This window comes from Schistocerca serialis, chromosome 7, assembly GCF_023864345.2.
Source record: "Schistocerca serialis cubense isolate TAMUIC-IGC-003099 chromosome 7, iqSchSeri2.2, whole genome shotgun sequence".
In the NCBI taxonomy this organism is placed as follows: Eukaryota; Metazoa; Arthropoda; class Insecta; order Orthoptera; family Acrididae; genus Schistocerca; species Schistocerca serialis.
Window position 1 is genome coordinate 602,509,447 of NC_064644.1, and position 288,358 is coordinate 602,797,804.

General features: G+C 40.4%; 3 protein-coding genes across 3 annotated transcripts; 2 read left to right on the forward strand and 1 right to left on the reverse strand.

The window, feature by feature from the left end:
* Positions 1–96,970: 96,970 nt before the first annotated feature.
* LOC126412187 (malignant T-cell-amplified sequence 1 homolog) lies at positions 96,971–176,336 on the reverse strand. The gene is made up of 6 exons (XM_050081667.1): positions 176,202–176,336; positions 175,917–176,069; positions 174,136–174,236; positions 128,593–128,726; positions 105,345–105,412; positions 96,971–97,140 (listed from the first exon to the last, which is right to left on the reverse strand). Exons 1-6 carry the CDS (start codon positions 176,210–176,212, stop codon positions 97,059–97,061), a joined length of 549 nt encoding a protein of 182 aa, XP_049937624.1. The 5' UTR covers positions 176,213–176,336; the 3' UTR covers positions 96,971–97,058.
* A 117-nt stretch (positions 176,337–176,453) lies between these two features.
* Positions 176,454–236,037, forward strand: LOC126412186 (RNA-binding protein 41-like). The gene is made up of 6 exons (XM_050081666.1): positions 176,454–176,568; positions 228,832–228,983; positions 229,301–229,609; positions 234,583–235,201; positions 235,290–235,437; positions 235,532–236,037. Exons 2-6 carry the CDS (start codon positions 228,835–228,837, stop codon positions 235,630–235,632), a joined length of 1,326 nt encoding a protein of 441 aa, XP_049937623.1. The 5' UTR covers positions 176,454–176,568; positions 228,832–228,834; the 3' UTR covers positions 235,633–236,037.
* Positions 176,537–178,252, forward strand: LOC126412185 (WD repeat-containing protein 18). The gene has a single exon (XM_050081665.1). It carries the CDS (start codon positions 176,647–176,649, stop codon positions 177,973–177,975), a length of 1,329 nt encoding a protein of 442 aa, XP_049937622.1. The 5' UTR covers positions 176,537–176,646; the 3' UTR covers positions 177,976–178,252.
* Positions 236,038–288,358: the final 52,321 nt, after the last annotated feature.

Below are 288,358 nucleotides of genomic sequence, written 5' to 3' on the forward strand. Positions count from 1 at the left end.
TACATACCGCGAATTCCACCTACGCATTTTTTGCAGGCTTCTATTAAAGCAACCCCCCATTGTTGCACCCTTTCCGAGCTAGATGACGAGTAAGCATGACCATAGCCCCTCATTACCCCGTTGCTACTAACGTCTACCCCTGTAGTTTTTTGGAATCTTCCCCGACTATTTGTCCCTGCCTTCCGTTTTTCATAAGTGGTAGTTCCTTGATTGGTTAACTCAATGCACGACGCTACGAGATGACTTCCGGTTGTTAACCCCCAGAGGGCAGCGAAGTTTTGTTGATGATGAAAAAGAATTGATTTGTTTTACCGCTGTAACTTGATTTGTGTACAGGTAAGTGTTCCTGTGCGTGTTGTTGTAGGTGATGTTAAATGGTCTGTTTTATACTGTCACCCCGAGGTCAGAGATAAACTGTTAGCCATGATTCACTTTACCATGCAGCGAATTTCCAGTTGATACAAAGTTTTGGAGTCGTTTAAATTGCATGTTATGCTATCAATGAACGCTTATTATAAGCAGAGCATGGTGCAAACACGCGGACCATGCTACCAGTGAACGCTTACTACTCGCAGAGCATGGTGCGAACACGCGGACCGGTACAGCTGTCGCCATGCGATTAGCCAGTCACGGCCCCGAACGCTGCCACTCTCTCCCTATTCTTCGCCTTGTCTGCCTTAATTTATTCTAATTTTCCTACGATTTATCAGTCATTTATTGTATAAGTTTTGAGTGACAATGTACGGAGAGTATTATATAGAGTATAACTCTGGTACGAATACTTTCGAGCAACCCAGCCCTACCATGTGCTACTTAACGGTAGCAGTTCACTATTTAATAGCTCTCCCTGTAATATCGCTACCCCTGCTGACGAACTGTTTGCACGCTTGTCCTAGTTCTGATATACCCCTTTAGGAACTATCTTTATTGGTTTATCACTATGAGTAGCGTTTAGAAAAGGATTTTTTGCGTGACTTCTGCTGCCCCTGAACAGCAATCCCCTGGGGAATACCGTGTTAAGTTTGGAAATGGGAGCAAGAGTGTTCCTCCCTGCCCCCATATTGTAGTAGTCAGTAAAAGATAGTAGTGAGTAGAAAGGAACAGTAAATAAGTAAAATCTACCCAAAAGAAGAGGTATGGCCGTCCTTTAAATGTAAGCAACAAAATATGCGTGTGAAGTGCTCCACCAGTATTTAACCCCTTCCGCCCTCCCCCTCCTATTGATCTGTCCATCGACCCTTCCGGAACCCCCCGCTTATACGCTTCGGCGGAAGTTGCAGTGCGTCACTTGTGTTGTTGTAATAAAACTCATTAATACGAGCTGTCTGATTGTTTGTCTAGCGAACAGAGTATGCAGGATTCCTACATAAAACAGATACATGCTCGACTATCATAAGAACATCGAAGAACTTTACATCATTTAAGTAAATGTGAACAGCCTATACAGCTCGGCGATTTGCAAGATGATGTCATATGTAATTGTGGATAATGAGTTTGAAGAAATTCTGCTCAGACTCATTGCGTGCTCTAATGTTGTTTTGCGCATTGATCTCTATGTATGCCTCCATCCAGGGAGCTTGCCTAAATGATAACATATGAATTTCTTAAACCAGTTTATTCTGTAAACATTATTTCAAATTCCTGCAGTGAATGACATAGTTTTTCTTGTCATTCAAGGTCGAAAATAATCTTTTTGACTTCCTAGTGTCTGATGATGGCTCAATTTTTTCTGGACATAGGGATAAATGTAAATGTCAATCGCAGATACTTTCAGGGTATTTATGTACTCTCCACCACAAAACTTTTGACACTCTTTGGGGGAAGCCACCCAAAATTACATATGAGATCTTGCAAATCGCCAGGCTGTATAGGCTGTTCACATTGACTTAAATGAAGTAAAATTCTTCGATTTTTTCATGATAATCGAGCATCAGTCTGTCGTTGCCAACCACATGCTGTAACAACAATGAATAATTTCGTCCAGGATGCCTCATTCGATGAACTGCAGTTGTTAACTGGTGGTAGTAAGCTGCAGTTCTTCTTTACTAATTTTCAGCAAAGCATCTCATTACCAATCCAGGTGAGGCAATGTACTATTTAGGGCTGAGATCGTATGTTTTAAGGCAAAGACCGCGGAAGTTTTCCAGCATGTCAGCAAAGAACAGCACGTCAGTTTTTAAATACAAACCGAAATATTCTGGAAGTGTTTTACTCTTCAATACCTTCCATACACTGCAGACTCTTTCGCAATTAACTTCTGTTATCGTTTCGTCTGTTTGTGGACTTTTAAATTTAGCGATTGAGGGCAGGCGATGTTCCATGTTCCAGTAAAATCGATTTGGTGCTCGCATTAACAAGATTGAACAGTCGATGGTCTGGAAAATGTGTCCCCATTGTTTTGAGTTCCTCAGATTTTAAGTATGATGCACAATTTTCAAGGGAACACATTAAAAAGTTTAACGAAATGACAAATCGGAAATTTATGTTTCACCTCTTCTCTTGATGCATTACTGGAGTACTCTTTGTGACGATTTCTATTTTCCTGTATTTGACGACAGAATAGAAACGTCACCAGGATTTAATTTAGTTTTCTCATAGCGTCCGAAAGTGCCCAGATTGTGGAATATGACAGAGACATTATGGTGAGGCCTGTAGTTTGCACAGCAGCCAAAATACTCTGCACCTTGGTACACACCGGTGAAATGAAAGTGATCTCGGTGCCTCACATCGCCTTACTAAAAAAGAGTTTCTCGCAAATGTGACAGATCTCTGCAGAGTGAATTTCTGGTTGGTCGTTGGAGCTTAATATCATTTTATTTTTTAATGAAAAGGCATTTACAGTCTCAGTAACAGCACAGAGCTGTCGAGTCAACCATTCCATGTAGTCGCTCCTCAGTGCAATTTAAATTCGGAATATTCCCGGTCGTAGCTGCAGTGTATGTACTAAGCAATGGTTCATGGTTTCTGCAAATTATCTGATTGAAATACGAACCAGAGTCAGTACTATGACTGCAGCTAGCAACTGGTTCAAATATGCATTCCGCATCAGCATAAGTCATGAAAGACAGTTTCAGTTTCTTGCTAAATATTGTAAATTTTACAAACCGTGAGCACCAGAATAACACATACCCTCATCGTTGGATTGGAAGAGGAGCTCCAGTCCACGTTCAGCGCGATCACCGTATCTGAACCCTCCGGACTCTTTCCTCTGGGCTTACATCAAGACGCTGGTGTGTGAAACCCCCGTAGGAATGGACGGAGGCCTGCTTGCTTGGGTCCAAGCTACCTGTGTGCTGGTACAAAAGCGAGAGTGAGGCAGAACTTCACGCAACCTGGCCAACATGCATTGAGACTGGCGGTCGTCACTTCGAACAGTTACTATGAGCTACTCTGTTGTTATGCATTTTACGCTGTCTATGTCCATAGCACAGTTAATATGCATTTCCAACAATCGTTACCCTTTTACAATATAATCAGTTCTGGACCCACTATCAACTGTTTCAATTCGACCCAAAAGGTCTGATTTAGCCTTTATATACAGTATGTCAATAAAGTTCGAGTTTCAAAATGCTGTAGGAAGGGAGCCACTGCTCAGAATAATGTCAAATTTGAACAGCATATTATTGACACTGGGGGAAACGTCAGGGAACAAAAAAAATTAACGAACATTTGACCAGCTTCAGAATATGTACAGCAGCAGACAGAGGCATGGCGCATGGCTGTTCCTCACTTCGCGCGTGACACATGGCTGTCATCATCAAGGATCGTGGGCTGCTGGTAAATCTCTAAGGTCGGAGACAGCGACAGTAGCGCTGCAGAAGTTCCGGACACTCAACAATATGGAAAGAAGTATTGGTCCGATGCGTGCTAAGGATCTGGGGAAAATGATTACAAAATTGAAAAAAGATACACGTTCTTTTGAAGTACAGTGTGGCAGAGGGAAAAAAGTAATTGATCCGACATTTGTCAAAGATGTACCCACAGCATTGCAGGAGGAGTCGAGCGGTCGTGTGCAAACATGCAGTGCAGTGGGGACTTGCCTGAAGGTTGTACACGCCTGCGAGCACGATGCATAAAATCCTACGGAACATCCTGCATTGCTGTCCGTACAAAGTAACCCATGTTCAGGAGTTGCTTGCTGCTTATCTGCCAGCATGACAAATGTTCGTTCTGGAATCTCTTGCTCGCTTGGAGAGGACAATGAATGGCCATGGAACATTCTGTGGACAGGCGATGCCATCTCCAGGGATATGTCAATGCGCAGGATTGCAGAATACGGGCTCGGAATATCCGCACACACGTCAGCCGGGACTACTTCATTCTGTAAAGGTGGCTGCATGGTGTGGGATGACGCTATTACATCGTAGGGCCGTATTTTTTCGAAGAAATGAGTCCTGCGGATCTTGTTAGCTGTACCGTCAATGGTAAAAGCTATCCTGTTCTTTTGCACACCAACGCCACTCCAACCTTCAATGGTGTCGATATGTTGGTAGGATCATTTTTATGCAAGATGGCGCTCCTCTGCACATTGCACAGCCAGTGAAGCGGCTGCTGCAGAGGCGTTTCGGAAGTGCTGGACTTATCAGCCGTCATTTCCCTACAGCGTGGCCATCCAAAACCCTGATCTTAATCAGTGTCACTTCTGGCAGTGGCCGAGCGGTCTGGGCGCTGCAGTCATGGACTGTGCGGCTGGACTCGGCGGAGGTTTGAATCCTCCCTCTGGCATGGGTGTGTGTGTTTGTCTTTGGCATAATTTAGGTTAAGTAATGTGTAAGCTTAGGGACTGATGACCTCAGCAGTTAAGTCCCGTAAGATTTCACACACATATGAACATTTTCTGGCAGTGGGGTTATTTGAAAATGTCGCGTTCAGTGCTCCAGTTAGTAACGTAGCTGAACTGAAATTACGCACTGCGCAACGCATTCTGAACGTGATCATCGATACACTCCCATCTGTTGTGGAACACGCTGTTTCTCGATTTCAGATTGTGAAAGAAAACGGTGGACAGCAGTTTGAACATGCCTTGCACCAGTCTCAAGACAGAAACCGACGTCGATTTGCTTTTCATGCTGATTTTGGCCCAGGAAAATTAAAAACCAGTCATTTTGCTTTTTTATGCAATTTTTGGCCCCAGGACAAATAAAAAAACCAGTTTTTTTCCATCCGATATGGTATGATCTTGCCATTGGGGATGGTCTTATCTAATTAACAATGCCACAACTGGTGACTGCCGATCTTGTGCAGTCACGCATATTGAACAGTGTGGAAGGTGTAATGTGCAACTCAAACAACAACCGTCGTATTGCGATTCATCTGTCATTTATAGATGACCCCCACTTGAGGCAAGACTCTCCCAGTGCCATCTATAGGCAAGATATTTGTTGAGTTTTATTTTTGTTCCATGACGTTTCCCCCTGCCTAAATAATATTCTTTTCAAGTTTGACGTCATTGTGAGTGGTGGTTTTCTCCCTAAAGCGTTTTGAAACTAACTCAGCCTTTGCCAGTCCCAGTCACTGGATCTCGTCAACTTATCAACTTGCAATTGATGAGAAGGAGGAGGAAGAGAATTAACAATCTCGGTAAAAAAATCTGAATCCATCTGGCTCAGGATGGTAATACCCTGTGAGGGCCCCTCCCTAGGGTTACAGGTGAAACCCAAAATCCAAGCACGTCTTTGTGGTACCCTTGGGTATTCTGGTCAGCGTCTGTTGGCTCTGTGAGCTCGGCTGTGGTTGAATCTTCTTGAAGTCAAAACTCCAGTCGAAATTACGTGATATCCTTTGGGATTCCACAATCAAAACCTCAGCACAAACCAATAGCCATGAGAGGAGAAAGGGAAAGACTCCACGGCCCTGGGCCCCAGTCAGTAAGATTGGATAATATACCCGATCAACACACTGGAAGAAGTGAAGGTGGACAACAAGATCAGAAAAGCTAGTCCAGGAAACGTTAACAGATACGACATCCAAAGTAAAGTTTATGATAGAGATCTCGGAACCATTCGAAATCAAGACAGGAGGGAGACAAGAGGACGGCCTGTCACCCATCCTATTTAACTACATTTTGGAGAAAATGGGGCAAAGGAGTCAAGGGTTTAGGGATGGAGAGACACAAGGATACAACAGTCAACATAAAATGTCTGGCCTTGGCTGATGATATAGCCATCATAGCAAGTAACAGAAAAGAAGCCAAAGAAGTTCTAGAGAAACTACATGAAATCTCAGCCAAAAAAATGTTCAAATGTTCAAATGTGTGTGAAATCTTATGGGACTTAACTGCTCAGGTCATCAGTCCCTAAGCTTACGCACTACTTAACCTAAATTACCCTAAGGACAAACACACATACCCATGCCCGAGGGAGGACTCGAACCTCCGCCGGAACCAGCCGCACAATCTCAGCCAGAACGGAACTACAAATCCCATATGAAGAAACGCAGTCCATGGACACAAAATCTAAGAACGGACACGCACTGGTAACGAAGTATGAAAATATAATCCAAATAGAAAGATTCACATACTTGGTAGAAATTATACAGAATACAGGACTGAACTATGTATCCAATGGAGAAAGGATTACAAAACTAAAAGAGCATACAGACTTACACGAAATCATTAAAACAAAAGAAGTATTTCCATCAATTTCTAATTAAGACGCTGTAGTACAGTACTTTTACTATAGGCCTTGCATTCCTCAGAAACAACAGTAATCAAGAGAAGAACGAAAATTAAAGAGATGCAAAAATAAGAGAGAAAAACACTGAGAACGATCAATGGGTCTTTTCAGAAAGTGGAGATCTGGATAAAGAGATTGACAAAAGAAATGTACGAACAGACAGAGACGATTACCAACAAGAGCAGGAGAAGAAGGGCTCAGTTCTACAGGCACATTCTTAGGATGACTGACCAAGAAGATTTTTAATATAGTGACAACTGACACAGTGAAAACCAAATGGGTAAAGAAAATCATGGAAGACCTCAAGAAATTGAACATCTCGACAGAAGACATGACAGACAGAGAAAAGTACGAAACGAAAGATCAGAAAATATAAATTTCAGCAAATGCTCAAAAAGAAGAAAACAGTAAAGAAGTGGACAGAAGAGAGGGAGAAGAAACACAGTTAACACATAAGAGGCTTTTGGGAAGAAAAAATGCCATGAAAATTAGCGGCCTCCTTAAAGAGGAACAGACAGAGACAATTACGAACAACAGCAGGAGAAGAAGGGCACAGTTCTACAGACACATACAGGGGATTAACGAAAATAGAATGACTAGGAAGATTTTTTAACATAGTGACAACTGATAAAGTGGAAGCCAAATGGGTATAGAAAATTATGGAAGACCTCAAGAAATTTAACATTTCCACAGAAGACATGACAGACAGGGAAAAGTACGAATCGAAAGGTCAGAAAATATAAATCTCAGCAAATGCTCGAAAAGAAAAAATACAGTAAAGAAGAGGACAGAAGGGAGGGAGAAGAAACACAGCTAACACATGAGAAGCTATTGGGAAGAAAACAGAAAGAGACAAAAAATGGCATAAAGATTAGGGGTCTCCTTAATGGGGAATTAAATATGATGAATGTGTGTGTGTGTGTGTGTGTGTGTGTGTGTGAGTAATGTGAGTCAGCTGCTACTAATGATGTCGTTTTATGCAACCCCACATGACAGAACAATGTTGTTGGCCAGTTCGCTGTTGAGATGCGAAGCACATTGTCAAAATGATGCACAATAACTGATAAAGTGTACGAAGACGTATGCACAAATTTTGTTTATAATGATCGTGTGGCACTGACGGCCAGAAGTACTCAGATGAGAAGTTTGGCCACCGAGTTGCAAGTCTTTTCAGTAGACGCCACACTGGGCGACTCGTGTGTCGATGATGATGAAATGATGATAAGGACAACACGACACCCAGTCTCCGAGCAGAGGAAACACATGACCCAGGTGACCACTCAGCTAATCGGCCTCACATTTTGTTTATGAAACTACCTCAGTATATTACTGAGGGGAGTTGTATATTAATCTTTTCATTGGGCTATATATTGGAAAGTATTTTGATGTTTGTTGTTAATTTCGTTGTTTCTGATGGTGAAACACACAGTGTAAGGCAAAGTTTCTGAACTATTTGCGGAAGATTAAGTTCTATAAACGGAATAAACTTACAGAGACATCCAAAACTTGATGACTACACCGCTAATTACGCAAAGAAAGATTGAAGACTCTTGGATAGGTATGGCAGAAGTAGAGTTATATAATGGCCCAAAACTACCGTGTAACTTATGGCCAATTCTCCACAGTATAAATACAGAGATACGTAAACAGGCAGAGTACGGAACTGAGGTCGCAACGCCTTTATAAGACAACAAGTGTCTGTCGTAGTTGTTAGATCGGTTACTGCCGCTACAATGACATGTTATCAACATTTAAATGAATTTGAACGTGTTGTTACAGACGGCGCACGAGCGAAGGGACACAGCATCTCCGAGGTAGCGATGAAGTGGGAATGTTCCCGTACGACCATTTCACGAGTGTACCCTGAATATCAGGAATCCAGTGAAAGATCATATCTACATCGCTGCTGCCGGAGACAGATCCTCTAACAACAAGATCAACGACAACTGAAGAGAATCGTTCAACGAGGCAGAAGTGCAATCCTTCTGCAAATTTTAATGCTGGACGATCAACAAGTGTCAGCGTGCGAACCATTCAACTAAACATCATCGATGTTGGCTTTTGGAGCCGAAGGCCGACTTGGATAGCCTTGATGACTGCATGACACAATACTTTACGGCTCACCATGAACCGACAGCGCCGACGTTGGCCTGTGATGACTGGAAACATGTTGCCTGGTCGAATGAGTCTCGTTTCAAATTGTATCGAGCGAATGGATGTGTGCGGGTACTTAGACAACCTCATGAATCCATGGACCTTGCATGTCAGCAGGGAACTGTTCAAACTGGTAAAGGCTCTGTAATGGTGTGGTGCGTGGGCAGTTGGAGTGATATGGGACCCCTTGTACCTCTACATACTACTCTGACGTAAGCATCCTGTCTGATCATGTTCATTGTGCATTGTGCATTGTGCATTCCGACGGAATTTGGCAATTCCAGCAGGACAATGCGACACCCCACACGTCCAGAATTAATATAAAGTTGCTCCAGAAACAGTCTTCTGAGTTTAAACACTTCCGCTGCCCACTAAACTCCGCAGACAAGAACATTATTGAGCATATCTGGGATGCCGTGCAACGTGCTGTTCAGATGAGATCTCCAACCCCTCGTACTCTTACGGATTTATGGAAAGCACTGCAGGACAGGATTCATGGAGTCAGTTCCCTCCAGCACTACTTCTGACATCTTGGCTCTTCATTTCTGTGTAAAATCATACCAGAGAGAGGTATGTGGACGAAGAATGGAGGGGGGCCGGAGTAAGGGAAAGATCCTACTTTGGAATCGTGCAAGATTTTATAAGTAACACGACTCATAAAATCTTTGGCGAAATTAGTCTAAATCTGTAGAGAAAACCGCTTCAAACAAAATAAATGTGAAGAAATGAGTGTGAAAGGTCATTATGCCACCGACTGAGCTCCATTTTGTCCACGTGATTGGGTACAACACGCCGTGTGTACCGGTTGTGTCTTCTCGTGTTTATTTTTTGTTAAGTGCAACGATGTCGACTAGCGCTAGGCAAAGGTCAGATAATACAGTCGCTTTCCTATGCAGCTCTAACAAAGTTTCTTCGACATTACTGCGTCTGCTCGTAAGACAGATCTCTCAAAACAGATTGTGAATAGTGAAAGGTGGCTACACTGAGCCACAGCGCCAGAGAGTTTTGTTTCGCCGCCTCCACTGGCAGTGATTATTGAGAAGTAGCGGAGTGCAGTGCTTGTTGAGAACTCGTAGTAGTGAGTGCTTGCTGAGATGTTGTAGTGAAGAGTGCTTGTCGAGATGTGGCAGTAGTGAGTTCTTGTTGAGATGCGGTAGTAGCGAGTCGGTGTGGAGATATATTGTAATGTTTAGAGTGCTTTTCATCAATATAAACGAAGGTAAAAAAAAAAAAAAATTCTTTTCTCTCTCATTATTTCAGTGTCCAGAATAATGCGTCATTACAGGTTCAGTCAACAAAGCACCTGGCGTGTGTTCTTGTATTAGAGTGTAATTCTGGTTTTCTTGCGCAATTATAGTATTTCTATTTTTTTTTAATTATTTCAGTATAAATGGTATTTAAAATTACTTGTCTTGTTGAAGAAGAACCGTGCCAGATGTGTACGTTGAATCACACTCCCACACACAGAACATTTACACTTCTGCTTGGTTGTTTCGCAGGTTTTATAGTTGCTGGGGACTTAATTAATTAATTGTGTTAACGAAAGTTTTCATTTCATTCTTGTTGTTGTTCTATGCAGTCAGATTGCGTACAAAAACTAGTCAGGGCCAACCGTTTACGAGACTTCGTAATCGGACATACAGCTACGAAAAATAAAAATTATTTTCAAATTTAATAATTAAGCCCCCATGCAATAGCTAATACAGGATTCCCAGCTGTGTGGCATGGGAACATTCAGCCACTACCCTATCCCCTGCCCCGGCCGTATCTGAAGCATCCAGTTCGTCTGGTATTGTAGCTGTGTCTCCACCTAGAGTGCATAGATTAAGGACAGGAAGGGGATATCACAATTCTGCATAAATAAAAGTCGAACACGGACTCAGTAAATATGCATATTTCCGTAAGGACACACAAAACTATTAACACTGAAGCTCAAAGACCCAACAGGGTAAAAAGGCGCAGAAATAGGTGACAAAAGGGCCTGTATACCAGAAAGTTGTTACTGCACCGGTAGACAACACACACATTAATAAGATAACACATAATGAAGAAATAAAAACGTAATTCAATGCGACAATTAGGGTAATTAGAAATTAAGAAGCTTCTGCGACTGGCAACAACAATCATGAATTTTGGCTATAATGTGATCGGTGATTTATGTGTGTTGCGAGGGAATGAGAGATACCCGATAGGCAGTACTGATGCCCCGGGGTAGAAGTATTGTCCATAATTTTTGCTGGTCGTAAATGAAACTAATGCACACGTTAGTCACGCTTTCCGTTGTAAGGGAGCCCTTTGCGCCAAGTACGAACGGTGAATGAATACACCAGAGAGAAGTAGCCCTACCACCGACGCCTGCATGCGGCCGATAACGTAATGTGCCGCGCTCTTCTGCCATGTACCATCTTCTAACGACCAGAACCCCTTCTCTCGTGTATTCATGCGCGAAGGACAGTGCAAACGTGCCTCTTAGGTCTCCCTTGCAATGAAAAGTGACACTTCGCAATTAATTGAAATTATGAGCAGCAAAAATTATAGGCAATACCTCTACATCGGGACATCAACACACGAAAATTCACTAATCAGTTTATGGTAAAAATTAATTAACTTCACTGCTGGCCTCAAAAGCTGGCTATTTTCTGATTGTCCCTTCAGAGTAAGGCTTCATAACGTCATTATTCTCAGCTAACGTCAGAGTACTTGGTTCATAGTGTAACATGAAATAATAATAACAGTACAAGTTCTTTCGCCCTAATTACACCAGAACATTGCCGAGGTTGGAAATAACTTATGCTCTGACAGTAGAGGTACTTATTAAATTTGTCTGTTCTGTAGAAGGTCATTCGCAGCCAGAAATTACCAGTGCAAATGAGCTGAAGACTCGTTACGTCTTTCTCATACCAGATACTACAATCTTATCTCAGTGCTATTTGAGTTCGCTACAAATTTACCAAAGCTGTTTGTGTAGAAAAAAAAGGAGCATTTACATTCTGCAGATGCACTTTGCTCACTTCTTTTCGGTGTATTCGTCGTTCCTATTATCATCTACGTCACCAACTACACCTAAATCTATATACTCTTCAGACCACTGCGAACTGCGTGGCATGTGTACTTCTAAAACTGTGCTCTGGAATGAAGAATGTTTAAGTGCCTTTGTGCAAACTGCCACTAGAGTAATTTCGCCAACACAGTAACAACAGGAGCCCTACATAGCTATATTCGTAGCTTCCTCGCTAAATATTGCTTTGTGTCAATCTATAAGAAGGCTCTCGCAGTGTTGTTGGCATCTACCATCAAGCGTCACTCATTTCTGGTTCTTCAGCATTTTTATGACGCTCTCCCCTCATTCAAACAAACTTGTAGCTTTTCGTTCTGTTCTTCTTTATATACTTCAATAGCTCAATACCATCACTTAGTCCTAATTCGAAGGCACTAGTCCTACACACAAGAGCAGTATTCTAGGATCACTCTCATGACTATTTGTATAGAATCTTATTGATAGACTAACGGCATTCCCTGTATCTTATTAATGAACTGCAGTATGCCGTCTGCTCCACACACGACTGAGACACATTGGTCGTTTCATTTCACATTCATACCAATAGTTACACAAAAGTATTTCTGTGAGTTCACTTACTCCAATTGTGACTCATTGATATTGGTGTCAAACGAAACTACATTTTAAGGTTTATGAACTCCACAAATTTACACATATGAATATATGAAACAAGTTTCTTATCTTTGTATCAGTTTGAAAGTTTATATGTAGTTACTACTTCGCTGTAGACACCTACATCTAAATCTACATGACTGCTTTGCAATTCACAGTTGAGTACCTGGCAGAGGGTTCAATGAACCACCTTCTAGCTATTTCTCTACAGTCCCAGTCTGGAACAACGGGCCGGAACAGCGAACTTAAATCTTTCCGTTGGAGCTCTGATTTCTCTTATTGTATTACGACGATCATTTCTACCTCTGTAGATGGCCACCAAAAAAATATTTTCGCGTTAGGGAGAGAAAGTTTGCGATTGAAATTTTCTGAAAAGATCTCACAGCAACGAAAAACGCCTTCGTTGTAACGATTGCAATCCCAACTCGCGTTTCATATCCGTGACACTCTCTCCCCTATTTAGTGATAATATAAAGGGAACTGCCCTTCTCTGAACTTTTTCGATGTCCTCTGTCAATCCTATATGGTACGTCTCCCATGTCATGCAGCAATACTGCAAAAGAGGGATGGACAACCGTAGTGTAGGCAGTCTCTTTGGCAGACCTATTGCTTCCAAATGTTGTGCCAATTAAATACAGTCTTTGGTTCGCTTTCCCCGCAACATTATCTATGTAATCGTTATAGTTTAAGATACTGGTAATTGTAGTCCGTAAGAATTTTATTCAGTTTGCTCTCTAAATTTGAGTGATCTATCGCGTAACGGAAATTTAATGAATTCCTTTCAGCACTGATCTGGATGATCTCAGGCTTTTCTGTGTTTAGATTAAATTTTCACTTTTCTTACCATACAGATATCTTGTGTAAGTCATTTTGCAATTGCTTTTGATCATCTGGTGATTTTACCACACGTTAAGTGACAGCATCATGTGCAGAGAATCTCAGAGGGCAACTCAGATTGTCTTCTAATTCTTTTAAATAGATTAGGGAAAGCAAAGGGCCTGTAACGCTTCCTTGGGGAACGCCAGAAATCACTTTCCTTTATGACTTTCCCGCTTAATACTACGAACTGTGACGTTTCTGACAGGACATCACTAACCGAGCCACACAACTGAGACGACACTCCAAGGGCACACAATTTGTCTAGACGTCACTCGCGAGGAATATTGTCAAAAGTCTTATGAGAATCATCTCCGAAAGCAGGAGATTGCGGGTTCAAATCTCAGTCCGGTACACATTTTCACTCGTCACCACTGATTTCGAGTGGTGTTCCGATGCAGCTGACAGCAGTTATCCCCTCCCTTCCCTCTTTTCCTTTCTCCCCCTCTCCACCTTCAACTTGTATTGCTGTTTGCTGTCAGATTATTAGTGTAAAAGACGAACAACAGTTCCTTGGGGCAAACCTAAAGTTACAAATACATGTGCTGACGATTTCCATCCAAGATATAACGTTCTGTCCCACTATCAATAAATCGTCAATTCAGTCACATATTTGTTATCAAGCTCCATGTGACCATACTTTCCTTACTAAGCGTTGGTCTGGTACCAACTCAAATTTTCTTAGGAATCCAAGAAATTCTGCATTCATGATAATTAAGTATTGTCCGAATGGAGCCACGTAAATATTCAGCCAGATCTTGGTAAGATTTCAAACTGGCGCAAAGATTATCAACTTGCTTTAAATATTCAGAAATGGAAAACTGTGAATTTCGCAAAACGTAGTATCCTATGACAGTAATATCAGTGAGTCACGGTTGGATTCTGTCAACTCATACAAATACCTGGGTGTAACGCCTTGTAGGGATACGAGATGGAATGATCACAGAGGCTCAGTTGGTAAAGCAGGTGGTAGGCTTCGCTTAATTAATAGAGTGCCGGCGAAATGCAGTCAGTCTACAGAGGAAACTGCTTACACATCACTCGTACGACCCGTCCTACAGTTTTGCTCAAGTGTGCGGGCTTGTACCAATTGATACTAACGGGGGATATTGAACGTGCACGAAAAAGGGCAGCACGAAATGGGTACACGTTTGTTTGATCCATGGGAGAGTGTCACAGTGATGCTGAAGAAACTGTACTGGCAGACTCTTGGGAGAAGTAAACAATCCCGAGAAAGCCTACTTAGAAAGTTTCAAGAACCGACTTTAAATGATCACTCTAGAAACATACTAAAAAACCCCCTTCGTATCGCTCCCAACGGGATCGTGAGGATAACGTTAGTTTAAATACATCACGCACGGAGACATTTAAACAATTATTCTTCCCATGTTCTAACATGAATGGAATTGGAAAAAATCGTAGTAACTACACTACTGGCCATTAAAATTGCTACACCAAGAAGAAATGCAGATGATAAAACGGGTATTCATTGGACAAATATATTATACTAGAACTGACATGTGATTACATTTTCACGCAATTTGGGTGCAGAGATCCTGCGAAATCAGTACCCAGAACAACCACCTCTGGCCGTAATAACGGCCTTCATACGCCTGGGCATTGAGTCAAACAGAACTCGGATGGCGTGTACAGTTACAGCTGCCCATGCAGCATCAGCAAGATACTACAGTTCATCAAGAGTAGTGACTGGCGTATTGTGACGAGCCAGTTGCTCGGCCACCATTGACCAGACGTATTCAGTTGGTGACAGATCTGGAGAATGTGCTGGCCAGCGAAGCAGTCGAACATTTTCTGTATCCAGAAAGGCCCGTACAGGTCCTGCAACATGCGGTCGTGCATTATCCTGCTGGAATATAGGGTTTCGCAGGGATCGAATAAAGGGTAGAGCCACGAGTCGTAACACATCTGAAATGTAACATCCACTGTTCAAAGTCCCGTCAATGCGAACAAGAGGTGACCGAGACATGTAACCAATGCTACCCCATTCCATCACGCCGGGTGATACGCCAGTATAGCGATGACGAATACACGCTTCCAATATGCGTTCACCGCGATGTCGCCAAGCACGGATGCGACCATCATGATGCTGCAAACAGAACCTAGATTTATCCGAAAAGATGACGTTTTGCCATTCGTGCACCCAGGTTCGTCGTTGAGTACACCACCGTAGGCGCTCCTGTCTGTGATGCAGCGTCAAGGGTAACCGCAGCTATGGTCTCCGAGCTGATAGTCCATGCTGCTGCAAACGTAGTCGTACTGTTCGTGCAGATGGTTGTTGTTTTGCAAACGTCCCCATCTGTTGACTCAGGGATCGAGACGTGGCTGCACGATCCGTTACAGCCATGCGGATAAGATGCCTATCATCTCGATTGCTAGTGATACGAGGCCGTTGGGATCCAGGACGGCGTTCCGTATTACCCTCCTGAACCCACCGATTCCATATTCTGCTAACAGTCATTGGATCTCGACCAACGAGAGCAGCAATGTCGCGATACGATAAACCGCAGTCGAAATATGCTACAGTCCGACCTTTATCAAAGTCTGAAACGTGATGGTACGCATTTCTCCTCCTTACACGAGGCATCACAACAACGTTTCACCAGGCAACGCCGGTCAACTGCTGTTTGTGTTCGAGAAATCGGTTGGAAACTTTCCGCATGTCAGCACGTTGTAGGTGTCGCCACCGGCGCCAACCTTTTGTGAATGCTCTGGAAAGCTAATCATTTGCATATCACAGCATCTTCTTCCTGTCGGTTAAATTTCGCGTCTGTAGCACGTCATCTTCGTGGTGTAGCAATTTTAATGGTCAGTTGCGTTTATGCATTTTGTCCTTCACTCAAGAGTTTTTTTATTGTTTTACACCTAGAGTGAAAACTTAAAATATTGCATGTGGCAGAAGTTAGTTTCTATTACTTAAGATTTCAATCAAGTTGTAGAAAAGGTGAGATGTATAAGATAATTATGTTTTTTGAAAAATGTAACTAAAGTAACTCATGTTTTACACTACAGGTAGATTCTGATTCATTTTCAGTCCAATAGAGGATCAGGATAAAAGAACAGTGCCGAGTGATCAGCCAGGTCTTTTGTAAGCTCACCACACTGGTCAGCCGCATAAAAGATGACACTGCGCGTTTTGGCGGGCTGCAACTGCTGTGGAACTTGTACCAGGCGCTCAAGTGGCCCTCCACCGCTTCCATTAAGTCACGGCAGTGACGTGTTGTGTATGTGCCAGTCCGTCGTATGCAATCAGCTTAGTAGATCCGCTATACGTGGACACGTCACAGAACGCCAGAAACGAGCTAGTGTATTTGGATGTGCCTATGGACACACTTTGATTAGAGCTGCCGAATTTCTTGCTGTATCAACGCGGACTGCCCACAGAGTCTGAAGAAATTGTCTACCTCTCAAAGCCATATAACTTAGCGAAAGCACAGTGGTCGTACAAAGATGCTAACTGGCAGAGGCCAGAGACGAGCGTCACGCCTTGTAAATGGCACTCTGTTTGACACCCGACAGGAGCTGCTGCTGTCGGTGTATGTAGATCTGGATCTACCAGTCTCCGAGCAAACAGTGTGAAGGAATACGTAATGGATGCCTGGAGTTTGGTACTCCGCAAAAGGACACTGCTCATTGCAGCACGTACACTGAGGTGGCAAAAAAAAAAAAAAAACGCACTGAGTCAATGGATCAAATTTGTCATGGCACGGCCGTCCAGAACAACTGCAACGAGCAATTACGAACAAATTGAGATCACTAACAAAAAAATGGGAGGTAGCGTCTTTGATTAGCAATGAAAACCTCCTCCGTCCCGGATTCGAAACCCGCCACCGCTTCAATTTTGTTTCGTAATCAGCATTGGCGACTGAACACTTCCGGCATAAGAAGTCACCCTCATTCTTGTCAAAGAGGGCGGAGGAGCGGACGGCGTTTCAGGGCACTCTCTTGTCCTTGTGGTAGGAAATTGCCCCTAAAGGCGGAAGAATCAGCAATCATCATTACATTAAAGACACATAACGTGTGTGTACAGGACGTGTGGCCTGTGACTGATCTCTCCATTTGCAAAAGATTCCGGAATAGTCTCCCATTCGGATCTCCGGTAGAGGACTGCCAAGCGGGAGGTGATCGTGACAAAAAGACTGAATAACCAACGGCGTTCTACGAGTCCGGGCGTGGAACGTCAGAATTTGAACGTAGTAGGGAAGCTAGAAAATCTGTAAAGGTCAGTGAAGTGAAATGGAAAAAAGACAAGGATTTCTCGTCACATGAGTATAGGGTAATATCAACAGCATGAGCAAATGGTATAACGGGAGTAGGATTCGTTATGAATAGGAAGGTGAGGCAGAGAGAGTGTTACTGTGAACAATTCACTGGTAGGATTATTTCTATCAGAATCGACAGCAAACCAAAACCGACAATGATAGTTCAGGTGCACATGCCGACGTGCTGAAGATAAAGTATATGAGGATATTGAACGGGTAATACAATACGTAAACGGAGATGAAAATCTAATAGTCATTGGGGACTGAAATGCAGCTGTAGGGAAAGGAGGAGAGAAAAATGCTACAAGACAATATGCGCTTATGGGACAAGGAATGAGAGAGGAGAGAGATTAATCAAGTTCTGTAACAAATTTCAGCTAGTAATAGTGAATACTCTCTTCAAGAATCACAAGAGAGTTGGTATACTTGGATATGGCCAGGTGATGTGGCAAGATTTCAGTTATATTGCATTATGGTCAGGCATAGATTCCGAAATCAGGTACTGGATTGTAAGGCGTAGGCAGGAGAAGAGACAGAGCACAATGCAGTAGTGATGAAGAGTGGCCTGAAGTTTAAGAGATTAGTCAGGAAGAATCAATACCCAAAGAAATGAGACACGAAAGTACTAAGAAATGATGAGATACGCTTGAAGTTTTCTAAGTCTATAGATACAGCAATAAGGAATAGCTCAGTAGGCAGTACATTTAAGAGAAATGAACATGTCGAAAAAGAGCAAGCAGAGAAGTTTGAAAGAAAAACACACGTACAAAGAAGGTAACCGCGGAGAAACCATGCGCAACAGAAGAAATACTTCAGTTGATTGATCAAAGGAGGTACAAAAATATTCAAGGAAATTCAGGAATACAGAAATACAAGTTTCTTAGGAATGAATTAAATAGGAAGTGCAGGGAGGTTAAGACGAAATGGCTGCATGAAAAATGTGAAGAAATCGAAAAACAAATGATAGTCGGAAGGACTGACTCAGCATATAGGAAAGTCAAAACAGCATTCGATGAAATTAAAAGCAAGGGTGGTAACATTAAGAGTGCAACAGGAATTCGACTGCTAAATGCAGAGCAGAGAGTGGATGGTGGAAAGGGTACATTGAAGCCTGCACGAGGGGGAAGATATGTCTGATGTGATAGAAGAAGAAACAGGAGTCGATTTAGAAAAGATAGGGGATCCAGTATTCGAATCAGAATTCAAGAGAGCTTTGGAGGACTTAAAATCAAATAAGGCAGAAGAGATAGATAACATTCCAGGAGAATTTCTAAAATTATTCGGGGAAGTGGCAACAAAACGACATGACACTGGTGTTTAGGAACATAAATACTATGGATACCTGCAAATGGTCTCCAAGTTGCCGAAGATGAACGTTTCCAGTCGATTATCTGTTCAGTTGGAGCGGAGGATCCAGTACATTCCAGCCCCCACCATTCTGGAGCCGCCACCAGCTTGCACAATGCCTTGTTAACAGCCTGGATCCATCGCTTCTGCGTCACAGTCGAACACCACTATCAGCTCTTGCCAACTGGAATCGGGACTGACCTGACTAGGTCACGGTTTTCTGGTAGTCCAGGATCCAGCTGACACGGCCACGAGCCCAGGAGAGGCGCTGCAGGCGACGGCGTGATGTTAGCAGAGGCACTCGCATCGCTCGTCTGGTAACATAGCCCGTGAGCGCCAAATATCGCCGCACAGTCCTAACACATATGTTCGCCGTAGGTCCCACATTGATTTCTGCGGTTATTTCAGGTAGTACTGCTTGACGTTTAGCACTGACAACTCTACGCAAACGCCGCTGCTGCTGAAGGCCGTCGGCCACTGCGTTGCCCGTGGTGAGAGGTAACGCCCAGACTTTGGTATTCTCAGCACACTCTTCACACTGTGGGTCCCAGAACATCGAATTCTCTACTAATTTCCGATGTGGGAAGTCCCGTGCGTCCAGCTCCAACAACCATTCCGCTTTCACCGTCTGTTTATTCCCGTCGTGCGGTGATAATCACTTCGGAAACCTTTCCCCATGAAAGTCCCAGCAGTGGGAGGACAAGATGTTTGGAGCACGGATTTATTTCAAACTTTCTACACCTTTAGTCGGCCATTAAAACAACCTTACGTGTAAGTGGTTAGGTGCAACTACTCTGCCACTTCCGAGAAAGTCGTAAGAGAAGTTTTACGCGCCTATTATGTAACTGATTTATCTGTGCTTAGGTGCCGGATTTAAGAGTTCGTGGCGGTCAAGTGATTAGTGCTGGAGCGTTGTATTACGGACGAGTGTGAACCGACGGTTCAACTTCGGCTCATATGTAATTATTATTCTATATTTTATTTCATCATTGGTCATACTATTTAATTTATATGGAATTTGAGAGGTAATATAATTCAAAAACCACTTGTATTTGCATGAAGTTTTAGTGAATTGGTATTAGTTGATTACTTACTAATTTTAATTAAAAGAAGAAATATATTTGTAACTATCAACGAGTAAATGAAGAAACGCATAGAATTTTCCTGAAAGTGTATGTCTGTCGCGATTTCCGAAATCCCTTATACATGCACCTCGACACTTCGAGCTACAGATGCTGGCCCATTTGGCAGTTAACGTGCGTATCGGTGAGACGTTGTCAATGTAGCAAGAACAGTGAAGTTGCAAATTTTTTGAATATCACAGAATTTACACTTGTACTATGAAAATAAAGGCTTGAGCAGGAGTCGAAGCGTCGCCTCATGCATGTTTGTTTTACGAAGCTCGAACGCTAACCGCTTGACCATTATGAACTCTAACATACAGCCCCTCTGCGCATATACATCAGTTACATGACAGACGCGTAAATCTCCTCTTGCGATTTTCTCGGAACTGCCGGCCGAAGTGGCCGTGCGGTTAAAGGCGCTGCAGCCTGTAACCGCAAGACCGCTACGGTCGCAGGTTCGAATCCTGCCTCGGGCATGGATGTTTGTGATGTCCTTAGGTTAGTTAGGCTTAACTAGTTCTAAGTTCTAGGGGACTAATGACCTCAGCAGTTGAGTCCCATAGTGCTCAGAGCCATTTGAACCATTTTTTCTCGGAACTGCCAGAGTTGTGCATCTTACTACTTGCTCATTATTTTGTTTTAATGGCCTACTAAAGGTGTACAAAGTTTGAAATAAATCCGTGACACCAACGACGCGGCACCCCCTTGAGAGTACAAATGACAGCCCCGATAATACAATGCCCTTTTATCCCTTGCGTACGCGATACTATCGCCATCTGTATATGTGCACAACTCCATGCCATGACTTTTGTCACCTCAGTGTGTAGCTGCACGCTTTCAGTGGACCAAGCGGCACATAAAACGGACCGTAGCGGAGTGGAGGCGTTTAGCGTGGCCCCACGAGTCGAGGTTTGGCCATTTTTCAGATGACCCGTGGCAGTCCAACGACGGCTCAATGAAGCAAATAACCATCAATGTGTGGAGGTTGTAGTTCAGACAGGAGCTGTTCTTTAAGATTTTAGTGCTGTCTATCGTACCATGACTTGGGCCCACTTACTCTGGTTACCGTGAACATGAACCACGATGTTGATTTCAGCATTCTCGGTGACCAAGTGTAGCCCTTTCTTCTCCATCTTCACGATGCGTATGTTGTTGACTCTATCGTCTTTCAAGACGACGACAGCCATCTTTACAAGATAGCATGCACACATTCCTGGTCTGACAAACACTTAGGCACACTATTGCATCTCGATAAGACCGCTGTAACATCCTGTCTTAATCTCATAGAAAACGCATGGCACTATATGAGAAAGAGTGTGAAATCTAGTACTGAATATACACGAAATACAGTAATTCTACGGGATTCAATCATCAACGAACGGGTCACCTGGATGTGGTGTACCTGAATGAACCCGTGGACTCCCTTTCCGACCGACTTCAGGCCGTTGCCAACGTCAGAGGCGCTATTAGCTACACAGTTTGATCTTGGTGTCTCCTGTGGATCACTAATCGATGTTACTGTTTACTTCCCGGACGTGAGACAAATAAAGACAGTAGATGGTTCATTTTGAATTTTCTTTCCCACTTTCCATTTACAGACGAATAGCTCCATCCGTTAGTGAGGTGTAACAGGGTACTGCCCTCATCATCATCAGTCTTCGCTTGATCGTGCGAATCTCGTTACATAAACACACACACAGCCCTCATACGTCTCATTTCTGCGTCCTCGAGTGAATGTAGGCTGCCTTGAGAACTCTGCGCATTCTACGGAACTGGTTTTCCGCCAGCTGTTGCCTTGTTTTATTTGACGTGCGACTGAGATTCAGCACAGCTGCTGCCCATAGACTGCTCAAGTTGATCACACCGCTGGACAGTGTGTTTTAATGCATCATCGCTGCGCCCTTCTTCACAGCAAACAGAAGGATACGTCACTGTTGAGAGATTTGCACTTGACGTTTTGTAAACTCACAACTAATTAGAAACTTTAAGACGTGGCAATGGACTGCCATTTACGTTTTTTTCTCTTCATTATGCCCTTTGGTTTAATGACCATACAGCTATCCGTAACTTACACATATCAGTATTGGGTGTTAACTACATACAGATGTACACACATGCTAATAACAATATTACTGCACTTGCTCAGAGGAGATAAATTAATTTCCTGCAGAAAATAAGCAGTACTGTTCCATAATTTAGAGTAAAATAGGCCACATTATGTAACAGATTATGTATGCCCATTTCAGCTTCTATCTTTTCGGATAGTTGTCGTCATTCATACAGACTGTCTTTCTCGTTTCGGTTGTTCTCCATCCTGCTAGTGACATCTTCGAGTTTCGGTATCCACATGTGCCCTGGTAGTACGTGTCATTTCTGGCTGTTTTCTGGCTCAAATGTCTTTCCAGCGATGTCTGCAGCAGTTCCTTATTATATAGACGCTCCTCACTCCTTGAGAACTGTGTACAGATTTCTGTTGTCTCCTACAGAGTAGTAATGCGCCAGCGGAAGTCTTTCGACCCAGTAGCATTCATCTTTTTTAGAGATCGATCTGTCGTAGATTTCTTTTCAGGACTCCCAAAATCATGTTGTTCATATTTATTTCGTCTTCAGTGGTAAGATCGGTTTCCGTCAGATCACCGAAGGTAAGCGCTGTCGGGCTGGGCTAGCACTTGGATGGGTAACCATCCGGTCTGCCGATTGCTGTTGGCAAGCGGGGTAAACTCAGCCCTTGTGAGGCAAACCGAGGAGCTACTTGACTGAGAAGTGGCGGCTCCGGTCTCGTAAACTGACATACGGCGGGAAGAGCGGTGTGCTGACCACATACCCCTCCGTATTCGCATCCAGTGACGCCAATGGGCTCAGGATGACACCGCAGCCGGTCGGTACCGTTGGGTCTTCATGGCCTGTTCGGGAGGAGTTTAGTTCACATCTACAAAGACAGGCAGTAGTTAATTCTATTCGATCGAGCTATCTTACGAACCGGCCTTTATTAAAATCTTTCACGTTGTTGATCTCTTAATCGTGATTAAATTTCAAAGTTGTATGATATTCCCTTGACAGAGTTGACCTCGTTCGCATCGTCATTTTAGGTCGTAGGACATCAGTGCTCGGTACCTGTGGACGGTGGTAGCTGTAGTAGCAGTAGTAGTTTATTTCTGCATGAATAATATTTTACAATCACTTTAAACATGTCACGTTCATACAGCTATAAAACAGGTACGTAATTTTTTTTACACATTAACTTCACATGCAGAAACAAAAGAGAAAATATTATTAACTGTTAAAGGTTAAGTACTAATAACTAGCACTTACACACTCAATCTTGAAATAAAAAGAAACAACACAAAAAGTTAGAATTTTATGCCATACCGCAGAAGCACTAAGAATAAGTTTTACATAAAATGCAAATACTAATTAAAAAACACGGTTTTCTACAATTTTTCAGCACTTTTTTGGCCTCTCTTACTACCCACCTCAGGATGTTGGTTTCCATAATTGCTTAAAAAGATTAAAAAAAGAAAAAAACAGGAAATATTCTCTCACAGAACCGGAAATTCATAATGAGTTGCTGCTTACTTCGATTTATGTTCTTTATAATTTTGTTACAAGGAGAAACACCGGGGCGTGAAATGTCAGGTCCCTTAATTGGGCAGGTAGGTTAGAAAATTTAAAAAGGGAAATAGATAGGTTAAAGGCAGACATAGTGGGAATTAGTTAAGTTCGGTGGCGGGAGGAACAAGGCTTCTGGTCATACGAGTACAGGGTTATAAATATAAAATCAAATAGGAGTAATTCAGGAGTATGTTTAATAATGAATAAAAAAATAGGAACGCGGATAAGCTACTACGAACAGCATAGTGAACGCATTATTGTAGCCAAGATAGACACGAAGCCCACGCATGCCGCAGCATTACAAGTTTATACGCCAGCTAGCTCCGCAGATGGTGAAAAGATTGAAGACATGTATGATGAGATAAAAGAAACTATTCAGATAGTTAAGGGAGGCGAAAATTTAATAGTCATGTTCGACTGGAATTCGTTAGTAGGAAGAGAAGGAAAAGTAATAGGTGAATATGGACTGGGGGAAGGAATGAAATAGGAAGCCGCCTGTTACAATTCTGCACATAGCATTTCTTAATCGTAGCTAACGCTTGGTTTAAGACTCGTGGAAGAAGGTTGTATACGTGGAAGAGACCTGGAGACACCGGAATGTTTCGGATTGATTATATAATGATTCAGGGACCAGGTTTTACATTGTAAGATATTTCCAGGGGTAGATATGGACTCTGACCACAATTTATTGGTTATGAACCGTAGATTTAAACTGAAGAAACTGCAAAAAAGGTTCGAATTTAAGGAGATGGAACCTGGATAAACTGAAAGAACCAGGGGTTGTAGACAGTTTCAGAGGTAGCATTAGGGAACGGTTGACAAGAACAGCGGAAAGGGATACAGCAGAAGAAGAAGAAGAAGAATGGGCAGCTTTGATGATGTTTGGTTTGTGGGGCGCTCAACTGAGCCGTCATCAGCGCCCGAGAATGGGCAGCTCTGAGAGACGCAGTAGTGAAGGCAGGTAAAAAGACGGCGGTTACTAGAAACACTCGGGCAACACAAGAGATTTTAAATTTAATCGATGAAAGGAGAAAATATAAAAATGCAGTAAATGAAGCAGGCGAGAAGGAATACAAACGTCTCAAAAATGAGATCGTCAGGAAGTGTAAAATGGCTAAGCAGGAATGGCTAGAGGACAAATGTAAGGATGTAGAAGCATGAATCACTAGGGGTAAGATAGATGCCTCCTACAGGAAAAGAAACAAAGAAGGGAAAACAGAAAAGCGGAAGGAGTATGCAGAGGGTCTATAAGAGGGTGATATACTTGAGGGCAATATTATGGAAATGGAAGAGGACGTAGATGGAGATCAGATGGGAGATATGATACTGCTTGAAGAACTTCACAGAAAACTGAAAGATCTACGTCGAAACAAGGCCCCGGGAGTAGACAACATTCCGTTAGAAGTACTGGTAGCCTTGGGAGTGGCACCCATGGAAAAACTCCTGTCTGATGAGAAAGAGACAGGCGAAATACCCTCAGACTTCAAGAAGAACATAATAGTTTCAATTCGTAAGAAAGCAGGTGCTGGCAGGTGTGAAAATTACCAAACTATCAGTTTCATAAGTCAAGGTTGCAAAACAGCTGAAAGCACTAGCTTAATGTCTCCCCTGCTACACACATGCACAGATCGTCAGCAAATTGCAATATTCTGTCTCTCACTACTAGACGTATTTCACTGCTCTATATATTGTGCAGCAATGGGTACAAAACAGAACCTCGCAGTAGGGCAGGACTTGTCGGTGCTATAGTATCTCCTGTAAATGTTGGATGAAACTTTTGAGGAGAGCATAATTAATTACTTTGTGTGTTGACACTGGTTGCGATATATTTTCATAGGCATTTCTCAGATATGTGAAAATTGCAAATAAACATTTATTTTCGCTTATCCATTTGTGAATGCCGGTTGTTAAGTGTATTAGAACTTCTTTGTACCGATTTCTCTTTCAAACCTATCAATGAAGCATCTGCAATACACACTTAATCATCCGTTCTAATGTTTCGGATATGCACATTAACAGCGTTACCGACCTATAACAGTCTAGAGTCTACGTTGCCTTTTTGTCCTTATGTAGTTTCCTTATTGGTACTATTTTCCTTTCTTTTATGGACGACATAACGATACAGTGATCCTATAAGGTAATTATTTTTTTTATTTGTGAAAGATGTCGAAGTCCCCGAACTGTATCTTTCGTATGTACCGGTGCTCTTTGTCCGTCTCTGTTAGGCTATGCGGTTGCAGATCATCGTGAGTAGCATCCTCACACATTTCTCACAGTTCCGGATTCCCCGTAGGGGGTGCCAGTTTCGGCAACGATCTCTCTGTTACGTTCTGTGATGGAAAAGCCAACCGTTTCGTAGTGTTTCCAGTATGTAAGGCGTCGAATTTTCTGCCAAATTTCTATGAATAGTGTCCGTTTTGTGAAAATCGAACACAAGTCTTTCAGACTTCCTCACTTTTGTTTCAAAATTCGTTTAGCTGTTACTGTCATACATTTAAGGTTAAGATAATTTTTAACTTGGTTTCTGCCTTGTACCACCTTGATGCCTGTATCCACTTTTACTTTGCTCCTGTCATTCCGTAACTCACCATGGCGCGCAGAAAGCGTTTACGTAGTCATTCTTCCTGTGCTCCATACGTGAATGGATCGGGAAGAAACCCTAATGACTGGTACAAGGGGAGTATTCTCTGCTAAATACTTCACAGTGGTTTCCAGAGCATGAATGCGGAAGTAGATATACATGGTCTCGGATCTCTTCTTTGTACATACAACACCGGTTGGCGATACTGGCTTCCTGCTGCATTGCTGAATTTTATACACTAATTGCGTGATTCTCGGTATTCTGGCTTCCATTTTATGGGAAATATATCGACGACTGGCCCTCCCGCCTTCTTCGGGTACTGTAAGTATATTTTAGCAGTAAAACTCGCAGCTCCAGAAGATGACCGCTGGGTTGGAGTTAGGTCAGCGAGTAGCAAAACTTGCAGCACATGAAGAAGACAGATGGGTCCGCCATCGGGACATTGTGCACAAATTGGGAACAACGACTCGTCATAATATCGGGAAGTACACCATTAATCAACTGCCCCGAGAAAACCTGCGAGATAACGTTTTATACGTTATTGCTGCACCGTCCACTTCCTCAGTTACTTCCACGTATTTCTTTCATGCCTCCCAGACTTGCTTCTGTGTGTTTCGCATATACGTGGTATATCCAATTTCTGGTCCTGAAAACTTGTTAGAACTAGTAGGCAATTCGATACAATACGTCATGATACCGGCCACTCGACTCTCTGTTATGGGTAAAAGAAAACTGTCTCCATTAGTGCTGCACTTTTTTGTATACGTTCAATATCCTCCTGTAGTCCCATTTATGAACGTAATTCTAGGATGGGTCGCACCCAGTAAACTGAAGTCTGCCGCCTGCTCTACCTGCGACCGAGCCTGTGTGATCGTTCTGTTTCACATCCCTACAAATTGTTATACCTGGCTATTTGTATGAGTTGACCGATTTTAATTGTCACTCACTGATATTGTAGTCATAGAATATTACATCTTTTCTTCGTTTTGTAAAGTACACAGTTTTACTTACCTATACATTTAAAGAGAGTTGCCAGTCTTTGCACGGCTTTCAAATCTTGTCAAGACACGACTGACTATTTGTGCAGATTTTCTTTTTTTTTCAGACAGTCCTTCATAAGTGCATCATATTCCAAAAACCTTAAGTTACCGTTAATATTCTCTACCAGGTTATTGATGTACAACATGAACAGCACAGATCCCAGCACACTTTCTTGGGGCCCACCTGTAGTTACTTCTACATCTCTCTATGACTCTCCATTCAAGAAGTCCGAAGCTCGTGGTCTAGTGGCTAGCGTTGTTGCCTCTGGATCACGGGGTCCCGGGTTCGATTCCGGCCGGGTTGGTGATTTTCTCTGCCCAGTAGCTCGGTGTTTGTGTTGTCCTCATCATTTCATCATTATCATCCTCATTCGTGACAGAGGCTCGATTGGTTTGTGTAAAAAAATTGGACTGTGTGCAAACTGGGATTTCGTACGGGTGCTGACGACCGCGCAGTTGAGCGCCACACAAAACAAACATCATCGTCGTCCATCCAAGAAAACACGCCGCGCCCGCCCTAACCAATAAATACTAACAGTGGGAAGCACCTTCTGCCACGAACTTCCCAGTGGTTTGCGGAGTATGAATGTAGATGTGGATGCAAACATGACGTCTTGAACCGAAACACGGTTCACTGTGGAGAACATGTCCCGGCACTCGATGTATGCTGCTTCTAGACTTGGATTTAGGCTAACTGGTTATCCCACTCAGTTTTCATATTGGTTTGTTTCCATCGGATACGTTGGGACAAACATGGCATTTAAGCTATGTTTTTTTGCTGAGAGTAGGTCATTAAGTTAAGATCTCGGTACTGTATCCGTCATATGAATTTCTGAAACACCTATACAGTTTAGAGCCGAACTGAAGAGTAAATGAGACAAGAGAGGATGCCGTTCTAGTCTTTTAACTACGATATTTGATTGATTTCGTCTGGGAAATGATTTTTTTGTGTTTTCACGTACTCATCGTCAAATATATAGTGAGAAACAGTAGACGAGAGAGATAATGATTAGAAAGCAATAACGATCGTTCTAATATATTTATTTTGTAATTCATCTCCCGTCTAAACCGTTCTGCTGTCTGCGTATAGTTGCGACACTGTTATTTGCTTCTGACTCAAGCAAATCCAAAGAATACGAGTATATTATCTCTGATGTATGTTGTACTCTAATTGTAAGTTTTGTCGATGTACTGGTTATTAGTGACGGTCTCTGACACTTAAGTTGTACAATGCTAGCATCCGACAAATATCGGGATATCGGTAAATTAATTAATAAACTTCGAGCACTAGGGTTTACTTTCTCAGATTTGTTATATTCTAGGTAAGTAGCACATTTCCGAATATCTGAAGTGTTTCTCCTGCATCAGCAATTGAAACCCGTCTAGATGTTGATTTTGGAGGGAACGAAACGCAAACGTCTGGGAATAGTGATAGAAAGTGTTAAAATGCGTGTTATAGAAAGCCAGTAAACTGTTTTTTGGCGTGTGAATAGAAAATTGAGAAGCATTGAACCATATTGCATTTTCTTTTTCAGATTCTGTGATGGAGACGCCGTCATATACTCTACAATTTATGATCATATACTTTTTTCGTATGACACAGAAGTGAAGGAGGTTATTCAGAATTTCCTCGCCTCTCAAGGAATACATCGCGGTCACGCACAAATTAATTTAAAAACCGTTTATCGAATCCTTCGAGATGTCTTTGACTACAAACCGGTCATAACTGTAGAGCACTTCAACTCGAAGAAATTCGCACGACATAAGGTAGTGTGCCGCTTTCAAGTATGATTTGTACGTATTTTTCTTGGTATACTACCTTTAGTTCTGTATCGGTAGATGCGGCTTGTACTGTCTTCCGCTAGATCACTGGACACCTGTGAGTTCAAACAATATAGTGTGAAGTAGCGCTGTTGGTGACTGCCAAGTTTCACTTCCCTGCGCTGTGACAGAGCTCTTTGCACTGGAACGAGTAATTAGGCGGCTCCTGGTCCACTGGTCCATCGCGAAAATTACCGACGACTTTTCCTCGCAAGCAAAGTCCACTATCCACAGCGAGGGTCGCTGCTCGGTACGAAGTGGAAAGCTTAGTGGCTGCACTCCGGGATGGAGTTTGTGTTTGCTACCTGCAAACTACTCCTTTACACGTGTAGAATTTCTGAAGGATTTGCTTGCTCCGGCCCCCACACGCGTCCTCTGAAACAGACAAAGAAAAAGTGCTTGCACAGTATTTGTTCTTTCTGGTGATTGATAGCACGAAAGATTATTGTGATTAAATGACTTTGTAATGTCATGAAATACCGGTACTGACGTTGCAGTACGAACCACCTTTTCGTGTACCTTCACAGGCGCAAAGAAAGGACAGAAAGATCATCCTTCCTTCATATCAAACTCTCACATTGTGTCGTATTTGTTTGACCCAATATGTCCCGCAGTTCATAATTAACGGGGAAGCACTTTTGCACTAATGCAACAAAATATGTATTAGCAATGTAAGGTATATAGCTTCAGGTTCATATATACGAATGACTACACAGTATTATTCACACTTACGAGAGTTTAGTACGAAGAAATACGAACTAAGAATTTCCCAGCCAGCGACAAAGCACTGTACGTCAAGTGTAGTTTAGTCGGAAAGTTTTGTTCCATTATTCATAAAGGCTTTACTTTAACCACAAAAAAACTAAAGATCTGGATTAAGTTTGAGTTATTCTTTAGACATTCTTCTGTGTTATAATATTTGATATAGCCTATTGCAAGATTTTGTTTCGACTTCGCACTTGTCTGGTATACGAAAAGTTCATTAGATGTCCATCGTTTTGTCATCCAGTAGAATATTATCACCATTTCTGTGGTTAGTTCTCGCGAAAAGCACTTCACCGAATATCTCCTGAAGCGAATTTTTAATAGAGTTTCACAATGCTCGTCTGTATATCATTAATGCAAGGGCGCTGACGACCTTGCTGTCTAACGCCCTCAGCCATCAAATCATCATCATCGCTTTACAATGAACATTAGTGCGCGTGTTGTGGAGGTTGCCTAAATTGGCTACCACCTCACTGGTGACGCACGTTGCACGGAATCGAAACGCACGCCTTCAAACGGAAACGATTTCTGCATCTGTGCACTTCGTGGCTGGCCGACAAAGTGATTTAGAGAAGAAAGAAAACAGAACACAGCAACTCGATGCAAAAGACACACGAGTGTCGAGTGACCGGTGTATGATCTTCGGTTCGTACTTCTCCGATGCATACATGCGACCGTATCGATTTGTGGCGTCAGCGCGCTGTTGCGCAAAGAGGAACTGTCCTGTGGTGAGAGGAGTCGGGCGCGGGTAGCAGTTTTAAGTGCGCGGCAGCCAAGCCTGTGGGGACTGGACTGGTGGACTGGACGACAGAGGGCGGTGTCTGACGTGAACGGGGGGGGGCGCATGCTAAGTCCGGCAAGTGCTACGGCGTCGTTTTGGAGTCCGGAGGTTGCAGTTCGGTCGGCGGATGGCGGGGAGCGTGTCACAGCGGAACTGGTGCCTCGCACTTCTACTGCTTTTGCTGAGCGTCGACGTTCAGTTGGGAATTTGAACTGGTTCATTCGCCTTTGCTAGAACAGTTAGTCGTCCGTCTGTGACCGACTGCGGTCTCATGCAGGGTCCTCCTGTAAATTGAACCGTTTTCAGTTACCAAGTCTCGGCAGCATTTTCCTATTTCCTCTAGGGCACACCACATTGGATGTTGCGCCGAAGAGCGAGCTGGGCTTATCGTTCACTGTAGTTCCACGAAATTGTACGCTGGCAGTGTTATGCAAATTTCCGTGTCGCTAATCGGTTACCTTTCTCATGCAGACTTTCTGAAATGCATAAATCGTGTTGCACCGTGCAGCTTCAGGGCACTTCGTGATTGTGGATACACGTTCTCAGCTTCCACTGGCCGGTTCAAATGGTTCAAATGGCTCTGAGCACTATGGGACTTAACATCTGAGGTCATGTCCCCTAGATCTTAGAACTACTTAAACCTAACTAACCTAAGAACGACACACACATCCATGCCCGAGGCAGGATTCGAACCTACGACCGTAGCGGTCGCGCGGTTCCAGACTGTAGTGCCTAGAACCGCTCGGCCATCTCGGCCGGCCCACTGGCCGGAATGTGCATGTTAGGGAGTTAATTAATTTCTGTGATTACAAAGCTGTCAATCTATCCCATTAAGCTTTAACTGTATTGTTCCAAATTGCCTTATGTTCAAGAGACAGGGTGGGTCCGCAGCTCGTGCTCGTGCGGTAGCGTTCTCACTTCCCACGCCCGGGTTCCCGGGTTCGATTCCCGGCGGGGTCAGTGATTTTCTCTGCCTCGTGATGACTGGGTGTTGTGTGATGTCCTTAGGTTAGTTAGGTTTAAGTAGTTCTAAGTTCTAGGGGACTGATGACCGTAGATGTTAAGTCTCATAGTGCTCAGAGCCGTTTGAACCATTTTGACAGTGTGGACGTAAAGTTCGTTAAGACTGATGGTGATAATTTGTCGTTTACAGAGTTTGTCCTTATCCTGGGACTGTAGCAAAGTGATCTATGTGCTGATGTATCTGATACTGACGAAAAGTTGATTTGTGTGCTGCCGCATAGTACCTGTTTTGCTTCAGTGAATTGTAGTTAAATTTTTTATTGCCTCTTCTATAACTACCTGAGGGTCGTTCAATAAGTAATGTCCCACATTTTTTTTCTCAGTAAATATTTATCGTTAAGAATCAGAACTTTGTGACAATATACATCAATATGTCTTGTCCGTGTCATATTTTTATACGTTGTCTCCATCACGTTCCATGACCGTATGCCAACGTTGTGGATGAGCATGTATTCCCTGATGACAGAAGCTCTAGTCCTGTAGGCGTAGCCATGTTTTCACTGCGTGACCGACACTCTCGTCATCTTCACAGTGTGTTCCCCGAAGCGACTCTTTAAGCGGCCCAAAGAGACGACAGTCCGAGGGTGCCAGTTCTGGACTGTAGTGTGGATGAGGCGACGTCTGGAGCAGTGGCTGTGGCAGGACGCCCCGAGCCTGGCTTGGCTGGTCATGGAGCTCTGTCTCTGCGTTTCCTGAGGCTGTGACTTTCTTTACCCATCGCCCAACTGTATTCCTATCAACTGCAGCATCGCCATACACTCTACACTAACATTTACGGATGTTCACCACATTTTCTTTTCCTGCACACAAGAATTCAATAACAGCGCGCTGCTCGTAACGTAAGCCGTATATAGATGTCACTTTGACGCTGTACTACTGTTCTGCCATTTGCCAGAACAGTTCGAAAATTCACCGGCGCACAGAATAAACATCAAATGTGAAACAGCAACAAGGACGTTTTTCTATGTATATTAACGGCTTTTTAAAAAAAATTGGTCCATTACTTATTGAACGACCCGCGTACCGTAACGTTGGTTTTCTTACAAGCGGATTGGTTGAACTTGTAGTGTTTCCTTTCCTCGGGGTTCTGCCGTGAAAATACAAGATAGAAAATCTGATTGGGTTTTGAATTTTGATGGAATAAGTCACGGATAAGGCGGACTTCGTATTACTGATTGAGATAGTGCTGTAATTTGACCGTGCATGGCAGACCGGGTCGGCAACACTACAAAAAGCGACTGTAAGGAAATAGCATCAGAAATGACTTGAAATTTACCTTATAATTCTGTTAGAAACGTAGTATTTATTATAATATAGTCTTCGTGGCTGCATCTGGAATACTTCTTAATTTTCTTGTAGGATGACCTGTTTTCATTGTTCTCCGTCTGATGAAAATTTCTTGAAGTTGGCACTGTCAGGATTAATTTATAAATTTGGCGATAACCATTGCGAATCACTACTGAAATAACTTCCTTTCGTAATATAGTTTTAATTTCCACTTAAAAGCATATTTAACACAGCGCCTAAAAATACACGTCTTGAACGTATGAAGACAAGAGAGTAATCAACTAGTTGTTAGAAACAAGCACCTACGCAAAAAAGACCAAAATTATTTATAAAAATCTGTCGCTGGCGTAGCGCTCCTGTATTGGCGATTGTAAATCATATCTTTGTACTGGCGGAGGCGCGGTAGTCAAAGTACCGTTACAAACTGGCGTTAAGTAATTCGCATTTCAGTGTCCCTATGGCGAGTTACAGTGCACTGACGCGAAAAAATTCTAAACTTAAACTTACTTGGTCTAAAAGAGGACCTTGGGTAATTTTAAACTTGTAAATCGATTGGTTTTAATATTTAAAGAAAAAGGAAACTTTGGCAATCTAGAACTGCAGTGATTATTCTAAATACCTTGGATCATTGTAAATTTTTGAAGGATTGTTGATTCTAATGTTAAAGGGAAAATTTTTGGTAACCTTTAAATATTTTGAAACAATTTGTATGATATTAATCTTTCAAGGATTATTGGTTTTAATTTTTGTTTATAAAAATGTATGAATTTTCTGTATGTCTGTGTACGCCTGTGTAAAAAAGTATTTACGTGCAAGAAAAATAGCAGTCATTACCATTCGGCAATGAACGCTGTCAGTTTCATTTTGTGATTCACAGTTCTTGTCATACCTTGCTTCGAAGCCGGTCATTGCCAGTTATAACTAAACTGTTATAAAGAAAACGTCAAGTACAAACACGAGAAAAAGTGGATATTTTTTCCCGGCTTAAAAATAAAAATATTAAGCACCGCATAAACCAGACTCGTGCCGATCTCCTTCAGATGACAGAAAGTACAAACTTGACTTCCTTGCACGTGAACGGGATCACACAGTTTTGCGTTTACTGGCGTGTCACTGTCATTGTACCCCATGGCATTAATTTGGGCAAAGGATTTTAAGGTATGTGGGAGAAAAAACAAAACATTCAGAATAATATACAGTGAATCACTTGTGTATGAGGTAATAGACAATGAGGCAACAGACAACACCCCACCTGTACCGCGGGCACAGTCTGTGTGGCATGCTTAAAAGCTTCAGAAAGGTGAATTTGACAGGGAGGTCATGATGGATATAAGCCTTGAACCTATCATCGGAAATTTAAAATCAGATTGTTCGAAACAGACTCAAATACTAGTGGCAATGATATTACAATGTAGACTTGGAACAAAGTAATAATATTTCTTAGTTTTAAAGACTCGTCGTTTAAAAAAAAAATGTGTTTGTCAACATATCAGTTGCATACATAATAATGAGAACTTCCTAGCCTTTGCCGGACGGGGTGGCCGAGCGGTTCTAGGCGCTTCAATCTGAAACCGCGCGACCGCTACGGTCGCAGGTTCGAATCCTGCCTCGGGCATGAATGTGTGTGATGTCCTTAGGTTAGTTAGATTTAAGTAGTTCTAAGTTATAGGGGACTGATGACCTCAGATGTTACGTCCCATAGTGCTCAGAGCCATTTGAACCATTTTCCAAGCCTTTTTGATTAGGACTTTGTATCCTTTTAATTATGCAGACTGTAATGTTCAACATATTGCCCAAGGAGAAGTTAAGCTTCTCCCACCACATTGTAAACCTCAGTCATTTTCAAAGCACGAACTACGTAAGGCCTAAAATGATAGTGACTGTTACTTGTCGAGATATCGGTGGTTTTCGATGTTATCTGTCAGATTCCCTCGAGTTATTCACAGATGATGGTTAATTGTGTTCAATGGATTATAAATGCGGTCTCTCACCGTAATATCGAACGTGTTACTTTACACTCATAATGCCTATTAACAACGAAAAATATGACAACTTACTGACCATTTTTACGATAGTCTTTTACATTAATCGTTTCTACCACTAATTCTTTTTTACACGCAGTGATTACACTTAAACTATCGTTAAACACACACACACTTACCTTACACATTTAAAAAAATTCTATTGAGCAGAAGCAGCTGTCAACCAAATATAATGATTTCGGTTTGTGCTTGAAGAAAATTTTGTTGTGTATTAAATTTTTACATACAATGCAATTCAAATCGCAATAAATGGTAATTATTGCAAGCAGTTTCAATGTCTTTTTGAGAAAAACTGTACTTCACGTCTTCACAAAGCTGCGTCAGCTGTTCTCGCCTCCCGACGTCACGCAAAATAAATCTGTGGAGCAGTGGACGTGAATTAATATTTCTCTAATGACAATTGATAGAAATTCGTTTTAACATTTATTATTCCCCTCATAGATTCGAATCGATAATACAATGTACCGTAGGCAAACGAGTCCGACTGTCATCCGCAGCAATGCAGTTCGGCAACGTGGACTTTTGTTTGCCCGCTCTCTGCTGCCGTGCATGCGCAGTTCTCATCCCCCCCTCCCCGCCCCCCTCACGCTTCCTTTCCGCTCCGCCTCTATGCGCGGAAGCGCCGTCCTAGGTGATGCCGGCTTTAGTGTTGCATCACAAGTTCGTTTCAGGCCCCAACAGCAGCTGTGTGATGTCCTCGTTCCATCGACTCACGGAAACGTCAACTGTGGAAGTGGCGCCTTTCCTGACTTTGTTGTATTAGCAGCAGCGCTGGATGACGAGCTGTGGTATGGTACGGCGCTGGGTTGTTACTCAAGCTGCTGGGTTCTGAGCCGGTACAGTTTTAATATCATACACTGATCAGTCACAACATTGTGACCACGCACTTAACAGCCGGCTTGGCCCACCTTTGGCACAGACAACAGGGGCGACACACTGCGACCTTGGTAGGTCGCTTAAGGGACGTGGCACCACATCTGCACACACACGTCACCTTATTCCCGTAAATCCGGGGAGAGGGGGGAGGGGGGCGGCGATGATCTCTGACGTCACATTCAATCACATTCCAGATGTGATCGATTGGGTTCAGATACGGCGAGTTGGGGGGGCCAGCACATCAACTAGAACTCGCCACTGTGTTCCTCGAACCACTCCATCACACCTATGGCCTTGTCACTTGTTGAAAAATGCCACTGTAGTTGGGAAACATGATCGTCATGAAGAGGTGTACGTGGTCTGCAACCAGAGTACGATACTCCTAGGCCATCATAGTGCCTTGCACGGGCTGCCCTGGACCTGTGGATGCCCACGTGAATGTTCCCCAGAGCATAATGGGGCTGCTGTCCCGCAGTACAGGTGTCGAGGGGCTGTTCCTCTGGAAGACGACAGATTTTCGCCCTCCCGTCGGCGTGATGAAGATGGTATCGGGATCCATCAGACTGTGCAGTGCTCTGTCAGTGTGCCAATGTCCAGTGCCAATCATCATGTGGTGTTAACATTGGCACATGCGTGGGTCGTTGGCTGTGGAAGCCAATTGTTAGGACACTTGCACCCTGCCCAGCATTAAAGTCTCATGCACCTCTGCCACAGTTCGCCGCCTGACCTGTTTCACCAGTCTGCACAGCCTATGACGATCGACATCTGTAATGAGAGCTGGCCACCCAACTCCACAACATCTGGATATGATTTAACCTTGATTGCGACATGTGTTGAAGACACTTACCACAGCACTCCTCGAACGCACAGCAAGTCGTGCAGTTTCTGAAATGCTTAGGCCGAGCCCCCGGGCCATCATAATCTGCCCTCTGTCAAACTCAGATGGATCGCGCGCCTTCCCCATTCCAAACACGGACAGCATGCTCATTGATACTACATACATCGTGCGTGTGTCTAACTAGCAGTCATTCCTCGCCAGGTGACCCTGCTATAGCCTGGACACGCTTGTATCGATAGTAGGTCGACGGTCATAATGTTCTGGCTGACCAGTGTAAAGCCAGCATGGGCAACCTTTGGTGACCCGTGGGCTGGAATCACATACGTATATCAGCTCGCAGGCTACATTGTCACATGACGTGACAGCAGTGCTCCTAATACGTAAAGCCAAAACTAATGGGTCTGCGAGGTTAGTGTTTACAGGGTAACGAAAAATGTTCAGATCTGTGTGAATTCGTAAGGAACCAAACTGCTGAGGTCATCGGTCCCTAGACTTACACACTAGATGATTTCAACTTGATTTCGTCACGTGTTGAACACACTTACCACAGCACTCCTCGAAAACACGGCAAGTCGTGCAGTTTCCGAAATGCTTATGCTAATTTAAACTAACTTATGCTAAGAACAACACATACGCCCATACCCGAAAGACTAGAACCTTCGGTGGGAGGTGCCGCGCAATCCGTGACATGGCGCCTCAAACCTCGCGGCCACTCGGCGGGGCACAGGGTAAAGGACCGATATGAATGACACCCCTTTCCCAGCAAGCCGTGCCACCAAATTATGACTCGAAAATAGCATTGTTGTTTATATTCACCCAATCTTCACTTTTTCATTTATTTGCGCGTCGTACACAATGTTTCTTTATCTATGACTTTTTGCAATAGTTGGCTTAAAGCTTGCGTTAGAAAATTCTGCAATACTGTTAGTAAAGAAACTGCGCTCATGACGTGTAAATAAATGAAATTATGTGAAGATGGGATGCCAGGCATCCTGAAATGTCATTATGGTGAAATAAATTCCTATAGAAGTAACTAGTTGCATCTAATTCATTATAAATTATCCACAGTGTCAACAGCTGCAGGGTTCTAATACGTCCACAACGGACAAGAATTAGTTGCTAATGTTTATACGGGGAAGGACTGTAAACATGTGCACAGAATGGAGATTTGTCAAACTGATGATAATTGTCGTCACACGCGTAATACATGTTGGTAATACTGAGAAAATTTTGGATGGATCAGTACCGTTCCTCGATATTTCTAGTGTTCACAATAATATAACTCTCTCCCTCGGACGATTATTATATTGATGTATTGACAATAGTATTGAACGTGTGAGGGCCCCCTGACTTCCAGGTGAAATTTGTATCATTGCTAATGGTAAGCATAAATCGTATGTTGTTTACACTGCACGAAAAGGCTGAAACTGCTCACACCAATGACAGCAGAGGTTTTACAGACTGTATAGTCATTAAGAAGACAGTACTTATGTGACGCGATAACATCGCAGTGCAATGTGTAACGCAATGTGTGTGAAATCTTATGGCACTTAACTGCTAAGGTCATCAGTCCCTAAGCTTACACACAACTTAACCTAAATTATCCTAAAGACAAACACACACACCCATGCCCGAGGGAGGACACGAACCTCCGCCGGGACCAGTCGCACAGACCATGACTGCAGCGCCAGACCGCACGGCTAATCCCGCGCGGCTGATAACAGCGCCTGTAATGCGTAAGTTCAAAGACATCTGTAACATGCAGGTTTTCAGATAATGTATTTGGACTCACCCCTAAGCTTTTCAAGGGAACATGAATACTATCATACACAGTGAAATACAAAAACTCGGCTTCACAGCGAAAAGGAAACTCACCTGACGTGACAGCAGCTTGCCCAGCGAGTAAGGTGGAATTTTTTCGTCCGTGATTGTGAAAATACACGACACCCTATCTTCATATTTTTATATTTCGACATCTTGGTTCCTTATAATTCATCACAAGAACTCCTACCCCAAAATAAAACTTTTCAAGATCACGTGATTGTAAAGAAACCCGTGTGAAACATAGCAGTTTTCTCTAAATCCAGTACACTAAACATACAAATTTTTCTATCATATTTAGGAGAGCTGAAAAGTTAAACTAAATGTATTTACTGTGGTTTATTGATTTAAAAACTACTCAACAGCAGATTAATGTGTGTTCTGAGTTTGAGTTTTTAACAAAAAAGTGTTGATATCTGGATTTATGTCACTTATGCTGTCTTAAGGTATTTTCCAAGTTGTCGTCTGTTAACCTCGTACGTGTGCTGCATTTATTTGTTTTCATAAGGGAAAAAAAGTTGTTCACACTTATATGTGCTTCCAGAAAGACAAATTTTCCTTCTTGTAAATGATCTCATTTGCGGATATTTCTCTTGTGTCAGATAAGTTTTATAAAATTCGGCCAGATTTACTTCTTCACACTTACATTTTAAAGGCAAATCTTACTGTAATTCAATAAGTTCCATTTGAAGGTTTTCTGGGGCCTATTCTACATCGCATGTTATTGGGTTAGCAAGAATAGCAAAGATGATGTCTGCATTCCTGAAATCAGGAAACCTTGTGATAAATTGCACTAATAATGATGCAGCTCTTCTGCATAAGTGACATAATCAACATTTTCATGAGCTGATACTGCAGGAAAGTTGTAACGGTTTCCAGTTCTATCTTCTGGTAAACCTTCTGGTATGTAAGGTCGTGGTTAATTTAATAATTAAATAGAGAAAATTGAAGGTTTAATTCTGACTCCTGAAGATATTTTAGTAAGTTTTGATGTAGTATCTTTATTTACTATGATTCCAGTTAACGAAGTTATGGATTTTATAACGGATATTTTTCCAGAAGATCTGACTGCTCTTTTCAGACATTGTCTTACTTCCAGTCAGTTCCAGTGGAATAATGAATTTTATGAGCAACTTAATGGCGTAGCAATGGGTAACCCATTGGGTCCTGCAGAAGCTAATTTCTACATGGAGAAATTCGAACAGTCAGCCTTGGAAAAAGCAGATAAGAAACCATCTCGCTGGTATCGGTATGTAGACGATACATTTGTGGTCTGGCCACATGGTAGAGAAGCCTTAGACGAATTTTTTGATTACCTTAATAATATAAGTCCAAGAATCCAGTTTACCATGGAGAGAGAAAATGATAACAAAATACAGTTTTTGGATGTTTTAGTTATGAGACAGACAGATGGAAGGTTGAAACAACAGATTTTTAGAAAAATAACGCACACAGACAGATACTTACATAAAAACTCTAACCACCATCCACAACAAAAGAGAGGTGTGATTAAAAGTCTCTTTGACAGAGCCAGACGGATTTGCATGCCGGAGTATCTAGATGTCGAATTAAGACATCTCAAGCACGCTTTTGAGAAAAATGGCTACTCAAAGAAAGAAGTAAGCAGAATTCTGCACCCAAACAACAAAAAGCCTAAGGACAAGCCCGAAAAACGATGGAAGAATACAGTCTCTCTCCCTTTTATAAAGAAAGTAACGGATCAGATTGGAAAGATTTTAAGTAAACATGATATTAGACCTGTTTTTAGATCAACGAAGAAAATTTGTCATGTTCTCCGGTCTGTAAAAGATAAACACGCTCCTCTATCAGCCAGTGGCGTATATAAAATTCCGTGCACATGTGGTAAAGTTTATATTGGAACAACAAAAAGAAGCGTAAATACACGGATAAAAGAACACAGAAGTCTTTGCCGATTAGGAAAAAAAGATAAATCGGCTGTAGCAGAACACGCTTTTCAGCCAGGAAATCATCAAGTGAAGTTTACCGAAACAAAAATTTTATCTACGACGACGAACTATTACCCACGGCTTTGTAGAGAAGCAATTGAAATATATAAACATAAGGATAATTTTAATCGGAATGAAGAGACCATGAAACTTAGTGATATTTGGACAGTAGCACTACAGAATTGCTAGACAGTTTTACCCGTGACGAGATTACGATCGATAGTTAAGTTTTATCTCTGACAAAGATTATCTCTGCATATCACGTGTAACTCTGGTCAAAGAACTGGGTATACTAAATACTGCCTCTCAGTATATTTACTCCTTAATGAAATTTGTCCTAAATAATATATCTCTTTTTCCAACAAACAACTCCGTTCATACACACAATATCACGAACAAAAATGATCTGCACCAGGACTTAAAAGCACTTACTTTAGTTCAAAAGGGGTCCACTACTCAGGAACACTCATCTTCAATAATTTGTCAGCAAACATAAAAAATTTAGTTATAAATGAAGATGAGTTTAAAAGGAGCCTGAAAGACTTTCTAGTGGCCAACTCCTTCTTCTCCATTGACGAAATTTTTAATAGAAACAAATGATGTATTGTATTTATTCAAACTATTAGTATTGTTATTACAGCTTAAAAAATTGACATGATCCACATCCACCAGGATCTCCTCAGCACGGATCTATGGAACGAAAAACTAATCTAATCTGATTTGATCCATTATAAATAGTTTTTGAAAGCCTGCGACTGTAGATACAATAGGTTTGTTTGTAAATAAATAAATCTTCTGCTACCAGTCACGATTTTTCTTTATTTTACTATTCGCATGACGCGTTTAGAGAAATAATTCCCATTTTCAAGTGCGTCTTTTTGATGTGTGTTAAGCCATTTCTTTTGTTGTTGTCAGTGTGTGTGAGTCTGCTTCACTTTGTTGACTTTTACTGTAATACATAAGAAACGCGATTTTTAGTCGGGTATCAGTTCTCTCTGTGAGGTTAGTGGCTAAAGTTTGAGAACAATTTGTACTTACAGTTTTCTAATGGTCCATTTGCGTAGTCTCACACACTGTTTTGTTTATATAAGATATTTTCGATGTGTAAAGTGTACAAGTTGTGTGTGATGTTAAGTGTGTGTGCTGTTGCTCAGTCTAGTGTTTGTATTTGTGCGCACAGGGCATTAAAATGGCTGATACTCGTCAGTGTTCTCGAGAGTTTGTAAGTGGATTCATTGAAATATATAGAAACCACCCATGTTTGTGGAAGATTAAAAGTAAAGAATATAGTGACCGAGATAAAAAGACAGCAGCATACAATGCTCTAATTGAAAAATTGCGGGCAGTTGACGCCTCGACAAACAGAGAAACGGTAATAAAAAAAATTCGTTGCAAACTGGCGAAATTATTTGTGGAAGGATGTCGAAACTTATAATTATCTCTTAAAGCTTGTAACCCCTCATATTATGAGAAAAAATACTTGTATGAGAAGGGCAATTTCTCCTTCCACTGTCTACACCATTTTGACCACTTTCTCTGTTTCCTGCGGTTGGTCTGAATGTTTTTTGAAACACAAGTTGCGAACACAGACCACAACAGAGCTTCCTCCATTTCTATATTTCAAAATAAGTGAATTAAATTTTTGACGTTTACAGGGAGCGTAGTCGCTTGGCACTGATATTTCTTTTCTACACCGACAGATGGCGGGCGAGTAGTAGATTGGGGTTTGTGTCGTGTGAACACACCACATTTGCAGCGATCTTTTACATGTACACACATCTGCGCCGATGTCTGCGTAGACAGATCGTTGCGTGTGGACCGGGCTTTAGACTGTGCATGAGCTTACAGTGGAAGACGTCAAGTCATACATCGATTACTTAAGAATGGATGAGCATACATTTCTGTATGTGCTCAGCGAAGTGTATCCTCATATCACAAAGCACAATATTCACTTAAGAACTGCTACATCTTCAGAAGACAGGCTCACTGTAACACTCCGATTCCTTGCTACAGGAGAGTGTTATGTTAGGTTATGTAAGGTCAGGTCAGGTCTCCAATCTTCTTAATCTATTTTTGTATTCAGGGTGACTCACGTTGTAAAGCGTCCCATCAGCTTCATACATCTCTATTAATTTTGTAGTTGTCAGTACACACCAATTGTATTTACGGCCAATGTTTATAAAAACACTACAGATGACAGAACGCTGCAGTGATGCTAGCACTCCCTATGGTAACATGTCACATTCCAGTGAACAGAAGACCATAGAGTAGAAATATCTCTGGAGTGAGCATTCAGAAGCGCAGAATTGATTTTGTGTTGTCAACATACGTTGCCACAATGGTCACGTGATCTCGGAATGCCGTAGATTTGTCCGACATTTGTCCTATAAATTTTGAATGTTGCCTTATCGCTAGTAAAGAGAGATTCCCTTCGTAAGTGCTGTGGATTTACTATAGACGTTTTGCAGGCACCATAGCAGTTTACATCTGATATTTGAAATAAATTGGGCTCTTAGCTTTGAAGAGCAAAATGAACGAGCATGACGTCACAGAAGCTTCACGTCAGCATGTATTTACAATATCTTTCATTTTACATCTTGTCAAGTCATGACGTCACAGAAGCTTCACATCAGCATGTATTTACAATGTCTTTCATGTTACATCTCGTCAAGTCACTTAACACAGTACCTGAATGGCGAAATTGGGGTTTTGAGTCACCATCCCTAATATTCATAAAATGTTAGAGTATAGTATCAGAACTGAGGAGCTAACAACGACAAAGTTTGTCAATGGCTGAAGCAAACTTAATAACCTATGTTCTTGATCAATTATGTTTGGTAAATTACTGAGAAGTGAGACAACATTTCAAAACATCGACAATTATTTGCTAGTGAAAATATGTACATTCATACACATCAAAGAAAGCTTCAAACTAATTGATGAAGCCTGTTAAACTCATCCATTATGTTTTTTCTTATGTAATTATTAACGCCATAAACAACTGTATTTTACTCCTTCATTAAAGCTGACTTTTTTGCTTAAAATGTCATATGGTGGAATTTGCTTCTTTTCTACTTGTGTTCTTATACATATACATTGTGGGCGTCAGCGCCATTGTGTTATCGTAAAACCTAAATAACTTTCGCCTTCAGATATACGACCTCGGTTGTGTTAGAAAGTGGAAAAAAATATCCCAGTCATCATGGAATATCTCCAATTTGTCACTAAAACAAAGCGCGATTATAAAATAAAGATTAAGAAGATACAACAGTACAAAATCCACTATTATAAGGGAGAATGAGCGCGGCGAAAATAAGTTAACTTAAGATGTTAACAGACTGGTACCGTCAAAATTTTCTTCCCGAGAAACCTTGACGTACCGTAAAATGACGTGACATTCCATTGACGACCTGTGCGAATGCCTCCATTCGAAAGGTATTGTAGAATGTTTTGGTGTTATGTGACGAGACGTGACGTCACCTGATGGCGGACGCGAATTGCCGCTACACCATGGAGGTAAGAATTCTTGCCTCCATGCGCTAAACAGTCGACGTCGTCCCTAGATCACGTGACAATTCCAGTTTGATGTTGACAACATGCGCAACACGCAATGCTCACTCCAGAGATATTTCTACTATATGCAGAAGACAAGCGATTTCTTTGATCAAATCTACAGCGAGGCCCTAGATTTGATCAAATATTGGACGACATTTGACAAAGTTCCTTTTACACCATCAAATATCTTTGACAAAGATATTTGACAAAGAAATTTGATAGTGTAATACCGGCCGAACGCCAGACATTTTTTTGGATAAACTCGATGCACAGAGACACTTGCACGAAATTAAGAAACTTCTAGCACAGAACTTCACGCGCGAGATGACAACAGAGAACTACTCGTAGTTTGTTCAGCGGCACCTGCTGCCGTTATTGATATCGGCACATTTTGCGGGCAGTCGGTAATTTTAGTGGCAGCGTAGCCTACTACAGGCCTTTGCGCTCTGTCAATGTTTAGCACAGACGTGGGCCATAAGTAAGGTGCGCATTTAACTGCTCTGCTGCAGCAGCAGTGTGAGGCATCTTTGGACCACGCTACATTTGCAAGGTGCTAATGAGTTATCGGCCACTTCCACAGCGACAGCTGACGCAGCAACAGCCAGTCGCTGAGGCCAGCACATGCCTGTGAGGCGTCCCTTGCCTTGTAAACACTGGCCATCCACCAAGGCCTGAGACGTGTCACCAGGCTGCGTTCTGTCTGGCCAAGTCTTTAAGCAACACTTTCACTTGTCTGCATCATGAGCTGCAAACCTATGCCGAGCGTTGACGGGAATCTTATATATTAATTTACCCTCACATGTCCAAGCATGTTCTTATTGCAGAAACACAATGAATGGTGGAGGATCATGTAGTCATTAAGAACGCTATTGAATTTAGTCATAAATGATACTACCTTGTTAAGTATAGATAAAGACTTTGAAGTGTCAGCATCAGAGATAGCTGCTATAGATATGCCCAAGAAACTAACAGTATTATATGTATACCGTTCTCCCAGTGGTAATTTAGAGACGTTCTTTTTAAAACTTATACAAAGCCTAGAACTAGCATTGACTCCGAAACATAATATCCTTTTGTGCTAGGACTTCAACATAAATGCAGCTAAAACAAATGACGCCAGTAACACATTTATGAACATCCTATACAGTTGTGGCATGTCATGATAGTCAGCTGTGCAACAAGAATAACCACACATTCGTCATCTACCATTGACATGTAGCTACAGATGTAGGCAGAGAAAACTGTGATGTACTTGTTAAACTCTGGGACTGTCAGACCATCTATGTCAGATTATAAAAGTAAAAGCTTGTGTAGAAAAAGAATCCAAACTGCACTTATATAAAAGAGTGTACTCTCCATCAGCTTTGCAAATGTTTTCCTTATAGTTAACACATGAAAGTTGAGAAAGAGTTTATACAGAAACTGAAGTGAATAGGAAATTCTCCAATTTCATGTCTGAGTTTAAACTAAAATTTGAAGAAACATTCCACAAAGCATTAATTCCTATTGGAACACCCACCAGAAATATATGGATTACTAAAGGAATTACAAAATCTGCTCAAATTTGTAAATACTTAAACTCCATTAAAAAGGACAATAATGATCCCGATTTTTTTCACTACTACAAAAACTACAAAAGGGTCTACAGGATGGTACTCAATACTGCAAAAAAAAAATCAGCCAATGATAGGTTGATAAATCTAACCAATAATAAAAGTAAAGCTACATGGGTAGTAGTGAAATAAGAAACAGGATCTGTGAAGCAGAGGTGCACAAACACACAAATCAAGAACAAGGAAAATCTAACAAGTAACCCAAAAGGATTAGCAAATTATATGAATACCTACTTTAGCAGCATTGCAACAAAGTTACAGAAATATTTTCAAAAAAAACAAAAACAAAAAAAGTTAATTAACCAACACAGAAGCATGTAGCTAACTCAGTGGTATTGCTTCCAACTACTGACAAGGGAACCTCCCTATCACACCCCCCTCAGATTTAGTTATAAGTTGGCACAGTGGATAGGCCTTGAAAAACTGAACACAGATCAATCGAAAAAACGGGAAGAAGTTGTGTGGAACTATGGAAAAAAATAAGCAAAATATACAAACTGAGTAGACCATGAGCAAGATAGGCAATACCAAGGATAATGTGAGCTCAGGAGCGCTGCGGTTAGCGTGAGCAGCTGCGGAACGAGAGGTCCTAGGTTCAAGTCTTCCCTTGAGTGAAAAGTTTACTATCTTTATTTTTGCAAAGTTATGATCTGTTCATTCATTCATTGATGTCTCTGTTCACTGTAATGAGTTTAGTGTCTGTGTTTTGCGACCGCACTGCAAAACCGTGCGATTAGTAGACAAAAGGACGTTCCTCTCCAATGGGAACTGAAAACATTTAATCACAAGGTCATAGGTCATCAATTCCTCCACAGGAAAACATGTCGGATAATAATAATCTGAAAATAAAAAATTAAACTTTTCACTCAAGGGAAGACTTGAACTTAGGACCTCTCGTTCTGCAGCTGCTCACGCTAACCACGGCACTCCTGAGCTCACATTATCCTTGATGTTGCTTATCTTGCGCATAGACTACTCAGTTAGTATAGTTTGCTTATTTTTTTCATAGTTCCACACAACTTCTTCCTGTTTTCTTGATTGATCTGTGTTCAGTTTTTCAAGGCCTATCCACTGTGCCAGTTTATAACTAAATCTGAGGGGGGTGCGATGGGGAGGTTCCCTTGTGAGAAGGAAGTATGGAATATTATAAGGTAATTAAAGAACAAAAACTCAGCAGGTTTCTGTGAAATCCCAATGTGTGTGCTGAAAACATGCATAAATGGTATCAAAGTTCCACTAACAGAAATCATAAATGAATCCTTCAAAACTTGTTGTTTCCCTATCTGAAGCTTGCAAAAGTTTTACCAGTTCACAAGAAAGGTGATATAGAAAACATTGAGAACTACAGACAAATAGCCCTATTGTCATCCTTTTCCAAAGTGATAGAGACAATAATGAAAAACAGGCTTATGAGCTATCTAAGGATATTCAACCTCCTCTGCAATGACCAGTATGGTTTCAGGCCTGGCAGGGGCACAGAATCCACAATAGCACAATTCACAAAAACAGTTTTAGAAGCACTAGATGAGAACTGGCCTTTTCCTAGACCTGTCTAAGGCATTTGATTCATTTGTCCACCACAACCTGGTGCATAAGTTAGAGTCACTAGGAATAAGGGGAGAGGTTAACAAATGGTTTTGTTCATGTCTAGAAAACAGAGTACAGTCAGTAGAGATCACACATGTCTCCAGAGGATCAAAGTACATTGATAAACGTGTAGGCCTATTGGATCCACTATATATATCAATACTGGAGTCCCTCAAGGAAGTGTACTAGGCCCAGTACTGTTTCTGGTATATATAAATGATTTCCCACAACACATCAGCCATGGAGAGAAGATATTGTTTTCTGATACAGCAACATATTAATCACCAGTAAGACAACATCACAAATGCTGGAAAATTCTACTGAAGTGCTGAGGGATGTCACAAATGGTCACAGGAAAACAAAGTAACCCTCAACATAAAGAAAACAAATACAATATGCTTCAGAATGAATAGGAAACAGAGTCCCTTAAATTTAAAACTAGATAACATATCCATAGATGATGTACCTGCAACAGAATTCTTAGGGTTGCACATTGACAGTCAAATGAAGTGGAATGAACATGATATGAAACTCTCGAAAAAGATATCCACAACATGTTATGCACTTAAAGTCCTTGCATCTGCATGCAGTGATGAATGTCTGAGAACTGTATACTTATGTTCATTCAGTAATCAGTTATGGTATAATTTTCTGGAGAAACAGTGCTCAGAATTTAGGAGCAGTATTTAAAATACAAAAGAGTTATAAAGAAAAGCAGTAGGTGATCCCACTGCAGAGAACTTTTCAAAATGTTAGAAATTCTAACAGCTCCTTGTGAATTTATATTCCAGACCATAGTGTATATCAAGAAAAATACAGAAAATTATAGAACAAATAGCAGTTTTCATAACAATAGTACGAGAACAAGTCACTGTCTTCACCTAGACAGGAAAAGTCAACATAAGGCTTAAAATAGTTTCTTGTGTGAAGGTGTGAAATTGTATAATAAACTGTGGCAGGAAAAAAAAGATATCATATGCTGCTTTAGGAAAAGTCTTAAATTGTATTTGCAGGGACACTGTTTTTATACTACAAATGGATTCATTTGTAAAAATGATTGTAAATAACTTCTGTCTCACAATATTTAACTATATGTAATGTCTTGATAAGGAGCAAAAATGATTGTAAATAACTTGCATCTCACAATGTGTAACTACATGTAATGAAAATCTGTATAAATATGTGATTGTTACAAACTGACAACATCTACACATTTTAAAATGTCTATGGATGGCTAAATAAATAAATATAATAAAATAAAAGAATCGACACTTGTCCATGCTCATCTTAAATTAATTTCAAAATGAGTATTTGGCCTCTGTAACAAGTCATTTTAGGAGACATGCCAACCTTCCTTCCTCCTCCCGTCTGCTACTTCAGTTTTTCATCCATAATGGTTGTTTTCTTTTTCTCATGCTGTTCATGGGTACTGTGTATAATGCAGAGAAAACAAGACTTTGTGATTTCATTTTAGGATTTGACACCATGACAGTTTCCTCTCTGTGCATGTAGTATCATCAATCACACACAACTCTTCCCCTCTGCTTTAGCATGCACTTTGTTGCATGCTTTTAGGAATGTGTAGATGGCCACTCATGCATCGTTTCACCTGAGAGGTACACATCTTTGACACTCTGGCCATTGCATAGCTAGCCAACTGAATTGCCATTACTCACTCTACACAGAGTCAAATGTAATCCTTACTCCACACTTGAGGCATTGAGTACCTTGTTACCAGTTATATGTCTGTTACCTCTTTGCCCTAAACATGCAGTTCTGGTGAACAAAAGTCAGCATCTCTATTGTTTCAGCCAACTGTATATCATTTGTGTACAGTATGATAAAATGTGTAGGTTACATGACAGTTATTTTGAGACCTTACTGTCATAGGAGAAGAAAATCATTGTAAAAAAAGAAAGTTGAATATGTAGCATGGTACCTACCACACAAATGTGTATAACTTATGCACTATGCTGCAGATTTTTTCAACGCCATGTATCAACCACAAGTTTGAAGTTCATCAAAAGACGTCAGTAACACATGATGGGAATTGAAAAATCTCTGAGGATCTGCTCGGAACATCTCGTGAAAGCAATCGGAAGCTCATAAACTTAATCTAGAACTAGGTATTGGATGGCATCAATTCTTTGTTTCCTGATTTTGTGTTGCTTCATAATGGCAACACTTGTCATAGTCACAACTACTTTCAATATGGGTAATATTTTGTAACTTAGTAATTCCATACAACACACCGGCAGGCATGTGTTCAGCTATCATGAGCAAGACTTCAGCTTTGTGCATCGAAGACATGCCATCAGATGAGCAGCTATCTGGCAGCGCAACCTCCAGGGGCTTTACCTATGTGAGCAACATATTTTGACATGAAATGTAGAGACCTGCTGATAATTATCATGATGTAAACAGTGAAGTGTAATAACAGCTTGACTTCCCCCATTTTCACTGAAGGATTGCATCATGAAGTTTAAATGGTATTTAATTTAAAACACTTAGGTTTAATTATGATATAGACTAACAGTGTCATAGAATACCTTTCCTGGCTAAAAGGCCAGCATCAGAGGTCAATTAAATAAATTTATAAAGATGAACCAGTTGCAAGAAGTGACTCACTGCATCTCAATGAGCTCCCATGTGAAAGGGACCTACACATTTGGTGCAAAAAGGGTAGGCTGTGCCATTCTCATGAAGTATTCCAAACAATAGGAAGAATCCCAATATCCTTCTCACAGGGCAAGCAGCTTTCACAGTCACTGCTATGGCATGCCTCTTTGTTTCCTAGCTCATGCTGGCAATGTGAATATACAATCCATACTGCACCAAAGTCATCCAACTTCCAGTGATCTCTCTGCTCCTAAGAAAGTGCCAAATAATATTGTGCTTATAGTAATATATTGGTCATAACTTGACAGAAAGACCAACTAAAATTTGATTACATGGTCGGTAATTGATCACACAAAAAGAGTCACAACTGTTAGGAGAAGGGGTATCCATAAGGAGGCAGCTTACCCTGTTCAACCTTTGGTCTTCCGCTATAATTTTTACCCACTACACTTTCATCTGTTAACCAAATTAACAATTTATTATGGCTCATGATGTGTCCTGTCAAATGATCCCTTCTTTTACTCGGTTTGTGCAATGCTTTTCTTTTGTACCAGTTAAATTCTGTACTTTTTCATTAGTTACCTACACATTGTGCGTAACTTTCAACATTCTTCTGCAGCACCATATTTCAAGTGCTTTTGTCCTCTTCTTGTCTGAACTGCTAATTTGTTCTATGCAAGGCTATTCTTGAGACAAATGCCTTCAGAAAACAATTCCTAACACTTACATGTATATTAGACACTGACATATTCCTCTTTTTTGTAAACTTTTTTTTTTTACCCAGTGAGCATTTTATATCCTTTCTAGTTCAGCCACCATCAGTTATTTTGTTGCTCACCAATCTATTAGTTTTAGTGTCTCATTTCCTATTCTAATTCCCTTAGCACCATCTGATTCAATTCAGCTACACATCATTGCCATTATTTTGGTTGATATTTGGCTTATAACCTCGTTTCAAGAGTGCATTCATTCCATTCAACTCTTCCTACAAGTCCTTTGCCATATCTGACAGAATTACAATGTCATCAACAAACCTCAAAGCTTTTATTCAATGAAGCATCAAAAGTAAATTTCGAAACCTGGGTATTTTCAATGTGCTTCCTTTAAGATGAACCTAGTGCTCAGTGACATCAGTAATAAGCCAGAAATTAGAAACACAACTGAAATGATACAGTAAGTAATCAGATTTTTTAGGGAGAGTACTTTAACCCTTTTAGACCTTCTGGCTAAAATTGTGTACATTAACTTTTACTGTGTCTTAGCAGCAACAGAAGTATTTTTTTCCCAAAGGAAACCTGAGGTACAAATTTGTGAATGTTCAACTTTTTCATCATGCAAAAGTGCTGTCAACTGTTGGGCATCATTATGAAAATATCAGGAAGTCAATGTGGCAGTTTGCATCAGCTCATGATAGTGCACAGTGGTTCATGATCACCAGAATACAAGGATGTTATTGGTTCATTATATCCCACTATATAACTGAATATTGTTATTGCTATTGTGCATGGTAATTATTGAATGGTCTTTTTACTGTTTATTACAGTAGAGAATATTTTGTGATTAGTTATAGTAGTAAAATGAAGTGTAAAAGGTATATTTTGGAATAGGGTACATATTTTTATATAAATCTTGCACCTAAAATCATTAAAAAGTCACCTCGTAGCATTACCACATAAATGAAACTTTTCCTTCCTGCAAAAAAAATCAGGTCTGGAAGAATTATGGATGAAGAAAATTGCAGCCATTGTGAGAAATATGGTGGTCTAAAAAATATATCAATATGACTGTTTTCTTAAAATATTCTAAGTATCAAATAAGTTCTAAGTAGTCTCTATAGCAATTATGAGACTAAATTATAAATGTTCATAAGCTTCCTGATGGATGCTGTAACATTCACAATTTGCCTCAAAATTACATTAAGGTGTTCTTTGTGTTTGGAACTGGTTGTGAAGAAATTAGCCTATGGCTTTTGACTTGCATTCTGTGCACCAACTTATAAACAAAACAAAAATTATAGTTTTTTTCATATAAGGAATAGAATTGAAACATGTCTTTGTTGAGATTTTCATGCAAGTAAGAAACAGAATTGATCTTCAGGAAACTGACATCCAGATGCCCAAAACTCTGAAAGACAAACTCATCACTTGAGCATTCCTGATTATTACAGAGTGCCATAGCTCTTTTCTTTATTTCTTACTTAGACTCTAGTTATATCACTTAAATTGTGATTAACAAATTTGAAAGCAATTTTAAAGTATCCCACCATTGTGAAAAATATAAGTAATGCCATATATGTCAAAGCTATGAAAGAAACTACTGAAATTTACTATAAAGACAATCTTGATGCAGAAAACAGAAGCTGGTATGCTTTATGGGGAAACAAAGACTATGATGAAACAGTGAAGAAATCTGAGTTCAATGACAACATTTTTCCTTACATTAAGAGAAATCAGCTGCAATTCCACCAATAATGTGCACTGCTGAAAGGATGTTTAGCACTCTCAGCTGATGGCAGGTACAACTGCCCTGCTTGCATAGCTTAACACCAGTGTACTGCCTTGCAAGGCATGGAGGTGTGCCATACTCAAATTGAATCTGCACGGCAGATTAACGACAGTTTGTGTGGTACAGTAGCCAACATAGGGGTGATTCTTTAGGCAGTTTTCCACACCAGTTTCAGTAAATGCTGAGGTAATCATCAAACTCCACCTCAGAAAATATGAAACATAAATAGTAAAAATTGTAACAGACACAATGAAGTTTACTCGATTCACAGACATCTACATCTACATCTACATCCATACTCCACAAGCCACCTGACGGTGTGTGGCGGAGGGTACCTTGAGTACCTCTATCAGTTCTCCCTTCTATTCCAGTCTCGTATTGTTAGTGGAAAGAAGGATTGTCGGTATGCCTCTGTGTGGGCTCTAATCTCTCTGATTTTATCCTCATGGTCTCTTCGCGAGATATACGTAGGAGGGAGCAATATACTGCTTGACTCCTCGGTGAAGGTATGTTCTCGCAACTTCAACAAAAGCCCCTACTGAGCATCTCTCCTTCAGAGTCTTCCACTGGAGTTTATCTATCATCTCTGTAATGCTTTCGTGATTACTAAATGATCCTGTAACAAAGCACGCTGCTCTGTGTTGGATCTTCTCTATCTCTTCTATCAACCCTATCTGGTACGGATCCCACACTGCTGACAGAGGGTGTACACACCTTTTTCCCTTAAGTTAGTCATTTACTGAGGGGAGAGGAAAAGCGTCCCAGCACAAAGTTAAATTATTGGTCAAATTATTGTAGTAACCCAGTGGGCTACCACCCAGATGTCAGTTACTGGCCACCGTCTCCGACAGTACCCACTTGGAGGAGATACGGCGGCTGAGTGAGAGCACACAACAACTGCACAGGTGCATTCAGTGCCACCTGCCAAAGACATCTAGGTAGTCAATCACATGCAGCATTCACTCTTATTCAGCTCTGGTTCTGTGAGCAACACACTTCATTATTGAACTGTTTGTAACCATCTTGTCCCAGGGCACTCTGAACCTTGTACTCATAGTTAGGCTTTGTACTTGTGATCAAAAATATACTTGTTATAGCAGTGATTTTTTTCATGTTGTGCATTACATTGTAATTGCTGACAATTGTGGGTATTTTTTCATGTTCAATTTGCAACCTTGGATCCTCCACCCCAGGCTACTTTACGGGTGCATCAACAGAAGTTGTGCTCAAGCAGTTTCTGCAACAGCAGTTAGAGAAACAAAAGCATCTGGAAGCACTGCAGTTATAGGCACAGAAACATGAGGGAGCCTTGTTGTCTGGACTGCTCTGCCAGCATTTGGCCATGACTCTACCACCATTTCCACCTTATAACAAGACAGCAGAAGAGTAGAAGGCATATGAGAAGTGCCTCCAGTAGCATTTCATTATGTTTCATGTCACAGATTGAGCCATGATCATATAACTTTTTCTGTCACAGATCTCACCAAATGCGAACCGGCTTTTGTGCAAACTGGCCCCTCTCACAGCACTGGTGCACTCGACCAGTGGCAAAATGTGTACTTTATTAACTACCTACTTTCACCACACTGCCATGTCATTGACTCCCATGTGGAACTTTATCAGTGTCATAAACAGTCTAATCTATCATACCATGCATGGGCAGTTTAGCTGCAGCAACTCAGAAGGAAATGCTATTTTCTGACTCTTGTACAAAAAGGAATTATATGCTGAAGTGATGACTCGGGATTCATTGGCTCAGGGGGCTCTGGGTAAGGAAGAGAGTCAGAAAGCCCTACAATTTGAAGACGCTTCTTTGCAGGACATTTTAAAAGGAGCCCAGTCCTTTAAAGTATCCTGGGCTGTGAGCCGCCAGTTAGTTTTCGGGGGCAAGGTGGCAGTCGTCACTTCAGACTCAGAAGAGGAATCTGACCAAGCCAAAGTAGTGAATGTGACAACTGCTGAGAGAAAGCACCACTGCCCTCTGGCTCAGTCTCATAAACAAGGAAAACAATCTTGGCTCCTCAACTACTGCATGTTTCCGTTGTGCCTGGAATGTTTCTGAAAACATGTCAGAGATCACTGACCAAATAAAAGGGTACAGTGCAAGCCATGACAGAAGCAAGATCATCTAGTGTCAAACTGTAGTATTCAGGATAAATGACATGCACCTCATCAGGACTGACTAAACATTAATGTGATTTTGTAAGAATCCTCAAACCTGGCAGTATCCCTTCACCAGCTGTTAGTGTCACACACTTTGTGTAACAAACAAGTTCAGCTACAGAATTATACTGGTGCCTATGTACCCATGTTGGACTTACAAATAAATCTCCTGCTTGGAGCACCTTCCCTGAACTCCACAGCTCACCACTTAGTGGCATTTAACAAGAAAATAGTCCACTTAAAGAACAAATCATGATCATGGTGTCACACAAGCAGGTTGTGTACCATATCATGTTACTTGTGGTTCACAGCATGGATACAGAGAATATTTTCAGCCTCAACACTCTTTCAGCTTTCGGATTTGCATCAAGGACTCCACCCAGCTGGTCTTGGAACAAATGGTGTTTCAAGAATTAGATGACCACAGTATGGAGTACTCTATGATCTTCTCTGGGAGTCTGGGCAACTTAAGAACTTTGTGATGAAGATCACCTTAAAGGAGTCAACACACTGCTGCTTCTTCCCTGCAGCCTTGGACATCACTGTGGGTGACATCATTGGTTGTCATAAAAATGCCATGAGGAAAATTATGCCTCTGTGGGGATTTTAAAGTTATAGTCAGTGCTTGGTTCAAGATCAACTAGCACCACATTTCAAAACCTGACAAACTTTTCTCTGCACTCATGCAAGAGCAGCATTTTTCAACAATCAATGTCTCTGAAGCTTGATTACAATTACCTGTGGACAGAGAATGAAAGACCTTGTAGTCAGCACACCACTTGGATTATATAGCTTCACTGTTTCGTTTTCTGTGTGGCCTATACCCAGCCAGTTTTGGAAGAATCCTTGAACAACTGCTGTAGGGTAACCCAGGATGCATGAATTACCTCAATGACCTTGTGGTGAAGGGGTCCACAGTAGCAGAACAGCAAACCTCCAACAGCTGTTTCACACGCCGCAGTAAGCAGGCCACAAATGCAAAATTGAGATATGAATTTTTTTTTTTTTTCAACCGTCAGTGGAATACCCAGGGCACGTTATCTCCTGCAATGGTAGTCAACCCACACAGAAGCTGGTCGATGCCATCATTGGCCTTCCTCTACCCGGAAATCATGAGGTGCTCCAGTCATTCTTGTGGAAGATCTCATCCTATGTCAAATTCACCCTGGGTGTGACATTGATTGCGCACCCACTAAACAATCTGTGGAAGAAGAGTATTCCTTTTGTCTTCCTGGAAAAATGTGAATAGGCTTTCAAGACATTGAAGCAGGCCCTCATATGAGCCACATGTCTTACTACATTTCAAACAGGTAAACAGTTGGTGGTGGCGGCAGATGCCTCAGACTGGGGTCTGGGGGCCATCTTGGCTCATAGATATGCGGACAGCTCAGAATATCTGATCACATTCTCATCAAAGACACTCAATGCCAAGTGAAAGAGATATTCACAGGTTGAAAAACTGGCCTTTGTGATTACCATTGCTCTGAGGGAATTCAATGTTTTTCGATGAGGAGCTAAGTTCCATCGCATTATGGATTATAAACTATTAATCTTTCTCTTTTGTCTGACAGCAATGTTACCTGAAAGAATTGCCCACCATCTCAAGTGCTGGGTGTTTTTTCTAGCAGGCACCATTAAAAAAAATTCACTTCCACAATATTACACAGCACAGCAAAGTGAATGCCCTTACCTGTCTCTTGATGGGACCTGACCTGGAATTTGATCTACACAAGATCTTGTGTTTCCAGTTGGATGAAGAGGCTCAACGGGTAGTGGATGCTTTCTCTATCATGGTGACCTGTGTGGCTGCAGCAATTGTGAAAGACATCATCTTACAACAAATGTGGTGGTACATCCAACAGGGCTGGTCCAACTGCATTTCCTGTTGAGACTCCAACCTGATGTGCATTATTTTCACCTCCACCACGGGCTCATCCTGGTGGATGATGTTATCCTCCTCAACACTAAGCAGAGGTCTGTCCAGATGGTCCTGCTGGAACCTTTGTGCTTGACAAAAATATGATCCTTGCACATATGCCACTGTGGAGTTTCATTCACTAAACTGCTTGGCCAGCATTATGAGTCCTGGCTGGGCACAGACAGGTAGGTCAAACACCTTATTTGCAGCTGTTCTCAGTGTGCCACCCCACCAGACATCATCTTCCTGGCTGACATCCTCCCATCCATGGGAACAGGTTCATGTTGACATCGTGGGGCCCTTCTTGGATACTATCTGGCTGATTGTCATTAATGCGTACTCTGATTTCCCATACATGATGAACTTTTGGTCCAAGAACGTGGAAGCTACAGTTGCTTCACTTGGCAGAATCTTTGCTATTGAAGGTCCTCTTCTAACACTTGTGTCGGACAATGCATTGTGCTCCTGTTCCCACATTTTCACTGAGTTCAGCCTCTGCAACAGCATTCACCACCTGCTAGCACAGCCTTTCCACCCTCAGTCAAATGGTGAGGCATATAAAGGCTCACTCACACATTCGAAACGGATGTGGAAAAAGTATGTGGCCAGTGCTTCTATGGATGAGGCTCTTACTTTTTCTTTCAGTTTGTACAGATTAACTCCAATACGCCAGAAGAGAGCAACAGAACTCCTCCATGGCCGTCAACCGAACTTGGTTCTCCACATAGTGCCTATGCCTGATAGGCTGTTTGTGGTACTGTTTACCTATTTCCACCTGAGCACATATGTTTGGGCAAAGGGGAGGGGGATTCTGATGATAGTCAGCAGCAGTGGGCCTCTGTGCAATCACTCTGGCCATAGAGGAGTCGACAGTGATGTGCCATCAAAATCTACTTTACCTGCAGCAGAGAAACCCAACTATCCACTCCTCCGGACCCTCCAGCTGCTGCCTACCATGACACTGCCACTGACCTCTGTTTCTCCTCTGTTGCACCCTCTGCTCCCTCCCCTCCTGCCCTCTAGCTGTTCTGCCTGTGGGCTCTCCACCCTATGTGATACTCATGGCCCTGCTCTCATCTTCCTTGTTTTTAGGCCACCCCCGGATTGACTGGATGTCAGAAGACCAGGCTGCAATACCGGTCCCACCAGGATCAATCACACCATTACTGTTCCCTTCTATGCTGGGACCAATTATGGACATGGCATGTTCTTCGCTACTTTTGGCAGAGATGCAGTGATGCCGACCATGCTGTCGGGGCATACACTCCTGCCTGTGTCGACTAGGAGAGCCCGTCCAACAACCTGGATGAGGCTGATCTGGTTCGCAGCACTGCTGGGAAGGCATGCCAGATGGGGTTCATCGCAACAAGATGCATCTTGTTGCTCCGCTGTGGGCAAAGAAGTATGGTATCCCATAGGTCCACCATCTAGGTGTCAGGCACCAGCTCTCATTCAGCTCTGGCTCCATGTACAGTTCACCATGTTGTTAAACTGTTTGTAACCATCTTGCCACAGGGCACCCCAAACATCATAATCATTGTTAAGCCTTGTGCTTTTGATCAGAAAATATACTTGATCTAACAGTGACAGTGTGCTTTTTGTTGTGCATCACAACATGAAAACAGTGGATCCTGTAGAATGGTGTATACAGTACGAAAGAGAGAGTCAGTGGAAGATGTAGCTGTGGGGCATAAGTAGTGAACAGTATATTTCCTGTCTCCATTCATTAAGTGCTCAGAGAGAAACTAAAAGACATTAATTTGGAAGCTTTAGCCATAGATATGTTTTCTAAAAGTGCGTGAAACCTTCATTTTTTTTATGAAAGTACTAGATACCTTGATGCAGTTATTGTTTCCCATGCCAAAGTTTCCCTAAACTTCTTTAAATATTTAATTTTATAGATTGGTTGTAGCTTCCATATTGCCGAAGAACAGTATTACACAGTTTTAATTGATTCCAAATGTACTTTCACTGTACCATCTTACACACAAAATTTCAATTGCAGTTTTAATATTAGCTGCAACATTCTGCTTATATGTATTTTACCTGACTGGATTTGCTAAGTCATGCATAAATTTGAATTTTGTATGTAACTCATATGCTATTAAAAATGAAACCACTTACTTAATTATAAATCATTATGCAGTATCCAGTATTTATTTGTAAATTTCAGCATTTTATACATTACAGCCTCAGAGGCATTAGATTTTTCTGAGATCCTCCTGTTAAAAGCAATGATATAGATTACCATGTAGACATCTGCTTAGATAATATTCCTGTTAACTTCTCTAATGAGATTTTTAATGTTAGTCATGCGGATGGATGTTTTTGTGACCATAAACCATTACTCCTCACACTCTACAGTAAACTGTCATGTCTCACCACTAATATCATCCATGAAGAAAATGAAGTGACTTGGGTGAAAGGTCAGAAAGGTGAGTTTGTGAATTTGTTTGATGATAGACTAAGTTATATAAAGTGGGTTTTTTACATGTAACACATATTGGAAAACTAATTTGCAGATATATTGATATGTGGTATACTTATTTATCTCTAAAAAAGACTAATTTCAAAGGTAAACATAAAACAAAGTTACCATTGCGGTATACTGAAGAACTTAAAAACATTATGGAATAAATGTTGATATTGCACTTTATATAAAAATAACTGTAGGACAGACACTAAACAGGCTGATATAGATTATAGGATGTATCTGAAATATATTTAAAAATTATAAAACTAAGCTTCTTCATGAAACAAATTAGCCTATGAAAGGTTTACAGAAAGTGCTCCAAACACATCCAAAGTGACATTGCAGATTATGATAGCACACAAGAAGACTCTCGTAACCACACACAAGAAGTGTCACTTGAACCAGGTCAATTGAATGAATTCCTTGTGTCTTCAGTGAAAGAAATTGGCAACAGAATCAAATTGGCTGACATGTCTGCGTATGAACAATTCAGATGCAGCTGACGGTGAAACAGTATTTTAAGTGGAAAATTATCACATACAAGGGGGGACCCAAAAGAAACCAGATTGTTGTCATAAAAAATTTATTGATGAACCTTTTTACAAAATTACTTCAGTCACCTTCAAAATACTCTCCATTACATGTGATGCACTTGTCGAGTCTCTTTTTCCCACTGTTGGAAGCATGTTTGCAACTCTTCAAGTTTGATATTGTCCAGTGCCCTTTGCGAAGCTGTTTTTACCACCTCCACATCGTCATAACGCTCCCCTTTTAGCGTTTTTTTCATTCGTGGAAATAGGAAACAGTCGCACAGGGCTAGGTCCAGCGAATACGGAGTGTGGGGAACAGCAGACCACCTCTGAGATGCCAAATAGTGGGTCACTCGTAAGGCTGTGTGTGCTGGAGCGTTGTCATGATGCAGAAACCAGTCACCTGATCGCCAAAGTTCCGGGCGTTTCCTCCTCACATCCTCTAGCAGACGCCTTAAAACATCCAAGTAAAAGTGCTGGTTAACAGTCTGGCCAGGGGGGTATGAATTCCCGATGCACGATTCCATGAACATAAAAAAAGACAATGATCATCGTCTTCACATCTGACCTCACTCGCCTTGCTCTTTTTGGCATGGGAGAGTTGGGAGTCCTCCGCTGGCTTGATGCTTGCTTGGTTTCTGGGTCATACCCGTAACACCAACTCTCATCCCCTGTAATGACTTTGTTCAAGAAGTTTGGATCACGTGCAATCTCTGTTTTCAAGTCCTGACACACATTCATGCAGATGGTTTTTTGCTCCTGTGTGAGAAGGCGTGGAACAAATTTAGCAGCAACACGTCTCATGAGCAAATCCTCACTCAAAATCTGCTGGCACGAGCTCCAACTGATTCCTGTCCATGCTGAAATTTGGTCGATCATTTGGCGACGATCCTTGTTGATCTTTTGGCGGACCTTTTCAATGTTCTCCTCATTTTGCAATGTTGAAGGGTGTCCAGAATGAACTTGGTCTTCAACACACATCTCACCACGTTTAAAACGCCCAAACCACTCGAAAACCTGTGCGCGGCTCATAGCGTCCTCTTGGAAAGCTTCCTGAAGCATTTGGTATGTCTCCGTTGCAGTTTTTTAAGCAGGAAACAAAATTTCACACATCCTATTTTTTCTTTTAAAGTTGCCATAACGACTTCGCAGAGGTAACCCGCCAACAGTCAGAGAAACACAATACCACACTTGAACGTTCAGCTCTACACTGACGCCGTCTGCACAGCTGTTTCATGAAGGTCTCTACTAACACCATCTAGCTTGAGAACCCTGCACTACTTGTACGAGTGGCAGCACCCTCAGAGTCTGGTTTCTTTTGGGTCCTCCCTCATATGCTGTTATAATAAAGACAGTAAAAAATTCTCCAATTCTAAAGCTATGGATAATAACCCACTATCCAACTACATTATCAAGGAAACTATTGATCTGATCTGTGAACCTCTAGCACAATTTTTCTCAGATGTAATCAGTCTGGAATTTTTCCAGAGGCATTAAAACTTTCAAAAGTTATACCAATTTTTAAAAGAGGAGACAAAATTCTTCCCAAAATTATTGACCTATATCAATAGTTCATATAATTTCCAAAATACTTGAAACTGTTATATACAATCAACTAGGCTATTTTATTGAATAAAATAACTTCCTCTCAGACAATCAAATTGGTTACAGGCTCAGAAAAATTCCACTTCAGCAGTTCTTAACATTGTAAACCAGATAATCACTGCTTTTGAATATAAGGGCAAGACTTCACTTGTTCTATGTGACCTAAGTAAAGCCGTAAAGCCAATATATGACATAGTTCCATTCAGCAATACTAAACAGTCCTCCAAAGTAGTACGTTCAGTCAACGATTTAACAATTGCAAATTTCAGGGAAAGCCTACAGCAGTTAGACTGGGATGAGGTGTACCGTGAACCTGATGCCAATTTAAAATATAATTTATTTCATGACATTTTTGTAAATGCATTTGAAAACTGCTTCCCCAAGAAAATAGTTAAATATACTCGTAAGAAACCTTGTAACAAACCATGGTTTACTGAGGGTATAAAAATATCTTGTAACCGGAAAAGGGAAATGTATCTGACAGCAAGAAAGAGTAGTGACGCAGAAACTATCAAAAATTATAAAAACTACTGTGTTATATTAAGAAAAGTTATTAAAAAATCCAGGAGTATGTGTATCATGTCTGAAATCAGCAACTCTGATAATAAAATTAAAACAATTTGGAATATTATTAAAAGAGAAACAGGTCAACCAAGAGCAGAGGAAGACAGTATTACCATCAAATTGAATGAAAGCTTTACGAACAAAAAGTCAGAAGTTGAAAATATTTTTAATAATCATTTTCTAAATGTTGTGGATATAGTAGGATCCAGGTGTTCATTAGAAGATGCTAGGCTGTTAATGGAAGAGGCCATACCCATGCAATTTGATACAATTGAAATCTCACCCACTTCTCCCTCTGAAATTAGGAAAATAATAAACTTGCTTAAAAGCAAAAACTCACATGGAATTGATGGCATTTCCAGCAAAATACTAAAAGCTTGTTCTCAACAGATAAGTAAGATTCTCAGCCACCTGTGTAATAGCTCTCTGGAACAGGGCATTTTCCCTGATAGACTGAAATATGCTATTGTTATACCTTTGCATAAAAAGGGGGATAGATCTGATGTCAACAATTACCGTCCAATCTCCCTTCTAACAGCTTTATCCAAAATTTTTGAGAAAGTAATGTATTCAAGAGTAGCTTCACATATCTGTAAAAATGAAGTACTAACAAAATGTCAGTTTGGTTTCCAGAAAGGTTTTTCAACAGAAAATGCCATATATGCTTTCACCAATCAAATTTTGAATAATCTGAATAACCGAACACCACCCATTGGGATTTTTTGTGATCTCTCAAAGGCTTTTGATTGTGTAAATCATGAAATTCTGCTAGACAAGCTCAAGTATTGTGGCATGAGTGGGACAGTGCACAAATGGTTTAATTCGTACCTAACTGGAAGAGTGCAGAAAGTTGAAATAAGTAGTTCTCGTAACATGCAAAAATCAGCACATTCCTCAAACTGGGGAACTATCAAGAATGGGGTTCCACAAGGGTCAGTCTTGGGTCCTTTGTTGTTCTTATTATATATTAATGACTTGCCATTCTATATTCATGAAGAGGCAAAGTTAGTTCTCTTTGCTGATGATACAAGTATAGTAATCACACCTGAGAAACAAGAATTAACTGATGAAATTGTCAATACTGTCTTTCAGAAAATTACTAAGTGGTTCCTTGTAAACGGACTCTCACTGAATTTTGATAAGACACAGTACATACAGTTCCGTACAGTGAATGGTATGACACCATTAATAAATATAGACCTTAATCAGAAGCATATAGCTAAGGTAGAATATTCCAAATTTTTAGGTATGTCCATTGATGAGAGATTAAATTGGAAGAAACACATTGATGATCTGCTGAAACGTTTGAGTTCAGCTACTTATGCAATAAGGGTCATTGCAAATTTTGGTGATAAACATCTTAGTAAATTAGCTTACTACGCCTATTTTCACTCATTGCTTTCATATGGCATCATATTTTGGGGTAATTCATCACTGAGGAATAAAGTATTTATTGCACAAAAGCGTGTAATCAGAATAATAGCTGGAGTCCACCCAAGATTATCCTGCAGACATTTATTTAAGGATCTAGGGATATTCACAGTAGCTTCTCAGTATATATACTCTCTTATGAAATTTGTTATTAACAACCAAACCCAATTCAAAAGTAATAGCAGTGTGCATAACTACAATACTAGGAGAAAGGACGATCTTCACTATTCAAGATTAAATCTAACTTTGGCACAGAAAGGGATGAATTATACTGGCACTAAAGTCTTTGGTCACTTACCAAATAGTATCAAAAGTCTGACAGATAACCAACAAGTATTTAAGAAGAAATTAAAAGAATTTCTGAATGACAACTCCTTCTACTCCATAGAGGAATTTTTAGATACAAATTAAGAAAAAAAAAGAAAAGAAACAAAACAAAAATATTAAAAAAATAAAAAAATAAAAATAAAAAATAAAGAAAAACAAAAAAACACAAAAAAATAAAGTTGTTATATTAACTTAAGTATGTTGTTAAATTAACCTAATTATGTCATGTATTGGAAAATTCGACTCGTTCCACATCATTACGAAATATCGTATTCATGATCCATGGAACTAGTATTAATCTAATCTAATCTAATCTAATCTTTGATTGTATTCCTTATGAAATACTGCTTGAGAAACGAATTTTATCGTGTACATTATATGTCAATAAAAGTAATATCTTTGCATTTAATTAACGCAAATCAATACAGGAGCACCACAAGGATCTGATCTTGAGCCACTCATTTTCATAATTGCGATGAATGTCTTCCCGCATCATGTTCAACAATTTGTGATCTGCTCTGCTGATGACACAATGACAATTGCAATTCATCAAGACATATCAGTATCATGACAAATTTCACTGGGACCACTAGATGTTGCTGAGAAATGGGTTGTCTTGCAAAGAACTTTCATGTAACCTGACAAGAAACATGCTCTTCTGTTAGGACTATCTACAGGTGCACTGGTATGAAATGAGCGTTTTTTTATGAAACAGTAATTTTGAATTGAAAAGTAAAAACGTTTTATTCAAAGTACTGACCATTGCTTTCTATACATTTTGACCACCTTTCTGGCAGTTTGTGGACACCACACCAATAGAAATGTTCATCTTTTGAAGCAAACCAATCAGACACCCACTTTTTGACTTCTTCATAGGAATTGAAGTGTTCCTCAGCCAATGCATGTCCCATTGACGAAAACGAATGGTAGTTGGAAGGGGCCAAGTCTGGTGAATACGGCGGGTGGTGTAGCAGCTCCCAGCCAAGTGTTTTGATTGTATCCTGAACCATTTTTGCTTTGTGTGCAGGTGCATTGCCTTGTAAAAAAATTACTTTGCCATTCTTCTGGCCCATTCTAGTCTTTTTTCGATCAACGCATAGTTCAAATTGATCATTTGTTGTCTATAGTGATTAGTATTCACAGTTTCACCAGGTTTTAGAAGCTCATGATATGCCACATCTTTCTGATCCCACCAAACACAGAGCATCATCTTCTTGCCAAATTGATCTGGTTTTGCAGTCGATGTTGATGGTTGTCGCGGATTAACCCATGATTTTTCCCATTTAGGATTCTTAAAATAAATCCAGTTTTCATCGCTAGTAACAATTCAATGCAAAATTGATTTTCGTTCATGTCTTTGAAGCAAAATTTGACAAATGGTTTTTCGGTTTTCCATCTGTCTTTCATTCGATTCATGTGGCACCCATTTTCCATACTTTTGGATCTTTCCCATAGCTTTCAAACGATCAGAAATTGTTGTTGTGCAACATTTAGCATTGCTGCCATTTGCTTCTGACTCAAAGTATCATCTTCATTCAATATTGCTTGCAATTCGGCGTCTTCGAACTTTTTTGGTGGTCTTCCAGGTTCTTCATTTCTTACATCAAAATAATTATTTCTGAACCGTTGAAACCATCTTTTGCATGTTGCTTCTGATAGAACATGATCACCATATGCCTCAACAAGCATTCGATGTGACTCTGCAGCACTTTTTTTCAAATGAAAACAAAAAAATAATGCTTTCTGCAAATCATCACTCTCTGGTACAAAATTCGACATTGTTAACACGATGAAAACATATGATGTTGTTTGTTCCATGACTTGATGTATACTAAATATCTTTGACAGATGTCATACCAACCAAAAAAAAAAAAAAAAAATTAAGTCTCGTTCACAACAAATGTTCCCTATCGACACAATTGTATTTTAACGCTCATTTCATACTGGTACACCTGGTAATATTCACAAACACTGTCCAAACAGGCCTCGAAGGCTCAACAGTACCAGCCAGCCACTGTATCACCAGATGTGGACACCAGGTGTCACCAGATGTGGACACGGAAGGGCGTGTGGTCAGCACACCTCTCTCCTGGCCGTTGTCAGTTTTCATGACCAGTGCCACTACTTCTCAATCAAGCAGCTCCTCAATTGGTGTCACAAGGGCCGAGTGCACCCTGTGTGTGAACAGCACTTGGCGGACCTGGGCGGTGACCCATCCTAGTGTTAACCAAGCCCGACTGCGCTTAACTTCGTTGATTTGACAGTACCCGGTGTTGCCACTGTGGCAAGGCTATTGGCACTTCATAATATTTAGGACTGATCTATTTTGGACTGTTCCAGTCCCACATTTCTTATGGACCTACTGGTTTTCGGGTACTCTACACATATAAGCAAAATATTTAAGATACAAAAAAATACATAAGAGAAATTTACAGGGTTGTAGCAAGAAATCACTGTCAACCCCTGTTTAATAAATTTGATGTACTTATTATTGTAAATCTGTACATGTATGTCTCTTCACTAGACAATTAACTAAGTGCAAAAGAACTTCAAGTGAGAGGTTCTATACACCAGTACAGCACAAGCAGAAAAATTAAAATGGATATTCCACGACACAAAATGGCAAAAGCAGCCCACTTCCCAGGATGCAACTTCCTAAAAATCTTTAATGGATTACTATCTTCAGATGTTCCATGCCTTGTAAATTATTTAAAAAATTGTTCAGCTGTCTGGTTGAAAATCTGTTATATAATGTAAAAGAATTTTTTGATGTACAGATTGTCAACATGTTTTAAAATTTAAAATGTATGCAAGATGTCTGTAATTGTGTACATAATTAAGTATATTGATAATGTCTAAGAAAGATGAAGCCTATTCCATTGTATAAATGGTCAATGGTGAATAAAGACCTCACTACAGACAAGTCTCTCTGTTTCGTTCTGAGTGACCTGTGTTTCCTTTCTAACATTCCCACTCTTTACCTACCTTCTCTCCAAGGAGGATCATAATAGTTCATATTGCTAAGATAATGTCATCACGTTTACTTTTGTGTGTGTCTACTGGCAGTGCTTAACATTTCACTTTCTGAAGGCAAGTAATGGCTAGTAATTCCGCCTCATAATAGATTTTTTGTAAATTATGAGGCAAAGTTGCTCACCATTACTTATCTTTAGGAGGAAAATTATGTAGTACAACCTAAAAACACATATAAAAGTAAAAGAGATACTCTGCATAGCTTGTAGAACTAAAAGCTCCATCATCAATGATAAGAGAGGGAAGGTTAAAAAGGAAGGTCAGGCACTCAAACTCCAGGATGGGACAGACCCACCTGTAATGAGGACGAGGATAGACAACAGACTCTTTGTAACTTTTACATGTTGCTCCAGCTTTCATACCCTGTGTCCAAGCATTTACTTCTAGCTGTCCAGTCACAGAACCTGTCTTTCAGTGACACAATTATAGTAACAGACTTTCAAGCAGTTTAGTAAAAGTTATTAGATGCAGACTTATACCTTCAATCAAACATCTTAAATTTGCCACCTTTGTGTTCATATTGGTCTCCGTTATTACTGATGACATTGTCTACCTTTCCTCAACTGGATTCATGAAAAGTTTCTGTTTCATGTAGAACATCACTTTCTAGCTCAGTCACATGTGTTTCAACATCCTTGACCTCAGCGCCATAAGTTTCATACACTTCTTAATGATTTTCCTGTGCAGCAGTACAGTAACCAATCTGTTTGTTATTCACTTCATGGTTTTCTGCCACTTCTTTGAGCTTAACACTGTTGCATGCAGATTATTATGTTGTATATGTCCTCTGGTTATTCTGGGATGCAACCCTCTGCTTTGCTGAAATTAAATATTTTATTTTATTAATGATGAGCTTTTAAGAAATTAAAGTACATTAATTTGTTATTTATTTAGCTGTGAATTTTCTAGGAATTCTCATTAGGAAATGTTTCCACTAGGGGTTAGTGTATAAATAGTAGAATTCTCCATACTGCATGATGCAGCCAAAAATATGTCATGCAGTACAGGGACTGGTTGTCATCACTCATGTGAAGACCTACTTTTTATAGACACTTCTACAAACAGCCATGACCACCTGACTCCAAATGTGAACATAATAATCAGCAATTCCTGGCATGCTAATGCATGCCATTGTACCTAGCTCTATCATAGCATGAGCTACGGTCATTCAACAAGATATGGGCTCTAAGAGAATGCAGTAAATAAAGATGAAGAAAATGAAACTGGTTGTGAGAGTTGATGTTACAATAGAATGAATAAATATAATTGTGGCCAATGAGAAACATCAAGTAGCAAACAGTCTTCAAACACTGGAAGAACAAAAGATAGGCAGCTTTGTGGCCATTGAAATATCTTTGTTGCTCTGTAGGATGATTATTCCATGTAATAGACGCTTTTGGCTGATTTAGTTATGAATCCGTATGACCATATGCTAAGGATGAGATATTTCAGCAAGATGACTTGCCTTGTTATATATTTAGAAGTGTCCAGAAAGCACTGGAAAGCAAGATGATGACTTCAAACATTTTTCTGGATATTAAATAAATGGAATATTTGTGAGACCATCTATATCTATGAATTTGCTGTGTGAATCGTCATCTACATGCCCTTCACAGTTATGAGAATTTCTACAAACTGAATGGCTCCAGATAATCTGACTGAGACCCTATCAGACTGTCTAGTTGCCGTGTGTGATGGAAATCGATATACTCAGTTAATATTAATGATACTTCTCAGCACCATATGGTATTTTAATGCTACATTGTGTTTTGATATATCATTCTGTTCAGACTCACTTTCAGGTATCTGATAACAGTTGGTTAATGATAGTACTTATTGCCGCATATTGTACAGCTTTCTTAAAATCTACTGGACTAAATACAAGATGCTGATCTAAAAATAATATTGTATTATTGGTTGCTTCAACAATGTGCTAGTGTTTGGACCTTTGGAAAAGCCTCTGTTGTAGTAGCCTGCAAAAGGAATTGATATTATTTCCTGAGGATATATATCATAAAGTTCTAAGTAAGTTTGACAGGATGCACCAGTGTGAAGGGAATCATTTTGAGAAGACATAAAAGTTTTGAAGGAATATAATTTTACTCATACAGAAATTTTGTAGTGGCACTGATACAATTTTTCTTCTATTATTGTTAATGTTACAGTGATGCTGAGAAGTATTTTGTGAACCTCAGATTATTAATTATAACTTTTTGCAACAAAAAATGGATACATAGTGAATAACTAGTGTATTTATTCACATCATTTATGTACAGGTTATTTGCTTCAATATTTCCACCACAGTACATCACAGATGCTGTTGGACGAATAAACTGTCACATCATTAACAAATTTTCATAAAATTTAATTCCAAGCTTGACTGCTTGACTGCCCCCACAATCTCTCTCTCTCTCTCTCTCTCTCTCTCTCTCTCTCTCTCTCTCTCTCTCTCTCTCTCTCACACACACACACACACACACACACACACACACACACACACACACACACGTGCGCATACACACAGAGCTTGGAGAAATGGATTGTAAGTAACAGAACAAAGAAAGCAGAAACTTTCAGGAAGGATGAGTGAAGTTAGGGGTTGGGTTGTTTGGGGAAGGAGACCAGGCAGTGAGGTCATCGGTGTCATCGGATTAGGGAAGGACGGGGAAGGAAGTCGGCCATGCCCTTTCAAAGAAACCATCCTGGCATTTGCTGCCTGAAGCAATTTAGGGTAATCACAGAAAACCTAAATCAGGATGGCCAGACACGGAATTGAACCGTCGTCCTCCCGAATGCTAGTCCAGTGTGCTAGCCACTGCTCCACCTCGCTTGGTGAGTGAAGTTTGGACTAAAGATAGGGTGAAGAGTGGAGGTGGGTGTAAGGCAGGAGGTCAGGAGGATTACAGGAATGAAGGCTGTGTTGTGAGGACAACTGCCATTCACATACTTCAAAGAAACTGATGTTGAGGGGAACGATCCAGATGACACAGATTGTAAAGTAGCCATTGAAATCAAGGATGTTGTCCTCACTGGTGTTCTCAGTCATGTTTACTGTATGTGACATTGATGAATCATCTTCTCTACTATTCAGTGAGTTGTTACAATTACTCCTAAGTATTTATGTTCATCCAGAACTTTCCACACCACAGAAAACATGATATTTACATTTTGTGTACAAAATGGAAATAATTTACAAATTGTTCATTTCCTTTAAGATGATCTACAGCTTTCTTTGGGTGTGGTGGAGTACAAACCTGTTTACTGCAAGTCCTATAGAGATTGAGAGTGAAATGACTGAAAAAATACAGCTTTATTCACTGACATCAATCCTTTTTTTCACTGGTGATTTTTCCATTTTATTTTCATATAATTTATAATCATTTTATGGTTATAATAGAGGGAAACATTCCACGTAGGAAATATATATCTAAAAACAAAGATGATGTGACTTACCAAATGAAAGTGCTGGCAGGTCGACAGACACACAAACAAACACAAACATACACACAAAATTCAAGCTTTCGCAACAAACTGTTGCCTCATCAGGAAAGAGGGAAGGAGAGGGAAAGACAAAAGGATGTGGGTTTTAAGGGAGAGGGTAAGGAGTCATTCCAATCCCGGGAGCGGAAAGACTTACCTTAGGGGGAAAAAAGGACGGGTATACACTCGCACAAACACACATATCCATCCACACATATACAGACACAAGCAGACATATTTGGTCTTTAAATATGTCTGCTTGTGTCTGTATATGTGTGGATGGATATGTGTGTTTGTGCGAGTGTATACCCGTCCTTTTTTCCCCCTAAGGTAAGTCTTTCCGCTCCCGGGATTGGAATGACTCCTTACCCTCTCCCTTAAAACCCACATCCTTTCGTCTTTCCCTCTCCTTCCCTCTTTCCTGATGAGGCAACAGTTTGTTGCGAAAGCTTGAATTTTGTGTGTATGTTTGTGTTTGTTTGTGTGTCTGTCGACCTGCCAGCACTTTCATTTGGTAAGTCACATCATCTTTGTTTTTAGATATTTATAATCATTTTATATAAACATATAAATTATTTACTATGTTATATAATCAACACATGAAATATTGTTTTTCATTTATGTCTCAAGATCTCTTTGTGATAGGTCAACATGTGCCTAGATGTAATAAAACTTATTCAAGAACTTCAGAAGGATATTGACAAAATGAAAACTCAGAAGATGAAACACATTAGGAAAAATAACTCTATACTTTGTTCTTCACATTTGACAGCTTGCTCAGAGTAAGTGACCTACATACTCACAGTTAATTTCTGTATAAGGCAAATTTAGACATTGCATAACCTATTACTATTACACATTGTATTACATTTCATCATCTATAAATGGGTCACAGTTCCTAAATCTGCCAAACTTGTCTAATTACAAACTATTATCAAACAAATAATCATTAACATTTCTTGGCCATTGTACTAAGAGTATGCCAATCTAATATTACACAAGAAAGTTAACCATAAGTTTACCAAAAGTATTTTATACATAACGCACCTGCCCAAAGAAGCAGTTTGTGTTAATCACAGTCTGTAGTTCAAAAGATCCATAGAGTAAGGATGAATAATATCTTTGATTAAATACCTTTTGTTGAGGGTTTGACATAATTCTCAGGAAATGTAAGCAGAAGTTAAAAAGAAATATCAAAACTGTATTGCAGAAAGTAGACGGTGAAGGAAAAAATGTTCTATACACAAAGGAAAAAGTAAAGCAAGAATATATGAAGCACTGCTAAATAAGAAACAATTCAAAATGCTGAGACATTTCTGAGGAAACAGCTCTGAATTAATGATGGCGCATTGAAATAAGTACCCATCCAATTTAATGAGCACTTCTTAAAAGCAGTAGCAAACTATAGAACTAATAGTAAACAATCAAATGCAGACGCATTAGATTATTGCTGATACATTCTAGGTATAGGACTGAAAGAGTTATCTTTCATACCAGCAACCAATAAAAGAAACACAGATATCATTAGGTGCTTAAAAACTGAAGCATTTTCTGGCTATAAAGATGTTTAAAACTAAGGATGATGTCTCATCATCTGCAGTATGGGTTGAAAAACACAATTATGGTTAAAAACAATCCTGGCTTCTCTTGGAAAAACCTGTGATTGCTATTCACTTCACTAACTTTATAAATGTCACTAATAGGTGATCATTTGCCACTAAATGTTTAGAAGAGTAGTAAGGACCAATTCAGCAATACATTTTGCCAAGCAAAAACCCTACCATTCCTAGCTGAGATACTGAGTTTCTCATTATTTAACAGGACACAAGAGATGTGTGTCTTTGGAATGCTATAGACATAGCAATGATTACCCTGTGGTTAGATTGGTATGAATTTTGAGGATGAAAATGACTACTCTTCCTATGCTGACGTCATTTGGAAGGAAAGTAGACAAGGACAGTGAGACAGTGTCAGAGGTGAGTAACTCCTGGAGAGTTATCAAGATGTATTTGGTTGGATGTTGGGGACAGTCATGGCTTCCAGGTACAAACTAATTGGTGTGCAGCTCAGTATAGATTTTTTGGGTCATATTTGGCCAACAAGATATGCTGCAAAATAGAGTTACCCATGCAATGAGCAAGGGAAGAAAAACTATCATTGTCCCATCCAGTACAATTGAAATTGGATGTAAGACTGATGGTGGGTCATTTGAATGGGCCGAAACTTTTACTGTTCTCTGGGTTTGCAGGTTACTTGTGGGTTAATAACTGTGTTGTAGATATGCTTTGTTCTGGTTCTGTAGAAACTGAAAAGTGAGTTTTCGGGGTTGCAACAGATGAAACTGGCTGATCAGATGGGGTGAAGCAGGTAATGGAAGGAAAGCATTCTCTGGGTGGTGGAGGAGGCTTCCAGTAATCTAATCAAGAAGTAATTTTTTTAAGTGGAAAAAGAAAATCCATGGGTTTGATAAAATCTTAAGGTGCTGTTTTAGATTTACACTCAGTAAGGTAAATAAAGTGTTTATTCAGCACAAGGGAGCAGTGAGGGTATTGTGTAAAGTACATAACCAAACACCTTGGAGGAACCTTGTTAAGGACCTTGGAATTCTTAAACTCATTTCCAAATTCATTTACTCCTTAATGGTTTTTCTTGCTGATTATAGAAACCAAATTCAGCTGAAATGTGATTTATAGAATTACAATAAAAAACACAAAAATAATTTTCATGCAGACTTTGCCTCCTTGTCTACAGTTCAGAATGAAGTTATCTACTCTGGTGGGGCCTGCCCCCAGAAGCTGAGTGGTCAGTGCGACAGAATGTCAATCCTAAGGGCCTGGGTTCGATTTCCGGCTGGGTTGGAGATTTTCTCCACTCAGGGACTGGGTGTTGTGTTGTCTTAATCATCATCATTTCATCCTCAGACGTGCAAGTCAAATCGAAAGACTTGCACCCAGCAAACGGTCTACCTTACGGGAGGCCCTAGTCATACGACATTTACATTTATTTATTCTGGTGGGAATACAGTCAACATGCTCCCATCTAGGTTAAGGCAAGAAATTGGGAATCCCTATCAATTCAAAAGAAAATTCTACAAATTATGTGAATATCTATATCCACAGATTGAAAATTTCTATCAGCTACATGGCGAGTACTAGTGTTGTTTACTGTATACCTGTGTAACAAGTAGGAATGTACTGAAATAGGACAGAGTAAGTGCTCTATATACTCACAGTTAATTTCTGTATAGGGTAACTTTAGATAGTGCATAACCTGTTACCATTACATATTGTATTATAGGTAAATATATCAAACAATGGAAAATCCAGGACAGACTATAAAAATATTATGAAAAGGAAAGTTGCTACTCACCATATAGCAGAGATTCTGAGTCACAGATAGGCACAACAAAAAGAGTGTCACAAATAAGCTGTATATATGAGAATGTAATATAACTCAGTACCACCCAGGACTGGACCAACTGAATTACATTCTTCACCAGAGTTTCGACTACCTCTTGTCATGCCCTGATATGAGAAATGTCCTGCCCTCTATCCTTCCGACCCATCCCACAGGGGTATTCCAACTTCCACCAAACCTACACAATATACCCGTCTGTCCCTACACAACTCCTGCTTCCAACCCCTTATCTTGTGGCTCATATCTCTGTAATACACCTAGATGCAAGACCTGTCCTATACATCCTCCTATCGCCACCTACTCCAGTCCGGTCACAAACATCACCTATCCCATCAAAGACAGCACTACCTGTAAAATCAGTCATGTGATCTACAAGCTATACTGCAACCACTGTGCCAACACCAGCTTTCCTGAGTTGTGCAGGTAGGAACTCTCCCTGGAATATATCCTACTTTCCCGTAACCATTGTGGCCTCAAACTTTGTCAGTCATTGTCCTCACCTACCCAGCCCCTTTCCTGTTCCCATTTCAGCACTACACAGCCCTCATTCCCCCAATGCACCCAGTCCTTTTACTTCTCTCATTTTCTGCTTACCCCCCCCCCCCCCTCCCCGCCCCACCTCTCCCCTGCCATCCATCTAACCTCCCGACTGCACCTAGCTGCCCTTCCTCTCTCCTGCTCATCCCTGCGTGCTCCCCAGCTGCACATCACTGTCCCTCGCCCCTGCCCTACTACCCCTCCCCCTCCCCGCCCCAGACTCCTCCTTAACCCCACTCAGTTGCCACTTCCATCACGCACTGCTGCTCACAGTGTGGCTTCAGCTGCCAGAGACTGCAGTCGTGTGCATGTGTGTGAGTTACATTTGTGTGAGTGTGTGTGTGTGTGTGTGTGTGTGTGTGTGTGTGTGTGTGTGTGTGTGTATGTCTGTCATATATTTCTGACAAAGGCCTTGTTGGCCGAAAGCTTATTTGTGTCAGTCTTTTTGTTGCGCTTGAATGTGGCTCAGCATCTCCACTATATGGTTGAGTAGCAACTTTCCTTTTCATAATATCGGTAAATATATTTTCTTTAACATACCATTAAGCAAGTATATATCAAACTACAAAAATCAGATAAACAGCAGCTATATACAGGGTATCCCACTCATAAGGGGCCCTGGGAACAGTGTTATGAAAAATCTTGAAACCAAATTTGTACACAAATATATATTTACAGTTAAAAATGAAGATACATTAGAAGGGATGCCGAAAGTGATTTCCTCCCACCTCTATACACAGTTCGACATGGTGTTGCACATTTGTGAATGCTGCTGCCAGAGTACTGGATTTCATGGCAGATGTTCTCATGTAACTTAATGTGGCAGCATCTGTGAAATGAGCCAACAATTAGGTTCTGGGAACTGTGTGTGGATCTCATGTTTCAGTGTAGCATTTGTTGAGGAACCCCTTCATTCACAGAAGGTAGGAGTGTCCTGTGCGTTATTGCAGTGGTGTATCATTAGGTCAATGTTTTTTTGACACTACTATCACCAATGAAGTGTACCGGTGTTTCATGTATTTGTGCACCAGTTCAATGACAAGGATCTGACATTTGGCTGGCACCAGCAAGATGGGGCAACATGCCATATGTCCAAAGCAAGAGTGGCTGCAGTGAAATCATTTTTACCTGACAGGATGATTGCCAAAGGGTTATGTCCCCTAAGATCATTGACTTGACCCTCTCTTGTGTTCTTTCTGTGGAATCACCTTAAAGGCAATGTGTTCATGAGGAAACCACACACCATTGAAGTGAGAATAGTCACTTTGAAATGCAATCAGTGACACCCAATACTCTGGCAGTCACGAACACGCAGTATATGGGTGCAGGGAGGCCACTTCCAGCAACTCGTAGCTTCATTTCTCCACCATAAGGGTATGTCAATCACAAATTTGGTTTCTTATCCTCTTTTAATTAAGACTTTGATAATACTTTTCTGTGTGTGTATACGGGGGGTTGTGGGTGGGGGGCAGGGAGGGAGGAAGGGGGGGGGGGAGGGGGGGAGGGGGGGGAGGGGGCTGCTTACAAGTGGGGAACCCTGTAGTATAACTGAGAAGGCAGGAGCTTTTTCATGGTACATAGTAGCTTCCTTCACAAGGTATCTGATTAAATTTAAATAATGTAAGTATGAATAGCATTAAACATTGTAGTGATAGTTTATTGTTAATACAGTATATAGATTAAGTTTTGATGATTTCTTGTCTTTTGTTAATGTGTACCATGACTCATTCCACATCCCTGAATGCTATCTTTCTTGATGGGACCTGAATGAATACAGCTCCAGTCATACAGGGCAAGGCTTGGGTCTCGTAGGTGACTTACAGAAATTTGAGACTGTACAGCATGAGAACACTGCGTGTCTTTGGGATTGTGGGGCTGCGTGCATGGATGCATAGTCTGAACCAGAGCACACATTTGGAATATTGTATCGAATATTTACAAGGAGTATTCATAAAATTTTAACTATCAACTTCAAAAAATAAAGTTATATTGTTAATGTTTCATTAATTTTCGGACCCACATCTACAATCCTGATACACATTGAAATCTGCAATCTGCACACCACAGTCACAGTACTGTAGCAACTGCTACAGGAGGGAAAAAAAAGGCCCCAGTCACAGCACGTTACACGTTACCTTCTGTTTATTGGAACTATGTTCTTGCATATTAGTGGAACCACAGGTATGTCATGAGAGGCTGAAGGGGCAGCAAGGACCTGTATTGAGCAGAGTTACAGTGCAATACTTCTGGGCATTAACACTTAACTGGTATCATATGTCTGTAGGACAGCTGTCGAACTTCCTAATGGCCATCCCTCCCTTTCTGGAGTTGTTTTGCTTTTGCTCTCTATGTACATTTCAGTTTGAGTGTTGACTTGCTGCAGTGAAGCTCGAGTAAATGTGTGGTGAAGTCATCACTACATCTCGCTGACATGTGATACAAGTTGTGTGATTATTTTTTGTTGGATGTTTTTACCAAAATTTTGGGGTCATTGTGATACCGATAATGCAATATATTATATTTATTACTGACAGTGTCATGTAATTAGTTTGCAGAACATGAAGTCACAACCAGATCCATCACACCATTACAAAACAGCAAAAATAGACTATGTACTTTCGATGAGTTCTGGAAGGAAATGAACCAAACTTCGAACTGTATTTGGTAAAAAATGATTAATGAAGTTTTGGATGACAGTGATACTGATCAAGGTTATGAAATAGGAAGTGATGATGATATGAATTGATAATATGAAGTGGATGCTGATGATGATGCTGGAATGGAGGACACAGGTGCAGATGAAGATGATCCAAGTACAGACAATCATATTGCCATGATTCCTTCTTTTATGGTAAAGGGAAATGCTTTAGATGGAGAAAAACATAACTACCAACTATTGAGAGGACAAGAAAACAAACTTTGTTGCAGATTCCTGGCCTGAGGTCTAGAGGCAGTGCTTTGGATAGAAATTCAAGTGTCAGACAATTGTGGGATCTGCTTTTCACTCAAGGCTTTTTAGATGAGATTCTACAGTGTATGTGGGAACATGCTGTTTTATAAGTTTATGTTGTAAGGCAAGCTGTTGATGTATTATTTTTGCTACATTGTCATGTCTTCTGGTGTATTCTGTATTTGCTAGTCTTGTACATCTGCTTATGATGTGATCTACTGTTTCTATTTGTTGTTTGCAAAGTCTGCATTTATCTGCTGTGGTATTGGGATCTTTAATAATATGCTTGCTGTACTATCTGGTGTTTATTGTTTGATCTTGTATTGCAATTGTGAATCCTTCCATCTCACTGTATATATTGCCTTTTCTTAGCCATGTGTTGGATGCGTCTTGATCGATGTGTGGCTGTGTTAGATGATACGGGTGCTTGCCATGTAGTGTTTTCTTTTTCCAATTTGCTTTCTTCGTATCTGTTGAAGTTATGTGATCTAAAGGGTTGTAGAAGTGGTTATGAAATTGCAGTGGTGTAGCCGATGTATTTATATGAGTGATTGCTTTGTGTATTTTGCTAGTTTCTGCTCGTTCTAGAAAGAATTTTCTTAAATTGTCTACCTGTCCATAATGTAGGTTTTTTATGTCCTCCTTCCTTTCTGCTTAATGTGAATCTTTCAATTGCTGAATGTATGTGATGTATTCTATATTTGTGGCATTGTGATCGTGTAAGTGTATTGAGTGCTTCTAGGTCTGTGTTATTCCATTTCACTACTACAAATGAGTAGGTCAATATTGGTATAGCATAAGTATTTATAGCTTTTGTCTTGTTTCTTGCTGTCAATTCGGTTTTCAGTATTTTTGTTAATCTTCGTCTATATTTTTCTTTTAGTTCTTCTTTAATATTTGTATTATCTATTCCTATTTTTTGTCTGTATCCTAGATATTTATAGGCATGTGTTTTTTCCATCGCTTCTATGCAGTCGCTGTGGTTATCCAATATGTAATCTTCTTGTTTAGTGTGTTTTCCCTTGACTATGCTATTTTTCTTACATTTGTCTGTTCCAAAAGCCATATTTATATCATTGCTGAATACTTCTGTTATCTTTAGTAATTGGTTGAGTTGTTGACTTGTTGCTGCCAGTAGTTTTAGATCATCCATGTATAGCAGATGTGTGATTTTGTGTGGGTATGTTCCAGTAATATTGTATCCATAATTTGTATTATTTAGCATGTTGGATAGTGGGTTCAGAGCAAGGCAGAACCAGAAAGGACTTAATGAGCCTCCTTGGTATATTCCACACTTAATCTGTATAGGCTGTGATGTGATATTATTTGAATTTGTTTGGATATTAAGTGTGGTTTTCCAATTTTTCATTACTATGTTTAGGAACTGTATCAATTTAGGATCTACTTTGTATATTTCCAATATTTGTAGTAACCATGAGTGGGGTACACTATCAAAAGTTTTGGTAATCAATATATGCATAGTGTAGTGACCTTTGTTTAGTTTTAGCTTGATATGTCACCTCTGCATCTATTATCAGTTGCTCTTTACATCCTCGTGCTCCTTTGCAACAGCGTTTTTGTTCTTCATTTATAATTTTGTTCTGTGTTGTATGTGTCATTAATTTCTGTGTAATGACTGAAGTTAATAGTTTGTATATTGTTGGTAGGCATGTTATGGGGCGATATTTAGCTGGGTTTGCTGTGTCTGCTTGATCTTTAGGTTTCAGATAAGTTATTCCATGTATAAGTGTATCAGGGTCTGCAATGTAACTGTTAAATAATTTATATATAAAAACAAAGATGAGGTGACTTACCGAACAAAAGCGCTGGCAGGTCGATAGACACACAAACGAACACAAACACACACACAAAATTCAAGCTTTCGCAACAAACTGTTGCCTCATCAGGAAAGAGGGAAGGAGAGGGGAAGACGAAAGGAAGTGGGTTTTAAGGGAGAGGGTAAGGAGTCATTCCAATCCCGGGAGCGGAAAGACTTACCTTAGGGGGAGAAAAGGACAGGTATACACTCGCACACACGCACATATCCATCCACACATAGGTATGTGTGGATGGATATGTGCGTGTGTGCGAGTGTATACCTGTCCTTTTCTCCCCCTAAGGTAAGTCTTTCCGCTCCCGGGATTGGAATGACTCCTTACCCTCTCCCTTAAAACCCACTTCCTTTCGTCTTCCCCTCTCCTTCCCTCTTTCCTGATGAGGCAACAGTTTGTTGCGAAAGCTTGAATTTTGTGTGTGTGTTTGTGTTCGTTTGTGTGTCTATCGACCTGCCAGCGCTTTTGTTCGGTAAGTCACCTCATCTTTGTTTTTATATATATTTTTTCCCACGTGGAATGTTTCCTTCCATTATATTGATATTGTTAAATAATTTAGTTAGATGTGAATGTGTTGAGGTGAATTTCTTTAGCCAGAAATTTGCTATTTTATCTTTTCCAGGGGCTTTCCAATTGCGAGTAGAATTAATTGCTTGGGTGACTTCATGTTGCAAAATTATCACTTTAGGCATATGTGGTGTCATCTTGAATGTATCTGTTTCTGCTTGTATCCACCGTGCATGCCTGTTATGTTGTACTGGGTTTGACCATATGTTGCTCCAGATGTGTTCCATGTCTGTTATGTTTGGTGGATTGTCTATTTTAATGTGTGTGTTATCTATTGTCTGGTAAAATTTCTTTTGGTTTGTGCTGAATGTTTGGTTTTGTTTCCTTCTATTTTCACTTTTTTTGTATCTTCTAAGTTGTTTGGCCAATGCTTGTAATTTCTGCTTCTTTTCATCTAATTGCTCTATCACTTCTTGTTGTGAGACTATTATTATTATTATTATTATTATTTACCTCAGTTGTGATTAACCTGTGGACACAAGTGTAAATTTTGCTGTTAGTATTATTTACTGTATGTTTCCAAATATGAATAATATGAATACAGAATAAAATTTTTAACATGACACAATTATTCGGGCTTTTATGGCGCTCTTTGACCAAAGTTAATTAAATGCTCTTTAAGACACTTTTCAGTTATTAAATGTCTAAATCAACAAAAAGTAATTTTTTTTAAATATTCTATTTCAGTACACTGACTGGCGACCTCTTGTTTCCTGATAAACCTATTTTAATTAAATTCACCAAAATGAGAGATGACATTTTGTAATATTCACAAGACTAAATTTAAATGGTGTATAATGTGGAGTAATGCTAAAATAAAAATTTTAAAAGAGTTGGCACTGCATATGGAGTGCTATATTGTTTCACTTTTTGAGAACTGTATCCATTATTGAAAGAAATGTATGTCTGAATCTTAAGCACATACACAAATCTCCAAGAAGAGAATGGTCAAGTGTTCATAGAATCCTTGTTAATGAAACAATCAAAGGATAAATGAGTAATCCTTTGATTTCCGAATACTGACATTGTAACATGGTGTTTGTATCTGGCATGTCTTGAGGATATCCTATGCTCCATTACTATGACAGATAACAGTTACACTATGGAGAGAAGTCTGATTACATTTTGAATGGATGAGGATATCAAATATGTACTTCACAAGTTCTCAAACCATACCCACAGCTGCATTCATAAGGACAATATAATTTCATTAACATAACTATGTAAGTGGTTTCACTGAGACAGCTGGTGGGTAAGGATTTCCAATCATTAGCAACTGTTTCTTGATATCCATGTACTTGCTGTGTTGACTACTTTTCAGGGACATACACAGTTACTGTAGTGTTGGCAGAAGAGCCAACACAGTGTTTCTAGAGGAGGCCGAAATGCACGCGTTTAATTACACACTGACTGGCTTGAGGTCTGGAACAGGACAATATCTTGAGAATTGCAAATAAAGTACGTAGATGATGTAATACTTAACTTTAATCCACAATTGTAGAACATCGCTCTTGATGATACATGCTTCACATAATAAATATCAATTGAATACGGCGCCTTGCTAGGTCGTAGCAAATGTAGCTGAAGGCTATGCTAACTATCGTCTCGGCAAATGAGAGCGTATTTGTCAGTGAACCTTTCCTAGCAACGTCGGCTGTACAACTGGGGCGAGTGCCAGTACGTCTCTCTAGACCTGCCATGTGGTGGCGCTCGGTCTGCTATCACTGACAGTGGCGACACGCGGGTCCGGCGTATACTAAAAGACTGCGGCCGATTTAAAGGCTACCACCTAGCAAGTGTGGTGTCTGGCGGTGACACCACAGTTACAACACAAGTAGTTGATTACACAAAGTGGGCAAGGGAACACATGTGCCCTGCATTATATTCAATACAGCAAGCAAATGCAAAAGGTCAGCTGGCAGATTTTTTTTCTTTTTTAAAAAAATCACTACTCCAAAAAGTGTGACTAGTGTTTCACATGTACAAACGTGAAGTGAGTATACTGAAACAAAAATTACAATATGTTCCAAAACAGACAATTTCCTTATTTTTCTCACACATTATTCCAGTTTGTAACGGCAAACTGAACCTTGTGGGGTTCTTCATTTTTGTTTCAAGTCTGCAATACTGCCAGAAATGAGATAGAGAACCTGATGAAACAAGAAATGTATTGGTTTACTTTGAACATGTGCAATTTTACTGCTTCTAAGTAAATTAGAGATATAGAAACCACATAAAATAATATGCATAAAAACGTCATTATGAGCATAGAACAGGATACTTCGTTATGGTCACTAATATGGTGAAGGATTTGACTGTGGATGTATGGGGCTAGGGAGGCATATTTGCTTTGTGCTAGTGCACTGTCACGTTCCTATCCTGCAAAAGAAAAACCAGTATGGAATAACGACAGTATTATGAAAAGGACAACTTTCTACTCAGCATATGGTGGAGATACTGAGTCACAGACATGAGCAACAAGAAGACTGCTAAACAAGTGAGCTTTTGGTCAGAAGGGCCTTGTCTAAAGTAGACCCCCCCCCCCATATATGAGCAATCTGAGTGGTGCAGGTAAGGAAGAGGCTGGGATGGGAAAGGGGATGGATAGCAGGATAGGAGTGTAATCTTTTCGTTGTGCCAATCTGCAACTCATGGTCTCCACTATATGGTGAGTAGCAATCTAACCTTTTCATAATAGTTGAGTTTGGCCTCAGCAGCCAGAGACTGTGGTCATGTGTGTGTGAGATGCATTTTCATGAATGTGTGTGTATGTATGTTGTCTATTTCCAATGAAGGCCTGGTTTGCCGAAAGCTTACTTTCTGACAGTCTTTTTGTAATGCCTATCTGTGACTCAGCATATCCAATATACAGTGAGTAGCAAGCAACTATCTCTCTTAAAATTCGATGTAAAGTAAAATCTGGATAGAAATTTTTTGAAGTTGGCATTTTGGTGTGGTATGTGGCCAATATTTCACCCATGTCAAAAAGACTGGTATCAAGTTAGGAGATATCCCTGTTACTATTACCCCACAAAATAGCCTTAATATGACCCTGGATATTTACTTCCATGGATATAAGGCTCCAGCTTCATGAAGATCTCAAAACACACCTGGAACACTGCAGCATACATTTTCCATGACACATACGGAGGCCCAAAAGAACACTGGGTTGACACAGATGCCTTCAACTGGCATTTGAAGGATAAATTTAACTGGAGTAAATAAAAGTCATGGTATATAGATATGATGATAAGAGGTGCTTCTGATCACACATACAGTAATCTCACTGTACTTCAGAAAACATCTTTGGAAACTGGGGCAGAACTCTACAAGACGATCACCCTGTGAACAACCACTACTGTGCAAAAACTACTTAGACCAACACACTACTTGGTTATAAGTTTGCCTGATTTTTAAGATGGAAAATAAGATATAATGATATAAAGCATTTGATCATCCATCACAATTTGATGTCAAAAAAAAAACGAACAGCTTCATCCAGTTGGTCCAAAAGTAGATTGGAGTTCCTGTATTCATCAGACAAACATTAAAATCTGGGAGGACTAGTGAACCTCTACTATTTGGATTTTCACTGCCCCACATGTAATTGTGGAGGGCTAATTGATGTAATAGTTCTTACATTCTAATTGTACTCCTTTCTCCCTCCAACTTTTATTCATGTGTCTTCTTCTTCTCATGGTATTACACAACCCTGCGTGGGTTTTAGTCTCATCAGCACGTTTCCTCCTTTGTGCCCTCTTCAGCACATTTCTCCGCCAACCTCGGACTCTGAGACATTTTATATCTTCTTCCACATTATCTATCCACTGTTTTTGTGGCCTTCCTGTCTTCTTCCATTTGGCCTTCATTCCAAAATCTTTTTAGCTGCTCTTCCAGTATCCATCCTGTGGATGTGCCCAAGCCAGGCTATTATTCTACTTCTTATAATTCTTGCAATGTCAGCTCCTTGTAGGAGGCAGACCAGCCCAGTATTCGTCCTAGATTTCCAGATACCATTATTATCCTGAACTGCCCCATAGATCTTATGCAGCAATAACCTGAGCTGCTGCTCATCAACACTCATTAGCATCCATGTTTTGCATGACCTTATATAGTTGCAGCTTCAGCTGCCTATTTAATAACCTAGAGGCCAACAATGTCTTAAACACATCAAAGCTTCTCTATTGCCACTTAGGATGCGCAGTTTTATTTCAGTTGGCATGGAATTTGTGCTGTTAATATTAGAGCTCAAATAGTCGAAGTTCTGCACATGTTTACCATTGAAACCATCTGCTGATAGTCTGTCCAAGTTATTATTTTCCTTCCTGGTGAAATTCATGTACTTTATCTTTGTTTCATTTATAGAAAGGCCTCTAGGTCCTGTGGCTTCTTTCAGCTCATATATTGTCCTCTCTAGTGACACCCTTCTTCTACTAATAATTGCTACACCATCAGCATATCCGAGTTACTTTGTGCCTGTGTAACCAGATATCTGAAACTTCAACATGGATGCTTCAAGAGTCAGATTGAAAAGCATTGTAGAGAGTGTGTCTTCTTGTCAGACTCCTTTACTAATGCTAAACCAATTGCTCAATTCTTCATCCACTCACACTACAGCCTTGGAACCAGCCAATGTTGCTTGAATAAATGAGACATACCTCGATGGTATACCAAGCAGCATCAAATTATTTAGCATTTGTGCTCTATTAAGACTATCAAAGGCCTGCTTGAAGTCTATGTAGAGGTTATAAAGTTCAATGTTATACTCATATGCCTTCTCATGTATTTGCCTCAACACAAATATCTGGTCTGTTGTTGATCTATTAGGCTGAAATCCACACTGATACTCCCCCACAATCTCTTCTGCATATGGTAATAACCTGTTGTAGATCTTGTAGGTTAGATTCAGCAGGATAATTCCTTGGTAATTTGGACAACAGGTCTTGTGTCCTTTCTTGTATACAGGTTGAATTACACCTAAGGTCCATTCTTCTGGGATTCTTTCCCGATTCCGTATCAACTTAATAAGTTTGTGGATCTGCTTACCAAGATCAGTTCCCCCACTTTTTAGCAGTTCTGCAGTTATTTAATTAGCTCCTGGTGATTTATAATTATTTTAGACAATGCACTAGCTCCTGTACTTCCTCTAATGTTGGTCCCTCTATTTTTGGATTTGCGGTGTAATAGAGTGGCTGCTCATTCCTTTGTCCTCCAAAATTCCCTTGAAGTATTTTTTCCATCTATCCAGTACATCTTGTTTATCTGTCAGCAAATTTCCCCCTTACAAGCTGTTATTTTTGAACTATATTCTTGAGTTCCTTCTTTAATTTTCTTGTAGAATTTTCTGCTTTCATTCCTTTGGAACTGCTCTTCCATCTCCTCAATCTTTCTTTTCATGGCTTCTCTTTTTTTCCTCTGCCTCTATTCTCTTTTCATTATATAATGCCTGATTTGATCTAGTATTCTGCTCCAAGCATTTCAGCCTTGCTTCCTATTTCTGTTCCACTGCCTGTATACATTCACCATCATACCAATCTTCATTCCTAAGTCCCCTTGCTTCCATCTTTAATAGAGTTCCATTCTTTGTTTATATCCTCTCCACCATCTTTTGTTTGTAACTCCTGTGTCAATCTGTTCTGGTACTTCTGAACAGTAGACCTATCTTTCAGTTGTTCTACATTCTATTTCCTTACTCTGGTATTACTTCCTTTGGCAACCACGGCAAGTTTCTCTCACATTTCGGTTACTACTACGTAATAGAATCAGAATTAGCTCCAAGGATATAGTTCTTCCATCTTCTGACAGCATATATACGTGCCTGAGGGGAGGTAAAGTTGCCAACCGCTACCAAAGTAGACATCTGTATTCCAATGGCTATGGTCTCTAGTGTGGTGTTCAGTTGTACCTATTTGCTAAATGTGGAGAATTGTACCAATGTACAAACGCATCATGAGCCCTCATCTCATTAGTTCAATTTTTACTAAAACTGTGGTAGTTGTGTTCTTAAAGTGTAACGTGTACTGTGTAGAACAGTGACATCAACTGCTCGAGGTCAGCCACATGACTGTGATAACTTAAAATTCTATTGTGTGTTCAGTAACCCCTTAAAAATAACGTCCTGAGTTGCCACATTTTTATTATTTTGACAGAAACTTAAAATCCCAAGTAAACTTGGGCAACTTAAGAACAGTTCTTTGGGAAAAGAACGGCTTTCTGTGCATCTGTTTCTGTGCTATTAATTAAGTGATCATCCATTTGAGAGCAGTACTACATTTTTAGCCTGGCTGTCATGTTTTGGTTGGGATGTTTGCCTTTATTGTGTGTACCTTTGGATACTCAACGATGAAACATGAACTTTCAGCCTCCGTCCTACGTTATTGTGTTCACAGTACTTCTGAAAGTGGATGGCTATAGTGACCCTGAATTCAACAGAAATTAGCAGGTCAGAAAGTTGGGAAGAATAAGATGTTACTTCGCTGGAAATTTAAAGTGACAGGAGTTCGTCACATGACATACAAGTGCTCACCAGTGGTATGAGATGAATACATCTACTGTGTTCCAGTCACATCCGTCAAGATTCCTGCCCACAGGAAACCATTGTGAAATACATGGTTGGACTACATATCCACATAGGAACTAAAAAATGACCAAGTTACAGCATGTTTTAGTCGAAGTCCAGTTCATGACATACGCAGGATTTCATAAATGGTCATCTACAAAATTTTATAACTCATTGCTTCCCTTTGAAAGCTGTCATTGTACACCTACATGTAATGTCATTCATTAAAGAACATTTTCATTTGTATGAAAAATACAGTTTTTCGGAACTATGTATCTGTGTGGTCGAATGGCATTGTCGTCTTTCGTTTACATATTTTCTTTCCCTTCTCTTTTTCTTTGGGATACTGTCTTATAATTCTAGTGAAGGCTTTTCAAATTGTATATCCCGGTAAGAGGACAATTGGTCCATTCTAAATGTACTTCTTTCTCCCTTGAATTGTTATCTGTGTGTGGATTAGTTAAAATGCAAGACACCTTCCCAGCAAGTGATCTTTCTTCTAGCGATGCCGCTGAAGGACGTAGGGTCTCCAGCTGCATAAACAGAGGGGTGTCCACACATTTGGCACTGGTGCTGGGTAATAACCTCTCCCTCAAACAGTTTACTGTTTTAATAGGTAGTTCACAACTTTGAACAGGGACAATGCTATCTGTATCTTTGCAAAACTTGTGATCACGGTAAATGCATAAAGGTGTCATATTTTGGGGGGGGGGGGGGGGGGGCCTTCATGCTGCTATTACAGGTGATCAAATGTTTTATATTCCTGTACCTTCTTTCTCTTTTTAAGAGTCAATCAAACTTGCTACAGGGAGAATGATGGTTTAGGCAACTTGTGCACAGTGTGACCAACATGTTGTCTATCTCAGCTTTCACAGACAGTTTATAATGTACAGCAAGACAAAGCAGAAACATTAAAAGCACCTCAGAGGAGGTGGGACATAAGATATAAAGTCACATCTATATGCCATGACTTTTACTTCATTCAGTAACACATATCCTTCAAATGCCATTATAAGGCTCCTGTGTCAAGTCCGTTTTTCTTTTTGCCTCCCTGTACAAAATGAACACCTCAGTATTTGTCAGACAGGAGCATCAGACCTCCCTGTTGGTACCACGAAATGTCACTGTGCACATGGTTGCCAGTAATATTAGACATTTCTTCTAGCTTATATTCATTTCTGAAAATAGCTTATACTGTGCTGCTGCCAATAACTTGGTCTCTTTCTCTTATTAATAATGGCTGATAGAAGTTGGAAGTCATCACTGTTGGAACAACTACCACTGTTTTTGAACTAACAGTAGGGTTTCATGCTGCCTGCCTGCCTGCTTATTAAAGAGATGTTCATTGTATTGTATTGTATTGTATTGTATGGAACTGGGGACCTAGAAATGATGGAGAGGCTTCGTCCCCGCTGTAGCCCTCAGCGGTTCACAACCCCACAACAGGCTACAGCAGTCTACTTCACCCCACCACCACCCCACACCGACCCCAGGGTTATTGTGCAGTTCGGCCCCTGGGGGAACATCTCACACCAGACAAGTGTAACCACAATGTTTGCGGGGTAGAGCAATTATGGTGTACGCATACATGGAGAAAGTGTTCGCGCAGCAATTGCCGATATAATGTAACTGAGGCGGAATAAGGGGAACCAGCCCACATTTGCTGAGGCAGATGGAAAACCGCTTTAAAAACAATCCACAGACTGGCCGGCACACCGGACCTCGACACTAATCTGCCGGGCGGATTCGTGCAGGGGAACGGCAAGCCTTCCTGCCCAAAAAGCAGCGTGTTAGGCTGCACAGCTAACCGAGCATGCTATAGATGTTTATAATGTCATCTCTCTTCTACTTACTGAGTAGTTGAGTTACAACAGCTTCTACATAACTCACTTCATAATCATAACTACAAATAAGCATCAAATTTGAAGAAGAGTATTTCCATAATGCTCTTTTGTGAAACCCAGGTCGTCTGTATGGTGCGACTGTGTTGTCAGCAGAGAGTTATGGAGGGAAAAAGAAGTTTCACCACACCTCCAACTCGCTCAAGAACTGCAATCGCTTTGGTTCTTTCTCCTCTGTTGGCAGCATTCCATGCTAGTTATCACAGCAGCACAGTACTGTTGACAATATTATTGATACATTCTTCATAAACCTGATTAAAATACTTGATAAACTCATCCAAAATAATTTTTTTCTTTCATATTCTACTTCTCTTTTATATATGTAGTAGGCTGAGAAGCACACATGTATGTTTGCTATATACATTTTTGCTTTAATTCATATGTGCTATTAGGAGACACTCCTATTATCTGATAGTGTCTGTTACAACAGTGGCATGAGGTTGTGGTTGGGCACAGGAGACTTTGTTTCACTCAGTATATCTGGTAACCCATATAATTAAAATATGGCACACCACAATCATATCACTCTGAATACATGCTATGAAATAATGAAAACTAACCCTTGGCATGTTCACAGTTGCAGAGAAACAAAACAAAACATCTTATATTCCCCAGTGTTAATTGATCTCAATTTTCTTATAACTGTACAGTAGAAGTTGCCAAAATATGTGCTGGTATGTTAGAACCAGATTGGGCAACTTACTTATGCCCACCTACACTCAGACTCAGTACAATATTCACTGCTTTAAAATGGCTTTCTGACTTTTTTAAATAATGTAACTGAATTTGGAAACAAAAGTTATTTACAGTAACTGAAAGTCAGAAATAAAGTAAAGCACAAAATACTTTAATGAAGTACCACGCGCAACCTGCATAACAGTTTATTATTTGGAATATGACTCAGTAAATAACTCATTTACATATAATACTAGAGGAAAAGCGCTCCTATCGGTACACAAAAAATGCAAATAGGATCCCATTTATTTAAAAAGAGTCTGACTGAAAAGTGGGGCACCAGCTGCCTCATTCTACCTTCCTCAGCATGTATAAAAATTTTCCCAAAAATTGTGACATGCTAACATATTTGTGCTTTTTGTGACACACAACTCACTTCAAACTCCTACAAGCTCCCCTACCTCACTCACATCCACTAATTCATCGCTGTCACTCACCCATACCCATCCACTCCCAGCTGCCCTTTGTCACTCAATCATTCAGACCAACTTATTGTCACTATCTCTTTGTGTCTCCTTGTCTCCTGTGTCACAGCCATAGACCCCTTTGTTCTGTCCTGTTGTTATCGCATATCTCCCTTCCTCATTGTCACTGTCACTGTCATACACTCTTTCTCATCATCATCATCATCATCATCACTGGCTCTCATCCACATGTACTTCCTCTTTCTCTTTATTCCCCCTTACACTGTCTTCTTCACTCTTTTCCTAGCATTGTCCTGTTACTGTCATCTATGTTCCACTGTCACAATGTCTGTCTCTACCTCTCCCACTGCCATTGTCTCCTTCACTCCTTCTCTACCACAAAGACAGTTTAACATCTTCCAGTATTTATTACTTTTCCACCTTTCTGCTACCGCCTGTGTTTTCTCTCTCAGCATAAAAGAATGTGAATATGTTCGCATGACAAAATTTTGGAGAAAATTTTTAAAGATGCTGAGGAAGGTAATACGAGACAGCTGCTACACCACTTTTCAATCTTTTAATTACACAGGAATGTATTCACATTTTTTGTGCTCCATAAGGAGCATTTTTCTGGTGGTTCTCTTGTTGTCCCTGCTGCAACAGGTGATATGACTCACATGAAAAGAAATGTACTGGTCAGTCAAATTTAGGATTTTACATGAAAAAAAATTTTGCATTTGCTTCAGTACTACAACATGATAACAGAGATGCTTTACAGCATATTTCTCTGCGCTACATCACTTCATGAACTGTACAGGTAAAATAACTTTGAATCTCTGTATCTTGGATATGGATAAAGATGTTGTTGTTGTTATCGTCTTCAGTCCAGAGACTGGTTTGATGCAGTTCCCCATGCTACTCTATCCTGCGCAAGCCTCTTCATCTTGAAGTAACTACTGCAGCCTACATCCTTCTGAATCTGCTTAGTGTATTCATCTCTTGGTATCCCTCTATGATTTTTACCCTCCATGCTGCTCTCCAATACTAAACTGTTGATCCCTTGATACCTCAGAATGTGTCCTACCAACCAATCCCTTCTCCTAGTCAAGTTGTGCCACAAATTCCTCTTCTCCCCAGTTCTATTCAGTACCTCCTCATTAGTTATGTGATCTACCCATCTAATCTTCAGCATTCTTCTGTAGCACCACATTTCGAAAGCTTCTATTCTCTTCTTATCTAAACTATTTATTGTCCATGTTTCACTTCCATACATGGCTACACTCCATACAAATACTTTCAGAAAAAACTTCTCGACACTTAAATCTATACTCGATGTTAACAAATTTCTTTTCTTCAGAAACACTTTCCTATCCATAGCCAGCCTACGTTTTATATCCTCTCTACATCGACCATCATTAGTGTTTTTGCTTCCCAAATAGCAAAATTCATTTACTACTTTAAGTGACTCATTTCCTAACCTCATTCCCTCAGTATTACCCGATTTAATTCAACTACATTCCATTATCATTGTCTTGCTTTTGTAGATGTTCATATTATATCCTACTTTCAAAACCCTGTCCATTCCGTTTAGATGCTCTTCCGGGTACTTTGCTGTCTCTGACAGAATTACAATGTCATTGGCAAACCTCAAAGTTTTATTTCTTCTCCATGGATTTTAATTCCTACTCCAAATTTTTCTTTTGTTTCCCTTACTGCTTGCTCAATATATAGATTGAATAACATTGTGGATAGGCCACAACCCTGTCTCACTCCCTTCCCAACCACTGCGTCCCTTTCATGCCCCTCGACTCTTCTGCTATCTGCACAACTTGTAAATAGCCTTTTGCTCCCTGTATTTTACCCCTGCCACCTTCAGACTTTGAAAGAGAGTGTTCCAGTCAACATTGTCAAAAGCTTTCTCTAAGGCTACAAATGTAGTTTGCCTTTCCTTAACTGATCTTGTAAGATATTTCGCAGGGTCCGTATTGCCTCACGTGTTCCAAAATTTCTAGGGAATCAAAAATGATCTTCCCTAAGGTCGACTTCTACCAGTTTTTCCAATCGTCTGTAAAGAATTCGTGATAGTATTTTGCAGTTGTGGCTTATTAAACTGATAGTTTGGTACCTGCTTTCTTTGGGATTGGAATTATTATATTCTTCTTGAAGTCTGAGGGTATTTCACCTGTCTCATACATCTTGCTCACTAGATGGTAGAGTTTTGTCAGGGCTGGCTCTCCCAAGGCTATCAGTAGTTCTAATGGAATGTTGTCTACTCCCTGGGCCTTGTTTCGACTTAGGTCTTTTAGTGCTCTGTCAAACTCTTCATGCAGTATCATATCTCCTATTTCATCTTCATCTACTTCCTCTTCCATTTCCATAAAGATATGTATGTAGAAAATTTTCAAGGTTGTTCGAGATTGGGATCTTAAGGATACATTGTAAAAATTACACTCATTTGCTGTGCATAGGCTTCTCAGAATCCGCAGTTAGGTTTTGGTCTGCTCATGATGGTGAAAATATAGTAAAAAACTTTTTGTAGTTTTTACAAGAAAGTGCCCATGGACTAATGGTGCCTCCATGTCCCATCAAGCCCATTGTAAACCACATGAAATGCGAAAAGAACCACCTGATTTGCTCCATTTAGCTAAGCAGGAGTATTATTCATACTTTGACCCTGTATTGTAGGACAGTGACACTAAGAGGATCCTTCTGTTGGGTGTACATATGGTCTCTAGCTTAGGGGCTACCCAAAACACTTGTTCTTGCCATTTTAGCACCAACAGAAATCGAGGTATGAGCACTGGAACATCCCGTTTTTATGCGCGGCATTTTGGTACATATTAAGTATGCATGCCTACCAATTTTATCATTGTTCTTGTTGCACAATTACATATAAATTAATAGACTGGCTCCCATTTTCTTTTCTAGATTCAACTAAGCATTCACCTGAGAATTGGATTTATTGTTGAAATTACAACACACATAATGATACGTAGTGAAATTTTGTATCTTGCAAGTGGGTTTTCACACTGGCTTGCTCACGTAAATGATCAGGCTAACATGCCAAGGAAGTTACCAGCAGTGTGCAATGTTCTGAATTTGAACATAGCACATATCGGTACACTTTTCATCCACTGTCTCATGTTTTTGACAACTGCCAACCTCAGTGAGCCAACAGATATGGCACTATTGTGATGAGGCCATGTTGTATGTGTCAACTGAGAAATAACTGGTGTGTGTAAATGTTAATGCCTTTGTGCTGAGCTTTCATGAAATTTGTTACATCCATTTGTAATTTATACTGCAAATGGTGAAAGATCACCATTGAAAGGCAAACATAGGAAAGTTTCCCTCTCAAGTCCGTGTACACCACGTGGTGGCCATGTTCTTTTTCTGCTTCCTGTGCTGGCTTGAGACTGAACCTCTACTTAGCTTTGACAAGTTATGGGCTATATACTTTTCTAAATATATTATTTAAAACATAATGAAAGCATTGCAACAACATTGTTTTCCTTTTTACAGAATTTATATACTGCAAAAAAAATATCCATGGTTAAAGAGAGGAACTTTGAGGGGAGGGAGTTGTGGTGAGTCATCTGATATATCTGCTACTGAAGAAGGAAAGGATCCACAAACTGGGATTTCCTCAAAAGATAATAGTCAAGAATGTATCTCCCATTAAAGAATACATGTCCTGTACAATAGACCTAAACAGATGCACGATGAAAGATATTTAAAATTTGGATTCAGATGCAGCAAAATTCACAAACGGTTCTTCATAGGCACTTACAAACAATGGATGTTAATCACGAAGGCAAATATTATCACTTTATTAAAAAAACAGCACAACTTTCTCAATTACTTTTGCAATTCCTGAAAATGAAAATATAACAGAAGCATCTTACTGTGTACATTGCCATACTGTGCTTAATGGTAAACCTCATTCAACTGGAGAAAAACTTATTAAGCCACATGTCAAAGACACAGTGTCACGTGTTAATAATGGGCAGACTGCCAAAAAATAGATGTGGTACAATTATCTGATAATACTGTTTCATGATGCATCAGACATATTATCACTGCCATAATACGGAGTTAATTTATCAACATGGGCTTTCCAGTGGGTATACACTGCAAATGTATGAATCCACAGTATCACAGGACTAGCTGTAATACTAGTATCTGTTTGTTATATATTTGATAGAAGTATTGATGATTTACTCGGGAGTGCATATTTACATAAAAACAGTGCGAGAAGATATATTCAGTAGGTGGCACTATGGTGGATGAACCTCAAATGAAACGGATGAACTTGTTGGATATAGGTCCCATCTTTTATGCAAAACACTGTTTTTTTCCTTCCTACCCACCCATGTTTTGGCACCTCTGTGCCATCATCAGTGGGTTTTGTTTACTGAAAAACTGTATAAAGTGAACACATTTTAGGTTGTAACTGGTTTAACAAAATGAGGCATAAAGACAGTTTTTGTTCTTTCCTTGATTTTAAATTATATGGTTGTCCAGGACCATTTGTATAGTGTCCTGCACTTATACCGTGTCATATGCTAAGGAAACGATGTAAATGTGAATTTTATGTGCTAGTTAACACATCCTTTGATTCTTCAAAATATTATTTTGGTAAGGCAAAATGTTCTGTGTATGTATTTGTTATTACTCATGTTCTGTTGTGCCTGATCCATCTTCTTTTGTGGTCTGAGGGCACTGCACACAGATATGAAATGAACTTTGTGTAATTTCAGTTTTTCAAACGCCTTTTCACTTCGCAAAACAATGTGTACCCGATGTTGTTGTTGTATCCTAACCAGAGAGAGAGAGAGAGAGAGAGAGAGAGAGAGAGAGAGAGAGAGAGAGAGAGAGAGAGAGAGAGAGAGAAGTAAACAAAATTTGCCATCAAACTCACTCGGAAACAAATGTATGGCAACAAGATTAGGGCATACAACAACATTGTGGGCGAAGTGAAAATGCATTTGAAAAACCAAAATTATGCAAAGAATATTTAATATGTGTGTGCAGTGCCCTCAGAATGCAAGAAGAGGAGAATCAGTCACAACAAAACGTTAGTAATAACAAATATGTCTAAAAAGAAAGATGATGAAACTTACCAAACAAAAGCGCTGGCAGGTCGATAGACACACAAACAAACACAAACATACACACAAAATTCTAGCTTTCGCAACCAATGGTTGCCTCGTCAGGAAAGAGGGAAGGAGAAGGAAAGACAAAAGGATATGGGTTTTAAGGGAGAGGGATATGTACACAAAATTTTTTTGGACTGAAGGGTACTTCTTTTTATTTGCAAAGTGTCCACTGTGATGCCATCTACTCTGGTTTCCACCTGGTTTGATGAACATTTCTCAAAATTACCATGCCCCAATAGGACAGGTATCTACCATTTGGCTCGCACAAGTTGACAGGCTAATACCTCACAACAAGAGGGCATGCCCCGTGTTGTCAGAGGACTACAGTCGAGACAGTACATGATGACCCCACCATGTCATATTGGTTACCACATTGTCATTTCTGCAGTAATAGCTGTCCAAGTAGTGACATTGCATGAGCAATCATAGTACACTACAGACATGGTGCTACATAAAATGTCCTCCTCCAAATGACCTGGAAGTGAGGACTGGACTTTACATTGTGACAGAAGAAAGCAAAGGAAATAATCCAAACTTGAACCTAAGGAACATCCAGGTTACAATCAAAACTTAACACTGCAGTGTGGTCAATCTAGTATAAAGGAGGGACGGGGAGGGGTGGGGTGGGGGTTACGGCATTGGCTCTGAGCCCCACAATCACCAGGCGCATACCTACAAGACGCTGGACCCCTGAGGACGAAACCTATTAGGGATAGTTCTTCAAGGACATCTTTCCAACTTTTATTGTCCAAAGGATTATGTAGTGGCTACTTCAAAGAACACACTGTTCTCTAGATTGATGCAAAGATTAAGTTTTCAACAGAAACAGCTTTCCTGTGTGATGAAGGAGACAGGTGAGGAGTTGTATCCAACACTGACATAGAATTCTATACTTACCTTTTCCCCACTACTGGTATTGTTCCACTAGAGACTGTAGCTCCTTAACCCCAGAGAATTACAATTAGGTTTAAACTGGTTCTCTTTCAAATATATCCACATTTTCCCCACTGTGTTATGAGCATCAATTTCTCCCTGTGGATCACGAATCCATTAATGTTTCACTGTACACAAATTCATTAATGTTTCACTGTAACACAGGGGTCAAATTAATGATGAGACGCCCCCCCCCCCCCCCTCTTCCTTCTGATAATGTAACGAGTCCATTACAACAACAGAGAGAGTTTTTGGGTTGGTTGGATTTATAATACTTTTTGCTTTGTTGTTAGTAGTGCTTTTCCCATTTTTTGCATGATTTTTGATTGCTATAAGATGAATTATTTGCTTTTTCAGTCTATTGAAAAATGTGTGTGGCTTTGGTAGAATTGCAATGGATATGACTGATTAGTTTTGAGGGGCAGAATGTTTCAATGTAAGTGAGCATTTACAGCTGCACATTCATATGCAGTTGTTGCTGGAGTAATTGTCTTAAGTTGGTGTTGAGACAGTAAATCACACAATAGACATTTTAAGAGAAAAAGTCAAGACAGTTTTAAATGTATACACCATCACTTTAACACAGGGTTGTTATCTGGTGACAACTTTCTGCATCATTATCTTTCAGAGTAGCAGAAAATATACGCTCCACAATGAATTGTCCCAAGATGTCTACAGTAGAAAGAGGAGGGGAGTTTCCTGCTCCTTTCATACGCATTTTTAGCATATTTCAATGTGTTGCATTTACAACAATGCTGTACAAACACACTGCTAACGCACGAACCAGCACAGATGATTAGGCACATACGGTCTCATCTTCATGTATGAAAAGCCTGCCTTATGTTCCCGAGAAGCACTTCAGGGTTAAATTTCAAAAATATTAGTCGAAAGAGTAAAATTCAACAAAGGAAAATCCCGGATGTAATGTAACAATATTATGAAAAGGATAGTTGCTACCCACCATATAGTGGAGATGCTGAGTTACAGATAGGCACAACAAAAAAACTGCCAGAAAATGAGCTTTTGGCCATCAAGTTCTTCATCAAAGATAGAACACACACACACACACACACACACAGAGCCTCTGGCTGCTGAGGCCATACTATCAGAAGAAAGAGGAGGAGTGTTGTCATTAATTTGGTCCCTGTGTTACAGTGAAACATTGATGGATTTGTGATCCACACAGAGAAATTGATGCTCGTATCAGTGTGGAAAAATGTGAATATATTTGAAAGAAAACCAGTTTAATGCAACTTTTGCACTGTGGCCTCAACAGCCAGAGACAGCAGTCACAGGCACATGAGTTGCATTTGCGTGGTGTATTTGCACAATGTTCTATCTCTAACTAAGGCCTTGTTGGCTGAAAGCTCATTTTCTGACAGTCTTTCTGTTGAGCTTGTCTGTGACTCAGCAGTTTCATTATATGGTGAGTATCGACTATCCTTTCCATAATATTAATCTAAAGAGTATTGTTTCTTGTGGACAACTGCTCCTATTCCATATTCAAATCTTCATTAAAAACTAGTAGCATGTGTACTGTAGAAACACTATCTTTTATGAAATTTAAGTCACTATGATAATTGTATTCTATAAATGGACAGCATCTATCCGTACACACAAATCTTACATATGTAGCCTGCAAACTGACTCATCCATTGCAATTAAAAACTTTCATAAGTATATACAGAATTAACTATTAACACTTCCAGCCATTTGCTTCACTCTAGTCACTGCAACATTACTTTATGCCCTCGAGAATCCTTGAACATTCATGTCCATGTGTTGTAAGCCTTCTTCATATGCCTACAGGTCATTGAGTTAGAAGCACGACTTTTTTTCACCCTTTTTGAAAGCTGGATAGTTCCTTCACACTGTACAAAAATGTGGCGTTATAGCTACACACTGTTAGCTGTTCCACACTGTTACCATTTTTCATAATTATGTAAACATATAAAGGACTGATGTAATATTTATTGTTAACAAAAATACTGACAGCAGCAAGAAACAATAATTTATTTACACGCAGCTGGTTTTCAACAACATTTTTTAAAAGGCAGTTCACATAAATAGGCAGAACACACATCATTTTACAGGTTTCATTTGCCACAGGCCATCATTTAAATAATGATAGTTTTCTACTCCAATGCCTTTGTTCACTTTTGCACTGAAAAAGAAAGATATAAAAGAATTAACAGACACGAAGAGTTAATGATACAATATATACACAGGAGATATAATTATATTTCACACACACACACACACACACACACACACACACACACATATATATATATATATATATATATATATATATATATATATATATATATATATATATATATATATAATAGAGGGAAACATTCCACGTAGGAAAAATATATCTAAAAACAAAGATGATGTGACTTACCAAATGAAAGTGCTGGCAGGTCGACAGACACACAAACGAACCCAAACATACACACAAAATTCAAGCTTTCGCAACAAACTGTTGCCTCATCAGGAAAGAGGGAAGGAGAGGGAAAGACAAAAGGATGTGGGTTTTAAGGGAGAGGGTAAGGAGTCATTCCAATCCCGGGAGTGGAAAGACTTACCTTAGGGGGAAAAAAGGACGGGTATACACTCGCACACACACACATATCCATCCACACATATACAGACACAAGCAGACATATTTAAAGACTTAAATATGTCTGCTTGTGTCTGTATATGTGTGGATGGATATGTGTGTGTGTGTGTGCGCGAGTGTATACCCGTCCTTTTTTCCCCCTAAGGTAAGTCTTTCCGCTCCCGGGATTGGAATGACTCCTTACCCTCTCCCTTGAAACCCACATCCTTTCGTCTTTCCCTCTCCTTCCCTCTTTCCTGATGAGGCAACAGTTTGTTGCGAAAGCTTTGTGTGTATGTTTGTGTTCGTTTGTGTGTCTGTCGACTTGCCAGCACTTTCATTTGGTAAGCCACATCATCTTTGTTTTTAGATATATATCAAACACTGCAATTGTTCTAAAGCATGCATATGCAGCATATACATCAGCTGGAAGAAACTTTGGGTGACTTGTTTAAAATTATTTCGTATAAATGGTGCCTCAGGCCTCCATAAACTGGATATCATGTGCATGAAGATTTTCATATGAGGATTTAAAGGACACGATGTTATGCCCAATCAACAGCAACAGAGACTTTAGTTTAAGTGATCAAGTTTGCAATCACATTGTCAGAAATCACCTCAAAAGACAGGAGAAATACCCAGTACTGGACTTGCAACAGAACAGCATTGTTGACACTAGAATATAAAGACTAATGTAAATGAGCACTATACAACCTGCCCAGTTCACAGTTTATTTGTAATCAAGACAGCGTCCACCCCTGGGTCAGTGTGACAGAATGCCAATCCTAAGGGCCCGGGTTCGATTCCTGGCTGGGTCAGAGATTTTATCCGCTCAGGGACTGGGTGTTGTGTTGTCCTAATCATCTTCATTTCATCCCCATCAATGCGCAAGTCGCCAAAGTGGCATCAAATCGACAGACTTGCATCCGGCGGACGGTCTACCCGACGGGAGGCCCTAGTCACATGACATTTACATTTATTTTAATCAAGACAGCAAGCAACTGATTTCTGTATTCGACACACCTGAGGAAGACAGGGAATCTGCTAAAATTTTCTGCTAAAAATTATAATCTCAACTGCAAACTACAAGCTCTCGAGATTATGAGGGCTTGTGTATTCTGCTAAAAATTATATAATCTCAACTGCAAACTATGAACTCTAGAGATTACTTTGAAATTATGTATTACTGTATTTACCTGATGACACGCCAAGTTTTTTTTCCCTATATTCACAGTGTCGTGTTATATTCACAGATTAAACTATTGCTGCTGAGGTAAATGTTCTTACAGTGTTTAATAGATTACTATGCTGGTCGTCTTACATTTACAGATAAAACTTTTGTTATTGAGGTGTAAACGTAGGCTTCCGTGGTCACTGTCACAGTAAATAAAATTCTTCTGGGTTTGAAGTCACCTCGTCATCTGTAAAATTCTGACGTTTCAGAGACTGTTGGAAGGTGCCTTCCTCAGGGTGTATTGCTAACTGATGAATGAGCACTAGCTTGGATACTTATATACTATGGAGGAGTGCTGTCATCGGATGTGAGGGTGAGGAGGAAGCGTATTAGGAGTTCATTTTATTGGTCTTTGCATTGTGTGTTGTCACTGGCGGAAATGGGCATTTTCCATTGGAGTTTCCTTTACTGCTTGCCATTGGTGGAAATTGGCGGATAAGATACGCAGTGGCAACAACAGCATACCGTTGTTTACTAACTGCCTAGTATCAACTAGGCCGCGTCAGTGCTCTGTATACCCTCCACAGCTGTGACCTACCACGCATCTGTTGCTCTGCAAGAGCTGTCCTCCTGCAAAGCTGTCACAGCTGGCAGCCAAGACACTGGAAGCCACTACCCCTCTTCTCTATTCATATTGTCGGGTCACTTGGCTATTTCTATAGCCTCTCTAATCTTCCTCCTCAAAGTAAATGGCTGTTTCGCCAGTACGCGGTCCTCTTGAAATTCGATCTCCATTCTGCACTGCTCCTGATGTTCTGCCACCGCTGATTTGTTGTACTGTTTGAGGCGGATATATCTCTCGTGTTCAGTTAACCTTGCGCTTATTGGATGCCCAATCCCACCTACATACACCAGTCCACATTCGCACCCGATTTCATAAACTCCGGCGGCATGAAACTTGTCAATGCCATCCTTCGTCGAGCACAGAATGTCTGTTATTTTGTTGTTGCTATGAAAAATCAGCTTAATGCCTGCCTGACTGAGAATTTTGCCCAGACGTTCAGTAACCCCCCGTACATACAGTAGCACGACAGTGTTCTGTGCTTTGTTCTGCATTTCCCTGTTGCCCTCCTCCTTCAGCGCCATGGTTTCGTGTATCATCCTTATGTCGTAGCCATTAGCTCCAAAAATGGACCTGAGATTCTGTAGTTCAGCTTGCAGGTTGTGTTCATCACTGATACTGTAGGCTCTCTTAGTTAAAGTTTGCAGGGCAGAATTCTTTTGCGTAGGATGGTGGTGGGAGGATGCACGCAGGTACCCGTCCGTGTTGGTGGGCTTCCTATAAACTGTGTGTCCAAGCTTCCCCTCTGGCTTAGGTAAACTTCCACATCGAGAAAAGGCAATACCCCATTCTTTTGTATCTCCATGGTAAAGTGAATTTTGCTGTGCTGCTGGGTGAGATGTTCGTAAAATTTCTGAAGCTCTTCTTCTCCGTGTGGCCAGATAAAGGTGTCATTAACACATCAGCCACCATTCTGAGTGTAATGGTGTGGATTGGAGTGCTATTTCTTCGAACTATCGCATAAAAATGCCTGCTGCGGCCGGAAAAAGAAGGGAACCCATAGCTACACCGTCCGTCTGCTCATACAAATCCCCTTTCCACCTGAAATAAGAGGTCGTCAAACAGTGGCGCACTAGCTCGCAGATATCAGGTGCTGTGCGTTCCTCTAAGATGTTCATGTTGTTCGTCAAGGGTACATTCGTGAACAAAGACTTCACATCAAAACTGACCATCAGATCCATATCCGATGCACGCTTTTCTTTCAAAAGTGCTATAAAATGGGTGGAGTCCTTGACGTATGAATCTGTATGGCTCACTAAACGTCTAAGCTTCAGAGCCAATTCTTTCGCACATTTGTAGGTCAGTGAGTTAATACTACTCACTATCGGCCGTAATGGAAAGGCTTCTTTGTGGATCTTTGGTACACAATATATTCTTGGCGACTGTGGCACTTGTGGAATGAGTCTTCGGTTCAAGTCAAATTTCATCCTAGTTTTCTTCAGCAGCGCTTGCATCGATTTCATTATCTTGGCCATCGGATCTCCCTTAAGTTTATGGTAAATGGGTTCATTCAAAAGATCCTCCATCCGCTTGTCGTAATCTACTGCGTCCAACACTACGGTGGCATTTCCCTTGTCTGCCTGTATTACCACTATCTGAGAGTTGTTCTTCAGCTTCTTGATGGCATGACATTTCTCCTTACTGATGTTTTGCTTCAGAGGCTTTGAGTGGGCCAAGACTCATATGGTTTCTTGTCGAATCTTCTCTGCTTCTGGTTGTGGTAGATGACTAACTGAGGCCTCCACTGATTCAATAATGTACTCTTTCAGTACTACTAGTTCTGGTGCGATTGCATAGTTCATCCCTTTGGCCAAAATTTTTGTGGCTGCACTGCTCAAGGTGTGGCTGGAGAGGTTCACCACTGTTCGTCGCGTGTCTAGAATCGGTCCTTCATCTGTTGTTTTCTGTTGCAATTTGTCGAACTTTGTCACCTGGCGACTACTGGTACTTTCACTTGACCTTGTGGCTCGTTAAAAGGTTAACCTGTTGACCTTCTGCCAGTCATCTTCATCCAGTTTCCCACTCAGAAAGAGGTGCAGTTCACACAGTTTTATTTCGTTTGCCTCGAGACTACCACGAATGTGGTGGATCCTTTCTCGCAACAAAGCTTTGCTAGCCTGTACACACATATTCCTGCGGCTGCAGTTAATAAACAATGCTATGCTGTTGTTGCCGCTCCGTGTCTTATTCGCCGATTTCCAACAATCGGAAGCAGTGAAGGAAACTCAAATGGGAAATGCCCATTTCCACCAATGACAACGTGCAATGCAAAGACCATTAAATGAACTCCTAATTCCCTTCCTCTTCACCCTCAAACCCAGAAGAATTTGATTGACTTTTGTTATTGTGATTTCACAGAAATTTACTTAGAAGAGTTCTGTTCTAAAGGGTAGAGCTTAGCGAATAATACTTTAGTTCAAATAGGCTTGAGATTTACCAATACGCAGAAGTGCTCAATACAGCATTGATCTTGCTCGATCAATCATGTGGCATCTGACTCGTGGCACTAGTACAAGGGTTTGATACATGAGAAACTATGAACTAGGCACTACAAATTTCTAATGCTTTACTTAAAAAATACAGGAGGAAATAGCATTAAACTCTTTCAACTCCCAAACCTTTGTTGTATTTGACTAGATTCGCAACAGAAGTTCTCATACATGTTGGGATACCGTATACATAAATTTATGCTGCTTTTTATGTAAAGGTAACATTTGAAGGCGAAAATCTTGTCCTTCAAAAACAATTACACGATTCTGAACCCAAGTCAGTATTTCATTTACTTATAAGAATGCAATGATTTATGAAGTGCATTGCTAAGGAAAATTTGGTATCTGCTCAGGTACCGAACACCAGTGGAAAACCTTACCAGCTTTTAATCAGCTTTACAACATGATTACATTCAGATGAAATGATAAAGAAAATTAACCGCAAAGTAAATGGTAAACAAATGAAACAAATCACATTGAACTGACTGCAATTGCTATTGCAAGAAAAAATTATAGCAAAAAGACCAGCTGTGGAGATAGCACCCAGAGATAGTGCTAGATCGTAGGACAAGTGAAAGTTCAAGAATTGGACTGAATCATGATTGCGAACTTTCATTTACGTATTAGTTGTTGTAATTTCATACGATTTGCACCCTCGAAGATACAGCCATCCAAGTTTCACTGTTGCTCAAGTGCAGCACTATGGAGGGCTTCGAGGGGGAATGGTAACACCAGCTTGGCTGAGAACTATTACGAGTATGGCGAGGGGAGTGGCGAACAGGGAGTAAATCTCATCTTGCTCCAATCATGGGGATCTTTACTGCATACTTCGACTTTTTATGAACATTTACCACATTTAAAGTGCACTTTATCTGAAACCATTTGCACTTGGGATCAAATTGACTTTAAAATTGGGCAAATACTTAACAATAGCATATGAGGGTGGCTTGAAAAGTTCTCGGAATCACCATGAGAGGTCAGCACTTGCGCAATAAGTTGTTCATGTGATATTCATTGGACCGTTGTCTGTAAACACGTGCCATGCCTGTGCTCTTGGAAGAGAGCTGTTGCAGTGACATGGCTCTGTTGTTGTTCTCGCATAGTGATTTGCAAAGAAGGAAAAAAAAAAAAAAAAAAAATAGAGATTCGAGCAGTGATTAAGCACTTCACAAAGAAACATGAAAGCAAAGGACATTCAAGCCAATTTCCAGAATACACTGGGGGACTCTGCTCCTTCATACTCAACTGTTGCCAAGTGGACAAATGAATTTAAATTTGGTCAGGAGAGCTTAGATGATGATCCGCACAGTGGTTGGCCAAGATCTGTCACTACTCCAGAAATCACTGCAGAAGTGCATAAAAGGGCCATGAAGGATTGCCAATTGAAAGTGCGTGAAATTGCTCATGCTTGCCAGATGTCATCTGACAGGGTATACCACATTTTAATTGAAGAATTAGAAATGAAAAAATTATCTGCAAGATGGGTGCTGCGAATCTTAAGGTGCACCTGCACACATGACATTGCCATGGCAAAATTACACTAGGGTATGAATTGTTGCCATACCGGCCTTAATCACCAGATATGGTGAAAATTTTTCTTGGTGGATGAAGATTCACTTCAAACGAAGAATTGATAGCTGAAGTTCACAACTATTCTGCAGACCTGGAGGAAACTTTTTCAAGATGGGATCAAGACACTGGAACATCGCTGGAGCAAGTGCATAAATCTACAAGGAGACTATATCGGAAAATAAAAAAAGTTTCAGTGATGTAAGTACTTTATTTGTATTCCGTTCTGAGAACTTTTCAAAGCACCCTCTTACATTTCTGCAGGAGACAGTATAAGTCTAGACTGGTGCCAGTGATGCATTTACGTGTTTCTGGCAGCAGTATGCAAATGATATAGATTGTCAGCTGCTGGTTATGCACTGCCAATGAGATAGTGGCAGGCAGACAACTGTTTTTCTCACTACAATATGACCTCTGTCATTGCATGTGATCTGCACGAAAAGTATATTTTCACCACTTCACAAAATGCTTTTACCCCTGCCTGCACTCCCACCGTTGAAGGGCCACTCCCCCTTTCCACACATCCAACTGGCGAACTCATTTTACGTGTGTTAGTGTGAGTGTTCCAGCAGTAGTGAACACCAAAAGATCCTGAGGTAGATCCCAGCAGAGGGGTCGAAACGTCGAAAATTTTAAAAGAAACATGACGCGGCCTAATAACCCAGAAGATTTTAACTACAGTGAAATTTAGCTAGCAGAAATTTCTATATATCAAATAAGAGCAGGTATAAGCACTAAGAGAAAAATAACACATGAACCAGTTTTCAGCTTTAAAGTTGTCATAATTATGCAGTGGTATGAGACAAGATGTTACCATCAGACCTGTCAATTTTACTCTGTGAACAGCCCCATCTTAAAGTCACCTTTATGCTCAATCTCATGGTGGACATTTTCTAATGGAAACACATAATCTGAAATCAGTTACAATCTGGAAGATAAGAAAATAAAGGTAGCCGTTTTGAAAACTGTTTTTCCCTTATATCAAAACTAGCTTCCGGTACTGTTCCCTTATCTGCCTGAAGAAAGAACAGAGAACAAAAAGCAATAATCAGGCCTTATTGTAAGTCTTCCACTCGGGTCATCCACAGCCATGGGACATAGGACTAGGACTGTATCAAGCACAGGCACTAGGGCACTGCATATATCAAGCTGGTGATAGACCACCACTTTGGGGTATGAGAGTATGGTTTTTAATGCAGTATCTCTCATCAGAGGGCACCACAAGATGTGGTTACTATCCTGAAAGAAAATGGGTTTGATTTTTGTTGAGGTCTGTGGCATCGGATGACTATAAGTCAATGATTTGCTTACAGTGATGGTGATTGGTGTCACAAAAAATGGTATCAGAAACTTTGTTGCGAATTACCAGGGCAAGATGTTATCTGTCTGTAATGACTCTTGCAAGGTTAATCGGTGTATTTTGGTATCTCCTGTTTCCCACAGCATCTGCAGATCCTATGCATAGCAGGGCTGTATAGGATAGACTGGGTGACAGCCTGTCCAGATGAAGATAGTGTGATAGCTGAAAGAAGGTAGCTCAATGAATTGAGAAGGATTAGATCTCTCTCTCTCTCTCTCTCTCTCTCTCTCTCTCTCTCACACACACACACACACACACACACACACACACACACACACACACACACACACAGAGAGACAGAGAGAGAGAGAGAGAGACAGAGAGAGAGAGAGAGAGAGAGACAGAGAGAGAGAGACAGAGAGAGAGAGAGAGAGAGAGAGAGAGAGAGAGAGAGAGAGAGAGAGAGAGTGTTTGTTCCAGATAAAAATCTGTTTCCAATGACACTGACTACTGCCACAAAATATGAATTTTCTACACTGAATACTGAATTTAATCTTACTTTTAAGCGTTGCAGAATTATTGATCCAATCATTACTGGTAAATACTTACATGTCTTCTGTAGATAATGTTGTAATTCCTATTGCTAATGCATGCTGTTTGCCTTCGGCCATGACAGCCTAGATTACTGTTAAGAAAAATATATACGCAATAAACATATCTACATAAATGGAACTCCATGAAACAGACATACTATGAGAAAATGTTTCAATTACCATGAACTAAAATTGTTGTAGTTATCTTTCCTGTCTACAAGAATTTATTTAAATATGAGATTTGAGGGCCACCTTCTACGTTTTTACAACCAAACACTATGTGGCAGTACTGAGATGTGAGATTTACTTAGTATGTGATATGTTATTGTTACAGTAATATCATATCACAGAGTAGTTTCTTTGTAATGAGCATTTAAAGAAACTCTCTTGTGAGAAAAATTACATTTTTATGATGGTTTTCAATGGATAACTTTTTTTATAATTTTCGTAAAAGTCTAGCTTGACAGCATATTGTACTATAAGACACAAACAACAGCACAGCCACAATGAACCAAAGTTTATTCTCCTTCCACAGACAAGATAATAACAGTTGAGAATGGGGGGACAAACATAGAAAACATAGAAACAATCTCAGTTCCAGGTACTGATGCAAGCAATTGCTGACAATAGCGACCAACACAATATGAGAACAATGACAGTGGTGGCGGAAGAAGATTCTGGGCCAGAACCAGTGAGTAGGGCAGAAGTGGTGCCAACCATGGAGGCATGCACTGGCCACTCCCCCACAAAGCACCATAAGAGAAGACTGACGGTAAAGGCACTTGTTGCATTTTGACTTCTGGTTCCTGAACATTGTGGAACTGTACAGACAGTAAACGTGCTAGCTGCTCAGCCAGGGGCACTGGTTCTGAAGGATCCGAGGGCACTGACCCAGTCAGCAGTGGAATCACTGGTGATAGCAAAGCATAGCAGGAAGGGCTGGCAGCACACATTGAGGCGCTGGACCCCAGAGGAGGGCAGAAGGCAGCAACATCCACAAGAGGGTGGGTCCCCCTTGCAGCAGGAGTGCCCCACGAGACCGGGACAGGTGTTAAGGGATGAGACGGAGGCAGCGGCAGTAGACCTACGACCCACACACTAGTGCGAGGATGCAGATGGTCACGGTCGCATGCCGTAAGCTCATCAGCAATGCACAGTATACAGGAATGGTGGCATCAGCAGCTATGGACCAGGATCAGAAACAGAACCTCCAAGCCCAGACAACAGAACCAGAAGTGAACTGTGACGAGGGTTGCACTAATGGGCATTGGTGTGGTTGCACGAGAAGATGAAGGAGGAGGGTGCAGAGCTGATGACCACAGAGCGCCTTGACCAGACTCCGATCCCCCATCAGCATATATCTGAAGGAATTCTAGCATGTCAAGGAGTTGTCTGTGGACAAGTCGGTGACAAACTTCTTCATTTGAACACTGAACATACAGACAAGACATTCTGCCTCAACGTTACATTAGGGGTGAAAAGAAGGAGCAGTCACGTGGTGAATGCCTTGATGGGTGCAGAAATCGTGGAAGGTCTGAGACACGAAACGTGGACTGTTATCTGTCACAAATGTGTAAGACAATTCTTCAATACAAAAAATTTTGGACTGGTCCTGAATCATAGGCACAGCTGAAGTTGAAAGATAGCGGATAACATACAGAAATTTACAGAAAGCATTGAGAACCAATAACTAGTAAGAATTTAGGAAGGGTCTTTTAAAATCAACATGGATGTGTTCTCATGGGCCACAGAGACATGGTCACCCACGGGGGTAGCGCACAGAGCAGTACGTGACAAGATGTACATCGCCGTCAATACTAGGCCAAAACACATGCCGATGGGCCAATTACTTTGTCCACAACATCCCCCAATGTTCCTGATGTAGGAGTTGGAGCACATCTTGGCATAGAGCGACCTGGATCATGACCTTTGGTGACAGCCTGTTTGTAGCTAAGAGAACACCATCAAATAGCAAAAGGTAATGACGTATGGCAAAATAGTTACACAAAGGATCAGAAACCCGCATGGTGGATTGCCTGGTCAATCATGCTGAATGAGGTGAATGACATGATGCAAAACCAGATTGGCAGGAACAGTAGCTGCGATCCAGAAACTTATAACAGGAAACCCATCTACTGTATGTTGCGCCCCAACATGTAAGTGGAAACAAAGAGCATCCAGTTCAAAAGTAGGATCACACTGGAAGCTGGAATAACGCATCAGCATTGGACAGGCTGAAAATTTATTTCATACGTGTAGTAAGACAGAAACGAGGCCCCACCCTGGGGGTGATGTACTACTGTGACAGGCAAAGAAGTAGAAGGATTAAACAATGAAACCAAGGGCTCATTGTTAGTAATAAGGTGTAGCTTAGATCCATAGAAGAAGACATGAAACTTATTGAGGGTGTAGACAATAACGAGTGCTTGCTTTTCAATTTGAGAGTAACACTGCTGAGCAGAGATGAACATTTTTGACACTTAAGCTATTTGATGTTAAGAATCATCCTCATATAGATGTGCAAGAATGTCTCCAAGTAGATAGTGAGATGCATCCGTAGCCAAAACCAGATGGTGGACACAGTGTAAAGGAGCCAAACAAGGAACATTCTTGGGGACCTACTCGTGGAGGGATGGGTGGAGGAGAAAGAAAAGATTAGCTGAGCACCTTGCAGAAAATGTAAGGGAGCCCACAAGCACACAAAACAATATCCCTATTATATTGGAATCAGAGGGGCACATTTTTTAGGTTGGAGTCAAGTTACATACTACTTTGAGTCCGAACACTAATAATCGGTGTCACGCTCTGAAGTATTCTGAGCCAGTATGATTTGTGGAATTAACAAAGGTACTAAACTATTTCTGTTTGAGATCTCAGAGGCGATGGATGTACAGGGGGTACATAAAGTCCGCGAACACTTTTAATTATTTATTGCACAAGAACTAAACATCGTTCAGATGTCGTACATATTGCATTATGAACAGAAACTCTGAAAACATTCGATATGCGAACCATGAGTGACCTGGCAGATGTCAATATGGTAATCGAATTCTGGCCATACCCATCCCAGCATGGCATCGTCGACTGTGGCAGTCACTTCCCGTATTCTCTCCTCGAGCTCTGCTACATCACTTGGTAGAAGCAGTACTTCCACAAGACCTTTAATGTGTTCCCACAGAAAAAAGTCACTCAGAGAGAGATCTGGTGTTTTTGTCGAACTCCAACACACAGAAAGCTCACTCCGCACCTAACTCGCCATGTTTGCAACTAGCGCTATTGGCAAATTACCAAACTACGCTGTGGTGGTATACATGGAAAAAAAAACTTTCAGGGTTTCTCTTCAAAATGATATTATGTATGATATCTGTACAATGTTTGGTTCTTGTGCAATAAATAATTGAAAGTGTTCCCGGACTTAATATACACCCTAATCTTGGAATGTTAATGGCAGACATGCTGCAAGTTTCCATTGCTGAGTTTCTGACATTAAAATATGTATAGAAAGAGTAATTTATGATTGTAAAATGAAGATTTAAATCATTAACAACTAAGACAAAATAACAAAATTTATTTAAAGAAATAAAAGTTACATTGGAGTTTCATTTCAGTGGTCACCAAGTACAAAGTTCATGTACTGGTATGTCTCACGTAAACTAAGCGATCGGAATGCGTATTGGAAACTAGGGAAGAACCTGCAGCTTACATGGTCAAATTGTTCTTTGAAAATAAATTCGTAATAGTAATAATAATAATAATACTTTTTCTATATGTAATTCCTTGACCTCCACAATCCAATGGGTATCTCAGCTCTGTTACTGCATACAAACAGACGCCGTGTGATTTATGCAGAGATTGGTCACATTTGTTTTAGTTATAGCCAAATCATCATCACACAAGTCAATCAAACAATGATGAACGAGCTCAACCAATTCCAACCTGTACAATGTAGTAAACCGGGCCTCTCCAAACACCATCTAAACACAGGGATAGAGAAGTTATCAAGGATTATAGACTTATATCATTTTCGTGTAGAGTTAACATGGATAAAGGAGAAGTTGAAACATAAAAGTTGGACACAGAGTCAAAAATTTTGAAAGAACCGTTTTTGTGTTGATCAGAACCTAGAAGCATGGGCTTGTGAGTTGTTACTGCTGCATACTTCTCTGATAATTGTAACTGTCTACAGATCCCCTCTAAGAAACTTACAGCTATTTATGAGAAATCGAAATACATTATTTAGCTACCTGTCAGACAAGAAGAAACAGTTAGAAGTGCACGGAGATTTCATCGTAGATTTCTTAAACAATACGGACAGGAAAAATAAACTGAATTATTATTTTGGTGCATCAATCTAATTGCAATAGTCAATTTTCCAACTCATGCGTAGCAAAATAGTAGGGCAACGCGCTATCCTCCGTGCCCTCGGTGGCTCAGATAGATAGTGTGTCTGTCAAATAAGCAGGAGATCCCGGGTTCCGATCCCAGTTGGGGCACACATTTACAACTGTCCCCGTTGATGTATATCAACACCTGTTGACAGCTTAGGGTCTTGATTTAATTATCATTTAACGCTGCAAGAGGTCTCCCAGGCTGTGCGTAGGTCAAAAAACAATCGAGTCCCTGGGGATGACAGCATAATCGCTGAATTAATAAAAACTGATGGTGAGGCTGTAATAAAGAAACTGCGCACATTAATATCAGATATATGGGAAACGGAAACTATGATAGATAATTGGAAAACTGGAACAATAATCCCCATTTATAAGATAGGGGACACAACAGCACGTGAAAACTATAGAGGTTTAACACTCATAAGCACAGCTTATAAGATCTTCACAAGTATATTAAACAAAAGGATAAAGAAGTGTACAGAAGGCATACTAGGGGAATACCAGTGTGGCTTTCGACCAGACAAAGGAACAACTGATCAAATATTTGTGATAAGAAAAATGATGGAAAAGTTCTATGAATACGATATAGATCTGCATTTCCTATTCATCGACTTCAAACATGCCTTTGACAGCATAAATTGGCAAGAACTATACAGAGTACTGGAAGAAGTTGGTATATGTGCTAAACTAATAAGACTGACCAGAATGACAATGACAGAGACAAGAGCAAAAAGTAAAGGTCCTTAGCAGAACAAGTGAAAGCTTTGACTTTATTAAAGGCATGGAGCAAGGTGATAGTCTCTCCACTGTCCTATTCAATATAGCCTTGCATAGTGTACTAAATAAAATCAACAAAAAAGGCACGATATTTAAGAAAACTAGGCAGATATGTGCATACACTGATGACGTTGCTATAGTAGGAAGAAATATCTATACACTCCAAGAAACATGCCAGGCAATGGAAATAGAAGCCTTAAAAATTGGCCACATAGTAAATGAAAACAAAACGAAATATATGGCAATGTCACAATCTGAGGCCAGAAGAACCCCTAAAAACCTAAACATCAATGAGAAATGCTTCAAAGGTGTGTCCTCTTTTAACTACTTGGGAGCCCTAATAACAAATGATAACAGTATTGGAAAGGTTATAGGGGAAAGAATACAAGCTGGAAACAGAGCTTACTTTGCAAATATGCAACTTTTCGGAAATAGCCTTTTTACAAGAAAAACAAAACTGCTAATATATAATTCCCTAATCTGTCCAGTCATCACATATGGTTCAGAGGTATGGAGGTTGACAGAACATGATAAAAACGCACTAAGAACCACTGAGCGGAAAATAATATGCAAAACCTATGGGCCAATAAGGGAGGAAGAAGGCTGGAGAATACACTACAATGCCAAAATTTAAGAGTTCATTCAAGGTAGGGGCAAAGTAAAATTTGTGAAATCACAGCTAGCACACTTTCAGAGAATAGCAGAGGATAGAATTACAAAGAAAATGATGAAAAGTGCAATCCATTCAGCTAGGCAAAAAGGGAGACCTAGAAGAAGATGGATTGACGACATAATAATGGATCTTACCAGTATGGGAGTCCGGAGGCGGAAAACAGCAGCAAATAACTGAGAAGTGTGGAGGAAGATTGTTGAAGAAGCCAAGGCTCACCAAGGGCTGTAGCGCTACTGAAGAACAGGATACAATGTTTTAAGAGTAAGCTGAAAGGACTGCTGAGGGATGAGGTATAAGTAGAAAGAGATGCTAATGTCAAATTCAATATATTTCATAGCAAATTTGTGTCAATTTTTTAAAGTCGCTTCCCTAAAAAATCATCCAGAACATCCATTTAAAAATACACACAAGTAATCCAAGGATAACTTAGAGCATTAAAATCTTAACAGGAGGAAGAGAGAAATTTGTTTAAAGGCCAGAGTAAATCAAGATCTGACATTACTTGCATACTACAAAAACATACTGTAATATTTTAAGGAAAGTCATTATAGTCTCCAGAAGTATGCATGTCCAGACAGAAATAAATAACACAGATAACAAGATTAAAACCATATTGGACATTGTGAAATGGGAAACATGACTGACAGTCAGTCAGTGTACAAGATTCCATAACAATTGAACTAAATGACAATGTTGTGGCTGATAATTCACAAGCTGCCAGTACTTTTAACAACCACTTTCTGAATGTAGAAGCAAATACAGGATTAAATGGTTCATTTGAAGAAGTGAGAGAATATATTAAAAATGTCATTCCACAAAACTACAAGCAATTAGAAGTAGTACCAACATCCTTCACTGTAATTAATAAAATTATAAACACTTAAAAAAAAAAAAAAAAAAACATTTTGGGTTGGGTTGCTGGAATTTCAAACAGAACTCTGAGTAGTTGCTCCAACTTAATAAACAATGTCAAAGCTTAACAATGCAATTGTTAAACCACTTTATAAGAAAAGTGACAATACAGAGTTAAAAAAATTATTGTTCAGTTTCTTTACTGACTACTTTTTCCAACTATTCGAGAAGGCGATGTACTAAAGAGGAGTAGTACACTTAAAGCAATGCTATTTATACATTTACTCATCAAACAGTACAACCTTAAATAACTGTATATAGCCAGTTGTTATTTTTGTAATCTTTCCAAGAAGTCTGATTGTGTAGATCATATTACTCTCTTAGAAACACTCAAGTTTTATGGAATTGATAGCTATATGCACAGCTGGTTTTGAACGAATGCAAATGGTTGTGCTGAATAATTCAATGTTGGAAAGGTAAAAATTTTAGTGATTTGGGAAAAAAAAAAAAGGAATCACAAAGAGAGTCCCACAGGGTTCAAATCTGGGTTCACTCCCATTCCTTACATACATGAATTACCTTCCACAAGCAAAACTGCCACTTTTTGCAAACAGTAATAATGTTACCATAAATCCCACTAGGGAGAACACAACAGAAGAGTTGCTAAATGATATTTCCAAAGAATTATTAAGTAGCTCTCTGAAAATGGACTCCTCGAAGTTTGAAAAAATACCAACAATTGATGTAGACATGAGAAAGTGCCGTCACAATACATATACGCACTAAGGAAATACATCATAAATAATCCATCACAATTTGAGAAGAACAGTGATGTCCATACCTACAACACTAGAGGGAAAAATGACCTTCATTACCCATTGTTAAAGTTGTCGGTGTCTTAGAAGGGAATGCAATATGCAGCAACAAATATTATTGGTCATTTGCCGAATAACATAAAATGTCTGATAGTAGCAAAGCAAGTTTTACATCTAATTTAAAATCATTTCTCCTTAACATCTCCTCCTATTCCACTGATATATTTCTACCTAAAAACTGGGATCCACTAATCATGTATAATATATCCTGGAAACTCAAACAATGGAAAAATCCAGGAAGGAATGTTATATCCTGGAAACTGATTCGTTCCACATCATTCTGATAAAGGAACCATTCAAATGATCTATGGAACATGTACGTTGACAACGAAAAAGAATTTCTGGATTTTTCCCGGTTAAAAAGTACACTTTCTCCCAGATGAAAATACACTTTTTGTGTGTTAAGTGAGAGTATACTTTTCCTCAGAATCAGAAAGCTTATCAATGCTTTGAATGCTCAAGGTTTTATACCCTTGTGTAGAACCTCCCACCCCTTTAGAAAATGAACCCCACAAAAGAATTTGTTTTCGAAAGATATTTGATTTGCAGCAACATGTATGCTGCATATTTTCGTATTACGAACGTATATACTCGAATTTCACCAAACACAGAACATTAGTTTCCAAAGCATTTAAATCGAGATCGCAATGCGCTTTTGTAAGCCAATCATAGCTCATGATACGTGATCTCACCAGCCGATGGTAGCAGATATTCATTGCGTTTAGATGGGGCACTCAAAATTTCGTAAACTGGTCTCCTACTATCGCTTCTGGGTGGTCATGTGAACACTTCAAAATCGATTCTGGAAATCCCCTCCTGGCTGCCGGTTTTCCAATTCCACAATCAATTTTCGCTCCCATGTAAATTCAGCCAGTACCGAAATGTGCTTGGGCTGTCAGGTTTCATCTCGTTTTTAAAAAATTTGGCTAATATTGACGGAGTGGCTTTTGTACAGTGAAGGATAAGTAGAAATTTTAGAATGAAGCTGTTTATACCTTGTCTAGTTGAAGAGAAATAGTGTTGTGCTGACTAAATTATAAACTACATCTGCTGTTTTCCAGGCCCCGTAGTTAACTAGGCTAGCAAATCCGCTTCAGACCTCAACAAGTAAACATAACAGCAGAAAACCATTTCCGAAATTCGGTTTTCGTCTTTCAGAATGTGTGTCCCAAATAAATGATGTGATTCGGAACATACAATAGGAAAAGTTAATGATATAAATTAATGTACATAGTGTAGCTACAAGAAAAACTAAGCTTTCACATACAATATTTGTCTTTTGTGCATGTGTTGCACTTTGATACATCGCACAAATGTGCTAGTAAAATTTTAAGTAATGATGTACGATGTGTGGGTGCGTTGTCTTGGTGAAACAGCACACGCGCAGCCCTTCCTGGACAGTTTTGTTGCAGTGCAGGAAGGAATTTGTTCTTCAAAACATTTTCGTAGGATGCACCTGTTACCGTAGTGCCCTTTGGAACGCAATGGGTAAGGATTACGCCCTCGCTCTCCCAGAACATGGACACCATCATTTTTTCAGCACTGGTGGTTACCCGAAATTTTTTTGGTGGCGTTGAATCTGTGTGCTTCCATTGAGCTGACTGGCGCTTTGTTTCTGGATTGGAAAATGGCATCCACGTCTCATCCATTGTCACAACCGACGAAAAGAAAGTCCCATTCATGCTGTCGTTGTGCGCCAACATTACTTGGAAACATGCCACAAGGGCAGCCATGTGGTCATCCGTCAGCATTCGTGGCACCCACCTGGATGACACTTTTCGCATTTCAGGTCATCATGCAGGATTGTGTGCACAGAACCCACAGAAATGCCAACTCTGGAGGTGATCTGTTCAACAGTCATTCGGCGATCCCCCAAAACAATTCTCTCCACTTTCTCGATCATGTCGTCAGACCGGCTTGTGCGAGCCCGAGGTTGTTTCGGTTTGTTGTCACACGATGTTCTGCCTTCATTAAACTGTCGCACCCACGAACGCACTTTCGACACATCCATAACTCCATCACCACATGTCTCCTTCAACTGTCGATGAATTTCAATTGGTTTCACACCACGCAGATTCAGAAAACGAATGACTGCACACTGTTCAAGTAAGGAAAATGTCGCCATTTTAAGTCTTTAAAACAGTTCTCATTCTCGCCGCTGGCGGTAAAATTCCATCTGCCGTACGGTGCTGCCATCTCTGGGACGTATTGACAATTAACGCGACCTCATTTTAAAACAATGCGCATGTTTCTATCTCTTTCCAGTCCGGAGAAGAAAATCGGAGGCCTTAGAACTTGAATGCACCTCGTAAATGATCTTCTGGGTTCGAAATTCTTCTAAGTGGCTGGCCCTCAAAGAGTTAAGCTTTAAATGAGAATCAAATGCTCTGTGATTTAAGAAATTCAAAGCATGTTCGCACACGTAACATAACTCATATTGCGTAAAATGAAATGTACTTTGAAAGTAACTCTTTTCAAAAAACCGATTGCAATATTTTCCCACGATTCAGCAGTTGTCAGAGAGCGCCACAAAACAGCATTACTGTGCCTCCGCAGCTATGATGATGTAGGTACACTGTATTTTCGTACATACATAGCATTAGGAGACCTTAAATTATGTCACAGACGAAACAGGACATCAGAGGATACTTCAAGAGCATCGGAATTTCGTAAACCCTAATAAAATGCATAATTCAACTTAAAGAGCTTTTTTCATATATCCAGATTCACGAAGACATAGGCCACAAGCTGATATTAAACTTTTCAGAGTGGTTTTCAGGATACAAATTTTCTTGGAGTACCAATGTATTACCACATGTGTAGTTCTTTATTATGGCATAATGCCACACGTTCCAAACGATAACAACATGCACTTGAAATTCCTCAAACATCTGACACTATTCAATAGTGTTTCAAATAAATTGACTGTCTCTGTGGAAAAGATTAATTAAAGCCAAAGTTTTGTATCAAATCGACGAAAATAATTTCAGTGTTCTGCAAGGCAATTAATGCCCAACTGCCAAAAACCTGGAAATGAAATAAAAATCAGAAAACTGAAACTAATACCATATTTTAGCCTTCCTTGAGAATGTGAATGTATTTTAATTCGCTTCATAGCTCCTGGCCACAGAAATCCATTTTGTTTTCATTTGAGTTGAGAGCTATAAACCAAGAGGAAACAGCAAAATCACAAAATGTAAACACGGTTCACGTGGAGACTACCACTCACCACTACAACTCGGACTGCTCTGCGCAAGTGCAAATCTGGTAGCTTGGGCATGCTAGAAAAATGTTTCCGGGTAGCATCTGGCTGCTTGTTGCTATTGCTTATATGGCTCCTGTCTAGTTACCTTGGATACAGGTAACAGCCACACTTCAAGTAGCTAGAAGCAGGAGAAGGTACTGCACATCACATACGCGACTCAACTGTGTATGCGCATAAGCCTGCTGACAACTACTCAAATGAACCAAATGAAACTGGTGTGACGTCTGTGACGTCATGCCCATCGGAAGCAGTGTCATCGGGGGCGAGGGAGGGAGGAGGGGCGGGGGAGGGGGGGGGGGGGGGGAATTTAGCCGGGGCACTGGTCAGACCAAATGCAAGGTGATAATATTAGTACAACCAGAAGTGCACATAAATCACAAAGAGTCATTTAAAATCCTCATTCAATGGAATCTGTAAATGGGCTTCAGATAAATAAATTTTGGAGAAAACTGGCCACAGTGAATTTAGCCAATAACTCATCTGGACGGGCAAATGATAGATTGAGAATTTACTGAAACTTTAAAGTTGCCGCAGAAGTGAAGCTAACCAGATAGATTTTAACATCCACGAAGAAGGGGGGTGGGGGTGGGGGGGCAGCAGAGGTAGACGACTCACCCTACATAGTAAGCTGTATGACCCACAACGACCTCAACCTGTCCATTTCTGATTTCACTTGACCGTGCAAAGCCACCGAAATAAGGTGTGCACAGAAAAAGCACCACAGGTTTCAGGGTAATGTGGGCTGCAAAATTTGTGACACAACCTATTTCATCTGAGAAAAGAAACGACAACACAGAAGAATTCCTGGTTAAGGACCTGCTCAGACACGAGGTGCACCATATCCAAAATGGAAAAACCAAAAGCACTGAAAGCATCCAAACCAAGCAAATTATTGGTGACAGTGTTATCCACTACAAAAAAAAGTCAAGGAAACACAGATTTACGCCTGGGGGAAGTTGTAAATTGCCCCAAAATTGGAATACACTGCTTGTTGTAACCCACGGAACATCAAGTAACCGAAGACAATTCCAGAGATCCTATATCCATGAAATTGGTTGAGTTCAGTAAAGTCACTGCTGCACTCATGTCCACCTGCAGTCTGAACACTTTGTTCATCACTCCCACTTCCATAACCAGTTTGTTATGATTCATAAGCACTGGAGAGACACAATTAACATCCATGTCCACATTCGCATTGGGGGTTGGAACAAAACACAATGATATGTCTTTTAGTCCTATAGTTGCTTCAAGTCGCCCAGCGCTTAGAGCACGCACCCCTGTCGTGTTGCACGGAACATTATTCCCAAGATGGAAGTGCTGTGATTGACAAGTCACTCTCCAGTGTGGTGCAGAGGCCATGTTTTTACGGCTCCCTGTTGAGAACTGACGGACTTCCAAAGACCAGAAACAGGAGTCACTGCAACAATGTCACACCAGGCCTCAATCTGATCACCAGCAACACGAGATACCCCCGAAAGAGAGTAATATTTAACACTTCTGGCAAAGATGGATTCTTGCATTGTAGCACATACTGATGCACATCCTTGTGAGAAGCCAACCGAATGATGACATCACGGACAGCAGAACCATGATGAGCATTGGTAACAAACTGACATTTGCATGCAGACAATGAAGTTTGGCTACCCAAGCCCTGTATGACTGGAAGGCCTGTGTATGACCACGATAGAACTCTACATACACTGCAATGAATGCACAAATTTATGATGGTAATCTGACAACTTATACATTTTCTAGAACAATTCGACACAGATTTCTGGAGTGGGGCTAAATGGCACAATAACTGGTAATTCCAAGAAGAAATCCATAAAAGGAACAAAGTCTTACAAGTGTTTACATTATTGACACTAAGGTGAAGAAGTGTTGTTGAAGCCACTTCTCATTAGCCTCCCAGTCTTAAGATGTGTTGTCATAAGGGGTAAAGGGCGGCAGGCATGTTGACAGAGTGGAATGTGGCCAACGAGTTCGAGGAGAGATTGGCACACTGCCTCCATGGAAAGAAGTACAGAAGGAACGACCAAATAGACTGAGCACATGGAAGTAAATACCACACTTTTCGCCAATTGTGTGGTAGTGTAAGACACAAACAACAGCACAGCCCCAATGAGCCAAAGTCTATTCTTCTTCCACATACAAGCGAACAACAGTTGAGAACATGAGAGACAAACACAGAACTAATCCACGTACTGATACAAGCAGTTACTGACAATAAGCATGAGCACAATATGAGAGGGAGAGCCTGCTGCCTACACTTATAAAGAGGAGGGCTCGACTAGATGACATGACAGATGCTGTGCCATGTGCACAAGTTACGTGGCCCACTGTAGGCAGCCTCTGGTGGCTGGCCCATGCAGATGCTGTTGGCAGAATACTTGAAGTGTAGTATGCCGGTGGAATAGTGTCACAGCACATATCCAAGTATTAGGGACAGGGTGATAAAAGACAGTCATTGGTTAAATCCATTTGTTCAACTTTTTGTGATCTGTCATTTTCAAAAAATCTGTTTATAATGGGTTTACAGAATTTTGTTGCAGTCCTGCTTCCACTAGTGATGAGTTTTGTCCAGGTCAACCAAAGTCAATTGCTATTTCAGCAATTATAAATGCTATGTAAGCTTTTGACAATGTTGACTGGAATACTCTCTTTCAAAGTCTGAAGGTGGCAGGGGTAAAATACAGGGAGTAAAATACAGGCTATTTACAATTTGTACAGAAACCAGATGGCAGTTATAAGGGTTGAGGGGCATGAAAGGAGAAGGGAGTGAGACAGGGATGTAGCCTATCCCCGATGTTATTCAACCTGTATATTGAGCAAGCAATAAAGGAAACAAAAGAAAAATTTGGAATGGGTATTAAAATCCATGGAGAAGAAATAAAAACTTTATGGTTCGCCGATGGCATTGTAATTCTGCCAGAGACAGCAAAGGACTTGGAAGAGCAGTTGAATGGAATGGACAGTATCTTGAAAGGAGGGTATAAGATGAACATCAACAGAAGCAAAATGAGTATAACGGAATGTAGTCGAATTAAGTCAGGTGATGCTGAGGGAATTAGATTAGGAAATGAGACACTTAAAGTAGTAAAGGAGTTTTGCTATTTGGGGAGCAAAATAACTGATGATGGTCGAAGTAGAGAGGATATAAAATGTAGACTGGCAATGGCAAGGAAAGCGTTTCTGAAGAAGAGAAATTTGTTGACATCGAGTATAGATTTAAGTGTCAGGAAGTCGTATCTGAAAGTAATTTGTATGGAGTGTAGCCATGTATGGAAGTGAAACATGGACGATAAATAGTTTGGACAAGAAGAGAATAGAAGCTTTCGAAATGTGGTGCTACAGAAGAATGCTAAAGATAGATGAGTAGATCACATAACTAATGAGGAGGTATTGAATACAATTGGGGAGGAGAGGAGTTTGTGGCACAACTTGACTAGAAGAAGGGATCAGTTGCTACGAAATGTTCTCAGGCATCAAGGGATCATCAATTTAGTACTGGAGGGCAGCATGGAGGGTAAAAATCGTAGAGGGAGACCAAGAGATGAATACACTAAGCAGATTCAGAAGGGTGTAGGCTGCAGTACGTACTGGGAGATGAAGCAGCTTGCACAGGATAGAGTAGCATGGAGAGCTGCATCAAACCAGTCTCAGGACTGAAGACCACAACAAAAACAAATGCTGTGTGCAACATGACTGAAGACAATTTCAGCAAAGCTCAAAAACAGGTTGGATTCTATCAGTATCAAGTAATCCTCAAAAATATTTCACTGAAGAAATGTAAAATCCGTACACAACAAAAGAAAACTTTGACAAATTCATACAAGCCAGAAACAGAGCAACAAACAACTGTTTTGGTGTTCCAAGATTAGCTGAAACCAATAAAAGAGGATGATTCACTAAGCTCTTCCATGAAAAAAAAATTCACCTGTTTCTTTAGTTGCATTGGAGATGTAACAGCCATTCGTTTTAGAGGATCTAAGAATAGTTAACGTTGCTAAGTAGTTCACAAGCAATCTGTTCGTGAGCAAGCAGTCAATGATCGGGAAAAACATTCAAAACTGCGCAACATTTTTAACGTGACAATGTCAACTGTAAGACGGCATATAAAACAATCAATTATTTGATGGAGAAAAATATTGAATTAATGGCTGATTGCCTATATGCATCAGATACATTCTCAACAACTTTCTCTCTTTGCCTCTCAAACAAAAGATGTGTGAACAGTGAACTACTGTCTTGAGGGACCAACATCAGAATGGAAGAAATGTCTGTAGTATTGGTCCAAATATATGCAAAAGTTCTGAGAAACAATACAATAATTTGTAAAAAACATATATGCAAAAGTTCTGAGAAACAATACAATAATTTGTAAAAAACATCTTTCTTTGGTTTCATAAAACTTAAATTGGTGGCCCTTGTAATAATGTGTAATGTTGCAAGACACATTCAAAAACCCATGGTGCAAAATAATTCATTTGACGGCCTACATTCATAATTTTTTTGCTGTAATTATCTCTTCTCTTCAAAACTTTGACACCACCACAACAATGATAATTAATTTCTTGTCATATGCATATTTAAAATGGTGTCATCTTGCTTTCAGCTGTTAGTGTTTTATTTTACAATTGCAATTTTGGCATTACGCCTTTTTCAGCCCCCTATGAACATAACACAATGTAATGAGAACAATGAAAAATGGGATTAACAGTTTGTGCAACCAGTTTTGTAGTTCTTTGACATTCATATACTTACAAGATTTTGACATGCAGGTTTACATTAAGTACAGATAAAAATGCAACATGCACATCAAAGAACAACTAGTGAGCAAAATTAGTCAATGTTCCATTTCACATATTGAAATTTTAAGTGACCTGTAAATATCATGTCAAACTGACACATCTGCAAAGGTGCAATATAATACGTTCGGGTATATGTCTAAAACAACTGAGAAAATTTTTATTTCTGAGGTCTGTTTGTTGATTGAACATGTACCGTGGTTGTTCTTCCAATGCGCTATAAAATTCAATTTTTTCTAGAGCATCCAATAATCTGCCTTTCTCTGCCCTATGTAGTACCTTTAAAGATTCCTCAAGCTGCTGGTTTTATGACCGTAGTTTCGTACATGTGCACTAAAAGAAGATTTACAATTCTCACTTATGTTAGTGTGCCCTCTAAATCTGGTGGAGAAACATCTACCTGTTCACCCAACATAGAAATTTTCACATTTGATTTTATAAATCCATGAGGATGTAGATGGTTTTGTTTTGTCGGTGGTGTGTCAAACTATTCTCCCTACTTTGTCGTTTGTGCAGAATCCAATTTCTACATTAGTTTTACAAAAATTATCATGTATTCTGTCCAATATGGTACCATAATAATGTAAAGTAATATATTTCTTTTTTCTGTTTCTGTTTATACTGTTAATGTTATTCACTATCTACACTCCTGGAAATGGAAAAAAGAACACATTGACACCGGTGTGTCAGACCCACCATACTTGCTCCGGACACTGCGAGAGGGCTGTACAAGCAATGATCACACGCACGGCACAGCGGACACACCAGGAACCGCGGTGTTGGCCGTCGAATGGCGCTAGCTGCGCAGCATTTGTGCACCGCCGCCGTCAGTGTCAGCCAGTTTGCCGTGGCATACGGAGCTCCATCGCAGTCTTTAACACTGGTAGCATGCCGCGACAGCGTGGACGTGAACCGTATGTGCAGTTGACGGACTTTGAGCGAGGGCGTATAGTGGGCATGCGGGAGGCCGGGTGGACGTAGTGCCGAATTGCTCAACACGTGGCGCGTGAGGTCTCCACAGTACATCGATGTTGTCGCCAGTGGTCGGCGGAAGGTGCACGTGCCCGTCGACCTGGGACCGGACCGCAGCGACGGACGGATGCACGCCAAGACCGTAGGATCCTACGCAGTGCCGTAGGGGACCGCACCGCCACTTCCCAGCAAATTAGGGACACTGTTGCTCCTGGGGTATCGGCGAGGACCATTCGCAACCGTCTCCATGAAGCTGGGCTACGATCCCGCCCACCGTTAGGCCGTCTTCGCTCACGCCCCAACATCGTGCAGCCCGCCTCCAGTGGTGTCGCGACAGGCGTGAATGGAGGGACGAATGGAGACGTGTCGTCTTCAGCGATGAGAGTCGCTTCTGCCTTGGTGCCAATGATGGTCGTATGCGTGTTTGGCGCCGTGCAGGTGAGCGCCACAATCAGGACTGCATACGACCGAGGCACACAGAGCCAACACCCGGCATCATGGTGTGGGGAGCGATCTCCTACACTGGTCGTACACCACTGGTGATCGTCGAGGGGACACTGAATAGTGCACGGTACATCCAAACCGTCATCGAACCCATCATTCTACCATTCCTAGACCGGCAAGGGATCTTGCTGTTCCAACAGGACAATGCACGTCCGCATGTATCCCGTGCCACCCAACGTGCTCTAGAAGGTGTAAGTCAACTACCCTGGCCAGCAAGATCTCCAGATCTGTCCCCTATTGTGCATGTTTGGGACTGGATGAAGCGCCGTCTCACGCGGTCTGCAAGTCCAGCACGAACGCTGGTCCAACTGAGGCACCAGGTGGAAATGGCATGGCAAGCTGTTCCACAAGACTACATCCAGCATCTCTACGATCGTCTCCATGGGAGAATAGCAGCCTGCATTGCTGCGAAAGGTGGATATACACTGTACTAGTGCCGACACTGTGCATGCTCTGTTGCCTGTGTCTATGTGCCTGTGGTTCTGTCAGTGTGATCATGTGATGTATCTGACCCCAGGAATGTGTCAATAAAGTTTCCCCTTCCTGGGACAATGAATTCACGGTGTTCTTATTTCAATTTCCAGGAGTGTATATTGTTGCATCTGTTATGCAATCTTCTTGTATACATTTTGTCCACCGCAGGCGCGATTCGTAGTTAAAGGTTCTGAGGAGTCACCCCATGGTGTATATTGAAATAAATTTCTCACCAACTTAAAGAATTTATATTATCAGAATGCATTTTCCGTATTTCCCACACAGATTTAAATTATGGCAGTCAACGTTTTTGGGACTTCTGATGCATGATGTTTTTCGAACAGGTGTTAGCTAGCCTTAAAACTGGCCCCCCTTGAAATGCCACCCAGGTCTATGTAGAGAAGGTCTGGAAGCATGGCTTCTCGGAGTATAGCTCTCATGGGCATCCTGAAGGATCTGGCGTTTCAGCCAAAGGAAGTCCTACCAACCTGCAAATAATTTTCACATCCCACTCCTTAAGTTAAAAGGACACAAACAGAGTTCCCAACATTTTCCCTATCTCTTTATACCTCTGTTATGCTTTGATGTGCCATTAACCCTCAGGTGCACTGTTTTTTCATAACACGAGTGTGCGTGTGGCATACTTTGTACACAGGTAAAGAATAGCGTCTTTATGTTACCAGATTAGACGTGAATGAGCAAAATGACTGTTTAATCTTGGTTTAAATAAACAGCAATAAGACAAACTTAAATAACATGAGCTGAAGCACTGCTTAGTTAAGCAATAATGAAATAAACTATCATATCATTCCCTTACAACAGACAGATGTTACCCCATAGTAATAACCCACTCATAGCACTAAACAGCAAGCCAACTGCTTATTCAATTACTAATTATCTCGTAGACAACTGCCTCATTATAGGATTGTGTTACTAGCCCTTAATATGGGTAATTTTCTTCCACAGAAAGTAATTTTTGCTCACCTAGCTCGCTGTTTATTTTACATTACTGCTGCTTACTTGGATCTATAACAATACAAATTATCACTCTTTTAGATGAAGCTATAAGAAAGGAATAGGTATGGGCTTGCAATTGTGAAACAACACTGGAACTGTGCGAAACAATTTTTAGTATTATTGTTCTGACAGTTTTTGTTTCTGCAATTGCCTATTCCATCCATTATTGGAATAAGTTCACAAATGTCTCGTCAGAGTGCACCTGAGTATGGTTATATGAGTATCACCACCTAGTGAGTTTCACAAAATGTATCTTGCTACTTTATTTTCCTTGCTTGCTGACTGTGTTTTCAGATTATGTGCCTTATTAGTAAGCTCCTTTTTGTGAGTGTATTGTGCACGAGTTTAGCGAATTTTACTTTTTAGGGAATAACTTCAACATACCAAGAGTTCAAAAACAACACAATGTGAATTCAATGTGCAATTTATCAAGTAAAAATTTGGAACATATGGTTAGGATGAAAACGAAGGAACTTTGAGCACCCAGACCCAATCTCAGCATTAGTTATGAACAAAAACAGAGGAAATCCGAGCAAGGGTATACATGCAGTTTTAACACAGCACTGTACAATGCTGCTGAGTGGTTGTGAAGTGAAAAACACATTTTTTTCTGTTTCACCTATCTTGTGACACGTATTAGTCAGAGTGCTTGGACTGAAAATAGCTTTACAAACTTAAAAAATGTTCACACAAAGGTGAAAAAAAACACAATTCCAGAGAAAAATATTTAAATGGTTTTATTCAATTTTCAATGGGAAAGCTGCCATTATGTGCCAAACAGATAATGCTTAACACCTTAATGTAAAGACTTATAATAAAAATATATCAAAAAACTGTTATATATTGATTGAACAGATAACTGCATTAAATTCTGTGGCAAATTTGAGCTAGCCTTAAGGGGCCATGACAAAACAGGAAATTCTCTACAAACTCTGGAGTTTTTCGAGATTAGTTAGCCAGATTTCAGAACGGAACAGTGCGTTTAGGCAGCACATTGAAAAATCAGAAAATGGGGTTTCCTTAGGCCTGTCAAAAACAATTCAAAATGAACTGCTGGAATGAGTTACGCCTTAATCTCATCAGGAGAGAATTGTCGAAGAAAAATTTCTATGCACTCAGATCGACAAAACAACTGTCTGTGCAAATTTGTCACAACTGGTCACAATGTTTGAACTATGCAGCTGTTCTCAGTCAGCTAGAGAAAATGAATGTAAATGAAACACCTCAAAAACTGATAGCTCGGTGTTATGACGGTGCTCCTGTTATAAGTGGCCACAAAAGTGAAGTTCAAATCAGAATTAAAGAAATTATGAAAATACTCGCTTTATTCACAGTTATCCATATTAAATAAATTTAATTACTGAATGTTGTGTGTTATGCAACAAGCAGGTACAGATATTCTTCAGCAATGTGGAAGGAATTTTTACCTTTTTCCCAGAGTCTCCTAAACGCACAGCCATTCTTGACGAGAGTGTGAAGAAACCTATTCCTCATTCAATCACATGGAATTTCAAATCATGGAATGTAACCACTAAAAGCAAATGCCAAAAGGAAATTGTTGTGTGTATGGAAAAAAAATTATGGTGATACTAATGATCACAGGATGATACACAACGTTATGGGACTGAAGTCTTTCCTGAAGATGCAGATCTCCTCTTCTGGATACATTTTCTGATAAAGTCATGCCTCACTGTGGCACTCTGTTCAGTAGACTACTCCAAAGGAATAACGATGCAGTGAAAACTGTTTAATACATATCTCACTTTGCAGCTTCTCTCCAGAATGTTAGGGCCTCATCGTAAATTAACAATCACTGAGAACAGACAGAACTGACTGCAAAATTGGGGCATTTCACTGAATCAAGAGAGGTGCATGCACGAGACATCTGTTACCACATCGCAACTCAGATCAGTGAGAGACTAAATTTTAATGATAACTTGTCAACTGCACCACTGTTTGAACAGTCATCATTTTTTAAACTTAAAGTTGTTTCCTACAGAAAGAACTGAAAGCAGTTATCAATCTGATTAAACCAGAGTCTTCACACTTACATCATGAACTGAATGTGTTGTACAGTGGAAAGGATTTTATGAAAGTGTCAGGTGCTTTAACCTTGCTGAACTTACTTTATGCAAATAATACGGGAAAAGCTTTTCCTGGAAGTGTCAAACTTCTGCAGATACTATTAATCTTCCCAATCATGACAGGACATGCAGATCGCTGCTTTTCTACATTAAAGTGAGTGAAAACATTCATAAGTAATACAACGAATGAGGACAATCTTTATATGCTTAAGATGTGTTCTCAAAAAAACTACTGAATCAGCCAAATTTCTATAAAATGGCCATACACCATTTTGCGGTCTATAAGCGGAGAGGAGCTGATTTCATCATCTATAAACAAATGAATTAAGGGAATCAAAAGTGCATTAATAATTTTCTGACACTTCAGCATGTGAAACCATACTACAAATGACATGTTTTGGGCACATCTTTAATGTCCTGTATCACTTAAATCTGTATTTACATAACACACAAGTATACATATGATAAATGTGGTACATGTAAATTAACAAGGCAGTTGCATATGTCAGATGATCACAGCACAATATCCATGACACCATGGAAACATCACTGTTTTGTTATGCAAACTCAAACGCCATGGTGTGGATGCACAAAACATTAAACATCTGAAGTACAGAAATGAAACCATCAAAGGCAAAGCAGGCAATAATTCTAATATACTCCTCATTAAATCTCTCTCCAAAATGCATCTTTTAGTATGATTTGTTGCGGTAAACTGTCGGAAAATGTCACATTGCGGGATAAATGAGCTACCTCTAGATATAAGCTTGGAGTTAGCTACTGATGTTATTTAGTGGTCGATTATGAAACAGAACGGAGATACAATATGTAAACATATGGCTGGAGTGTGATATTGGGAGAATAGTCTGACACACCACTCACAAAACAGAACCATTTACACAGTGAGGGATTTATTAAATCTAATGTTGGTCAAACAGGCTGACGTTTCTCCACCAGAATGAGAGAGCACACAAACCTAATAAAGAGCTGTAAATCTTCATTTAGTGCACATCTACGAAACTACAATCATAAAACCAAGGAATATTTGACGGTAATACAGAGGGTAGTGAAAGGCAGATTACTAAGCATTCTACAAGAAATTGAACTTTATAGCACCTTCGAAGAACAACCACGTTACACACTCAATGAACAAACAGTCCTCGGAAATAAAAATTTTCTCAGTTGTTTTAGACATTTACTCTAATGTATTATGAGTGCACGCTTTCAGATGAGTCAATCTGTAGTGCTATATATAATCTACTCAAAACTGCAGTACATGAAATGGAATACTGACTATAGTCTGATTAAAACTACTTGACAGTTGATGTCTATCTCTTGCTCCTTCAATGTTGCTACATTGGCTGCTGGCAACTGCTCAATCATTAGTGACACAGAAACAAAATTGTCACATCACAAAATAATGCTGTTAATGTATAACACGAAGTACTGTTGGAAGTGGCTGGCGCACCGTATAACGGAAATGCAAGATGCTCTGTCGGCAACCCATTTTTAGGTGGCCAATGACTGAAATACGGCAAATGACGCACTTTGCAGCCCTGAATTTAAACTCGTCTTAACCACAACCTTGTGGTGTGCAATGTATCCACGAAATGGCTGTCAGCAATCTGCAGCAGAACTACAATCACAATTGCTTTGTTCACAGCAATTGAAGCAAACCTCTACAAGAAAACTCAAGGCGTAAAAATTTTTGTCTCCGTGGTAAAAGCAAACTTTAATTTCTTGCTGTCATTGGTTACCTAATACTATCCTTGAACTTGCTACACAAGCTGCAGCATTACCAACCGATGAGCACTCCTGGTTGGCACCTGGTTGCTGATTATGGATGACACAGATAGATTCTAAACGAAAAAAAGAATGACGACAAGAAAAATAACAGCAAAGTAAAAAGTCAATACAATGGTGAAAATGATAGGCAAAAAGTATAAGCAATGAAAGAAACAAAAATATTTAAACCAATTAAATGAATAAAAATAGTAATTAAAGTATTTTGATTAGATTTGGAAACAAAAAATTTCAGAAGGCCAGACCCAGGATCAGGCTTCCAAACACATCAAGGAAGAAAGCCAGACAAGGAACTGGAAGTGAACTGACCAATAATTGCTGTTGGAGGAAACCAGCTCCAATGCGTGAAGTGTCAACTATCATTTCAATTAATTTTTTTCAGACTATAGTACTACTGACAAATTTTTCTTTGATGTTCATATTACATTGTTATTTCTGCTTAATGTAAAGCTATTAATCAAAATCTTGTTCATATACGAATATCAACATACTACAAAATTGGTTGTACATACTATTAAACCCACTTTATGTTGTTCTCATTACATTGTATTATGTTTATAGAAGCCTGACAATGGCATAATACCACAATTGGAACAGTGCTAAAATTGCAATCATACAATAAATCACAAACAGCTGAAAGCACAATATCATCATTTAAGCAACGATAATGGCACATGATGTTATATTTGGCTTGTGTAACATGTTCAAGTCGTTTACTTCCAGTAACTTAAATTCATTAAATCACAATTTTATATGAAATAAAGGATACAACAATTGTTCCCTTTGGAACTGGAGTCATTTTGGCTCCTGGAGATGTAAGTCCCGGACACATAATGTTAGCACCACTAAGGACAAATCGAATAGCTCCCTTATCAACCTGCTCCCATGGCAACAGGAATGGATCTGTAACAAAGAAACGATCATACATCATGATGTGTGCTAGGTGCCTGACAAAACTGATGGATGAGTAACGCACACATAAATCAAGCTGGCATAGCCAACAATGAAAGGTAAAATCTTATGAGTTTCGTCAGAACTACTTGCTGGTTCTTATTTATCTGATGTCTCACATCAGTTAAAAAAAACACAAAATCCCAGAAACCTGTAACTTATAAGAAAGTATCTTAAACTACTCTAATGTAAAAAATGAAGAATCTCCTTATAATCAAGTGCTAATAAACAAAAAAGTATGATAATTTCAAACTAAGACAGAAAGCGATATTACACTGTCTAAACTATAACAACAACAACAACAACAACAACCAGTTATACATGAAACTATAGCATTTCAAACAATGGAAAATCCAGGATGGAATGTAACAATACCAGAGAAGGGAAGTTGCTACTCACTATATAGCGGAGATGCTGAGTCGCGACAGGCACAACAAAAACAACTCCCAAATTCAACCATGCAGGACTAGTTAAAGACCTTCTCTCTTTCTCCCAGTCCCTACAGTGGAAACACTTTTTCGCCACCAACCTGACCAATCAGATTCAACCTAAGACCAATATTGAACCTTGCCTACTCAGTTCATTCCTCCATCCACCTGTGATCCACCCCCACTGCCTCCAAACCACCACCTGTTAACTTTCCAGAATTTCTTAACCTCTAACTTTGTCTCAACATCATTCCCCAAATCACTCAACATGCAAACTAACCTTACATCCGCAGAAAGAACCGCAGTCCACCATCTAAAAACTGATCCTGACCTTATAATCCTACCTGCTGACAAAGGCTCCACCACCATTGTTTAGAACCGTAAGGATTATGTGGCAGAAGGGCTCCATCAGCTGTCAGATACTTACAGTAATCCAGCAGAATCTCCAGTCACTACTGAAATCCTTAGGCCCATCCCAGAACCTCTCCCCAGAGTCCATCTCTCTACTGACCCCTACCACTCCTGCACTCCCACCCTCTACATGTTGCCTAAAGTCCATAAACCCAACCACCCAGGACGCCCCATTGTGGCCGGTTACTGTGCCCCCACTGAGGGAGAGAAGGAAACATAGTAGGTGAATATGGATTGGGGGACAGAAATGAAAGAGGAAGCCGCCTGGTAGAATTTTGCACAGAGCACAACATAATCATAACTAACACTTGGTTTAAGAATCATGAAAGAAGGTTGTATACATGGAAGAACCCTGGAGATACTAAAAGGTATCAGATAGATTATATAATGGTAAGACAGAGATTTAGGAACCAGGTTTTAAATTGTAAGACATTTCCAGGGGCAGATGTGGACTCTGACCACAATCTATTGGTTATGACCTGTAGATTAAAACTGAAGAAACTGCAAAAAGGTGGGAATTTAAGGAGATGGGACCTGGATAAACTAAAAGAACCAGAGGTTGTACAGAGATTCAGGGAGAGCATAAGGGAGCAATTGACAGGAATGGGGGAAATAAATACAGTAGAAGAAGAATGGGTAGCTTTGAGGGATGAAGTAGTGAAGGCAGCAGAGGACCAAGTAGGTAGAAAGATGAGGGCTAGTAGAAATCCTTGGGTAACAGAAGAAATATTGAATTTAATTGATGAAAGGAGAAAATATAAAAATGCAGTAAGTGAAACAGGCAAAAAGGAATACAAACGTCTCAAAAATGAGATCGACAGGAAGTGCAAAATGGCTAAGCAGGGATGGCTAGAGGACAAATGTAAGGATGTAGAGGCCTATCTCACTAGGGGTAAGATAGATACCGCCTACAGGAAAATTAAAGAGACCTTTGGAGATAAGAGAACGACTTGTATGAATATCAAGAGCTCAGATGGAAACCCAGTTCTAAGCAAAGAAGGGAAAGCAGAAAGGTGGAAGGAGTATATAGAGGGTCTATACAAGGGCGATGTACTTGAGGACAATATTATGGAAATGGAAGAGGATGTAGATGAAGATGAAATGGGAGATATGATACTGCATGAAGAGTTTGACAGAGCACTGAAAGACCTGAGTCGAAACAAGGCCCCCGGAGCAGACAATATTCCATTGGAACTACTGACGGCCGTGGGAGAGCCAGTCCTGACAAAACTCTACCATCTGGTGAGCAAGATGTATGAAACAGGCGAAATACCCTCAGACTTCAAGAAGAATATAATAATTCCAATCCCAAAGAAAGCAGGTGTTGACAGATGTGAGAATTACCGAACAATCAGCTTAATAAGTCACAGCTGCAAAATACTAACACGAATTCTTTACAGACGAATGGAAAAACTAGTAGAAGCCAACCTCGGGGAAGATCAGTTTGGATTCCGTAGAAACACTGGAACACGTGAGGCAATACTGACCTTACGACTTATCTTAGAAGAAAGATTAAGGAAAGGCAAACCTACGTTTCTAGCATTTGTAGACTTAGAGAAAGCTTTTGACAATGTTGACTGGAATACTCTCTTTCAAATTCTAAAGGTGGCAGGGGTAAAATACAGGGAGCGAAAGGCTATTTACAATTTGTACAGAAACCAGATGGCAGTTATAAGAGTCGAGGGACATGAAAGGGAAGCAGTGGTTGGGAAGGGAGTAAGACAGGGTTGTAGCCTCTCCCCGATGTTGTTCAATCTGTATATAGAGCAAGCAGTAAAGGAAACAAAAGAAAAATTCGGAGTAGGTATTAAAATTCATGGAGAAGAAATAAAAACTTTGAGGTTCGCCGATGACACTGTAATTCTGTCAGAGACAGCAAAGGACTTGGAAGAGCAGTTGAATGGAATGGACAGTGTCTTGAAAGGAGGATATAAGATGAACATCAACAAAAGCAAAACAAGGATAATGGAATGTAGTCTAATTAAGTCGGGTGATGCTGAGGGAATTAGATTAGGAAATGAGGCACTTAAAGTAGTAAAGGAGTTTTGCTATTTGGGGAGCAAAATAACTGATGATGGTCGAAGTAGAGAGGATATAAAATGTAGGCTGGCAATGGCAAGGAAAGCGTTTCTGAAGAAGAGAAATTTGTTAACATCGAGTATAGATTTAAGTGTCAGGAAGTCATTTCTGAAAGTATTCGTATGGAGTGTAGCCATGTATGGAAGTGAAACATGGACGATAAACAGTTTGGACAAGAAGAGAATAGAAGCTTTCGAAATGTGGTGCTACAGAAGAATGCTGAAGATTAGATGGGTAGATCACATAACTAATGAGGAAGTATTGAATAGGATTGGGGAGAAGAGAAGTTTGTGGCACAACTTGACCAGAAGAAGGGATCGGTTGGTAGGACATGTTCTGAGGCATCAAGGGATCACCAATTTAGTATTGGAGGGCAGCGTGGAGGGTAAAAATCGTAGAGGGAGACCAAGAGATGAATACACTAAGCAGATTCAGAAGGATGTAGGTTGCAGTAGGTACTGGGAGATGAAAAAGCTTGCACAGGATAGAGTAGCATGGAGAGCTGCATCAAACCAGTCTCAGGACTGAAGACCACAACAACAACAACAACACTGAGAGAATCTCTGCTCTCATAGGCCAACACCTTCTACTTATTACCTGGAACCTATCCTCCTATATAAAAGATACCAACCATTTCCTCGACCGACTCTCCACAGTTCCTGTCTCTTTACCACACGGTGCCCTGCTCGTCACTATTAATGCCACCTACCTGTACACTAACATTCCTAATGCCCATGGCCTTACTGCTATCAAACACTACCTTTCCAGACTCTCTATGGATTCCAAACCAACAACCTCCTTCCTAGTCTCCATGACAAACTATATCCTCACCCACAATTACTTCTCCTTTGAACGCATTACCTACAAACAAATCTGCAGTATGGCTATGGGCACCCACACGGCATCATCCTATGCTAACCTATTGAGGGCCATCTAGAGGAATCCTTCCTAAAAACCCAGAATCCGAAACCCCTCACCTCGTTCAGATTTATTGATGACCTCTTTGCTATCTGGATTGAAGGTGAGGACACCTTATTCACATTCCTCCAGAACCTCAACAACTTCTCTCCCATTTGCTTCACCTGGTCCTACTCAACCCGACAAGCCACCTTCCTACATGTTGACCTTCACCTCATGGATGGCTACATCAGTACCTCCGTACATATCAAACCTACTAACCACCAGCAACACCTCCACTTCGACAGGTGCCACCCATTTCATACCAAGAAGTCTCTTCTGTACAGCCTAGCCACCTGTGGTCGTCGCATCTACAGTGACGAGCAGTCCCTCTCAAAATATACCGAGGGTCTCACTGAAGCCTTCACTGATCATAATTATCCTCCTATCCTTGTACAAAAACAAATCTCCCGTGCCTTATCTTTCCAGTCTCCCACCACCTCTGAAAGTCCCACAGTCGGGCACAGAGGTACAATCCCCTCTTAACTCAGTACCATCCGGGACTGGAGCAAATGAATTACATTCTCCGCCAGGGTTTCCATTACCTCTCGTCGTGCACTGAAATGAGAAATGTCCTGCCCACTATCCTTCCCACCCCTCCTACCGTGGTATTCTGTCGTCCACCGAACCTACACAAGATACTCGTCCATCCTTATACAACCCCTGCTCCCAATCCCTTACCTCATGGCTCATTCCCCTAACAGACCTAGATGCAAGACCTGTCCCATACATCCTCCTACCACCACCTACTCCAGTCTGGTCACTAACATCACCTATCCCATCAAAGGCAGGGCTACCTGTGAAACTAGTCATGTGATTTACAAACTAAGCTGCAACCACTGTGCTGCATTCTATGTAGGAATGACAACCAACAAGCTGTCTGTCCTCATGAATGGCCACTGACAAACTGTGGCCAAAAAACAAGTGGACCACCCTGTTGCTGAACACACTGCCAAACATGATATCCCTCATCTCAATGACTGCTTCACAGCCTGTGACACATGGATCCTTCCCACCAACACCAGCTTTTCTGAATTGCGCAGGTGTGAACTTTCCTGCAATACATCCTACGTTCCCGTAACCCTCCTGGCCTCAACCTTCGTTAGTCACTGTCCTCACCCATCCAGCCCCCTCCTTGTTCCCATTCCAGCACTACACAGCCGTCATTTCACCACCGCACCCAGTCTTTTCATTTCTTTTTATTTCTCTCCTTTCCGCTACTTACCCCCTCCCCCCTCTGCACCTTCTCTCCTGCCCTCCATCTAAACTGTAACACTTCACTGTCCACCACTCCCACCATACTATCCCTCCCCCTGCCTCCTCCTTACCCCCACCCAGTCACCACTCCCATCATTCACTGTGTAGTTTCAGCTCTTTGAGACTGGCGCACGTGTGTGTGTGTGTGTGTGTGTGTGTGTGTGTGTGTGTGTGTGTGTGTCTACTGCTGACAAAGGCCCTAATGGCCGAAAGCTATAATTGTGTGAAACTATAAAATTTGTTTGTTTATTCTTCCACCTCTCTCCGACGTACAACATACACACATAACAGAGTAATACTTAATCCCAGTGGGGACGACAGTGTTGTTTGCAGAATGAATGACAGAATTTTAAAGAAACTCATGATTAATCAAATTGGTTACTATGTGTATAGACAAAACTTTATGCCATATAAAGCCACTGGTAGAAGAATCAGATAATTTTAAGGTCTAAACTGGACTGAGACAAGGGACCACCACTGCACATATATTATAAACCTCATCTTAGAGGACACTGATTTACTAAAACTAATACACAACAAATCCAATTACAGAATATGAACATTATTAGACTTGCCTACATCAATGGTGCAGCATTAATAAGCACAGTAGAGTCCTGTTAATCTGAACTAATTGGGACTCGAGACTGCTCGGATTACCGATTTGTTCGGATTAGCCGGAATTACAGTGACCAGTTTCTAGAATGAAGTATACCATAAGCACAGTAGAGTCCTGTTAATTAGAACTAATTGGGACACGACCTTGTTTGGATTACCGATTTGTTCGGATTAGCCAGAATTACAGTGACCAGTTTCTAGAATGAAGTATACCAAGCAGATAAGTAGGTACACCATGGTAAAAATGGGAACAAGTGTGGAAACAATGGCTCACTTTCACTGCCTGCCCCAGTTTTTGTGCATTGTTGAGACCTTTGTAGTGTCCGAGGTCAGTGCACTGCCAGATGGCTCGCAAAGCACTTGGTTATGTTATTTAGCGATTGCTGGCAAGTTAACAGTTGTATTGTATTTGTTCAGGTGTAGTGGTGTACATATTTTCATCACGAATAAACAGAAACATACAACATTATCTCTTGCTGAAAAACTGAATGCTCTGAAGCAGATAAAAAATGGTGAGAATGTATCTACACTGGCAACAGAACTGGGTGTCGGTAAAGCAACCATTTGTGATTGAAAGAAGAACCGAGTGAAGCTTGAACAGTCCTGTGCACTGTCTTTGGGAGGAACACTCAAAATTCGGCAGACTTTGAAACAGTCCCAGTACGATACAGTGGATGAAGCTCTTTTCCTTTAGTTTATGCAGGAAAGGGAAAGGGGAACTCCTTTGAGTGGAGTACTGGTTTAGGAGAAAGCTGTTTACCCGAACAATTTAATGAATGGTGATGAGTCTTTTAGTGCAAGTATGGGTTGGTTGGACAGATTCAAAAAACCATCATGGAATCTGTCAGCTAACAATTACTGGAGGGAAGCTTTCTTCTGACCATGATGCAGCGAAGGAATACTTGGATGAGTTTGAAAAAATGATAAGAGAGGGAAAGTATTCTCCCCAACAAATTTATAACGCTGACGAGACTGGCCTTAATTTTAGGGCATTGCCAACAAAAAGCCTGGCATCAAAAGCAGAAGACCATGCTCCTGGTAATCACAAGCTGCCTTTAATGCTGATCGGCAAATCTGCTATATTATTGCAACAAGAAAAAAACATGGATGGATGGTAAACTGTCCAAAGAATGGTTTCACAGCCAGTTTGTTCCCTCTATTCGACAGTTTTCTAAGGGAAATACTGTTTCCCCATGCAATTATTTTGATTGATAACGCGACATCTCACGCCAACACTGAGGAATTATGTGTTGGAGAAATTTTGGTGAAGCTTTTGCCGCCGAATGTTACACCACTTCTACAGCCGATGGACCAGGACGTACTGCAAACATTAAAACTGATTTACAGAAAACAATTTTTAAGAATGGTGATCCAAGATGATAGCATTCCTTTAGTGGACAAAATAAAAAAGACCAATGTGAAAGAAGATGTTTCTTGGGCCGCTGTGGCATGGCAGAATATTTCAGAAAATACTCTGAGAAAATCGTGGAGAAAACTGTAGACATCCCTTGAATTTCAGGACAACCTAGTTGAAAATGAAGAGGGCAATCTACTACAAATGATACAGACAATCCCTGGATGTGAAGCAGCTAGTGAAGGAGACACCGATGAGTGGATGGCAGCAGATGGGGCATGTGTGGAGAACCTTACTGACGCTGATTTAGTTCTGCTGTGACTCAAGACCAGGAAGAAGTGGACTGCTGTGACGGAAGTGACAATGAGCCTGAATGCAACAAAGGAGAGCTGGTGCCACATAGTGACGCAGCAGAAGCCCTTGACCTCGCACTACACATTATTTGGAGCAACAGCCCACTGTTACACCTGTTGATTTTTTATGTTTATGAGACAATGGCGCAAAACTATGTGTCACATTAACAGACTGTCTTCATTACGCCAAAAAACAATGAGTTTTTGTCATCTAAAAAGTAGGGATAAAATGTCCACTGTGCTTTAGTGAGTTTGACAGCTTTTCTTCCAGTTTTATGCATTGTTTAAACCTAATGTTTTCTTGCCAATTTTTATAATACATGTTTACTGTACCATGTAAATTAAAATAGCGTGTATGTACAGCAGTGTACTGCACAGTTTTCCATACTTAGACTAACATTTTTCATGTTCAGGTTCCAGGGGTTCGGATTAGTGGGACTCTGCTGTAGTTCCAAAAAAACTGAATTATGCAAAACTATTAAAAAGAGCTGACAAAACATTACTATGATAATGAGGGGAAGACAGAAAATCTGAAGTGATACATCTTTCAAGGCAGATGGATTGACTTTCAATATAGTTGATCACTTCAAGTATGTACTGTAGTGTATCAACCGTATTTGGTCAAAAATATGCCAGAGTGGAAGTGAGTTGCAACAGAGCCAACCATAGGCAGGCAGGAGTGTTATGCAGAAGGATGAAAGCCTTTCCCCACTTGTCACCACAGAAATGTTTAGAGTGCATGTCCCAAGCCCTAAACGAACATAGTATGAGGCGTGTAAGTATTCAGCAATTCATGTACTAAAGCATTCTCATCTCAAATCACAGCCTACATGATGAGCCTGAGGCACCCGGAACAACATCCCTGCTGTTTGCCCACGAGACAGGGCAGTATGCCCTCAGTCACAAGGAACCCACCTGCTCGCAGGACGAAGTTCATGGCTATCGTCAGCTGTGCTGCCATGGTGTCATCACTGTCGCAGCCAGAGACATTGCTGACAGCAACACTGAGTGATGCCATGCTTGGCCCCACTCTTTGTACTGTCAGCAACACCAGACATCTACTGTCTCGCATGAGAGGCAATTGGACACCTCCACCAAGCTGTATCTGATGTACTACGGCTGAAGGCCAGAATAAACAAATTAACAGAACAGATCTGCGGTCGTCCTGGCGTTCCATTTCACTCTCCACGGGTGACAATCCAAGTGTCATTTAACAATACGGAGTCTTTTCAGTAAACACAACAAAACAGATCTAGGTACACATGTCTGTATCAGCAGCTAACAGAATGCTATACAGCTATATCAGCATCTTAAGGATTAAGATCACTTAGTGCTAACTTCCGTAGTGCCTATGACAGTCACCTTCATTAGCAGTAAAGTTATGAGAGTGTGAAGCTTTAATGTTTTGAAATACAGTTGAGGAAAAACTATTAATATTAAAAAGTAAAATACTACGAAAAACTTTTGGATCTGTAATCACAAAAAAAAAAAAAAAAAAAAAAAAGAAGAAGAAGAACAACATGCAGAGTTGTACAAACAAATCAACAGCATCAAAATGCTAAAAAGAGAAGGTTCAATTGTCCTGATCACAAAGCAAGAATGTTGGAGATAAAGATTACTCACAATAACATTCCACAAAACAATAGTTCGAATGAAAGGACAAAAAAGACCAAGAATTAGGTTACAAAGGCAATATCTAAGACGACTAAGGATCATATCTGAACCTATAACTAATTCACTCTACAGAAATAAATGGAAGAGGCTTGAAGAGCATATAAATCTAAATTTACACATGCACTCTGCAAACCGCTGTGAAATGAGTGGCACAGAGGGTATTTCCCATTGTACCAGTTATTACGGCTTTTTTCTGTTCCACTGAAAAATGGCTTGTGGGAAAAATGACTATTTAAACATCACTGTCAGCACTATAATTTTCTCCTCACGATCCGTATGGGAGTGATATATGGGGCATTTTAATATGTCCCTTAGTTCACCATTTAAAGCTGGCTTTCTCCAGATTGTTTGTGTGCTATCATCAAGTGTCTGCCAGTTCAATTTCTTCTACATTTCTGCGACATTCTCCCATGGGTCAAACAAACCTGTGACCATTCATTCTACCATTCGTTGTATATGGTCAATAAACCTGTTAGACCTATTTGGTAGGGGTCATGTACACTAGAGCAATACTGTAGACTGGATCACAAGTGTTTTCTAACTAATCTCCCTTGTGAACTGATTGCATTCCCCTAGTATTCTACCAATGACCCGAAGTCTGCCAAGTGTTTTATCTATCACAGAGCCTATGTGACTGTCCTATTTCATATACCAACAAACCGTTACAACTGGGTACAGCGGAACCTGCTCATAACAACACTCGATGGACCCTGAAAATTATGTTGTTATAAACATGTATTATTGCAACTGAGATTCATATTTCAATCAGTGGCAAATAGGGGAAAAAATAAATACATAAATAAATTTATTTTACATATTGTATCCATCCTTAAGCTTACATGAATACAGTGTATACAGCTGTATGCTGAGTACTCAACAAACTTCTTTATTTAGGAGTGAAGTAATCTATTTGCCTAATACACGCTCTATGTTCTACATTCATTACTTCATTTGCAATTCCACTGTTCTCCTCCCCTAGCTTCATAGAATATGTTCACAATTCTAATGCCTTCTGAAGCATCACTCACAGTAGGGATAGGCACTTTATTTCTTCCCTTCTCCCTCTTCTTCTTCACCTCTGTAGGTCACTTCATGTCACTGCGGACCTGATTCTTCACTTCATTTTTAGTTTCGTCTTCAGTTTGCACTTCACTTCAGTTGTAACAAGATCACCATTTATTGTTGTGTGCATTTCATAGTCACACTCGTGGGAGTATCACAGTTGATTTGTGGCAATACTGCAGATAGCAGCAGATCAGCGTCATCAAACACATCTTCCATTTATATGGCATTTATTCCTTCTGTCGTACTTTCTGCACGACAGAAACAGTTCTTGATGATTTAGGCTGTGACCCGGTTCCAAGCTCTGGTAATGCATCTGATCACATCCATCAGTGTAATAGAATAACCTGCTTTTCTCAATGCATTGCATCATTTTCACTAACACGAGCTTGTGACAGTGGAATTTCACACTCCCAATTACTCTTTGGTCCATTGGCTGCAATAAGTTTATCATATTTGCAGAAATAAAAAAAAAAAAAAAGCAGCTTAATATTCTCCAGATGAGAGAGAGCACAATGTGCTGGAGAGTTGTCAACAAGAAGCAGTCTCTTCCTTTTCTGAGCCCTGATCCCAACATCTTATTTCAACTTCAAAGAGCTTGGAAATCATCCAGGAGTTTTTATTAGCACTGAAGTGCACTGGCAGATTTTCTACATGCTTAAAACACCTAGGTTTTTTTATTTACCTATCATGAGCAATTTTGTCTTCTCGGTTCCATCTGGAGTAGTACAAACCAGAACTGTTATTCATTTAGACAACTTGCTACCAACACATTTTTCACCCTTGAATTTTAGGGTTTTGACAAGTGTCAATTTAAAGAAAATGCCAGTCTCATCTGCATTAAAAATGTCGCAGTCTGCACATCCTTTATAAACTATAGGCCATGTGGCAGTGAGCCACTGTTGGGTTGTTCCAGTATTCATACTGTTGGCTTCACTGCCCACTTTGCCAAAAATAATGCTGTGACGTTGCTTGAATCTGTCAATCCAGTCACTGCTGCACACGAATTTCTCATCTTTTAATTTATTGTCTACCTCAGGGAGTCACACCTAGTGATACGTGGCTGGCGACCACGGGGCCCCGAGCTGAGTCCTGGCATTGCTTCCACTTACTTATGCCAGGCTCCTCACTCTTATCTTTCCTATCTGGCCACCCTCGGCCAGCTCTTGTTCTTTTCTGACCCTGACGCTATTAGGTTTCGAGGGCTAGGGGTCTTTCATTTTCCAACCTATACTTCTCATGCAGCGTCTGACCCGGAACGGGCGGCTGCAAAAGGCGTCTGTATCCCATGTTAGGGGCGGCCTCCAGAACTGCGGAAGGCAACGGAATACTACCGCAGATTATCTTCCCTGCATAATGCAGTCTCCATTTTATGCACAAAAAATGGCTTCCTCTCATGTTAAATCAGTGTCCGGAGGTAAAATAGTCCCCCATTCGGATCTCCGGGGGGGACAACTTGAAAGGAGGCAAAAAATCAAAACGAGAATTGGTACCTGGAATGTCAGAACTCTGCTACAAGCAGGAAAACTAGAAAACCTTAAAAGAGAGATGAAAAAGAATCATATGGACCTCGTAGGAGTTGCTGAGGTAAGATGGAATGGACATGGAGAGTTGCAGTCAGATGAATATGTATTCTACTACTCAGGAGGAGAAGTAAAAGGAATTAATGGAGTAGGATTGATTATGACAAAGGAATTGGCTAAATGTGTGGAATATGTAGACTATGCAAATGACTGAGTTATTGGTGTAAGGCTGAAAGGAGCACAAAAAGATTTACTGATTGTCCAGGTGTATATGCCAACTTCAGAACATGATGACCAAATTGTAGAGGAAACGTACAATGTAATAGAGAGAATAATGGACGAAAATAAAAAATGCTGCAAAATAGTAATGGGAGACTGGAACGCCATTGTGGGAGAAGGGAAAGAGGGAAACATAGTAGGCAGTCATGGTCTTGGAAAGAGAAATGACAGAGGTGAATGGTTAATTGACTTCTGCAGGGAAAAGCAGCTGATAGTGGCAATCACATGGTTCAAGAACCATAAGAGGAGGCTCTACACTTGGAAATCACCAGGGGATAAATATAGAAACCAAATCGATTTTATACTGGTAGAAGAAAGATACAGGAGTGGAATCAAGAAGGTGCACACATTAGCAGGTGCAGATATTAATAGTGACCACAACTTACTTATGGCAGAAATAGAAATAAGAATGAAAAAACTGAAAAAGGCAACAATGGTGAAGAAATGGGATCTAGAGAAGATAAGGTCCAACAAAGAACTAATTACAGAAATGCTGTCTCGGGACTTTCTAAACACATTACGAGACAAAGAAGCACCTGATAATGCCAACGAGTACTGGAATATGCTGAAAGAAGGAATCATTAAAGCAGGACAGCAAAATATAGGATATGTAAAAGGGAAAAGGTAAAAAAAAAAAAAACCATGGGTCACACAAGAAATGATTTCCAAGATGGAGGAGAAAAGAAAATTGAAAAACAAGAACACTGAAGATGCAAGAAAGATATACTGAAGGTTAAATAACGAACTGCGAAGAGAAACAGAGCAGGCTAGGAAAAAATGGCTAAAAGAGGGATGTGATGAAATTGAAGAACTGGACAGGAAGGGAAGATACGACTTACTATACAACAGAGTAAAGACTATGACATGGGAACAAAACAGAGCAGGAAGTGAGTAAAGACGAAGAGGTAGTGTATAAAGATCGTGACGATGTCCTCCAGAGATGGGAAGAATATATAAAAGAGCTATATGACACAAATAGCAAACCAGAAACTCTGGAACTTGAATCACACAACAGTGTAAGTGATGAAGAGAAAGGACCGACCATCATAATGGAAGAAGTAAAGTCTGCCATTGCTGCAATGAAAAATGGCAAAGCAGTAGGTACAGATACAATACCGGGAGAAATACTAAAATGCTTGAACCACAATGGAATAAGAGAAATATTGAGGTTATGTAATAAAATATATGACAGTGGTGAATGGCCTGAGGACTTTTTGACAACAGTAATGATTCCATTACCGAAAAAACAAGGAACCAAGAAATGCAGCGAGCACAGGACAATCAGCCTCATTTCACATGCAGCCAAAGTGATGTTAAGAATAATTAATAAAAGACTTGAAAAAGTAATAGAGGAGAATCTCGGCAAGGAGCAGTTTGGCTTTAGACGGAATACGGGCACCAGAGACGCAATAGGGCTCCTACGAATCTTGGGAGAATGGTTTATTGAAAAAGGAAGAGACCTATATATGTGCTTCATCGATTTAGAAAAGGCATTTGACAATGGTGGTTTGGGACAAGCTGGCGACTATTATGAGGGAAAAAGAGAGTGGACTGGAAAACCAGAAGACTTATAAACTCATTGTACCTTAATCAAAAAGTTTCAGTTAAAGTGAGAGGACAAAGTACAAACTGGATCAGACTAGGGAAAGGAGCAAGACAAGGATGCTGTTTATCACCTACTCTTTTCAACCTGTACTTGGAAAATATGATTGACCAATGCTCATTAGATGACAAAGGAGTAGAAATTGGAGGAAGAAGAGTAGGGTGCTTGAGATTTGCTGATGACATGGTCCTTCTAGCCACAGGGGAAAAAGAATTACAGGATTTGGTGGACATCATTGCAACTAATGGAAAAAAAATATGGAATGAAAATTAACACAAATAAAACAAAAGTATTGGCAATAGGAGGAAATAAAAATTGTGCTGAATGGAGAAACACTAGAACAGGTGCAAAATTTTAAGTATCTTGGAAGCAGGATAGACACCGACTGGAAGTGCACCACAGAAATTAAAACAAGGATAGCAATGGCAAAAGAGGCGTTTTATAAGAAAAGGAGAATCTTCTGCAGAGGTATGGACAGAGAACTCAGAAAGAGACTCATAAAATGTCTTGTATGGAGTATTCTTCTATATGGCGCTGAAACATGGACTATGAGGAAAAAAGACAGAGAAAGGATGGAGGCTTTTGAGATCTGGACATGGCGGAAGATGGAAAGAATAAGTTGGATGGACAGAGTAAAAAATGAAGAGGTACTGAGAAGAGTGGGAGAGAAAAGGCAGTTACTAGATGTAATAAAGAGAAGAAAAAGAAATTGGATTGGGCATATTTTAAGAAAGAATGACGGATTGATAAAAACAGTTTTAGAAGGTTATGTAGAAGGGAAAAGGAAGCAAGGAAGGAAGAGATTCCAGATACTGGATGACATGGACGGTACAACATACAGTAGCCTTAAGAAGGAAGCAATGGATCGCAGAAAATGGAGAGGCAAAGGACCTGCTAATATAGCAGATAACTGATGATGATGATGATGAATTTATTGTCAAATTATTCTGCTTTCACCATAACAAGAGGTCCACTAATGGGTACACTGATGTTTTTCTGTTGCTTAAACCACTTAAGCAGCACTTCAACCATGTTGCTCTGTTCAGCTTTCGTAACTGCTTAATTTTATATCCATTTTGTTCAAACACAATAATGATTTTATCCTTGTTCATACAAATCATTTAGACTGTGGAAATTACAGGGCCAAATTAATGACACACATCAACCTTTTTAGCTCTGTTCTCAATTTCATGAATCACTTTCACTTTTCTTTTACTAGCCATGCTGTTCTAAAATGTATGCACTTCGCAGCAAACTGCTATGGAAACTGACATGTGTACTTTGGCGAGTTCTGCAACTGTCATCACTACTGTAGTATGAATGTGCTAGGTCAGCAATGAGGTGAGGGGTCTATACAACACCCATCATTGATAGAAGGGCAGAGAGAAGACTATGCCACATTGCCATATTACAACAACAGGTTTCGTTCTACAGTACACTGATTCTTGGAAAATCTTGTAGCTAACTGAGGTTGAAAATCACATTATGTACAAGGTAAATGCATATACATTTGCTGTATTAAGCAAGGATGAGAAGAATGTTCCTTATGAGGAATATGGCTATACCACAGAAATCACGACATTATAGCTGAGTTGTCGTCGTAACCGATGTCATTACAAGAAAGTTCGACTGTATTTGTAAAAGTTGACTGATCTTGACTGTGACACTCTGATATTGCAGTCATAAGAAACATTTTCCATTCTGTGAAGTGCAAACCTTTACTTTGCTGAACATTTAAACCAAGTGACCAGTCTATGCATCACTTTTAAATATTATCATGATCTTACTGCATATTTCTGCAGCTCTTTTTTCAGACAGTATTTCATCATACATAACTGTATCTTCTACAAAAGTCAGACGTTACTATTAATTTTGTCTGCCAGATCATTAATATACAACATGAAGAAGAAGAGCTCCAACTCACCTCCTTGAAGCATGCCTAAAAGTTACTTTTAGATCTGTCAATGACTCTCCATCTAGGATACCATGCTGTGTCCTCCCTACCAAAAATTCCTCAATCCAGTCACAAATTTCACTTGATTCTCCATATGATTGTACTTTTGATATTATGCATAGGTGTGGTACCGAGCCAAATTCTTTATGAAAGTCAAGAAATACAGCATCCACATGACTGCCTTGCAAGTTGGGTTTCACACATCTTATTTTTTCAGAATATAAACTGGTTTGCATGGAGGTAATACCGATTGAGACGCCTTCTTCAGTTTAAGCTCAGAACATGTTCTAAGATTCAACAACAAATATATAAAATAAAGGGAAGGCAACCTCTCACCCATAGTCGACTGAAATGTGGCACATACAAACATGAAGCAGAAAACATTATTCACACTAGCTTTCGAGCTCTCTCTCTTTCTCTAGCAGAAGTGTACACACAACTGTGCACACCAGTGGTTTCAGTGAGACTTAATGTTTATTATTGACAGCAGTTGCCTGACAAGATTAGGAAAGGAAGCAAGAGGCAAGGAGGTGATAGCGGGATAGTGTGAGGTAGGTTTTTTGGCAGATGGCACAGCAGCTGCACAAAAAGACACAAGGAATTCAGATGGTAGAGCATGGGGGGTGGGGGAAGGGGGGGGGGGGCGGCACACAGTACACGATCTGGAGGGGAAGAGAGAAGGAAAAGGTGAGGTGAGGCAATGGAAAACAGGTTAGTGGAGATTTAGGCCAGGGGGTTGTGTGAGTGTGGGATATGCTGGAGAGAATTGCCACCTGCGTAGTTGAGAGAAACGAGTGCTGGAAGGAGGTTTTCAAATGGCTCTCATGGTGAAGCAGCTTTGTAAGTCGTTTATATTGTGGTGCACAGGATGTTTGACAACTGGACGGTCAAGTTTGCTCTTTGCCACAGTTTGGCAGTGGCCATTTATGCAAGTAGACAGTTTGTTACTTGTCATGCCCACATAGAATGCTGCACAGTAATTGCAGAATAGTTGTTACATAAGATAGCTGCTCTTGCATTTGCCACTGGCTTTTACAGGGTAGGAAATGCCTGTGGCTGGACTGCAGTAAGAGGTGGTGGGTGGGGGTAAGGAACAGGTCTCACACTTGACTCGATCTCAAGTAAGTGTATATGATTCGGGGGGAGGGGGGGGGGGGGGGGGGGGCAGGAGGATTGGGAGCAGGATTCAAATAGGGATAGACAAGGACATTCTGTAGATTGCGTTGGCAGCAGAACACAACTTTGGGTGACATGGATAGAATGGCACAGTGAGAGGCAGTCAGAAACCTGGTGAAGGACGTAACTGAGCTTCAATCACGCAGTCTCACCAAGGCCTTGAAAAGCTCAACCCTATTCTTTATGAGGACACTGACTACCTCTCACTATGCCCTGAGATGAGTGATGGTATCCTACACAAAACCCTATATACATTACCCAAAACTGTGTTCCACTACTCACTCAACTTTCAGAATATCTCTGTTCCAGTCCCGCACCCCATGAGTCATTCCCTTTTGATCGACATAAGTGCAAGATCTTCCCCATACAGCCACCCACCACCTCTTACCACAGTCCAGTCGCAGTCATTTCCTACTCTATAAAAAGGCAGGGCCAAGTGTGAAAGGACGACAGCAAACTTAAACACTCAGTTGTCGAACATGCTGCAGACCACAACACAAATGACTAACAGTTGCTTCACTATGTGAGTCACTTGGATACTTCCTTCCAGAACTAGTTCGCCTGAACTACAGAGGTGTGAACTGTGTCCCCAGCATATCATGTGCTCTTATAATCCCCCTGGTCTAAACCACCACTAACCTATTTCCCACTGCCTCATCTCACTTTTCCCCTGTTCTATTCTGTACACACAATTTCTCCTCCTCCAGACTGTGTACTGCCTTCTCCCATCACTCTTCCTCCCTCCCTCATGTGGGCATATTCTCTCTCTCTCTCTGCCTCACATATGCCCCCTCTGCAATTCTTATCTTGTTGCGCAGCTGCTGAGTCATCTGCTAAAAGACTTGCCTCCAACTCTCTCACTACACCCCCCCCCCCTCCCCTCCGCCCCCCCCCCCCCCCCCCCAATCTGCCCAGGCAACTGCTACCGATAATCAACAGTCAGTCTCGCCATGGCCACTGGTGTTGCTGTTTGGATACTGTAAATAGTGCAAATACTGTTTCTATGCACCACACATCACTCAGCTATAGGTAAGTGATTGTCTTCATTTTACATATTATTCCATCCAGGAATTTCCATTATAATCCTACAACAAATGGATGTCAAGGCTATGGATTGGTAGTTTCGTGGATCACTTCTGCTACCCTTCTTATAGACAGCATGTTGGCATGTTGGTTAACAGAGAAGGTAAATCAGCCACAAACTGGTATAGAATCTGATTTGTATTCCATTGGGTGATAGAAGTTTTGTTCAATTTTAGCAATTCCCTTTGTTTCCCAACACCAATGACACTAATACTATATCACTCACCTTTGAAGCGGGGGAATTAAATTGAGGTAATACTACTAGGTTTTCCTTTGTAAATGAACATCTGGAAAATGATCCCCCTACTTGCCTACATCGATTTTGTCCAAATTTTTTAATTTGCGCAGAGTGTGGCCACGCATTTTGAAAAAAATTGCATTTTTGCTGTGGGTCGGGTGAGGGTCGAGACCATTATGCCAGAGTTGTTTCTGGCCAGTGGTTGGTGCAGTACAGAATGGTAATCTGAAGGTCGTGGGGTCGATCGGCTAAATGGAAACATTTTTCATTTTCAATTTTTACCTTGCTTACACTGCAAATAAACTTAAACAATTCTCAATATATTGTGTGGTGTCACCGCCAGACACCACACTTGCTAGGTGGTAGCTTAAATTGGCCGCGGTCCAATTAGTACATGTCGGACCTGCGTGTCGCCACTGTGTGATCGCAGACCTAGCGCCACCACAAGGCAGGTCTCGAGATACGGACGAGCACTCGCCCCAGTTGTACGGACGACATTGCTAGCGACAATACGGACGAAGCCTTCCTCTCATTTGCCGAGAGACAGTTAGAATAGCCTTCTGCTAAGTCCATGGCTACGACCTAGCAAGGCGCCATTAGCCTTACCTAGTTTGAGAGTTATCGTATAAATGTCTCACGAAGAACGTTGTAAACCAACAAAGATTAAAAGTTAAGTATAAAGCAGCTACGTACTTTTCTTGCTACCATTCAATACTATCCTGTTCCAGGCTTGACGCCAGTCGGCGTGTGTGTACGCGTGCCTTTCTTTCGGCTCCCTTCCCAGTGTGGCGTAGCAAGCTTGTTACGCCACAACATATTGTACATATTAATATTTTCATAAAAGGTGTGAGAAGGATGGACAAAGTAAAATTTAGGATTGCAAATAAATTTCCAAGAAAGGGTTGTATTTCTTCAAGGACTTCACAAATAACTTTCCAAGAAAGGGTTGTAACTTAAGTTTACAGGACTTTGTATTCCATTACTTTCATTTCAACCAAAGAGCAGCCCTCAGCAGCTGAATGCAAATAATAGGGTCATGCTGCAGGTAAAATCAGCCCATCGAGAGAGAGAGATCACATTTCAAGAAGACTGCATCGAAATACATTACATCTTACAGCACCAGCCATCCCCACCAATAATTCCAATAATTGGCAAAACGATGCGTTATGCATAATTTGCTGTTGAACTATTTGTGCAATCAATGTAAATGAAGTTTCTTTTCAATACAAAGTTTAAAACGTTTGTGAAACTGTAAAAATGCAATTTTATAATGAGTGCAAGATGTCAACAATCACTACACCCTGTGCTTACTATGATCATCATCCTGGCACACACAAATCATCAACTGTAAAATAATAAAGTGCCTGTATGTAATTTTATATACAAAGTTCTCATGTAAGTCTTGCAGTCCCTTTGTGAAAGTTTATTTACAATCTGAACTTATCCTTTGTCTTTCCTTTTTATGCTTTTTACAAAAATATTAGTAAATAGAATATCTTGGGCAGTATTTTAATTTATTTGCAGTGTAACTAATGGAAAAAAGTAGATTTCTGCACAGGTACTTGATCCGATGACCTTTGGTTTACAATTCCAGACCCTTCCCATGGCACAAATGGCTAACTGGAATGTACACTAGCATAAATGGCTTATGCCTTGCCCTACCCATGTCAAAAATGCCATTCCCCCCCCCCCCCCCCCCCCAAACGCTTGCCCATCTGGGGCTGCCACTTCTGTCACATTTCTGGTCAATCTATCGAAAAACCATAAATCTGAATGAAACTGGTGATAGCAAGTGGGCGCAGTCCCCTTATGAGTTCAGCTTTTTTGCTTTTGCTTTGCTATCCTCAGTTTCAGATCCTGTCTCGTCCATGAGCGTCTGGACAGTAACAACCTTTACATATGAGCAGAAATTCTTTGCGTTTCATTAGAGATCTTTCAGTAATATTCTGCTATAGTAGTCGCTGAAGGTTTCATGCTTTGCCCTCTTGAAAGCCAAATCATTTCTGTCAGAATCACTATCTGCAGCTCTATAGGCTTTGTTTCACACCTAATATCTACAGGCTTTCTTAAAAGTTTCTTTACAGTGACTGTATACCAACAAGGGTCCTTCTCACCATACTAGGTACATATCTATGAAATGTATGAACAACGATTCTTCTAAACCTGAGTCAAAGTTCTTCTGCATGCTCCTTTAAAGCTATAAATGTTTCAATTTCCTTATATATAAAAAAAAGATGAGGTGCCTTACCGAACAAAAGTGCTGGCAGGTCGATAGACACACAAACAAACACAAACATACACACAAAATTCAAGCTTTCGCAACAAACTGTTGCCTCATCAGGAAAGAGGGAAGGAGAGGGGAAGACGAAAGGAAGTGGGTTTTAAGGGAGAGGGTAAGGAGTCATTCCAATCCCGGGAGCGGAAAGACTTACCTTAGGGGGAAAAAAGGACAGGTATACACTCGCACACACGCACATATCCATCCACACATACAGACACAAGTCTTTCCGCTCCCGGGATTGGAATGACTCCTTACCCTCTCCCTTAAAACCCACTTCCTTTCGTCTTCCCCTCTCCTTCCCTCTTTCCTGATGAGGCAACAGTTTGTTGCGAAAGCTTGAATTTTGTGTGTATGTTTGTGTTTGTTTGTGTGTCTATCGACCTGCCAGCGCTTTTGTTCGGTAAGTCACCTCATCTTTGTTTTTATATATAATTTTTCCCACGTGGAATGTTTCCTTCCATTATATTGATTTCAATTTCCTTATTGAGATATGATGCAACTGCATCTTTATCTACACTGTGTGATCAAAAATATCCGGACACCCAAAAACATATGTTTTTCATATTAGGTGCATTGTGTTGCCATCTACTGCCAGGTACTCCATATCAATGACAGTAGTCATTAGACACCGTGAGAGAGCAGAACAGAGCGCTCCATGGAACTCACGGACTTTGAACGTGGTCAGGTGATTTGGTGTCACTTGTGGTAATGTGTAACAGGCAGACATCTATCCAGACCATTACACAGGAATTCGAAACTGCATCAGGATCCACTGCAAGTACTATGACAGTTAGGCAGGAGGTGTGAAAACTTGCGATTTGATGGTCGAGCGGCAGCTCATAAGTCACACATCACGCTGGTAAATGAAAAACGACGCCTTGCTTGGTATAAGGAGCATAAACATTGGATGATTGAACAGTGGAAAAACGCTGTGTGGATTCACTAATCATGGCACACAATGCGGCGACCCGACGGCAGGGTGTGGGTATGGCGAATGCCCAGTGAACGCCATCTGCCAGTGTGTGTAGTGCCAACAGTAAAATTTGGAGGCGGTGGTGTTATGGTGTGGTTGTGTTTTTCATGGAGGGAGCTTGCACCCCCTGTTGTTTTGCATGGCACTATCATGGAGCAGGCCTACGTTGATGTTTTAAGCACCTTCTTGCTGCCCACTGTTGTAGAGCAATTCGGGGATGGCACTGCATCTTTCAATACAATCGAGCACCTATTCATAATGAATGGCCTGTGGCAGAGTGGTTACACGACAATAACATCCCTGTAACGGACTGGCCTGCACAGAGTCCTCACCTGAATCCTATAGAACACCTTTGGGATATTTTGGAACGCCGACTTCGTGCCAGGCCTCACTGACCGACATCGATACCTCTCCTCAGTGCAGCGCTCTGTGAAGAATGAACCACCATTCCCCAAGAAACCTTCCAGCACTTGATAGAATGTATGCCTGCGAGACTGGAAGTTCTCATCAAGGCTAAGGGTGGGCCAACACCGTACTGAATTCCAGCATTACCGATGGAGTGCATCAAGAACTTGTACATCATTTTCAGCCAGGTGTATGGATACCTTTGATCACTTAGTGTAGTTTTCTGTACATGTAAACCCTTCAACTTATTGTAGTTGCCCTTTGTAATTTGGTAATTATTGTTGCTACCACTGCCTAATTGTCAGTGTTATCAGTTCCTATGTAAATATATCCTCAAAGACATCAGCTTGTTGCCATTAGATCCAATAATTTCCATCAAGACTTGGGTTCCAAACCATCTGTTCTAATAGTTTTAAGAGAAGGACACCACTTTGCTACTGATTGTTTAATTATTAAAGTTTCCTCCTCCGATGATGGTATGATTAGGGAACTTCCATACTAGTGAACTGAGTTCCTGGTTAAATATGGAGGTAAGTCAGGTGTTTGATACAAGCATCCGATTATGACTCTGTGCCCACACTTGATACGGACAAGTAAACCTACAAAAGGGATACACTTCTATTTTGATTGGCTTCGAATATGTTGTAGTGTAGAGCAAAATAACACACACCTTTTTTTTAGTAAGTGGGTGAAATACCCCCTTGAAAATAATTTTTTAAAATAGTTCTGAATGAATACTGTTGAAACAGTAACAGATATCAGAAAAATTTAAAATAAAATGTATGTTACAATGGTGCACCCATTTTGTTGAAAAAGTCATTTCTTTTAAAAACCTCTCCCCCGCACTATTTTGTTTTTCATTTCAACCTTCAACTAACAGAAAAACATATATTATCATTAATAGCAAATTCAATCGAATATGATACAGTGCTGTTTCAGAGATGTATTTGTCAGAAATAAGGTAAAAATATCTCTACACCACTGTACACATTCCTGATGTGTGTCACTATCAATGCCATTTGCCATATTGTGTTGTTTAATAAGTCATTTCCAGATACCTACATTCCAAATGTATATTCTATATACATTGTTCTACCTTTTTTTTCCTCTTTTAATAAAATAAAAAGTACCTTGTGATGTATTTGTGTTTTCTTTTTAACATTTATGTATTTCTTATTTTCAATCTTTATTTAAATATGTTATATCTGAAATGGTTTGTAGATTATTGTTGTAACTTTACTGTAAAAAATGTACAATACGAAGGAAGCACAGAATTGTTTGGGTCAAAAAGTGCTGAATGGGAGGGAATTTCGAACAAATTACTTTTTTGACAAATATGGGCGCTAATGTACATTAAAAACCATAGAACTTTTTTTATCTGTTTCTGTTTCAATGGTATTCACTCAAATATTAAACTCATTTTTTTTCCAGGGGATGTTTCATCTCCTTAACAGCTGATACAAGTATTAAAAAAATCTGCCTCTCTTATTTTGCTCATAATCAAAGCCGATCAAAACTGAGGTGTATCTCTGGGTAGGTTTACTTGTGAGTGTTGCCCAGACAATCTCACATGTGGCTTTAATGTCTATCTTGGTGAATATGGTTTTCCTGTCTATTGCAACAAATACACCACGACTTACTACTAGTCTAGTCTTCTGTTATTTTCCAAATCTCAGTGCTTTCAGTTTCGGGTTTTAACCAGTTTTTGATACCTAGTATTATACAAGCTTTGCTGCTTTTTGAGAGTACTTCAAACTCTCAACAATTTGCTGTACGGGTTACCACAAGTTTTTCCAAGTGAAATTCCCTGATATTTCCCCGATTTCCAGACAAGTTTTAGGAGTTTTCCCTGACAAATTTTTTGAGATCTCAAGGGTAAATTAAGGTGTAAGTTGACAATTTGTCTTTTCAGCTACAGTACAAGAAACAATAGTGCAAATGAGGAAATATCTAGAAAAGAACTAGCAAATAGATGGTGTCTCATGATACGAGCAAAAATCTTAAGTACTAACATGAACATCTTTGTTAATTAACTGTTTTTACATGGAGGAATGAACCATGGACCTTGCCGTTGGTGGGGAGGCTAGCGTGCCTCAACGATACAGATAGCCGTACCGTAGGTACAACCACAACGGAGGGGTATCTGTTGAGAGGCCAGACAAACGTGTGGTTCCTGAAGAGGGGTAGCAGCCTTTCCAAAAGTTGCAGGGGCAACAATCTGGATGATTGACTGATCTGGCCTTGTAACACTAACCAAAATGGCCTTGCTGTTGTGGTACTGCGAATGGCTGAAAGCAAGGGGAAACTACAGCCGTAATTTTTCCCGAGGGCATGCAGCTTTACTGTATGGTTAAATGATGATGGCGTCCTCTTGGGTAAAATATTCCGGAGGTAAAATAGTCCCCCATTCGGATCTCCGGGCGGGGACTACTCAGGAGGACATCGTTATCAGGAGAAAGAAAACTGGCATTCTACGGATCGGAGCGTGGAATGTCAGATCCCTTAATCGGGCAGGTAGGTTAGAAAATTTAAAAAGGGAAATGGATAGGTTAAAGTTAGATATAGTGGGAATTGGTGAAGTTCGGTGGCAGGAGGAACAAGACTTCTGGTCAGGTAAATACAGGGTTATAAATACAAAATCAAATAGGGGTAATGGAGGAGTCGGTTTAATAATGAATAAAAAGATAGGAGCACGGGTAAGCTACTACAAACAGCAAGGTGAACGTATTATAGTGGCCAAGATAGACACGAAGCCCATGCCTACTACGGTAGTACAAGTTTATATGCCAACTAGCTCTGCAGATGACGAAGAAATTGAAGAAATGTATGATGAGATAAAAGAAATTATTCAGGTAGTGAAGGGAGATGAAAATTTAATAGTCATGGGTGACTGGAATTCGACAGTAGGCAAAGGGAGAAAGGGAAACATAGTAGGTGAATATGGATTGGGGCTAAGAAATGAAAGAGGAAGCCGTCTGGTAGAATTTTGCACAGAACATAACTTAATCATAGCTAACACTTGGTTCAAGAATCATAAAAGAAGGTTGTATACATGGAAGAATCCTGGAGATACAAAAAGGTATCAGATAGATTATATAATGGTAAGACAGAGATTTAGGAACCAGGTTTTAAATTGTAGGACATTTCCAGTGGCAGATGTGGACTCTGACCACAATCTATTGGTTATGAACTGTAGATTAAAACTGAAGAAATTGCAAAAAGGTGGGAATTTAAGGAGATGGGACCTGGATAAACTGACTAAACCAGAGGTTGTACAGAGTTTCAGGAAGAGCGTAAGGGAACAATTGACATGAATTGGGGAAAGAAATATAGTAGAAGACGAATGGGTAGCTATGAGGGATGAAGTAGTGAAGGCAGCAGAGGATCAAGTAGGTAAAAAGACGAGGGCTAGTAGAAATCCTTGGGTAACAGAAGAAATATTGAATTTAATTGATGAAAGGAGAAAATATAAAAATGCAGTAAATGAAGCAGGCAAAACGGAATACAAACGTCTCAAAAATGAGATCGACAGGAAGTGAAAAATGGCTAAGCAGGCATGGCTAGAGGACAAATGTAAGGATGTAGAGGGGTAAGATAGATACTGCCCACAGGAAAATTAAAGAGACCTTCGGAGAAAAGAGAGCCACTTGTACGAATATCAAGAGCTCAGATGGAAACCCAGTTCTAAGCAAAGAGGGGAAAGCAGAAAGGTGGGAGGAGTATATAGAGGGTCTATACAAGGGCGATGTACTTGAGGACAATATTATGGAAATGGAAGAGAATGTAGATGAAGATGTAATGGGAGATACGATACTGCGTGAAGAGCTTGACAGAGCACTGAAAGACCGAGTCGAAACAAGGCTCCGGGAGTAGACAACATTCCATCAGAACTACTGACGGCCTTGGGAGAGCCAGTCCTGACAAAACTCTACCATCTAGTGAGCAAGATGTACGAGACAGGCGAAATACCCTCAGACTTCAAGAAGGATATAATAATTCCAAACCCAAAGAAAGCAGGTGTTGACAGATGTGAAAATTACCGAACTATCAGTTTAATAAGTCACAGCTGCAAAATACTAACGCGAATTATTTACAGACAAATGGAAAAACTGGTAGAAGCCGACCTCGGGGAAGATCAGTTTGGATTCCGTAGAAATGTTGGAACACGTGAGGCAATACCGACCTTACGACTTAACTTGGAAGGAAGATTAAGGAAAGGCAAACCTACGTTTCTAGCATTTGTAGACTAAGAGAAAACTTTTGACAATGTTGACTGGAATACTCTCTTTCAAATTCTGAAGGTGGCAGGGGTAAAATACAGGGAGTAAAATACAGGCTATTTACAATTTGTACAGAAACCAAATGGCAGTTATAAGGGTTGAGGGGCATGAAAGGGAAGCAGTGGTTGGGAAGGGAGTGAGACAGGGTTGTAGCCTCTCCCCGATGTTATTCAATCTGTATATTGAGCAAGCAGTAAAGGAAACAAAAGAAAAATTTGGAGTAGGTATTAAAATCCAGGGAGAAGAAATAAAAACTTTGAGGTTCGCCGATGACATTGTAATTCTGTCAGAGACAGCAAAGGACTTGGAAGAGCAGTTGAATGGAATGGACAGTGTGTTGAAAGGAGGATATAAGATGAACATCAACAAAAGCAAAGCGAGGATAATGGAATGTAGTCGAATTAAGTTGGGTGATGCTGAGGTAATTAGGTTAGAAAATGAGATACTTAAAGTAGTAAAGGAGTTTTGATATTTGGGGAGCAAAATAACTGATGATGGTCGAAGTATAGAGGATATTAAATGTAGACTGGCAATGGCAAGGAAAGTGTTTCTGAAGAAGAGAAATTTGTTAACATCGAGTATTTGTATGGAGTGTAGCCATGTATGGAAGTGAAACATGGACAATAAATAGTTTGGACAACAAGAGAATAGAAGCTTTCGAAATGTGGTGCTACAGAAGAATGTTGAAGATTGGGTGGGTAGATCATATAACTAATGAGGAGGTATTGAATAGGATTGGGGAGAAGAGAAGTTTGTGGCACAACTTGATTAGAAGAAGGGATCGGTTGGTAGGACATGTTCTGAGGCATCAAGGGATCACAAATTTAGCATTGGAGGGCAGTGTGGAGGGTAAAAATCGTAGAGGGAGACCAAGAGATGGATACACTAAGCAGATTCAGAAGGATGTAGGTTGCAGTAGGTACTGGGAGATGAAGGAGCTTGCACTGGATAGATTAGCATGGAGAGCTGCATCAAACCAGTCTCAGGACTGAAGACAACAACAACAACAACAACAACAACAACAACAACACATGGAGGAAGTAATCCAAATGGTATGCGTGTTTCATTAAGCCCAATTATGTTATTTTGTTTTAATAAAATGAAACATTTGGTGACAAAAACATGCGTTTCCTTGGAATCACAAGACATATTTAAAATACCTTCACTGATTTCAGAAATAAACTCAGAAAAACCTCAGGCAGCGAGGAATTGTGTTAACTAGCACTGTAGGTGACTGACAATAGTTAGTTGATTCGCCTATGTTTGTTATTGTCGGTTATTACCCACCAAGTTATATCTATTATTTTACATGTATTCAGTGATTTTTCTTTCAAGAAATATACGAGTACATAGCACCCAATCTGCCAGCGGCTGATACAATTTTCTTCCTCTTATCATCCATACTTTCTAATGTATAAAGTACTTTTCAAGTGCCACGATGTACTAGAACAAATAAATCTCTATAAAACACCACACTGTACAACATACTTGTGGTGAGACAGTCGCAATTCCTGAATTCCATTGCCCATGGCCTCTGGCCTTCTGAGGACAACTGCCGTCTTCGGTCCATGGATAAACCATTAAAATCCGCTGCATTACGCCACACACAAACAGACCTGGTCTATGGGCAGATCGGTGAGACTAGATCCAACGGGCAGAGCCTGCACATTAGAGGAAACTGAATGGCTCCAGATTGGCAGGCCCAATCCATTACAGATACCCGCAGGAACAGCCTGCGGTTTTGGCTCATCACGGAAAGGTGTGGCCAGCTATTAATGAGCCACAGACAACATGTTGATGAAATGAGACCGCAGTGATCAATCCGTGCAACAGATAACTTGCTCAAATACTCTGAGAATTAATAATAATGAGGATAGGTGGCAATTCACCATAAAGATGATTGCTGAACCATAGATAGGCATGTAGAAAAGACAATCACACTCTCACAACTAAATTTTCAGCCATAGTTTTTATCAGAAAACAAGAGCGTGCACGCACGCACAAAAACTTACGCACACGACTGCCCTCTCTAGCCACTGCGTCTACAGTCTCTGAGAATCAGATCAAAACAAACCATTTCTCATGCCTCCCTGCCTTTTGTTGGCAGCTTCTAGGCCAGTAGCAAGAAGTGGTGGCAACACAGACTGCAAGCTGAGGGGAATGGAACGAAGGGGAGAAGTAGTAGCAATGAGGGTAGTAGGGAAGTTGCGCACGTACTCGACTGCACCAAGCCAGTTATGATGCATGACACCTCAGTAAATAAACCATTTCATCTACTGAGACAAAAATGAGAATTTTTCAGGTTTTTTCCCCCCAAATTTCCCATATATTTCCGATTTTCTGACGTGTTTGAAATTCCCGGATTTCCAGAAACTGGCTGTGAATGCTTCGGTAGTTAATCACTGGAATTGTAATACTCTTGCCTATGTCTCTGACAGCTATCATTATTTTGACTGAATCGAGAGTCACCTCACCTAAAAATCCATGTATGCACCCCACACATAGTCGTCTACCAGGGGTAGCAGCCTCCTACATATAGTTCACACATTCAAGGGGACCATAATGTTCTCAATGGTGTGGCTCAAGTCTAGGAAGTCACAGGCTAGCTTGTCACATATTATTGGAAGCCTATAACACAATGCAGAACCAGGAGGCCATGATCAGTTCTGGTCACAATAGTGCAAATTGTGAGATTCATTGAAACTTATTAAGCAAGTCTGGTCTTCTCAATTTTCTCTGAAGCATGCTGCACCCTGTTATCTCAATGGCTGCCGGAACAGCCTCTTTATCATGTTGATTAAGTGACCCCCCCCCCTCCTTCCCTCACATACACAATGGACGTAGTTGGTGTTCCTTCCCATCCCTTGCTGACACTTGCCTATGGCTTACCACTATCCGTCACGGTTTGGATAGACATGATCGATAACGCTCTTCTCACATGGAAAGTAAAGTAACAGTATGATGCGTACTACTTACTAAGGGTATGTTGTGTGTTCTCCAAATGAATTAAGGGGAGAAGGTCTTGTCTATCTACGCCATGTTAAATTAATAATGTTCAGTGCACATTTTCTTAGGAAGTAATAACAGGAGAACAATGAATTTCTTCTGTGTACTTTTACACTATTCATTAACAAGCTGATGATTTTTATGAATAATATGTTAAAATCGCAATTCTGAAAAATGTTTCAATAGTCCTTTTTTAATGTAGCTAGTAAGCTAAAAAGAAGTGCCATTTCATGCACATATACCAAGAAAATTGACTGTTAGACTTTCATTGCACTATGTCCATGAGTCACCTGACACCTGTGCACACTTCAGAGAACAGGTGAGAAATGGTGGCGACGCAAGGTGGGAAGACCACCTGCGGTCGGGACTCAAATCCGTGGCAGAGTTGAGCAACAGGGCAGGCATATGGCGGACCCAACAAGAAGAGGATGGCAACAGCAATCTAGGCTACAATGAAATGAGACAAACTTTCAACACAATGCTGTCAACAGATCAAGCACGAGCTACAATCCAAATCGACCAGAGAGAAAGCCAATATCAGGCAAAATTGGTGACAAGTACTCAGTAGTATGGTGAAGACAGTAATGAACGCTATCAGACGAAGTACACGAATGACCGAGCGATCAACGCATGGCGGTATTTATGCCGGCTGTGAGGGCACTATTAGGTGGTGTATTACTCACACGGCGAGACAGTGGCGCCTGTGCTAGGCAAGTGCAGCACTGCAGCGACCCTGCCCTCTATTGGCCACCAAGATCCATTTGTTCTGGTGGGCATTCAACTTCCGCACGGCCCAATACCAGATATTACTCTGGGATAAATGGTTTCAGAGAAAAGGTACATTAGGCTGTTAAAAACAAAAGTTATGGGAAACTGAGTTTAAAATTTTATTGCACTTACAGTTTCTTTAATACATTAGAGCTAAGCACTCATCTTTTAAATTCACAGCTTCTTTCACTGCATCTATGATAGATTCCACTGCCACTGATTTGTAAGCAGCCTGCAGTAAACAATTATATTCCAGAAATTTTACCAAGTTCGTAATGACCTAAAGTTTTTCCTGTTGTTAACCCCTTTCCAATAGTACACAAGCCATATACAAACTTAATGCTGTCTTCATTATATTCATTATTTTCTTTCTTTCAGGTTTTCCAGACCTTTTCTTGGAAACTCTGGATGTCAATTTCAGCATTTCTTTGCTAATAAACAAAAAATACACGCGTTACATTATTGCTACAGTAAACTACTGAATGCAAGGCAACAAATAGAGCTAATAGCTAAATGCTCACAGTAATGGGGCAAAAAGTACGTAGGCTTGTGAATTCAAAGAAGAGAAATCACAAAGCAACAAATGTTACTGCCTGCAAGCTGCCACTTCAACTGACATTTTGGACTTTTAAACAAGGCTTTGGTTTAAAATACTTTCATATTTTCAAAGAAAGCATTCTTCAAATTATTTTATAACCAATAAAAAATTCATGTTATCATAATTTTCACGGTACCTTCTGCCCTTAATTACCATCATCAATGATCAGTTGTTAAATTATTCTCTCACTCAGGGAATTTCTTTCTCCATTCTGCTGATTGTTAGGAATAATACACGAGAGAAAACCAATAAATGGAACCGAATATTCTAAATTGTTAGTAGTTTATACTGATAAGAACAAGGCTACACACAACACATTACAGATCATCTTAAACTCTGCCTCATCCGCACTACGGATTATAGCAGACTTATGGATGAACATGTCAAAAAATTAATTTGGTTGTCTTATCTTCAGAAAATTCAGAAGATACATGCCTGGACTCAAAGCAATGAGGGAAAGTGTATTGCACAAACACTGAAGGTCATGGATTAAATAATTAAATTTGCCCAACCATAATCTCATTACTTTCTGAGCTTCTCAGGAGTTTTTCCACACACTTAAATTGACACAGTCATGTCAATTAATAATTAATAATCACATGAAATGGAACGAGCATGTAAGGACAGTAGTATGGAAGGTGAATGGCCGACTTCGGTTTTCGAAAAGTGTGGTTCATCCTTAAAGGAGACCATGTATAAAACAGTTGTGCGTCCCATTCTTGAGTTCTGCTCGAGTGTCTGGGTCCCCACCAGCTCCGATTAAAGGACGACATTGAAAAAATTCGGAGGCGGTCTGCTAGGTTTGTTACTGGTAGGTTCGATAACAACACAAGTGATACGGAGATGTTTCGTGAGCTCAAATGTGAATCCCTGAAGGGGAGACAGCATTATTCTCACAAAACCCTAGTGAGAAAATTTATAGAACCAGGATTTGAACCTGACTGCAGATCAAGTCTACTGCCGCCTATCTACATTTCACGTAAAAGACCACGAAGATAAGAGAAATTAGGGCTTTTATGGAGTTGTACAGGTAGTCGTTTTTCCATTCGCTGTATTTGCGACTGGAACAAGAAAGGAAGCGACTAGTAATGTACGATATTGCAGTGCCTGTGTTATTCTGATTGCGTCTCAGACGCATGTTTGACGACATATGGAAGTTCGGGTCTGGCCGTGAGTTGTGCAGATAGCCAAATGGTAAGGCAGCTAGTCCGGCACAAATTTTCATTGTCATCATTCCATTCTACAGCTGATGGTAGTTCTTATTTGCAATTGCGAATTCATTTGATGTGACTAGTAATGGTACAAGGTACCCTCGGCCACACGCTGTACGGTGGGTTGCTAAGTATGTATGTAGATGTAGAAGTTTCAAAATAACCCATGTTCCAATGCTGAGAGGAAGTTTCATTTGGGAAACAATTCTTTAGGCTGTAGCAACAGGATTTCTCTGCAAGATCTTCCACAAGTTATAGTCCTGCAAGGTACGTAGGGGAGCTTCTGTGAAGTTTGAGAGGGAAGGAGAGGGGTACTGGGAGAAATGAAGCAATTATTGTGACTCGCCGATCTTTCAAAGTGCCGCCGCGCAGTTACACGCGTCCTCTACATGCGGCGCTGTCTGCCAAACATGCAGCCGGCCAGCCAGCGGCTGCTAGACTCTGACTCAGTTAAGATTTGACTGTTAAAGTGTACACACGTCTTACTCTGTTTACTTGATCTGTGACTTTCATGTATTGCGTCTTCCTTGAAATATATTTGTTCAACTTGAAGTTATAACAATTGGCGACGAGGTAGTGAATTTTCTTTTCCATCGTTGACCCACAGGTTTCCATGGCTACTTTAGAGCAACTATTGCAAGGTCTCATAGAACAGCAAACGCTTCTCACAAATGCGATTTTTGATTTCGTCGCGGTATCAAATGCGGGGCGTCTCTCGTCGTCGTCCCTACCTCCTTTTCCTCCTTACAACGAGACGGCTGAAGACTGGTCTGATTACGAAAAACGTCTTCGACAGCACTTCTTGGCACTTCATGACATGGATGAACAAACATGTAAGTCTCTGTTCCTTTCGTGGATTTCACCTCAAATGTATCAGTTGTTGTCGCAATTGGCTCCTTTGAAAGATCCTGCGTCTTTGTCCTTTGCTGAAATGTGCTCCCTTCTGTCCGTCTATTTTCAAAAGCAAACGCATGTGGGAGCCTCCCTTGTTGCCTTTTATAGTTGACAAAAACAACCGAAGCAATCCTATCGCGCTTGGGCTGCTGAACTTCATGGCCTCAGTAGAAAGTGTCAATTTGTTACTGAAGTTCACAAAGAATCCTACGCCGATTCCATGGTACGGGATGCTATTATCCGATCGGCGCCCGACAAAGAAGTTAGACAACGTGCCCTTCAGTTGGCAAATCCGACTCCAGATGAAGTCCTATCCATCGTTCAGTCTTTTGAAATTTCTCGCGCTGCTGGAGGGCAAATAGAGGCATGGAGTGACGTCGGGGAAATACAACCTCTGTGCGATGTTGATGAAGCGTGTGGCGTGTCCCCGCCGGCCAACGTGGCCGCAGTACGCTCCCAAGCGCAGCCTCGGCCTAACCGTAAACACACCTCTAAGAAACTGCAGCAAAACCCACGGCAACTTCTTTCATGTGCACGGTGTTTTACGAAACATTCAAGAGAAGATTGTCCACAACGTTGGGCCGTGTGTCACAAAAAGAGTCATGTGTCATCCGTTTGCAAATCCAACCGCATACATGATGTTCATGTTCATGAACATGACGCTGATTCTCATTCTGTCTTGTCTGTTAATTGTACTACTTCCCTTTCAGGGAAGTTATTCCTCACTGTCCAAATACTTGGTCGAGATGTTCGCATGCAGGTGGGTACTGGTTCTGCTGCCACTATCATCAATTTTCAAACATATCTTCAGTTGGATTCTCCAATCCTGTCACCTGTCACTCTGCAATTACGAAGTTGCAATAAACACAAGATTTCTCTCTTGGGACAATTTTTTATTTCTTCTCCATGGATTTTAATACCTACTCCAAATTTTTCTTTTGTTTCCTTTACTGCTTGCTCAATATAGAGATTGAATAACATCGGGGAGAGGCTACAACCCTGTCTTACTCCCTTCCCAACCACTGCTTCCCTTTCATGTCCCTCAACTCTTATAACTGCCATCTGGTTTCTGTACAAGTTGTAAATAGCCTTTCGCTCCCTGTATTTTACCCCTGCCACCTTTAGAATTTGAAAGAGAGTATTCCAGTCAACATTGTCAAAAGCTTTCTCTAAGTCATATCACGCTCAAACCCACTGCTCGGCCTAAGTTTTTCCAGGCTTGGCCCATTCCTGTTGCCCTTTGTGATCAGGTCAAACGGGAGCTGGATCGTCTCACTGCTTCTGGGGTCTTGCTTCCTGTCACTTCCAGTGAGTGGTCCTCTCCTGTTGTTGTTGTTGCTAAGCCAAATGGTGATATTTGTCTCTGAAGCGATTTCAAAGCCACTGTAAATGCTCAATGCCTTATCGACACTTACCCTATGCCTCGACCTGAAGAATTGTTTACTAAACTTGCTGGAGGCCAGTATTTATCTAAACTTGACCTGTCAGAATCTTATCATCATCTTCCTCTCGACACTGCTTCCCGGCAGTTTCTTGTCCTTAACATGCCTTTCGGCCTCTATCAATACCAACGATTGCCATTCGGGGTTGCCAGCATCCCTGCTCTCTTTCAGCGATTCTTGGAACAATTATTACTCACTGTCCCTGGGTGTATAAATTACCAGGACAACATTGTTGTCACTGGCTCCACCACTGATGAACATCTCCAAAATCTCCGCTCACTTTTTCATGTCTTACAGACTGCCGGTCTTAAGTGTAATCTTCAGAAATCAAAATTTTTTCAGGCATCTATCATGTACTTGGGGTTTCAACTCTCTCGGGGTGGTATTCATCCGCTTCAGCAAACTGTCGCTGCGATCGATGTCCTTCCTCGCCCTACATCTGTTAAGGAACTGCAGGCCTTCTGGGGGAAATAGCATACTATCACAAGTTTTTACCATCTGCTGCTTCGGTGGCTCAGCCGTTGCATCGCCTGTTGCATAAAAACGTGCCTTTTCACTGGTCCGCGTCATGCGATGCGGCTTTCCAGAAATTGAAGACTATGCTGAAACAGGCCCCGTGCCTGGCTACTTAACGACCTGGCCAATATCTTGTTCTTGCCACAGACGCCTCTCAATACGGGGTGGGTGCAGTCCTTGTGCACCGTTTTTCTGACGGTTCTGAACAACCCATTGCTTATGCCTTCAAAATGCTCACGGGTGCCCAACAAAAGTATTCTCAAATTGAAAAAGAAGCTTTGGCCATTATTTATGATCTTCATAAGTTTGGTGTTTTTCTCTATATATCCAAATTTCATCTTGTCACGGATCACAAACCACTTGTTTCCTTGTTTCATCCATCATCGTCACTTCCCGACAAGGCTGCACACCGCCTCCTGCGTTGGGCTGTTTACTTGTCTCGTTTCAATTATGAGATTCATTTCCGGCCGACGGCTCAACATGCAAATGCTCACGCACTATCTCGCCTTCCCATGGATCCTGATCTGGCATTCGATAGGGACGAACTTTTGTGTTTCCACCTGGATGTTGCCGAGCAGCGGGTTGTGGACGGGTTCCCCATCATCGGAGACCAGCTGCTATGGGTTCTGATCCTATCCTCTCCCGGGTTTTACACTGTATTCAGAAGGGTTGGCCAGATCGTCTGTCCGCTAAGACTTCTGATCCGTTGCAGAACTACTACGCTTTGCGTTACTGCCTCACAGCTAGGGATGGTGTTATCCTCCTTTCCACCGAAAATGCTTCGCCGCGTGTTGTGGTACCTGCGTCTTTGCGTGCTTCAGTCTTGTGCGCCCTTCACCAAGGGCACTGGGGTGTCTCTCGCACAAAATCTCTGGCACGCCAGCATCGACTATGAAATCGCACACATGGTCGCTGCCTGTGGCCCTTGTGCGTCACAGGCCGCCGCCCCGAAGTCATCTTTGTCACTGTGGCCTTCGCCTGAGAAGCCCTGGGAGTGTATTCATGCTGACTTCGTGGGACCTTTTTTAAGTACTTATTGGCTTCTCGTTATTGACACCTATTCTAACTTTCCTTTCATTGTCCATTGCACGTTGCCTACCACTGCGGCAACCACCAATGATCTAGCTCGCATTTTCTCTTTGGAAGGCCTTCCCTCTACTCTTGTCACTGATAATGGTCCGCAATTTGCCTCTTCCGATTTTTGTGCCCGTCACGGCGTCATGCATGTCACGGCCCCTCTGTTCCACCCACAGTCAAACGGTGAGGCTGAATGACTGGTCTGCACATTTAAGGCTCAGATGAGGAAAGTCCTGACTTCTTCTGCTGCTGATATGCTTCCCAAATTTCTGGCTTCTTGCCATTTCACTCCCACGGGCGACCACAGCCCGGCTGAGCTCTTACATGGCCGACAGCCCCGCACGCTGCTTCATCTTCTGCGGCCGTCCACCTCACAGCCGTGGGTGCCTTCGCTTGGCTGGTTCACCTCCGACGACCTTGTATGGGTATGGGGATATGGCAGGCGGCCAAAATGGAGTCCTGGCCGCATCTTACGACACCGTGGCCAACGCCTGTATGAAATCCAGATGGACACGGGTGTTGCAGTGAGTCATTCGGACCAGCTACAGCCTCATGTGCCGGCAACGCCTTTTCTGGATGCCACTACACCACCTTCGGCTCTACCTGACGCTCGGGATACTGGAATCTCTCATTCCTCACAACGCAGTCCTCTCACCATCATATCAGTGCCAGCACAAGAACTGATGCCACCAGGAGACATGCCCATGCAGGAACCAGATGACCATGATCTGTCGGAGCAACTCTACTCGTCTCTTTCTCCTACGGACGCGGACACATCGCCCATGTCGCCTGTTATAACAACCAGACTTGCTGCAACGGGCCGATTGGTGCATGGGGCACCAGCAGATTCGACCCCCACGTCTCCTGTCATCTCGACCCTTTATCATCGGGGACACTTCCGTCCGTACGGGAAGCCTCCTCCTCGAGACCTTACGGCCAGTCAAACAACACCTATGGACGTTAGCAATCTACAGGCCACCTCCGTCAAGACCTGTGCAAAAACTTCAAAGGGGGAAAAAGTGTTGTGACTCGCCAATCTTTCAAAGCGCCGCCGCACAGTTACACGCGTCCTCTACATGCAGTGCTGTCTGCCAGCTATGCAGCAGCAGCGCCACCTAAGCGGCCAGCCAGCCAGCGGCCGCTAGACTCGGACTCAGTTATGATTTGACTGTTAAAGTGTACACACGTCTTACTCTGATTACTTGTCTGTGACTTTCATGTATTGCGTCTTCCTTGAAATATATTTCTTCACCTTGAAGTTATAACAGCAATGAGGATGGGTTTTAAGTTGTGCCTGAATTCCTCAGTTAGTGCATTCCCCCATGCGAAGGAAGTTTCTCACAGTTTTAATCTACCAGGAAATTTCAACGCAGCACACACTCTAGCAAAGTGAAAGATCTGTTCTGAAAGCAGCCTTTATTAATGCTACTATAAGTGTTGCCCCAGCATGTCATCAAGGATGTACCATAACTGAAAGCCAAAATCTTAAATCCCTATGTTAAATAACTACACAGAGAATATGATAGCTCTGAAAATTATCACATTAAAGTATGCCAGTCACTACCACAACCATGGGTTCCGTGCTACAAAAATCCAGGTGCGGTTATATGCAACCGTCTTGTCATAATTCCTGAGCATTTGTTTTCCAAACATCATGAGATATTGTCCTAATTCTTGTTCATTACAGTTATTTGAAAATATTTTCTTTATATCCTATTGAAAGTGATTCTTTTCATTTGAACATATTGTCATTGTCTTGGAAGACTCACAAGTTGCTTTCCTAAGTCTTGAATTTGTATTTGTGCTTTCATATTCTAAGAAAACAAGAGCGAAACTTCATTTAATTTACTTGTTTAAAGCTGTTGAGTCAACAGTGGAATAAGATATTATGTGTACAGTGATATTGGAAAGTAATGGAAAAGTCTTTCCCCCAACATTATCTGACGACTGGTTATCATCAAAAATCAATTTTATTCTCTTTTGATTTTGATATGATCTATAGAAATAAAAAAATCACCAATATTTTATGTTGCTGAATATTTATTTATGTATTTTAATTACATGTTTCATTATTAAGCCAATAGTCTTTATTTAATGAAAGAGGACCTCATTCATTACTTTTACCTCCGACTTCATCCACTGCATGATGATTAGTAGCAGTAACAGCAATTTTATTTGATCTCACCCTTACGTTATTACTTGTGCTTATTCCGGCTAAATTTAACCTAGTAGTTTAACAGGAAAACCAGTACTTCAGAAAAAAAACCTGCCACCATCTATGTAATGAAATTAAGAAAGCAGAGTCATTTTTTCCAGAAGTAGCTGCTTCATGGCAAATTTACTGGGTTACATTCACGTGGAATAAGTAGAAATAGTATCAAGCAGTATAGTGGTAGTTTATTATTAATCTAGTGTATAGACTAAGATTTTAAGTGTGTCCTCTTTCGTTAACCCAAGCCTTGATTCATTTTCACATGCCCGAAAGTTCTCCATTTTGGTGAGATGTACGGAGTATCATGCATGGGGTATATGAAATTGTAGGATACCACCTCCAGTGACCCACTGCACCGTGTCGTGCGATCTCATCAAGCTGCTGTGAGTGTGTGTGTGTGTGTGTGTGTGTGTGTGTGTGTGTGTGTGTGTGTGTGTGGTGATTATTTTTTTTTTGAGCAGAAGTGAAATGTTGTTGTAGAGAGTGCGGTGTATGAAGAGGTGGCATACTATAGCCATTTAATTGTGCTGTGGTGATGTGTTTGCGAGGTACGTTATTGTGTCACTTGTTGTGCTACAGTCATCATGATGTGAAACTACGAAATAGCATTGTGGCACAATGGAATATGTTGTGTGGAATGTTGTCATATAAAACAGAATATGACATAAAATTTCAACTGTACTGTTAGGTGCCCACATAACAGCCGAGTAATATCAATATTTTTAATTAAATCATGGCAGATCATTGTTTATTAATACACTACTGACCATTAAAATTTCTACACCACGAAGATGACATGCTACAGACGTGAAATTTAACCAACAGGAAGATGCTGCGATGTGCAAATCATTAGCTTTTCAGATCATTCACACAAGGTTGGGGCCGGTGGCGACACCTACAACGTGCTGACATGAGGAAAGTTCCCAACCAATTTCTTATACACAAACAGCATTTGACCGGCGCTGCCTGGTGAATCGTTGTTCTGATGCCTCACGTAAGGACGAGAAATGCGTACCATCACATTTACGACTTTGATGAAGGTCGGATTGTAGCCTATCGTGATTGCATTTTATCGTATCGCGACATTGCTGCTCGCGTTGGTCGAGATCCAATGACTGTTAGCAGAATATGGAATCGGTGGGTTCAGGAGGGTAATATGGAACGCCGTGCTGGATCCCAACGGCCTCGTATCACTAGCAGTCGAGATGGCAGGCATGTTATCCACATGGCTGTAACGGATCATGCAGCCACATCTCGCTCCCTGAGTCAACAGATGGGGATGTTTGCAAGACAACAACCATCTGCATGAACAGTTCGATGACTTTTTCAGCAGCATGGACTATCAGCTCGGAGACAATGGCTGCGGTTACCCTTGACACTGCATCACAGACAGGAGTGCCTGCGATGATGTACTCAACGACGAACCTGGGCGCACGAACGGCAAAACGTCATTTTTTCGACTGAATAGAGGTTCTGTTTAGAGCATCATGATGGTCACATTCGTGTTTGGCGACATCACGGTGAACGTACATTGCAAGCGTGTATTCGTCATCGCCATACTGGCGTATCACCCGGCGTGATGGTATGGGGTGCCATTGATTACACGTCTCGGTCACCTCTTGTTCGCATTGACGGCACTTTGAACAATCAAAGTTACATTTCAGATGTGTTACAACCAATGGCTCTACCCTTCATTCGATCTCTGCGAAACCCTACATTTCAGCTGGATAATGCACGACCGCATGTTGCAGGTCCTGTACGGGCCTTTCTGGATACAGAAAATGTTCAACTGCTGCCCTGGCCAGCACATTCTCCAGATGTCCCAGCAATTGAAAACATCTGGTCAATGGTGGCCAAGCAACTGGCTTGTCACAATACGCCAATCACTACTCTTGATGAACTGTGGTATCGTGTTAAAGCTGCATGGGCAGCTGTACCTGCACACGTCATCCAAGCTCTGTTTGACTCAATGCCCAGGTGTATCAAGGCCGTTATTACGGCCAGAGGTGGTTGTTCTGGGTACTGATTTCTCAGGATCTATACACCCAAATTGCGTGAAAATGTAATCACATGTCAGTTCCAGTATAATATATTTGTCCAATGAATACCCGTTTATCATCTGCATTTCTTCTTGGTGTAGCAATTTTAATTGCCAGTAGCGTATGTCTAAAGTGTGACTATTATGAATATTAATCCACCTGCCTCCTCCCATGTTTTAATTAAAAACACTGATCCCCTATTCATCTCCTATGATTTAATTAAAAACATTGAACCACCTACCTTCTCCTAAAATTTAATTAAAAGGCATTGCTCCACTTATGACATTCATCAAAAACTATTTTCTCGTGGATTCCACAGTCTTGTGCTAACCGACTCATCATTTGTCATGTTCACTTCCCATCATCCACGGCACATTCAGTTACCAACTGCAACATTAAAGTTGCCAATACCGTAACTGCGTTGAGCTATAAAAGTGGACTGGAGATCGAGATACCAGCTTTTGAAGTTGTGGAAAGTGGGGGAGGGAGGGGGATGGTGTTACACACATTGGTATCATGGTCTAGGATTGAGGTATACTGGTGAAATGGAGACTGGGATCCCAGCTTTTGTAGTTGTGGGTGGGTGGGGAGGGGGAGGTATCCTATACTCTATTCATCATAAGAATAAACCTGATGTAAACATTACACCATGTATTCTTCTGTGTTTACTTGAATCTCTTGTTTCGCATGGAGCGGAAACCAAGCTTTGGCCAGTACAGTCAAGTACGATCACAAGGATACGTTTTATGCTGTGTTACACGCACATAGGTGAAGTGATAATGCAGGACAACAGCTTTACTGGCTCATTAAACTTGGACAGCACTGGCCAGCCAGCAGTCCAACTAACCTGCAATGATGTGAGCAGTTGTAGTTCAGACATAAAAGATACCAGAAAAGAAACAATATAGCCTTGAATGTCATTTAAGTTTTAAAGGGAATGAAATAATATTCGGCACAACTACTGTGTGCTTCTTGGGTGACCAGACAGAAAGTATAAAACGCTGTTGTTCTTACCTGACAAAGTATTCTAATTACAAACTAGAGTGATGAAAATTCCCAACTTAGGTAATTTTCCTGAGTGAGCTACGAGTGATGCAAAAGCATACTGCAGGTATTTCACCATACAGGTGAATACTGAAGCCACTGAAGGTGTTAACTGCAGTCACACCGCAGTCAGTCGTCTGGTAATCTCTTAGCTCCTTTCTTATCCGAATCTGAGAAAAACATTTCATTTCTGGAACTGCCATCTGCTATGTTGATAACAAGTCGATCAACAACAGAATTGACGAAGCCATTAAAGTGCCGCATTTTCTCCTCTTCTTTCACGACCTGCCATTCTATACCCCCACCAGCGTTCGGTGTGACGTGAAAAAGCTGCATGCGTTAGTTCCAGTACATCTGGCAGCGTAACTATCTTGTTATTTCTGAGGCCGAATCCCTTAACTTGGCTCCAGATCAGTTCTGTTGGGTTCATATCGTAATGGTACAGTGGCAAATGTAGAAGGTAGTATTTGTATAGTGTGCTTGATGCTGTGAAAATGATTGTTTTTCACATCTGTGGTATAAAACAATACATACATCCAAATAAAGAGTATTTGGTTTTTCATTTTTGCCTTAAAAAATTTAACTTATGTTTTTTTAATTTAAGCAACCTTTATTAATGGTTATCGATAATTAAGAATTTATATCTGAAATTAAAACAGGAATTTTGCATTCAATATGTAATTAGAAACACGAAGACATGCATTATTCATAAAAAATTATGAGATGCAGGTATTTCATATTGAACGAGAAAAAAATGACTGAGGCGAGACTTGTACCACCAAACCATAGTATGTTGTTACCAATCTACAGGCTGGCGGTAAACCGAAAATCGAGCGAGCGAGTCCCCACTCTGCCTACCCAGATACGTCACAGGGCGCTTCTACAGGCTGTTTCACAACATAGTACCGTCCCTGCTGGGGCACGCACTTTAAACCTGTGGCGATGCTGTGTACAAATACGTCTAGGCTGAGTTTATTTTTAGACAAATGCATTAAGACCATAAGGAAAACAAAAAACAATAGCTTCCTCCGAAACACAACATTATAGATTAAATAATACTAACATAAGAACGGAGGTCAGGATTCTACTACAAACACAGAACCAAACAACCAAACACCTGTTCATGTGAATGTATGTTCCTCTATTGCTATTTGTAAAACGAACCCCATATAATGCAATTAGTCTGTAGAATTTACGGCTTGTTCTTATTTTGTGTTTCTACTAAAAGGTAGAAGTTTTCTTTGAAGAACTGCACTGAAACTTAACAATTCTTCCAACACGAAGAGTGTTTAAAAAGTAAGCAGAAATTTATAATTTTGTGTGTTGTATTAGTCCGATTTGCACTACTTTTTTGTCACTGTCTTCATAAACATGCCTCAAAAGTATGTGTACAATGTTATGCATATTGGGTATTTACTCTGTTGTCTGCTGTCAGAAAGGTTACATGTGTTTTGGTAGCATACAAATAAATTAAGAGAATCTGTATTAAATTTTGTTATAAGAATGGAATAAAGTGTATGAAATTTTTAGAAATGGTAAATATTGCTTTTGGTGAGCCTGTTATGAGTAAACCAAAGGCAGACAAGTGGTATAAGCATTTCAAAGCAGGCCTTAAAAGACAGCAGTTTTACAAGCATGGATGAGATTTAAAATGCACAGTTAAGAGACCTATAAACTATCCTGAAGAAACAGTTCCTAAAGTGTTCCGAGAATTGGAAAAAGCACTGGCATAATTGTATATTATGTAATATATATTTTGAAGAGGATAACATTGCTGTAGATTAAAAAATAAAGTTCTTACCAAAAAATAAAAATTAATATGTGAATGCACCTCGTATGTCAAGCTTTTTGCTTAGAAGTCCAGAGTCTGTGCACATGTTTCGAAGGAAATTTCAGCAGTGTTTAGAATAGCTATTGCACACATGTTTTAAGCAATATGTCTTCGAATCGGTGAATAGTGACCGAGATTTAGTGTTCCATAAGCATCAAAGGTTTTACATGATTTTGATATTGTCCAAAACGATGGGTTTCCTCCCAAAATTATTAGTTTTCCTTCATGGCAATTCCAGTAAACCGTGCGGCTTTTTTTTCTGTTCCTTACTTATGGGTCCTATTGGGTGAGGCAGACGTTTCCATAAATTGCCGTCGTTTGATTGGGACTGGTAACATTAGCCAACAGTTCCTTTTGGGTCGCCTCTTTAATACATGCTGTAATAACATAAGAGACGATCGAACGCTCGTTACTCCGCAAACACCTCCACTTCTTCGTATTCTACACATTTTCTTGCAATACTAGACAATTATCCATCACTTCCGGATATCGAAGTATATCAGTAAGTATACAAAGTTAACTCACCGGCACTGGCAAGTAAGATCCCACGAAGAGAAACAACATATATCACCGCACGCCCATCTACAACGCTAGACAGATGATGGGCAACAGATTTTGGGTGCCCCTGTAGGCCGGTGGCAGCATTCTTCAGGGAAAGGTCACTTCCCCACCAAAAGTGCTGCTCGCTCATGAGTTTACAGACAGACTATACTACGCTACCGATTCTGCTATACATCCAATGTGTATTTGTGTCTCAACTATATCTAATACATTCCCTCAAAAAACTTCAAAGCCAATTATTACCGTAAATTTATGAAAAACATTAACAACAACCTACTTGTCAGCACTTTTTAACTGTGTTCCACATGTGTCTCTCATTACGGAAAAGAAAGCAGCCTCGACCATTTTCATATTACGTATTAACAGTGCGACAATCAGAGCACAACAGTGCTGCAGCTGTGACTGTAGATAATTTTTGCAATAAAAATTACATAGCTGAAGTGTGATTAAGAAAACATTGATGGCTGTTGATACCTTTGAATATCTTAAAGTTTCATTTAATGTAACTTAGTAATAATATATCTAATACATAAGTAGGACCTACTTCCAAAGTGTAACACCACCAGGGTACTAGTGCTGCGGCTTCTGCCCATTCATTGTGTTTGTTTACATCAGGTTTATTCTTATGATGAACGGAGTATAGCCTAGGACTGAGCAATATGGGTTAACTGGAGATTGGGATACCACCATCTCGTGGTGCATTTTGTATAATTTTTTGGATTTTATTTTTGGCATTTTTGAGTGGTTTTTCCCCATGGTTGTCACAGTTATTTCACTGGATTTAGTCTGTGTATTGGTTTGCTTGGTAATTTTATTTCTGTGGGTGTTACGATCAATGTTTTGATCATCATGTTAGATTCACTCGAAACAGGAGTTTTCAGCATGGTGACATCACTGGCCAAAGTGTACGCGTGCAATCCCAGTCTCCAGTAATCTTGATGGATGGATGGATGGATTCATTGTAATGACATTATTTGGTACTAGTTCCATAATTTAAAAAAATTGCCATCATTATTGCACCAAGAAACTTCATGTTCCTATCTGTTTAGCACATCATGAAAAAGTCACAAATAGCTTTATGCACACAATCATGGAACAAGAGCAGCCTGTTTGGAATTATATTTATCACGGAAAACCACACAAAACAATTCAAAACAGAATTTTATATTAGGCAGCAAAGTTGTAGAACATTTGCCCAAGGAGCTAATAGAGAACTATAGTACAGTTATTTAAAACATCAAAGCCTGCCTCTTAAATAATGTACACTATACACTTAAAAGTTTTCTTAGTGAACTCACAGAGGGAATACTACTACTACTACTACTACTACTACTACTACTACTACTAATAATAATAATAATAATAATAATAATAATAATAATAAGAAGAAGAAGAAGAAGACATTAATTAGTTATCACTTGTGCGTAATACTGATGGGTCATAATTTTTCTGTGTACAAGTCTCTAATCATAAGCATATGACAAATCGGTTTTTCAAACAGGCAGAAAAACAGACATGAAACTAACAGAGATGTGTCAGCACAGTTGTGGTCCTAAAGACTTCTGCAAATGTGTAATGTAAGTGCAGTGAAAAGTTTGGAGAAATTAAATGAACAGTGTATAACTATTCTTCTTGTTAATAAGCTAAGGTGTTCCAAGTAAGTACCAACATAACAGAACTGAACATTGGGTACGACTGAATGAGGCAGTGCTTTCATTAAGTCTCCGGCATCAGATTTGAGAGGCTGAAGGGTCATGCCGTGCCTAGCCATCCTGAATAAAGTTTTCATATGTGTGTGGGCTAGTGCCTTCAACAAGTTCACGGCTGCCTACCTATCCTCTTCTCATTAAATACACGTGGATTCTCATATGTTGGTATGTATGACCTACATTTTCCTTGTATTAAGCTGGCAGCTCCCATACACTGTTTTGTTCCTGTAACTGGTTTCAACCAGGCAGTGTTCATCTTCAGACTGTAGGTACAAGTTGCAAGTACTTTACATTTTGCCAAAATAAGAAACACAATCAGTGAGTCACTTTTCTTCAAGTAACAAACAAAACTTTATGAAGCCAAGGAGCACAATTGCACGCTTGAGCTGAGCCCATTACAGACAGATGAGTACACACATTTAACACAAAACTGTACAAATTAATAATAAAAGAAATGTCAGTACTCACACTTGTGCAGAAGCCGTAATGTCGGTATCCATGGACCTTCCCGGTGTCGGAAAAACAGCAGCTCGCCAGAAGTATTGACCAATATTTCTATGTGGTCATGGCTAAATAAAAATAGCACAACTAATAAGGAAAAATCAATTATTTTTATGAGAAAATACAAGTTTTGAAATCGCCTATGATATAAGCATTCCTAGACAACTGAGAATCAAAATGAAGCAATGCATAAAGTTCTCTCTCTCTCTCTCTCTCTCTCTCTCCCCCCCCCCCCCCCCCCCCACTTCCTCATACCACTCTGACTTCCTCAGGGTTCTCTTTGCCCTAGTACAACTTTATTGGCACTTTCACTTGAACCAATCTGACAAGGTATGCAAAAGTACAGATTGGGAGAAAGAGCTTAACTTTACTGGGGATAGAGACACATGAAAGAAATTATGCAATACTTAAAAATAAAGAGGAGAAATCTCATGATAAAATTATAAAGGAACACAAGGATACAAAGAAACCACAAATGAAGGAAAGTAAACAGTCGGAGATAGTATATAAGGTCGAAAATTTAGTGTGTGCAATGAAGTATGTCAACAAAAGAAGAATTGGGAATGGAAACATGGAAGACTGAAAAATGAGACGTTAAAGTTTCAAAATAAATATTACCCTAGCATCCGGGTGACACTGAAAAAGGACGGAATATACATGTGATACAAAGCTGTTGAGCTAATAGAAAGAACTGTTGAACATAGCCCTACATAGATGTACACTAATGCCTTACAACCTATTATTTTTTGGGGTAGAAAAGTTTCAGTAGTGACAAACAGATGACATTTAGGTTCAGTTTCAATGCACATTTTGCTAACAAAAAATGTACACTGGATACACTAGTCGATGAACATGTGCTTAATATTTACCACATTACCTAGTCAATACCCAAAAGTTTGTTGCAGACATACACCCAATATTGCATGTAACATACACTACAGGGTTAAATTTATTACTATTCAAGCTATACCATGAAATGATGACAAATCCATGTTCATCATCAAATTCTACAAATTTCACTCCTTAACTTACGGCATAACACTCGACATAAATGAGAAACCCTGCTTGTATAAATCCAAGGATCGTTGTAAGACTGTCACCACTCACCTCAGTTGATCAATGCAAGCATAGCGGAAAAAAAAGGTTGTATAAAAACGCGAGTTGAATCAAATAGTCTATTACCCACTAACTGTTTCATTAAGTATTTTCATTACCTGTACGAAAATGCCACAAGTAATTGACAACAGACCACAAATTGCAATAAAGTTATTACACTTATGCTTTCACTCTATATATTTAATTCTGTATTCTGAACGCGAAGAAAAAAAATTTGACGGTGTAGGATGTTGGAAACAAATTCTGACAAAATTTGTAATAATTCACTTCTAAATGCTAATACATATCAACTGTACTGGAAACTGCAAGCCAATATATTACGCCTTCTCTAAACGCATAACAAATCACAATGTACACGTCAAAAACAGTTACCGTTGAACTTTCGTGTTTACGACTGTTAATGCTACTTCCTTCTATAATCAACGAATCTCAAGCCTATGATGATATATAGGATTGGTCGCTTGGATTTAAAGTTTGAAGAGTTAATGTGCCTGTGCTTACACGCTGAAATTCACAACAACGGAAGGCAGGTAGATAAGTAATTACCTTATATTTATTCTCGATTTATCACGCCTACAAAATTTCTAGAATGACGATTGTAACCACGCAGGATATTTTGTGTAAGAACATACCATTTGACAATCCGATATGTATCCTTCTTTGGAAGGACCGAGTCAACGTAATTCTCCAGGTATGGATACTGATCGACGAGCTTTGTTCTGATCCCTTTTTGCACGGATGATTTGAGCTGTTGCACTCCCGTCACGCTTTCTTTCTCGTCGAATCTGAAAATGGAGACATGGAACATTTACACACACACACAATGAAGAAGAGTGAATTTTGAGCAGTGATCGCAATGCATAAACTATGCTAATGAATATAGTTATTTCTCAGAAATAGCAGTCGATCTCCCTCACTTTTTAAACATGTTTTGAATCTGCACTTCATACACCACACACACACACACACAAAATGATTTTATATCGTTGGTTAATTTACTCTTGTAACACAGGTTATCCAACTATGCCTGCACTGACTTTCAATGTTAGATTCAATTGTACTTCATATAAAGTTTTAATTTTGTATAACTTTTCTACTCATATAGCAGTAAATATAAATTTCTGCATTTACGATCCTAAAACCTACACTGTGAGTGGAGAACTGGTTTTCTATTCTATTTCATACAATGTTATGGAAAGGTTGGTTTACTGTTGTACTGTTAACAGCTGAAAAACAGAACAACAAACTTCAGCAGTGGAGCAATGCGACTTGCTTCTGCACGTGGTAAGTGTACTGTAGTGACTGTATAGTGCGAACGTTGAAAAATCGTCATCGTTAGACACAACTATTTCGAGTTTTGTAATGACTGATACAACTGAGGTAGTCATAACAAGTGATGGTTCAGGTCAGTTGTGGAACGCTTGTGTATGGGATCCCAACAACGGAACTTCGTTAATGTGTTATAAAGGTGGCGGTGTCTCGGCGCCCCATACGCTTTGTCTTTTGGGAAATGATTATTTGTTATCGGCTGACAACGCAAGACCACTCATACATGCGTGGCCACTTAATAGCCAAGAAACAATAAATTTGGGCACTGGAAGGATGTTGTGTTCAGGCTGTGTAAACGCATTGGCTGTCTCTCCCAATGCTCAGTACTGTGCTGCAGGAATAGCTGAGAGACTCCATATCTGGCAGATAGCATCAGGACGGCTTATGGCGGTGGCAAATCGTCACTTCCAGGATATCACATGTTTAAAGTTTACTGATGACGGTACACACATTGCTACTGGCGGAGAAGACTGCAGAGTAATTGTGTGGCCTCTCGCTTACTTGATTTCCCAGTTCGCCAATGAAATGTACTCGGTGCCAGGAGAAGCAGAACCACGATACACCTTCTTTGATCATAGCCTGCCAGTCAAAGACGTTTTCATTGGTCCAGGAGGCATGAGAGCTCTGCTAGTGTCTGTGTCTTTTGATCGAACATGTAAAATATATGACCTGGCATCAGGTAAATTGTTGTTGTCTTTATTATTTGATGCACCACTAACAGCTGTAACTGTTGATGGTACGGATTCTGTTGTTTTTGTTGGAACTAATAGTGGAAAGATTCAGGAATTCAATATCAGCCATCCTCCTCGAGATGTGCACCATGTAGTTAACGAAACACCAAAAAAGTTTGTTGGACATGATAAAATGATTACCTGTCTGTCATCGTCAATTGGTGGTCAGACACTGCTCTCAAGTTCAACAGACATGAAAGTCATCGTGTGGGACATTCCAAGTGGACAGTGCAAAAGGGTGTTGCAACATAAGGGGCCTGTGTACAATGCTTTTTTTACCATTTGCCCAAAACAAATGTTTATAGAAGACTGGAAACCTACTGTTGTATTGAATGGGTTTCAAAAATCCGTTGACAGTGAAAACAAATGCATTGAAATTATGAATAAGGTGGATTTATGTGAATCACCCACATTGTTCGACACAGTACCTATGGTTGCAGTAGCAGAAGCAGGTAGCATAAAAGATGAAGTAATAGCTCTAAAAAAAATTAATAAAGACCTATATACATTTGCTATCAACAAACTGTTGGATACTGCATCACTTGAAAGTAGCACAGGAAATAATGGTGACTCTCTTAATAGAGGTATTAAAAAGAAAAGTGTGAAGAGAAGACGGCAAGATGAAAAATAACAACATTCTCTTATTGAAACTTAAGTGCTTTATGTGCCTATTTCATTGTTATTGTTTCATGAAGTGGTGTAATTTTAAGACTGAATATTAGCACTAAGGTGTAAAAGTGTCTTAAACTTTCATAAATACCAGACTGTTGCCTTTATGCCCAGTAGTGCTTTGCTCATTTACTGTAACAACCAGCTCATTTGTGATCTGTTGTTTCTCTTTTTACATACATAGATAAATATATATATGAAAGTCCAAGAATCGAAACTAAAAGTGAAATATATATATATATATATATATGTATATCCTTGATTTTTGTATTTGTCTTTCAGTAAATGTCACAAAGAGATTAACCAGTCAAATATTGCAAGTTGTTTGCCTGAACTGCACTGCATTTGGTGTCCTTTAATATCCTTATGCCTTGTGACACTTAGAATTACATTGACAGTGTCATCAGTTAAATGATGTGCAATCAGAGCACAACAGGAAAGTAATAAGGACTGTATTGAAGTTCTATGTCTGAATGACTATGAAACAGTAGATCAATGTATTATCAAAAATCAGTGATGCTGCTAGAAAAAGGGAAACTGTTAAGTATTGGAACCATCTGAAATCTTGAGTTATTGTGACAACTTATCTGTAGTGCAGCCCGAGGTCTAGGTTAGTTCGGACAGTGACTATTTGGTTGTGCGCTGGCAAACTTTAGGGATATGAAAGTAAAAAATCTAGTTGAGGTAACAGATTGAGGGGTAGCGAAGACTAATTTTTACGTTCATGCTATATTGAAAAATGCAGGGGAGGGGAATGCTTAAGGGTTCAGTGCATAGCGTAACTTCAGTTGTCCCATTCCCCCACCCCCTCTCTGCACATCCTTTGAAATACTGATTGTGGTGAGAGTATGAGGCCTAGGTTAGTGTGGAAGAGGATAGTTTGTCTGCGAGTTGGTGAAGCTGACGAATGTGAATGCCAAATAGAGGTTGTGATAAAAGATTGACCTGCAGCAGATCCGTATATGTCTACATTTGTGCTATTGCTATACAGGTAATGCTTCAAATAGGAGCAGTTCTAATCCGAGTGCTTTGACTTTGTGGGATGTTGGTTGACAACATTGCTGTTTATATAATAAATGTAGGGTAGTTTTACGAAATCAAGGGAAGACAATGAATTCTGAGTGCCACTATTCAAACTATTTGACACTATTCAGAGGTCATTCATGGTTATGTTGGAGTTGTGAAAGATTTCTTTTGACTCCCTGCCACCACAGTTTTAATACTTTCCTATGTGTTCAAAAATATAATACAAAAGTAAGTTAGGGTGAAGTGGGGTAAGTGTTACCATTGGGTTAGTGTAACCATGGCTTATGGTGCCTTAAAGAAGCTGTATTTTTACCTCTGACCTACCACACATGTTAATTTACTCCTTTCTTTGTTATATTTAACCATAAGTTGTCAAATCTGACATAAATTGGTAATTAATTATTGGACTTGAATTGACATCTGCATTTTCACTCTGCAAGAGAGTGACATGTTCAGAATTTGGTGGTCTGTTATTTTTGCAGTTTTAAAGATAACTGCACAATTTTTTGGTTACAATCTAACTTTTGCATGATAATTTCAAATATGAGATTCGTTTTACTCTTCTGATAAAGCTTTTGGTATGCCAGGCATAGTTACACTTACCCCAACTTTTTCCCATGTGGGGCAAGTGTAACCAATCTGCTGGGGCAAGTGTAACTGGGGGGGGGGGGGGGGGGGGGGGTTACACTTGCACCAAACAAACTTACTGGAACATATTTATCTATTTAAGCCATAACCTTGTTTTTGCTATTGCACTAGATCAACTAAACTGGCCTTCCTGTACATATGGATACCAGAAAACCTGATGTGCTGGATTTGTAGGTCTACTGAGTTTGTGATAGATATATCTCATTTTTTATTTAAGTCTACTATATTTTTAAACCACGTTTCCTTTTATAAAATGACACAGAACTGTAAAGAATGCCACCATTTCAATTACAGTACAGTATGTGAAGCATTGTTTGACTGACAACAATGTTGAGCATGATACTTCATCCTGCAGCCAATGGGTGTAGCAGTGTTTAAGGGTGTGAAATCTACTTGGGACCAAAAGTTAACTCGTCACCAGAGACATCATCAAGGGGTAAAAATTAACAAACGTGACTTTTCCAATCTCCCCGCTGCTGTATGGAATGAAACACCACCTGAATTGTTTGAAAAGTGGTTTTCAAAAAACAGGAATATTCCCTTACAGTAGAGAAGTAATTGATAAAACTAAATATGAACCGGAAGTCATATAAAAAATATGTAGCTCATACCAAATCTTTGGCAGAAACAAATCCATTGTCAGTTCACGATAATGCAGCCATAGACTGTGTGGAAGCTACGTCTCTAACAGAAAGTACTCAGATTTTTGGAAAGCTTCCAGCTGAACAACCTCCAGAATTTTATAGGCCTACATCGACTGAGCCCTGCAGTTCTCCCAGTATCAGACAGAGTTCTTTGTCAACCATTTCCAAGCTAACCAATATTTCATTATGTTCTGGAACTTCTGATTTGTCATTTGAAAGCTCATTATTGGAAACAGTCCGACAGTGTATTCTCCCTGGTAAAACAAAGAAGAAAAGGATTGCACCAGGGGCTGAAGTTATCACTTTTCAAGATGCCATCTATAAAGAAAAAGGTTTTAAAGGAAACAAGAATAATGAGGAGAAAGCAAAACAGAAAAGCATTATCGGCATAAAAAAGGGCTTCGTAATGAAAAGTAAATCTTCCAAACAAAGTGCTGTTACTTTATCTGAAATGGCATCTCGGAATGTTGTGAAAAAAAAAAAAAAAAAAAAAAAAAAAAAAAAAAAAAATCCCTGATTGCTCATGTCAGTAAAAAGAAAAAAAGTCTAAGTTGAATCAGTAAGTGAAGAAAGTGAAACTGAAGGAGGCCCATCTTTAATAAGTAGTGATGAAGAAAATGGGACCATAACAACACTGGACAATCTCAGGAAAGAAATGATAAACTGTGAAGAAGAAGAAGGCAAACTTTTTTGAAGCCAAAGATAAAATTACAGTTTGAAACTATGCTCTGGTAGAATGTAAGAAAGTTCATTTTATTGGCCAAGTTACCAAAATTAGTGATTTAGTAGATCCAGAAGTGATTTTCCTCAGATGCAAAAATAAGACAGTGTGGCACCACATTCTACTGGCCTGATAGAAGAGATGAGACGGAAGTTCCATTCTCTGATGTCATTTCAGTGCTGCCTGACCCTACTTTGGGTCACTGGGGAGACCTGACATTTGGTGTTACATTTGATTCATACAACATTCACTGACTAAATAATAGTTAGGGCCTAAGTGTGAATATAATAAGTTGAATTAGGGCAGTTTAGTATTAAACACAAATTGCCAACAACTTTAGTTCAATTACCATGAAAAATAATAGAAAGTGAACTTATAAAGTGAACTTTTCTTTTCTCTTGATACTAGATATTTTATTATTTTTGTTAAATTGCCTACTAAAGAAAAAAATATTACTTTTGTAGAATTTAAACTGGCCTAAAACAAAAATAAATCATCTATGAAGCATTCTGTTTCAGTGTTTTATGGTTTAGGCTAACACTTATATTTTAGTTTAGCGAACATTTTCTTTGTATTTCATAATATACAAAGAGGCGTGTGCAAAAAAGTTCATATCTTGAGTAAAATTTAAGATATTTTAATAATTTAAAAATCCTCAAATTCAGTAAAAATTGCGTAATCAGATCACTTACCCCAAGTCTCTTTTACAATGCTCAGTATGGGTACAACAATGCGGGGTTACACTTGCCCCGAACTGTGGGGCAAGTGTAACCTCACAACACAAAATTTTGATAACAATTATATGACCATATAATTTATTTTTTCAAAAACAAAATGTATATTGTTTAAAAGTCAATAAGTCAAACTTTAAGCATGAGAAATTTCAAAATCATACCTTCAATAACAAGTTGGCAATTTGATGTCAAAGTTGAACTATGCCAAAACATGGTTACACTTACCCCACTTCACCCTACAGTGTTTCAGTTATTTCCCACTGCATGTAGTTTGACATGGCAGTTTGCTCTCTGTCCCTCTTATTTGCTGAGAAATTTATTTAGTGACGCAGCTGAATAAAGAACAGTTGTGTTGGTGACTATTGTGGAGCAATCTGAAGTTTAGGGTGGATTGGAAAGTGACAGTTTGTGAGTTGGCAAAACCAACAAATGTGATGTTGTGAGAATAACTATAATTCTTGTTGCAACAAACATTTCATGCAGAATGGATTTCTCCCCCCCCCCCCCCCCCCCCCCCCCCCCTCCTTTTGTCATGGCATGATGACTAGTGGTAGTAGTTGTGATGGTGATGTCAAGGTTTCTGCGAAGGCAGTGAAAGCAATACTGTGAGAATAAGTTGCTAAGCAGTTGAAATAGTTATTTTCACGAAGTACCTTGCCACTATTATTTGTTGTGGGGAATATCTTGCAAACTTTTCTGACTATTACTATTGTTTTTCCAAATATTTTGCATTCAGTGACTACATTTACATCAAAATCTGGCACAATTACTTAAAATCTTTGCTACAAACCACATTTTCAGCTGACCTCATATTGGGTACTTATAACCAGCCATTTACATGTCCCCTTGTTTTCTCTTCACATCTTACAGCAAACTGCGCCAATGTTGCTTCACAAAACACACAAATATTTACATTGTCATTGTTCGAGACTAATACCTAATTAAGTATTAACTGCAAAATATTATGTGAGAATCTGTAAGATGAGCTGTTATGGTTTTCTGCTGATGATAGGTGAACTCGGTCTGAGGGGGAGTAGTGTTTAATGTCTGTCTACAACTTCTCTAGTTAAAAAGTGGCAACTTGGAAATCTTACCTTGTGTACAACAATATTATGAAAAGGAGATACTGCTGCTCGTCATACATGGGAGCTGTTGAGTCACAGACAGACGCTACAAAAAGACTGAAGTGCATGTTGAGCTTTTGACCAAAATATCTTTTTCCGTGGCCAGATACAGTGGTCATGCACGCGCGCGTTGTGCTTGCATGAATTGTGGTGGTTGTCTGCGTTAAAAAAGGAAATGCCTTTTGTCCGAAAGGAAGTCTGGATAGCAATGTGTGATCTGCAGTCTCTCTCTCTCTCTCTCTCTCTCTCTCTCTCTCTCTCTCTCTCTCTCTCTCTCTCGTGTGCCCTCTTTGGGTACCACTTATGTGATACGTTGTTTATAGCAGTTCAGATGGGGTTTTGAGAGTTAGTGCAATCTGTGGTCCATATTAACATTTATGAATAAAGTTAAACAAGAAACATTATCCCTTGATAATGTTCATTCACACGTGTGTCCTTTTCATTACATATTTTTGAGATAGGACAGTAACTGGTGATTGATAAGCTGAGCTGTTCTTCCAGTTTCAAAAGAATGTTGAAGAAATATTACAGGTGGTCTTATATCTTGTTCCACCACAACAGTGCAGCTGCTCAGAGGGAGACCAGAATGCAAAAATTCGTTGAGAAGCACCAAACCTATCTTTTCGGATCTCTTTTCATATTACTTTTCTCTCTTTTGGAAGAAATAAAATCCTCCATGGATCTGATTTTAGATCCATTATTGACAAACATGTTTCAAAGAAGGCCTGCTACAGATTGTTAAAGTGACTTAAGCTTTCTCTTTTTGTGTAGCGAGTGTAATGTAATTATCAGAGGCCTTCATCATCAAAATCACAAGTCTGATTGGTAACAGTAAAACTGAAATGTTTTGTAATATGATCTTGAACTGTTCCTGTAGTCTTAAATCTGAAGACCGGTTTGATGCATCTTTCCATTCTAGTTTATACTTTGCAAATCTCTACTTCTGTGAATAACTACTGCAACCTATATCCACATGCTCTGCTTACTATAGTCAAGCTTTCGTCTCCTTGTACAATTTTTACCTTTCAGACATCCTTCGATGTCATATGGTGTGTCTCCTCAGCATGTCACTTCCTTTGGTCATGTGCCATAGAGCTCTTTTCTCATCAGTACTTCATTACTTGATCTACCCATCTGATCTTAAGCGTTCTTCTGTTACACCACATTTCAAAAGTGTCTATTCTTCTCTTGCCTTTACTGTTTATTGTCCATGTTTCACTTCCTTGTAGGTTCAGCTAGAAGTACTAAAGCAAAAGGAGGACATTCACATCTATGGACATGTTACCACTTCATGAAACTCGGTGTATGGTTTCATTAGTATAGTAAGCTTTAGTCACATATCTTTCTTTCCTTCAGTGTTTGTCCCATCTATAGTAAGTCCACTCACAGTGGGCGTTTGTCCATCCCCGATTTGACAGTTGTTCTTATTATAATTTTGTGACCAGATGCCCTACCTGACATTACAAACATATGCCATCCTCAGAGAGTAAATTCCTGTGTGTCACGTGCCCAGTGAAAGCTGATCTGTATGTGTGTCTTCATGTTTTACCTGGTCTTTATTGGAAATTATGATATTGAGATGGAGTACTATCTAAGAACTGTGCTCAGCCTGGGTGGTGTATCGGAGAATGTTTTTTATATCAGCACGCAAATTCATTCAGGGTCTGGCTCACCTTTCTATTAAGCAACCCTGTGCGATGTGTAGTAAGGTATGAAAGCAGGTTGGGGTTAATGCGAATAGTGCTGTGTGTAAATTCCACTTTCTTCTTCCACTGGTAGCTATAATCATTGGTGTTTACATGTTTCATCTAATTCTTTGCCGTGTCAATCAGTTTAATAATATTCTGCTGTAACAACCATTAATGATGAAATTGTCAAATCATCTAATACAGGCATCAACTGCTAATATTTCAATGTCTGTAGGAAAAACAACCTCTGAAATGAAACTACTATCAAATAAAGACAGAAAAAGTTTATATTATCCAAGTGCGTGAAAAATGAAAACATACATTCCAGCTTTCTTCAGTAAGACAGAAAAGAGCAAAAAATGAGATTATTCAGGATTAAGGACCTGTGATACGGGGTCAAGGGACAAATAAAATATAAAGACTTAGATTGCAGGTGTTTAGGGCTGGTATTTGTGTAACTGCTGAGAATTGTTTCATGGGTGTAAGGTTGAGGTCTAAGGCACAATTTTCTGCTTAACATTTCATGCTCTAGCACTGGAAACATAATCACAGAGGCTTAAACAGCTGAGAAAGCAGTTACAGACTGGAAGAAACTCAGTAAGCTAAACTGTTTATAAGTATCCGAGCAACAGTCAGTTCGTGACATGCATACATATAAAAGTTCAGCTTATTGAGCCTGTTCCAGTCTGTAACTGCTTTCTGAGTCATTAAAACCTCTAATGATGTCTCCAGCAGTGGGAGACAAAATGTTAGGCAGAGGATTATGCCTTGACCTTGGCCTTATGTCCATAAAATAAATTTAACCAAAGATGGAGACCACTGTAAAATCAGAAACAAATTATAATGAGTTATCTGTCAATCTAAGAAGTAAGTAGAATTTAGGTTCTCCTATTTTGTTCTGGTAATTAGATGACAGCAGCTCTATTTTGTACTTATGCAGCAGATCTACAGTTCCCTGTGGCAAAGACTGTTTTGTACAGAGTTGGTACCAACACCCCCAAGACTTCCACTGAAGTATCTTAAGAGCCCTTCCATAATGATACAAATTTCTGAGGATAATTATGGATGACTGAGGGTTGTTTCTGGAATGCTGCAAAAGCCAAGATTACAATTGATCTTGCCCATAGTTTAAATCTGTCTGAATGTCTCAAGATAGCAGACCCTGTGCTGCAAATTGAAAGCTTCATTTCTGAAACAACCCATAGTTCATGGTGGACAGTTTGTGAAGTTTCAAAACAGCACGTGCTCCACAGCAGAGTGAATGATTCACATTGAAATCATGTTTTCTTAACAAATTTGCTCATTTTTACCTGGGTGTTGTAAGTCTTCTCATTCACTAATTTCTTTAGCATCCAAAACCAACAAAAGCATTTACTGACTTGAAATGTAATATTCATTGAGATAGCTCTGGGGCCTAATGGCATTGGAAATGAAAATGTGCTACCAGTGTGTAATTGGAAAAATATTCAGAAAAATTCTGAAGAGAATACAAACTACAATCATATTGTATAAAATGTTCTGGTGTTCATAAAAATTTGATAAGCAATGATCCAGCATAAAGTATTGTTCATCCCAAATTATCAGATAAGTACCACACCAGGCATCACTGTACATAACATTTCAAGTTTTGAGTGACAATGCTAATAAAGAATCTAATTTTCTGATACTATTTGTAACTGGTTCACATAACATGAACATTAGGCCTTATGTTTTGATGGTGTACATTATAATTGTAAATGCATTTGGCTCAGTCACACGGATGTGCAACAATGTAGTTATTTGTGCAGCTGCTTTATCAGCATTTAAATGATAATATTTCTCTGCAATGCTTTAAAATTGGTAAGCCCTACTTGAAGTAATAACTTCACATTCCCCACACTGCTATGGCCTAGCTCGATACCTAGATCTGCACTTAAATTTTATTTGCGTAGCTGGTAGTGTGAACGTGATGCAGAACAGTTTAGCACCACAATATCTGCAGTAACTGTATATACTGATTTGAGATGACAATAACAACCTGCTCCTGTCATTACAGGGTCAAGTTATTTCCCCTTTTCTTTCCTTAGTGATTTACTTACATGATTTTCATAAATCTCAGTTTGGTACTTGTAGATAAACAGCAGTTACAATATGTAACTCAAAGCACCAGTTTTCCTTAACAGTAGTGGCTGCACTGTCATACATAACATTAGGACTACAAATGAAAAGGCGTGTCTCAAGACTTCTTATCAAGCATACTTCATGTTTTTAATAGAGGGAAACATTCCATGTGGGAAAAATATATCTAAAAACAAAGATGATGTGACTTACCAAACGAAAGCGCTGGCAGATTGATAGACACACAAACATACACACAAAATTCAAGCTTTCGCAACCAACGGTTGCTTCATCAGGAAAGAGGAAGGAGAGGGAAAGACGAAAGGATGTGAGTTTTAAGGGAGAGGGTAAGGAGTCATTCCAATCCCGGGAGCGGAAAGACTTACCTTAGGGGGAAAAAAGGACAGGTATACACTCGCATGCACACACACATCCATCCGCACATGGTAAGTCTTTCCGCTCCCGGGACTGGAATGACTCCTTACCCTCTCCCTTAAAACCCACATCCTTTTGTCTTTCCTGATGAAGCAACCATTGGTTGCGAAAGCTTGAATTTTGTGTGTATGTTTGTGTTTGTTTGTGTGTCTGTCAACCTGCCAGCGCTTTCGTATGGTAAGTCACATCATCTTTGTTTTTAGATATACTTCATGTTTTGTTAGACATGCCAGAAGCTACACACAATTCTTATGTCAGGATTATTATGAATAATAAGAGGCTTTGACTTGCTCAATGGGGCAATAGGCTGAGTAACGGGTGGATGTCAACATATTTACAATAGCATCTAGCACAAACACCCAGATTTTGGGACAGTGTTATAAGAGAATCGATTGAGATTAAAATGGCTGACGATCTTATGAATCGTGACACAGGGTACCAGCTAAGCAGAGCCTGGGATCCAGCTCTGGAATTGTTAAGGGAGCAACGGGGCCAGCTGCAACACTACACAAACAGAAGAACCAGAGACATGGAGATGGTAAATGAGCCCCTGACAGACTGCCAGGAGCACCAGACCGAAGATGGAACACCCAGAAGTGGGACTGGTGGGCGCGGACCGCAGAGGGAACATCCAGAGCCGCAGCAGACGAAAAACGGAGCGGCAACACTCCAGCAGGTCGTGGTGAGCGGGCACGGACCGCAGGGGGAACGCCTGGTACCCCAGACCGTAGATGAAACCCCCAGGAGCGGGTTTGGTGGGCGCGGACCGCAGAGGGAACACCTAGAACCGCAGCGGACGGAAAACGGAGCAGCAACGCTCCAGCAGGTCACAGGGAATGGGCGCGGACCACAGAGGAAGCGCCTGCAGCCGTTGGTGGAGGGGGAAGGCCATAGGCATAAATACTGGACCAGGTCCACTCGAGGAGCAGTCTCAGGTCGCACCTGATGAAGGTCTCGAGCTACGTGACCGAAATATTGTGCAAGTACGACGCTGATATCCGGCAGAACACCCGACAACCCAAGATGTCATATTTACAATAGATAGTTCACAGTCAGACTTGGGCAGATTCTGTAGCAGCATACATGGCATGAGCAAATGTCTGAACAATTATACTGAGGCTACAAAACTTACATACAAAAGTAACTTTCACGTGATATGTCACTACCAAGTAACATAGCTGGATGAAAATTTGATGTACATAGAAAAACTGCTACAGTATAGTCCAGAAGGTAACTGAAAGAAATAAGCAGTGGGGTGAATAGTCATAACACTATTATCGAAAAACAATAATTGCACCTGTGATTCACGATGGTCCCATTTACATTACAAAAGGCGGGGCCTGGTTCTTAATAGGGTGTGTGATCACCACGTACAGCATTGCATGCTCTACAACACACCCCATGCTGGCCAGAAGGTTGGTGAGGAGTTCTCGTGGAAGGTGTTTGGTTGACAATTGCTCAATGGTCGATGGTGCGTGTGGATGTGCTGCAATACGTCGTCTACCCATTGATGAGATTTAAGTTGAGGGAACTGGCAGGCCAGTCCATTTACCTAATAGCCTGTTGTTCTAAGAGTTGCTCAACGTGCACTGTTCAATGCAGTTCTACATCTGTATCTACAGCTTACTCTGCAATCCACCATGAGGGGTGTGGAAGTAGGTATGTCCCATTGTACCAGTTATTAGGGTTTCTTCCTGTTCCATTCACATATGGAGCATGGGAAGACTGATAATTTGAATGCCTGTGTGCATTCAGTAATTATTCTAATCTTATCCTCGTGATCCCTACGTGAGTGATACACAGAGGGTTGTAGTATATCCATAGAGTAATCATTTAAAGCCGGTTCTTGAAACTTTGTTAATAGACTTTTTCGGGATAGTTCGCGTCTGTCTTCATGAGGCTGTCAGTTCACTTCCCTCAGTATCTCTGTGACACTCTCCCACAGATTAAACAAACCTGTGACCGTTCATGCTGCCCTTCTCTGTATCTATTCAGTATCTTCTGTTAGTCCTGTCTGGTAAGGGTCCCAGACACTTGACCAATATTCTAGAACCGGTCACATGAGTGATTGGTAAGCAATCTCTTTTGTAGACTGATTGCACTTCCTCAGTATCCTACGAATAAACCAAAGTCTACCACCTGCTGTACCTACAATTGAACTAATGTGATCATCCTATGGAAAATCCAGGAAGGAATGTAACAATATTAGAGAAGGAAAGTTTCCACTCACCATATGGCAGAGTTGCTGAGTCGCAGATAGGCACAAGAAACGCGCATGCAAACGCAATTCTCTCTCTCACACACACACACACACACACACACACACACACACACACACACACACGACTGCAGCCTCAGGCAACTGAAACCACCTTCAGTTGCCTGAGACTGCAGTTTTTTTTTGTGTGTGTGTGTGTGTGTGTGTGTGTGTGTGTGTGTGTGTGTGTGTGTTGTTGTTGTTGTTGTTGTTGTTGTTATTGTTGACAAAGACCTTAATGGCCGAAAGCTATAATTGTGAGCATCTTTTTGTTGTGCCTATCTGTGACTCAACATCTCTGCTATATGGTGAGTGGAAACTTTCCTTCTCTATTATGTGATCATTCTATTTCATATCCCTATAGGATGTTACATCCAGGTATTTGTATCAGTTGGCTGATTCCAACAGTGACTCATTGATATTATAGTCATAGGATGCTATGTTTCTCCATTTTGTGAAGTGCAAAATATTACATTTCTGAACATTTAGAGCAAGTTGCCAGTTTTTGCACCACATTGATATCTTATCAAAATTTGGTTGAATATTTATGCAGCTTCTCTGAGATAGTACTTCATTATAGATAACTGCATCACTTGAAAAAATCCTAATTTTACTGTTAATATTGTCTGCAAGGTCATTAATATACAACATTAACAGCAAGGATCCCAACACACTTCCCTGGAGCACACTTGAAGTTACTTCTACATCTGATGACTCTCCATCCAAGATACATGCTGTGATCTCCCTATCAAAAAGTCCTCAATCCAGTCACAAATTTCACTTGATACCCCATATGTTTGTACTTTTGAGAGTACTGAGTCAAATACTTTTCAGGAATCAAGAAACGCTGCATCTACCCTATCCAAAGCTTTCAATATGCCATGTTAGAAAAGTGTTAGGTTTCACATGATCGATGTTTTCGACATCCATATTGGTTGGCATTGAGGTGGTCATTCTCTTCAAGATACCTCGTTATGTTTAAGCATTGTCATGCGTAAAATCCCCCCCATGAACCATGGACCTTGCCGTTGGTGGGGAGGCTTGCGTGCCTCAGCGATACAGATAGCCGTACCGTAGGTACAACCACAACGGAGGGGTAGCTGTTGAGAGGCCAGACAAACGTGTGTTTCCTGAAGAGGGGCAGCAGCCTTTTCAGTAGTTTCAGGGCCAACAGTCTGGATGATTGACTGATCTGGCCGTGTAACAATAACCAAAACAGCCTTGCTGTGCTGGTACTGCGAACGGCTGAAAGCAAGGGGAAACTACAGCCGTAATTTTCCTGAGGGCATGCAGCTTTACTGTATGATTAAATGATGATGGCGTCCTCTTGGGTAAAATATTCCGGAGGCAAAATAGTCCCCCATTCGGATCTTCGGGCGGGGACTACTCAAGAGGATGTCGTTATCAGGAGAAAGAAAACTGGCGTTCTACGGATCGGAGCGTGGAATGTCAGATCCCTTAATCGGGCAGGTAGGTTAGAAAATTTAAAAAGGGAAGTGGATAGGTTAAAGTTAGATATAGTGGGAATTAGTGAAGTTCGGTGGCAGGAGGAACAAGACTTCTGGTCAGGTGAACACGGGGTTATAAACACAAAATCAAATTGGGGTAATGCAGGAGTAGGTTTAATAATGAATAGTAAAATGGGAATCTGGGTAAGCTACTACAAACAGCACAGCGAACGCATTGTTGTGGCCAAGATAGATACGAAGCCCACACCTACTACAGTAGTACAAGTTTATATGCCAACTAGCTCTGCAGATGACGAAGAAATTGAAGAAATGTATGATGAGATAAAATAAATTGTTCAGATAGTGAAGGGAGATGAAAATTTAATAGTCATGGGTGACTGGAATTCAAGTGTAGGAAAAGGGAGAGAAGGAAACATAGTAGGTGAATATGGATTGGGGCTAAGAAATGAAAGAGGAAGCCACCTGGTAGAATTTTGAACAGAGCACAACATAATCATAGCTAACACTTGCTTCAAGAATCATGAAAGAAGGTTATATACATGGAAGAATCCTGGAGATACTGGAAGGTATCAGATAGATTATATAATGGTAAGACAGAGATTTAGAAACCAGGTTTTAAATTGTAAGACATTTCCAGTGGCAGATGTGGACTCTGACCACAATCTATTGGTTATGAACTGTAGATTAAAACTGAAGAAACTGCAAAAAGGTGGGAATTTAAGGAGATGGGACCTGGATAAACAAAGAACCAGAGGTTGTACAGAGTTTCAGAGAGAGCATAAGGGAACAATTGACAGGAATGGGGGAAAGAAATACAGTAGAAGAAGAATGGGTAGCTCTGAGGGATGAAGTAGTGAAGGCAGCAGAGGATCAAGTAGGTAAAAAGATGAGGGCTAGTAGAAATCCTTGGGTAACAGAAGAAATATTGAATTTAATTGATGAAAGGAGAAAATATAAAAATGCAGTAAATGAAGCAGGCAAAAAGGAATACAAACGTCTCAAAAATGAGATCGACAGGAAGTGCAAAATGGCTAAGCAGGGATGGCTAGAGGAAAAATGTAAGGATGTAGAGGCTTATCTCACTAGGGGTGAGATAGATACTGCCTACAAGAAAATTGAAGAGACCTTTGGAGATAAGAGAACCACTTGTATGAACATCAAGAGCTCAGATGGAAACCCAGTTCTAAGCAAAGAAGGGAAAGCAGAAAGGTGGAAGGAGTATATAGAGGGTCTATACAAGGGCGATGTACTTGAGGACAATATTATGGAAATGAGAGAGGATGTAGATGAAGATGAAATGGGAGATATGATACTGCGTGAAGAGTTTGACAGAGCACTGAAAGACCTGAGTCGGAACAAGGCCCCCGGAGTAGACAACATTCCATTGTAACTACTGACGGCCTTGGGAGAGCCAGTCCTGTCAAAACTCTTCCATCTGGTGAGCAAGATGTATGAAACTGGCGAAATACCCTCAGACTTCAAGAAGAATATAATAATTCCAATCCCAAAGAAAGCAGGTGTTGACAGATGTGAAAATTACCGAACAATCAGTTTAATAAGCCACAGCTGCAAAATACCAACACGAATTCTTTACAGACGAATGGAAATACTAGTAGAAGCCGACCTTGGGGAAGATCAGTTTGGATTCCGTAGAAACACTGGAACACGTGAGGCAATACTGACCTTACGACTTATCTTAGAAGAAAGATTAAGGAAAGGCAAACCTACGTTTCTAGCATTTGTAGACTTAGAGAAAGCTTTTGACAATGTTGACTGGAATACTCTCTTTCAAATTCTAAAGGTGGAAGGGGTAAAATACAGGAAGCGAAAGGCTATTTACAATTTGTACAGAAACCAGATGGCAGTTATGAGAGTCAAGGGACATGAAAGGGAAGCAGTGGTTGGGAAGGGAGTAAGACAGGGTTGTAGCCTCTCCCCGATGTTATTCAACCTGTATATTGAGCAAGCAGTAAAGGAAACAAAAGAAAAATTCGGAGTAGGTATTAAAATTCATGGAGAAGAAATAAAAACTTTGAGGTTCGCCGATGACATTGTAATTCTGTCAGAGACAGCAAAGGACTCGGAAGAGCAGTTGAATGGAATGGACAGTGTCTTGAAAGGAGGATATAAGGTGAACATCAACAAAAGCAAAACAAGGATAATGGAATGTAGGCGAATTAAGTCGGGTGATGCTGAGGGAATTAGATTAGGAAATGAGATACTTAAAGTAGTAAAGGAGTTTTGATATTTGGGGAGCAAAATAACTGATGATGGTCGAAGTATAGAGGATATAAAATGTAGACTGGCAATGGCAAGGAAAGTGTTTCTGAAGAAGAGAAATTTGTTAACATCGAGTATAGATTTAAGTGTCAGGAAGTCATTTCTGAAAGTATTTGTATGGAGTGTAGCCATGTATGGAAGTGAAACATGGACGATAAATAGTTTGGACAAGAAGAGAATAGAAGCTTTCAAAATGTGGTGCTACAGAAGAATGCTGAAGATTAGATGGGTAGATCACATAACTAATGAGGAAGTATTGAATAGGATTGGGGAGAAGAGAAGAAGGGATCGGTTGGTAGGACATGTTCTGAGGCATCAAGGGATCACCAATTTAGTATTGGAGGGCAGCGTGGAGGGTAAAAATTCTAGAGGGAGACCAAGAGATCAATACACTAAGCAGATTCAGAAGGGTGTAGGTTGCAGTAGGTACTGGGAGATGAAGAAGCTTGCACAGGATAGATTAGCATGGAGAGCTGTATCAAACCAGTCTCAGGACTGAAGACCACCACAACAACAACATGCGTAAAATTGAAGTTGGGGCCGAAATCATCCCTGAAAAGATGCACATGGAGGAGTCAAGTATCACAATAACACTGACTGGAAAATGTACTGCATTCAACAATCTGAAGATATGTACGTCCACCCAACATTATGCCTCTCTGCACCATAGCACCTAGACCACCAAAATGCTCATGTTCGGCAACTTTCCTGCTTGCATTAAATGTTCCCACCACTTTCCATGTGAGGGTGGATCCGGAATCACTACCCAGCCTCAGCCTCAATCTGCACTCATTCAAGAAGAGCAAATAGCCTTTTCCTTGTTGGTCTAGACCCTGTGATTTTGGTACCATCACAAACGGCGTTGCCAATGTGTGGGTGGCAATGGAACACAACACACTGATTGTCGGGCAGAGAGACCACCACCATACATTTGCCGTGCCATGATGAAGCATGAGATTGTCTGCCTTGCAGTCCTGTTAAATGTGGTTGCAATTGCACCTTCTGTTTGACATGGGTCCCTTCTTGCCTGTTGCACAGTGTAGTGATCATCTGTTGTTATAGTTGACAGTGGTTGACCAATCTCTTCTCCTGTGAGCAGCAGTGCCCACGATTTGGAGTGCTACCCATGCACATGAAACAGTGTTGTGAGCAATAGAAAACTGCTGGGTTACACTTGTCGCATATAATCCTCGTTCTGTTTTCCTGATTATTCTTCCCAATACGAAGCCATCAAACATTGTCTCTGGACCATGGTACAATGGGAGACACCACCACAATGCTACGAAACTGCTCACTGATTGACGCACACTGTTTTCTCCCATTCCTTCAACTGCTAGACCCATTTGGCATTGTAGTCATGCTGACCTCACGTCGTGTGACATCCAGCTTTGTGAGCACAACTGGAAAATCCCTGGAAATGTGCTCCCACATTTTGTTTTCATTTTCAGCCATTAGTTAAAATGTTATACAGTGAAAGGGAAAGCAGAAAGGTGGAAGGAGTATATAGAGGGTCTATACAAGGGCGATGTACTTGAGGACAATATTATGGAAATGGAAGAGGATGTAGATGAAGATGAAATGGGAGATATGATACTGCGTGAAGAGTTTGACAGAGCACTGAAAGACCTGAGTCGAAACAAGGCCCCCGGAGTAGACAATATTCCATTGGAACTACTGACGGCCGTGGGAGAGCCAGTCCTGACAAAACTCTACCATCTGGTGAGCAAGATGTATGAAACAGGCGAAATACCCTCAGACTTCAAGAAGAATATAATAATTCCAATCCCAAAGAAAGCAGGTGTTGACAGATGTGAAAATTACCAAACTATCAGCTTAATAAGTCACAGCTGCAAAATACTAACACGAATTCTTTACAGACGAATGGAAAAACTAGTAGAAGCCAACCTCGGGGAAGATCAGTTTGGATTCCGTAGAAACACTGGAACACGTGAGGCAATACTGACCTTACGACTTATCTTAGAAGAAAGATTAAGGAAAGGCAAACCTACGTTTCTAGCATTTGTAGACTTAGAGAAAGCTTTTGACAATGTTGACTGGAATACTCTCTTTCAAATTCTAAAGGTGGCAGGGGTAAAATACAGGGAGCGAAAGGCTATTTACAATTTGTACAGAAACCTAGAGATCTGATAGGAGAAGGAGATTTTCAGATAGTTTTACTATTGGTGTTTGTAATAGATATGACCAACTGTCAGAGTCTAGTGGAGAGGAATCTCTAGTAGCTGTAGATGTAGGAAGTATGCAGCAGACCTCAGCAGTTACGGTGGCTAGGACAGTTGCAAAGTCTAAGAGAAAGAAGAAGGTTCTGCTGTTAGGTAGTTCTCATGGCAGAGGTGTAGGCCAGCAGTTGCAGGAAGTTTTGGGGAGTGAGTACCAGGTCACCAGCATTGTGAAGCCTAATGCAGGATTGGCTCAGGTGACTTTTAACATAGGGGGGTTATGTAGGGATTTTACTAAAGAGGATCAGGTAGTGATTGTGGGTGGGGCTGGTAATAGTATTGATAGGGATGGGGAGTATGACATAGATGGTGACCTGGAAAAGATAGCCACTCAGACTGGCAACACGAATGTGCATTTCGTGGAACTGTTTCAGCGTCACGATCGGCCTCATCTTAATGCAGCCGTCAGGCGTAATAACATGAGACTTGGGGGTGCGCTGATGACAGAAGGCATGAGTCACATTTCAGTGGTGTCGGTGGAGTCTATCAGTAGGACGGGTTTCACTAGACATGGCCTGCACCTCAACAGGAATGGGAAGGGGAGGTTGGCAAAACTTATAGGTGACAGCTTAGGTGGGGGTGGTGGGATCACTCATGGGGAAAATTCCGGTAGTTGTGGGTGTTAGAGCTGTACCTTTTTTAGATTGAAGTCAGCTGATAGGTATTCCTGCTTAAGGGAAGTCTCTCTAACAAAGAAACCACTTTCTACAAAGCTTGGGTATCCGATTAATGAGGGAATTAGTATATTTCATCAAAATATACAAGGTATTAGAGATAAAGTTAGTGAACTGCTTATAGATGTTGACTCTGAAATTATTGGCATATCTGAACACTTCTTAAATAAGGAGATAATTCAGAGGCTTCCTTTACCAGGATACAGGTTGGCTGGCAGCTTTTCTAGGAGCTCTTTGCGGTGTGGGGGAGTAGCCATGTATGTGAAAAACGGTATCCCATTTGAGTCAATTGATGTTTCAAAGTACTGCACTGAAAAGGTGTTTGAATGTTGTGCAGGTGTGGTTAAATTTAGTGGAGCTAAACTTCTTACTGTTGTTATTTATAGATCCCCAGACTCCGATTTCACAACATTTTTGCTAAAGCTAGAGGAGGTTCTTGGTTCACTTTATAGGAAATACAAAAAGTTAGTTATATGTGGTGACTTCAATATTAATTGTATAAGTGATTGTGCAAGGAAAAGGATGCTGGTAGACCTCCTTAATTCATATAATCTTATGCAAACCGTATTCTTTCCAACGAGAGTGCAAGGGAACAGTAGAACAACCATAGACAATATTTTTGTTCATTCGTCATTATTAGAAGGGCATTCTGTTAGCAAAAAGGTGAATGGCCTTTCAGATCATGATGCACAAATTTTAAGTCTAAAAGATTTTTGTGCTGCAACACATGTTAAATATAGTTACCAACTTTTTAGGAAAGCTGATCCAGTTGCTGTACAGACTTTTGTAAACCTTATCAAGGAACAAGAGTGGCAAGATGTTTATAGTGCTGATACAGTAGACGATAAAAATAATGCTTTCCTCAAGACTTTTCTCGTGCTCTTTGAAAGTTGCTTTCCGTTAGAACGTTCAAAACAGGGTACTAGCACAAACAGGCAGCCTGGGTGGCTGACTAAAGGGATAAGAATATCTTGTAGAACAAAGTGGCAATTATATCAAAACGTTAGAAACAGTCAAAATCTAAATGCAGCAGCCCATTACAAACAGTATTGTAAGGTGCTTAAAAAAGTTATTAGGAAGGCAAAAAGTATGTGGTATGCAGATAGAATAGCTAAGTCTCAGGATAAAATTAAAACCATATGGTCAGTCGTAAAGGAAGTGGCTGGTCTGCAGAGACAGGTCGAGAATATAGAATCAGTGCGTAGTGGGGATGTCCGTGTTACTGATAAGTCGCATATATGTACAGTACTTAATAATCACTTTCTGAATATAGCAGGTGAACTAAATAGAAACCTAGTCCCAACAGGGAATCATATAGCGCTCTTAGAAAAAAGTGTTCCAAGACTGTTGCCTGAAATGCTCCTCCATGATACTGACAAGAGGGAGATTGAGTTAATAATTAAATCACTAAAGACCAAGAACTCTCATGGATATGACGGGGTATCTAGCAGAATACTGAAGTATTGTTCCACGTATGTTAGCTCAGTACTTAGCCATATCTGTAACTTTTCCTTTAGGAGTGGTCGGTTTCCTGACCGATTAAAGTACTCGTTAGTGAAGCCAATTTATAAAAAGGGAGACAGGGATAATGTTGACAATTATAGACCTATTTCTATGCCATCGGTGTTTGCTAAAGTTATCGAGAGGGTTGTATATACAAGGTTACTGCAGCATTTAAATTCACATAATTTGCTGTCAAATGTACAGTTTGGTTTTAGAAATGGCTTAACAACTGAAAATGCTATATTCTCTTTTCTCTGTGAGGTTTTGGACGGATTAAATAAAAGGTTGCGAACGTTAGGTGTTTTCTTTGATTTAACGAAGGCTTTTGACTGTGTTGACCACAAAATATTACTGCAGAAGTTGGAACATTATGGAGTAGCTTACAATTGGTTCGCCTCCTACTTTAAGAACAGAAAGCAGAAGGTAATCCTCCGCAATATTGAGAGTGGTAATGATGTTCAGTCCCAATGGGGCACTGTTAAGTGGGGCGTTCCCCAAGGGTCGGTGCTGGGGCCACTGCTGTTCCTTATTTATGTAAATGATATGCCTTCTAGTATTACAGGTGATTCAAAAATATTTCTGTTTGCTGATGACACCACCTTGGTAGTGAAGGATCTTGTGTGTAATATTGAAACATTATCAAATAATGTAGTTCATGATATAAGTTCGTGGCTTGTGGAAAATAATTTGATGCTAAATTACAGTAAGACTCAGTTTTTACAGTTTCTAACCCACAATTCAACAAGAACTGACATTTTAATCAGACAGAATGGGCATGTTATAAGCGAGACGGAACAGTTCAAGTTCCTAGGCGTACGGATAGATAGTAAGCTGTTGTGGAAAGCCCATGTTCAGGATCTTGTTCAGAAACTAAATGCCGCTTTATTTACCATTAGAACAGTATCTGAAATAAGCGACATTTCAACACGAAAAGTAGCATACTTCGCATATTTTCATACGCTTATGTCATATGGTATTATTTTTTGGGGTAACTCTTCTGATTCAAAAAGGGTATTTTTGGCTCAAAAACGGGCTGTTCGAGCTATGTATGGTGTAAGTTCGAAAACCTCTTGTCGACCCCTATTCAATAGTCTGGGAATTTTGACATTGCCCTCACAGTATGTATTTTCTTTAATGTCGTTTGTTGTTAGCAATATTAGCTTATTCCCAAGAGTTAGCAGCTTTCACTCAGTTAATACTAGGCAGAAATCAAATCTGCATGTGGAATGCACTTCCTTGACTCTTGTGCAGAAAGGAGTGCAGTATTCTGCTGCATCCATTTTCAATAAGCTACCACAAGAACTCAAAAATCTTAGCAGTAGCCCAAACACTTTTAAGTCTAAACTGAAGAGTTTCCTCATGGCTCACTCCTTCTATTCTGTCGAGGAGCTCCTGGAAGAGATAAAAAATTAAGCAAATTCCAGTGTTACATTCTTGATTTTCTTTATTTAAACTAACGACTTGTCGCCTGAATATGTTTCTTATATTTCATTTTATCTGTTTCTACAATCGTGTTATAATTTCATGTATTGACTCGTTCCATGACCATGGAGACTTCTCCTAAATGTGGTCCCACGGAACAATAAATAAATAAATAAATAAATAAAACCAGATGGCAGTTATAAGAGTCGAGGGACATGAAAGGGAAGTAGTGGTTGGGAAGGGAGTAAGACAGGGTTGTAGCCTCTCCCCGATGTTGTTCAATCTGTATATTGAGCAAGCAGTAAAGGAAACAAAAGAAAAATTCGGAGTAGGTATTAAAATTCATGGAGAAGAAATAAAAACTTTGAGGTTCGCCGATGACATTGTAATTTTGTCAGAGACAGCAAAGGACTTGGAAGAGCAGTTGAATGGAATGGACAGTGTCTTGAAAGGAGGGTATAAGATGAACATCAACAAAAGCAAAACAAGGATAATGGAATGTAGTCTAATTAAGTCGGGTGATGCTGAGGGAATTAGATTAGGAAATGAGGCACTTAAAGTAGTAAAGGAGTTTTGCTATTTGGGGAGCAAAATAACTGATGATGGTCGAAGTAGAGAGGATATAAAATGTAGGATGGCAATGGCAAGGAAAGCGTTTCTGAAGAAGAGAAATTTGTTAACATCCAGTATTGATTTAAGTGTCAGGAAGTCATTTCTGAAAGTATTCGTATGGAGTGTAGCCATGTATGGAAGTGAAACATGGACGATAAATAGTTTGGACAAGAAGAGAATAGAAGCTTTTGAAATGTGGTGCTACAGAAGAATGCTGAAGATTAGATGGGTAGATCACATAACTAATGAGGAAGTATTGAATAGGACTGGGGAGAAGAGAAGTTTGTGGCACAACTTGACCAGAAGAAGGGATCGGTTGGTAGGACATGTTCTGAGGCATCAAGGGATCACCAATTTAGTATTGGAGGGCAGCGTGGAGGGTAAAAATCGTAGAGGGAGACCAAGAGATCAATACACTAAGCAGATTCAGAAGGATGTAGGTTGCAGTAGGTACTGGGAGATGAAAAAGCTTGCACAGGATAGAGTAGCATGGAGAGCTGCATCAAACCAGTCTCAGGACTGAAGACCACAACAACAACAACAACAACAACAGTGGAAATTTGATTTTACATTCTCCGATGTTACTTTTTTGTTGTGATTCTACACCATAAATTCATAGCTCTTGTGAAAAACCCATAAGATCAATGCAAAAAATTCCCCAGTTTTATGCCTTTTCCTAGTAAGGTTTACCTCGATTCTACATTCATATTTGACATCCTGCTTGACTTTATCCTGTATTGTTACTGTTGACATTTGATGTGCCTGAACGAGTTATAAGTTGCACAAAAGACAGAGGGTTCACACTGAAGGTGATGCCAAAGTAAAGGAAATATTTTAGGCCATTGCACAAGAGGGGAGACATGAGAGAGGAAATGCTGATGTAATCCATAATTGGCATTTCCATCACAACTTGCAATGTTTAGCTTCAGTGTGCAATTATGATACAACTACTGCTAGGTTATAGCAGTAATGGACAATCTGGACTGAGCCAATACGTGACAAAGGGACACAGCTGCCAACTTTTCTTGTACCACTTATAACTCAGTCTTGTCTTTTTTCATGTATTTCCAACGTACTGTATTCAGCAAAAATATAATTCGTCAACCTTTTAAATGCAAATACTGAGTCTCAAATAATGTGTGTGGTCAGAATTGAGGAAATGTCGGCCATTTCTGGCTAGTGAACTCGTATTGGCTAGTGACTTGTTACTTCACCAAAAAGCCAGCGCAGCCACTACACCACACTAACACACACAAGTCATCTACAGACCTTAGCTTATGAAACATTCAAAATTCCTAAAGTACTGGATTATAAACAGACACAGAAGTTATAAATCAAAGTCAGTGCGAGAATTTCATTCTTCTCCTCCTAGGTAGCCATTTCACAACACTCATAATGTCAACTGAAATAATGAAATCACAAATCCATAAACAAACGAGAAAAGAATTTCAAAATTTTATGTCATATACTAGACGTATTAAGAAAAAGAGTGGGTTTTGCCACTAGGTTTTCTGTAGGGTACCAGGAGGACTTGAAAAGATCATCACTTTTGCTAATGATGTAGGAGGTAATTGAATCATTTCCCAATAAACTACTGCCACAAATTATAGCTTAAAATGCGTATTTTTGATGGTTCTTTCAATTTATGTTCACCTGGAATATAGCACCAATTTATAGCTGCATGCTGAAATAAGCTGAAAACTGTGAAATACAGTAAACAAGGCCAGATTAAAACTTTTCCACCTGCAGCCAATAGTTCTATAGCGTGGTGATGTCATGCTAATGCAGTGGCTTCTAGCATATAGTGATAATTGGCAAGCCAAGCTTACTTGATGGCTTGTTCCAAAGTACGGCTGATGTGATCGGTATGCAGTGACAACGGCTTCCACAAAGATTAGTTTACCTCTTACACCCTTCACTACTGTGCATTAATTTTACCTACTGCAGTTCTGTTTGGAGCCTGTCGACAGAATCCGGAACATTTGTGCCTCTACTGATTGCAGCCAATGTAGGTTATTCCATGCGTTCAGTGAACAGTTTTTGTCTTTGTTGCAGTCCTCAATGGTATTTAGTGCATTGTGATGGCAGACAGATTGTTGTAAATGTAAGAGGTTCTGGGACGCATCACAGCAGGTTAAACTTTATTTCACATTCGTTGTTTAAATAAGTAACACATGCAAAGGAAAACTTGCTTGTTTGTATGTACGATGTTGTTTGAAAAAATTCTGGAACATTCATAATTTCGTGCCAATGGTGCGTTGGAGCGAAATTCGGTTGGCATCCCTGCATATGCCTCTGTTTGAAGTGTAACAGCCTGAATTTTCATTGTTTTATGCCTGTTAGTTATTGTTGAGTGCTGTAATGTGTAGAGTGTTGTGTCAACCAGTATGCCAATTTCAAGTTAGAGGGGCAATGCATCTGCATTAAATTTTGTGTGACTCTCAAGAACAGGGCCGGCACAAGCCCAAGTGTCGCCCTGTGCGAGTTGCTAAATTGCCCCCCCCCCCCCCCCCCCCCACTTTTTTTTTTTTTTTTTTATACAAAACGAATCTGTAGGAGATGTCAGCAATCAATCGCAATTTTTGTTTTTACTTTTCAGATCTACCTAGGTTTCGGCCACTGAGTGGCCAGTCCCCAAGCTTTTAATATGTGCTTACATCTAAACCGTCATGTTGACAGTTACGTTCAGCATGACGGTATAGATGTAAACATAACTTAAAGCATTGAGAATAGCCGCACTGTGCTCGAAATCTATGTAGGTCTGAAAAATAAAAACAAAAATTGCGACTGATTGGTGATGTTCTCTACAGATTTGTACAAAACAGTCGCTGGGCACCAGCTGAAAAATGGAGACAAACCTGATTGAAGAAATCTAGCTAATTCTAATAAGCCTTGTGAATTTACCAAAATGTTCAAATGTGTGTGAAATCTTATGGTACTTAATTGCTAAGGTCATCAGTCCCTAAGCTGACACACTACTTAACCTAAATTATCCTAAGGACAAACACACACACCCATGCCCGAGAGAGGACTCGAACCTCCGCCGGGACCAGCCGCAAAGTCCATGGCTGCAACACCTTAGACGGCTCAGCTAATTCCGCGTGGCATGAACTTACAGTTCATGTATTGCGACTCCGTCTTCAGGCCACAAGTGGCCTACCGGGACCATCCGACTGCCGTGTCATCCTCAGTGGAGGATGCGGATAGGAGGGGTGTAGGGTCAGCACACCCCTCTCCCGGTCATTATGATGGTATTCTTGACGGAAGACGCTACTATCGGTCGAGTAGCTCCTCAATTGGTATCACGAGGCTGAGTGCACCACGAAAAATGGCAACAGCACGTGGCGGCCTGGATGGTCACCCATCCAAGTGCCGACCATGCCCAACAGTGCTTAACTTCGGTGATCTCAAGAGAACTGGTGTAGCCACTGTGGCAAGACCTTAAATATGTCTGCTTGTGTCTGTATGTGTGGATGGATATGTGTGTGTGTGCGAGTGTATACCTGTCCTTTTTTCCCCCTAAGGTAAGTCTTTCCGCTCCCGGGAGTGGAATGACTCCTTACCCTCTCCCTTAAAACCCACTTCCTTTCGTCTTCCCCTCTCCTTCCCTCTTTCCTGATGAGGCAACAGTTTGTTGCGAAAGCTTGAATTTTGTGTGTATGTTTGTGTTTGTTTGTGTGTCTATCGACCTGCCAGCGCTTTCGTTCGGTAAGTCCCCTCATCTTTGTTTTTATATATAAATTATGGATACAATATTACTGGAACATACCGAAACAAAATCACACATTTGCTATACATGGATTATCTAAAACTACTGGCAGCAGCAAATCAACAACTCAACCAATTTCTAAAGATAACAGAAGTATTCAGCAATGATATAAATATGGCTTTTGGAACAGACAAATGTAAGAAATGTAAGAAAAATAGCATAGTAAAGGGAAAACACACTAAACAAGAAGATTACATATTGGATAACCACAGCGACTGCATAGAAGCGATGGAAAAAACAGATGCCTATAAATATCTAGGATACAGACAAAAAATAGGAATAGATAATACAAATATTAAAGAAGAACTAAAAGAAAAATATAGACAAAGACTAACAAAAATACTGAAAACAGAATTGACAGCAAGAAACAAGACAAAAGCTATAAATACTTATGCTATACCAATACTGACCTACTCATTTGGAGTAGTGAAATGGAGTAACACAGACCTAGAAGCACTCAATACACTTACACGATCACAATGCCACAAATATAGAATACATCACATACATTCAGCAATTGAAAGATTCACATTAAGCAGAAAGGAAGGAGGAAGGGGATTTATTGACATAAAAAACCTACATTATGGACAGGTAGAAAATTTACGAAAATTCTTTCTAGAACGAGCAGAAACTAGCAAAATACACAAAGCAGTCACTCATATAAATACATCGGCTACACCACTGCAATTTCATAACCACTTCTACAACCCTTTAGATGACATAACATCAACAGATACGAAGAAAGTAAATTGGAAAAAGAAAACACTACATGGCAAGCACCCGTACCATCTAACACAGCCACACATTGATCAAGACGTATCCAACACATGGCTAAGAAAAGGCAATATATACAGTGAGACAGAAGGATTCATGATTGCAATACAGGATCAAACAATAAACACCAGATATTACAGCAAGCATATTATTAAAGATCCCAATACCACAACAGATAAATGCAGACTTTGCAAACAACAAATAGAAACAGTAGATCACATCACAAGTGGATGTACAATACTAGCAAATACAGAATACCCCAGAAGACATGACAATGTAGCAAAAATAATACATCAACAGCTTGCCTTACAACATAAACTTATAAAACAACACATTCCCACATACAAGTATGCACCACAAAATGTACTGGAGAATGATGAATACAAATTATACTGGAACAGAACGATTATAACAGATAAAACACCACCACATAACAAACCTGACATCATACTCACCAATAAAAAGAAGAAATTAACACAACTAATCGAAATATCTATACCCAATACAACAAATATACAAAAGAAAACAGGAGAAAAAATTGAAAATACATCCAACTGGCTGAGCAAGTCAAGGACATGTGGCATCAGGATAAAGTTGACATTATACCAATTATACTATCAACTACAGGAGTCATACCACACAATATCCACCAGTACATCAACGCAATACAGCTACATCCAAACTTATATATAGAACTACAGAAATCTGTAATTATTGATACATGTTCAATTACCCGAAAGTTCCTAAATGCAATATAACATATACTGTACAGTTAAAAGGAAGTCACGCTTGATGAAGGTCTGCGTCACTTTCCATTTTTAACCAGACATAACGTCTGAGAAAAGAAAGAAAGAATGATAATAATAATAATAATTCACTGTACTGTCTCATCCTCCATACTCTCCAAACTTAGCCCCTGCTGACTTTTTTCGTTTTTATTTCCAAAGTGAAAACCAAGTTGAAAGGATGAAGATTTGCAATGGCAGACGAGATAAAAGAAAATTCACCGACGCCGCTGTGCGCAATTTGGCAAGAGGCATACCAAGATTGCTTCTGAAAGTGGAAATAGCATTGGCAGTGGTGTATCAGTAGAGGAAGAGAGTGTTTTGAAGGAGGCCATGCACAAAAAGTAAAAGATAAGTGCATAAAAATTTTGTGGACAAAGTTCCAGAATTTTTTGAACAGTCCTTGCATGTGCTGTCATGAAACCTGCAAGCAACGAGTTCAAACTGCAAACAGCACATGTTGGCGATACTGCAGAGTACTCAACATCAACTGCTTGGCACAATGAACATGGAGATTTTACAAGCAATTCACTAGAGGTCATAGTGTTCACATCACCAGCATATGCTGCACTGCCATTAGCTACAGAAGGAAAACATACCCCCCCCCCCCACACACACACACACACACACACACACACACACACACACACACACACACATTAGATTCTGACACCTTCCACCATACTTCACAGTTTTCGTTTTAATGTTTTCACATATTATTTGTGGTCATAGCATGTCAGAAATAGGTTGACTACCATGTACTCAGATATCAAATTCAATTTTTGACAAGTTTTTACATGCTGTTACATATCCGTCATTTTTTAAGAACTGATGAAATTCACTACCACAAATTATTCCATAAATATTGTCTTGTACATTTCATTTCCTTCAGTTAGACAGGTTTTATACAATGTGTATGAGAGGATAACAATTTTTAATCACATATGCCAATTACATATGTTTTTACTCATACTTTGAGGTTTTAACATTTTCCTCGAGTCTGCATTTTCCTCAATTTTGCGTTTTGAGTTTTGACCAGATGAAAATGTAAAATAGGGGTTTCACTGTGTTACTTTATCTACCTCATCCTTAAGTATTGCAGAGCAGTGCAAACTGAATCAGTAAATTATCTCCATAGGCCAGCTCCAAGATCTGTGTGCGCTAATATATTGTGACTCGCTGATCTCTAATATGTTGTGACTCACCGATCTTTCAAAGTGCCGCCGCGCAGTTACGCGCATCCTCTACATGCGGCGCCGTCTGCCAGCCATGCAGCAGCAGCGCCACCTAAGTGGCCAGCCAGCCAGCAGCCGCTAGACTCGGACTCAGTTATGATTTGACTGTTAAAGTGTACACATGCCTTGCTCTTGATCTGTGACTTTCATGTATTGTATCTTCCTTGAAATATATTTGTTAAGCTTGAATTTATAACATAATATCAGCTTTTCCACTTTGGAAAACAGTAGAATGGTGTCACTCAAGCATCGTGAAGCCACATAAGAAACAGTGTGGGAAAATAATTAATGAAACTGACATGAAAGTTGTTATTGTGGCATCAGGTTCAAAAGGTTTCATGAAGTTTGGGGACAAAATATGTATTAGTATTTTATTGAACATAGTACACTTTAGTGCATATTGGTGATGAAAAAGACTAAACCAACCAGTCAATGTTTCACGACTGTCCCATTACATTCAGTGGAAACCTGTGAAATTTGTTCTTAGTATTTTAGAAAAATTACAAATTCTAACATAGATTTGCATAGTTTTTCATTAAGAGCTGTGTTTGTTGTGAAAATTGTATACTATTTTTATTTTCTTTCTTTCTTTTGAATAAGTAGTTATAAATAAACAGAGATTAAATAAAGACAATATAAACCAAAGAACAATTTTAAAAAAATAAGAGCAGAACTTTATTCAGTAGAACATAATGCATTAATTTGGTTTCTGAAGACCATCAAAACTAATGTTTGCCATACCTTTTGTTCTTCTAAATAAGCTGTTTTAGTATTAACTTCTAACAGTTGATTTAAGAATCATGAAAGGTTGTACAGAGAAGAATCCTGGAGACACTGGTAATATTATGCACTAATAAGACATAGGTTTCAAAAACAGATTTTAAACTGAACAACAGATGTTGACACTGACCATAATTTAGTAGTTATGAACAGCAGATTAACACTCACTAAATTGCAGATGTTTTGAAAATAAAGGATAAACAGATTGAATCAGAGGTTGTTGAAAGTTTGAAAGGCACCATTATTACTTACCATTTATTAGTCAATGATTGACTGAAGTAGGAGAAAAGAATATAGTAGATGGTGAATGAATAGCTTTATGAGACAAGACAGTGACAGCAGTGGAGAACCAAATAGGCAAAAAGACAATGACATGTAGAAATCCTTGTATAACACACAAAATATTAAATTTTGAGACAGAATTACTAACTAGGAGGAAAAATGTTTAGTACTACCCATAGCCACACATAAAAGTGAAAGTGATGACACGGTCCTACATTCTGGAACTATTAGTTCCTTTGGGAGTGAAAGCAGAATAGGTTTGAAAGGTTAAAAAAGAATGGGAGGAGGTGAGGGCTGGAGATGACAGACACAAGTGGTAAGAACTGGCCAGTCTTTACATCCATAATTAATTAGTTTCCTTGAACGAATTTTTCTTTGATACAATTAGAAATATTTAACTTAATTGGTGAAAGAGGATAAGTGAACCAGGCAAAATGTGACTGACGGGAAGGTGAAAATGGCAAGTGGCAGTGGAGAAATGCAGAGGCTTAGAAACATGTGTGACTACAGGAAAGACAGATGCTGTGAATAGGAAATTTAATGAAACCTTCGGAGAAAAGAGTGCAGTTGCATGACTATCAGAAGCCGAGATCACAATACAGTGCTAAGCTATGAACGGATTGCAGGAAGGTGGATGGAACATTAGAAGATCTATACATATAATGAAACTTTTTCATATACATACATACTCCAAAAGTCACCGTACAGTATGTGGCAGAAGGTACCAGTACTAGTAATTTTCTTTCCTGTTCCATTCGCAAATAGAGCAAGGGAAAAATGACTGTCTATATGCCTCTGTATAAGACTTAATTTCTTGCATCTCCATGATCTTTATGTGAAATGTGTGTTGGCAGCAGTAGAATCGCTCTGCAGTTGGCTTCTAATGCCAATTCTGCAAATTTTCTCAACAGTGTTCCTTGAAAATAATGTCATCTTCCCTCCTGCTCCCTCTCCCCACCCCCCTGCTTCTTTACACGTAAGCCACACTTTCCCAAAATTCTCAATAAACTGAAGTCGACCATTCACCTTCCTTACTACAATCCCTATGTGCTTATTCCATTCCATATTGCTTTCCAACATTGCACCTAGCTATTTAATTGATGTGACTGTGTCAAGCAGCAGCACACTACTAAAAGCTGTACTTGAATATTATGGTTTTGTTTTCCTAATCATTCACATTACTTACATTTCTCTACATTTAGAGCTGGCTGCCATTCACCATACCGACTAGAAATTTTGTCTAAGTCATCTTGTATGCTCCTGCAATCACTCAACTATGATACCTTGACATATACCATGGCATCATCAGCAAACAGCTGCAGACTGCTGCTTGCCCTGTCCACAAGATCATTTATGTATATAGAAAATAACAGTGGTCACATCGTACTCCCCTGGATCTCTGCTGAAAATAGCCTTATCTCTGACGAACACCCACTGTCAAGGACAACATACTGGGTTCTATTACCTAAGAAGTCTTTGAGCCATTCGCTTTTCTGGGAACATATTCCATATACTTATACCTTTTCTAACAGTCTGCATTGGGGCACTGTGTCAAATGCTTTTCAGAAATCTAGGAACGTGGAGTCTGCCTGTTATCCTTCACCCATAGTTTTCACTACATTATGTGAGAAAAGAACAAGCTGAGTTTCCCCACACGTGATGCTTTCTAAAACCATGCTGATTTGTGGACGTAAGCTTCTTGGTCTCAAGAAAATTTGCTATCTTCAAATTGAGGATATGTCAAGTATTGTGTAACAAACCAATGTTAGGGATATTGGTCTGTAATTTTGTAGATCCATTTTTTAACCCTTCTTATATACAAGAGTCACCTGCGCTTTCTTCAACCACTTGGTACTTTTTACCGAGTGAGAGATTCACGATAAATGTGAGCTGAGTGAAGGGCCAATGCCGTAGAGTACTCTTTGTAAATTTGAATTGGGATTCCCCCAGGACCTGGCGACTTATTTGTTTTCAGCTTGTCCAGTTGTTTCTCTAGGCCAGGGATGCTTATTATTATGCAATCCATGAGGGAGTCTGTTTGATGGTCAAATGATGGCATGTTTATACAGTTATCCTGCATGAATGATTTCTTAAATGCAAAATTTAAAACTTTGGCAACTTGAAGACCATTTATGGAAATAGAAGTAGTATGTAATAATGGTGTGGGAGGTATAGCACAATGAGAAGAATTTTACAGAGCACTGAAAGATGTAAGTCAAAACAAGACACCTGTAGTAGGCAACATTCTCTTAGAATTATTGAGATGCTTGGGAGAACCAACTGCAACGAAACTGTTCTACTAGGCATGCAGGATATAGAAGACAGAGGCTTCAAGAATGATGTAACAGTCACAGTTACAAGGAAGGCAAGTTTGACAGGTGCGAATATCATCCGTTCAGTAAGTCTTGCTTGCAAGGTACTAATGCAGATTGTTTACAAAAGAATGCTAGAAGCTGTGTTGGATTGGTGGGCAGGGATTAATTTTGGGTTCCAAAGAAATGTAGGGGCAGGCAAACTGTCTTAAATGATAATCTGATGAAAGGCATACCTTCATTTATAGCATTGAAAGAGATCTTTTGAGAGCATTGACTGGAATATACTCCTTGAAATATGGGAGGTAACAGATATATAAAGGGTACTAGGAAAGTTGTGCAATACACCTTTATTTAATTGTTTTGAAGTAATTTCTGCCACATTGAATACACCTCTCCATCCTCTGAAACCAATCCCTAAACCAGTTCTCCCAAGTTTCTGTAGGGAGTAAGGCACACTCATTGTCCCAAGCCCTCAGGAGGTCCTATTCACTTGGAAACTGCACTCCTTCAACTTCATTTTCACATGTAGGAGCAGTGCAAAGTCACAAGGTGCAAGGTCTGGACTGTAAGGAAGGTGCTCAAGAAGTTTCAGTCCTGTACCTTTCAAATATTTGGTGCATGCTTTGGTGCAGTGATCTGGAGAGTTGTCATGATGGAGGAACCTAGCGTCCATTTTTCAATTCGGTCACAGGTTCTTCAAAGATTGTATGACTTGGAGCAGGCACTGCTCAATGCACCACTTATCCATGACCGTCTTCTAAGTGTCCAAAACAACACACTCCACAATTCCATTCACTTTGGAGGAATAGAAAAAAAAATAGCTATCATTTTCTTCTTTACTGATCAGGATTTTCTGACAGCTACAGGTGTTTCATCATCTTCAAAGACCCAAACATTGTTTTGAGTCTTAGTCAGCATTACATAATAGTACATCCAAGTCTTGTTACCTGTCACAATGTTATTCAAACACTTAGATTGTCCCATAGAAAACTTCTTTAACATCTCTCACACTTTGTGTCATCTGCTCTTCTGTAGTCCACATGCCATACAGAGACAACAAAGTTTCTTTATTCTTTACTTGCAAATGATCACGCAGAATTGGAAATGAATTACTGGTGCACGTAGCCTCAAGGTATCCACTATCTGCTTACAGGTTACTTGCCTGTCTTCGTCTAGCATTTTCCAAGAGCACCAATGTTTTCCTCCATAACTGATGATCATGGCATTCCCATCCTCTCCGCATCCTCCAGAGTGAAATTTCCTCTTTGGAATTCTCTGTACCATGTGAATATAGTTGTACAAAGTGCACACACATCACCAAGTGCAAGAGTAGTTTCTTCAAAGCACTGGTCTAAGTTTAAACCATGTGCAAAGTTGTACTGCAAAACCGCCTGAATCTCACTTTGTGACCACAACGCCACAGTAAGCACTTCAAACCAATCCTGCTACTGAATGATTGCGCCCACAGGCTTGGCACAGTGGCTACAGTGCAAATATTAAATATTCTCAGAACACAGCAGCAATCAGCCACCTGTGACTTGTTGTTACATCATAACTGCAAAACTTTCCTAGTATCCTTTCTAAAACACGGGGAGTGGAACATGTCTGCAACTTGTACAAAAAAGACACAGTGCTAGCTCATTTATAGGAGTCAATATTAAAAGGAGGGATAATTTAGAAGGGAATGAGGCAGGTTTGTTTCGTATTCCCCATGATTTTTAGTTTTTAAATCAAGCTAGCAGGTAAGGAAAGAGAATTAACGTTTCAGAGAGAAGAAATCAAAACTCTGAGGTTTCTCGATGTTTTTTGTGATTCTTTGAGAGACAGCAAAGGCCTCGGACAATTAATTGAACTGACCGGATAATGTCTTTAAAAGAGGTTATAAGGTGGTCAACAACAAAAGTAAACTAAAGGTAACAGAGGTTGATGAATTAAATCAGTTGATGCTAAGGGAATGAGACACTAGAAGTAGACAGTTAGTATATGTGTAGCAAAATAGGTGATGGTGGCCAAAGTAAACACGACTGTCAATAGAATGAAAAGCATTTCTAGAAGAGCCAGTGTAAATTAAAGTGTTTTCTAGAGTGTAGCTCTAAATGGAAATGAAGCATGAACAATTAAAAATACAGGCGAAAAGAGAATAGAAGCTTTTGATTTGTGATGTTACAGAATAATGTTGAAAAGTAGATGGGTAGATCAGGCAACTAATTTGGGGGTATTGAATCAAATTGGGGAAAAATAAATTTGTGGCACCGTGTTATTAAAATCTCATCCTGAAACATCACAAAATAGTCCATATGGATGTAGGTTGCAGTAGTTATGCAGAGATGAAGAGGTTTGAACAGGATAGACTGTTGTGGAGAACTGCAAACAACAACAATCATAACTGAAACCTCATATGGAAGGAGTGTAGCTTTGGATTTTTATAATAAAAAGTGTACAAATATGTCTGCTATAAGTATCAAATGACATAATTTCTCAATAAATCTTGGTACAGTGTTTCATACTTGACTGTTTATATAACATGAGCCTTTTAAAACTGACTATATGTACCATAACTTGAGTATGTGTAAGAAAAATGTGAGTGAGGGGGGGGGGGGGGGGGGAAAGAGTCAAGAATGCCCATACAATAGTTTGTGCGGGCACTTTCTTGAAAGAAAAACACATGATTGCGCCATACTTTTTCCTTTCCTGGAGAGTTGGGGGCAGGGGCAGCAGATTGCCAAGGGGCATTCCCACGCACCTCACCACCCCCCGCCCCCCCGCCACCCCCCTCCCTTGCCCCAGGCATGGGCACCCTTGGAAAGAATCCGTAGTGAAGTATTGAGAAGGGAGATACAAATGGCGTATGTTATTTCCTTCCTGAAATTTTCATTATTGCCATAATATTTAACAATTTGACATTGATGAAGATTAGGTTCCTACTGCCAAGTAATTAATCTTGGTAGAAGCGTACTAGTTCTACCATTATCTTAAACAAAAACTTCTTTAACTGTGGTCCACATCATCAGCTGAGAACTGTTTGATTTTTATATTTCAGGACAGCATCTTTTGTGCCGAATGTATTGGCTAGAATGCAAAAAGAAAACTGAAGTTTATTAAGAAAAAAAGCAACAACCAGGACTCTTCACTAGCGGATTCATTTTGTGAGTGACTCAAGAGAGCAGCTGTGCTGAAACCATTCTTAAGTCCAGTTTGTCAAGAATGACCAACTGCTCTCAACACTTTCCAAGGCAACACACAACCACAGACTGAAGCTATGATATTTGTGCACTTAAGAATACCATAAACCGTGAGAAATCCAGGATCATTGCATGACCGATATGTTGAGACAGTACGCAGCATTTGCTGAAAGGCTTCTTAAAAACTGAGCTACTTTGACCTATTTCTCTTTGCAAAGATAGCCAGAGACTGTGCTTGGCAAAGTTGTCTATGCTAGTGGGAGGCCATCAGCATATCTGGATGAATTCATGTCATTTGACAGCTGTGCCAGTTTGATAGTTCCTTCTTTAACAAGAAGTACATATGTTTAAACTAGTGTACAGGACGAGCTCGCTTAGGAGTGGAAGGCAGGAATACATCATTAGGACAGTTTTAGGTAAAAGGCTATTTATTCGCAGTAAATGCACTGAAATGGGTCACATAGTCAGGCCTAGGAAGGCGAGGGTGAGCCAGAATGGCCAAGTCCGAATGGCGTGGTAGCTACTGAAAACAAAGTCCGTGGCGCCGCCACACTGGGAAGGGCAGGAGATGTTTTCTGCTACAGGGCAAGTGACAGAGAGAGGGGGGAGGGGGGGGGAGAGAGAGATAGAGAGAGAGAGAGAGAGAGAGAGAGAGAGAGAGAGAGGTGGTGGGTGGCTACCTCGTAAGCACACAGGGGAAGCTCGTGATCGAGATGCTCGCTGACTTGCTGTTGTCAGACCGTGGGACAAGAAAATTACAGGCAGCCGACGCTGCCGGCAAAGGCTTGACCGTAACAAGCGAACAAAGTAACTTTTGAAAGCAAATAAAAATAAAATAAAATCCCCTACTATCTGGCTCATCCTTACACCCCTTCCGTGGGAGTGGAGAACATATGTGATTTCACTCTATATGATGGTCATTTAAATGTAAACAGTAGTTGATTGTTAAAGGCTCCCACAGAAGACAGCAGGGGCCTTAAACTATGGATGGGTATAGAGACTTTAAGACCTCCTAGGGGTCACAAAGGGGCTTACACACTTCAGCAATATTATGTGTATACAAGAATAAGGAATAAACATTATAAAACATCAAAACAAAATTATAGTAATTACAAGTGTGATCACATTAAAAAAGTGCTAGTTGGAATCGGGCATACATCCCGAGTGTTTCTGTTTCTGAAATGAAGTTAAAGTGTCTTTTTTACTTAAATAAGTTGAAAATGTGAACATATCACCATTGACGTAACACGTAAGGATGAGTGGCATGAGGCGGCTTGTTGTGTAGTCATCAGTAGTGCGCGAGCTGCCGGCGAGAAGGGGGTGTGGCGGTGGCCGGGCCCATTCACTGGAACTCAGCACAGTGGGGTATGAGGGGAGGTTCACACGTTTCACACACATTTAGAAAGGGGATAGCACTAGGGGAGCCCTTCACTATGCAGCACAAGTTTTCACATTAGTTGATAACACCGTTGCACTCTTAAAAGTAAAGGAGGGCACGTGCCTGATAGGTTTTTCCTTCGAGTCATGGGCGAGATTCGCCCTGAGGCTGAGATTCTGGAACCATTGGAGGGGATGGCCTTAACTGTTCGCAAAATCCCTTTTTGAACAAGGTCCATATCAGTATAATAATAAGATAGCAGTGACCGGCTTTACCGTGGCACTGGGTATGATGGTTGTATGTAGTTTAGTGGCTGTCTGCCATTCATTTCAGTGTGCTAACAGGCGATTGTAAGAAATTTGTCCTTCCTCATGTTTTAAGAGGTCATTAATTGATGTTAAGAGGTGATCATTTGATATATTGGACAAAGTAGGCAGATCCGTTGACAGAGGTACCACAAATGAGCTATCAGGCAGAAAAAACGTAGGTAAATGGGCGCAAATACTAAGGGAGTAAGCCATAGTGGCATGAAAGGTTATTAGTGGCATGATAACATCACAATAAGAACAGTTTGCTAGAAATCCACTGTTTGAGATTTCTATCTCATATGTCTGTGACTGGAAGTTGTGTTAATAGCAATGAAGGGTTAATATCGTAGGTTGGTCTACTGCGTATAGGTGTTTTGTGTTAACAGCCCTGAACCAGGGTTCTGTAAGGCGAACGACAGTTGGGGAGCAGGGTGGTGGTTGGTGCTTCCCCCGGAAAAGGTTGATCTCTCATCCTGTAGGATGGTTTCAGAGGGCGATTTTGCGGCACATGAAATTATGAGCATGTATGCATTCATGTAACTGACTTTGGGACATTGTGGTATGCCTTTGGCGATCCGGGCTAATGACAAGGATATCTGCTGTATTTCGTATCAATAAATAAACAACGTTACATGCCTCTTTGGGCTGACGATCCAAGTGTGATAATGTTCACAGTATAAGAAGAAGTTTCTCATGCAATATTATATTTGCTAAATGCCACAAAGTCATGTGTGAAAATGACAAAGAAAAATGACACCAGTTTTGTGCAGATGGGGCATCTCGTTGCCTGAGACTATGAAACTCACATATCCTCGACAGTAGGAAGTATTAGTGTGGGAGGACAGTGTCAAATATCTGGGGTTACTAGTGTGAATGTCTGTTTGTGTTGGTGAGTGAAAAACAGCTCTGCTTAACCCCAATGCCAGGGAAAAGTAGCGGGCAGCAGTGCTGTAAAGCAATTCTGCTTAACCCTTATGCCAGGGAAAAGTGTAACTGCAGTTGTGCCGTTCACTGCGCAAGAATGGGTGGACAGTCTAAGAGCATGACATTGATTGGACCTCTGATTACACTAAGTGGGATAGCCTGAGAGTAGGCTGGGTGCAGGATGAATGCTGCTATACTATGGTAGTTGAATGGAAATATAAGAGGCAATGACGCACAGATGAAAGAGATAGGTTGGCGATTGATTTGTGAAACCGAAAATTGAAAGAATAAATCGATCAGCTGGGCGCTCTGCGGGCGCTAACCACAACATGCAAGGTACTGGAGGAATTACTTTTCCTGTAGGAACAGATAGGTTCGTATGCTAGGTTGGTTTCCTAGTCTCGGATACAAAGATTGTGTTGTTGGATGTCAACGATGTAGATAACGAGAGGAGAAAAACAAAACTCAGTGAGAATCTAGAGACTTCCACAGTGGAAACAGAAAGCGCAAGGAATTGAATTAGAAATGACTAAATTGAGCATAATTTCTGAAGGACTTTTCCTTTATGAAGGTATAGTGCACGGCACATCGTTGACACGATGGTATTGCCTACTTAACTGTGTATACGACAATCCTGCGACTCCAGGATAGCTGCTACATACTTCTTTTTAAAACTTGAATCTCTCACATAAAAAAAACTTTACTTTGTGACCAAATTCGCCATCTTCATCCTCTCACCATTTGCGATGACTAAACTCGCCATCTCTATAACTCCTAGGTGCTGGCCTCATCGGACCCAGCTAGTTGCTTACAATTCCATCTATCCTTGGGTATATCGCAGTGTCCTGAGACACGTCATACGGTTAAATAATACTGCTTCAGTAGCCGGTTATCTTTTGGAAAATACAATGGAGTCAAAGAAAGCTCAAGTTTTAAACTGAGATTTCTGCTTACTGGTGGTTAGCTGCAGGCTAGACGTGGTTCACGTCTGATAGTGCCTGATCAGCAGTCGTCAGAAAGCACGGAACACTGTTCTCGGGAACTCTTCTACGACATGAAAGATTGAAGTCTAATTGTGTTAGTTCACATGAACTGAATAGTTTTGTGTTGGAATACGCCTGGATAATAAACTCCAAAAGACGTTGTTTGGTTGATAGTTGACAGATGAAAGTGGGTGGGACAGACTATGCCACGAAATTTAAAAGTCAAGAAGCGACATAGAAATCTAGGGTCCGCGTGATTGCCAATCGCATCACATCAGGTATGTGCCCTTGTGGGTTGTGCATGACTCTTCATGTGTTGTTCTGTTGAAAGTTAAAAGATGAAAGTGGGTAGGATGGACTATGCCTCAAAATTGAAAAGTTAAGGAATGACATAGACAGCTAGGGATCCCTGCAATTGCCGGTCGCGTCACGCAAGATGCGTGCCCTTGCGGGTATTGTTCTCTGGTTTATCTAACAAACGAGATGTACGGCCAAAGTCTCCTGCTGTGTGGGAGTTATTCACTGCATTTACATTATCTATTATGTGGGGAGGCATGTGGCATGTCCCTCCAATTAAGCATTCAAATACAAATGAAATAAAGCATGGTTACATCTTAAATTACCCTTTCAAAATAGTTTGTTACCTATAACATTATTAATAAACACTTAAATAATTGGCAATACTCGGGAACTTACTCTGGCATACTTGGAATCCCACAAATTAAATAATTATCCTCATCATTCTAGTAACACAGTGACACGTGGAAACACTAGGTTTATTGACGCAAATACTCAATTACTGGTGCTGGTAAAGTTCTAGCAAAACTCTCTAATAATTGATAATAAAACATAGGCAAAATGAACAATAATAAAAATAGTACTTAGACATAAGTAAATGGCAACCCATCGTAGTGACACAAGCGGTGGCAAAACCGCGACAGAAGCAAAAGTGCAAAATATTATTTCCCTTACACAAAACTTCGCTTTTCTCCAGTTACATTTTGTAGCAAAATAAGTGTAAATATTCTCTGTTTTTCTTTGTATGCTTTTGTTTGTATCTCCATACCGAACAACACGTCTCTGGAATGTCCACCTACAGGTGTGCTGTCAAAGTTGTACCAATGTTGCTAGTAATGCTGCAGATTAGTACAGTGTTATGTTAATACTTCCATTAGCAAGGCTTTAATTTAAAGTGGTTGTACGCCTCCTTCAGTTATCAGATCAATAATTGCCATTACCTTCCTTAATATTATTCAACATTTGGTAAGATATTTCCTACATCATTTTGTACTTTGGGTCTCATAACTATGTAAGATTGACTGTTGGCAGTTCCCTAGCCATTTGTTCTGAGTTTTGTTTGTTGTTTCTTTTGTTAACTCTCTTACCTACCTGCTTCCTAATATTCGTTGACACCGGTACTGGTTGCCTCTCGTTGACGCCAATATAACTTACCCGTTGATGTTTTTGTTTGTAATAAAATTAGAGTTCATTTGTCATGTGTAGAGTGTATAGGAAGGAAAGTAGTTTCCTTAGTATTGAAAGTGTGTATAAAGTTATTCAAAGTATTCGTCATACAGTGATTAAGAATTCTGTGTTGAGAATCAGTGCTACTTGAAGTGCTGGAGATGCAGCAGGTGACGCGCTCATACGATTGCAGAGTGCTGAGTTTACAGATATGACCAGCTCTAACCAGTGTGAGATCAGTGCTGGTAGCTGTGGCCACTGGATCTGTCCTACTGGCAGAGCATTGAGCACTAAATAACTCTAGAATAATTCTCTGCGAAAGGCGGGTTCAGTGGTTGTTTTATGACACTAATGGTGACTACCAATGTAACTCGCATACTTAATATCGTAGGTAAAGGCGAGGATGACTTCTCAAGTGACTGTTTGCAGGTTATGGGTTCGTATAAAGTGTAGACGTTTTGGATACTTTTTGCTTTTGCTAACATCATTTACCTCTCTAGGCAACACGGCTCAGGTGATGCAGGGGTGTGGGCTTTCTCGACTGTCGTTTCTTTTGCCTGGGGCTAGATACAGAGCAGATGGCTGGGTCCCGACAGGGGGTGGGGGTGGGGGGGTGGAGGGTAGAATGGTAGAATGGGCCTTTGTTCTTGTGGAGGCTGGGCGGTGTTCCTTTCGATGTGCCGAGTCCAGTTCCTCTGGGCGGTCACTGAATTTCTCCCAGACTTAGCTTATGTTGTTCACGACAGTTATTCGTGAAGGATCTTCTTTTCAAGGGGCTCAGATAACTCAATTGTTAAAGTTTGTGGAACTATCATGATTAATTTACTCACTTAGATACTCTGTTCATCTAAAATGTGTGTAATTTATGAATTTTTATACTTCTTCATGAGTTGGGATGATGGCTTGATTCTCTCAGATATCCTTTACTTGGAACTAGTAGCTAATAACTTCTGAACTGGACAATAATGTTAGGGATGTTATTCTGAATTGGTATTAACTCGGGTTTTACTCTACTTTACTTTACTTTACGATGGCATTTCAAACTCGATCCTTTTGACTGATGTGTTTCCCACACAGCGGTCACTTACCGAATAAATATCATGGCAAGGGCCGGCTTCCTTGATACCATATAAATCTGTTTATTAACTGCGAGGGTGGCAATACAACTTAGTTGGAGACCAATTTGAGATCCCAATGTCTCCTGTCCGGGTGGATTAGAAGTCAAATAGATGACATGAATAGATTTCTATCCCTAGGTAAAACTAGTAAAATCTGTAGGGCAATATTAGGCTGGTGGGTTTATTTTCATAACTATCTTCTGGGATTGGCTGGTTATGCTGCAACCGCATGAATGTACAAAAGCGTAGTGTGGGAACTTGATCCATGCTGCGGAGACGTGTGGCCCGGGGGGAGGGAGTGGGGGTGGGGGCTGGAGTCTCTTTGTGCAGGAGGAAGACGAGAGGTCGGTCTGAACAGCTAAGACGTGTTGGTGAGGGAGAGTTTCAGACGCTGCTTGCGCCGGCAGTAGAGGTGGGAGCTGGGTACGCATCACAAGGGAGCGGGGGGAGAAGGTGGGGGGAACTCTAATGGCTGCTCATTTGGCAGAGAGGCCTGCGGGGAAGAGGGAGGGGTAAGCCGGAGCATCACAAGGTGGCAGGGAAGGGCGAGGCCTGCAGTCTGTGAACAAACTATGAGTGGCGGTCTCGCATGGTGTTGACCACGTGACTTTCTCTTTGGCATTTAATATACAGAAACACGTAGTATCGTATCGTAATACTTACCTTGTCATCTCCTCAGTGTAGTATTATGAAAGCAATAAAATAGCACTTGGGGGGGGGGGGACTCCTTTCACTTTTGAAATAGTATATTTGGTGTTTAACTTAGACTTATGTATCCTTGCTAATTGAAACTACTGTCTCTCTAGTGTCTGAATTGTTTTTTCCCTCTTTAACATTGTTGTTATCTGTGTGTGAGTGCTTAGTATAAACATATACGTACTATGGCATATTTCAAACTGTAGGTAGATGGCAGCATGTTGTCACTGATCTAATGGCAGTTACAAAGGCGTGTTGCTAACATGTTACTGTGGTAGAGCTTTAGCAGCTATTTCTGTTTACTATCCACTGAGTCAACAGGTTAAGTGTGAATCCATTTGACATCTACAAGATTAATTGATTCCTAACCCTGTGTGTTCCACTGATGAGGACAACTTTTTCCTTTAATTCCACTACTAATGAGTGTCTGTCAGTCCTTTGCCACTACAACAACATTACTGGAGACATTAAGTGATGCAAGACAGAATGATTACAAAAACTCTAATCCCTTCCATTAACATGTGACATCCTAAATTCTATTACCAATTGTTGCCAATACTTATGAATACTTACCACTAACATGCTTACAATGAACAACTTAAATAAATGCATAGCAATGATGGCAGTTTCCCGTCAATTAATTTTCTTGCTTCACTAAAGGCTTTTCCAATTAATTACATGGCATGTTGGACATGACCCATGGACCTTGCCGTTGGTGGGGAGGCTTGTGTGCCTCAACGATACAGATAGCCGTACCGTAGGTGCAACCACAATGGAGAGGTATCTGTTGAGAGGCCAGACAAACATGTGGTTCCTGAAGAGGGACAGCAGCCTTTTCAGTAGTTGCAGGGGCAACAGTCTGGATGATTGACTGATCTGACCTTGTAATATTAACCAAAATGGCCTTGCTGTTGTGGTACTGTGAACGGCTGAAAGCAAGGGGAATCTACAGCCGTAATTTTTCCCGAGGGCATGCAGCTCTACTGTACGGTTAAATGATGATGGCGTCCTCTTGGGTAAAATATTCCGGAGGTAAAATAGTCCCCCATTCGGATCTCCGGGCGGGGACTATTCAAGAGGACGTCGTTATCAGAAGAAAGAAAACTGGCATTGTACGGATCGGAGCGTGGAATGTCAGATCCCTTAATCGGGCAGGTAGGTTAGAAAATTTAAAAAGGGAAATGGATAGGTTGAAGTTAGATATAGTGGGAATTAGTGAAGTTCGGTGGCAGGAGGAACAAGACTTCTGGTCAGGTGAATATAGGGTTATAAATACAAAATCAAATAGGGGTAACGCAGGAGTAGGTTTAATAATGAATAAAAAAAATAGGAGTGTGGGTAAGCTACTACAAACAGCATAGTGAACGTATTATAGTGGCCAAGATAGACACAAAACCCACGCCTACTACAGTAGTGTAAGTTTATGTGCCAACTCGCTCTGCAGATGATGAAGAAATTGAAGAAATGTATGATGAGATAAAAGAAATTATTCAGGTAATGAAGGGAGATGAAAATCTAATAGTCATGGGTGACTGGAATTGGACAGTAGGAAAAGGGAGAGAAGGAAACATAGTAGGTGAATATGAATTGGGGCTAAGAAATGAAAGAGGAAGCCGTCTGTTAGAATTTTGCACAGAGCATGACTTAATCATAGCTAACACTTGGTTCAAGAATCGTAAAAGAAGGTTGTATACATGGAAGAATCCTGGAGATACTAAAAGGTATCAGATAGATTATATAATGGTAAGACAGAGATTTAGAAACCAGGTTTTAAATTGTAGGACATTTCCAGGGGCAGATGTGGACTCTGACCACAATCTATTGGTTATGAACTGTAGATTAAAACTGAAGAAACTGCAAAAAGGTGGGAATTTAAGGAGATGGGACTTGGATAAACTGACTAAACCAGAGGTTGTGCAGAGTTTCAGGGACAGCATAAGTGAACAATCGACAGGAATGGGGGAAAGAAATACTGTAGAAGACGAATGGGTAGCTCTGAGGGATGAAGTAGTGAAGGCAGCAGAGGATCAAGTAGGTAAAAAGACGAGCACTAGTAGAAATCCTTGGGTAACAGAAGAAATATTGAATTTAATTGATGAAAGGAGAAAATATAAAAATGCAGTAAATGAAGCAGGCAAAACGGAATACAAACGTCTCAAAAATGAGATCGACAGGAAGTGCAAAATGGCTAAGCAGGCATGGCTAGTGGATAAATGTGAGGATGTAGAGGCTTATCTCACTAGGGGTAAGATAGATACAGCCTGCACGAAAATTAAAGATATCTTTGGAGAAAAGAGAGCCACTTGTATGAATATCAAGAGCTCAGATGGAAACCCAGTTCTAAGCAAAGAGGGGAAAGCAGAAAGGTGGAAGGAGTATATAGAAGGTCTATACAAGGGTGATGTACTTGAGGAGAATGTTCTGGAAATGGAAGAGGATGTAGATGAAGATGAAATGGGAGATACGATACTGCGTGAAGAGTTTGACAGAGCACTGAAAGACCTGAGTCGAAACAAGGGCCCGGGAGTAGACAACATTCCATTAGAACTACTGACGGCCTTGGGAGAGCCAGTCCTGACAAAACTACCATCTGGTGAGCAAGATGTACGAGACAGGCAAAATACCCTCAGACTTCAAGAAGAATATAATAATTCCAATCCCAAAGAAAGCAGGTGTTGACAGATATAAAAATTACCGAACTATCAGTTTAATAAGTCACAGCTGCAAAATACTAACGCGAATTATTTACAGACGAATGGAAAAACTGGTAGAAGCCGACCTCGGGGAAGATCAGTTTGGATTCCGTAGAAATGTTGGAACACGTGAGGCAATACTGACCTTACGACTTATCTTAGAAGAAAAATTAAGGAACGGCAAACCTACGTTTCTAGCATTTGTAGACTTAGAGAAAGCTTTTGACAATGTTGACTGGAATACTCTCTTTCAAATTCTAGAGGTGGAATGGGTAAAATACAGGGAGCGAAAGGCTATTTACAATTTGTATAGAAACCAGATGGCTTTTATGCGTCGAGGTGCATGAAAGGGAAGCAGTGGTTGGGAAGGGAGTGAGACAGGTTGTAGCCTCTCCCCAATGCTGTTCAATCTGTATATTGAGCAAGCAGTAAAGGAAACAAAAGAAAAGTTTGGAGTAGGTATTAAAATCCAGGGAGAAGAAATAAAAACTTTGAGGTTCGCCGATGACATTGTAATTCTGTCAGAGACAGCAAAGGACTTGGAAGAACAGTTGAACGGAATGGACAGTGTCTTGAAAGGAGAATATAAGATGAACATCGAGGATAATGGAATGTAGTCCAATTAAGTTGGGTGATGATGAGGGAATTAGATTAGGAAATGAGACACTTAAAGTAGTAAAGGAGTTTTGCTATTTTGGGAGCAAAATAACTGATGATGGTCGAAGTAGAGAGGATATAAAATGTAGACTGGCAATGGCAAGGAAAGCGTTTCTGAAGAACAGAAATTTGTTAACATCGAGTATACATTTAAGTGTCAGGAAGTCGTTCCTGAAAGTATTTGTATGGAGTGTAGCCATGTATGGAAGTGAAACATGGACAGTAAATAGTTTGGACAAGAAGAGAATAGAAGCTTTCAAAATGTGGTGCTACAGAAGAATGTCGAATCTAAGGTGGGTAGATCACATAAGTAATGAGGAGGTATTGAATAGGATTGGGGAGAAGAGAAGTTTGTGGCACAACTTGACTAGAAGAAGGGATCGGTTGGTAAGACATGTTCTGAGGCATCAAGGGATCACAAATTTAGCATTGGAGGGCAGCGTGGAGAGTAAAAATCGTAGAGGGAGACCAAGAGATGAATACACTAAGCAGATTCAGAAGGATGTAGGTTGCGGTAGATACTGGGAGATGAAGGAGCTTGCACAGGATAGATTAGCATGGAGAGCTGCATCAAACCAGTCTCAGGACTGAAGACCACAACAACAACAACAACATGTTGGACTTAGTCCCTGGAGCGTAAACCGTAGGGATATTTTGACCTTAGAGCACACCTAGGTTGTGCTCTAGGTGGTTGTACTACCTTCTTTCTTGCCTTCTTGGTTGGGGCTTCTGGTGTAACAGGCTCTGTTTCACTGTCGAGCGGGGTTGGCTCGGAACCCTTATATAACTTTAACCTGTCAAAATGAACGATCACTGTGTTCTACTAACTGAATTTCCGCATTTACCAGCGAAGTAAGCCACGTGATACGATACGGTCCTTCATACGTAGGTGTAAACTTCTTTGTTCTCCCCTTTTATACTACTGGATTGCGTAACGTGACTAAATCTCCTACCTTGTACTCGGGCATTTTGGCGTTCTCATTATTCCTCTTTATCTGCTGGGCTGTAGCTTTTGCATTGTTCCCTCTTACTTTCTTCCAAATGGTTTTTAAACGTTGTGCCAAACCTTTCACGTCTTTGGATTTAATTCCAGGGGGCAGTTTGTCAATCTCAAAACGCGAATTCATAGGTTGGCCATATACTGCTTCATAAGGGGAATATCCTGTAGCTTCATGGACATGGCTATTATATGCTGATGTGACGTATTGGACGTACCTGTCCCAGTCAGAGTGGTTTTTATTGACATAGTAAGAAAGCATGCGTGTAACTGTGCAGTGGATTCGCTCTTGGTGTCCGTTCGCTTTTCGGTGAAATGGTGTCGTTCTCCACTTTTTGATTCGCAATAATCAACAGACTTCTGTAAACAATGCTGACATAAAATTCATGCCTTGATCTGTAAGTACAGCTTCAGGACTTCCATATGGTAATACCAAGTAGGTGACAAATGCATGAGCTACAGTTTCTGCGGACATGTCTGGTATGGGAACAAGAATTAAGAATCTGAAAAAATGATCCATGATGGACAATATATATCTGTTATTTTGTGGACTCAAAGGGAAAGGACCAACAATATCTACTGCTACTAAAGCCCAAGGACAAGTGGCTTCTGGCTCTTGCTGCAAAGGTACCTTTGTTTGAGGTGGCAATGACCTCCTAACACAGGGCAAGCAATTTTGTATATACTTTTGCACGTCTCGCCGTCTGCCTTCCCAGAAATAACGGGCGGCTATTCGGCAATTGGTGTCATGAAAACCAGTATGACATACTTGCAGGCTATCATGACATTGTGCTATTAACTTGGGACGTAGTTCTTTCGGAATTACTACTAGTTTACCCAGTGGGGTTTTTCGGTACAAAATCCCATCTTCGACAGAAAATTCAGGCCAAGTTTCATACTTCTGACATTGAACATCTCTTTGCTGTGCTTCCTTCAATTCTTCAATAGAAATATCATTGGTAACAATCACTCTAACTTTCCAGCGTAACACATCAGTATTTTGATGCAACTTGCCTGGTTTATGTTTTACCTTGTATTCAAATTTGCTCAATTTTAAAGCCCAACGAGTTAACTTGCTACTAGGATCTTTCAGGTTCAGCTTCCACTGTAATGTGGTGTGATCTGAAATGACAGTAAATTTTCTCCCATACAAATAGCACCGAAAATAGGTTACACCAAACATGAGCGCTAAGAGTTCCTTCTCAGTTGTACTGTAATTCAATTCCGCTTTGTTAAGCTTTCGAGATGCATAACCAATTGGTTGTTCTTCTCCATCGATTTTTTGTGACAGAATGGCTCCTCCAGCATAATCTGAGGCATCTACCGACAGAATAAATGGTTTTTCAAAATCTGAGTATGCTAGTACAGGGGCTCTAGTTAAAACATGTTGAATTTGTTGCATGGCTTCATCACATTCCTTGATCCAGGTAAAACTAACTCCTCTCTTCAATAATTTAGTCAGGGGCTTAGCAATGGTAGCATAATTGTTCACAAAATGTGTGTAATAATTTGCAAGGCCTAAAAATGACTGTAATTCTTTGATATTTGTTGGTGTTGGAAATTCCTTTACTGCTGTGGTTAAACGGGGATCCGGTTTGACACCTTCACGTATTCTATGTCCTAAATATTGTCCCTGTGATTGGGCAAAGGTGCACTTTTCCAGTTTCACACTTAAGTGTGCTCCTTTTAACCTTTCCAATACATCCCTTAGTCTCTCTGCATGTTCCTTTATAGTTTTAGAAAAAATAATAATGTCATCTAAATATACTAAACATATTGTGGGTTTCAGTCTCCGCAGCAACAGATCTGCGAATCTTTGAAAAATAGTGGGTGCATTCCTCAAAACAAATGGCATTCGTACAAATTCTTATAATCCCGTAGATACAACAAAAGCAGTTTTAGGGCAATCCTGGGGTGCAACAGGGATTTGATGATATCCAGAGGGCAAATCAAGGGTGGTAAAAAACTTAGTTACCTATTAGGTCTAATGTTTCGTCAATATGCGGTAAGGAGTATGTGTCCGTAGCAGTTACTCGGTTTACCTCCCTCATATCAACACATAGACGACAGGCTTTCTCTCCATTTACTGGCTTTTTTGGCACGACGACCACAGGGGACACCCACAAACTTGAGGAGGGTTGATTGATTCCTGCTGCTAATTGCTGCTGAATCGTATCTTCGACTACAGATTGCAAATGATATGGTATACGATATGACTTCTGCGCAATCGGCCATGCTTCACCAGTCGGAATTTTGTGTTGAACCAAATCCGTGGCCGGTAGAAACTGCCTCTCTTCAAACAACCGAGAAAATTCCTCTAACAGTGGCTGCAACATCTTTTTCTCCTCAGTGCTTAAATGACTCAACTTTTCCATCAACTGATTCTTCAATGATGACATGATGTAATGCACTTCTCCGACTGGACACTTCTTTCTCCTTCGTCCCTTCACATCTTTACTTTGTGGAATTTCAGCTCCTCCTGCTTCTTCCAAGATCTCCTGTCCACTAGCAACAATAGTACCTTTCAGTATTACAACATCTTTCACACCAAAGTTATCTATACTCACCGGTATTGCAAAAGCTTTCTGTTTTCCTTCCGCTCAGCAAATACTTCTCTTAATATGAGCTGATTGATGATCTAATACATCATTCTGGGTGAGTGAATCCACCAGAATGTCTGTCTTTGGCTGCTTCCGATTCTTGACATTTATCCAAAGATTTTTTCCACTTCCACCTCTTATCCTTACAGGTTCAGTAGTTTTTATCCCCCACATCCGCAGTTTTATGAGAGACTGTAAACAGTGCCTTTCACAGCTTCCTCGTGTCTGATGGGTTGGTACACTGCCAAAATGATGAATTGTTTCACCAAACTGCACAGTTCGCGTTTGATAATTCATCATCCCCTGATAATGGTGTAAGAAGTCATCCCCTAATATGATGTCAAAATCGCATTTCTTTAACCTTACTACTTCCATCTCCTGACTGTAATTATTCTCATCTATTTGCAGATTCACCACACACGAACCTGCAGGGGCAATTATTTCTTCACCAAGGCCATTGATATGAAATTGGGTGGCTGCAGCACCCTTTGATAGTTTCTATCTACAAATAATACACTAATTTGTGCACTAGTGTCAATTAAAATCTTAACTACTTTGTTCCCGAGTATGCCACTTACACTAACATATTCCATCTCTTTACTTTCTTCGGTCCTCAGCCGGTGTATTATTCTGGTCGCGGGTGCAGGCGGGTGACGGGGCCTGCCCGCACATGCTTTCCGGGTTTCACTGCACTGCCTCTTCAGGAGTATCCTGTTCCATTGCTCTTGCACCCATCGGCATGTTTGCAAAATTAGGGGCACTAGTGACCCAATAAATGACTATTACAGAAAAGAGAGGTCACAAAATAACCTAATCCAGTGGCGGACGGCTTGTGATGTTAATGTTTGAAGCAATGCTGCAGCTTACATGAAGGTTGTATCGGTGCGATGCATTGGCAGCAACAAGAGCGTGATGGAGTGATGGCAGTGGGCAACGGTGGTTCGGCTGGCAGCTGACGTTGGTGCGGGTGTGTGGCTGCTGGACCCTCGGGCGGTGGCAGGTGTGTTGGCGGCGGATGACGGCAGCTCGGCTAGTATGTGGGGGCGGCGGACCCCTTGCGCCACGCCACGGTGGGTGGCGTTGGTTTGCCAGCACGGTGCGGCAGGCCCCTGGCATGATGGCGAATGATGCAGTGGCATCCGGCTCACGTAGCCAGTTCCAGCAGACTCAGATGGCCACGTCACTGCAGCGTGTGCCCATTGCATTTCTACTAACACAGCCATGGTCTGTGTGAGGAGAGCGTAGCGGCTGGCTAGCACATTCTATACATGTGAACTGCTCGGCGATAGAAGTGTGACGAAGTGCAAAATACTGTGGCATCGGGCTATTGGCAAGTTACATTTGCCGAAAGAATTTGGATTAGCAAAAAAGTCGATATGCGAATGTATCCTGATTCTGACACCAGTTTTGTACAAGATTAGCTGGCTTAGGAGTGGAAGTCAGTGGACGGGAAAAAACCATTAGGACAGTTTTAGATAAAAGGCCATTTATTGGAAGTAAATGCATTGCATGGGTCACATGGTCAAGCCTAGGGAGGTGAGGGTGAGCCAGAATGGCCACGTCCAAATGGCGTGGCAGCTACTGCTAACAAAGTCCATGGCGCCGCCGCACTGGGAAGGGCAGGAGATGTTTTCTGCTACAGGGCAAGCAACAGAGAAACAGTGGCCCGGTGGTGGGTGGCCGGGTACATCCAACACGGCCACACGGCTTCCTCTGCGCTGATTGGCCAGAAATTCATGAAATATTACACACATTTATTATAGAGGCCCTAGTGTAAGGAACCCGCGGGGGCGGAATGGAAAATTCCAGAGTGTGGCCTGGTCAGCGTCGTCGCCTGGGCGACGTTATCTCGTCAGCATACGGAGGAAGCACATGATCGAAATACTTGCTGACTTGCTGTTGCCAGATCATGGGATGAGAAAATTACAGGCAGCCAACACTGCCGGCTAAGGCTTGACTGTAACAAGCGAATAAAGTAACTTTTGAAAGCAAATAAAAATAAAATAAAACCCCCTACTATCTGGCTCATCCTTACACTAGTGTCTCTATGATAAATGTGTGTAATATTTCATGAATTTCTTCATAGCATGTATCTGTTCTAATTTCTGAACCTATCCTATTTATTTCCACGTGATTTACTTGCACTGTAAAGGGTCTGAGAGATTCACGTAATGTTGGAGTAATGTGACTTTATCCCTTATCAGCCATAGTTTAAATTGCATTAAATATACCTGTGATCATTGTAATGTCACATTAATTATGACATAATGAATAATTTTAATTATAATAGAACTTTTTTTTTCCTAGATAATGGCTAAGGTACAGAGTACGAGAGCAAAGCTCTATGAAACTAAATCCACAGTAGCAGATGAACCCACCGAGCATGTGGAATCTGCAGGTGACCGACTTATCAAAGAGCTGGTCACTAAGCAGTTGGACAAAAACATTACATTAGAAGAGTGAGTGTTTGCTAAATATTTTTCAGTTTACTTTTATATTAGTTAGGAGAATAATTGGAATAAGAACAATTTAACTATTTATGTATAAAACTTGCAATAGTTAAGTTGCTGATAATGGACTTCTTATAGATAGACTGGACTGTATTTTTCATTACATTGTCCTTCTTCATGGGTTTTACAAAATTTACATTCTTTAATCTCATTACCAGTACTTAAAAGAAATCTCAGTTGTATATTATTTCTTTTGTTATTAACTACGAGTCATGTGAATGCTGCCATACCATCTACATTTGATTTTTAACAATAACATGTTTCAGGCAACTGCAAGACAAAAAACATTTTGAAAAAGCCTCTGAATATTGTCCATTTACAAATTTAACATCTGGGAAAAGCTCGCTGAAGCAGTTTGAAGAAACAGCCAAGAAAGCCGCCCATATAGAGGATTTGAAGTCATTTGGGCTCTCCAATGAAGAAGTGGAAATGGCACTAGATTATGAACTTGGGGAGGATCATTTCTCACAAAAATACAAAAAAGTTGAAAAATCTATCCTTTCATCACAACTGTTACTTATACATTCCAAAATAAACAATGGACTGAATGAACGAGAGCAGGAAGTGGAGAAAAGGTAACAAATATGTTATTTCAATTATTTAAGTCTGTACAGCATTTAATGTTCAGCTAATTTCACATATCCTCAGTCAGAATACAAGCTGCTCACCAGTGCTGACAATGTACCATTGTAGTATACAGTCACTCCTTATGTACAGAATAATTTTTTGGAGGAATTCCACAAAGTTTACAAAAACATTTAAAATACAGTAAAAGATTATCAGGGTGATAAAAAGCTAAATGCAAGGATTCCTGTAACCCCTTTTTAAAATTCTCAAAATATTGCCACTGCCTTGTTTGTGTGTATACGCAATACTAATTTTCACAAAAGGGAGCATCTTAAAAAAGGAAAGTATCTTCAGACATAGCTATAATATATACGCTTATGAAGCTAGGCAGAAGATGAACCCACCCATGAAAACAGTAAATACAGACTTATGCAAAAGAGAATTGTACGAGGCTGGTTTGAAAAGTTCTCAGAACAGAACATAAAAAAGTACTTACATCACTGAAACTTTTTTATTTTACAATGGTCTCCTTGTAGATTAACACACTTGGGCCAACGATGTTCCAGTGCCTTGATCCCATCTCAAAAATGTGTTTCCTCCAAGCCTGCAAAATAGTTGTCAACTCCAGCTATCAGTTCTTTGTTTGAAGTAAATCTTCATCCACCAAGAAAAATTTTCAGTTTTGGGAAGAGATGGAAGTCTGATGGAGCCATATCAGGTGAATAAGGTGGGTGTCGCAACAATTCATACCTTAGTTCACGTAATTTTGCCTTGGTGACGGCATGTGTGTGTGGGCGTGCATTGTCTTGTTGTGGCACCCATCATGCAGATGATTTTTTTTCATTTCTAATTCTTCAATTAAAATGTGATATACCCTTTCAGATGACATTTGACAAGCAAGAGCAATTTCATGTATTTTCAATCGGCGATCCTCCATGACCATTTTGTGCACTTTTGCAGTGATTTCTGGAGTAGTGAGACATCTTGGTCAACCACTGCGCAGATCATCATCTAAGCTCTCCCGACCAAATTTAAATTCCTCTGTCCACTTGCCTTTTGATTTTTTTGAAAGGTGGCATTATTTCTGCTAAGATTGTTTGTTTATTTAAACTGGCCAGCTTCAGAAATATAACCATTTTCAAGTGGACCAGACCTCTATCACATATTGGATCACATGATTAATAAACAAGTAAGTGCAAGTCCTGCAAAACTGCATGGTACATGTTCTCACTCATCAGCATGTGGTCAGTATTGCAGAGCTCTTACTAACATGTTTACCTATTGTGTGATACATCACACATTTAGATGCCTTGGTTGTTTATTTTGATGTCATATAAGGTATATTCAGGGATGGTCCACTTAAATATGGGTATTTATAGTGGTTTCAATTAACACAAATATACAGTCTCGGAAGAAATAATATCATCTTTTATGTAATCAGTTCTGATTTCTTATTGTGATTATTTATGTCTCTATCTAAGAAATCAGCTCAGTAAGTTTGGTATAGTTAGCTTAATAAGTCTTTATGTTTACATACGCAGGCTTGTATTTCATACAGATTTGCAGTGTACTTGATAATTTTCCATAGTTTCTTTTACCAATTAGTTAGTGTGATACAGCATGACAAGTGCAGATACGATAGGAGAGCATACAATGCTAAAAGTGTATCTTAATTTTATGTACAAGACTTTTTCTTGTTAGAAATATGCTTGTGCTGGTTTTTTAGCATACTTTATTGGTTTGGTTATCCTACACCATATGACATCAAATATTGAAATTACGCAAAGGAAGCAAGTTTCAGTGTACGACTAATGCTGACTTCTGACAATATTTTTATTAAATTGCCTGTTGGCTTCTGTCTCAGGTTCTTTGGCCAGCATTTGTGTGATAATTTTCCAGTTTTGGCAGCACAAGTGGCTTGTATTGTCAAAGCTTCATCCATCATTTCTGGAGTCCACCACGAGCAATGGAGGGTAAAGCTTTGACAATGCCAGCCCCTTGTGCTGGCAAAACATCAGAACATTATTAAACAAATGGTCAAATTTGTCAACAAGTGGCCACAAAAGCCTTAACAATGTTGTAATGTAACCAGAATCCAGGTGTGCTATGAACATGACCACTTGCTCATCATATTGTCAATTATATCAATCCAGATCAAGTAAAATGATAGATTACCCCCATGAACTACTTGAGAAATGAACATTGGAAATGTTATTTGATAAGATCCTGACCCATCAGGGGCCTCATCATTGTTTATGGTTGAAGGACCTGGGCATTTCAATTGATTAATTTACTTTAACAGTTGCTGAATGATAGATTTTGAAGTGGTAAACATTAGATTTATTGAAACAATGTGCAATTTACTCCAAACACAGTATCATTGAGATTTCAAAAAATGTGAGACTGAATTTTACTAAATAAGATAAAACAATAATCAGAAAAATGAATGGTTATCAGAGTCACCAGCAGCATGATGCTGGACAAATTATGATTGACATGTTGCCTAGACACATAAATGACACAAAAAAGTTTTCAACCATGATTGTAAAACATGTCAATATGAAAAAGAAGAATATGAATCCAAACAGAGCACACAGCAGATCAATAAATAAAGGATATGGAACAGAAAGAATCATTACCAAATGGGTAACTCCATTGAGTTAACTCACTACTGAATCAAAAGATGAGTGGTTATGGAAGACGTCCCTTTGGAACAAGACTTAGATTGCAGAGAACATGCATACCAGTGTGAGAAAACAGATGTGAGCTGCTCTTCCCTTCATTATCTCACAATCACCAAAGTCGGATGTGTGCATTGCAGATGCGGCCATAGAATGACTGCGAGTGAGACAGCTCCAGACAAGTCACCGTGTACCATGCTGCTGTGGCTGCTAACTGTTGCTGACCTGGGCCAAGGTGCTATGATTACGTGTGGTGGATCTTGTCATCTTCTTGATTAGCAATTGCGGATGCCAGTTAGTTCACAGGAGAACGTCAGAAACTTGCCAAAAGAAAGAAGTGAAAAAAACGTGTACAAGCACAGAATCTGAATCCAAATCAGAGTCCAGAGTCCACATGAGATCTCAGAAACAGAATCAGAATGAGAGTCAGAACGAGAATGCTTCTCTAAATTTTGAAAGCCTTCCCTCAGTTATCAGAAAGGCCCCTGGTACAACTTTTCTATATAGTTCCAGAAAGGGCCTAAGTGCTCCTCCAATGAGCCATCTGGAAGTCCATTCACGAGCTCCCACTACCACATGAAAGATGTATTCGCTGATGAGATTTCTCTTTACAGAAATGGGAACCAAGTGTCGCCCCATCTCTACAACCAGACTTATTTGTCAGAAATTCTGGAGAATTTGTAGGGTTTCACAGAATGTTGCCACAGAAAGGGCAGGGTTTGGAAATTTCACAGACCTGAGTGTGATTATATATTTCACTTTTGTAAATGATGTCTGGAGACCAAAATACAGAACAATAATGCCAAGTAGACAGCTGAGGACCCCACCAAAGGTTTATTAGCAAGCAGAATTCTCACTCATTCCACCAGTAGTTTCCCATTGTGCTGTAGAGGACACCAGTAGACCATTCCACTGCCCATTGTTCAAGGTACCTGGAGGATAATCACTGAAACATTTGCTCAACTCGCCATGTGGTCCACTAAAGTGAAAACTTGTACTTTGAGTGACAGGGAGCTCGTGACAGAGAGCTCCTCAAGAGTGTGTGAACTGTTCTACCTGTTTCTGTCCACAGCAAAGAAGAGATCCCATGATCCAGACTGGATACATTAGGAGGAAAAGCTATAACAAGAATGAAATATTAGACTAGGTACAGAGAGATGAGTAATCTACATTGCTACAGGCAATGACGACTCACATAATCAACATGCAGTATGAGTGAAAAGTCAACAAACAAACACCAAATCATAAAGTAAATGAAGTCAGAGACTCTAGGGTGCAAATTCAGTATGCAAATAGGATAAAACATGACAAGAAAGGCTTGAAACAGGCCACCATCTTACTTCATAGATGTAGTTCCATGCAGCTTCTGCAGAAGTTATGAATATGTGCTTTCATGAGAGCTTGACACCTATCCCAAATCACAGAAATCTTGTTTATTTTGTGTCACTGATTGTTTCATGATTGTAGAAGATCTGAATGTGAATATAGACACAACTGTGTTTAAGAAACAGGCTGTACTCTAATTTATTGCATTTTATTGAACAGGAGTGGCTTTCTTCCAGAGCATGTTTCTTTTATTATTCACTTCCTGACCTGAATTTGCAACATCTAAATTGTAAAGTCTGCAAACAAGGTAGCTTCATTTTTATCTGCTATAATTGTAGGCAAGTTGTTAATGTAGAGTTGTTGTGTCGTAAGTATCACTGTTCATGGTTGAGAGAGAGGAGGAGAGAGAGAGAGAGAGAGAGAGAGAGAGAGAGAGAGAGAGAGAGAGAGAGAGAGAGAGAGAGAGACATAGTCCAAAATCTGAAAAACTGAGCATTTGTAGCATTCTTCTTCATTGTGCCTGTCTGCGAATCAATGCCTCCTCTAAGTGGTGAGCAGCAAACTATCCTTCCCATGTCATTTGTGTGTGCCATTCATTGGTCCAGTGTAGGTGAGTGGTTGCCTTTCCCTTTTGTTATATACCTATATTTCCATATTATTATTATTACTCAAAATTTTAATCTTAACAGTTTTTTAAGTAAGTATGAAGTCTGTAGCGGATTATAATATTGTATGATGTAAGTGTTTTATAATCATTGCTGCAGAGACAGGCAACTTAATTCTTATTTTAATAATTGTGTCCATAGTAAATTAATTTCATGACAGTGTCATAACTTCAGAATAAACAGCATTATGAAACAAATATTAATTTCTAAAGCTGATGAGTTGCATGTTTCACAGTACATTAGGATGGAGATTGTTAAAGAACCATTTGGTCATTAGTTAGATTTACTCATTTGTGATTTTGTTTGCAGGTTGTCAGTTGGAAGGCATGAACAAGAATTGAGTTTATCTGTAAAGCCAGAAAGTTTACACACAAGGTTGTTGCAGTTTGCACTATCCTGCAAGGCTACAATTTCTGACCCACGGCCTGGTAATCATCCCATTCATCATCTTAAAGAACTTGAGGAAGAGTTGTTTGGTTCTTTAAGAAAAAGACATAAGAAAGAGAAAATTACCTATCCACAAAAATCAAGTGCCCCTTCTGCTGTTGAAAATTCACCCTGCCATTACAACTACGATCACCATTCAACACTTTGGGATGTCAAAGAAAGCCCAGTGGGAAAAGAAGATTGTAAGAATGCCAAGAAAAATACAAAACAGATAAATGAAACACGTGTATATACTTGTAAACCTGAAACATTATACACCATAAAAGATGGTAAAATAGTGCAGTTAAATGCATTGCCCAAACATAAAACTGACATGAAAGAGAAAGATACATGTGGAGGTCAAGCTTTTGTGTTGTCAGATGTAAATAGCAGTGAAGTACAAGTAGTTTCATTAAGTGAGATTCAGAATAACAGACTAAACTTGGAACAGATTAAACAGCTACCTCGATTCCAAAATTATGACAGAGGCTTACCATCACCTGTAAGTATTGTGCATACCTCATTAAACATCTTATACTTTGTGTTGGCTTTTCAGCATTCAAAATACTCCCTAATAATGTAACTTCTAGGTGCTGTTTCTCAAGAATTTACCTGGCTGTGTGAAAGAGTCAGATCTGGTATCAATATTTAACTTATTTGAATCATCTGAAGACAAGAGAATTATCTACAGACTGATGACTGGCAGAATGAAAGGCCAAGCTTTCATTACCTTTCCAAGTAGGTTGCATATACAACCTATTTCACATTGACAAGTCATTTTTCTCATTTTGTGGAATTATTAACTGATTCATTATAATTTTGATAATTACAGCTACTGACATGGCAACAAAGGCATTAGAAACTGTTAATGGCTATGTCTTAAAGGGAAAGCCTATTATTATACAATACGGAAAGTCATGCCCCACTGTATGACTGATCACAAGACATTCACAGTCACCAAAGATGATCACTCACAACAAGTTACCTGATGACAGAGGCAGTAATACAAAATTCACCTGTTGAGTAATACACAAAACCCGATGAGGAAAAACAAGTAATGAATTACAAGTCAAGTAATTCGTAATATGACTGTTGTTAGAAAATTATCACCAGAATATTTGGTCAGCCTTGTCCTGATCTTTTTACTATGATTCATTCCTACTGTTTGAAATGTTAATGAAAGTAGAGAGACAGTTTGAGTGTTATTGAAATAATGTTGTGTGTTTTTCAAGTTTGATGATCAAACTGTGTACAGTTATATGAGAATTTATGTTAGATGGAGGCAGTGCTGTAATTAGAACCAAGAAGTTTTTAAAATGAAAATCTTCAGATGGGCAATTTGAAATTATTTTGTTAAATATCAGCAACTTGCTTTGGTATACCCGCAGTCCTTTCCTTTTTCAGCCTCCAGCTATCTAATTTGTAAGCAGAGTCTCTGGTTTGATTACATATATGAAGGTTAACTAAATTTTTCACACATTTTCATCCTGCTAGTTTAGAAAATACTTTTATTTTAATTTTTATTTTGAATCAGCAGCTGAAGTAATACATTCTAAACCAAGTCAGACTTAAAGAAACCAACAGAAGATCTAAATCAAACTGTATCAATTGGTATACTTGTTTTAGTTTATTTCAGTATTTGTATACATTCGTACCCAAGATCTCATGTAATGATTATTTTCATCTAGTCACTCTGCAACTCTGTTGTTGCATTTCAAAAATCATGAAAAACTTATTCACTTACTGAAGAACTGTCTTTTATTGAACTAACACTGTTGAAATGAATGATTCAAAGATACTGTTTAGTCAGTATGGATGTGATGCAGTCAGAAATGTATGACTTACTTATTAATTTATTTATTTTGCAGAAAGTGATGTATTGCAGTTAACTACTCATTTAGCTTCAATATGAATGAGAAGAACTAGAATGAATCAAAATAAGTGTTCGAAGTCACTTATGAACAGAGTTACTTAATGTCTGGTATGTTAACTAAATTTTTCACTGATCAAACAATGGAAAATCCAGGATGGAATGTAAAAATATTATAAAAAGGAAAGTTGCTACTCACCATATAGCGGAGATCCTGACTCACAGATAGGCACAACAAAAAAGGCTTTTGGCCAGTAAGGCCTATTTTTTTTTCTATTGCATATAAACATATATGTATTGGTAGATCACGTGGGTGCTTTCACACATGGCTCTGCCTTTGATCGTGTACACCTTCCGGGTTACAGGACTGGAGTAGGTGGTGGTGGGAGGGTGCATGGGACAGGTTTTACACCGGGGGCGGTTACAAGGGTAGGAGCCAGAGGGTAGGGAAGGTGGTTTGGGGATTTCATAGGGATGAACTAAGAGGTTACGAAGGTTAGGTGGACGGCGGAAAGACACTCTTGGTGGGGTGGGGAGGATTTCATGAAGGATGGATCTCATTTCGGGGCAGGATTTGAGGAAGTCGTATCCCTGCTGGAGAGCCACATTCAGAATCTGATCCAGTCCCGGAAAGTATCCTGTCTGTACCAGGTCGGGAGGGTAGTTGCGGGATGCGAATGCTGTTGTCAGGTTGTTGGTGTAATGCTTCAGGGATTCCGGACTGGAGCAGATTCGTTTGCCACGAAGACCTAGGCTGTAGGGAAGGGACCGTTTGATGTGGAATGGGTGGCAGCTGTCGTAATGGAGGTACTGTTGCTTGTTGGTGGGTTTGATGTGGACGGACGTGTGAAGCTGGCCATTGGACAGGTGGAGGTCAACATCAAGGAAAGTGGCATGGGATTTGTAGTAGGACCAGGTGAATCTGATGGAACCAAAGGAGCAAATAACCAGAGCAACTTCCTCATCCTCTCAAACCCATAACCTCCCACAGAAGAACCACAAAAGTGCCCCACTTGTGACAGGATACTTTCCGGGACTGGATCAGATTCTGAATGTGGCTCTCCAGCAGGGATACGACTTCCTCAAATCCTGCCCTGAAATGAGATCCATGCTTCATGAAATCCTCCCCACCCCACCAAGAGTGTCTTTCCGCCGTCCACCTAACCTTCGTAACCTCTTAGTTCATCCCTATGAAATCCCCAAACCACCTTCCCTACCCTCTGGCTCCTACCCTTGTAACCGCCCCCGGTGTAAAACCTGTCCCATGCACCCTCCCACCACCACCTACTCCAGTCCTGTAACCCGGAAGGTGTACACGATCAAAGGCAGAGCCACGTGTGAAAGCACCCACGTGATCTACCAACTGACCTGCCTACACTGTGATGCATTCTATGTGGGAATGACCAGCAACAAACTGTCCATTCGCATGAATGGACACAGGCAGACAGTGTTTGTTGGTAATGAGGATCACCCTGTGGCTAAACATGCCTTGGTGCACGGCCAGCACATCTTGGCGCAGTGTTACACCGTCCGGGTTATCTGGATACTTCCCACTAACACCAACCTATCTGAACTCCGGAGATGGGAACTTGCTCTTCAATACATCCTCTCTTCCCGTTATCCACCAGGCCTCAATCTCCACTAATTTCAAGTTGCCGCCACTCATACCTCACCTGTCATTCAACAACATCTTTGCCCCTGCACTTCTGCCTTGACTGACATCTCTGCCCAAACTCTTTGTCTTTAAATATGTCTGCTTGTGTCTGTATATGTGTGGATGGATATGTGTGTGTGTGCGAGTGTATACCCGTCCTTTTTTCCCCCTAAGGTAAGTCTTTCCGCTCCCGGGATTGGAATGACTCCTTACCCTCTCCCTTAAAACCCACATACTTTCGTCTTTCCCTCTCCTTCCCTCTTTCCTGATGAGGTAACAGTTTGTTGCGAAAGCTTGAATTTTGTGTGTATGTTTGTGTTCATTTGTGTGTCTGTCGACCTGCCAGCACTTTCATTTGGTAAGTCACATCGTCTTTGTTTTTAGTTATATTTTTCCTACGTCAAATGTTTCCCTCTATTATAACCGTATCATTAATTTGAACCCAACAATTACGTTTATTATTGTCGCTGTTGCATTTCGAAATCTTTCCTGTCATCTTTTTCTCTTTATTTTCTCTTTCTGTTTTTACCAGTAGTCTCACTTTGTATTCACCTTCCCTATTTCCTGTAATCTACTATACAATTTTATCCCGCCTATATATACTCAATAATACGTAACCCACCTCCAAACCATAACCAAATTAATTTTATTTTCCGCTTTCAACACTACCGCTGCTATAAAGTCCACCGTTTCTAGTTCAATAACAGCCGCTTTCATGTATTAAACAACCATTTCGGCTAGTTCTAATAACTTTCACTTTATTTCCACTTCCGTTTTTCGCACATCACTGATAATTTTAGCCGCTCCCCACAGGTTTTAACGTCATTATTTCACGATTGTTAGCCCCATTTTCGTAATGTTTCACCACAACACCACTCCTTTTAATACGTTTTTTCGAAATTTTCCCGAATTTCTCCGTCCTTTAACGTGTTTTAGCGGCAACACAACCACCTAACCTTTATGCACATTGCTGTCTACCAACCCAAGTTCACCACAGGATCAACTTAACCAACACTTTTTCGCCTTTTTTCATACCAGATCTCCAGTTGCTTTCTAATTCACCCTTATCTCTCCCCATACATTTTTATCTTTCATTTTCATTTCAACCTCATGTTAAACTTTCCACCTTCTAAGACCATGTCACCCTCACAACACCCCCACAACGACCCCATTAAGTTTTATTTACATTCCCTCCGCAAACATGCCTTCACCCTAGCCAGATTACGCTCGCATAATTTATTTTCTCAGGCTTGTCTGACATTTGGCATAACCCCCAAAGGACTCACCCTTAAAGTTCCCATCTCTGGCTGCAACCCTTCTTTCCATCAGTCCCTATACCAGTTCCAAACTGAACAATCCATTGCCCTCACCCACCTAATCCTTCACCTACACATCAACTCAGCCAATGAACACACCCGTCAACTCCTATCCTTAATAAAAGTCCTCAATCTTTCCTCTCCCACATCCACACCGGCTATTCAGAGCATCCTCCTACAGGCCAACCGCAAATTAGAACAGCATGCCACCCTTCACCTCAAAAAACTATCCAATCTCCTGGTTTCCCACCTCCGGAAAGGCAACTCACTCACCCTTCCTAACCTTTCCAGCAAACCTCAACCACCTCTCATTGCACACAAACCCAGTCTCTCCCATCTACTCAATCTCCCACTTCCAGCTCCACTCCCTCCAAAACCTGAAAATTCCAATCAACACAATCTGGAACCACAACACCCTAATTCAGTAGTTAACCTTTCCTCCAAACCTCTCTCCCAATCCGAAACCTCTGTCCTATCCAAAGGCCTCACCTTCATCCCCACTCCCAGATTCAACCAAACAGCCCTCGTCAAAGATTTACTGTCCTACACTCGTACTCTCTGCTGGAAGTATCACTTTGCCACAAAGAAAAATGATCCTAATCCTACCCCTAATGATCCAACTCCCCAAGACACTATCCAAATTGAACCCTGCCTGGAACAGTTCCGTCCTCTGTCACAGCGGGACCCACCTCCTCTTCCTCAAAATCACCCTCTCCAAACCTTCCAGGAATTTCTGACTTCCAGCCTTGCCTCTCAATCCTTCTTAAAAAACCTTAATCCTACTCCCAACATCACCGCTGTTGAAGCCCAGGCTATCCGTGATCTGAAGGCTCACCAGTCCATCATCATTCTTCCGGCAGATAAGGGTTCCACGACCGTGGTACTTGATCGTCGGGAGTATGTGGCTGAGGGACTGCGTCAGCTTTCAGACAACACCACATACAAAGTTTGCCAAGGTAATCCCATTCCTGATGTCCAGGCGGAGCTTCGAGGAATCCTCAGAACCTTGGGCCCCCTACAAAACCTTTCACCTGACTCCATCAACCTCCTGACCCCACCGACACCCCGCACCCCTACCTTCTACCTTCTTCCTAAAATTCACAAACCCAATCATCCCGGCCGCCCCATTGTAGCTGGTTACCAAGCCCCCACAGAACGTATCTCTGCCTACGTAGATCAACACCTTCAACCCATTACATGCAGTCTCCCATCCTTCATCAAAGACACCAACCACTTTCTCGAACGCCTGGAATCCTTACCCAATCCGTTACCCCCAGAAACCATCCTTGTAACCATTGATGCCACTTCCTTATACACAAATATCCCGCACGTCCAGGGCCTCGCTGCGATGGAGCACTTCCTTTCACGCCGATCACCTGCCACCCTACCTAAAACCTCTTTCCTCATTACCTTAGCCAGCTTCATCCTGACCCATAACTTCTTCATTTTTGAAGACCAGACATACCAACAATTAAAGGGAACAGCCATGGGTACCAGGATGGCCCCTTCGTACGCCAACCTATTCATGGGTCGCTTAGAGGAAGCCTTCTTGGTTACCCAGGCCTGCCAACCCAAAGTTTGGTACAGATTTATTGATGACATCTTCATGATCTGGACTCACAGTGAAGAAGAACTCCAGAATTTCCTCTCCAACCTCAACTCCTTTGGTTCCATCAGATTCACCTGGTCCTACTCCAAATCCCATGCCACTTTCCTTGATGTTGACCTCCACCTGTCCAATGGCCAGCTTCACACGTCCGTCCACATCAAACCCACCAACAAGCAACAGTACCTCCATTACGACAGCTGCCACCCATTCCACATCAAACGGTCCCTTCCCTACAGCCTAGGTCTTCGTGGCAAACGAATCTGCTCCAGTCCAGAATCCCTGAAGCATTACACCAACAACCTGACAACAGCATTCGCATCCCGCAACTACCCTCCCGACCTGGTACAGAAGCAAATAACCAGAGCCACTTCCTCATCCTCTCAAACCCATAACCTCCCACAGAAGAACCACAAAAGTGCCCCACTTGTGACAGGATACTTTCCGGGACTGGATCAGATTCTGAATGTGGCTCTCCAGCAGGGATACGACTTCCTCAAATCCTGCCCTATAATGAGATCCATCCTTCATGAAATCCTCCCCACCCCACCAAGAGTGTCTTTCCGCCGTCCACCTAACCTTCGTAACCTCTTAGTTCATCCCTATGAAATCCCCAAACCACCTTCCCTACCCTCTGGCTCCTACCCTTGTAACCGCCCCCGGTGTAAAACCTGTCCCATGCACCCTCCCACCACCACCTACTCCAGTCCTGTAACCCGGAAGGTGTACACGATCAAAGGCAGAGCCACGTGTGAAAGCACCCACGTGATCTACCAACTGACCTGCCTACACTGTGATGCATTCTATGTGGGAATGACCAGCAACAAACTGTCCATTCGCATGAATGGACACAGGCAGACAGTGTTTGTTGGTAATGAGGATCACCCTGTGGCTAAACAACATGCCTTGGTGCACGGCCAGCACATCTTGGCGCAGTGTTACACCGTCCGGGTTATCTGGATACTTCCCACTAACACCAACCTATCTGAACTCCGGAGATGGGAACTTGCTCTTCAATACATCCTCTCTTCCCGTTATCCACCAGGCCTCAATCTCCGCTAATTTCAAGTTGCCGCCACTCATACCTCACCTGTCATTCAACAACATCTTTGCCCCTGCACTTCTGCCTCGACTGACATCTCTGCCCAAACTCTTTGTCTTTAAATATGTCTGCTTGTGTCTGTATATGTGTGGATGGATATGTGTGTGTGTGCGAGTGTATACCCGTCCTTTTTTCCCCCTAAGGTAAGTCTTTCCGCTCCCGGGATTGGAATGACTCCTTACCCTCTCCCTTAAAACCCACATCCTTTCGTCTTTCCCTCTCCTTCCCTCTTTCCTGATGAGACAACAGTTTGTTGTGAAAGCTTGAATTTTGTGTGTATGTTTGTGTTCGTTTGTGTGTCTGTCGACCTGCCAGCACTTTCATTTGGTAAGTCACATCATCTTTGTTTTTAGACATATATGTATTGTGATACATGAAGCAAGATCAGTATTATATTTCTATGGAAGTTTGGGAAATTTTATTACAACTCAATACTGTTGATAAGAAATATTGTGTAATACAGGTATTGTGAATTTTGAAGGATGTAATGTGCAGTTTTGTACACAGGTAGCCATTTGAAATGGTCTATCAGTTTTTAAAATGTAAGATGAATAATTATTTTATGCTGACACGAAATATCTTTCTATGTTTGGCTGAACAGTTTCACAAGTCAGAACCAAATGGATTACTGTAAATTTATGCAGACTTCGATCTGGAATTCTATATTGTCACATCATAACCAGAATCAAGACAAACTAAAAAGCAGGGTTGCCAATGAAGTACAACACTTAGCACTGAAAGCACATTTTTTATGATTAGATTAGATTAGATTCAGTTTTAATTCCATAGACTCAAGAAATGAGATGATTCTCGTGGGTGTGGAATATGTCAAAGTGTAACATAAAAACATAAAATATTTACTACCCTGGTCATTTGTCAGGAGATTGTCAAAATAAGTGAATACAATGAGGTAAACTGGAACAGGTAATATTTACAGAATTAACACACTGTCAGAATGAAATATTGTTATTCACTATTAACAAATTTATCATACACGAAATACCTAATCCTCACTGTTGTGACTGAGTGCTGTCAAAACTTATATCTAACAGACATTTTCACTTAAGCTGGCTTAACAGTATCTGTTAAGATATTCGTTTATAGAGTAGGAGGAATTGCCTATCAAAAAGTCTTTTATACTCTGTTTAAACTGTGCATTATCTGAAACCAAGTTTTTAATGCTGACAATTTATTGAAAATGTGTGTTCCTGAATATTGGACCCCTTTTTGGATGAAGGTAAGTGATTTTAGGTCTTTACGTAGGTTGTTCTTATTCCTAGTCTATGTATTGAGCAATTGGTTAGAAATAGAGATATATTGCTTGCAACAAATTTCATTGAGGAATCAATATACTGAGAAGCAGTGGTCTGAATACAAAGTTCCTTAAACAGGTTTCTACATTGTGTTCCTTAATTTACACCACAAATGAGTCTTATCACATGCTTTTGCACCCCCACATCAATGTACAACTGGAACAGAAATGAACACCAGGACAGAGAGTGCTGGCATTTATATTAACATCCTCTATTCCAGAGCCCACAAACATAAGAAATTTTGAGAACTTTCCAAAGAGAATAAATACTAAATAACAAATAATCGTTAGTGGTTAGGTTTGAACTGGTGACCTGTGGTATGCCTGCTAATGCTGTTAACTGCTACACTGCACTATGTGCAGCACAGCTCTCACTCTAAAGTAACATTTTAGTAAAGTTTGTGTTAGTACCTTTCCCCACGCAGATGTAAAAATCCATACAAAGTCTCCAAGACTGGGTCTCACTGGACAGTGTGTGGTGTTAGAGTGTTCTTGGACCATCCTTCTGGGTGTTCAGGGACCATATGCAAGCTTTCAGGCACACTTCTGCAGCCCTGGTGATGAAGTCTTTCACATAGTCATCGTGAATATTTTCCTGTTGAAACAGGAACAGTGTATTCATTCTTGTTTCTGTCTTTTGAACATGAGCAGAAAAAATGTTGTAAAGCCTGTAGTCTCTTGCTTCACTGTGTTATATACGAATGCCATGACAGGTCATATTGTATCCTAATCTCTCTGTTTGAACTCAGCGTACATTGAGAGGTTATCTGCCAGTGTCTTAAAGCATTCTGTGAGGCCATTTGTCTGTATGTTGGAGGCAGCTGTCATCGAGTGGTAGATGCCGTAATGTTTTCTAATACTAGCCTCAGCTGTAAAACATTCCAGTGATTAGGACTCATCATATGGGGTGCTCCATGCTTCAAAAAGATACCTTCTACCAGGAATCTGTCAACTTTTGAAGCCTCATGTATTGGCATAGCTTTGGTGACAGTGTAGCTGGTGAGGTAGTCAGTGCAAACTGCTACCCATCAATTCCCATTTCTTGACCTTTGGAACCTCCCCAAGAGATCAATTCCAGTTTGACAGAATGATGCAGCTGGAGGTGGAATTGGTACCAGATGCCCCAGAGGTAATTAAAGCACGTGCTTATATTGCTGGGATTCCTTACAGTATCTCATATAGTGTCTTACAGATTGGTATGCCTAGCCAGTGATACCAGCATCTGATTCTGTCTTGAATCCCAAGTGACAAAATGTTGGAGCATCATGGAAAAACTTTCAGATAGCTGGCCATAGATGAACTGGATGATGAGCAACCATTTTTCACCCTTATCAGACCATGTTTCTTCTTATACAATGTTCTGTTTATTAGCTGGAATTCTTCTTTGCTCAGTTCTTCATTCGTAAAGACTTCTGTGGTTTTCAGCGATGCTGATCTTCCCTCTGCTTAGCAGCAATGTCATTTAATGCAGTGACAACTCAAGATTTCATCCATACTGCTGTGTTCGGGCAATGGGTTCCCTGAAGGGTGATTGGTGTCCTTGCATTTGTGTCTGCTTCCATGTACCACTGTGACAATGTACTCATGGAGCCTCAGTACCCATCGCATCAATCAACCTGATGAACCCTTCAGGTCAGAAACACCGTGTGCCATCCTTCCTCATAGGGACAACAGGAGTGGACCAAGAATTCTCTGAAGTTTCAGTGCTATCATCTTGCAGCATCTTCCCCACTTCCTACTAAGTTATCCATTGTTCAGACAATGATACACTTCCAGGTGCTGGCTAATTGGTGAAAGATCCCCACTATCAATACAAAGTTTTACCATGGGCTGCTTGGTCTGTCTCTTCTCCACGACAGATTTGAAAGGATCTGGGAATTCTTTAATAAGGATGGAAGGTGAAGTAATGAATTAAAATTCATGCCAAGGTTGGGACTTGAACCCAGGTCTCCTGCTAACTTGGCAGATGTGTTATCCACTACACCATCCTGGCACTGTGGCTAACACAATTTTAATTCATTACTTCAGCATCCATCTGCAATTTTAATTCATTACTCCAGATCCATCCTCAATTTTTTCAGCTTCCATCCTTATCAAAGACAAAGTTGACACTCAATATGTCTCCAGGAAAAATGTAATGACATCAGATCAATAGATCTGAAAATTGTCGCAGAACAGCTAACATTCACCAACGTTCCTATTTCTGGCCAGATCTTATTGGCAGTATGATAGTAGCTTCATCCATTGCGTTAAGTGTATTAGGCAGCACAATTCTTTGTTGTGGCACTTTGTGACTTATTCAGCTGTCCCTATGAGTGCTCATGACAGTCAGTGATCCAAAGTTCTCCCTGACCACATATAATTGTTATGGTCATCACTGGCAAGTAGATTTCTTTTGTGAGCATGAGTAGCATTACAGCAGTCGACAAAACTTTCACAGTTTAACTTATCACCTAGACTGATGGTTGTAATTGGTGTCATGATGGTGGGATAACAATGTCTGCAATGGTAAAGAATCACCCAGAGTTGTCTTTGTTACGTTTACTTGTTGGAATTGCTTCATAAATCTGGAGCTTTGACCTTCCACGATCTGTGTCTGCTTGTGATGCCTGCAATATGTGATTATGATCACATTTTGTCATGTTGGCTGGATGTATTTCCAGTTGTGACTTTCAGCACAAGGCAGCAAGGGTGCCAGCTAGAGTGCTGTCTGTTGATTTGAAGACTTGTGGCAGACTGTGACCAGGTGCTCAAACAGTAAATGTTGATATTGATAAAGACCAAAAGGCATGTTTACTGCAAGCAATTGTTCTGAGACATCATGTAATGGAACCTGCAGGTATGTCTCTGCTAAGTTGGTTTTGGAAAAGAATTGGACCCCGGCCAATTTTGCAAGTAATTCATCAGTTCAGGCAGAGGGTATGTGTCAGTAATAGACTATGCACTGACAATAACTCCGGAAAGTCAGAGCTGACAAGACAGTTTTTTGACAATCACTAATGCTGTAGCCCACTCATTTGTTGAAATTGGTCAAACGACAGCTAGTGACACCAGCTGATCCAAATCATACTTTACTTGTTAATGTAAGAGCACAGATACAGACCATGCCTGGAAAAAATGTTTCCGAGCTGAAGGTTCAAGCGTGGCGGCAGTAAATTCACCAATAACAGATATATGCCATGTGTTCTGACAAAGGCTGAGAGCAACAAACTGACACAATTTATCCTTTCTTGTGACATTTGTGACACAATGCCCGTCACCTGGGGCATGCATCTCTCGCATGTTCCACAAAGCAAGAAGGACATAATGGAAGTGCTGCACAGTACCCTGGTTGTTGCAAATGGAGCTGTCCGTTGTGGCTAGGTTTCCTGACAGGAATGGCAGCAACTTCCTCTTTGCCCAGCAAGTCTTTTGCTATGTGGCAATGCAGTTCATTATCAATGAAATCATCATCCGCATCGCTTCGATTTGATGGCTCACAGTGTGGAAGACATTAAACGACTGCACAGTTTTGATAACTTGTTCCAAAAAAGGGTCCTCCTATTAAGGGGCTCGCTGGTGAACTTTCTTATTGGGTGCTAGGCAGATGATCACATCCCTAATCGTGGAATCTGCATATGTATCATTAGGTGTTTGAGAAAGAAAGTGACACAGAGAATGACATGGCTGCCTGCAGCAAGGGGAAATTCTGATGTGAGCAGCAATGACATGGTATGGGTGCAAAGATAAGAAGACAACAGACTACACATGACATCAAGGAGTGTGAAATTGGGTCCAGCAAAGGGGGCTAATTGACATAACAGCTTGTACATATGAGGAGGAATCCACAAGAAAAATGAAATCTTACAAGTATCCTCACCCGTCACTCGGAATGCAGTGTGGTGCCGGTGGAGCCAGTCATTATAAACTTCCCAATCTGTAGCAGAGCTGTCGGACAGTGGAAAATGGTGGTGGGTACATTGCAGATGATGAAAACTGTACTGTCAGTAAAGTCATGACGTAGTTCAAGGAGGCACTAGTAACCAGCTGCTGCTGTAGAAGCAATTGAAATACTGCAGCCATAAGTGATATGAAAAATCGTGCATTGAAGTTGAGCACGTGGAAGTTCTACTCATCGCCACCTGTGTTCTACCACTGAACACAATAAAAACACGGTCGTGAGAAACCAACAGCTATTTAGTAGGTAATGGTGTGACAGAATAAACATAAGCAGCACAATACAGTTTAGTGACAGGTACAGCACTTTCAGCCAGAGCTGGTGCATGGCAGTATAAAGAGCATTTGCCTGCCAGGGGCTGCAATCGGGCAGATGTCATTTCAAACCCGTGTCCAGCCATCTCGATTTAAGTTTTCCGTGGTTTCCTAAATCACTTAAGACAAGTACCAGAAAGGTTCCTTTGAAAGGGCATGGCTGCTTTCCTTCTCCGTCCTTCCCTAATCTGAGCTCATGCTCCATCTCCAATAACTTTGTTGTTGACAGGATGTTATACACTACTGTCTTGCTCCCTCCTTCTCCCCTAGGTCTCTGATTGGAGCATGGAGCAGCCAAATGGCACGCTACTTAGAAAGTGTGACATGCTGCACTAGTGGGGGCAGAGGTGTAATAATGTGCAGGTCATTACAATGATGGCCTTGTGTCACGGCTCAGATTTCATGAAATGAGATGAAAGTGCTAGGGAACCATCCTAATCCATTAGTGCTCAACACCACCCATAACTCATAGGCCCTTGTTACACTAGGCAGCCAGCCATGCCATCAGTGGCACTACTCATCATTGGGAATAGATTGTTACGGAGCTTATTAGACTAGTGCAGCCAGTTGTGCCACCAGAAGCTGGCTGCTGACTGGCTGCTTTCCCCCACCACCACGTTGGCCGCCACTAGTGGCGGAGAGTCTTGGCGGGACATTGTGTCAAACGGAGTCTGTTACACTGGGTCGCCAGTCAGTGCAGCCAGTCTGCCACCACTGCTCGGTTTAACCTCCACATCGTCAGTCTACTGTGCACTAGTGACCAGGGAACATGGACAACTATACATGCATGGTCCTCGTAGCACTTTCAATGAAAAGGAGAAGGCGAAGGGTGAGGAAGGTGCATGTGCACCCTCTGCTATCGTTAAGAGAATCTAAAGTGTTGTATTGTTCTCTTTTTGATGAACTGTGTTTAAAGTACAATTTTTAAATTACCTTCAAATGTCTAAATCATCTTTCTTTGAGTTATTGTTATTAATAAAGGCTGATATTACCAGGAAAGAAATGAAAATGAGGAAGTGTATCTCACCAGAAGAAAAACTTGTAGTCACTTTGCGGTAAGTAAACCGATAAATTGTATTGAAAGTTATTAAATTTTTTTCTTTAGGAAATATCAATTACTTTTGAAAACGGTTAATGTTTTAAAAAATATGAATATTTTAGTTCAATATTTTTATCCTATTATGTCAAAAGGAAATTGATTCAAAGTATGACTAAAAGTAGAACACACACACACACACACACACACACACACACACACACACACACACACTACATATTGAAGAACAAAGGTTCACTCATTTGACTATCAGAATCTTCATTTGATGTGACCTGCGCACATGGAGGAGATTGTAAGGCCATGTTTGCACTTAGGCATTGTTGAAATTGAGTCTGGAAAAATTGAACTTGTGGTTGTTGATCCACTAGTCCTGGATGAGACATTGTTTTCTGTTCTTCCATCAGCCATTGTGGCAAGCACTGTATTTGCATAGGCTGTGGTTGTATAGAATACTGTAGCATTGATGGTGGTGGTAGCAGAGGAGTGAAGGGTCCATTTGCTACCATTCTTGCTCACCAGGTTTTTGGGCAGCAGCGACGAGAGAAATCATGTCTTCCTAGAATTTTAATTTGTTGTCAACACTACTTTATGATTCCCAGTTAACATAGAGAGGAGAAACAGCTTATCCTCATGTGTTTCATCAAAAGTGCGAAAGTTCACTTCTCATGCAATCTTTCTCTTTAGAACTTCAATTAGCTCATTGTTGTTGCTGGTTCTCTTTTTAGATTTGTGCTGAGAGATCCGACATGTAGATCCATTACCAAACGAAATCGAAGTTTCATTTTCTTCTTCATTCACAATTTCTTCTTCGGCCAGGTGTGTTGAAGATTTTTTTCACCACAGTTTCTAGAAAATGTAGTTGTTTAAAATAGGTGTACTCTTTTTTCCTGGTTGCAGCTGAACCACTTTTGACAGCCTTTACCCAAAGAAGTTCTCTTATGTAACATGGGCGGATGGATTTCCACTTCTTCTGAATGAGCGTCACTGCAAAAAAAAAAAAAGTACATTAGAAGGTGAGAGAGAGAATAGTCGCTAAGTGCTCTCATTCTGAAATATTGGGTGCATAAATCTGGGTATTTTCGCGTGGTGGCATCTCATTGTTTATGACGTCATATCTCCTCAACAATGTGTCGTATTTCTCTTTTTTTGGCTAGTCAACCTTCGTGGGCATACGTAGGGCAACTCATCAAAATTTCATCACAATCAGATGAATGGTTTAGGAACGCATACAGGACAAACATACATACATTCCTTACATACATTCCTTTTTATATATAGAGATGTTAGAGTGATTGAACTGCTTTTTTAATTTTGTTTCAGCTATTTGGCAACGGGAACTTTGATGCAAGATCTACATTACCAGTACAGAATAAGGCAACCTGCAATCTCAGTGTTTGTAAGACAGGTTTTAGATGCCATCTGGAAAAACGTTAAATGATAATGCTTTCCAGACCTCACCACAGATTTTTGGCTTAAGATAGCTGCTGGTTTTTATGAAAAAACAAACTTCCCGCACTGCGTTGGAGCCACTGACAGAAAACATGTACGAGTGATCAAGCCAACTGGAAGTGGGTCATTGTATTATGATTACAAAAACTTTTTCTCAGTCATGCTACTCACTATGTGTGATGCCAACTACAAATGCATTTTCGTGGATGTGGGTATCGTTGGTTGGTTTAAAAGGGGGAGGGGGGGACCAAACTGCGAGGTCACCAGTCCCTTGTTCCCAGTAAAATAATTACACAAGGGAAAGAAGAAAAGAAAGGAGATGTACAGCACAATGCAGGAGAAAGGAAGAAACAGAGGAATGACAGAAGAACAACCATCACTACTATGGACAAAACAGGAAAAGAAAACCACAGAGTGAAGCAAGAAACAGTTAGAAGGGATAAAAACAAGAGAGCAGATGACTATGGCTGGCCGACCACGAGAATAAAAGGGAAAAGCCACCCACTCTGCAACACATTAAAGCATCCAGCCTAAAAGCATTAGAGTGGAGAGCACAAAGGGACAAAGGACATCTGCTAAAACTTATATAGAATGATAAAACCTACTGTCATGTATAAAACGTAAAACTAAATTAGGCACTGTCAGCTAAAATGAATGGCAATGAGTCTGGTAACTGAAGAGCCTGTCGCACGGCAGCCAAAGGAGGACAGCTTACCAAGATATGTGCCACTGTTAGCCGGGCGCAGCACCGACACTGAGGTGGGTCGTCATGGCGCAGGAGCTACCCATATTTCACCTAAGTGTGGCCAATACAGAGCCAACAGAGAACCACAGAGTCCCAGTGAGAGGCCCATGTGGATGTCTTCCACACATTCATAGTCTCCTTAATGGCACACAGTTTGTTGTGCATACTGAGGTTATGCCAATTCGTCTCCAAAAACCGCGAAACCTTGGGGCATATTACTGAATGCAGGTCAGTTGCAGGGAAACTGATATCCAAAAGTGGTTTCCGTGTAGCCTGTTTGGCCAGCCTGTCGGCAACATCGTTGCCTGGGATTCCAACGTGTCCTGGGGTCCAGACAAACACCACTGAACGACTGGACCATTCCAGGGCATAGATGGACTCCTGGATGGTCGTTACCAAAGGATGATGAGGGTAGCACTTTATGATAGCTTGTAGACTGCTCAAGGAGTCAGTACATGGAAGAAACGACTCCCCAGGGCATGAACATATGTGCTCAAGAGCACAAGATAGAGCCACCAGCGTGGCAGTGTAAATGCAGCAGCCATTGGGCAAGGCATGCTGTTCAATATGCCCTCCGTGGACATACGCGAAGCCGACATGGTCATCAGCCATCATGGCCTTGGTACATGTCAAGATTCGAGAGAAAGTGCCAGCGGAGAGTCGCGGGGTTAACTGGGTCCTTAGGGCCATGTGAAAGGTCCAGGCGAAGCTGCAGCTTAGGTGTACACCATGAAGGTGTATGTTTGAATGAACCTCAAGATAGGTGGTAAAGGCAAGGACTCCAGTTTGGAAAGAAGGGATTGGACACGAACTGCAATTGGAAACCTTGACCTGGGCCACCGATTTAGGAGATGAACCACCATTGGTGGGAAAAGGAGGCAGTAATTCGGATGTGCAGGAGAACTACGAACAGCAGTTGTGCACAACTAACCTGCAATAGGGGACTCTGGCCTAAAAGCTCCTGTCACTAAGTGAATGCCACAGTGGTGCACTGGGTTGAGTAAACGCATCGCTGAGGGTGCCGCCAAACCATAAACCAGACCTCCATAGTCAAGGCAGGATTGAACAAGGGCTCTGTAGAGCTGCAGCAGCGTAGAGCTTTCTGCAGCCCAGTTGGTGTTGCTCAGGCAGCGGAGGGACTTGAGGTGCTGCCAGCTCTTCCGCCTAACATGACAAAGGTGAGGCAGCCAAGTCAATTGGGCATTGAAAACCAGTCCTAAGAATAAATGTCTCCACTGCAGTGAGGGGATCATCATTAAGATAAAGTTATGGTTCCAGATGAATGGTACAAGGCCGACAGAAGTGCATAGCACACGAGTTTGCGGCTGAAAACTGGAAACTGTGGGCTAGAGCCCATGACTGCGCCTTGTGGATGGCTCCCTGTAGGTGCCGCTCCACAACACCAGTAATGGAGGAGCAGTACAAAATGCAGAAGTCAATTGCGTACAGAGAAGGTGAGACGGACAACCCTACAGCTGCTACGAGACTGTTAATGGACACTAAAAATAGAGATACACTCAATACAGAGCCCTGAAGGACCCCATTCTCCTGGATATGGGGGGGAACTATGGGAAGCACCAACTTGGACATGGAAAGTACGAAGCGACAGGAAATTTTGGATAAAAATAGGGAGCGGGCCTCGGAGACCCCACTCGTATAATGTGGCAAGGATATGATGTCGCCAAGTCGTGTCATATGCTTTTAATAAATCAGAAAACATGGCAACCAGGTATTGTCATCTAGAAAAGGCTGTTCGGATGGCAGATTTGAGGAACACGAGATCATCAATGGTAGAGCGACCCTGGCGGAAGCCGCCCTGACATGGAGCCAGTAGGTTACATGTCTCCGGGACCCAACCCGACCGCTGACACACCATACATTCCAGCAGCTTACAAAGAATGTTGGTGAGGCTGATGGGCCGAAAGCTATGCACATCAAATGGGTTATTACCGGGCTTGAGAACCGGAATGACAGTGCTCTCCCACCACTGCGATGGAAAGAAGCCATCGCACCAAATGTGTATGTAAATACTGACTTAGAAGAGCACAAAGGAATATAGTGTGTTTGTTTGGAATCTTGGCCAATAAATGGAGAATTTTCCATCAATCATTGAATGTTGACCTTAATTTAAGCGAATCCATAATACGGAGTTGCTGTGTTTTGCGTATGTTTGTCAGAGAATGTGATGGTTTCGAAGGTGGAGATACCTGGTCAGTCGAAGGTTTACAAGAATGGAGTGAAGACTGTCAACTGAGACAAGTTTTGCAATTATTTTGTCAGTGAAGCAAGAGCTGTACCTTGGAAAATGGACAGAATCTAAATAAATGAACTCAACAACACGACCACTGAATTGAGAACATGTACATATTATTTATCATAATTATAGTTTGGTGGGCATAGTCTGCTTGATGTTTTAACACAGATTTGAATATTAGCAAAAATAAATAAATAAAGGCAGCTATTTTAAAAATTCATAACCTTTTGAATTATTTTGCTGTTATAGAGAAAAATGAAGGATATCCTCTCAAGTATAATGTAGAAGGATAAGGTTATGATTTAAAAAAGTAGAAGAACAAGAATTCAGTTTTCTCTGTAGTCATAACGAAAACATTATACTTGTGAGGATTTACGAATAAATAAAATGCTTGAATACTTACAAAGGTCAAATAAATATAATGCTTAAATACTTACAAAGGTTATTCCCATCAACCAAGGCCTGCTGCCCAAAATCCGGTAGGAGTGAACAAATAATTTCATTCCAAGCATTTAGTTTTAACTGATAATTACTGTAAGCTTCAGAACTGGTGTCCCAAATTGCGGGATGTTGTTCAGCTGCACAAATGAAATCTTCGGTATTCACTTGTGTGCCCAATAACTTCCAGCTTTCTTTCAGCGCTTCTTTCAGCTTCATGTATTCACCATTTGCATGTCTACATTTTCACTCCTTTCCATAGTGACTCTCTGCAGTTCACTAGACATACTGAAGCAAATGAAATAGTGTGCAGAAAAGTGTGTGAGGCAAACATACTGTTCAAAGAGTGAGAACTGCCGAACTACTGTAGCCTGAACATCATGTGGTTGTTGTGCTGCTGGTGGTACAGTTGGCTGTGGTGCTGGCAGCCTAGTGTAATAGGAACAGTGCCTCCAGTGGCATGGCTAGCTGTGCTGGCAGAATATTGTAATAAGGCCCGTAGAGATCGGTTGAAGCTGTGGTCGAAGTGCGCATGTCCCTCTTGTTGGCACCATGTATGCTCCATTGGATTGATTTAGGAAGCCACACAAGCACTCTCAATTCACAAGGAGTGTTTCTCAAACCATTCTCGTATTACTCTTGAGTGATCAGGCAGTGCATTGTTTTCCAGAAATGAGAAACACTAAATAACAAATAATTGCTGGTGCATGGGTCAGTGATACTAATCACTACGTTGCAGCACAGCTTGCAGCAGTATTATTAATTACTTGACTAATACGTATGAAGGTGATCACAAAGACAAAACACACACCATGTGTGGTTTATTGCAGGCACTTGTATACACATGGTAAGGAAGTAGGTTTCTAAATCAGACATTGAGGGCACCATTTCATCCAGTGTAAACGTGTCCCACTAGAGACCACCGCTATAACCACATGAATAGTGCCTTTTGACAAAGATCGAGGGTTTTCAACATAATATTACCCTGCTGTCGGCATGTACCTATTTGTGCCATGACTCATTAGTCCCAGCAATCTTTTTCTGTGCTTTGTGTTGCCCAAGGCAATGTTCCTGTGCTCATGCTAATCTGTGTGTCTTGCATGTGCAGTGAGCAGAAGAATACAAACTGTGTGTTGCCAACCAGATGACAGCTGTATTGGTCTGACACTACTTCACAGCAAACAGGTTAAACTGTAATACTAAATGAAGTGGCACAGTAATGAAAGCACTGGACACATATTCATAAGGAGTCTGACTGAAATCCCCTTGTATAGATTTTCTTCGTTTTCCTGTAGTTGCTTAAGCTAATTGATGGTGTGCTTCCTTTGAAGAGGATATACTTATTTCCTTTTCTCCATTTCAAATCACATCTGTATCTGTATTATGTCAAATTTTATTCTACTTTCCATCATTTCTCAAGTTTTACTCTTACAAATACTCACAATATGCAACAGCAAATGAACAAAGGAGAATAATTTGGTGGTGCCACAAAATGACATTAATGTTCGTGCACTAAATGAAAAGAGATATATAATTTCTTGGCGTCATAATGGACTACAGCCTGAATTGGACCAACACATTCATAATCTGATTGAAGAACTTAGTTCAGCATGTTTTGGCTTAAGACTCAGTTCTCATTTATGTTGATAAACATCCTCAGAATCATCAGTAAAGAAAATAAGTGTGAAGAATATGAGTGTTATTTTTGTGAGGGATGTTGTGGTATAGGCTCCACAAAAAGTGATGCCCATTATTTTAGATGCAGTGATTGCTACTGTCACCACACAAAGCTACAAAAACAGCAACCAGTCTTGAAACCTCAATCTGATTTGGCGGTTACACTGAAAATACTATCACATTTGTAAAATGTAGATAGCAGTAATGATGTAACGGCAAGACTAGAAACCTATTACAATCAAGCCTGCTAAATCATTAAAAATGTTCTGGAGATAGAGTTTCTTTCTTTGTGAATGTTCAGAAGTCTTCTGATAACCCAAGTCCAAAAGCAGAATGGTAGTGTAGGACCTAAGATGCAAGACAAGACTAGAAAGTAAAGGGCTGGGATGACCGTGAAGGTTTTACTACATGATAGCAGTGTGGGCAGGGAATGACTGAAATGGTACAGAACTCTTTGTTTGTTTACTAGGTAACAAGTACACTTAAGCCAAGTGAAGGGCTCAGTGCTGTCACCTGCTATTTAAACCCGTTGGCAAAAGATTTTGGAAAAGATGATCATATAATAATAAAGGGAGTGCAGGCAGCAGTTGGGACCATAACTTCAGCTATACAAGTGATGATAACATCAGGTACATTACTGAGAATCCACTTCATTTTTGTAAAGATTGCATCACTCTTTGAACTTCACAATAAGCCTTGGGTAGAGCATTCTGTGACATGCATTAATCCACAGTACGTAGAAACATTGAAGAAAGGGGGTGACTGACGTACTGCCCCTGACTCATCAGCTTAGAATGAAAACTGTGTTTCTCAGAAATAAAACAAAAATATTTTTGTTGCATTATTAGGCAGAAAACCTTGTATCTCAACTTATTAGTAAGATAATGAGATGTAATGACCCATGTGCTGCTCTCTAGTGAGGAAAAAAAGAAACCACATATATTGTTAAGCAACTATATTAAATGAGAAAACCACACACAACTTTTCTGAAATACGAGGTTTTCAATATCAGTCGACAATATGCTTTTTGTATGTCTCATCACAATGTACATCCTAGTCCAGTGATTTCCAAATTTTTAATGGTAAATTCTTCCAATATACAGAGTTGCAAAGTAAATATACATAGTTGAGAAACAGTTACTGCTTTCACAAATCTGTGGATGCAAAAGGACACACCTTTAGTATCTACCATCAAAAAACAAGAAATCATATGAATAAAAAAGCTACACCTCTATGTCAATACAAAAATTAAAGGTCAAATAATCTGCAAATGTGTTATGGTTATGAGAATATCATACGGAGGTCACTGATATTAAAGATATTTGTCCAGGTGGATACAAGTTAAAATCACAATATTGTAGAACCAGCAAACAAAATGGATGAGTGGTTGTAAGCAGTTAAGTTCAGATCACAAAAGCAAACTGTGTGTATAACAGAAACACAACAGACTTGGTCAAAGCATTCAGAGACAATATGTGGGAAGTATTCTCTGAAGGGATTTATGTGGAAAACAAAGTTGATGAAAATTTTAACTATTTCTGATACGCATTTCTTCAATAATTTAATTTTTGTTTTCCACTAAACATATGAGGCTATAGTTAAACAAAATCAGGGCCAAGGAATGGGTAAGATGTGGGATTAAAGTATGTTGGGCTAGGAAATGAAACTTATTCCTAATTCAGGTAACCAGTCATGACTAATATATTATAAACATCATAGTGCTACAACCATATTCACCACTATTAATATCTAGAATGTGACAGCAAATGTCACAGTATTTAGTACACTGTAGCCAGAGAAAGATGGCAGGTGACTTACAGGAATATACCAAACTAGAACAGCATACAGCTATATGGTTTATGTGGGTCAATGAACTGTCCACCCAGGCCGTTCATATGGAAAGTGTCTCATGTAAAGGGAAAACTATATTCAGTTGGATAGAAGAATTCAGTGAGGATCATAAATAACCACAAACAAGTAGCATACTGGTCACCCTGCATAGTTTCTTAGTGATGTCATATTGTGACATGAGAAAGAAACAATCTGTGGAGACTGTTGTATGACATTCAATATGGCATTTGCCATACATTGTTCTCAAGGAGCTGGGTACAGGCCTATTTCCAAGCAGTTGAATTTCCATTAAGTTTGTCCATACTGAGTCCTCGACTGGATGGCTCCAGAGCATAAACAGATAAAAATTGGTATATCTATCCAGTACCTCATGCTTTACACTGTATCATTACAGGGGACGAGTCCATGGGGTTACCAGTACCAACCTAAATCTACGTTATCCTCCATAGAATGGGAGTAACCCTCCATGGCCATTGCACAAGAGATCATTATTAAGTCACAAGAATTCTTAGCTTCAGGTTTTCAAGCACATGTCAAAATGTGGGATAAGTGTTAAGAATATGGTAAAAAGTAAGATAAGTTTCAGGCTGATGCTCATGGCATTGCTATCACCAGGGTTTGTCACTTATCCTCATAAAGAGTGGTGTACTCCACTGTGGACACATCACAGGTATTTATGTATAGCTTGAAAATACATAGCTCCACAAACAGAAATGCTACACGTAGGTAAATTTGTGAAACATAAGCAGGTTCCAAATGTGTCATGTGCATCGGACATTGAATGACTTGTACCATCTGAAATATTCATTTCTGGCCATTGATTCCTGTCCTCAGTATGATCAGATTAGGATATTTTGGCCCATAGATTTGGTACAGTCTGTATTGCTTATCAGACCAACAGACCACAAACAAAATGTTGAACAGTCCCAGTCCAAACTTCAAGCTGGTTCTTTGCAACATTCCCGGAATCTCAGAAACACAAGCCATTAAAGTGAAGTACGAGAGAGAAAACAGTGACACAAAATGAGATACTATAGTTCCATAACAATCTCATTTACATCCAGATCCATTTCTCCCAACAAGTCTTTCTTCGTAGCTTAGAATATGATACAGAGATGTTACCAAATAATAATACCCTTATGGCCTAAATCATAACACTCTCACCTTCTAAAATAGGAACAGTCAATAAAGCTCAACATTCATTAAATGTAGCATGGAAGTTTCGTGATTATCCCTTGTGCACAAGATACAAATTCAGTACATGTGTTAAGATGACATACTTTCACTTTAAGGAAATGAGCAACTGTCTAAACTACACTTTTGCCTTGCACCTTTATGGGAGTCAATAGCTTGGTTTCTATTACCTACAGGTGACCAACTTCACTGTTTTTTGAGTTCCAACTAAAAATCTGGTAATTGATTTAACATGTCGACTTTTCAGTCTACAGATTGATTGCTTTTTGCCTCAATTATGGGTATTGCTATTGGTTTTGTGCTTTCTACTAGTAATAAAATATCTCTGCAGCATGATCTATTATATTTTCCACCTAATATCTAATTGTGGCAGCTTCTTATGGGCACTGTAGAACTGCAGCACCCCCTGTTCCTACGTGACACTATTAATAACATTTAATATAATGAGTCCTTTTCTCTTTAATTCTTTCTGTATACTTCTGCAATACATACCCCTTAAGCTTGATGTCAGTAGCTATCCCCCAGTTTATGAAAAACATACAAATATCTTTGTATGGAACTGAGCACTTCACAGTTCCAGTGGTGTGGTGTTCGTCATTTGCGTGTGAACATAGGAAGCTGGGATAAATTTTCAATGCACCATTTTCTATAAATGGCATTGAAGGTGTGGCTATATAATAATGGGACTATTGCTGTAAAACATTTTATTTCAAGGAGATATGTATTTAATTTTTGTCACTCCCAATATACCCACTCATCTGTCTCTACAATGCTCCATGTGAATTTTCCATTGATGTAAATGGTATTGGAAGTCTTCCTCTGAGAGCTGCTTTATGACACATGTCGCTTTTTCTTTTACTGCATCAACGGATTGAAATTTTGTTCCTTTTAATGCAGGTTTGATCTTGGGAAATAGATAAAAGTCACATGGTGCTATATCAGGCAAATAAGGTGGGTGGTCTAACAGAGATGCTGTGCTTCACCAGAAACCTCTTAACAGCCAATGCCATTGTTGCTTCAAATCTAGATTTGCTTTTTCACTTGCAGTGTAGTTGGGCCCTTCTACTGAATGGATTGGCAGTTAGTTTTTGGCTCATTAGTGAAAACCCAAGATTTTTCACATGTTGTCACTCTTTCCAAGAAATTAAGATCATTTTCGGTGGTATTCGAAGTGTCCATACAAACATTTTTATGAGATTACTTTTGTTTGATCATGAGAATTTTTGGCACCAGTTTTGCATGCACTTTTCTTGTGTTAAATTGGCTATATAAAATTGGTCTTATGCATTCTTTGTCAATTCCAAGAGTTTTGCAATTGATCAAATACTCAACTGACAATCCAACTGAATTCAATTACCTACTTTTTGGATATTGTCATCAGTTTTTGATGTTGTAGGGTATCCCACGCATGAGTCATATTCAATGTCTTCTCAGCCATCTTGGAAACACTTCAAACATTCAAAAATTTGTGAACATGAACAGTCTTCTCCATACGCTTCTTTTAGTAAAAGATAGGTTTCAGTAGCAGTTTTTCCAAGTTTCATGTGAAACTTCATGGCAATTTATTGCTCAGTTATTATGCTTTTGATTTTTCTCACAAAATGAAATATCAACTCTTACACAAAAAAGGCCACAGTCATGGTGATATGAATAAAGGCCTCTGAGCATTCAACTGTGCATGCTTCATACTTCACAGTTATTGGTCATTCACCTTTGTCATTGTGTACTTACTCTGTGATGGCATCAGTCCTGTTATTTTATAGTCACAACTCGTATTGTCATAACATGCCAGTTATAGTATGAAAACAACAAAATATGATTGAATCGAATACAGAATCTCCAAAGTTCTTCAAATGTTGACTACTTTTCGAGTTTTTTGGTCGCATTGAATGACATACTATTTTTGATGTCACTTCACAGGAAACTGAGAGTGATGCTAGTTCCTCTCAGGAGAGAGAGCACTGTCACTCCCATTGTGCCAACGCTGGTGTGCTGGTGGAACACAGTTCTTTTTTTCTGTCCATATGGGTTGTGTTTAAAAACCATGTATCATATCCTTTATTGTGATGAAGTGTAGAATTAGATTACTGTCCTGCTTTCAACTATTCTATTTAATTCATTTTTCTTTGGTTCTTAAATTTTACAGAGAACTTTACGAAGGTCTCGCATCACCAAGAAATAAGTTCTGTGACTGTAAGTAAATTTCAACAGCTTCAATTTTCACAGCTTTCTCTCCACGAGAGAGCCATAGTTAAGAAAAGGTCATTCAACACCAGATATTCTGCTATCTTAGCCAGGCAAAAGGATCAACAAGGAATACATTTGTAGCTTTAATTCTGAATGGTACTTGCGGAAACATTGGTTTGCATCTGTGAAGCAAAAAGTGCACTGTTTTGCTTTCTGTGTTTACTGATTGGAGGTGATACAACATGGACAAAAGGTGGTTTGGAAATATGAATAAAATGAAAAGAAAACTGGAAAACATGAGAAGTCAAAGCAGCTCACTGTACTTTAAGCAAAAGCAAGTAATAGGAAATTTTTGGTAAGGTCTTATGGGACCAAACTGCTGAGGTCATCGGTCCCTAAGGTTACCCATCACTTAATCTAACTTAAACTAACTTATGCTAAGGGCAACACATACACCATGCCTGAGGGACGAACTTCCGATGGGAGGAGCCATGCGGACTGTGACTAGCAGCTGACTGTGCAGCTACCCCGTATGGCCAAGTATTAAGGAGAAACGTAATGAAGCAAAGAGACTTATAATTACTAAGCTTAATATAAAGGTTCAAAAGAGCCAAAAAATTTTGTCCAAAGTAACAGAATGCATTTTCTTTTGCAGAAGCTTTGAGACACCATTATGTGGACATGACAAAAAAGATGATCCAGTAAATACAGGGGTATTTAGAGGATTCGTAAATCCTGCATCTAAATTATGATAATTCAGAATGAGATACCTGACTGCCTACTGCAAATGTACTGGTACCGTGAGGAGATAAGGACAGAAATTAGAAAAGCTTGTGCACATCAATTTCATAGCTGATGGTACAACAGATATTCCAGAACACAGTCAAGTGGTCCTTGCTTTCTTTTTTTTTTAAAAAAAAATGTTCAAGGAAATATAAAAGCAGTTTGTAGTAATGTAAATTTCATTCACTGTTGTGCACATCAATTTCATTTAATAATGATATGAATATAATAGACACACACATATCCATCCGCACATACACAGACACAAGTAGAAAAAATGTCTGCTTGTGTCTGTGTATGTGCGGATGGATATGTGTGTGTGTGTGTGTGTGTGTGCGAGTGTATACCTGTCCTTTTTTCCCCCTAAGGTAAGTCTTTCCGCTCCCGGGATTGGAATGACTCCTTACCCTCTCCCTTAAAACCCACATCCTTTCATCTTTCCCTCTCCTTCCCTCTTTCCTGATGAAGCAACCGTTTGTTGCGAAAGCTTGAATTTTTTGTGTATGTTTGTGTTTGTTTGTGTGTCTATCGACCTGCCAGCGCTTTTGTTTGGTAAGTCTCATCATCTTTGTTTTTAGATATATCATTTAATAATGAGAAATTCAGCAAGTATTGTTTTTCTCTAAAATTCTGGCCATTCCAACATTTTCAAGATCACTGCAACACGTGTCCATAGCATATGGTTATTAGCATTCAACATCCATCCTGTACGAGGTGAAACTCCAATATAACAGTTTATAAAAATTTGTAACCTTTAAAACAATGCCTTACTGAAATTCATTGAAGACTGAACATAGATCAAACCACTGCAGAGCCAATGGGGATTTTAAAGTACCTGTATATGATAATTTCAAAATTTCAGTTAGAGCTTCTTCCTCAGATTATGCCTCATTTTTAAATAATTCACAACCATATGAAATCTTGAATAATTGGCATATTTGAAGTTAATGAATGTATAATAAATTTCAAAACTGATGTTGCAGAATAAAGAAACTCAAAACAATGTGAGAATCCTTCAAAGACACTCGTGGCACAAGCTAATGAAGTCTGTGTATATGTGCTGCCATAATGGACAGATATTTTCACTAAACACACTACTGAATTGTTCAACAAGAGACAATTTACTAGTCTTAAGACTGAACATCCTGCAGAAGATAGAGTACTGAGCAATGAAACATGTACCATGATTGACAAAGAAACACTTGAAACCGAACAAAAAGTATTCTATTGTACGTTTGATGTTCATGAATACTGCAAATTAACTGAGGTGCTGAAATCTATCTTGGAAAATAATCTAGATACTGCTGAAAAAAAAATTACAAAACTACTAAAATTCTCTTTTCTGTTCCCACTTTTGTGCTGATAGGTGGTTCGGAGTGCCTTACAAACTATGAACACTCCAAACATTTAGCATATGAATCAGACATTGCACAGAAAATAATGTACATAACTTTGATTATCTGAGTCTGTTCCAATAATGTCTGCTACTCGTAGATATGAAGATGGAATTCTGTGAGCAGCATTGTAAGGAGATGCACGGATGGATATACTTGGATGCAGTAACTAGAACTTAAGGTGATATCCTCTGGAGCCATCCATAGCCTACCCATAGGAATAGGACCACTACTGCTAGCATGATTTGCCATTGTGCTAGCTTGTGGCCCATCTGAGCTGTCTCTCCTGCTGACATGTAAGCAACATGTTATGTGCAGTTGACATAGATACCATCAATGCTGCAATGCTCCCCCCCCCCCCCCCCCCCCCCCCAAACTGTGCACTTTCTTTGCATATTACGGGTGTGGGTGACAATGTGCAGATGGCCTTTGCCACGGGGCAGCTGATGGAGTTGGATATGACACAATGGTAGATGGAGTAAACCAACTCACATTCCAACATTCACCTCACAAACTGCTGGGAACATCTTCCAAAAACCCAGAGGTAGTATGTACATCCTGTGGCACACGTCAGCTATTCTTAGAAGAATCAACCTTAGCGGAAGAGTTGTCTGTTGACCAGTGTGCCTGAACTCCAGTTGTTGCTAAAGTCTGCTCAGGGGCAGTGGTCTGGGATACAGGCAACATGTCTGTCAGATGGAAATCTATGGAAGGGTCACAGTAATAACAAAAATGAAGTTGGCTTTGGTGTCACTGATGGATGCCTGTTTTGCCATGAATGGCACAGTGAGCTCAACCAGCCATCTAAGTGACAATGCCAGATCACCATGTGTGGAGTTTGTTATGTAAACAATAAAAACTTTTGTCGTAAATGTGGAACATTGTTGCGAAAGTTGCATCTGAAGCAGAGTGGCAAGGGTGAAATAAATGCAGCAAAGTGGGTGAAGATAACCGCATAACAATTATGCTGGTGAAGTGTCAGGATCAGACATAGTGTAAAAGGTGCTGAGAAACAATAACAAAGCATTTTCACTGAAGTATGATGCAAAAAGTTAGGATATCTTGTGCCTTGAAAGTGTGAATGAAATGGTCAGTTTCACCATTCAGCTGAGGAGAGACAGGAGCTTTCTGGATGTGTTGAATACCAGTTTGTTGGCAAAAAGTATTGAAATACCAACAATGAAAACTGTGGATCATTGTCAGAAACTACTGTCTAAGCAGAAGACAGAAGAAAGTGTTTTGCTAGTGCTAGCGCTGGTTGCCAAATTCATAGTAATGACAAATGGATATTTCCAGTATGCACCAGAGGGGAAGGACCAGAAAAATCAATATGGATGCATTTCCAAGGACCATCAAGTTGTTGTCAATTGAAAATTCTTGACTTGGAACTACCTGTTGTCTGTGCATGCATGGCAGTAGGTAGTTAACTGTTCAGTCTGGTTTTCAAGACCAAGTCACATGTAATGTGGCATGCTAGCTGCTCAGTTTTAATCATTCCCCAATGTCATCTATGGATAAATGAAAGCAAGATTGAAGATTCGATTTTAATGTCCCATTGACAACTAGGTCATTAGAGATGGAGAACAAGTTCAGAATGTTTGAAGGATGAGGAAGCAATTCAGCCAAGCCCTTTCCCAGGAACCATTCCCATACTAGTTCTACATAAAAGTCACAAAACATTTTGTTGCAAGGATGTGGGAATCAGGACTCTTGTTTGTCCATTAGGACTATGCAACATCATTCTGAAGAGAAAGACTGTTGCACTGTGTTTTTATACTAATACATCTGAAATTGAATTCTGATTACGAGATCAAGCCATTTGAATGTATTATTTGAGCAATCATAGTGATTGATCCTGTTCAGTTGCTTGTGCAATCCACCAATACTCAAACAGAAAAGCTTCCTTGCTCATAGGTAAGTGAGACAGAGCAGCTGTGCTGTACGATGATGAAAAATTTCATATTTGTAATTCAAAAGAAATAATGACCATGTTGTAGCTTCTGTGCTGTAAGATCAGGTACATCTTTTGCTGGATGAAAGAATGCAATTAATGGCTTATGATCAGTCATGAGAAAAATGTTTCTGCCAGACAGATATTGATGAAATTTCATAACACTGCATATGATGGTCAAGGCCTGCTTTTCCAACTGACTGTAGCTGGCTTGGGTCTTGTTCAATATTTCTGAAGCAAAAGCTGTAGAGTGTTCTGTGTTTCCAACCTTGTAAGATAAAATCACCTCACTTCCATGATGCATTGACTGCAAGCACTTCTGGTTTGTTTGGATCATAATGAATAGGGCAGGGTCAACTAAGCAATGCATTTTTCAAATTTTGAAATGATCATTCAGATTCCCCATTCAACTGGAAAGGAATATTTTTATGCTGGAGGCCAAGCACAGGAGTAGCAATTTGAACTGCTTTCAGAGTGAATTTAATGTTGAAGTTAAGTTTTCAAAGAACTGCCTGGAGTTACTGTACATTTTTTGGACAAGGAAATTCTTATTTGAGGGTCAAATGCTGCAGGTGTCAATGAGGTGTTCCAAATGTCCAATTTCTGTATTGAAGAATGACCATTCGTATTGCACTTGAGTCCTACATCAGTTAAAATTTGAGAAAGAGATTCTACATTTTTCAGTTGCTGTTCCACCGTTTGGCTGAACACAATGATGTCATCCAAATAATTTGAACAGGACAAAACATTTGACATCACTTGTTTGAGAAAATGTTGAAGCAATGCAAGGGCATATGCACTTCTGAAGCAAAGGTGCTAGTACAGATACAAGCCAACATGTTTATTGACCACTAGAAATTTCTTCATTTCATCAGCCCAGAGAATTTGATGGTATCCAACTGCTAAATCAAAAATCACCATCCTGCTAATTAGTCCTTAAACTCTTAGGTATGTGGTAGCAGTAAGGAATCAATAACTATCTGAATGTTAACTGTTGCTTTGACATCTGCTCAAAGTCATATTTTCCCATTTGATTTTGTAGGAATAACCATAGGGTATGCCAATAACAGAAAACAGCTGGACTCATACAGGGAAGACCTACCAGTAAACTCACACTTATATGAAGTCAGAACTTCAATAAAGAATCCAGTAGAGCTTGGGGAAGCAGCAGATGAAGTGACATCTGTCATTATGACAAACAGGAATGTATCTTGGAACAATAACCTGGAATTGCAAAGGAAGCATACAACAAAACTGTTCAACTTTGCAGGAAGGCAAGGACAATGGGAAAAATATCAGGAGGTCCTTGCTAAATACACTATTGCTATTAAACACATGAAACCATCAAGCTACAAGGTATTCTGTGCGGAGGTGTAAGGTACAGTTACTAGGACCAGACTTCATAAAATTCTCACAAGAATACCAACTAGTCCATGTCATATTCTGAGGAAGGAGGACAGTGGGTATACAAGGACATGTATGAGATGCTGGATATTCTCCTCATTGCTCACTTCCTTCAGGCCACTCTGACAGAAAACACAGATGAAGACTCAATCCTGAGGAGGTTCTAATTTACAGGTAATCAAAGAGAGAACTGAGAATCTGCCACAGAATGTGTTGTTTGGAAAACATCCAGTGGGCAGAACGAATGAGCTGGAATCTTTCCAGCTATAGTGCAACAAACGGGAGAGGGATCAATCAGACCACAATGCAGACTGTTGTAGTACTGTTCATGAGGAAGCATGTCCAGTACAAATAATAGAATTTTAAGCTCTTCAACAAATTTCTACAAGTCGAGGGGATAGTGAAGTATCTAGGGGTAACCCTGGGTGCAATACTGCCACGAAGTCTTCGAATAAGGAATATATGTTCAAAGGCAAAAGATGCTTTTATACGCACTTGAAGGGCCTGTGATAAAAGCTATGGTATTAGCCCCAGGAGTAGGTACTGGATATACACCTCTGCAATAAGACCTATGACAATTTACGGGGCTACAGTATGGTGGAATAAAATAGAAGAGAAGGAGGCTGCTAAGGAGCTAGGGAAGGCGCATCTGGTATGCTTAGCCATAACGGGCAGAATCAGTAGCACACTCACTGCTGGCATGGGGACCACACTAGAAATGCTGCCATTACACATTTGATGCACAATGGAGGCAGCAGCAGGGACATACAGTTTTAAAACTGGAAATAACTGGAAACCTTTAGGATATCCAGAATCAAACACTAATATAATGAATGTGGTAAATATGTGAATGGCCAGGGGAATGCTGGCTGACTATACAGTAACTTCGAGCTGCATCAACAAACCTTTCAAAGTAACAATTGGAAGTAGGAAGAAGTGGAAAAATTAACCACAAAAACTTTCAGAACACGGTCTGGTTTACTGATGGGTCAAAAGCAGACAAAAATGTTTGGGCCACAGTATACAGCAGATAGTCTGGATTAGACAGAGCAATTTCTCTAGGGAAGCTGGGAATGGTAGTCCAGACAGAAATTCTTTCTATCAGAGTGTTTGCAGAGGAAAACTTGCGTACGTGCTACGCAAGAGTTTGGGCCCAAACTCTTTGCCTTTACAAATGTCTGCTTGTGTCTGTGTATGTGCGGATGGGTATGCGTGTGTATGTGAGGGTATACCTGTCCTTTTTTACCCCCTAAGGTAAGTCTGTCCGCTCCCGGGATTGGAATGACTCCTTACCCTCTCCCTTAAAACCCACATCCTTTCGTCTTTCCCTCTCCTTCCCTCTTTCCTGATGAAGCAACCGTTGGTTGCGAAAGCTTGAATTTTGTGTGTATGTTTGTGTTTGTTTGTGTGTCTATCAACCTGCCAGTGCTTTCATTTGGTAAGTCACATCATCTTTTTTTTTAGGTTCTGCTTAGTTTTGAGACATATGATGATTGTAGCCAGAGATGTCTATTCATATCCCACAGATCCAATCAATCACAACAAACCCATCCTCATCACCAAAAATGTCCAGAAATTTCTGGAAATGCACCAAGAGGACCTTAAAACATAATATTCTGGTGGCACCTGTAGTGGCACCCACATGAATACAGCAATACTAGCATGACTCACAGTTGCACCAGGTGGTTGCCCATCTATGAGTTACATCTTCTGCTGAGATGTGGTTGGTACACCAATGGCATTGACCACTTTAGCTATCCATGTATGACTCACAACCAGGCATTGTACCTACATTACAACCTGTACAAGTACACATACGAGGGTTATTCCAAAAGTAAGGTCCGGTTATAAAAAAAAAATCAAAACTAAAATGTTTTTTCAAAACAATTGTTTTATTTACATTCCTTACATCTTTATCTATTTTTCTACATAACTTCCATACTTATTTAAACATTTGTCACATCGTTCAACAAGCTTTTGAATGCCCATGTTATAGAAATCGGCCGCCTGTGACGATAACCAGTCCTTAACTGCTTCTTTCACTTCATCATCTGTGTCGAAGCGCTTGCCGCCGAGAAACTCCTTTAAGTAACGGAACAGGTGGAAATCACTTGGCGCCAGGTCCGGACTGTAAGGAGGATGGTCCATCTGTTCCCATCCAAATTTCTTGATCAGAGCTTGCGTTTCATTTGCAGTGTGGGGTCTGGCATTGTCATGCAACAACAAGATTCCAGACGACAAAAGACCACGTCGCTTATTCTGGATTGCACGTCGAAGTTTAGTCAGGGTAGCGCAGTAGGCGGCTTTATTAATCGTTGTTCCTCTCTCCATAAAGTCGACTAACAATACTCCACGTCTATCCCAGAACACAGTCGCCATAACCTTACGTGTTGAGATTGTCTGCTTTGCCTTGACCTTGACTGGCGATGACGTGTGACGCCATTGCATTGACTGACGTTTAGACTCTGGAGTGATGTGAGAAACCCATGTCTCATCCCCTGTGACAACATTGTCTAAAAGACTGTCACCTTCCTTATGATATCCCTCCAAAAAATCAAGAGCAAAAGCCATTCTTTTCATTCGTTGGGGCTCAGTAAGCAGCCTGGGAACCCAACGGGCACACAATTTGTGAAACTTCAAATGTTCAGACACAATTCTGTACAAAGTTGTTCTAGTCACATTCGGAAAATGCATGTCTACGTCTGTAATAGTGAATCGGCGATCTTCACGAATTTTTTTGTCAACCGCATTGACCAAATCGTCTGAAATCACTGATGGTCGGCCACACCGTGGTTCATCGTGCACATTATCCCGTCCTTCATTAAAAGCTCGCACCCACTTGCGCACTTTACTGTCGCTCATTATGTTAGGACCGTACACTTCAGTAATCTGCCGATGGATTTCCGCCGCTGAATTGTTTCTTGCAGACAAAAACCGTATCACTGCCCTTACTTCACAATCGGCGGGCTGATCAATTGTCTTAAACATTGTAAAGTGACACTGTGAACTACACTCAGCAACAGTAACAAAGCGAATGGCGGCGTTTGACGCGCAAGGCTTGCCGGGAGTCGGCGCGCATGCGTGTTTTGTCATTGGCGCCAAATTTCAATAGTTACGGCGAATCGGACCTTACTTTTGGAATAACCCTCGTATTATGTAATTCCTACACAGGGGAGGACATTTTTAATTGAAAGTTGCTGCCAGGTATGGTGGATAAATATGCTATTGGAATGCCTGTTTTGTTAAGAACAAAGGTGCAATGTTCATTCAGACATGTCTTCCTGAACTGAGAATGGTCTCAGAACCCATGTGACAAGTGTTGGTGCCCCTGTGAGCCACAATTTGCAGATGACTGCACCCTGCACAGTAGCTGCAAGCAAGGTTGCCTCTACATCTGGGATGAGGCCCTCCAGTGGAAATACAGAGTGCCATTGGCCGACCCTGAATGGTTTCTTCCTAAGAGGCTCCATAACATGCCTAATGTTGGAGCTCCAGATAACTAACTAACCCCTGCCCGCATGTGCCTTCTCAGGTCCTGCTGAAGGAATGGCCTCCTGCTCACTCACAGGGTGAATACGTGAGGCCAGGTGACCGCCTCCACATTATGATAGTGCAATATCTGTGTTGTTAAGAAGAATGATTTAGTGTTCCTTCAGATATGCATGTGTGTCTGAAGGAACACTGCATTGTTCTCCTTAGCAACACAAGCACTGTAATATCACATTTATCTACTAATACCAGGCAGTAACTTTCAAATAAAATATCCTCCTCTGTTTGAGAATTACATAATGTGTGTATGAGTGTTGTTGTGATGCAAGAATGACAACATATGTAAGTTTGGGTCTGGCCATAAATCATCATGGGTAGCCTATGCAATTAAGGTGACCGCTCACAAAAAGTAGGAAATCTGGGTTCAAGTCTTGGTCTAACAAAAATTTTAATCATTGCCATTCCCTTGTATAGCTGATGCTTGTGTTCACAATTGTGAATACATTGCATATTTTTCATAATAGTTTTGTTTGCTGCAGTTCCTTCTCCTTTGGACATGCATGTGCAAAGGAGTATCCTTAACAACAGAGGCACTGAAACAACATATTGTATTAGAAAATCCTGCATTTGCCAACTAAGGGCTGCAGGCTGTGGAAGCGTTCCAATGAAGGAGTTCCATGACAACTCTTGCAAAGGCAGTTGCAAGATGTATAGATTGGAAATTGTTGGACACTAAACAGCATAGTCATCAGTCATGAAACTAACAGGATAAGCCAGCCACCCTAAAATGCATTAAAACCTTCACCCAATTAAATTGGGCGGAGTCTGGATGCATCCCAAAAGTCAGCAGTTTTTTTGCTATTGTATCAAAATACAAAACACAGTGATAAAACATGGTGCACTGTGAGTAGGACACTGCAGACACTGTATTCTGATTGATTGTATTGCTGCAAGAGATAAGCATGCATCGTTTGGCAGTGTCTGATGTGAAGGCAATTGACGACCACTTTGCCCCTGTTTGGAGTTCGAAAGGAAGTGTGCCATGCTGAGTATTTGGTTTGACCAATCACAGAGTGTTGCTAGCCACTTAAATCCAGTCTTCCCCACTCAGCCAAACCTCTCTGTCACCTGCAACACGTCAGCCTGTAGGGGACCATTAAGGTGAATTGTGGTATTTTCCTAGCAGGCTGTTTTTGCTGCTCTGTCAGCTTCCTCATTTCACTCTGTTCTCATGTGTCCTGGGACCCAGCAACAGATCACCTCTTTCTTCTGCCTGTGCAGGAGATTGATAGTGTTTTAGACTATCTGAACAGTCGTATCTGCTGAGAATGTTTGCTGAAAGCCTACAAAGCATAAGAGTCTGTGCAGAGGAGAAATTTCCATCTGCCAAGAAGTCTCATATGCTCCAGTGCCTTCTTGGCCACCCACAGCTCTGCACAGCACACCAAGAAGTGGCCTGTTGCGTGAATTTTAATAATAAAATATGGGAAGATAACGGAACACTAGACATTGCTTCCTTTCTTTGATCCATTGATAAAAACCATAAAGTTCTCATGATACTCCGATAAACTGCAGTTAAAAATCCTTTTTAAAGTGGAGTGTTGGTTAGTTGTACTCCATCATATCCAAGTTAAGAGTAGGCTTCCAGTCATCCAGGGAAGATATCTGCTCTTCCCCTGTTCAGGAAGTGATATGTCCACTACATCAAATTGCTCAAGCTATTCCATTGCATGATGGACAGGAAAAGGCTAAGATTCTTGGTGATGGTAAATCTCCATTGTATGGATTATTCAACCTCAATACTGAAAACAGGATGTTCAGAGATGAACCTCTCTTTGTATACATTTCACATCATGAGGAGTTCTTTCCATATGGTAGGTGGTGGCTCATCAGTCTCTGCACAAAGGCTGGGAATGGGACTGGTTTCGTAAGCTCCTGTACTCATCTAATGCTTGCATGGTGGACAACATCCAATAGCTCTAAGCAGAAGGTCTAGCCAGGTGCTGCCACACTCAAGTCGTGTGGTCAAAGGTTCCACAGACTGTGAGCAAACTGAAATGATATGCTATCCAGTTTTTACCAGTAAGTCATTTTAAGATGTTTAGTGCTCTCAGGCATCTACATCTGAGATCATGGAAGTGTGACAGCCATGTCAACCTCTGATTATGGTTAAGCCCAAGACCTGCACTGAGGTCTTAAAATCCAAGATAATCAGCTGGAGTTCTGGGTAAGTAAAGGATAGATATAAATTAGAAAAATACAAATAAACAGTTTTTTCTGTAGAGTATTTAAAACCAGTTTATCGGCCCAATACTCCAACATATTAAGCATCAACTTTAGTTGAGGTGTAGTATTTGTAAGAGTTGAGAAGAGCAGAATATCAAAAAGGCATCAGAAAATAAAGAATATTTGCCTGAGCTCCTTGATGTAGAAGAGGTACTATTTATTACAGCACCAATTCAATAGTGAAAATATCTTTCAGTGAGGAAGGACTGCAGAAAAATGGAGACGTGCCCACAAAATCTTCATCCAAGCAGTTGATGGGTGATATTGTCTGTCCTGGTGGTATCATATGCGTTCTCCAGATTGGAGAAGATACCAATAAATTGCTGTTTGCATAGGGATGACACTTGTGTTGCACCCTCTGATTGGAGGAGATTGAAGCCTAGACTGGTATTTCCAAAGCCCAAACGGGAAGTGACTGAGCAATCCCCTGGTTTTAAGGGACCACACTAGGTGTCAGTTGATCATCTGATCAAGCATCTTCCCTATACAGCAGCACTACTGTAGCTATCTGGAGATAACGTTTCCATCCATGGGTTCAGAAGTGATATAAGAATTGCGATGCACCATGAATCTGGATAGTAGCCTTCAGCCCATATTTGGCTGAAGAGGCACAGGAAGACTTCTTTCATGTCCATACCTAGGGAGTTGTAGCATATCGTATTGAATCCTACCAGCTCACATGAAGACTGCTGATCCCACAGGGAGAAAGGGCCATTACATAGCTCAAAGTTGTCAGACAAGAAGTCTAGTCTTTGTGTTTCCAAGTGTTGGCAGAATCTGTGATTGATGTAGTAGGTGGAGGTCAACTCACTAAAGTGTCTTGTCATCATCTGTCCTATTTTCCTAGGTGTTATTTGGAATCACCATTGTTCAATATGGCAGATACTGAAGCAAGGTGGTGCAGTGGTGAGACAGTGGACTAATTTGGAAGAAATGTGGTTTAAATACCCAGCCAATAATTCAAATTTAAATTCCCCATTGTTTTCCTCAATTACTTAAGGTGAATGTTGGGATGATTCCTTTGACAAGATCACAGCTAATTTCCTTCTGCATCCTTCCCCAACCTGAGCTACTGATCCACTTGTAATTATACCACTCTTTCTTCTTCTTTCAAGCAGCTAGGAACCCACTGAAGGCCAACTATGGCCCAGAGGTCGAGCTACAAGTGGCAATGCCACAGCTGTCACCCACATCTCTCTCTCTCTCTCTCTCTCTCTCTCTCTCTCTCCCTCTCTGAGACATCAGTCTCCTGATAGGTTTGATGGGACCCAGTTCCTCTCCCATGACAACCTCTTCATCTCAGAGTAGCACTTGCAACCTATGTCCTCAGTTATTTGCTGTAAGTATTCCAGTCTCTGTCTTCCCTCTGACTCCTTCTAGTACCATGGAAGTTATTCCCTGAAGTCTTAACAATGTCTTATCAATCCTGTCCCTTCTTCTTGTCAGTATTTTCCATATATTCCTTCATTGCTGATTCTTCAGAGAACCTCCTCATTCCTTACCTTATGAGTACAGCTAATGTTCAACATTCTTCTGTAGCATCACATCTCAAATATTTCACTTCTCTTCTGTTCGAATTTTCCCATTGTCCATGTTTCACTACCATACAATGCTGTGCTTCAAACATACATTCTCAGAAATTTCTTCCTCAAATCAAGGCCTATGCTTGATATTAGTAGACAAATGCCCTTTCTGCAAATACTAGCCTGCTTTTTATGTCCTCCTTGCTCTGCCTGTAGTGGGTAATTTTGCTGCCTAGGTAGGAGAATTCCTTAACTTCATTTGCTTCATGATCACCAATTCTGATGTTAAGTTTCTTTCTGTTCTCATTTCTGCTACTTCTCATTACTTTTGTCTTTCTTCAATTTACTCTCAGTTCATATTCTGTACTCATTTGATTGTTCATTCAGTTCAACAAGTATTGTAATTCTTCTTCACTTACACTGAGGATAGCAATGTGATCAATGAATCTTATAATTAATATCCTTTCACCTTGAATTTTGATCCCCTTTCTTTTATTTTCATCATTGTATCTTTGATGTACTGATCGAATACTGAAGGTAAAAGACTACCCTTGTTAATTTCAGGACTTAATTCTTAGTCTTCAATCTTATTATTCCCTCTTGGTTCTAGTAAATATTGTATATTATCCATCTTTCCCTACAGCTTACCCCTATTTTTCTCAGACTTTCAAGAATTTGCTCTTCGGTTAATCCTTTACCATCAGTTTCAGAAGGATTTTTTACTTTTCTTTATATTGAATTGGTCCATCTGACAATAATTTATTTTTCAATTTCTTCACATTTTTCATGCAGCCATTCCACCTTAGCTTCCCTGCACTTACTGTTTCTTTGATTCCTTAGTATTTGTTTTTCTGTATTCCTGAATTTCCCTGAACATTTTTGTAGTTCCTTCTTTTGTTGATCAACTGAAACATACAGTCCCTACCAAACAAACTTGATGAAATAAATGTGCTTCTTAGCAATGAGTGGAAGGAGGTATCAGTTTTATGTTTTTGTGAGCACTGGCTAGAGAAGGACCATTTACAGTATTCAAACATAACCAGTTTCACTCTGGCAAACTACTTTTGCAGATCAATATCAAAGCTTTGAGGAAGCTGCATTTATGTAAAAGAAAACATAGACTATAAGATAATAGACTGTATAAATCAGTTTGAAGCCTCAGCTATTGAAGTAACATCAGGAAAAGCTATAATAATGTGTGTTTACAGATCACCCAACAGCAATGTAAACATTTTCTTTAAAAAACTTGACCTTGCACTAGGGAAACTTAAAAATACTTGCAAAACTATAGTTCTGTGTGGCAATTTTAATATTGACCTCTTAACACACAGCTCCCAAAGAGAAAAATTCCTTAATATTATTCAAGAATATAACCTGTGCACTAAAATAAACTTCCCTACACACATAACAAAAACTATTGCTACACTTATTGATCAGATCTTTGTAAACACAGACATGCACACCTCAGAAAACTTTAATACTGGCTACAGTGACCACAATGCACAACTACTTACCGTTCGCAGAAGTATTGACTTGTCTAGGAGTGGAAGTGTTATCTACAAGAGAAAATTCAGCATGCAAAATATTGAGCATTTCAAATATATGCTAAGTACCCACTCGTGGAATAAAATCTACAACAGTTACAACACAGATGAAATGCTGGATAATTTCATGGAAATTTACAGGTATTGTTCTGAAATTGCATTTCCAAAAAAGAAAATAATTTGTAAAGGCCCCAACAAACCCAAAACTTGGATCACATCAGGGATCAAAGTATCATGTAGAAGAAAAAGAGAACTATTTGCTCTATCAAAAACAGATAGCAGCCCTGAATTTGCTCACTACTTCAAAAAATACAAGTTAACTCCGAGTCATGTAATAAGGGAAGCAAAATTAAGGGAAAATGACAAACTTATTATGGAATCATACAAACAAAGCTAAGACAATGTGGAACACACTACAGAGACTTACTGGAAAGGTGGAAACACATAAAAATATTGTATTGTCACAGGCGGGCAACAAGATCACCAATCCAAAATTAATTGCTAACCACTTCAATATTTACTACACCAATATTTCTGGTGAGCTAGTGAAGGAACAAATGGGAAAAACATCAAACAAAATATTACCGGAAATTTCTGGAAATAGTGTATCAAATACATCCATGTTCCTTCAACCAATAAGTAGGGAAGAACTGTTAATCACCATAAAGTCATTAAAACATAAATATTCAGCCGGAGTTGACAATATGCCAGACTATATTATAAAAGTATCAGCTGAACAGATACTCACACCACTGCTAGATATATGCAATTCTTCACTATCAAGTGGTATTTTCCCACAACAGTTAAAAACTGCAAAAGTTGTACCCTTTTACAAAAAGGGCGATCAGCAGCAGATGGTCAACTATAGGCCTGTGTCACTCCTCTCAGGTTTCTCAAAAATCATTGAAAAACTAGTTCTGTCACAATTAACTAATTTCTTCAGCATGGCTTCAGGCCTCAGTGCAGTACTGAAACAGCCACCTTTAGCCTCATAAATCATATTTCAAATTCAGTGGATACTCACTAAAATGTAAAATGTCTTGGGGATTTTCCTGGATTTAACAAAAGTATTTGATTTAATAGACCATGAAATTCTCCCAAGAAAGTTAGAGCGGTATAGTGTAAGAGGCCTGCCACACGAGGGGCTGAAATACTACCTAGAAAATCGCTCTCAGATAACATAGGTGAAACACATGGGAAAAAAAAGAACTCCAAGCTTATCAATCGAAACCTTCCACATTAACCCACGGTGTACCACAAGGCTCAATTTTATGTCCTTTTATCTTCTTAATTTTCATAAACGACTTCCCCCTACACGTTCGACATTCCGAACCAGTGCTATTTGCAGACGACACAGGCGTATTAATTGAAGGTGAAAACAAAATGGCCCTAAGTTTAAATGCTAAAGTCACAAATGAAAATGTCACACAGTGGTTTGTTAGGAATAAATTACTGATAAACCCTCAAAAAATAGTCGTCTTACACTTCCATACACAACAAAATAAAAACCCATTAAAACCAAACATGTCCATGAAAAATCAAAGAATTAACAGTGTCACTGAAACAATATTTCTTGGCATATACTTACAAGACAATCTTAAATGGAATTCCCACATCACATCATTAAAATCTAAACTACCAAAAATGACTTATGTGATGAGGATTATATGGAACAACACAAGTACTGAAACATATCTAAAAACGAACATGATGTGACTTACGAAAAGAAAGCGCTGGCAGGTCAATAGACACACAAACAAACACTAACATACACACAAAATTCAAGCATTCGCAACCAACGGTTGCTTCATCAGGAAAGAGGGAAGGAGAGGGAAAAATGAAAGGATGTGGGTTTTAAGGGAGAGGGTAAGGAGTCATTCCAATCCCAGGAGTGGAAAGATTCACCTTAGGGGGAAAAAAGGACGGGTATACACTTGCATACACACACATATCCACCCACTCCCAGAATGTCCGAAGCTAGCAGCAAAAGTGTTCAGAAAACTGATAAGCCTATTATAATCATGTAAATTGAACTCAATATCACACATTAAAAAGGGAAGGAGAGAATGTGTCCAGTAAGGAACCACACAGCTGTGACTGCTGCAGTGATATTGCATGCGTAACACTGGTCCAATAATGTCACCCCCTTCTGTGATCCACTGTGTAACACATTGACATAAAAGTTCTCCAAGTATCACACTGCATTAGAATGTTGAAAAAAAGTTACTGGAGAAACCAATGTTTCAGCCACGGTGACAGGGGCCTTTTTCGTGGTCTAGTGGTATGTTTTACCTGTGCAGAACTTATATTTTATCGTTACTGTTCACTGAGCATAAAATTACATCAAATTTATAAAAAGCGTGTTGTTATAATTGGTCTCTTAAGATGGAAGGAGTGGGAACTTTATTCTAATAGGTTATGATGTTGGAGGGAGTGGGGACCTGCTGTTATCTATTGCTTCTCACTTTGTGTGCCTTGATTGGTGGTCATGGGTGTGAGGTGTGGGCTTCTGTTTTCCTCTTGCTGGATGCACGCTGAATGGTCACACCTACTCAGTGGTAGTACATGCATCTCGTGGTGTTGGTGTGGCCTATGGGACATTGAGGGCTGGCACCCAAGATGGGTAAGCCTAACTTCATCCTCTCTATTCCTGTTGCCAGGGTGTTTAGTATTTCGATGGCTTCTCTCAACTTGCTTATTACCAAACCAGGCTGCTTGATAAGTTCACATGTTCCACACTTCCACCCACTGTACTTCCCACCAAAGACATGATTTTGTGACTGCTCACAGCTGGACTGAACAAGCAGATCAGATAGCAAGCCTTTCTAGTGGTTGCATCATCAGGTACATTTCCCTGGATTCTACATTCCCATCTATCCTGGCCTCTTTAGTAGCCAATGGGATTCCTGGTCCACCCCTAGTTGTATATCTTAACTCCACTATCCTCTAAGATCTCAAGGTTGTCTCTGGTACAGGTCCCAAATGGCCCTACATTCTTGTGTACCAGCATCCTCACACAAGCTAGCGATCAGGCCTGAGTGATGTGGCTCTTTTGATAACCTAACTCCCTGGTAGGCATGCATCATATTCAGTATTTTCAGATATGGAGGCTTTCCTAATATGTAAACTAGTATCCACATTTAAGCCAGAACAATGACAAGTCCACAAGTTTGGTTGAGAGGCTCACAAAAATTTTATAGCATCACGTCTTCAAATCCTTTAGAGTAAATGAAGAAGTTTTCTTAATCTATTATAAGTACTTCAGCAAACTGAAAAATCTAAGTGATATTTTAAATATCAAACAGGGATATACTCATAGGCATAGAAAATGGTGTGACGACAAGATATACTGACATTAAAAATTAGTAAAGAAGTATTTTCTCCTATTTTATTCCTCAAATATATCTACAGTCTTCTAACTGCACTGGATCTTCTATCTAGAGTTGCTGTTGTCACACAGATGACTGCACTATTTTAAGAAACTTGTGTATTTTGAGAAACATCTATTTTTCATATCTGTTTAACATTTCAGTAGCTGACTGTTTGGTGCCTGGAAATCCCATCATTTGTCTTTCCCATAGTAAATGTTGGCCATATGCCTGTTCAGTGCCAATGAAGGTACCATTTTAGGGTCATTTTCATAAAATTTGACCACTGTCCTGAGACAGACACCAAACAAAGAAGGATGACAGAATATTTTCATGAGCTAAAAACCTGCTCCTATTTTTGAAATTGTGTCATCCAAAAATGAAAGAAAGAGAGAAATATGATTTGAGATCAGAAATATCTCTATTGGAGTGATAGACTTGGCATTCATTTGTCCTTGGAATAACGATGGATGCCTCACATTTCATGTTTTCCAGACTTTGCTCTTGCTTAAGTAAAAAAGTTTCTCAAAATAATCATTTGCATATTTTTTGATGTTCAGGAATAGAACTTGAGACATTTGAGAATGTTTAACTTGGTAGTACAATTCAAATCTTCTTTTTGTAGGTATATAGTTAATAAAACTGGGTTTCTAAAAATGAATTCACTTAGAAAAAGGGCAACATCCAAACATTCTCATACAGCATTCAGAAGTTTGGTGAAAGCAGTCAGTCATAACTATCCACCCATTTTGTCACGTATAGTTCCCTTAAATGCAATTTTTTGATTCAGGGCAAAATTCTTCAAACTCCTTTGATAAAATGTCTTGTCTCTTTGCAGGGTGAAAAAACAAATATGTCCTTTCAGTTATACCAAAACAATATCTGATGTTTTGAATTTGGCAAAATTCTGAAATTGCAAGAATTAAATAGTGTAACATGCAACGTTCCTAAATAGCCTTAGGTTATAATTGAATGTCCTTGAGTCCCTATAAACTCTATGCTCTTAGCATGAGAGCCTTCATAACCTTTTCTCCTTTGGGATTTGGCATTCAGACACAGATCTTTAGTAGTTTACAAGATTATTTGCATAGTGCAGTTGTAGAAGCAAGAGGTGTGAAACAAAAAATGTTCACATTTCATCATTTGAAATTTCCTTCATTTTTAGATGATAAGTTATTCAAATCAATTGGTCCTTGATCATTATGGCTGCATAATGATAAATCTTGTTTTCCACACAATATTATCATTTTTATCATGAGATTCAATTGCTATAAGTTGCCTCTTTGATTTTATTTTCTTCCAGTGAAGTATCCACTGGTTTTTGTTGTTATTGGATATTTGCCTTAAGTAGGTGTAACATAAAAATGAATCTTTATGATACTGAAATACTGCAAGGCACATTCCCATTTCCTAAATATCTTGCGCCAAATAACCTGCATGTTGTAAAGATATATGTCCAGCAAAATGCAAACAAAAAATACACAATATTTGCAGAACACTACATCTTCTACCAAGCCAACCTTGTAAACTTCTTAACCATGCATACTGGAATTTTCTGGTAGGTCTTTCACTTTTGGGTTTACTTGACAGGAAATCATAATATTTATATGGCTCCCATAGTTTCAACAGCTCCAAACAATTTGAGCTTGTAGCCAAATTTGTTTCAGTAGCACAATGTCATTGGCATCTATAATTCACTTCTGAGGCAATAGCAATCTCTCCTTATTGCTCTCACAATCATTAATACAATGATTACCACATGACCTGGAACTATGTACACCATTACCCATCTGCTACCAGTAAGGACCAGTAAGGACAGCTATCACCACCACTGTTTTTGATTAACTTGGCCTCCACCCTATCACTTTTTCATCTTTTGCCTTGAAGAAACTTAAGCAGAGCAACTTGCTTTCTTTTATCCCGCTTCTTGCTTTTTTGAATCTGAAATAATGAAAATATACTAATATAATTATTCATGTAAAAAATAAATGTAAACACAGAATATAACAACTGAGTACACTAAATAGGACATTGTGAACATTCCTTCAATTTTAGAATTTTTTGAAAAATATCACGTTTCTATATATTGAAATTAAAGCAGTTACTGCTCATATGCAAGTGTTTTAAAAATAGAAAAAGTTTTTACCTAAACTCAAATGAGCCTACACTGTAACCTCCATAAAAAAGCGAACTAAATACCAACAATCATTCAAAAGTAATAGAACAATGAAAATGTGTAGTGTTGAGCTAAATACTGGAAGACACTAAAACCATGAAAAATTATGAAGAAAATGATAAATGCCCCCTGGTGGAATACTGTTGCTGCCACTACCTGTGATTAAAAATGGACTTTTTACAACACTTAGTGAAGGAAACACTTAGTTGTGGATTTATTGTCTACAAAAATTTTATATTTATTTGTGTTTTATTTTCAAACTGCATTATTGACAGAAATCTACAAATACAGAATGAAATATTTAGGTAGCAACTGCAGAAGAAAGAATGGCCAACTAATGAAACATGAAATATGACTTTATTCAGCTTTCAGTAATAATAATCACAAAGGACACAATACATTTGATGCTTTAATAATAACACAACAAAATAAGACTAAATCAAACAATGGAAAATCCAGGATGAAATAATGAGAATTTTTTGAAAAGTACAGTTGCTACTCATCACATAGTACTGATAATGTGTTGCAGATAGGCACAACAAAGAGACTTTCAAACAAAGCTTTTGGCCAAAAAGGCCTACATCAAAATTAGATGACATGCATTCTCAAACTCGCAGATACGCAAACACACACACACACACACACACACACACACACACACACACACACACACACACACACACACACACACACACACACACGTCCACGATATCTGGCTGCCAAGGCTAGAGGCAGGGCTCATGTGAGGCCGGTAGCATTGCACTTCGAGGCTCCTGAGAAACTGGATCTGTTTCTGGAGCCTCAGTCACCATTAAATAAATGAAAGCATTGCATAATATGAAATTCAAGTATGCAATTTGTCAGCATGAAATTTTGTAAGGAGGTTACATGATGCATGTATGAAGTATCAATTTATAAATCTTACCATGGCCAGAATGCAATAGGTGAGGATTAAGATTTGCTTTTTGCCATGTTTCATCCATTTATTTCTGGAATTCCTGGGTTTTCCTTCCTTAGTAGACAATTTATTTTTGTTTACCACATTCTTGTTGTTATATTTTAACACTCTCCACCTGCTCCCACATTGTGTAGTGGAAAACAGGGACCAGCCATGGGGTCTATTTGCTTTGTAGCTCTCAATGAATTGTTATGTTGCTTCCCTTGACCAGTGTACTTCACAGTGAGTGTAAAAGAACAGACACTCTAACACCACTATATCTGAAAATATGTGGTAGTGTAATGTAGAATTTCCACATTTACTGCAACAGATAACTGATTGACATCACTTTGAGACTTATTACACTGGAGATATATGACAAGAGTTTATTACCTCCCACCTCAGCTACAAAAGTGGCATTGTTGCCATTGCTGCTCATGGTGTTAGAAGGATCATGTCAAGAAGTTCCAACCACAAAAGGAAAGTAGAAAAATTTCAGCAACACAAAGTATTGTATTCTCTTTAGCCACTTTTATGTTGTGTTGATGTCTCTTAGAGCTGTACCATGGGAAGCAAGGAGAGAATGTTAGTTGGTGGCTAGTATCCTTGTTCTGTAACACAAACTGCACACAATTAATAACTGGGTTCCTTATTCATTAACGAAGAGCTACTTAACTTTAAGATTCCATGTACTGTGGTACAAGCTCTCTTCTGTATGCTGTTGAAGTCTGCTGTATTTGCTATAATGTTGCTATGTGCTGCCTGTCTCTGTGCTAGAAACTAAGTCTGTGGCTCCGTCACAGTGACACACTGGAACTCCATGGCGTACAGACTCGAACTAATTGGCATAACACCCTTGAACTAACTGGCTAACTGGCCCTCTGGTCCATGGCAGTGATCCTAAATACTGGCAGCTGAGAGGGTGTTGGTGAATTGTTTCCAGCGAGTTTTGTCGTTAGCCTCTATCGATACTCTTGTAACCTCTATTCCACATGGCGTACTGGCACCAGCATATTTCTGTTCCATGAAATTCCATGCAGCTGGTGTGTAGTGAGGCTGTGAATGACAGTAGGGAGGGAGACAGGATGCTGGACATTGTGATGAGCCGGGAGACTTGACTGTGAAGGTTGGTGGTCTCCCAACCATATCCTGCCACCTGTCTTGCGATGCAACAGAAACGTCCTCTGGAAAACTACTGCCAGGGCACAAGCCCAGGCCTGAGAGCATGTGTTGGGGCAATGATAGGAATGGCAGGTCCAGGTCGATGGGGTCAGCGAGCGGTGACGAGGACGCATCGTCCATCCGCTCCTCCTGGGGTGCCCTGGTGGCACCAGCGGGTGGCTGCGAAGGCCACATGGTCCCATGAAGCCATGAATCTGGTGGAAGAAAAGCAGCAGAATCATGGGACAAATGAGATGCACGACTTTCGTTCTGGTGGTGGTGCTAAAAACTATTGGGACCAGCAATTTAGTACATATATGAACCAATGCATTCCTGAATTACACCTCTTTTCCAGCACCCATTGTTGCCATAAACCCTGAAAAGAACAAGATTGCATGGCGCAAAGTGATACTTGCAGACCATTGGTGGCACTGGATGCTGCAGTGGGTGTAGAAAGTGTAGCAGTGTCCGATGGTGGCGGCCATGCAGATGTTCTGCCGGTGATGGTCTGTCTAGTGGGTGGGAGCGATAGGAGGTGAGAAAGAGTTGCAACGCCTGTTCCTGTGTGCGGGTGGTGCAAAGTCTGGCCATCTGTTGCTCCAAAGTGCATACAAAGTATTCTGCTTCTCCATTGGACTGCGAATGAAATGGAGAAATTGTTAGTTGACAAATTCTGTTGACTTCACAAAACTGTTCAAAGTCACATGAAGTGAACTGTGGTCCATTGTCCAAAACAAGTACTTCTGGCAAACCTTCTGTGCAAAATATTGAGCACAATGCTTGAATGGTACTACATGCTGTGGTAGAGTTCATAGGCACCACAAATGAGTACATGCTGAAAGTCTACCACTATGAGCCAATGAGTGTTCCAAAATGATCCTGCAAAGTCTATGTGCACTTGCTGTCATAGCAACTGAGTCTTAGGCCAAGCTGAGAATATCTGTGGTGGAGTGGACTGGTTCTCTGCACATGCATGACACAGTGACATCATGTGTTCAATGTGGGCGTCCATGCTCTGCCAAGTACAGTGCCAATGTGCTAACTGTTTAGTGAAAACAATTCCCCAATGTCCTTGATGGAGCAAACACAACACATCCTTCTGCAACACTTTGGGAATGAGCACACAGGATTGTCCATTTTCATTTTGAACTAGAATTACACCTTGTTGAACTAACAGGCTATGCCAATGGGCAAAATATCATTGCACTAGTGAGCTCTGGCCAAGATATGCGAATGTAATGCAACAAAATCTTGAGGTCTGGGTCTGCTTCTGTGGAATGAGCAATTTTTCTGTAGTGCAAGGTGATAAGATTCCAGCAAGTCAGAGTCCTGCACATTGATTTGGCAACTAGATATGGCAGATGCATCAAAATCACAGTTTGGGCAATTAGAAGGCAAGATAGGGCATCTGCATTGGCATGCTTTTCCATAGGTCTGTACACAATTTCATACTGATACTGTGAAAGCAAAAGCCCACCATTGCAAATTTTGAGCAGTGAGCATAGGAATCAGCTTTGACAAATGAAACAAGGACAGCAAAGGCTTGTGATTTGTCACTAAATAGAACTTCCCACCATACAAACAGTATTGGTATTTTGTTACACCATACACAATAGCAAGAGTTTCTTTTTCAATTTGAGAATAATTGCACTCTGTTTGAGAGAGAAACTTTGAGGAAAAGCATTAGATCTGTCTTGTTCACCAGTTCTGTGCAGGGGCACAGTGCCGATTCCGTAAGAAGAAGCATTCACTTGCAAACCTACCAGCTTGGCAGCGTCGAAATGCACTAAACATCTGTCACTAAGCAAAGCATTTTTGAGCTTCTGAAATGTGTCTTGACAATATTTAGTCCACACAAGAGGTGCATTTTTGCAATGCAAGCGATGCAATAGAGCCGCGATCTGTGCAGCACGCTGTATAAACCAAATGTAGTACAACATCTTGCCTAGTACTGATTGCAGTTCAGACACATTGTCAGAAGCAGGCAGGTCATGGACTGCAAGCAAATGAGCTTGGAGTGGGTGAATACCCTGACTGTTTATCACATGACCTAAGTAATGTAGTTCAGTTTGAAAAAAGTCACACTTTCTGAGACAAGACCTAAGTCCTGCTTCTGACAACACTTGAAAAAGAGCACACAAACTGGCAATGTGTATCTCTGGTGTATGACCTGAAATAACAATATCACCAAGGTAGTTTGAACAAAATGGCACTTTCGCAGTCAGCTGTTCCAAGTAACATTGGAAAATCGCAGGTGCAGAAGCACTGCCAAAGGGCAGACACAAATCCTTGAACAGTCCTAAGTGAATATTTACAACAAACACTTTCTGTGATTCTTCATCCAATGGAATTTGCAAATAGGCATCACACAAATCTATCTAAGAAAAGTAACTGCATCAAGTCTGTCCATGAGTTCCTCAGGGTAAGATAACAGATAAGTGTCAACTACTGTCTGTGGGTTGACAGTAGACTTAAAGTCGTCACAAATGCAAATGCAACCAGAAGGCTTAGGCAGCAAAACTAGTGGGCTTGCCCATTGACTAGCTGAGTGGGAGCAATTACACCATTATCTTGAAATTCTTTCAATTCACTGGCTACTTTGTCTCTTAAAGCAATTTGAACAGGGCAGGCCTGAAAAACCTTATGTTGTGCATGTGCTACAAATTTATTAGCTTTTCCCATTCCTTTGGATAATAGTTCAGGAATTTCTTTAAGCAAGCTAGCTACAGTGGCTTTTGAATCAAAAGCCCATATGGAAAGTACATTGTCTTGGATGCTAATAAAAAGCATCTAAATTGAAAATGTTCTCTCTGTCTCTTGATTTCAACACAGTAAAACCATGCCAGGTGGCACAGTGGTTAGCACCCTGGACTCACATCTTGGAGGATGACAGTTCAAACGTACGTCCAGCCATCCTGAGTTAGGTTTTCCGTAATTTCCCTAAATTGCTTCAGGCAAATGGTTCCTTTGAAAGGGCACAGGTGACTTTCTACCTCATCCTTCACTAATCAGATGGGACCAATGACATCACTGTTTGGTCCCCTCTCCCCAAAACATCCAACCAACACTGTAAAATTCCTCATCCTGGCGTGAGATTTGTTTATGGCAGGCAAACTACACTTTCCAAGCATGGGAATTTCCTGTCCATTGTAAGCAGTGAGGTGCTTGCCAGATGAGCCTAACTATTCATAGGCGGCATGATTAAGCAAGGTTACTGAATTACCTGTGTCTAACAGAAAGTTCACATGATGGCCAGCAATGTGTAATGAGACAATAGCTTGTTAGAACATCATTGCATAGCACTATGGTGAGAATGAGGCACAGCCTAAACCTTATGTTTGTCAGGTTTGGAAAACAGAACATTCACTGCACGTGCACAAACCTGTTTTTTTGGGAGTGGGCAAAATTGGCGTTTTCGTGCCATTGCAAACAAACTGTTTGGACATGGCCTTTTTCCACATGTGTAACACTGCATTACATGATGAGCAATCTTGTCTTTTATGGTGAGCAAAACATCGGAGGCAAGACTTCACTAAGTTCACAGATCTGTTTACATGTTTATGAGGCTGTCCACACAGATGTGTACATGCTCGCTGTTATGGCTGCTTGGGGTGGTCATGAGCAAGGGGCAACTTGACCCAGCAAATCGGGGCCTGGTCAAACTTATCGGCCGCTGTGGCACCTGAATCATGTTGCTCTAAGATTCGCAACATTTGAGGAAGTGAAGGATCAGAGTACTTTAGGATCTGTTCCCATATTGTACTATCAAGTACATTGAATATTATAGTGTCTGCAATCATGAGGTCACTGTAAAAGTTGCCACAACTACACTTAAATTTCCACTTCTTAGTCATGTTCGTTAATTCTCTATACCACTGACAGTATGTCTGTTCTGGCTTTTTCTGCAAACAAAAGAACTGATATCTGGCGGCAGCTACTTGAACTTACTGGTAACAGTACTTGGTTAATGCAGCAATTACTTTGTCATAGCTAAGCTCATCAGGAGACACAGTAGGGAATAGTTTTTGTATTAACCTGGACACTGGGGAGCCCGCATTGTGCAATATCTTGGATGCAGTGAACTGCACAATGCACATGGAACTGTGTCAGGTATTTATACCATTCTTGTTCTGTGTTGTTAAGTTGCTGGAACATAGGCATGCTGGGCTGCAGCACTTGGGCGTGTCAGTCGGTCTGTTGTGCGGCCACCATTGCTTGTGCTACCAGAAGTTGTTGTACCGTCGTCAGCAAGACAGAAATTTGTTGGTTCTGAAACTGAAAAGCTTGTGTGGGATCCATTACATTGGCTGTCTGAAGCTTAGGCACATGGCTGGGGATGGAGGGGATGGGGTACTGATGGTTTACACAAATACATTGTAGCAAAAAACAAGCAAGCAAAGCCTCTGAAAAAGAGAAATTGGATTAGTTCTGCAGCTCCCCTCCTGGAATACTTTGAAGAACACAACAACAAATTTGCAATTAGAAACCCCCTACAATCTGAAACACAAGAGAAGCAAGTAAATCATCTTCACTAAACAATATGTAAAACATTCTCGGTATTCTTGCCGAGTCAGTTCTCGATAAAATCTCGAGCTTTCGATGATTACCTCCATCGTCATTGTCAGGAGCAACTGACTGTCTTCACTGCTGCTGTGGTAGCCTTTTTATAGCACGTGGATGGCTTCTGATTGGTCGGTGTATGATTGGTCGGCAATTACGTACTGCTGTCGCAGACAGTGTCATTGTGTGCGCTGGTGGTGCCACTGCTTCCATTGGAACGTAAACCTTGGAAGGAACATCTCTGCTGCTTCTCTGCATCATGCGCTCATTTCCATGCATAGCTCAGATGGTATCCGCTATGGTGGTTAAAGTTCTTTTAGCTCATTCTTATTTCAATAGCCTCCTTAATAACAGAATCCCAGTATGTGGAGGCATGGGACAGAATTTTTGTTTCATCAAACAATATTTTATAGTTTCCATGAGCTGTGGTACAAGCTCTCTTCTTCATAGTCCACATAGCCTCAATGCTGTTGAAGTAGAAGTCCACTACATTCACTATAATGTTGCTACGTGCTGCCTGTCTCTGTGCTAGAGGCTGAGTCTGTGGCTCCATCATGGTGACACATTGGAACTCCATGGCATACAGACTCAAACTAACTGGCGTAACATGCTTGAACTAACTGGCTAACTGACCCTCCAGTCTGTGGCAGCGATCCTAAATAATGGCAGTTGAAAGGGCATTGGCGGCACATTTCCAGCAAGCCTTGTCGTTGGCCTCTATCGATACTCTCGTAACCTCTATGCTGCATGATGTGCTGGCATCAGCGTATGCCAGTACAGAAAGAGAGCAAAAGCTTCAGCTAACACTATGGTTGGCCATAGAATGAACATGCAAAATGAGTGTTTGAGTAAAATGGTCCTGCACTGGGGTGCACATCGGTGCCACCAGTGTTTATCCAGTGTGTGGACTGATGAAACAGCATTTGAACCAATGTTAGCCCCATTGTTGGTATGATGCCACTGCTCATTGATAATTCTACCAATCATCAAAGGACACTGGTCCAATATTGGTGCACCGACCACACATTGGCACCAACATTGTTTCTGTTCTGTCTTTGTTGTCTTCTGAGTTTGTTAACTTGTTCTCCTTCGTCATCAAAAGAATGTGTCTGTTCAGGGA

What these genes read in the sequence shown, in the direction of transcription:
- LOC126412187 (XM_050081667.1), bottom strand. An exon ending in TTCCAAAGGGAACAATTGTT is followed by an intron (nt 105,413 to 128,592) that starts GTATCCTTTATT and finishes ACAGTAATCTAG; the next exon opens with GCTGTCATGGCCGAAGGCAA. An exon ending in ACATTATCTACAGAAGACAT is followed by an intron (nt 97,141 to 105,344) that starts GTAAGTATTTAC and finishes TTTCTTTTTCAG; the next exon opens with TGCAAAAGTGAACAAAGGCA.
- LOC126412185 (XM_050081665.1), top strand. Translation starts at nt 176,647, where the DNA reads ATGACTGATACAACTGAGGTAGTCATAACAAGTGATGGTTCAGGTCAG.
- LOC126412186 (XM_050081666.1), top strand. Translation starts at nt 228,835, where the DNA reads ATGGCTAAGGTACAGAGTACGAGAGCAAAGCTCTATGAAACTAAATCC. An exon ending in AAAAACATTACATTAGAAGA is followed by an intron (nt 228,984 to 229,300) that starts GTGAGTGTTTGC and finishes AACATGTTTCAG; the next exon opens with GCAACTGCAAGACAAAAAAC. An exon ending in AGCTTTCATTACCTTTCCAA is followed by an intron (nt 235,438 to 235,531) that starts GTAGGTTGCATA and finishes TGATAATTACAG; the next exon opens with CTACTGACATGGCAACAAAG.